The sequence below is a fragment of the Choloepus didactylus genome, chromosome 1, assembly GCF_015220235.1.
Source record: "Choloepus didactylus isolate mChoDid1 chromosome 1, mChoDid1.pri, whole genome shotgun sequence".
NCBI lineage: Eukaryota > Metazoa > Chordata > Mammalia > Pilosa > Megalonychidae > Choloepus > Choloepus didactylus.
Window position 1 is genome coordinate 202811662 of NC_051307.1, and position 286881 is coordinate 203098542.

General features: G+C 45.4%; 6 protein-coding genes across 10 annotated transcripts in view; 4 read left to right on the plus strand and 2 right to left on the minus strand.

Annotated features, from left to right (window-relative positions):
- Nucleotides 1-4859: 4859 nt before the first annotated feature.
- On the minus strand, nucleotides 4860-19818 carry MST1R (macrophage stimulating 1 receptor). The gene is made up of 20 exons (XM_037850951.1): nucleotides 16821-19818; nucleotides 13712-13900; nucleotides 13503-13631; nucleotides 13182-13352; nucleotides 12697-12857; nucleotides 12199-12364; nucleotides 11954-12090; nucleotides 11318-11479; nucleotides 11129-11222; nucleotides 10761-10970; nucleotides 10509-10655; nucleotides 10263-10428; nucleotides 9994-10095; nucleotides 9716-9919; nucleotides 8913-8993; nucleotides 8553-8734; nucleotides 8343-8452; nucleotides 7977-8142; nucleotides 7427-7563; nucleotides 4860-5618 (listed from the first exon to the last, which is right to left on the minus strand). Exons 1-20 carry the CDS (start codon nucleotides 18060-18062, stop codon nucleotides 5363-5365), a joined length of 4212 nt encoding a protein of 1403 aa, XP_037706879.1. The 5' UTR covers nucleotides 18063-19818; the 3' UTR covers nucleotides 4860-5362.
- A 2495-nt stretch (nucleotides 19819-22313) lies between these two features.
- On the minus strand, nucleotides 22314-34352 carry MON1A (MON1 homolog A, secretory trafficking associated). The gene is given in 7 exon segments (XM_037850966.1): nucleotides 22314-22454; nucleotides 22556-22703; nucleotides 23456-24221; nucleotides 24799-25281; nucleotides 26365-26504; nucleotides 34065-34319; nucleotides 34321-34352. Coding segments are annotated over 7 exon segments (1950 nt in total). The 5' UTR covers nucleotides 34338-34352.
- Nucleotides 34353-39337: 4985 nt separating this feature from the next.
- On the plus strand, nucleotides 39338-188938 carry RBM6 (RNA binding motif protein 6). The gene is given in 22 exon segments (XM_037850977.1): nucleotides 39338-39375; nucleotides 80487-80598; nucleotides 83958-85236; nucleotides 86453-86542; nucleotides 87788-87857; nucleotides 104895-104924; nucleotides 104927-104967; nucleotides 152458-152532; nucleotides 155721-155781; nucleotides 165787-166059; nucleotides 166473-166633; nucleotides 167394-167491; nucleotides 168144-168186; nucleotides 168320-168401; nucleotides 168695-168780; nucleotides 169315-169461; nucleotides 170382-170477; nucleotides 172391-172654; nucleotides 174224-174298; nucleotides 174954-175051; nucleotides 187806-187926; nucleotides 188693-188938. Coding segments are annotated over 21 exon segments (3360 nt in total). The 5' UTR covers nucleotides 39338-39375; nucleotides 80487-80554; the 3' UTR covers nucleotides 188819-188938.
- A 6616-nt stretch (nucleotides 188939-195554) lies between these two features.
- RBM5 (RNA binding motif protein 5) lies at nucleotides 195555-221947 on the plus strand. Of its 2 annotated transcripts, none has more exons than XM_037850997.1 (25): nucleotides 195555-195664; nucleotides 196794-196886; nucleotides 198915-199080; nucleotides 199889-200044; nucleotides 203040-203109; nucleotides 203600-203673; nucleotides 206215-206298; nucleotides 207083-207143; nucleotides 207994-208059; nucleotides 208318-208478; nucleotides 208935-209032; nucleotides 209655-209742; nucleotides 209919-209996; nucleotides 210080-210152; nucleotides 214268-214353; nucleotides 214765-214849; nucleotides 215058-215149; nucleotides 217008-217169; nucleotides 217619-217768; nucleotides 217848-217919; nucleotides 218539-218718; nucleotides 219016-219090; nucleotides 220132-220229; nucleotides 220308-220437; nucleotides 221298-221947. In XM_037850997.1, exons 2-25 carry the CDS (start codon nucleotides 196870-196872, stop codon nucleotides 221421-221423), a joined length of 2448 nt encoding a protein of 815 aa, XP_037706925.1. In that variant the 5' UTR covers nucleotides 195555-195664; nucleotides 196794-196869; the 3' UTR covers nucleotides 221424-221947. The 2 variants fall into 2 exon arrangements, with proteins under 2 accessions (XP_037706925.1, XP_037706919.1); XM_037850991.1 differs by lacking the exon at nucleotides 195555-195664 and adding an exon at nucleotides 195673-196199 and having other exon boundaries at nucleotides 221298-221435.
- A 30976-nt stretch (nucleotides 221948-252923) lies between these two features.
- SEMA3F (semaphorin 3F) lies at nucleotides 252924-280759 on the plus strand. Of its 4 annotated transcripts, none has more exons than XM_037851009.1 (19): nucleotides 252924-253060; nucleotides 257000-257159; nucleotides 270675-270835; nucleotides 270921-270983; nucleotides 271097-271216; nucleotides 271928-272020; nucleotides 273560-273653; nucleotides 274861-274980; nucleotides 275199-275338; nucleotides 275442-275556; nucleotides 275681-275750; nucleotides 275905-276049; nucleotides 277423-277645; nucleotides 278239-278327; nucleotides 278460-278501; nucleotides 278689-278846; nucleotides 279062-279129; nucleotides 279440-279573; nucleotides 280238-280759. In XM_037851009.1, exons 2-19 carry the CDS (start codon nucleotides 257048-257050, stop codon nucleotides 280646-280648), a joined length of 2358 nt encoding a protein of 785 aa, XP_037706937.1. In that variant the 5' UTR covers nucleotides 252924-253060; nucleotides 257000-257047; the 3' UTR covers nucleotides 280649-280759. The 4 variants fall into 4 exon arrangements, with proteins under 4 accessions (XP_037706937.1, XP_037706954.1, XP_037706946.1 ...); XM_037851018.1 differs by lacking the exon at nucleotides 252924-253060 and adding an exon at nucleotides 253435-253495; XM_037851026.1 differs by lacking the exon at nucleotides 271928-272020.
- Nucleotides 280760-284084: 3325 nt separating this feature from the next.
- The window catches only part of GNAT1 (G protein subunit alpha transducin 1), a 3282-nt gene continuing 485 nt past the window's right edge, over nucleotides 284085-286881 (plus strand). The window contains exons 1-7 of the mRNA XM_037851047.1: nucleotides 284085-284307; nucleotides 285412-285454; nucleotides 285550-285691; nucleotides 285789-285946; nucleotides 286034-286162; nucleotides 286400-286529; nucleotides 286840-286881. The exon at nucleotides 286840-286881 is cut by the window's right edge and continues 112 nt beyond it. Of these exons, the coding sequence (XP_037706975.1) occupies nucleotides 284202-284307; nucleotides 285412-285454; nucleotides 285550-285691; nucleotides 285789-285946; nucleotides 286034-286162; nucleotides 286400-286529; nucleotides 286840-286881 (750 nt within the window). The 5' untranslated portion in view covers nucleotides 284085-284201. The remainder of the gene's footprint in view (nucleotides 284308-285411; nucleotides 285455-285549; nucleotides 285692-285788; nucleotides 285947-286033; nucleotides 286163-286399; nucleotides 286530-286839) is intronic.

A 286881-nucleotide genomic window follows, 5' to 3' on the forward strand; every position in this document is an offset into this window, starting at 1 on the left:
ATTTAAATAACAGATGTTTAAAACAACCTTCCCTGCGAGCTAGCGGTGCAGTGACCCCTCTGCCGTGATGTGTTACAGCTTAAAAATAGCCCACAATGAACTGCTTTGAGCCCCAGTTGACTCAAGCTTACGTAACTCTGCGTGAAAGATGGCCAGCCACACCAGCCTGGAGGGGGGGTGCAGCCAGCAGCATAGCTCTGCTGACTTGAGGGTCTGGGGTGAAACCCTGACCCTCCCTGGGAGCAGGTCTCCCAACCAGGAGCCAACAGAGGTGGGGGCATAGGAAGGGCCACCAGAAGCACAGGTGGCCGCGTGACTGCCAAGAAGAGTTCGCCAACCACACCTACAGAGGGGATGTACGGATAGCTGCCCTCCCCTAGGGTTGCTCTGGAACCTAGACCCAGTGGAAGGGAAGGTGGACTTTCAGGACAGATGGGTGGGTCAGAGAAACCAGGGGAGGAAGCCATGTGGGCAGGATGACTGGGCTACCCAAAAGAATTCCTGTCTCCCTTTGAAGAGAGGGTTCTCAGGCTTGGAGGGACAGGTCAGCAAGACCGATGCCCAGCTGAAGTTGTCACTACCATGGTACACAGGGGTGGGGCTGGCTTCTTTGGGGCCTCCAAGTCCCCACCATCCAGGCTGCAACATCCAGGACAGGCATGAGAGAGGAAGCACTGACTTTGAAGCTGATTGAAGCCTGTGATCTTGGCCACCAGCTGCTTCCAGCTCCCCGCCTTCCTTGATGTTTCCCCCAGGTCCCAGGTGCCTTGTGTAAGGCTGGCTGCATTTGTGCAGGGGGCTGAGCCAACCTGAAAAGGAGCAGAGAGGAGAGGAGGCAAGGATGCCCCTGGCACTGGGGGCTTCTGGTGTGCCCTGGCCCTGTGCCTCTGCTCACACTGAGCTCTCCAGGGATTCAGCACCTTCTCTCGGCTCCCACCACCTGAGCTCGAAATAGGTGCTACCAAGGGCCTGGCTCCTACAGAGCAACAGCAGGACTGGTGAGGGCCAAATACAAGGGCCCTCCTGCCACCTGCCCAGCAAAGGACAGGCTGTCAGAGCCATCAGTGCCTCTGTTTCCCTTCCAGGGCCAGGGCTGCCAGATGGGTGAAGCAGTAGTCCTGGGGCACAGGTGACTAAGGAGGGGCAGAAGCCCAGTCCTGGGGTCCTAATCCTGCCAAGAGAGGGGAGAGCCAGGAGAGGAGCAGCATCCTCTCTGGCCAGTCCTACCCTCTCTCCCTCTGCCTGAGCTTCTCTAAATGCTCTCATTGCCTCTATTCCCAGGGCAGCTTGACAGTACCCGCTAGGCCTAGCATGAACATCCTAGGACCGGGGATAGAGGGTGCTCAGGACACTGAAGGAACAAAGGAAAGTTGCAAAGGCCTTGGGGTTGCTCAGGAGCAGAGTCACCACTCTAGAGAGAGGGGTGAGTTCCTATCTAGAGTGGACTGTTGGGAACAGTTTTTCCCCTGATGATGACCTGATGGTGTCCAAAGAGTAGCAGTATAAGGTGCCTGGAATTCAGGTGCCACATCTGTGGAGTGAGCTGGCTCAGGCAGGCTCTGCCACCCCCTAGGCAATTGCTGCCTAGCTTTGGGCCAGGGTTTTCCACCAGGAGAGGACCAAGTATGAGGGCCGGTCTCCTGGTCATCCTCCTTAGACAAGAACCCAGCCCACCCAGGGGACCACTGAAGACAGAGGTGAATATGGCAGCTGTCTGGCTCTCCTGGCATTAGTGCTTATTGGGTTAAAGATGCCGATGGCTGGAAACAAACCCCAAAAGAGAGTAGAGGGAGAGAGGAGGCTCAGCGGGCCCCAGTATGCCAAATGGGAAGTCCTGGGGGTGTTTCACCGAGTCGTCCTGACCTAACCATTGGAGCCACACCTCTGGGCTGGTGGGGCCCCTACAAGGGCAAAGCAGAGGCTCTTGGTAGACAGCCTTGGCTCCTGGGGGTCTAACGGAGGGGAGTTCTCTAGGTGTTTTTCATATACCAGGGCCTGGCGGTTGGAGGCTTAGTGCTCTGCTGCTGCCTCCCAGGACTGTTTTCCCCCAGCATCTCGGGGGCCTCCCTGAGCCTCAGCCACTCCCAGCAGCATCCCTTCCTGCTCTCTCCAGCAGGCATGGGGAGTCCCATTCTCTCCTAGAGGTGGAGGGAGTTAGGTCATGCAATAGCACCCAAGGAGGACCCAGCTATGCTGAGGAAGTGGCTGGTAAGGCTCCTGACCCGGGACCCAGGATCTGGAATGTGGCTATATCTGGAGCCCTCAGGTGTGACTCCCCTCTCTCCCCCCAACAAGAAAGCTTTTGGATCCCTGGGAAAATTTCCCAAAAGGCTGGAGCTGAGGTATAAGGGGAATCTCAGGCCAGACTCATGGTCCCCCAGCAAAGCAGGTCAGTCTGCCACAAGCCTGCCCTCCAGGTGCCAGAAGACAGTGACACCAATGAGCAGTCAGAAGGGTGAGAGTCATTTGCCGCTTCCTCGGCCCTGCTCTTTCCCTGACTTCCCCCTGGCCTATACCCCAGCCTTTATTGGTGGTCCCCACTTGCCTCCAGCTCCACTGGGCTTTGATGCAGGGAGACAAGGTGACATAGCTGGTACCTGCTTTCCACGGTTCATGGTGGGAAGACCAGACTCCCAAAGACTTGGGAAATACCTCTGTTCACCTCATCTCACCTTGCCAGCAGACCCAGGTCCACCATGACCACCAGCAACCTTTCCCTTGCACCAACTGTCTGCCATGCCTGAAGGACTGACTACCCAGGCCTCCCCCAGGGTCGGGGCAGCCCGGCCTTCACCAGCCCTGGAAGCCACCCAGGGACCTCCTGGTTCCCTCAGCCAATCCGAGACCTAGAACTAACCCTCCTTTCCTGTCCCCACAGGCAGCCAAGTCAGGAATTTGAAACCTGAAACAGTTCCAGCTCTTAACACTCCGGACAAGCTTGGGACCATTGGGTGGCTCTGAGAATGGAGCTCAGAGCTTGATAGCGACAGCAGTGGGGGGCAGCTGTGCCGCAACCCAGCAGCCCAGGCACCTGCGTAACTGGGGCCCCTCCCTGGAGAGTCCTGGCCCTAGAGGCCCTCAGCAAGGAAACAGGCCCAAAGCCCCACATTCTGTTTGCATAGAAAACCTGACATCCCACTGAGGTCTCTCACTCTGAGCCCCTCTCCCCAGTTTGGGACACCTCTTCTCTCTAAGCTCCCCTCCTGTCCAAAGACCCCCCCTCCTTTCTGGGCCACTTTCTTGCGATTAGATGAGCCAGTGGTGCATAAGCCACAGAGGCTCAGTGCAGAAGGAGCCTCAGTTCAGCTTCTCTCACCCCCCACCCAGTACTTGGAACTCTGGGTGACCCTTAACATCCCCAAGATGGGGTTGGAGGTGAGGACTGCAAGTTGGGATGGAGGCAGTCCTTTTCAACTGTCATGGGGACCATGGCTGTGGGTGGTACTTTAGGACACTCCACTCACTTCTCTTCCAGCCTCAGGGGTGACACAACTGTACCCCACACACAGAGAGACAAGGGACCAGTGGCCAAGCCTGCAGGGCTGCAACCTTCTCTGTGCCTGCACTGTGTGGGCATCGGGGGTGCAGTGGTGACCAGGTGGACAGTTCCATCTTGGCCTCCCTCTGGTTCATTGGCTTGTGATCTTCAGACTCTGGCCCTCAAACAGAAGAGTCCCCTCTTAAATCTCACCCACCTCAGGATCCTTAGGGTAACCAGGTGACAGAGTAGGCAGCCAGTGTGCATGGAGAACAACTGGGCAGTTCTGGTGCCAAGGAGGCCCTCCACTCAGCCAACCAGGTATTTTTTTGCCCCAATCCCAGGGGTCCCTGTATGACAGAGCACAGAGCTGGGGGCTCAGAGTGGAGGGATCCTCTCCTCCTTAGGGTAAGCTGGTATCTACCAGCTGGCAGAATGAGGGTCCACGGGGCTCCTGAGCAAGGGATCCACGTCCTGGGCCAAGCTCCACCCCTAGCAGCAAGAGGGGCATGGGAGAGAGAAGCTTCTCTCCTTCTCCAGTGGATTCCGTCCCCCATCCCCAGTGGCTATTGTGCAGTGGCCTTGGCGTGTATAAATAGCCCGGGCAGTTGGCACCTTGCAGAAGTGTGCAGCAGAAGCCTCACTGCTGGCTTGTCTCTCTCAAGGCTGCAAGAGCAATGCTGGCAGGGTTTGTGGGCGTGGGGGGCAAGTCTCCATGTCCTGACAGTGTGTGTGTAGGTGGAAGGAGGGGAACAGGGTTTGCAGGTAGAGCATGGATCCACGGAGAGCCCTAGGGGCTGGGGAAGGAAAGCAGATGAGTCAGGCAGGGGAAGAAGTTCTCATGGCTGTCGCATACTCAACTCACCCCACTTGGTCCTATCCAACAGCCCTGGGGCCCTGCAACCTAGATTCAGGGCCTTGCCTATCCTTCCTGTTCTCTGGAGCCTTCTTACTGACCCAACCCCTTTCCGGCCTCAGGGCCTTTGCATGTGCTGCTCACGCTGCCAGAAATTCTCTTCCCTCAACTCTGTGCCTGGTCATTCTTGTCCCACCCTTCAGACCTCAGCACAAATGTCACCTCCTGGAGAGGTGTCCCTTACCTCTCCATCTAAAAGCAGCCCTCCAAACCCATGAATCTTGAAGACGATTGTATAAAAATGTAGCTTATGAGGGGTGACAGTGTAATTGGGAAAGCCATAAGGACCACACTCCCTTTGTCTAGTTTATGGATGGATGAGTAGAAAAATGGGGGAAGGAAAAAAACAAACAAACAAAGGCACCCAGTGTTCTTTTTTACTTTAATTGCTCTTTTTCACTTTAATTATTATTCTTGTTCTTTTTGTGTGTGTGGTAATGAAGGTGTCAGGGATTGATTTTGGTGATGAATGCACAACTATGTAATGGTACTGTGAACAATCAAATGTACAATTTGTTTTGTATGACTGCATGGTATGTGAATATCTCTCAATAAAATGAATATAAAAAAATAAATAAATAAAAGCAGCCCTCCAATCCCTCAAAGCAGCATCCTATCCTTTTCTTTCAAAGCATTTACCACAACTTGAATATTAATGTGTTTGTTTATTGGTTTAAGGGCCAGTGTCTGTGTGGTCACCACTGAGTTCCCTGACACAGAAGTCTGGGCACACAGCAGACATTCCATAAATACCCACTGCAAGAAGGAATGACTGTCCTCATTCACTCCCTGTGCAAAGTGAGACACCAATGTGCCCTGCTCATCCCCCATCACCTCTGGAGGTGAAGTGGCAGGGACAGGACAGAGGCTGGCTCTAGCCTCCCTCCAGTCCAGCATGGCCCAGGGGCAGGTTGGGGTTAGCCTGCAGCCACTAAGCAGGTCCATCCTTTGCAGGCAGGGGGCTGAGGTCAGGTGGGCCGTGGGGGCTCCGAAAGGGGCCGGGGCCGTGCTGTTGTCCTGCACACCTGAGGGGATGGAGGCTGTTCCAGGGGCTCTTTGGCCCCATCCAGAGTGCCAGGGCCCAGGTTCATGTAGGCCACGGGCAGTTGTACATAGTGGTCCCCGTGCAGCGAGGCCACCACATGCTCCACTTCCTGGACCAGCACCCTGAAGGTAGGTCGCTCCACTGGCTCTGCAGCCCAGCAGTGCTGCATCACTGCAAACCTGCAGAGGGATGGGGGAGTCAGGGGATAGGGCACCCCCCGACCCAGGGCTTCTCACCCCCTTCAGGCTGCCCACTGATTGTTAAACCCCTGGCTGGCCTCACAGGGGTGAAGACAGATGACGGGGCCTGGTGTCCAGCATCACCCAGTCAAGAGCAGCTCTTCTTATCGCTGTGATGGCCATTCCAGGCCTGCCCTCCCACCCTGGTGGAGGTTGAATTGCCTGAGGATTAAGAGCTTGGACTCCTGCACCCTGTGGTCTGTACTGTGATCTTGGGCAAGTTTTCTTAACCTCTCTGTTGCCTCCAGATCTTCTTTGATCACAGAACTGTTGGGGCACAGGGTGGGAGGATGCCTGTAAAGTACTTAGCACAGAGCCCAGCTCACAAGCTATCATGGATATCATCTTCCAGGAAGGAAGCCTTGGTCCAGTGATTTAGGGTCCTGAGAAAGGACATGTGGGGCAGCACCAGTGGCACCATGGTTCCAAAGCAGAGGTTCTCCAGGTTTGCCCAGTGGGTCCTAATGCATGTCCTGCTATTCTGGACAGGCAGCCTGTTATCTTGGGGATGACATCCCTGCCTTAAATGAAATTCTAAGTATCCTACAAGTAGTATTGTATGTAATTCTCAGACTCTCTGAGGGTGATAGTTATTAAGCCCACTTCACAGATGAGGAAACTGAGGCCCAGAGAAGGGAAAGGACTTGCTTTGGTGCAGTGGACATTGTGGTATGCCACCCACATCCCCCTTCATTCTCTCAGTGGCTGGGAGTATTGCCTGCTGGAGCCTCTTGGCTGAGGCTGTCTCTGGGAACTGCTCTAGGCAGAAAGGAACAGTTTCCCCCAAGCTCACACCCCTTCTCTGTGGGCAGCCTATGGCTAGTGACTGGTTGATGTCTGGTACAAAGACACGGCCTCTGGCCTCAGAAAAAGCTGAAGGGTCATTCCAGCTCAAGAAATCCAAGTGGGATGGGCTGAGGCCTCTGTTGTGTTGGCACTGCAGCCCAGCTTCTCCCTCTGCCTCGTCCTGCTTTGCTCATCCCTAACCTACCTAGAAACTCCTGGCACACAAATTTCCATCTCAGAGTCTGTTTCAAGGAGCCCAACCTGAACACAAGTAGGCAGTGAAGTCAATTTCCCTTACTTCAAATCAGATGTATTAGTGAAACAAATAATAAAGATCAGAACCAAGGCAGGCACAGGGCTATGAGGAAGGGGTACTCATACCTGAGACAGGAGTCATCCACTACTGCTACCTCTGACCTGGTTCTCGTTCTAACTGCATAGACCTGGGCACAGCTTAGGCATGCGCAGTGCTTATCAAGCCAAACCTTGGCACCAAACCCACCCCATGAGCACCGATGACAACATAGCTGCTGCAATCGCTATGGAAATGAGGAATCTGAAACCACATCCGGTGGGAGAAAAAAACAAACATGCTGGAGCTGTGGACGGGGCTGGTATGGGAGCTGACGGAACCTTTCCTTGAGGTTAATGAGTGGGAAAGATGGGAAACAGCCCCCCTTGGCAGAAGTGGGGTGAGAGGAGGGCTAGGAAATAAAATCACTGGCCTCGACCCAGACTCTGAGTTGGGAATGTTGTTACCATGGCAACCACGATATCCTCCCAACACCATTCCCTGGATGGAGTCAGCACCAGCCCAGAGATGAGGAAACTGAGTCCCAGAGAGCATTCCTGACGTTGTCAACCAGAGGATCAGGCACAGAGCCAGAACAGGAACCTGTCTCTTGCCCCCTCCACATCCCTGGGGCCCAGCTCCCTCTCCACTACCCCCTTCGCATACTCACAGGGAGTCAGGGCAATATTCAGGCTGGGGCAGGCGCCGGCCCTGGGCCAGGAAGTGGGTGAGGTCAAAGGGGTCGATGTGGGGGTACGGTGGGGCACCCCGCGTTAGCAGCTCCCACAGCAGCACACCAAATGACCACTGTGGGGAAAGGGGAGAATTGACGGGACTCAGCTGCCACCCTAAAATTGGGGGGCATCTACCTCCCAAAGCCCTCTAGCTGGAAGTGGAGGGACACGCCCCACCTCAGAGTCCATCCCTCAATACCTCACAAGTGTCTTCCCTCTCTCTCCCCCACCACCTAAGCCTTGGCCTACTTTTCAGAAGAAAAAATTGAGAGTTGGGGCTAAGCAGGGGCTGGATTGTCCACGAGAAGCCAATGAGCTCACAGCCTCCTCTTGCCATATCCGATTCCATCTTATACTTGCCCAAAGGGTGGGCAAATGGGATGTGGGGGTCACCAGCCTGGGGATTCCCTGGGCTCTGATCATCATTTGGATCTGTGCTCCCAGGGCGCTGAGGCCATGTGGACTCTGGGGCAGACGGGGCCTCACCACGTCGGACTTGGTGGTGAACCTGTACGTCTGCAGGCTCTCCAGTGCCATCCACTTAACAGGGAGGCGAGGGTGGCGGTGATGTCGGATGCTGTAGTACTCCTTGTCCAGGATGTCGCGAGCTAGTCCAAAGTCAGCCACCTTGACCGTGAATGACTCATCCAGCCTGGGAGGGGGGGATCATATTTAAGACTGGCCCCCAGTAGGCCCCGAACCCACCTGTTCCAGGTCCTTACAGGATTTCAGAGCCAGACTCTCCAGTCCAAGCCTGTGCCCAGAGGGTTGGGGAGATATGTATAGGCCCTTCCCTGAGGCACCCTTGGGCAACTGCATACCCTGGTGCCCTGTCCCCTCTTGGCCCCTCACATGCAGTTCCGAGCAGCCAGGTCCCTGTGCACAAACTTCTGTTCTGCCAGGTATTCCATGCCACGGGCTACCTGCAAGCCGAAGCTGATGAGGTCCTTCACCGTGGGGTTCTGGGGACATAGGTGGGTTGGTGGGCAAGGGCAGAGCAGCTCCATCCCCAGCTGCTGCCCCAGCTCCCCCACCCCCACCCAAGACCAGCCGAGCACCGACCCGCTGGGGTGAGCGGATGAAGTGGAGCAGGTCTCCGTGGTGCATATAGGGCAGCAGCACAAGGGGCAGCCCCTCAGGGGGCAGTACGATACCAATGAGAGCCAGCACATTCGGGTGGTGCAGGCCACGCATAAGCAGCCCCTCGCGCAGGAAGGCTTCCACCTCCTGCACCTCTGTGATACCTGCAGGGCAGGGGAGTCAGACCCAGGGCAGGGTGGCCCCATCCCCAGGTCAGATGAGGAAATGGAGAAGAAAGCTCTCCAGCTCAGGGTCACTCACTGAGGTGGTGGCACAGCAGGAATGAGGACCCTCCCAGCCTGAGGCTCCATCTCCTGCCTTCCCAGCCCCTGCCCTACTTACGGCTCAGCGACTTGATGGCACAGTGGATTTGATTCTGGTCCTGGTCTGTGTATTCCCCATGATAGACAACTCCAAAGTGGCCTGGTGAGTGGGAGGTGGTGAGGGGGACCCCAGCCCACAGGACTTGCATCACACCCTCTCACTGACAACCAGTCCTCAGAGCACCAACTGGCCAAGCAGACATTAAAAATAAGCAATGGCACAAAAGAACAAATATTGTATGATATCACTTATATGAAATAAGTAGACTACGCAAATTCACAGAGACAGAAAGAAAGTGGCAGGGAATGGGGGTGGAAAGGGGGCTTTATTGCTTAATGTGTAGAGTTGCTGTTTGGGGTGATAGAAAAGTTTTGGGTAAGGGATGGTGGTGATGGTAACACAACATTGTGAATGTAGCTCACACCACTGAATTTTATGCTTTAAAGTGGTAAAAATGGGAAACATTATGCTGTATTTATGTTACCACAATAAAAATTTTAAAAAGAAATAAACACATGAAAAGTTAGATAATAAATGATATTTTAAATAACTTAATATAGCAGAAAAACAACAACAACCAAGCAGCAGCTGCATGAAGGCAGGACCTGAAGCCCTCCCATGCCCACTCCCACCCACATCAGAAACCACCAATGATAGAACTTTTCTAATCTCTAGTTCACAGATGAGCAAATGGAGGCTCAGAGAAGTTAAGTGGTGTCCAAGGTCACACAGCTCAGTGGGAGAGTCAGGAAAGAGCCTGGCCCAACTGTCCCTCAAGCCCATGTTGTCTTGGGACCCCATCTCTGCCCCTGCTCCCTCACCTTTGCCAATGATTTGGTCACTGTGAACGACCACCTGCTCATGGGGAAGCAGCACATCCTTGACCTCAGCCAGGAGCGTGGAGTCCAAGTCTCCCAACCGGATGGACTCGGTCTGGAGCAGTGGGACACAGGACTCATCCCCATTTTCTGAGGTCACTCTGTGGGCCTGAGTGGTAGAGCCCAGGCCCTCCATGGCAGGGGGTCCTGTGGGGAAGAGGGAGTGAAGGGCTTGGGGGACAGAGTGGGTGGCCCCAGCTTCCAGTGTCTCCACCACTCACCAAGACCATTTCTGTAGTCAGAGCCCGAGCGGAGCAGAGGCAGGGGGATGGTTCCAGTGGTCCGGTCCAGTGATGCCAGGTCATCCAGGTTGGGAGAAAGGACTATGGAAGGATGACCCTTGGTGACCAGCCTCTCAAAGTTCCTGGGGGCCAACTCCACCCAGGAGTGTGGGCAGACCCCCAAAGCCTGGGCAGAGTGGGGATATAGGGAATTGGAGTTGCCATTGCTTGGGGGTAAGGCTGAGTAACAGTAGGGGTTGGGGGCTTACCTAGCTGCTTCCTCCGCCGCCAGCAGTTGAAGAACAGAGCAGTGGCCAGTGCAGCCACAAGCAGGAGCAGGGCCAGCAGGATACCGACGCGCATGCCCTGTGGGAGCCCCTCTGGCCCCAGCCGCACCACTGTGCCCAAGTTGTGACACTCACCATCCACGCAGACCTGGGGGGAAGTGGCAGCTCAGGCCTGGCTGGCAGGCCTTTTACCTATGCCTCCTGTAGAGGGTCAGCTGGGCTGCCTACCTTTAGTGGGGCGCCATCCTTGCCAAGTTTCAGGGAGGGGGGCAGGGGGCAGACGACCACCTCCCCCCGGAGCTCATGCTGGCAGCTCTCACCGCCCACGGTCACGTTCACACTCACGCAGTCAGCCACGGCGCCCAGCCCGATATACTGCAGAGATGGTCATGAGAACCCGCCAGCGGCTCCCACATCCCTTGGGCAGGCTTCAGCCTTAACCCCCCCACTGCCCCTGCTCCCTGCCAACCCCACACCTACTTGGAACTTAATGGCATACTCCTCGGGCTTCAGCGGGGCCAGGTTGGCACTGGGCGGATGGGGTGGAGGCAGGAAGCAAAAGCCGGGCAGGGTGAAGCCAGCAGCTCCATCCCCCCGAGCACTCAGGTTTCCTGTCATCCACCCCTGGGAGCCTCGGACCACATATTCAGGCAGGCGGCACCTATACTCCTCCGGGAGCCTCCCCTCACACTGATGGGGCCCACACAAGGGTGGTTAGCCAGGTGCCTCACCTGTGGCCATCCCAGTCTCCTCAGCCCAGCCCAGGGTGTGGCTGGAGCTCAGGGGACTGGTCTAGCCTTCCTCCCTCCAGGCCAGCGCCCACTTTGCAGCTGCCAGCATCTGCTCACCCTGTTTTCAACTGCCCTTAGCCCATCATGGAATGATAGCACTAGGTGCCATGCTGAAGTCAGGTGCTGGCCACGGATGGTGACATGGGAGCCGCTGTGGGGGAGGACAGGGTGGTGGGCTTGGGGTGCTCTCTGAGGCTGGCTCCCCCACCCCTTGGAGGCCAGAGTAGGCATGGAGGTAGCACTCACCTGTAGCCGCAGTTGGGGCTGATGCCCAGCACAACGGGGTCTTCCCGGTAGTGGAAGGTCCAAGAGCCAGGCACCTCGGCACCCCCCACCTGCAGGCGAAGGGGAACGCTGGCCGTGGCAGCCCCGGGGGGTGTGGTACATAGAAGCTGCCCCTCGCTGACCCTGCAGAACAGGGTGATTAGACTCAGGAGCACCCCTGTGTGGTGGCCAGGCCCCACCTCCTCGAGAGGCCTGCCCATCCCTCCCAATTCTTCTGTTGGTCATTCCCCCCACCCACCCATAATCCATTGGTCTGATGATAGGGTGGGTGGCCCTGGTAAGACCCTAGGAAAGTGAGGCGGAAACAGGTTCCCCACAGCCTTGGTTGAAGCAGACGGACTTTGGGACGGGAAACAGGTTCCCCACAGCCTTGGTTGAAGCAGATGGACTTTGGGACGGGCTCTCTTGCCATTCCCATGTCAGCACCTGTGCTGAGAGCAAGCTGCCTCCGGGCTGAAGGGGGCAGCAGATCCTTCTTCCTGGTCCTGCTCCCCTCATCAAACGTGTGTCTGGGCCTCCTCTCTCTGCCCGGACTGGAATCCAGGTCCCCGAGGTGGGGCTTTGTGGCCTCCCATCCCCTTGCCTGCTGGCACTTACTTTTCCAGCAGGCACTCGGTTCCGTTGACAAGCACAGCCCGGCTAGTGCCTACAGATAGGCCTCGGCCTTCCAGGGTGAGGCAGGTGCCCCCTGCCTGCGGGCCAAACAGGGGCTGCACGGCTGTCAGCACTGGCTCCTACGAGAGCATGCAGGTGGCTTAGCTGCAATGGGCCTCCACTCCAAGCCCTTTCCTACCCATGCTGCCTGGCCAGCCAAGGGGACAGAAGGGGCAGGGTGGCCTCACCACGAAAGAGAAGCCTCGCAGCATGGAAGTGCCGTCTATCCGGAAGTGCTTGCCCAGAGGCATGCTGGTCACAGTGAGACTGACGTTGGCAGGCCCGGCTGCCTGAGTACCCAAGGGCTGCAGCGTACACTGAAGCTCCTCTATAAAGTCCTTCCGGGGCACTAGGCTGGGACACAGGGGTAAGCCCTGAGGTCAGCTGGGGGGCAGGTCACACAGGCCTGACTGCATGTCCCTCTGAGCCTGAAGATGACATTTCCCCACTCAGGCCCTTCTCCAGGGTACACAGGATTGGGGGTCGGGGTGGGGGGACAAGGCAGGGACCAACCTTACCCAGCACATGCCTTCCCAGACAGGTGAAGCATGTGCAGGCTCAGAAAGGAACAGAGATGTCCTCCCAGGCACACACCAGCCAGAGCCCCTACTGGCCAGTAGCTTGCTCCATACCCTCTAAGAGGGAAGGGGCTTCCTGGGTGTCCCCAGCAGGAGACCAGATCATACCTGAGGCTTGAGGTGTCCTTGGGCAGCAGCTGGCAGGGACTTTGGCCCACGGTGACCTGATGGGTGTCCTTAGGCACCATGCCAGCAGGTTGCAAGTAGAAGTTGGAACCACAAAGAATCAGCCTTGTGCTGCCCCTTAAGGGCCCGCTGTGGGGGTAGAACTGAGGGAGGGGGGGCAGATAGCTCAGTCCCTTTGTGGCTGGCAGTCCCTTTGTGGCAGATGAAGCATCATCTGTGACCCCAAAGTCTTCTGTCACACTCCTTGCCTGTTCCACACTCCAGACACTCTAGGTCATTTGCTAATCCTCAAATACTCAAGCACTTTCCTATCTCCGAGTCTTTGTATGTGTCATCCTCTGCCAAGAATGCCCTCCTTGTAGATATTGAGGGCACCCTAGACTGAAGATTGTGGTCAAGACCTGCTGATCCCCTCCACAGGCCTAGCTTGTCCCACCCTTACCTGTGCCCTGCTAGGGGAGCCGTACCTCAGTGAGCTCAGGTGGGCAGTGGTCTTGTTGCCAGGAGCCAGGGCACTCCTTCTGCCGGCCACACATGCCCCCACACCAGCCACAGCCCATGAAGTGCTGTGCACGTAGGCAACGCCCACAGGTGAGGAAATGGTGGCAGCCAGGGCCCCGGATGGGTACCTGAAAGACCTTGGGGTAGGAGACTGTGGTTTAGGGGTGGCTAGAGAGGGGACTGGGCCCCATAAACCCCTTGGTCCCATTCCAGGTCAGGATGATGGGACCTGGGTATGTTAATGCCTCCCTGGATTCAATGGGAACCCCAAACCTGGCCCACATTACCTGGTTCCCAGAAGCAAAGAGCAGGTGGTCCCCAAGGCGACTGACATCCCGCTGCACGGGCTGCCTGTTGCTGCCCAGTGAGAAGTTGGACACATACAGCAAGTAGCTGAAAGATCTGGCCAGCTCCACCTGGGACAGGTCAGCTGTCAATACAACAGGGATGGGGACAGGGATCTGGGGCTAGGGAGCTATGGGGATGAAAGACCAACCTGTAGGATGCGTCCATCAGCTGTTCCCATGTGGGCCACTGTGACATTGTCAAGGCGTGTCACGTGCAGCGCAGTGACCTGCACCAGCCCCAGTAGCCCGTTGAATAGGTCCACACGTGAGAGGCTGCTACTGACCAGCAGAGGGAAGTGATGGCAGCTGGTGTTGGGGCTGGGGGCTACCAGGCCAGGCTGGGGAGGGCCAAGGAGTAGGTCAGGGCTCAGCCCCACCCACTGACCCCTTGGTGCCTTCATCAGTGATCACTGCAGACCAAGACTCCCACCCCTCATGGGGCCTGGCTGGAGAAGGCTCCAGGCCTGCCAGCCACCCCTCCATGGGGCTCTCAGAGGTAGCAGGGCAGGGAAGGAGGCTGGGTTAGGCCAGCCCCACCCTACCCCCCACTTCCCGCCCTACCCTGCCACGTCCATTCTGATGATGAGTTTCTGATTCTTTCAGACTCTAGCCTATTCTGTCCTCACAACCACTCTGTAGAGTGGGTGCTCTTACCACCCCCCATTTTACAGATGAGGAAACGGGCTCAGAGAAGTATGGTCACCTGTCCAAGGCCTCATAGCCCCTTAAGAGAGGAGCCAGGTTTGAATTCTGAGCTCTTAACCAGAGTCCTCTCCCAACCTCTACTGGCTCTTCCCTGACTCTTCGTGTGCACTTCAGCAAACTGTCGCCTTGTCAGCCCTCCGTTTCCCCACCCGCACAAGGGGCTGGACTCTGTGGTTTAACTGGCCAGCACTAGACTGGTAACATGGTCCTTTTCCCTGAGACCCCAAAGGTTGTCCTGTGCTTCCAACTGTTCCCTGGATAAATTCAGGGTATAGAAGGATAAATTTAGGCTGAGGGCCTGGGTGTCAGGCTAGGCCTCAGGGGCTGAGAGACCCTAACTCCCCTATACTTTTAGCAGGGGGATGGTTTAGGGGCTCCACCCAGTGCCCTAGGGCAGGATTGTAGAAACTTCTGGAAAACCAGGAAGCCAGGATATGAGTAGGAGTTATTAGAGCTGGGTGTGAGGTGTAGGCATGGCTCAGTGCCACAGGTGCTCAGGACCCTCCTTCACCAGCCCCAAGGCTGGAGCCGCCAAGGTGCCCCCATCAAACCAAGCAGACCTAACCCAGTCCTGAGTCTTTTGTGCTGATCAGGATCCCAGGGAGCTGAGCCAAGAAACCCCATGCACCCTGGCTTGTCAACTAGGTGAGTAGGGACGAGGACTCTGTTCTCACCTGAGATAGGTGAGGGGCCTGGCCCTAGCAGGAAGCCAACCAGGTGTTTTTCAGCATGACTCAGGGACAGGTGGGGCTTTGAGGTGGAAACAGCGCCCTACTCCAGCCAGGGCCACACCCCTGCGTCTTGCCTCTAGGCCTCAGAGCCTTAGCTGGGGGTTCCCAGGCTTGTCTAAGGGCCCCTGCTCCTGAAAATACTTAAGTGCCCAATGTCCCATGGATGAGGGTGACCCCCCCCCCAGACAACTCATGGAGGGTAGGCACCAGCTCTGAGCCCTTGGGCTACCAGAGGCCAGCCATGAACACATGGTGAGTGCTGCCCTGGTGGCTGTTTGCCTAGAATCACTGGACAAACATTTCACGGGGCTGGTTCACACAACCCCTGGGGAGCTGGCCAGCCTGTTGGCAGGGCCTGAGATTAGTCCTCATGGAGCCTGGCACTGCCCGGTCCTGCTGGGTGTCTACCAACCCACTGACCACCAGCCAAGTTGGGGAGAGGTTCTTATTCCCTGGACAGAAGGAAAGGAGGGCAGGCAGGGATGCCCAATTCCAGACAAGGAGTCCTCGTCCTCAGGGCCTCCTTAACCCAGAGGGACTCAGTTGAAGGAGGGAGGTTGAACATCTCCCACCCTTCACTGGCTGGAAATTCCTGGCCCACTTCTAGGGTATCACTAAGAGCTGGAAAGAAATTAGTTGAGAATGCCACAGCAGGGCTGAGGCCACACAGTGACCAGAGACCCTGAGAGTTGTAGCTCTGGATTAACTCACTGAAAGGCAAAGGCCACTTGTCCAATGCTCCTCTCACCCCATTTTCTTGGTTTAATCTCTTATAATCTTGGGTAGGACTGTTTCAACGGCTCCAAGGGATCAGTTTTGGTTTCGTCCTCAGGGTAGCATTTTAAGGAATGTCCTGTTTGTCTCTGCTCCAGCTCCCTGATACCATGGCTGGAAAGAACCTGGGTAGAGTCTGCTGGAAGGAAGTCCCAATTCTGCCTTAGCTGTGAGGACTTCTGCCAGGGGCACTGAAGCAGGGTTCCAATTACGGTGAAAGAACATCTAAGCCGGTGGACCAAATCTGACCAGTCCCTGCCAGGCCTCCACTCATCCCCAGATGTTTATAGTTGCCTGCACAAGACTGCAGTGAGACTCCCTGAAACTTCTAGAGCCAACGTGATTTCCCATTGTGCCCCAATCACTTCAAGGAAAGCAATCAGTGTTGGGTGGTGGGTCAGTGAAGCCTAGGCCATCCAGGCTCCCCACCAAGAAGGAGCTCAGCAGGGTCCCTGAGACCTAGGTTGGGGGACATTCTCTGAGAACTCCTGCCCCACCCCCTTTGGAAAGAGGAACATAACAAGTGTTTCCACAGGGGAAGTGAAACTGTGTTGGCAAGCAGCTGCGTGAGTCTGTGTGAGTCTGCGAGCATTGCCTGCATGCATATTTATGTTAGTGTAGGGGGCTCTTTTTCTCTGTGTGTGTCCCTGAGGGTGTGTATGGTAGACAGGTGGGCAAGGGAATGGGAGGGGATTGCCCACCATTCTACCCAGAGTTTAGGGGCTATGTCTGGCAGGGAAAGTTACAATCGTTATGATGCAATCTAGTCCTCATATAAGAAGGGAAAAAATCAGAGGCCATGATGGCTGGGAGGGTGAAAGAGTAAGATGGGGTAGCCACAGGAGGCTGCTCTGCTGGGAGAGCTCACCGCCCCCATGTGGCCTTTGTTTGGCTGATCCCCCAAACCACAGTAAGGAATTGCACAGAAAAGAAGGCCTCTCCCCACCTGCCATCCCTGTCCCAGATCTTCTCATTGGTGGAAGGGAAGCAGCCTGGGTTCAGCCATGTGCATGCTTCTCACAGGTGAGGGCACATTCATTCTGCTCACCGGGTTGGGACAAAAGCTGGGCGGCTGGAAGAAGTCAAGGCCTCGCCGCAGCCCCGGGGGGACCGGGGGCTCGCAGCAGCGCTCCACACCTTGCTCGATGAGGCTGTCTAGCAGGGCGATGGGGAAGGCACAGACGATGGAGGTGGGACCCACACCCGGGCGGCCGTCCCTGTTTGTAGTGAAGACCCCAAATAGCACGTCCTGGCCCTCTGTGATGCTCAGCTCAGCGGCTAGTCGAGCTCCCACGGGAGCTGTGTGAGCTGCCTTCAGCACCGGGTAGGGCTGCCCGCCGTCGGGGGCCCCGCGGCGCCGGCGTTTAGGCGCAAAACGACAGTCAAGGATCAGCTCGCGGTAGTCGCCCAGCTCGGCCTCGGTGGCGCTGAGCCGTGCCAGGCGCGTGTGCAGGGTACCAGGCGCAGGCGCCACGCTGACCGGCTGCACTGTCAGGAAATAGACGAAGGATCCGGCGCGGAAGCTGTGCACGTATTCGATACGGTGGGAGGCGAGATGCGCGGGCAGCACTGACAGTGCCACAAAGTCTGATGCGAATCCCGACGCGTCGGCCTTGAGGCGCCGGATAGACACGGAACGTGGGCTGAAGCTGGCAGCCACGGCCTCGTCCAGGGAGGACGCCACGTAGAAGTAGGAAGCCTGGCCTTGTTCAACCACGGTCACGCGGGTGCCCAGCGGGCTGGCCACGCAGTCGGGGCAGTGCCCTGGACGGTTGTCCTGGGCAGAGAAGAGGCAGGCTGGCGGTGCCAGGTGCACAGTCGCCCCGCGGGGCTCCAGCTCATGTAGGAAGCAGCGGCCCTGCAGACTCGAGCCGCAGCTGACCAGAGCAGGCAGCGCTGGCTCCAGCACCAGCACTTGCGTGTCTGTGTCGACCGGGGGACCGTAGGGACCCGGACCACAGGCCGCACACGTCTGGCAATCCGGGTCCCCAGTAGGGCCCGTGGACAGGTTCTGGACGAGCTGCAGGCCGGGCCCCAGCACGTGCAGGCGGTTGCGTGTGGCCACGAATACAGCACTCCCCTCCTCGTCGCCCTCGTGGGTCGCTACGGCCTGTACCGTGCCGTCGGCTGAGAAGAAGGGCACCGTGTACTCCACGTCAAAGTCTCGGCTGGCGGCGTAAGGAATGCGTGCGCACTGCCAGGCCCGGTTCGCCGCAGGTACGGGCGGTGCCGGCAGCAGCAGTAGCAGCAGCAGCAGCAACGGGGAGGGCGGCGGCGGGAGAAGCGCCATCGAGGGCCCCCGGTGGGATTCTTGGAGGCCCAAATCTGGCCGGGAGCTGACTCGAGATTAGCATCCAGCGTCGGTCCTGCGAGCCCGCGGGCTGCAGTCCCCGATCAGGGCTCCCGTGTAACCCAATCCTCGCCCTTGCCGCCCGGCCTGAGCAGATGGCGCGGACGCACAGACCGACCGAGAGTGGAGAAGCAGTTTCACCTGCCGCCCCAACTGTGGCTCCAAGCCGGCGCGGAGCGAAAAGTCCGCGGAAGGGCAAGAGGCCCGGCGGGCGGGACCGAGCGTCGGGGCGGGGTTGTAGGCGGGCCCGCGTTGAAGGCCTGGTGTAGCTCAGCCTCTCCGCCCCCCGATTCTCCCCGCCCTCTGAAGCCTGGGTCCTTTTCTTTTCCTTTCTTTTTTTTTTTTAACATTTTTTATTGTTAAATATATCTGCATCTTTTCTTGTACGCCTGTTTCTCGGCGGCCTGTGGGTGGGTGGGTGTGCGTGGGGTGGCCTAGAGAGAGATGAGCCGGCTTGAGCCGTCCCTTCCCCACCTCCCCCGACCGAATGGGCCGGGGTGGGGCGGGGGCAGGGTTCACCCCGGCGCCAGTGCAGCTGCTGGGATAATTTGGCTCATTTCTTCCCTTGGCACCAGTTTGCAGCAACACCCTCAACTCCATATAGATGCAGGTGCCCAGGCGGGTCCTGGGGGGTCCATCCATATGGGTATGCAGACTAGTACGGGGACAAAGGGAGACGGGGAGACCCCAGCAGGAAGACAGATGGTGTGGGGAGCCACCCTCTGTGGGCAGGAGCCATCCTTCCATGGGCCTGTCCCAGGCTGTGGGTGACAGGATAGTGTCAGAGGGAAATGTGGTGCTGCCTGCCTGACCCAAGTAGCAGAGGGTTATAGGATGGAGCTGGACCCGCTGACTGGACTTCTGAGTTGTGGGAGAGGCAGCCTCTGCAGAGACTCAACCCTGCTCTGGTTCCTCCACCAGATCCTCAGTGTGTGGAAACTGTAAGACTGGTGATAAAACCCACAGTGCCAGTCTCTGGGAAGGTACCCTCCACTCCCCCCACCTCTGCTTTCCAGCCCTGTTCCAGTGCTTTCCTGATATGGGGGAAGAATGGGCATTGGCCCTCAGGATGCCTCAAAGCTGTTCTGCTCTGTTAAGTCTCCCTGGGTGGGCCTCCATCTCTGTGAAATGAAGATTTGGTTCTGGCTAGGTGGCTGTCCAGACGGCTCTCTCCAGTCTATGCATGGGTGGGGGTGGGGGTGGGGGTGAGAGGTCAGGGAGAGCTGGGATGGCCCCCTCAGCCAGGAAAGCAGGAACCTGAAGGGAGGGGAAGAACCTTTACAGAGTGGACTCGGCTGAGGTCCAAGGGATCAGTGGGGGTCTTAGAGCTGTGTGGAGTGGGGTGGTAGAGAGGAGACCTGACCGACAAGAAGCTGTATCTCCTCCTATCTACCACCCAGCCTGTACTCCAGGCACCTGTGTCTTCCAGGTAACGGTAATCTGACCTTTGTAAATGCTGCCCCTCTTTCCAGGAGCAACGGTTCTCCTTCCTCGTCTTGCAGCTTAGGTGGCTCTTCTGGGAAGTCTTCCTGACCCAGATGGCACCAGGCACCTCTCCTGGGTCCCACAGCCCCGGGGTGCTAAACCCACCCCAGCACAGTTCATTCTAGATACCTGATTCTGTTCCCCGTCCCTTCAGCTGCAGTGCCCAGTGCAAGCCTGGCCCCCATGTTGGAGCTTGGTGGGCACTGAGTGGAGAGAAGAAACAGAACACTGGGCAGCCACACCCAGTGGAGGGGGATATGTGCCCCAGGCAACGCAAAAGGCGCTCCCTTCCGGTGAATTGGCCCGGAAATGAATAAACAGGGCGTGGTTCCTGTGTTCCACAGTCAACATGTTTTAAGATAGTCAGCTAGTTATGCAAGGTAAAATTGAAGTGACATATTCTGACTGGTGCCGGGATCTGGGTTTTCCTGTGAACCCCATCCTGCCTCGGGACTTCCAGAGAGGATTCACTCACTAGTCCTCCTAGATTGTCCCACCCACCCCAGTTTATGAGTTGGGGGTGCAGGAGCCTTCAGTTGGTCCTCTGCTGCCCTCATGTGGCCATACTGATGATTGCCCAGGCCAGGGGCCCCCCTGGAAGCAGCCCTGGTCCTCAGTGGCAGGGGCCCACAGGAGCATCCCATTCCTCCTCCCCGCCTGCCAGTTCTGCAGGAGAAGGGCAGACAAGCCATGGTGGGGGAGCTAATGGGGCTCTGAAGAGTACAAGTATTCCCCCAAAGTGAACTCACCAGCTTACCCACAGCCTGCTTAGGACCTGCCCAACTTCCCTGGCATCTGCCACCTTGAAGGAGGGCTAGACCCAGCCTCTTTCTCCAACTCAAAGAGATCACCTTAGCGGCAGCCAGAAGGATCTCTCTACCTACAATATGACTACACTTCAAAGCTTTAAAATCTTCAGTGGCTCCCCACTGCCAGACTTTTACCTGGAATCCGAGAAGCCCAGGTCTGGCAGACTCCTCCGGCATCACTGTAGACAGGTCACTTACCAGGTACTTCCCTTTGCACATGCTGGTCCCTCCACCTTCCCTGTTTTCCTGTCATCCCTCCGCTGACCCCCAAACCCACAATCCTAGAAGCCCCACTGTCCTAGGTACACACACTCACCTAACTGAGACCCCTTCCTCCTGCCCATGCCCAGAGCAGATGCTGAATTACAAAGAAGCTGAGAGCCCTAAAGCCAGTAGGAGCACTTAGGGGCTGAACACAGACCAGAACACCGGTAGGAGTCAAGGACTGCTGGCCTAGCCAGGAGCAAGGGGAGGAAGAGTTGGCAGAAAATGGGCAGAAAAGAGACTTAGGGCATGTGTGCAGGGTGAGCAGCACCCACCAAGTCCATGCCTGTTCTCTAGGGACTTGGGAGCCTGGGCAGGTACTGAGGGCAGGAGCTATGTTGACACTTCCTGGGACTGTAAGTAGAACTGTTTGAGTGCACCCTTGACCCACACAAACATATTCTCCAACATGGGATGGTTTTAGTAACCAAACACATTGGCCCAACTCTCAGACACTGCATTAGAATGATTCCCTCTGATAATCTGAAGACCACATTCAGTGGACAGTTTTCTCCCATAAACATTTCCTAAGCCTTTCACTCTCCCTGGCCAATAAGATGGTTAAGTTGTGGCAGAGCTAGAAGAGGTTCCCAACAGCAAGGTGTAGGTTTTCTGCACTAGGCTCTGGGTTCTGCCCAAAGAAGGTCTCATGGTAGAGTGAGTGGAGCCAGGACTTCACTGCTGAGACCCTGGGGTGGCCATTGTGCCCCACACAGGCCTGGCTCTGCCAGGGAATAGGGTGACTGAGGAAGGCCCAGTATACCTAGCAACCTCAGTTCTTCTTAGGGTGGGGTTTGCTCAGCCCTAGAGGTCAGCTAGACCTTCTCAGGTCCTCCAGCTCACTCTTTGCCATTCCAAGAATGCTTTGGCTGGTTGGTAGGGGAGCTGAGGCAGACACCCCTTCATGGGTCTAAGCAGGGATGGTTTCCCCAGAAGCCTGCGAGAAGCCTGGACTCTGAAGTACTAGGCCAGCTCTCCAAGGGCTCCCACCCATGCTGGGGCTCAGACTTCTCTATCCTGACTGTCCCTATCTTACTTAGCTCAGCCCCTACTGAACTACAACAGCCCATTAAGCATCTGTGTGGCCAGAGCTCCCCAGGTGGATGGGTGGTCCTTTGGGGTACATAACCGGGGTCCCACCCAGGAATAAGAGAGGAGGCAACAGGGGCTCAGACCGAGTATGGTCGTGGGGCTGTGGGAGAAGATAAGGCCAGTGGGATGCTTGAGAACTTTTGCTGGGTTTGGGCAGTACCAGAACTGTGGTGATTGGCAAGACTTCAGCTGAACCAAAACAGTCCCAGCCCAGGACCCAATTCTGAGTGGGTGTAGCCTGATACTGGTACAACAGAGGGAGGAGTGGGGCCAAGTATGCATATGTCCCTGTACTTGGGGAAGCACATGCAGGGACTAGGGAGGAGGGTCTGGTGTCTGTGTGTATGAGCAAGAGTGACTGGGTGAAGGAGTCAGCCACAGGGCTTGAAAAGTATCTTCCCCAAAGCACTTTAATGCACATACCAACCCAAACACAGTCCCTGATTGCCGGCTGGGTAAGAAAGGCCAGCCCCACCTGGAGGCTCCCATGGCTTTCCATGCCCCAATAGGCCCGGGAGGGCTGAGTCCACACATATTCCCATCAGTAGGTGAGAGGTGTGAGGATGAAGAGGCGGTCTTCTTCTTTGCGGATCCAGCGCATCAGCTTATGGATGGCACTGACGGCTGATGCCTTGGTTCCCAGGGGGCTGTAGCACATGTAGAGCTCAAAGGCACCTGTCACCTGTGGGAGAAGGCACAGGGGTGATCATCTAAGCTGGAGGCCCCGTCATAGCCCTTGCCCAACCCAGTGATGAAGCCCAGCCCAACCCAAGGCTGCCTTACCCAGGCCAGGAGGTTCTCATTGGGTCCTGTGTAGTAGATGGTCTTAAGTGGGCGGGAGGCATTGTGGGCACGGCTGTGCAGGTACTGGTAGAGGCCCAGCAGCCGCTCCTGCTCCTCTTCACTGGTGTAGGGGGCCTCAATCTCCGGGCTGCAGATGGGGCAGGGTTTGCAAAGGGATAACTTTCATTGCCTTCTCTCAAGATCTAGAAATACATACTCCCCGCCAGGGAGACTGCACCATGTATCCTACCCTATCCTTTATTGCCCCCTGGGGACGGAGTCTTGTCACTCCACCACAGACAACTCCCTAGGACAGGGGTGGGTCCACTCAGATTAGAGCCCTTCTCTTCTCTATGCCCTCCCAGTTCATGTTGGTTTTGGTGACCCTCCCTTGGAGTGGACAATCTGAGTTTAGGTATCTAACTTTGAGAGTGACAGGTCTGGAGTGGAGGAAGGGTGAGCTGGGAATCCTCTGGACAAAAAAGGGGGTAAAAGGAAGACAGAGAAGCTGCCCCACCTGGCCCTAGCCCCTCTGTCTGGGAGGGAGTCAGGGAGAGGCTCTGCATCCTGGGCTGGACCAAAACGAGGCTTGGAGCAAAGTTGCTCCAGGTCATGGGACCCCAAAGACTTGTGCCCCAGTTTCCTTCCCTGAATATATTGGGCATTTCCAGGTCTCTGGGTAAAGAAGTAGAAAGGTATATGCCCATGGAAAAGGGGAAGATGGGGAGTCTGGGTCCCAGGGGCCAGAGAAAATCAGACCCAGAATGACAGACCATACCCAGGGTGACCCTCGCTTTTAGGGCTGCACCCCAAGGCTCTGGTCCCACCTGCCTTCCCACCAGCCTTTCCCCTTCCATGCTTCTACCTCCTTTAAGCAATGTCTCCATGGCCTTCCCTCACCTGGTGAAGAGTCCTGAGCTTTTTGACTTATAAAGGAAGTGGCGCAGGTCTGGGATGCCCACTTGGGCCACGCTGTAGTAAGGGGAGCGCAGTGCCTCCCGCAGTGCCAGGTGGGCTCCTCGCTTGCGAAGGCGCTCCTGGAAGCGGCGGCGGCAGTCGGAGACGGCAAAGAAGTCCTCCCGGTCCGTGGAAACAAGCAGCAGGCAGAGGTCGGTGTCAGGTTCCAGGTAAGAAATGTGTGCGTGGAAGAAGCCCGCCGCGTTGAATTTGGGCAGGCACACGGGCGTCCAGGCCTCGCCCTCGCGGAAGGACGAGGAGGAACTGATGAGGTTGAAGAGCAGATGCAGGTCAATGGGGTGTAGAAATTGGTCCTTGCGGCGCACGAGTGCTACGAGCTGGTTGCGCGCCAGCAGGATGGAGAAGACGAGGCTGCGCGCACGCGCCTGCTGCAGGCTGGAGCTCACCGCGTCACGCACAGTCGCGGCCAGGGGCAGGCAGCGGGCAGCCCCCATCAGGAAGCTGGGGTCGCGCGCCATAAGCTGCAGCAGGTTATCCGTGATGCGCTCAGAGCCCGAGAGCAGGCGCCGCAGGTCGTAGTTTTGCTTCTGCTGAAAGATGTGGCTCAGCTGCGCTCCGGTAAGAAGGCTCAGAATCTGGTAATAGATATAAAGCAGCTCCTGCGCCAGCTCCTGTGCCGACTGCCGCGTGCGTGCCACCGCCACCAGCACCAGTGGGCTCCGACGCACGAAGACCACCTTGTAGCCATCTGAGGAAGGGAGTAAGGGGTGTCAATCTCAGCCCCTCCAGGAGCTCCCTCCTGGTTTGGCCCTGCTGGACGCTCCCACTTCTCACATCTTCTCCATGCTCGCTCAGAACTCTGCACACAGTAGGGCTTGAGGATGGGGAGAAAAATAGCAGCCCACCACCCCATTTCCCTGACGGCCCAGGCCTGTCCCTCCACTAGCCTCACAGGCTTGCTCCTGCTGAAACACAGAGGCACTTAGGAAAAACACATTCTTGTTCCCCTTCCCTCCCAAAGGTGCTAAGTCAACCAGCGAGGGCTGGGTGAAGCTCAGGACCTGGGATTTTGGGGGTCATCTTCCCAGGTGATTCTCATCCTCTCCAAGGGCAAAGCCCAGAGCCACCTTTGGTTCTCACGACAGCCCCATGAGGCTGGCAATGTTGTTATCTCATGTTCAGATGAGGACCTGGAGGCTCAGAGAGGTGGAGGGACTTGCCTTCAGTCAGCACACCCCAGCTCTCTAGACTGTGGGGTTCTAAAGCCTGCTATGAGTTAACCCTGTCTGGGGGAGTCCTCCCTGCCCTGTCCCCAGGTGGCTCACCTGCGTGGATGGAGCGGATGGCATTCTTGTCTGCCTCCAGGAAGGACACCAGGGCCACCATGACACCCATGGTGCTGGAGAGTGCCTCCTCCGACCCATAGCGGGAATACACAGGCTTCCCCGCCTCACTCAGCACGAAGATGTGCTTCTGGTGCAGGCGCCATGCCTCGGCAGCATCCTCCTCATCCCCCTCAGCTACACCCTCCCTGGGGGGCTCTGTGGCTGGTCGGGCTGCCCCTGGGGGCTCTGACCAGTCCTCAGAGCTTCCTGGTAGCATCTCCTCCTGCAGGTCACGGGCTACACCTGTCAGTTGGGTGCTCAGCTCGCTGAAGTCCTGGCTGATTTGACGCATGTCTGCAGGCAGTGGTGGGGGACCCCCAGCACCCTCTGTGGGGCTCTCCCCGGATGCTGCCCCATCCTCAGACTCAGTCAGGTCCTCGTAGGAACGGGCATGGACGAACATGGCACCCTCCTGCCCAGCACCTGCAGGCCAAAAGCACTGGTACTTAGAGGGGTGGCTGATGGCAGACTTCCTGGCCAGCAAGGTACCTGCCGTGATCATTTTAGCTTGACTGCCTGTCCCTCTGGGGCCAAGCCTTTATTCCCTCCTGCCACTGTCTGCCATGGGCCATGTCTCTCTGCAACTTACAGCCTGCCAGTCTCTTTCCATCACACTGGAAACAAGACCCAAACCGCTCACAGCTATTGTAGTGGCTGGTATGGCTGCCTCTCTTCCTTCCATCTTGCAGCCCACCCCCTTACCCATCCCATTCATACTGGCCTTCATCCACTGCTCTTTGGCCATCCTCAACATGCCCCACCTCAGGGCCGTCACACCTGCTGTCCCCTCTGCCTTGGAGGGCACTCCCATCTTCTTGGATGGCGGCTCCTTTTTGCACTTCAGCTTTCTGCTCAGATATGACTTCCTCAGAGTTCCCTGACTGCTTCACCCTGGACGCTCTATGATATCTCACTCTTTGATATCTTGTCACTTATAGTCCTTCTCCTCAATTGTATTGTCCTTCCTCCCTGTGGTAAATTTAATTATGTACTCCAATTTAGAACCATTTTTAATCTTACTGGCATTACTGTGGGTGTGACCCATTATAAATAGGACCTCTTGAAGATGTTATTTTTAGTTAAGGTGTAGCCCAAGCGAATAAGGGTGAATCTCAGTAGGATTACTGAAGGCCTTATGAAGAGAAAGCCACAGGAAGGAGCTGGAAGCCAGAATTCAGTGGGAACCTGGAAGAGAAAGGAGAGGACATCTCCACGTGACAGGAAAGCCAGGGAATCTCATGGATTACCAGCCTGCCAGGACGCTATGAACTCCAGAAGAAGCAAACCTCCAGCCTTTGAGATTGTGAGACAAGCATGAGGTGGAGAGGAAAGCCAGATGCAGGCTGAGACCTGCTCCCTGCACTATCCCTAAGCACCTGGCAGATATCCAATGAGTGACTGATCAACTGCATGAAAGAGTGGGAGGGAAAGAGTGGCCAGGAATCCTGATTCCCCTGGAGGCTGCCCCGGTTGTCAGCAGGCCAGGGCTGCGTACCCTGCCCGTACCTGGCTCCGTTCCCTGGGTCAGTCCTGGTGTGGGGCTCTCAGCTCTCTCCACACTCTGCCCATCAGAAGGAGCCAATGCGCCGTTGGGACATTCGCTGCTTCTCTTCCTCTGCATGTCGGCAGCCATCCCCTGGGCTCTCCTGTGAGGCAAACAAAGGCATCATCGAGGGCAAGGGGCAGGTAAGCTGCTGTTGGCAGGGTCACTGGCATAGTTAATAGTAGTAAATGCAGGAGTGTTACTCATCGGGAACCAGCTAACACAAACCCCTGGGAAAGGGTTCTGAGTATTCCCCACTAAAAAAATTAAGTATGTTCTTTTTCTGATTATAAGAGGAAGACATATTCATTGTAGAAAACTTGGAAAATATAGGATAAAGAAAGCAAGAAATCACCGTATTCCCACAACTTAAGATCATCCACTGTTTACATATTAGTGTATTTCCTTCTAATCTTTAAAAAAAAGTATATAAAATGTATATATATTAAAAACTGATAACAGCAGCTTACACTTATTGAGAGCCAGGGCAGCAAGCTAAGAAGTTTATTTTCATGGATTAAGTTATTTAATCCTGTTCCCTCCTCTATAAGGCAAGTGCTCCTATCAGCCTCATGTTCTAGATGAAGGGAACTAAAGCTGAGAGAGTTTAAGTAACTTGCCCAGTGTCACTATAGAAAGGAGGCACTGGAGTTCAGAACCAAAACAATTCTATATCCTGATATCTTCCATTCCATATTCAAAACCAAGTTAACCAATAGTGCTTTTTGGATATTTAGATCTTTGCAGAGAAAGAAATGGGTCACAGCAAATAAGCATGTCTTTGGACTAGAGCCTTGCTTTTGTCTGAATACCCTTTTGAATTTGGCACCAGGGCTTGCCTTACCAATTAAAAACAATTACAAACACAACAGCTCTCAGCGCCCATTCCATGGTCTGTACAGACTCAGCTTGATCGTGGTCCTTCCACAGCCTCAGGGTGTGGCCACAAGTGGACGTTGGGGGTAACAAGGCTGGATGGCTCACTTGTGGTCAGCTTCTAGGGCTCCTGAATGGCAGGCTGAGGGTCTTCTCTGGGCAGGCAACAAACAGAACATGAGGGAGGAGTTCCATCTGAGGCACTCACCCATTAGGGAAGAGAGATCTGGTTGGATGGGCTAGGGTAACAAAGGCCATCAGAGACTCATGAGGAGGGATCTGCAGGCAATCGAGGAGCCTGGAAGGGATTGGTGTTAGTGGGAGCAAAACAGACCACACCCCTGCCCTCCTGAAGCCCCAGGTCAGGTGGGAATAACTGAGGACTTGTCCCTTACTAGCTCTGTGACCTTGGGCGAATGACTGCACCCTGAGCCTGTTACTAATTAGGTGCTCAAAAATGTTCATGAAAAGAGTAATCTCCAACAGAACTCCATTCTGATTGAAGCACAAAGCTGTCTGGCCCTTAGAGATCATCATTAGCCTTTGTGTGGCTCCAGCTTATCTGTGTCCAAAAATTCCTGCGGGGCAATTCCTGTGTATGTACCTAAAGGACTGATTTTCAAGCTCTTTTGTTTGGTCATCTTTGTTTTAAACCATGGAATCCTTTCTTCACGTGAATCTTCTGCAGAAGCTCAATGTGAATAACAGACAGATAAGGAGGCAGGGCTAGAGCCTGGCCTGGTAGCTACTCTGGCTCTGAACCTTGGGGCACCACAGAGCAAGTGGATGTGGGCACCACTGGCCAACAGCATCACCTCATGTAGAGCAGGACCAAAGGAAGAGTATTCAGGAGAACATCTGAATGGGATTTTCTAGCCACCAATTCCATCCATCAGGCAATCAAGTGTGATGACAATGGGCTAGAGGAGCTGAGAGGCTACATGCCCTCAAAAGGAATGTAGGGAGGTGCCCAGAGGGGTCCCCTTTGAGACTAGACCAAGAGGAGCAATCCAAAACAGGCCAAGGAAACCAGGGAACGTCTAGGTCTTGAGCAAGAATACCCAGGCCACATGAGAATCTCATAGACCAGTATTTCACAAAGCTAACTTAGAAGCCAGGGTGGGGGCCAACGCTGCTTTGTAAAGAGAGATAAGTCTGTCCGTGTCCAGCCAGAGGGCAAGCTGCTACCAACAGTTCCATGGTTGTGGCCAGAGCTCCTGGATCTGGCTCCCCAGATGCAGACCTGAACAGATATGTGCTTTTTTTCTGGGGAGATGGCACAGAACCAATGCTTTAAATGGGGATGTCCTACATTTCTTTGTCTACTCACTTTCCCACTCCCCTAGTCAACAACTTCATTCCTTCTCTCTCCTCAAAATTCCACCATCTCCTCCCCCATGTTCACTCTCTTTCTTTTCACTGAGAAAACAGAAGCCATCAGACAAGAACCCCCATAGACTCCCATCACCATTCCACTCCACCTGCCAGACTCTTGCCTTTCCTCTTCTTACTAAAGATGAGCTGTCCACGCTCCACTGAAGGCGAACTCCTCTGCATGAGCACCAGATCCCAGCCCTCTTGCCTACTCAAGCACATGGCTTCAGCTGCTGTCCCTCCCTCTCCTCAGTTTTCCCTTCTCCCCTATCCATCACCAATATGCTGACATTTTTCCATCTTCAAAACACCCTTCTTTGCATTTTGTCACTTTATGATAATTCATTGAGCTGTGCTTATGATTTGTGAACTTTTCTGTATGTAAAAAAGTTAAAACAAAACAAACCTCCCCTTAACTCTATATTCCCCTCCAGCTACCACCTATTTTTCTGCTGCTCTTTATTTAAAAAACAAAACAAAACAAAAACAAAAACACACAAACCTCAAAACAGTAAATGATACTTGGGAGTTTGTATTAATCAGGTTAGCCTAGGCTATGCCGTGTAACAAATGAATGCCAGAATGTCAGAGGCTTTATACATAAAGGTTTCTTTTTGCTCCCACGAAGTCTGCTGTAGGTCTTGCAGCAATCCACAGCAGAAGACTCAGGAATCCAGACTACTAGCATCTGACGGCTCTGCCATCTGGAACATGAGCCTCTGTGTCATGTGGCAGGGGAAGACAGAGCTGGAGGGTCATGTACCAGCTCTTAAATACATCAGCCCAGATTGGCCAGAACTAGTCATGTAGACCCACCTAATTACAGGGGGGCTGGGAAATGTGGAGTGCTTGTGGATATCTGGTAAGCCATATCTCTCCCACAGCCTCTCCACTTTTCCCTCTTTCCTGAAGCCATTCCAACCAGATTTTCACCTCCATCACTCTGCCAACACTGCTCCCATCAAGGTCACCAGTGACCCTCAGGATCATCTCACTTCGCCCATCAGCAGCAATGGATACACTTGATTATTTACTAGCTCAAAACTTTTTGTCTTCTGGTATACCACTCTCCTTTCTTGGTTCTTCTCCTACCTCATGGACCACTTTATCTGAGTCCCGTTTGCAGTTCCTTTTTCAGTAGAGGGACCTAGAATTCAGTTGTTGGACCTTTTCTCTGTCTTCACTCAATCCCTTAGTAATCCAATTATGTCTCATGGTTTTAAATTCCATCTACACTTTGGTGATTCCAATTTTTATTTCCAGACACAGTCTCTCCTCTGACTTCGAGGCCCACACATCCATCTGTCTCCTTGATATTTGCCTTTAGATGTCTTCCAGGCATTTCAAAGTTATGTGTCCAAAATGGAACTTCTTATCATCCCTTTAAAAAATTGCTCCTTCCACAGTTATTGCCATCTTAGTGAAAGACAATTTCATCCTTCCAGTAGTTCAGCAAAAAACTTTGGAGGCATCTCTGATGCCTCTTTTTCCCACATCTCATATGCGATAGCCTACCTTTCAAGAAGATCCCTGATGATCATTAACTCCTCATGTCATGCCTTTATATACTTCCCTCCCACTCTGAGCACAGCTGATCTATGTAACCAACAGAACATTGTGAAAATGATGATGTGTAACTTCTGGGGCTAGGTAATAAAAGAGACCTTGGCTTCCACCTTGCTCTTTTGGGTCAGTGTTTCTGGTGGAAGCCATCAACAATATTGTAAGGACACTTAAGTGGCCCTGTGGAGAGAACCACATGGCAAGGAATTGAGGCCTCCTGCCAAAAGCTAGCCAATTTCCCAGTCATGTGAGTGAGTTATCATGGAAGCAAAGAGTCTAGTGCCAGTCAAGCCTTTGAATGACTGCAACCTCATGAGAAACCCTGAGCCTGAACCATCCAGCTAAGCTGCCCCCAAATTCCTGACACACAGGAACTGTATGAGATAATGGTTATCGTTAGAAGCTGCTAAGTTTTGGAATAATTTGTTACACAGCAACAGATGACTAATACACCAAACTTGTATTGATTCAGCTTATGTTGATATAGAAAAAAAATAAGTTGATTTACATCATCAAAACTTGATCTACAATTTTAACAAAGTAATGTGCATTTAAGGCCTCAAATTACATTCCAGATACAATTGATAGAAGAGTTGAATGTCAACAAAGGGAGCTTACTTGCATTATGGCTGTTGCAGACACTAAAAGCCATGATGCTGCATCAGAGTAACTGTTTGATGATCAGGAAGGAATATTTTAAGTATTTTATATCCTAATTTATTAGGTATATATAGGCATTTTCCCTGTGTTTTAGTTTCATTTTAAGAAATTGGTTGAGGACTTGGAGTTGATGTTTAAAACATTTGAATTTTTCCCATTTAAAATAAGGGGAAATAGACTCCAATTTCATTGGCAGAATGTCCAACTTTCACGGAACAGATTCTAATGTTGAATGAGAAAGGCCTCTCTCCAAAAGCTGACCATTTCTCATCACCTCCAACTTCTACCACACTGGTCCATGCCACCTTTATCTTTCCCCAGATTGTTGCAACAGTCTCCTAGCCAGTCTCCCCTCTTCTGCCCTTGGCCCTGCACAGTATATCCTTCTTCTTACAGCACTCAAAGTGATCCTCATGAAACAGAAGTCAGGTCATGCAATTCATTTGCTCACAACTCTGACATGGGTCCCACCTCACTGAGAAAGCCAATTTCCTTACACTGGGGCACAAGGGCCCATTCAAAATGCCTCCACCCCCTACCCCATTACTTCTTTGACCTCAGCTCCTACCCACTTCCCCTACACATTCTGCTGTAGCCCAGCCACACTGGCCACATGGCTTCCCTTAAGCATCCTGAGTACTCCTTTGCTTCAGACCTTTGCTTTTGCTGACCTTTCTGCATGGACCACATCTCCCTGCCTTTCCCCTGCCCCCTTCCTCACCTATTCCACTGCCTGGCCTGGAACTGGATAGCTACAGGACTCATTCTCTCACTTCCTTCAGGTTGCTGCTCAAGTTGTCACATTATCAGAGAGGCCTTCGTGCAATACCTCTCTGTGCCCTGCTTTATTACTCTCCTTGCCCTGCTTTATTTTGCTCCATTGAAGGTCACTCTGTGACTTACCACAAATTTCATAGTGTCAGCTCCACAAGTAGGAGGAGATCAATCAATGTTTGTTAGATAAACATCTTTGGAAGGAAGAAGGTGAAAGATCTGTGGAGAATACCCAGCTCCTTCACCTATGATGTAGACTTTCGAAACCCTTGCCTGTGGGGAAGACTTGTCCTTGATAGTAGACAAATGTTCAGGAGCAATGGCTATGGAGTCAGAGGGAACTGGATTGACCCGGCCCAGTTTTATAGATCTCAGTTTTCTCATCTATAAAATGGGAATAATAATAGTATTGATTCATTGGGTTGTGTGAGGATTAAATGAGATAAGCCATGTAATTTGGTTACCCTGGCACAGTTGGCAGGTGTGGTTGCTCTTACACACTGATCCAGTGGTCTCTGCTGTGTAAATCAGTCCTTTAAAAGCCTGAACCAGGAACTGGCCTGGCAAATATCCTTCTGACTTCCTGAAGCCAGGTGGGCTCTGGCCTGAAGTCACCCACGTGTGATGTTGGGCTGAAGAGCTGTCTATGGACCCAAGGCTGGAGTTCCTCCAGGCTACCTGGCTGTTTACCTGCCCTGGAGTTGCAGGGACAGACTGTTGGCTGTCTGCTGCTCCTGGAAGTGTCTCCCAAGTTGACCTCCTTGGTCTGCCACATGCCCCTGCCCTGTAGCCTTGCAGCTCTGGCTCAAAGACCTAAGCAAGATATGAGGGGTGACAAGGTGATTGGGAAAGCCATATGGACCACACTCCCCTTTGTCCAGTGTATGGATAGATGAGTAGAAAAATGGGAGAAAAAAAAAAAAGGCACCCAGTGTTCTTTTTTACTTTAATTGTTCTTTTTCACTTTAATTTTTAATCTTATTATTTGTGTGTGTGTGGTAATAAAAATGTTCAAAAATTAATTTTGGTGATGAACGCACAACTATATAATAGTACTGTGAACAACTAAATGTATGTTTTGTATGACTGCATGTTATATTTAAAAAAAATTTTAAAAAAAATCGTCAAATGCCCCAAATAAAAAGGATCAGTTCAGGAAAAAAAAAAAAGAACTAAGCAAGAGTCTACTCAGCTTATACCTGTCCTGAGGGTCCACCTCCCATTGATTCCCTGTGGGTATCAGCTGAGTCCAGTGTGGCTGGGATACCCTAATCAAGTGTACAGGATCAGCTGGTTGAGGGCCAGTGGACGCTTCCTTTACTACAGTACCCTGCCACTTGAAATTATACAGCATCTCAGTTTCTCTAAGGCCAGTTTGGGGGTCTAGCCAGAACTCTAATGAAGCAAACAACTCTCTGAACATTTACCCTGGAAACTCAGGCAGGGAGGATGAGTGGCTAAACAGCAAAACCCATCCTCAGACCCCAATGGTGCCATAATCTGTGCAGCTACAGCTCCTGGGAGGCTGAGCCTGAAGCAGTCAGGCAAGGGAGGTCTCTTGGAACTAGCCCCAGATGCCCTTGTGGGTTCCTTTCTCAGGCAGCCTTTCCAGAAGCCCTCAGGGCTTGTTACTTTCTCTAGAAGTGCTCTGCTGTGCCTTCAATCAAACCAAACAGGCTGGCTCAATAGGCCTTCCCAGTATGCCTTCACCCTCAGGCCCTGGAGGAGGAAGAGCCTTGTAAGAGCCCCTCCCTACCGTTCCTGTGCCCTTTTCCTGTTTGATTTGTGTTCTATCCTGCTTTGATCCTTGGGGAGTGGTTTACCTGGGAGGGTGGTGCCAGGAGGCATGGCAGGCATGATAGACAGGGCCCAGGTAAGGCTGTGCTTTGACTGCTTCTGCAGGATGATTATATGGGTTGAGAGCATGGCCTGGTCCTTGTCACTGCTGCAGCCACTCCCCTCTCTGACAAAGGCTGCTCACCCTCCCTCAGCAAACTCAAGTCCAGAAAGAGTGGCCCACCCAGTACAAGGGGCAGCTCGGTTATCTGAGCCAGTTCACCCTTGAGAACAAAGTCCAAGCCCCAGGATCCTTACAGGAGCTGCCCAGCTCTTCCCACAGTCACCTCTGATGATCTTTGAGAGGACTCTGGTGAGGACTGTGTACGTTGGGAGTCAGGTCTTACCTAGCCCCTCCCACCTGCAGGACCTCATTCTCCCGGCCAAAGGATGGGTTCCTGTCCTCGCCTTTTGTATTCTGCAGCTGGGGGGCCAGCCGGCTTAGGGAACTCAGGGAGACCCGGTATTCCTACCGCATACAGCAGTGTAGACGGCAGGGGCCCCAGTCTTCAAGCCCAATGATGACAGCTCTCCTGTATGTCGGCACCCCCTGGCCACATGGGCTGGCAATCGGACTCACCTGTTTTTCCGGGAGGCCCAGGGAGCACAGAGGGTGCCGGTCACTGCCCTATGCACAACCCCCGGGGAAGCACGGGTGTCCGGTCGGGTCCAATCTGAGAACGGAGGTTCTTGGGGCGGCGGCTCTCCGTAGACGGAGACATGGCCACAGCGGGGCACCGCGGCCTCCCGCCGCCCTTCGCCCGGCCGCCTGCCCTGAAAGACGGCCCTCACCAGCCTCTCGCGGCCGAGGCCCGGCTCCAGCCGCTGGGTCCAGCCCGCCCCCAGGGTGCATTGTGGGATATGTAGTTGGCCGAGCACGGAGGTGCCGCCTGGGCAGGTAGGGCGCCGGGACCCTGCAGAGCCCTCGGCGGGCAGAGCCGGGGGCGGGAGTTGAGGCACCTGGCTCCGCCTTTTCTCGCTTCCCAGCCGGGCCCAGGCACTTCCCCAGAAATCAAAGATTGGTGCAGACCGCTGACCCCTTCTCCCAAGCCAACTCGAGTTTTTTTCCAAGGGAGAGAAAGGAACGTTGGTTCTGTTTCCTCTACTGATTGGGAAGACAGTGTAAGTTTTAGGAGCCTGAAACATGTAATATATTAGAGGGCCAGACCATACTGATGATACAGGATATGCGCATACGCAAAATCCTCAATAATCTTTGCTAAAAACGTCCGTTTAGCCACGCATTAATTTATCAGTATGAAGCTCTAGAATAGTAGTTCCCAACTCTGGCTGTGCATAGAATGACTTGGAGAGCCTTAAATAAAACATTAATGACTGAACACAACTCCTAGAGATTTTGATTTAATTGAACTGCTGTGGGACCTGGGCATCAGAATGTTTTTGAAAGCTCACCAGATGATTCTTAAGTGAAACCAGTGCAGAGAATCACTGCTACAGATGTTGGTAATTTCCTAGATGCGAAGCAATAAACATAAAGCTTTCCCAAACTGCCCTTATTTTTGGAGAACAGTTTAAAGAAGCAAAAATAGGGACTGACAGACAATACTGCACGTTTTCTCTGAAGCAACTAAATCACTTTACAGTCTTGTGGTTAATTCCCCTAACAGTTCTGGGATGAAGGAAAAAGTCTGAAATCACTTCTTTGGTTGTCCCTGCTGCTCCCACAAGCACTACAATGCAGTGTCCTGACCCCTTCTCAGCCCTACTCTGGAGTTGCGGGAGAGCCGGGCATTGGGGCGTTTCCACATGGTCTCAGAAGGCTGACACCTGCAGCCAACTCCACAACACCAACCCGTGACCAGTGATAACAAAGCTGCCAACTTCTACCGGAGATGGCTTTGCACATTAGGCCCTTGAATATAGTTAAGGGAAGCTCTCACCCTCCATTTTGGTGAGAACATGTGAGGAAATGTGCAATTCCTTAATTAGCCATTCCCCTGGAATGAAGAGAGGAGGGATGAGTTGTTTCTCCAGGTCCCCACAGGGCACTCAGTACTTTCTCTCTTCAAGAGCTCAGAAGCCCAGGCTCCTTTCCTTAGTGCAAATATCATTTAGACAGTTTTGTTCTCAATCCTGCCTAGTTAAACATTATAAGAGTCTAAGTCAAGAAGATCTCATATTCTCCGGTTGGTACAGAAATCTGGCTATATTTCATTAATCAGAAGTTGCACCCCATAGAAATGATCCCCATAGAAGACAAACATCTAACCAGTTTTCTTGACAGTCTCCACATTACCCTCTGGATTTCTTCCAGAATCTCACCCTTGTTTTTAAGTTCATCAGCTCCATCAGACAGCACCACTGTCATCTAGAAGTGTGGCATCTACTTAGCAAATGAGTGGCCAAATACCACATGTGCTTCTGGCTAAGACGTGGCTAGGAACTCACACAGAACAAACTACTGCAGTTACTTAGTAAACAGTTTAAGGCTGTTACATAAAACTCCATTTTGATCCACCTACTGACTCATATTTGAATATTGGGACAACTCTTTCCTATAGGCCACTTTTTACTAATGGAATTACCAAGAAATTAATTTTGGTCTTTTGGAATATTAATAAATGGAACCACAGTACTTGCTGTCAAAAGCAGCAGTCACAATCCCACGATGGCTGTACTGCCCTATACAATGCTGCTTAGAGCCAGGGGCTTTGCCACACACAACATGCTGCCCGGCACCTCCTGTCACCCTCCAGGTCCTGGACTCCTCAAAGCCTCGACTTTTTTGTTTTGTCTGGGCCCCTGCTTTCTATGGATCCAGCAAGTCATTTCCACAACAGCAGTAGTGGGGACTGGCTGAGCCTGGAGCAAATATAACAATAGGACCTATTCTTCCCCATTTCCCCATGTTTCTTTCCTTTCATAGCTTTAGCATAGATTTCAGAACCTGAGTCATTAGAAGGAGGTTGAAACTAAAATGAAAAAGCTCCAAATTGTATCCTGAGACAGGAATTTGTTCCCAGCCCTGTTGCTATCTTGTTTGTGTGATTCAGGGCAAATTCTTTAATAACTTAGTTTCAGTATCTCCAACAGTTTCCCCCTCATACAAATAATGTTCTAAAATTACATTATGGTGATGGTTGTACTACCTGTAAATACATTAACAATCAATGACTTCATACTTAAAATCGGTGAACTTTATGGTATGTAAATTATATTTCAATAAAACTAGCGTGAAATATTCTGAGCTAATGAGAACAGCCAGTCTTTCCCTGGAAATTTTGAAGAGGTTTTCCTTCTTGCCTTTATCACTTTGCAGCACCAGGTGATGCAGCTGGTTTTCCTGGAAAATTTCACGTGTGGTCTTATATAATATGAATCTCTCCTGGTCCTCCTCTTCAATTTTATATTTGATCAATTCTGCACCCCCATCCCCATTCCCACGCTTATGCTGTCATACCCATTGGAATGTGTTTGTCTCAAGCCCCTAAAATCGGCTTGATCAACCCCCCAGCCCCCAAAGTGCGGAGTAACCAGACAATGAGCTCTGAACTTCATTCAGAGCAGCTCCTGACTTCATTCAGAGCAGCATAACTGACTTCCATTTCCTTGTAAGTAAGTAAGCCCTGAATAAAAGCTCACATCTCAAACCTTGCCTGGTGCCTTCTTTAGTCCTTTGGCCACAAAAGCCCCCTTGGGCCATGACATATGGAATGATTTCTCTTATACAAAATACTTAGAATAAGCAGAATAGTGGTACCAGGGGCAGAGGGAGAAGGGAATGGGTATGAGTTTTGATTTGGGATGGTAAAAATAATCTGAAAATAGATAGTAGTGAAATAGTCTGGAAATAGTGGTGAAAGTTACACAATATTGTCAACGTACTTAATGTCACAGAATTGTCCACTTGAAATGGTTAAAATTATTTTTATGCTATGTACATTTTACCTTAATTAAAAATAAACAAAATTTAAAAAATAAAAACAAAAAACAAAATAAACAACAACAACATCTGCCCTTCCTGCATTCTTCCCTCATCCCAAACCAACTTGTTCCCTGTTTCCAGTAGGGCCATGCTGCTCCAAGTACCAAGTATCAACCCACTTTGGTTAGATTATTGCTACAGCCTCCTAATTGGATGTCCTGCTTCTGCGCTTCCTCACCTTCTTTTTTTTTTTTTTTAATCTGGATGGCTTCACCCGTTCCTCATCTTCTGTCTGTTCTCCACACAGCATCCAGAGGGATCCTGTTAACATGGAAGTCAGGTTATGACATTCCTCTGTTCAGAGCCCTCCAACAGCTTTCCACCTCCCTCCTTATAGAAACCAGTTTCATCTCAGCAGCCTACAAAACACTGCAAAAAAACTCAGCATTCCTTGAAAATTCTATTCCTATCCACAACTCAGGGCCTTTGCCCTTGCTGTTCTTTCTGCCCAGAACTCTTTTCCCAGATATCTCAACAGCGTGGTCCCTCAGGTCTTTACTTCAGTAGCTCCTTCTCAGTGAGGCCTTTCCTAATGGCTTTATTTAAAGTTAAAACTTCTTCCCAGAACTCCCCAATCCCCTTCTCTGCCTTATTTTTCTTCATAGCACTTACCACCACCAGACAGACTGTTTAGTGTACTGTCTGCCTCCAGTAAACCCCTCTCCCCCCACATCCACTAGGGCAGCAAAGTTTATCGGCTTTGTTCACTCCTGTATTCCCAGAACCTGAAACAGTGCACGGTGCACAAGAGATGCTTCATACACTTCTTGAATGAAGTAATGACTTCCCAACAAGATGCCTGGAAACTTGGAAGGTAACCTTAAAGACTACTCAACCTAACCACCTCCTTTCTTTACAGATAAAACCTGCTTTATTTTGGAATGCTTTATAGGCTTTCCTTGCAGCAGACTCTTTTGATCTCATGCCATTGAATTTAAGCTATAAAATCAGGTTACCTTTCCTAAGGGCCTATTGACAGGGACACTAGATGTCTGGGACCATCAAGCCTTTCCACAAGTGTAGAAAATCCATCTGGGAGTTTGGAAACGGTCTTTTGAGAAATGTTAGCTGGAAGATGTTGGGAGTGAGTCGCAAACGGAAAGCTGTGGCTGCCCGTTTTCTTCGAGACTGCCAATTGGCAGTCTCCTTTCTTCTCCTCCGTGACCCTGCACAAGTCATTCTTGTCCAGATTTCCTGCCCGATAACTAGCGAGGCCCTGTGAAGGCTGGGTGGATTTCCCGTCAGGGATCCGGCTACTGAACCTTTAACATAGACGTCTGCCTGCTGCTGTCAGAAGGAAAAGCGGAGGGCCTCCCTGATGAGCTGCTTCTATAATTCAATTCGTTCACAATTATCCTCGGTCTTGGGCCAGAGGGATCGGTTCCCCAGGCTGGTAAGACCGGGAGCCAGGCCCTTCTGTGGGAGCATGGCGGGCAACCTCATCTCCCGATGGCTTAAGCCCGAGGGTCCTTCCATTCCCCATTCACTATTGGACAACAAGGCAGGCTCAAGATAGGCAGACCAGAGCCGTACCCGCACACCTGGCGGGGAGTGAACCTCAGAACGGCCACCAACACACTGCTTGACTTTCTCAACCCTGGGCCGAGCTCGCGAGCAATAGCTGCGAAGAGCAGCAGCCAAACCACAATCCGCAGCAGACGCCACGGACCGGAGCGGGAGCAGCACGGCGCGCTCTCCCATTGGATGGCGGTGACCCTATAAGGCAAGACACACCCACCTCCACGCGCGGGGCACGGCGGGAGTGGAGGCTGCGGGATAGGCCGCTGGACTCCATCTCCCGGCGGGCCGAGCGCTGAAGGCGGCGGCGCGGCGCCTTTGTGGAGGTAGCGGCCCTGAGCGGAGGAAGTTCCGGTCTCCGTGACGCTGGGTCGGTGGCGGCGGCTGGGGAGAAGGAGGAGCGGGCCGCGGGAGGTACGCTTCCTCGGTAAGGGCCCGGGACAGGAGAGAAGGTGTGCCAGAGCCTGCGGGGGAAGAGCCAGTCGGCCCGGCCTCTCTGTACGTCGTGGGCCTGCGCGGTCTGGAAGCCGCGGCTTCGGCGTCGCGGGGCAGCCGCGGCCTCACCCGGGAAGAAGCGAGCCAAGCGGCTGTGTGATGAGGGAGGTGCCGCCGGCGGGAGGAACGCCCCAGAACGGTCACGGGCCCGGGGCGGGGCCTGGCGCGGCAGTAGAATTACTGGCCAGGCCGTGGGTGCCCGACTGCGGGGTCAGGGGGAGCGCGTCGTTGTTGCTTAGTGCTCTGGAGTCTGCAGACTCGCAGGCGGGCCCCTTCTTCCTCCTTTATTTTTATTTCTTTTTTTTAATTTTTTTTTACGGAGAGCGCTGGAGAAATGGCAGGCGTTGAATCCACTTGGTGCTTTTGCAGGAGTCTCCAGTTCTGAGGGCGTCGCTTGAGAGGGAGCCCTTTTTGTGCCTAGCGCAAGTCTCGCCCTCAGCCTCGGGACCGGAGGGCAGGAGAGCTCTGATCTCGGCCCGCGGAGAGGTAGAACCTGAAGGCGGGGGAGTGGCTTGGTGGGTTCTGCGCCCGTTGGGCGAATGTCGGAGGAGAGGGGTGTTTCTTATTCACGCTTTAGATTCCTTTTAACGTTGTAAATCTGGTTTCTTCTCTTAACTTCAGAATTGATGTTGTGCTCCTGGGTTCTTTCAATGAAAGGAAAGGGCCCTGTTTTGCAGAATATGTTTTAAGAGTAATTGTGTTTTTTGCGTATTCCAGGTGTGCTTGAGAAAGTCAGATTTACAGGATCTAAGTGAAGGAGTTCAGTGAACTCCGAGACACCTGGTCACTTAGTTCACTTTTCTAAACTCTGGATTGTACCCTCGGTTTGTTAGTTTCCAACTTCTTGTTGAGTAATGCCACCACTTGATTTAATTATGTCATTGTCAGCAAACTTGTGAGGACTGTAGGGAGAGGTATCAGGTATTGGTGAATGATGATAGAACTGACCAAGTGGAAAGTTAGTGATACATTACTATTTTGATGAAACAGAAGTTGGACATGAACCTTGTTTCTAAAACTAGCACCTAACTAGGTACCTAACCTAAAGGATAGGTACCAGGTTTCTTTCTTTACAGCTCTTTGTTGCCCTTTTCCTTACAGAATTCTGGAGCCAGCCTTTGGTTTATTTTTGTTCCCCTTAGGACCCTAGATTCTTAGTTTTTCAGAGAAAGGAGAATTGTCAAGGGGGGGGTGGTGTTATTAAACATTCTCCTGTTTTGTTGCAGAACCTTGTGCAAGTTATACTCTTCTGCCACCATGTTTAATTGTATAAATTAATGTTACTAAATTGATTCAAAGTTACATTAAGATTAAAACTATTCAAAACATGTAAAATGTTAAAGGCAGTAAGCCATTTTTTGATGTCATCTTCTAGCTATCTACCAAGTGCTTATAATTTTTTTTTTTTCTGTTGGGCTTCCACAACATACTGTTCATATAGTTCACTTAGTGAATGTCTGTTGAGTGCCTTTTATATCCGTTTTGTCACAGTGTAGCAGAGTGGGTAATTGTAGGGGCTGTGGAATCTGATAAGGTTTGAATCCCTCCCTCCTCCACTAACTCAGTGACATTGTGCAAATTTCCTAATCTCTCTGAGCCTCAGTTTTCTCATCTGTGGAATCTCTTAAATTGTTATGAAGTTTATGTCATATGTGTAGTACCCTTAGAACAGTGCCTGGTGTGTGGAAAGTATTCACTGTTAACGACTGCTGTTACTTTTATTGTCTTTGTGCTGATCATTAAACAAGGAACTCGTTGAGGTCAGGGACCATTTCTTAATCTTTGTTTTTCCAGCAATAAGCTCTACCTGGCATGTATGTATGTGTGTGTGTGTGTGTGTGTGTGTGTATACACACATATATACTGAATAAGTTTTTGAATTGAATTCAGTGCAGGATATTTTAGAAGTTTTTTTTTTCCCGTCATCAATACTGAATTGTAAAACAGTAAAGTTGAATTGTGGTTACATTTTATTCTTCAATTAATCTGTTTTCCTTCCTTGCTGTCCCTCTATTAGTGGGGCCAGTTACATTCCTTCTTATTCATTCAGGGCCTATCTTTCGAGCTCCACCCTCTAGCCTTTTCTGACTCCTGTCTCTGGTACTCCAAACTGGATTACTACCATCACCCCCCCTCCCCCCAATTTTCATTGTCCTTTTTGTTTTCCCTCTTGTGGGTACTTAATGTTCTGCCTCTTAATACTGTGAGTTGAGTTTAATACTTTTCTCTCTATTAGGTAATAAACCCCTCAAGGGCAGGGATCTAATGCTTTATTTTCTCTCAGTCTAGTGCCTTTCACATGAGATCTTCCATGAGATTTAAATTCATCACAACCTGGGGTTCTGTGCTTTTGGCATGAACCACTGCTGAAATCCTGGGTTCTGCAAGTAAGGTCAGTACTGCTGGCAGCATCTTCCAAGCAGTCTTTAACATGAACAAAAGATAATTCCTTTGCTATTGTCTATTCATTTTTGTAATTACTTCATTATGACTGTGCACAATATTGGACCTTTAGGGGTTTGGTGCTAAGGATAGAAAATGTATTTTCTTACTATAAACATGAAAAGTTTCTTAAGAGTAGATTGCTGTTTCTTTTAAAAGAATCAATTTCAAACATTGATTTTTTTCCCTAAGAATTTAAAGGTGAGTTATGAGATTACTATTTAAAAAGGCGAGGGTATTCAGCAGAGTAATTGGGGGCTCCTGCTCTTTAATAGTGTTAAAATTGAGGAAAGATGTAAGTCGTTTGATCAAATTGGGGCCCAATCAGAGCTATTTAAGCAAGAGACTTCATCTACTTATTTAAGAGTGTTGGCTTTTGAATCAGATGGTCTTGGGTTTGCATTATGGCTTTTCAAAATATTAGTTATGTTGCTTTGAGTCAAGTCTCTCAACATACCTGAGCTTCATTTTCAAAGAACTTACCCTGGAGTACTTGTGTTCTGGTTTGCTAATGCTTAAGCAAAATACCAGAAATGGATGGGCTTTTATAAAGAGGGTTTATTTGGTTACAAAGTTACAGATTTAAGGCCGTAAAGTATCCAAGCTAAGGCATCAACAACAGGTTACCTTCAACGAAGGATGGCCGATGGCATCTGAAAACCAGTTAGCTGGGAAGGCACGTGGCTGGTGTCTTCTTCCTTTGCTCCCAGGTTGCATTTCAAAATGGCATTCTCCAAAATGTCTCTTTTAGCTGCAGCTCCTCTCCAAAATGTCACGCTCAGTTGCTCTGTGGTCCCTCTGTGAGCTCTTTTTATAGGACTCAGGTGAACTAATCAAGACCCACCCTGAACGCGCGGGGCCACGTTTCTATGGAAACATTCAATCAAGAGGTCACACCCTAATCAAAGTTGTCACTCACAGTTGGGTGGGTCACATCTGCATGGAAACACTCAATCAGAAGGTTCCAACTTAACGCTAATATGTCTGCCCCCACAAGATTTCATCAAAGAACATGGCTTTTTCTGAGGGACATAATATATACAAACCAGTACATACTTGTGAGGATTAAATGAAAGAACCCTTGTGTTCCAGTTTGCCAGTGCTTCACTGAAGAAAGGCCATTGGCATCCAGAAAACCTCTGTTAGCTGAGAAGGCGTGTGTCTGGCATCTGCTTGCTCCCAGGTTGTGTTTCAAAATGGCGTTCTCCAAAATGTCAGCATCAGCTTTCAACGGCCATCTTCAGTATGTCTCTAAGTTGCAGCACCTCTGAGGTCCTTCTGTTTGTGAGCTTTTATAGGGGTCCAGTAAACTAATCAAGATCCAGGCTGAATGGGTGGGGCCATGCCTCCATGGAAATAATCTAATCAACGGTATTACCCACGGTTGGGTGGGTCACATCTCCATGGAAACAACCCCATCTAAAGATTCCAACCTAATCAGCACTAATAATTTGCCCCCACAAGATGGCATTAAAGAACATGGCATTTTGGGGGACATAATACATCTAAACTGGCACACCATGTAAACTACTTAACTGTAGTGTAGTGTTTGCCTTTATTACTGTTGTTTCAAAGAGAAGGAATAGGTATACCCAAGAAGGTCCTTTCCAGCTTAATGCCATGATTTTAAATACCTGGGCATACCAGTAGTAATAATAGTATTTAATGCATCAATGCTTTAAAACATTTTTTTTTTTTTAGGTTTTTTTGAAGCATAATTTACATTGCACAAAATTGATGCATTGTAAATGTACAGTTTCATGCAATCATCACCACTCCAGGATCAGAACATCACTAACACCTCAAAAAGTTCCCTGGTTATTGTTTGCATTTAATCCCCATTCCAGCTGCAAGGCCCAGCCCCACTGATCTGCTTTCTGTCTCTGTTGATTTTGTGTTTTCTAGAAATTTCGTATAAATGATAAAATTTGTCATTTTATTTGTGTTTGGCTTCTTTCACTTATGTTTTTGAAGTTCATCCATATTGTTGCATTTCTTTTTATTATGGATGTATCCATTTTGTTTATTCATTCACTTGATGGACATTTAGATTGTTTCCGTTTTGGGCTTTTATGAATAATGTTGCTATGAATATATTTGTTTCTTATACATGATCTCATTTAATCCTTATTTGTGAGATGGGTACAATTATTAGTCCATTTATAGGAGGAGAGCTTTGAGGCATATTGAAGTTAAATAACTTTCTCGGAGGTGCACAGATAGGAAACTGGAGTTTGAATTCAGACACAGCCAGTCTGATTAAAAAAAAATATACTCGGCAGGTGGTTTTTTTTAATTTTTATTTAAAAAAAATTTTTTTTGTGCACTTTAACATATATGCTTAACAGTGATAACTTTCAAAGTACGATTTCACAAGTAGTTAGAGAGCAAATTTCAGAGAATGTCATGGGTCACAGTTCCATAACTTAAGCCATTTCCATTATCGTAAAATATAACATACAGACAGAAAGGTGTCATCTCTCGATGTACAGCTCAACAAGCAGTCATATAGGTAAATTCAAAAATTGTTATGGATTACAGTTACGCAGTTTCATTTCTTTCATTATTATGCAATACAAGGTATATACAGAAAGGTGAAGACCTTCAAGGCACAATTCGACAAGCAGCTTTAGAGCAGATCCCAAAGGACACTATAGGGTATAGTTCCACTGTGTCGTTTACCTCCTTCCAGACATTCCAATACCCCAGTATCCAAAAATGTATGTCTATTTATATAAAGCTTCAGTATTCATAGACCTTTGTTAAATCTTATCTTGTTAGTTGCTACCCCTTCCTCTCACTTAATCTCTTTTTCTCCCTCTTCAGGGGTGTCTAGGCAGTGAGCACCCTAACTTGTTCATATTGAAAGGTGTCAACAGTATGGGAAAGGGGGCCGCATCTGATAGTTGATCTTAAAGAGGCTATTGCCTCTGGGTTTTAGTACTGTCTGGTATAGGAACACTGGTGGATTTAAGTTTCTGAAAGATAAAACTTAGTGAGTGCATCTTTTATAGAATCTCAGGTAGGGACCTAGGTATTTGGAGACTACTTTTGATAAGGGCATGGCATACCGTGGCCATTTGGGATGTCTAGCTGGAGCTTACATAAGAGAAACCTCCAGCCACTATTTGGGATCTCCCAGCCACTGTGACCTCAGCTTGTTACCTTTCTTTTTTCCCCCTTTTGGTCAAGTAGGCATTTTCAGTCCCTCGCTTAGGCCAGTGGTTTTGAAACTTTTACTCTTGGACCTCCTAAAAAAATTTAAAATAATTTTTTTCCCTAAAAGAATTTTGAAAAACTTGTTATTTATTTATAAACTTACTGTACATTTGTAAGTTGACATCTTAACATTTCTGTCATAAATGGTTTCAAAGGATATATTTTCTGGTATATTATATATGTGCTTTAAATATATTTTTGTCAAATTTTTGAGCTGCAGCTTTAACTTGATGAATTTGTGGAAAATTTCTTCCGTATGATCTAATTGGCAAATCAGTCTTTGTCAGCCAGTTAGCCACATTAGACTGCATCAATGGGAATGCATACCAAATCCAATGATTTTTGAAATAAACTCTTAACATTGTAATTTATTGAACATTTTATGTATCATTGTTCTAAACAATTTACCTTGTCATTTTATCCTGATAACTAGGAAGTAGACATTATCCTCATTCTGATTTTATAGACAAGTAAACTAAGACATAAAGTTAAATAACTTGCTTAAGGTCCTATGTCTTGTTAGTGGCAGAGTCAAGATTTGCCTCCTGGCTTTGAACACAAGCAGGGTATGTCCAGAGACTGCACCTTTACCCCTTTTCCATTGCGCTCTACTCTCCTACAAATCCCACTCCTGAACTGGGTACCCTCTTGGTTTAAAGGACCAGATATAAGAATATTAAAAGCTTGGGTAATTTTTATTAATTTTTATTAATGAGAAAAAGCAGCTTTAATAATGTGTATAAATGTCTCCCTGTAGTAATAAATTCTAATTGGTACATGAGTTTGAGATTCCTGTGACGTAGCCAGGTAGAAATTTCTGGCAGACTTTTTTTTTTTTAATTCACTTTTATTGAGATATGTTTACATTCCATACAGTCATCTGAGTGTACAGTTGTTCACTGTATCATCATATAGTTGTGCATTCATCACCACAATTTTTGAACATTTTTATTACTCCCCCCCAAAAAATAAACATAGGAATAAAAATAAAAGTAAATAAGAACACCCCAAACATCCCAACCCCCAATTATTCATTTAATTTTTGTCCCCATTTTTCTACTCATCTGTTCATACACTGGATAAAGGAAGTGTGAGCCACAAGGTTTTCTCAATCACATGGTCACACTGTGTAAGCTTTATAGTTATACAATTGTCTTCAAGAATCAAGGCCACTGGGTTGCAGTTCAACAGTGTCAGGTCGTTCCTACTAAGTATTCCAATACACTAAAAACTTAAAAGGAACATCTATATAATGCATAAGAATAACGTCCAGAGTGACTTCTCAACTCCATTTGAAATCTCTCAGCCTGTGAAACTTTATTTTGTTTCATTTCTCTTCCCCCTTTTGGTCAAGAAGGCTTTCTTAATCTCATGTTGCTGGGTCTAGGCTCATCCCAGGGAGTCATGTCCCATGTTGTCTGGCAGTCATTTGAACTTACAGGGACATCTAGAGAGGAGTCTAGGGAAACGTAACCAGGAGGTGGATGTGAAAGTCATCAGCATAAAGATGGTAGTTTTGGTGGTTAAATTCTGAATGAATCATATTACTCAGTGATGGCATGTGGATCAAGAATGGCACTGGGGACAGAAAAAAGCCCCAGAGAAGCTCAGAGAAGAAAGCCAGAGAAGCTGAGAGAGAATACACAGAAAACCTAGAGAAACCACAGAAAACTGAGAGGAAGCCACCTGAAGCTGGAAACAGTAAAACCAGGGAGAGAAGGGAGAGACCAGCAGACATCACCATGTGCCTGGCCATGTGACAGGAGCTAAGGATTGCTGGTAGCTCGCAGAAAGCATTGCCTGTTGATGTCTTGTTGTTTGGACATTTTCACAGCATCAGAACTGTATACTTGCAAGTTAATGAAGCCCCATTGTAAAAGCCAACAACAACAAAAAGAATGGTTCTGGGGAACAGTATAGAGCCCTAGGGTATTAGATTAGTGGACATTGATTTACTCACTGAACATCTATTTAAGGGTTTTGCTTGTGTTGTGTGTGTTTTGTTCTTGTTCTTGGGTAGGAGAAACTAGAGTATGTTTATAAACAGAAGGAAGCAGTCAACAGGTTTGGAAATACAGGCGAAAAAAAAAGACTTAAATAATAGAGCAAGGTGACGGGAGGATCTTCTAACTAGTCTTCAACATAGGAGCATACAAAACTTTCCAGGGAAAATGTGGACATGGATATTTTTAAAGGAATCAATATGTAAATCTTCAGCTTCCATAAATACTCTTCTTAAGAATGGGTCTTGTTGATTCTCTTGTTTCCACCACTGCTTTCCTATTCACCCTTCTCCCGTGTTAATCAAAGAAGGCAACTCTCCATTCAGAATCTGAGATATACTGCCTTCGGAGGAAGACCCTTTAGGGCCTCAGACATGTCATCTATTGAAGAATATTTGATTCATTTCTGTGTTTCTTTTAACTATTATGAATAAAGTTGTGAACATTTTTGTACAAGTCTTTTGTTTTCATTTTTCTTGGATAAATACCTAGAACTGGAATTGCTGGGTCATAGGGTAGTGTTTGTCAGCCCAGTTTTCAAAGTGGTTGTACCATTTTTGCATTCTTTCCAGCAATGTATAAGTGTTCTGATTGCTCAAAATCCTCATGCATTTGGTTAGTCTTTTTAATTTTAGCCATTCTAGTGGATGTGTACTGGTATTTCATTGTGGTTTTAATTTGTATTTTTCTTAAGACTTGTCATAGCATTTGTCAGTAGATATTTACTCTTAGCCTGTAGTTTACCTAGTCATTTTTTTTTTTATTGTGGTAAAATATATACATCATAAAATTTACATTTTTATCTTTTTTGTTTTTTTTTCATTTCATTATATATTTAGAAGTTTGAACTCTTGCACTAGGTTTTACAAGCTGGTGAACACTGACAAATTATTTCTCCCACAGAGCTATAACCACACATCCCAGACAGTATAATATGGTTGAACTAACATTAAAACACTTCACCATTTTATCAATTACATAATAAAACAAATTATCAGGTATCCACATATTAAGTTGTACAGTTCAAAAGGCATATAAAGTATGAGATGTCTGCTGAATCTTTAGCAGAAACCTACTTCTTTTTTTGTGAGAGAGGTTGGGAAGAGAAGGAAAAAAAAATCACACTTCAAACAAAAAAATGGTAGTTTGTAAACACCTTCCAGTAGATACGGAAAAAATTACAAGAATCTTAGAAATTTTATGATTAAGAATTATTGTAGCTACCATAACAAGCCATCTCTACCTTTAAAAAAATTTATTAAATTAAAGAGCATATTCCACATATTCTGCACAAGTGAAAAGCAACATTTTACTAAAAATATTTAATAGCCCCCTCCCATTCATTTTTCACACCCTCCTGGTTAAGTTGCACCCCAAAGTGCCAACATTAAATTAACTGTAAGACTTTTTGTCTGAAGACATTAAAGATGTGCTTCTGTACATTGTAGATTTCGCAATGGAGATTTTCTCTTTTGTCACAAAATGAGATTTATAGATAGACATTAAGTAAGTATGGTAAGACTCAGTAAAAACCCAGCAAACTTCAATGGTTAGGCAAACCTGATGTATACTGGTATGAATGTGGGAGATATAAACATGAAGTGAACAGGCAGATAATCATATGAGCCCTACTTTCAATGTTTGAAATGTTTTCAGTGTTTGAAGGAATAAACTGTATAAGGCCTAGACTCTTCATCATTCCTGGTAATTTAAGTTCTGTATGATACTAAAAATATTGCAAGCATTATCCTGGGTATTTTGGCAACTAATCTCTCTAAATTTCTTATACATTGATAAGATTCTGGCGTGGAAATAGATTTAAAGAAGATTTTTAACAATACTGAATGGTTTTAGGAAAGGTCAATTGTTGTAAATGATAAGCCCATTTTAAGTGCTGACCAGCATGAATCTTATGCTAAGTGTCCAGATAGGCTGCATATAACCCAAACATAGAGACTGCAATTCTGTCAGACTTGTAGCATGCTAAAAGTGCTTTTTAATACTCCTATGGAAGCTTCATTAGACTTATTCACCACATATTGACTAACATGTACCACAAATTAGGTCCTTCCTCTCTAAAGTTCACTTCCAAGGCAATAGCATCAAGCACCCCAGTTTTATTGAAAGCAATAGTTGTTTCTGTGACCATTGGCATCTTTAAAGCGCAGCTGCGTTTTAGGGCGATACTTCTACAAATACAAAAATAGCTTGCTCTTAAAAGCTCCATGCTGCTTTTGTCTTATGAACTGTACTACATCTTCATATTTCATTCCACTGTCAATCAGAGTCAGGGCAGCAAGCGTTGGAGCTCTCCCAAGACCTGTAACATAGTGAACAGCAATGCAGCAACCAGATTCTTCATGAATTGTCAACAATCTCGTTGGATGGTGGTGCACCATCATCAAAAGGCCAGTCAAGAACATGGATGCCTTCTTTCTCCAGAAAAGCAGTGTCCTGAGTTGCTTCACATACTCTTACTATTGTGGTAACTCCATACTTCTTAAGTTCCCCTATAAATTTGCTTAAGGTTGCATTGATTGGATTGTGTGTAATAAGAAATCTCAGGTTAATGTATGTGACTTCCAAGGAGCTGGGAGGTTCATTCGAGCCATGTTAATTTAAAGAACACTCAGTAGGGTTATGAAAGAAGTTTTAAAATTGAATACAGTAATGATGTAAAAAAACTGAAGTCTACTTCAGTATACTCCACTGGAAATTCTCATTGCTTTGAGTATGAGGTTGGGAGTGATGGGAAATGAAACAAACCGCTTAACAATAAGCAGTGATTCTTCAATTCAGTAATATGGAGGCAATGCAAAAAAAGTACAAGAGGTTTACCCCATCCAGGTCAGAACTCTTGTGAAATGCTCTGCAGATTTTAAATCAACACTTCTGTATCCAGGTTAACAATTCTTATGGGGGTTTCTTAGTGGAGTAGTAATTAGTTTCTACCGTTCACTTGTCTGCATGGAAGTCATGTTGTGCCTAGCAGTAATCTCCACTGCCCTTCAGAAATTCTATAAATGTGTGCCCAAGAACACCATGGAAAGGAATATATATATACTTGTTGAAGATTGTGGCCTAATCATATAGCTGGTCCTGAGGCTGTGACGAAACAGGCAGGAGCTATGGGGCAGGGGGCAATGGTGCAGGCAGCAGTGTGGCACCAGGCTCCAGCTAACCATTTTTAATTGTACAATTCAGTGGTTTTAATTATGTTCACAGTGTTATGCAGTCATCACCTATTTCCAAAACTTCTCATCATTCCAAACAGAAACACTCTACCATTTAAGTGTTAACCGTCTCCCCTTCCCCTAACTCCCAGCTCCTGGTAACCTCTAATCTACTATCTGACTCTAAAATATACCTATTCTAGATGCCTCATATAAGTGGTCTCATACAATATTTTGTCTTTTATGGTTTATTTCACTTGGCTTAATGTTTTCATGTTTCATCCATGTTGCAGCATGTATCAGAACCTATTCCTTTTTATGGTTGAATAATATTCCATTGTGTATACACACCCCACCCACACACACATTTTGTTCATTCATCTGTTGATGGACACTTGGGATTTTCCCACCTTTTGGCTGTTGTGAATAATGCCACTGTGAACATTGGCTTACAAGTGTCTGAGTCCCTGTTTTCAATTCTTTGGGGTATATGTCTAGGAGTAGAATTTCTGGGTCATGTGATAATTCTACATTTAACTTTTTGAGGAACTGCCAAACTGTTTTCCTTTCTATTCATTTTTTTTAATGAAACTTTATTGGATATAATCACATAACATGCAATCATTCAAAGTGTACAGTTCACGGTATCATCATATAGTTGTGCTTTCATCACCACAATCAAACTTTGAACATTTTCATTACTACAAAAAAAAAACAAAAATTAAAATAAAAAAGAACATCCAAAATATCCCATTCTCCTTCTCCCCCATTGTTAATTTTTTTAATACTAAACTGTATTAAAACATAGCCACACAGTCACCCACAGTGTACAATCAGTTATTCACAGCACCATCATACAGTTGTGCGTTCGTTACCAGAATCAATTTTTGAACCTTTTCCTTACTCCAAAATAAAAATAACAGCAAGAAAGAACACCTAAATCTTTCCATCCCCCCCATCCCACCCTATTTTTCATCTAATTTTTGTCCCCAATTTTCTACTCATCTGTCCGTACACTGGATAAAGGGAGTGCGAGCCACAAGGTTTTCACAGTCACAGTACGCAACCTGCAGTTATACAATAGTCTTCAAGAATCAAGGTCACTGGGTTGCAGTTTGACAGCTCCAGGTATTTCCCTCTAGTCATTCCAACACACTAAAGATATCTATTCTATTCATATCATTCTATTCATTTTTTAACCATTGTCTTTTAAAGAGCAGGAGGTTTTAATTTGGTTTTCTTTTATGGCTAATGCTTTCTCAGTCCTTTCTAAGAAATCTTTGCTTATACCAAACTCACAAAGACTCCCTTCTCTGTTTTGTTTTTTGTTTTTTTTTTATTGGGATTGTTCAGATACCATACAATTATCCAAAGATCCAAAGTGTACAATCAGTTGTCCTTGGTACTCTCATACAGCTGTGCATCCATCACCACATTTAATTTTTGTTCAATTTTTAGAGCTGTTTGATTACTCCAGACAAGAAATAAAGTGAAAGATGTAAAAAGAAAAAAAAAAAAAGAAAAGAAAAGGAAACTCGAATCCTCCTATATCCCTAACCAACCCCCCTCAATTGTTGCCTCATAGTGTTGGTATAGTACATTTGTTACTGTTTATGCAAGAATGTTGAAATACTACTAACTATAGTATGTAGTTTGCAATAGGTATATATTTCTTCCCTATATGCCCCTCTATTATTTACTTCTAGTTGTATTGTCATACATTTGTTCTGGTTCATGAAAGAGTTTTCTAATATTTGTACAGTTAATCATGGATATTGCCCACCATAGGATTCAGTTTTATACATTCCCATCTTTTGACCTCCAACTTTCCTTCTGGTGACATATATGACTCTGAGCTTCCCCTTTCCACCTCATTCATGTGCCATTCGGCACTGTTAGTTATTCTCACATCTTGCTACCGACACCTCTGTTCATTTCCAAACATTTAAGTTCATCCTAGTTGAACATTCTGCTCATACAAAGCAACCACTCCTCATTCTTAAGCCTCATATATCTTAGTACCTTGTATATCATGTCTATAAGTTTACATATTATAACTAGTTCTTATCAGTGAGACCCTGCAATGCCTGTCCTTAATGTGTCTGGCTTATTTCACTCAGTATACTGCCCTTGAGGTTTTGTCATCAACCCCCCCCCTTTTTTTTTAAGATGGTTTTGTTCACATGTCATACATTCCATCCTAAGTAAACAATTGATGGTTCTCTGTATGGTCACATATTTATGTGTTGACCACCTTCATCACTATCTATATAAGGGCATCTACATTTCTTCCACAAGGCAGAAGGGAGAGTCAAAGAAGGTAGAGAGGCAAAAGAAAGAGGAAAAAAAATGACAGCTAGGAAGTAGCAAAAGGAAAAGTAACCATAAATCAAAGTAAAGAGTCAGATACCACCACCAATGTCAAGTGTCTAACATGCCTTCCCTATCCCCCCCTCTTATCTGCATTTACCTTGGTATATCACCTTTGTTACATTAAAGGAAGGATAATACAATGATTCTGTTAGTTACAGTCTCTAGTTTACACTGATTGCATCCCTCCCCCAATGCCTCCCCATTTTTAACTCCTTGTAAGGTTGACATTTGCTTGTTCTCCCTCATAAAAGAACATATTTGTACATTTTATCACAGTTGTTGAACACTCTAAATTTCACCAAGTTACACAGTCCCATTCTTTATCTTTCCTCCTTTCTTCGGGTGTCTCACATGCTCCCAACCCTCCTCTCCCAACTGCACTCACAGTCATCTTTGTTCAGTGTACTTACATTGCTGTGCCACCATCTCCCAAAACTGTGTTCCAAACCACGCACTCCTGTCTTCTCCTATCACTCTGTAGTACTCCCTTTAGTATTTCCTGTAGGGCGGGTGTCTTGTTCACAAAGTCCCTCATTGTCTGTCTGTCAGAAAATATTTTGAGCTCTCCCTCATATTTGAAGGACAGCTTTGCTGGATATAGGATTCTTGGTTGGCGGTTTTTCTCTTTCAGTATCTTAAATATATCACACCACTTCCTTCTTGCCTCCATGGTTTCTGCTGAGAGATCTGCACATAGTCTTATTAAGCTTCCTTTGTATGTGATGGATCGCTTTTCTCTTGCTGCTTTCAGGATTCTCTCTTTGTCTTTGACATTTGATAATCTGATTATTAAGTGTCTTGGCATAGGCCTATTCATATCTCTTCTGTTTGGAGTACTCTGTGCTTCTTGGATCTGTAATTTTATGTCTTTCATAAGAGATGGGAAATTTTCATTAATTATTTCCTCTATTATTGCCTCTGCCCCTTTTCCCTTCTCTTCTCCTTCTGGGACACCAATGATATGTACATTCTTGTACTTTGTTTCATCTTTAAGTTCCCAGAGACGTTGCTCATATTTTTTCATTTTCTTCATCTGTTTCTTTGCGTGTAGGCTTTCAGGTGTTTTGTTCTCTAGTTCTTGAATGTTTTCTTCTGCCTCTTGACATGTGCTGTTGTATGTTTCCATTGTATCTTTCGTCTCTTGTATTGTGCTTTTCATTCCCATAGATTTTACTAGTTGTTTTTTTGAACTTTCGATTTCTGCCTTATGTATGCCCAGTGTTTTCTTTGCAGCCTCTGTCTCTTTTGCGAAATATTCTCTGAACTTTTTGAATTGATTTAGCATTAGTTCTTTAAATTCCTGTATCTCAGTTGAAGTGTATGTTTGTTCCTTTGACTGGGCCATAGCTTCGTTTTTCTTAGTGTAGGTTGTAGTATTCTGTTGTTTAGGCATCTGACCTCCTAGGCCACCCCAATCAGGTTTTCCCAGACGAGAACAGGCTCAGGTCACAGAAGGAGGTAATATTCAGTATCTGGTTTCCCTGATGGTTTTTCTTAGAGGATTGAGACACCTGTGCTTTTCTGCCTGGGAGATGTACCTGTCAGCCTGTCACCGCCTGTGTAAGAGGGTGTGGCCTGTGGCTCTCCTCCCCCAGGCTTTGGGGTCTGGTTCCAGAAAGGCAGGCAGTAGAGCTGGGCCCCTCCCTTTCCTCTTGGGAAGCTATGCCCCCTCCAGAGAGGTCACCTGCCTATCAATAAGTTCTTTGTTTCTCTGACTCTGCTGATCAAAGTGTTTTGATTTTAAAATGGCTGAGGCTGTCTTGACTGCAAAGTGCTGTGGGCTGAAAACGGTTGAGGTTTTCTCCAGAGAGAGAGAAAGGGACAAAAAAACTCCCAGGTTCACTCGTCAGCCAGAGATAGCACCTGATCCTCTGGGCCCCCCGTCCTGAGACAGATATGTCCCCCGACTCTCCCAAGGTCAGTTGTCACCAAAAGCCTCTGTCTGCTTGTTGAGGATTTGCAGTCTGTATTTAGCACTTAACATTAAAACCCCAGTTGGAGCTGGGCTGAGAGAGTGCTGTTCTCTAGCACCGCGAGGCTTCCGTGAGGGAGGGGCTCTCGGCTCTCAGCGCAGGTCCGCAGTTTTACTTACAGATTTTATGCTGCAATCTCGGGCATTCCTCCCAATTCAGGTTGGTGGATGATGAGTGGACGGTCACGTTTGTCTCCCTGCTGTTATTCCAGGTTATTTACTAGTTTTTTGGTCAGTTATGAATTGTTCCTGGAGGGGACTAACAGTCTTCCACTCCTCTCTATGCCGCCATCTTAGCTCTTTCCCCTTCTCTGTTTTTTGTAAGAAGCTTTATAATTTTAGCTTCTACATTTATGTTTGTAATCCATTTTTAATTAAATTTTGAGTCCGGTATGATGGTAAGCAAAGCAAATAACATCAGCGGGGAATCAGGATTCAATTCTGGAGGGAGATCCTGGGAAATCACTACCATGTTCAAAGAAGGCAACGGCATGCAAATTACCCACTGCAGATCCAGGAAGGACCCTTTTGAGGCCCTGTAATTGGAATAAATACACTTTAAATCCTTTAATGAGGATCTCTTGGAAGGCAAGAGTGCTGCCAGCCACTTATTCCAGCTCCAATAACAATATTAAAGTTGCTACAGTTAAAAAACTCATAATTGGATCTTGTGGAGTGAGTAGGCAGGATAGCGGGAACTGGCTACTTGATGGTTTGATACATCTTTTGCCATAATGTACAGGGTGGATGATGACAGATTTGCATGTGCTGCTGACCTCCAGCAGAATTTCCTCTTGCTTTGCTCTGAGCTGGCATAATTCACCATGTGTTGGGTCTTAATATGTGCGGAGGATATACCTGTCTTGCAGTGCAGGTGAGACAGGCTGGTAGCATACCCTTGGAGGACTGGAGAGGTCTTGGAATCCATTTGCTGGTCTTTACATCCATTGCACCATGGAGGTTTTTGTGTGAGTGCAGATTGTTAGATTGCTCACGTTCTTGTTTCAAGACAGGTATGATGGTTAGCTGACAGCACTCTTGAGTCTGCATTTGCTTTGCTTTGTGGAAATGCGGTAGTGTGACACTACTTGGGGCTCACTGAGGACAGTTTGAACCCACTTTGGGAGTTAAGCAGCTATGCAGTGGCAGTTATTTAGTCCGCCTGTGCACCCACAAGCCCCCTCATGGAAGGAGAGAATACTTTGACTGTTATCTCCTTCAGGCCCTGGATTCAGAGATTGTTGGTTTGGGGGTTGGAGGGACTAAAACACATGCTGTGCAACTGAGTTCTGGTAGGAATCTCAACAGTCAGACCTCAGTACATGCTCGATAGTCAGTGCTCTCTTCCCCACATGTCATCCCTGCCCTCCCTTTCATGTACTGTTCCTGGTGGATGGCAGGATTACTGAAGGTCAGATTCCAGGTGATGTGACAGAGATGCTGGGATCTCCACTTACAGGGACTACAGGGTGAGGGTGTGGTGGTGGTGTGGGTGGGTATAGGAAAGGTGGGGCAGGCCCCACTCAGGAACCTCCAGACACATGTTCTAGGAGATAGGCTGTACCCCTGGGGGGTATTATCTCTCAAGGGAGGATCAGATAGATGTGGACCCAGGAGGAACCTGGGACTGCAAGTGCCTTCAAAATGTTGCTGTTCAGTGTTTCTACAAATCAGTTTTGGGGAAATTGACATCTTAACAATACCTGAGTTTTAAAAATCTGTGAATATGGTATATCTCTATTTGGGTCGTTAATTTGCTCAACAATGTTTTGCATTTTTCAGTGACAAGGTTTTCCATGTGTTTTGTTTTTTGGTACTTTTATGAATTTAACTTTCTGGTTGTTTGCCTCTATTCTACAGGTAATTGATTTTTAATTTTAATTTTTTGAGATTATTAAACACTGTTAACAGGGTATCCTCTTACAAATCAAAACTCATTTTTGTGCATAGCACTTCTCTGCCTATTTTCCTGAAACCTAGCGACTCAGCTCCAACTCTTCCCCCATCCCAGCAGTGTTAAGGGTCTTTATGTGTAGGCCACACCTCCCTCTGTGCTTTCCTTTGTATGAACTGTATCAATCTTTATGTGTCTTACTCATTCTTTCACAATCAAAAGTTGTCAAAAATTTTGTCTACATTTGCTGTCTCCATTGCCTTACCTCCCACACTCAACTCACTTCAGTCAATTTCCTTAACTTTCTGTTAAGGTTGCCAAGGCCATTGATGTTATCAAATCTCATATTCATTTTTCTTCCTTGTTTTACTTGACCTTACAGTAGCATTAGAAAGCTTATACTTTCTTCTTGAAACCCTCTCTTGGCTTTCAGTGTATAGTACTCTCCTGTTTTTCCTTCTGTTCCAACTGCTCCTTCGTAGGCTTCTCTACTCAGTGTCTAAATAAGTTTTCCTCCAATTTCAGTCCTTGACTCTCTTCTTCTCATTCTATAATCTAAACTGTCTTAATCTCAGCCATCCCTATAGCTTCAGTTATCCCTCTACACAGGCAACTTCCAATTCAGTATCTCCATGTGGTTGATTTTTTTATGTTGTGTGTGTATTCTGAGATCTTGCTGTATTCTAGTAGACTTAATTCTGGTAGTCATTTTTGTAGAATCTTACATAAAAAAATCTTGTCTTCTGTGAATAAAGACAGTTTTATGTCTTCCTTTCCAGCCTTTATTACTTTTCTCTTTTCTTGCCCTGGCTAAGGCCTCCTGTGAAAGTTGACTAGAAGTGGTGAGGGTGAACATAATTTTTTTTTAAGCTTTATCAAAATGTAACTGGATTAGTTAGGGTTCTCTGGGGAAACAGAATCGAGAGATATCTATAAATATAAGATTTATAAAAGTGTCTCACACAACTGTGGGTATCCACGAGTCAAATTCTGTAGGGCAGGCAGCAGACTGGCAAGTCCAGTGAAGATGTTTGATGAACTCCTCAGGAAACGAACTGGCAACTTCGACGAACTCCTCAGAAAACGCTTCCCTGGTCACCTGAAGAAGTAATGAAGGTCCTATATCTGTCTCGTTTTAAAGTCTTCAACTGATTGGATTAAATCCAGCTAATTGCATTCTCTCATGTGGAAGACACGCCCTTCGTTGATGTAATCAGTCACAGCTGCAGCCAATTGTCTGATTTAATAAACCAGCTTTCTTGTTTAATAAACCAGATTTCTGGTTTATTGACCAGCCACAGATGTCCTTGTAGTAATGGTTAGGCCAATGCTTGCTTAACCAGACACCTGGGTACCATTACCTGGCCAAGGTGACACATGAGCCTAACCATCACAGTAACCATACAGTTTGCCCACTTAAAGTGTATGATTTAATTGTTTTTAGTATAGTCATGGAATTGTGCAACCATCACCACAGTCAATTTTAGAAAATTTTTGTCACCCCAAAAAGAAGCACTGTACCCACTGGTAGTTGTTCCCCTTTTCCCACAGCCTCCCCAGTCCTAGGCAATCACCAGTCTGCTTTCTTTCTCTGTGGATTTGCCTATTCTGGACATTTCATATAAATGGATCATATGTGGTCTTTTGAAGCTGCTTTTCAGTTTTATTGAAATACATTCACACACCATACAATCATCCATGGTATACAATCCACTGTCCACAGTATGATAACATAGTTATGCGTTCATCACCACAATCTATCTCTGAACATTTTCCTTACATCAGAAAGAACCAGAACAAGAATAAAAAATAAAAGTGAAAAAAAAAGAACACCCGAATCATCTCCCCACTTAGTATGTTTTTTAAGGTTCATTCATGCTGTAGTCAGAAAAAGTACTTTCCTGTTTATGTCATAATAATCTTCCATTGTATGGATATACTGTATTTTATTTATCCATCAGTTGATGGACATTTGGCTACTTTTGGCTATTAGGAATAATGCTACTATAAATATTTGTGTGGACATAGTTTTGTTTGCTTTTTGTTTTCTTAAACAACGAACATTTATTGTCTCACAGTTTTGAAGGCTGGAAGTCCAAAGGCATCAGAAAGACCATCCTTTCTCTCTGAAGTCTGCAGTGTTCTGGTGCTGGCTTGCCTCAGTTCGTGGAGTTTCTTGGCTTGCATCTGTGCCTACTATCACATGGTAATGTTCTTGATCTCCTGTATTTCTCTTCTGGTTTCTGCTGACTTCTGGCTTCTCTCTAAATTATGCTTTTATTTCTCTTGGATATATACCTAGTAGTGGAATTGCTGGATCATATGGTAACTATGTTTAACCTTTTGAGTTACTACCAGACTGTTTTCCTCAGCAGCTACACCATTTTACATTCTCACCAGCAATGTATGAGGGTTCCAGTTTCTCCACATCCTTACCAACACTTATCTCTCATTAATTTGTAGCAACCATAGTGGATATAAAGTGGGTACCTCATTGTGGGTTTTTATTTATTTAAATTTTTATTGTGATAACATAATTACAACATAAACTTTCTCATTTTAACCTCTTTGAAGTGTACAGTTCAGTGTCATTGTGGGTTTTTTTAAATGCAATTTTTTTTAAAAATTCAATTTTATTGAGATATATTCACATGCCATACAGTCATCCAAAATGTACACAGTTGTTCACAGTATCATCATATAGTTGTGCATTCATCACCACAATCAATTTTTTTATCTTCATTTTATTGTGATATCTTCACATACCACCACAATCAATTTTTAACATTTTCATTACTCCAAAAAATAAAAATAAAAGTAAAAAAGAACACCCAAAACATCCCATACCCCTCTTCCTCCCATTATTCATTTACTTTAAAAAAATTTTTTTTATGGTAAACTTTAACATGTATGCATAACAGTGATAACTTTCAAAGTACAATTTCACAAGTAGTTAGCAAATTTCAAAGAATGTCATGGGTCACAGTTCCACAACTTCAGCCATTTCCATTATCGTAAAATATAACATACATACAGAAAGGTGTCATCTCTCGATGTACAGCTCAACAAGCAGTCATATAGGTAAATTCAAAAATTGTTATGGATTACAGTTCCGCAGTTTCATTTCTTTCATTATTATGCAATACAAGGTATATACAGAAAGGTGAAGACCTTCAAGGCACAATTCGACAAGCAGCTTTAGAGCAGATCCCAAAGGACACTATAGGGTATAGTTCCACTGTGTTGTTTACCTCCTTCCAGCCATTCCAACACCCCAGTATCCAAAAATGTATGTCTATTTATATAAAGCTTCATTATTCATAGACCTTTGTTAAATCTTATCTTGTTAGTTGCTACCCCTTCCTCTCACTTAATCTCTTTTTCTCCCTCTTCAGGGGTGTCTAGGCAGTGAGCACCCTAACTCGTTCATACTGAAAGGAGGTGTTGACAGTATGGGGAAGGGGGCCGCATCTGATAGTTGATCTTAAAGAGGCTGTTGCCTCTGGGTTTTAGGACTTGTCTGGTATAGGAACACTCAGGTGGGTTTAAGTTTCTGAAAGATAAAACTTAGTGAGTGCATCTTTTATAGAATCTCAGGTAGGGACCTAGGTATTTGGAGACTACTTTTGATAAGGGCATGGCATACCGTGGCCATTTGGGATGTCTAGCTGGAGCTTGCATAAGAGAAACTTCCAGGATAGCCTCTCTACTCTATTTGGGATCTCCCAGCCACTGTGACCTCAGCTTGTTACCTTTCTTTTTTCCCCCTTTTGGTCTAGTAAGGCCAGGCTCATTCCTGGGAATCTTGTCCCACATCGCCAGGAAGATTCATTCCCCTGGGAGTCATGTCCCTTGTGAGAGTGGTGGTGGTGGTGGTGGTAATGAATTTATTTGCCAAGTTGGGCTTAGAGGGAGAAAGGCCACATCTGGGCAATGAAAGAGTTTCCCTGCAGGTGCCTCTTAGGCGTAATTATAGGAGGTCTCAGCTTCCTATTTACATCCCTAAATTTCACAAAAGCAAGCCTCAAGTCGACGGCTTGATTTATTAAGTAGTGGGTTGCTAACTTTGCTTAATCTATATTCTATCCCAAGATAAATGGTCAGTTTCTTACATTATCTTCACTTAGTTGTACAGTCGTCATCACTCTCAACTTTAAACGATTAACGTAATACCTCCTAGAGCGCTTATCAGCTGCTAATTATTCATCCCTAGTATTAATGTAGAGGTGGTAAGATATCCCCATTAAATACAGTCATTAATATATAATGGGTAGTTTTTCCATACCACTCTGTTGTTAACTCTCTGCACAGTGTAACACCTTATAAGTATATCATGCTAATGCTTATTTAGGTTTGTGGTACTACTCTGTGGGTAAGATGCCTTTAAACAATCATTTATAAACATGTTCCCCTTCCATGTGTCACTGATACTTATAACCCATTTTAACAAGCCATAGTCACTCCTAACTATTCTCATACTATTAAGATCACCCTCATTATCATATCTGTACATATTAGATTATGATTCCCCCTTCACTAGCTTCTGACTATCTCTAGGTCCTCTATATTCCCCTATCTTATAAGACTCTTATTTTACATTTTTCACAGAATTCACATTAGTGGTAACATACACTCTCTCTCCTTTTGTGTCTGGCTTATTTCATTCAGCATTGTGTCCCCGAGGCTCATCCATGTTGTCATATGTTTCACAACCTCATTCTTTCTTACTGCTGTGTAGTATTCCATCATGTGTATATACCACATTTTGTTTATCCACTCATCTGTTGAAGGACATTTGGATTGTTTCCATCTCTTGGCAATTGTGAACAGTGCTGCTATGAACATCGGTGTTCAAAGTTTGTGTCACTGCTTTCAGATCTTCTGGGTATATACTGAAAAGTGAAATTGCTGGATCGTAGGGTAACTTGATATCTAGTTTTCTGAGGAACCACCAAACTGTTTTCCAGAGTGGCTGTACCACTGTACAGTCCCACAAGCAATGAATAAGGGTTCCATTTTCTCTACATCCTTTCTAGCATTTGTAGTTTCCTGTTTGTTTAACGGAAGACATTCTTATTGTGTGAGATGATATCTCATTGTGGTCTTGATTTGCATCTCCCTAATAGCTAGTGAAGATGAACATTTTTTTCATGTATTTTTTTAGCCGTTTGTATTTCTTCTTCAGAGAAGTGTCTTTTCTTATCTTTTGCACATTTTATAATTGGGCTGTTTGTACTACTGTCGTTGACTTGCAGGATTTCTCTTATCAGATACATGGTTTCCAAATATTTTCTCCCATTGCATTGGCTGCCTCTTCACCTTTTTGACAAATTCCTTTGAGGTACAGAAGCTTTTGATTTTGAGGGATTCCCATTTATATATTTTTGTTTCGTTGCTTGTGTTTTGAGTGTAAGGTCTAAGAAGCCACCTCCTAATACTAGGTCTTGAAGATGTTTCCCTACATTATCTTCTAGGAGTTTTATGGTACCGTCTCTTATATTGAGGTCTTTGATCCACTTTGAGTTAATTTTTGTATAGGGTGTGAGGTAGGGAACCTCTTTCATTCTTTTGGACATGGATATCCAGTTTCTCCCAGCCCCATTTGTTGAAGAGACTATTCTGTCAGTTCAGTGGATTTGGGGGCCTTATCAAAAATCAGTCATCTGTAGATCTGGGGGTCTGTTTGAATTCTCAGTTCGATTCCATTGATCAATATGTCTATCTTTGTGCAAAAACCATGCTATTTTTTTAAAAATTCAATTTTATTGAGATTTTTCACATATCATATAATCATCCAAAGTGTACATTCATTTGTTCACAGTACCATTATATAATTGTGCATTCATCACCACAATTAATTTTTTTCAATTTTAGAACATTTTCATTACTGTAGAAAAAAAAATAAGAATTAAAAAAAAAACTCAAATACTTCCATACCCCTAACCCCCTCCTCCATTATTGACTCGTAGTATTGGTATAGTACATTTGTTACTGTTGATGAAAGAATATTAAAATATTACTAACTCTAGTACATAGTTTGCAATAGGTACATTCCCCCCCCTCCCCATATACCCCTCATAACTTCTAGTAATAGTGTCATACATTTGTTGTGGTTCATGAAGGAAATTTCTAGTATTTGTACAGTTGATCACAGACATTGTCCACCACAAGATTCACTGTGTTATACAGTCTCATAACTAACGGTTCTGAATGGTGTGTGAATGTGGTGGAAAGCTGAAGTTTAGAGTCATGTGTGTCACCAGAAGGAAAGTTGGAGATTACCATGCTGTTTTGACTACTGTGGCTTTATAGTAAGCTTCAAAGTCAGGAAGTTAAGTCCTCCCACTTCATTTTTTTCTTTCTAATTAGAGTGTTTTTAGCAATTGGAGACATCTTTCCCTTCCCAAATAAGTTTGATAACTAGTTTTTCCAAGTCTACAAGAAGGTTTTGGAGTTTTGATTGGAATTACATTGAATCTGTAGATCCGTTTGGGTAGAATTGGCATTTTAATAACGTTTAGCCTTCCTATAATGAACACAGAATATCTTTCCATCTCTTTAGGCCCCCTTTTATTTCTTTTAGTAAAGTTATGTAATTTTCTGCGTAGAGTTCTTTTACATCCTTGGTTAAGTTTATTGCTCAGTACTTGATATTTTTAGTTGCTACTGAGAATGAAATCTTTTTCTTCAGTTAGGTTATTTCTAGTGTATAGGAACATTACTGACTTATGTGCATTAATTTTGTATCCTGCCACTTTGCCAAATTTATTAGATCAAGTAGCTGTGTTGTCAATTTCTCAGGGTTTTCCAAATGTAAGATAGTATGATTTGCAAATAATGACAGTTTTACTTCTTCCTTTACAATTTGGATGGCTTTTATTTCTTTGTCTTCCTGGATAGCTCTGGCTAGAACTTCTATCTAGCACAATGTTGAATAATAGTGGTGACAGTGGGCATCCTTGTCTCATTTCTGATCTTAGAGGGAAGGCTTTCAGTTTCTGGCCATTGAGTACTATGCTGGCTGTGGGTTTTTCATATATGCCCTTTATTATATTGAGGAAGTTTCCTTCAAATCCTACCTTTTGACGTGCTTTTATCAAAAAAGGATGCTGAATTTTGTTGAATACTTTTTCATCCTCTGTTGAGATGATCATTTGATTTTTCCCTTTTGATTTGTTGATGTGTTGTTTTACATTGATTGATTTTCGTATGTTGAACCAGCCTTGCATACATGGAATGAATCACACTTGGTCATGGTGTATGATTTTTTTAATGTGTCTTTGGATTCGATGTGCAAGTATTTTGTTGAAAATGTTTGCATCTTTATTCATTGGGGATATAGTCTTGTAGTTTTCCTTTCTTTATCTGGTTTTGGTATTAAAGTCATGTTGGCTTCATAAAATGAGTTAGGTAGTATTCAGTTTTCTTCAGTTTTTTGAAAGAATTTAAGTAGGATTGGTATCACTTCTTTTTGGAAAGTTTGGTAGAATTCCCCTCTGAAGTCGTCTGGCCCTGGGCTTTTATTTGTAGGAGGCTTTTTGATGACTGATTGGATCTCTTTGCTTGTGATTGGTTTGTTGAGGTCTTCTGTTTCTTCCCTGGTTAGTCTAGGTTGTTCATGTGTTTCTAGGAAATTATCCATTTCCTCTGCATTGTCTAGTTTGTTGGTATACAGTTGTTCATAGTGTGCTCTTATAATTTTTTAAAATTTCTTCAGGATCTGCAGTAATGTTTCCCCTCTCATTTATTATTTTGTTTATTTGGGTCTTCTCTGTTTTTGACTTTGTCAGTCTAGCTAATGGTTTGTCAATGTTGTTGATCTTCTCAAAGAACCAACTTTTGGTTTTATTTATACTATTTTTTTTGTTGTTCTTCGTATCATTCATTTCTGCTTTAATCTTTGTTATTTCTTTTCTTCTACTTGCTTAGGATTAGTTTGCTGATCATTTTCTAGCTTCTTCAGTTGTCCCATTATTTCTTTGATTTTAACTCTTTCTTCCTTTTTAATGTATGCATTTAGAGCTATAAATTTTCCCCTTAGTACTGCCATTGCTGCATCCCGTAAGTTTTGATCTGTTGTGTTCTTGTTTCATTTGTCTCTAGATATTTAGCAATTTCTCTTGCAGTTTCTTCTTTGATCCACTGATAGTTCAGGAGTGTGTTATTTAACCTCCAGATATTTGTGAATGTTCTAGATCTTTGGTGATTATTGACTTCTAGTTGCATTCCGTTGTGGTCAGAGAATGTGCTTTGAATAATTTCAATCTTTTAGATTTTATTGAGGCCTGTTTTATGCACTAGCATATGATCTGTCCTGGAGAAAGTTCCATGAGCACTGGAGAAGAATGTATATCCTGGTAATTTGGGATGTATGTTCTCTATATATCTCTTAACTCTAATTTGTTTATCACATTGTTTAGGTCCTCAATTTCCTTATTGGTCCTCTGGTTGATCTATCTTTAGGAGAGAGTGATATATTGAAGTCTCCCACAATTGTTGTGGGAACATCTATTGCTTCCTTCAGTTTTGCCAGTGTTTCTCTCATATACTTAGGAGCACCTCGATTGGGTGCATAAACATTTACGATTTTTATTTCTTCTTGGTGAATTGTCCCTTTTGTTAGTATGTAGTGTCCTTCTTTATCTCTTACGACATCCTTACATTTAACGTCTATTTTATCTGAAATTAGTATTGCTACCCCTGCTTTCTTTTGGCTGTAGCTTGCATGGAATATTTTTTTCCATCGTTTCACTTTCAATTTCTTTGTGTCTCTGGGTCTAAGATGAGTCTCTTATAAACAACATATTGATGGTTCATATTTTTTAATCCATTCTGCTAGTCTGTATCTTTTAATTGGGGATTTTAATCCATTCACGTTCAAAGTAATTACTGCGAAGGCAGTTCTTGAATAAGGCATCTTATCCTTTGGTTTTTAATTGTCAGATGTATTTTCCCCCCTCTCTCTTTATTTTCTTTAATATACCCGTATTAAAACACTTTGTTTCTTTGCCCTTCTCCAGATCTCTCTCTCCTTTCTTTTTTTTCTCAGCCGTAAGGGCTCCCTTTAGTATTTCTTGTAGGGCAGGTCTCTTATTAGCATATTCTCTCAGCGTTTGTCTGTCTGTGAAAATTTTAAGCTCTCCTTCAATTTTGAAAGAAAGTTTTGCTGGATAAAGAATTCTTGGCTGGCAGTTTTTCTCTTTCAGAATTTTAAATATGTCATACCACTGCCTTATTGCCTCCATGGTGCCTGCTGAGTAGACAGTACTTAGTCTTATGTTGTTTCCCTTGTATGTGGTGAATTGCAGAAGCAATTGTGTGAATTGCTGCTTTCAGAACTTTCTCCCTCTCTTCAGCATTTGAAAATCTGATCAGAATGTCTTGGAGTGATTTATCTGGAATTATTCTGTTTGGGGTTTGTTGGTGGTATGTATCTCAAGAATCTTTTTAATTTGATCAATGGTATTTGATTCTGTAAGATCTGCTATTTTTTAATTTACTCTTGCAAATTTTTCTTTATGCTCTTCTAGGGTCTTCTTCATGTCCTTTATATCCTGAGCCATGATATTGATGTTTGTGAATACTTCTGTGATTAATTGCTCCAAGTTCTGTTTCTCCTCTGGCTTTTAAATTTGGGTGTTTGGGTTATCCATATCTTATGGTTTCTTCATATGCTTTATAATTTTCTGTTTTTGGCCTCTTGGCATTTGCTTATCTTGATAGGGTTCTTTTAGGATATACAGGCTTATTTAAACATTTATCTATAATTTGACAGAGCTACAGCTTGGTGGAGTGCACTTTCCCTGACCTACCAGCAGATGACGCTCCTGAGCCACCTCTTACCCATAAGCCAGTTCTCCCAACTTTGTCTTTGCACTGAGTGGGGGTCCATACCATGTGAAGGTCCTATCAGTGTACCAATTTTCCATGTGTACTGGGGACCACCAGCCCTGTGGATGAGGGGCGTGCCCTGTGCAGTTCGGCAGGGAGTCTGCTCTAGGACACAGTGGTCCTGGCCAATCCTGAGGCTACCGGTAGAGTACTCTGGGGCTGTAGCGCTGTGTGTCTCACCTTCCAGCTCAAATGCCTCACAGTCCTTCTCTGCCAGACACTGTGAGTCCCTGGGATTGGGGGAGGGCTCCTGGCACTCCCTCTGGGCGGTACCCACCGCAGTCTTCCATGGAAGAAGAGTGGACTCTGTCAGAAGCCCGCCGAATCGCGAATTCCCTCAGGGAAACTCTCAGCCGCAGGGTTGTGAAGGGTTGTCACCCAGCCAGCTGCAAAGATGGCTGCCCGGGGCCTGGAAAGCTACCCACTTCCGCTATCGTCTGCCTGCTCCAACGGCCAGTGCCTGGCACGGGGGCTCTGGGCCGCGGGTCTGTGAAAGATTATCACCCACACCAGGTACTGAGGAGGGTGCCCGGGGCGTGGAAGGCCCCTGGCTGTCAGGTGACTCCAGCCGCCTGTTGCCGGCGGCGTTCCGGGCTGAGCACTCACCTGTCCGTAAATGCAGTGTCTTGGCTTCTCCAGCCACACTCTCACTATGTGGTATAGAAGTCCCTGCCCAGCTGGTGGAACCCTGGAACTGCAGCTCTGGAGCACTTTCTATCCTTTATCTCGTGTTCTTCACAGAGGAGAATTTGCTCTGTCTCTCCTAAACTGCCATCTTGGATCATCCCTCATTTACTTTCTGTCCCCATTTTTCTACTCATTTGTCCATACACTGGGTGAAGAGAGTGTGAACCACAAGGTTTTCACAGTCACATGATCACACCATATAAGCTATATACTTACACAGTTGTCTTCAAGAATCAAGGATACTGGATTGCAGTTCAGCAGTTTCAGGTATTTCATTGTAGCTGTTCTAATAAACTAAAAACTAAATAGGGAAATTTGTATATAATGTATAAGAGTTACCTCCAGAATGACCTCATGACTCCATTTGAAATCTCTCAGCCACTGAAACTGTATTTTGTTTCATTTCTCTTCCCCTTTTTAGTCTAGAAGGCTTTCTCAATCCTATGAAGTCGGGGAAGGCTCATCCTCAGGAGTCACGTGCTACGTTGTCAGAGAGATTTACACGCCTGGGAGTCATGTCCCACTTAGGGGAGAAGGCAGTGAGTTTACCGCTTGCCAACTTGGCTTAAAGAGAGAGGCCACATCTGAGCAGCAACGAAAGAGGTTCTCTGGAGGTGACTCTCAGGCAGAGTTATAAGTAGGCTTTGCCTCTTTTACAGTAACAAGCTTCATAAGATCGAGGGTTCGGCCTACTAAACTGGTAGTCCCCAGTGCTTGCGACAATATCAGAAATTCCAGCTGGGAAGTCTGATGTTTCCACATTTTCCCCCAGTCCCTCAGGGGGCTTTGCAAATACTTTTTATTCTCTGCCCAAATTACTCTCGTATGTATTGGAGCTTCATGCTAACTTGTACAAACCAACCACATATCACTCTCTATTCAAGGTTCCATGTAATTATGGTGTTTGAATAAATTGACCATGGAAGTTAAATTATATAGTGTGCTACAGAAAACAAGCACCAAATAAACATCTCTTCCTTTTGGTCCCAAACAGAAGCTGAAGTTTTAAAACAGTTACTATCATCCTCTACCCTTTAGTTTGATCTACCCCAGTATCAGCCAAGTCCATGTTGTTCATATCTTCAGTCAAAGTCAGATCTCTTTTTCAGCCTCTTTAAAAGTTGCTGTATGGGGCAATGCCAACACTCAACAGCTGCTACTCTGGCTGAGTCCCAGGTGCCACACGGATACCTGAAGCTCGAGGGACGGACCAGGTCACATACCAACAGCTCAGCATCTCAGAATTGAGAAGTAACTGTTACAACTCTTGAATAGACATGGCTGCTGTTAGAGTATACAATCTAGGAACCTTGACATAAGCCTTACCCTGATAACCCATGCTCCCATATTCAGTTCTCAGTTTGCACATTATTTTTAGTCCGTATTAGTGAGGTGTTATAAGATTTGTCTTTTCATGTCTGACTTACTTCACTCGTCCTACTGTCCTCAAGGTCCATTCATCTGGTTGCATACCTCACAAGTTCATTCCTTCTTGCGGCTGCTCAATATTCCATTGTATGTATACACCACAGTTCACCATTTGGTTTATCAGTCAATGTACCCTTAGGTCACCTCCATCCATTGCCAACTATGAATACTGCCGCCACAAATACCAGTGTGCAAATGTCCACTCGAGTCCCGGCTCTCAATTGCCTGCAAGTATACAACCAGCCAATAGGGTTGCAGGACCATATGGCAACTTATGCTTCCTGTGGAACCACCACATTACCCTCCAGATCGGCTGCACCATTGTACTTCCCCACCAACAGTGAATAGGTACATCCCTCTCCACATCTTCTCCAGCACTTGTATCCTTCTGTTTATTTTTTAAACAATTTTATTCACATACCATATGATCCATCCTAAGTAACCAATCATTGATTTCTGTTATAATCACATAGTTATGCATTTACCACCAAAATCTATAAGAGGACATTTCCATTTCTTCTGCAATGAAAGAGGAAGAGGAGAAAGAAAAGTGAAGAATTAAAAAAGACAGAAGAAAAAAATACAATAAAATATAATAAAGAGGTCATACAACACCACCAGGAATCCCATACCACTCCCTTATATCTTCCTCTTATAGACATTTACCTTTGGTATATTGCCTTTGTTACAATTAATGGAAGCATATTACAATGTCACTGTTAACTGTAGACTTTAGTTTGCATTGATTGTATTTTTCCCCTGTACCATCCAGTTTTCAGCAGCTTGCTATGTTGACATTCATGTCCTCCCTCATGTAAAAACATTCTTATGTTAGTACACTTAATCATCATCATTGACCACTCTAGGCTTCACTAAGCTACACAGTCCCAGTCTTTATCCTCTATCTTTCTTTCTGGTATCATACACGCCCCTAACCTTCCTCTTTCAACCATACTCACACTCATCTTTGTTCCAAGTACTTACAATATTGTGCTACCATCACTCAGTATTGTGCTATCTATTTCTGGATCTATACAATCAATCCTGTTGAGCATTTTGTACTCCTTCAGCATCAGATGTCTGATCTCTACCCTCCTCCTATCTCCTGGTAAGCTGTGTCTCAACTTTAACTTTCAAGGTTCACTCATTAATGTTAGTTCATAATGTTAGTTCATATTAGTGAGACCTTTCAGTATTTGTCCTTATGTTTCTGGCTAATTTCACTCAGTGTCATGTCTACTGTCTACCATTTTGTCTTTTGAATTTTGTATGTGTTCTAGTTTGCTAATGGCTGCCGGAATGCAAAACACCAGAGATGGACTGACTTTTATAAAAGGGGGTTTATTTGGTTACACAGTTACAGTCTTAAGGCCATAAAGTGTCTAAGATAGCACATCAGCAATCGGGTACCTTTACTGGAGGATGGCCAATGGTGTCCAGAAAACCTCTTGTTAGGTGGGAAGGCACATAGCTGGCGTCTGCTCCAAAGTTCTGGTTTCAAAATGGCTTTCTCCCAGGATGTTCTTTAGGCTGCAGTTCCTCAAAAATGTCACTGTTAGTTTCTCTTTGGGTATTTGTCCTCTCTTAGCTTCTCTGGAGCAAGAGTCTGCTTTCAACGGCTGTCTTCAAACTCGCTCTCATCTGCAGCTCCTTTGCTTTCTTCCAAGTGTCCCTCTTGGCTGGAGCTCCTCTTCAAAAGTTCACTCTCAGCTGCACTGAGTTCCCCCTGTCCATCAGCTCATTTATATGGCTTCAGTGACTCAACTTAGACCCACCCCGAATGGGCGGAGCAACACCTCCATGGAAATTATCCAATCAGAGTCATCACCCACAGCTGGGTGGGGCACATCTCCACAGAAACACTCAAAGAATTACAATCTAATCAACACTGATAACATCTGCCCACACAAGATTACATCAAAGATAATGGCATTTGAGGGACACAATATATTCAAACTGGCAGAGTATGTCATATCTTATTTTATTTTTATTTTCTCTCTTGCTCTCTCTCTTTATCCTGACTGATAGTCTTCATTTCTGCACTCTTCTCCAAACCTCTCTCTCCTGTCTTTTCCTATTTGCCTATAGTGCTTCCTTTAGTATTTCTTGTAGAGTAGGTATCTTGTTCACAAACTCTGTCAGTGTCTGTTCGTCTGAAAATATTTTTAACTCTCCCTCATGTTTGAAGGACAGTTTTTGCCAGATATAGAATTCTTGGTTGGCAGTTTTTCTCTTTCAGTATCTTAAATATATCATACCTCTGCCTCCATGATTTCTACTGAGAAATCTGCACATAATCTTATCGAGGTTCCTTTGTATGTGATGGATTGCTTTTCTCTTGATGCTTTCAGAATTCTCTTTTTGTCTTTGATGTTTGATAATCTGATTATTGAGTGTCTTGAGTGAGTCTATTTGGATTTTTTCTGTTTGGGGTACTGTGCTGGTTTGAATGTATTATGTCCCCCAGAATGCCATTATCTTTGATGTAGTCCTGTGTGGGATGTTATCAGTGTTGATTAGATTGTAATTCTTTGAGTGTTTCTGTGGAGATGTGCCCCACCCAGCTGTGGGTGATGACTCTGATTGGATAATTTCACTGGAGGTGTTACAACCCCCATTCAGAGTGGGTCTAAGTTGAGTCACTGGAGCCATATAAATGAGCTGACAAACAGAAGGAACTCAGTGCAGCTGTGAGTGATGTTTTGAAGAGCAACTGAGAGTGACATTTTGAAGAGAGGCTGAAGCCTAGTGAGGAACGTCCTGGGAGAAAGCCATCTTGAAACCAGAACTTGGAGCAGACGCCAGTCATGTGCCTTCCCAGCTAACAGAGGGTTTTCGGATGCCATTGAACATTCTCCAGTGAAGGTACCCTTTGTTGATGGACACTTTATGGCCTTAAGACTGTAACTGTGTAACCAAATAAACACCCTTTTATAAAAGCCAATCCGTCTCTGGTCTTTGCATTCCAGTAGCATTAGCAAACTAGAACAGGTACGCTGCGCTTTTTGGATCTGTAATTTTATGTCTTTCATAAGGGATGGGAAATTTTCAATGATTATTACCTCCATTATTGTTTCTGCCCCTTTTCCCATCTCTTCTTCTGGGACACCTGTGACATGTATATTTGTGTGCTTCACATTGTCATTCCATTCTCTGAGATGCTGCTCATATTTTTCTATTTTCCCTATCTGTTTTTTTCTGGGTAGGATTTCAGATGTCCTGTCCTCCGGTTCATGAATCCTTTCTTCTGCCTCTTTAAATCTGCTGTTGTATGTCTCCATTGTGCTTTTCATCTCTTCTATTGTGCCTTTCATTCCCATAACTTCTCTTATTTGTTTTTTCAAGCTTATGAATTCTTCTTTATGGTCACCCAATACCTTCTTTATAACCTTCATCTCTTTTGCTACATTTTCCTTCAGCTCATTGATTTGATTTAGTAGATTTGTTTAAACATCTTTAGTTGTTTCAACCCCTGTATCTCATTTGAAGTTTAAATTTGTTCCTTTGGGCCATATCTTCGTTTTTCCTTGTGTGACTCGTAAATTTTTTTGTTGTCTAGGCATCTGGTTTCCTTGATTACCCCAGTCAGATTTTCTCAGACCAGATGGGCCCGGGTCTCAGGAGGAGGGTGTAATCAGTATCAGGTTTCCCTGAGGATGAGACCCAGTTGGGTCAGACTTTCCTGTGAGGCCTGTAGACTCGGTGCTTTTCCTATCCTGCCCAGTAAGTGGTGCTTGTCAGCCCGCAGCTCCCCACTTCTGTAAGAAGAGGTGCGGTGCCTTTAATTCTCAGTGGACCCTGTCCCAGCCAGTGGCCAAAGGTGTCAGAAGCCAAGTTTAAACTGTTTCTGTTTTCTTTTTTCCCCAAGGCCTTGAGATCTGAATTCTCTGAGGGAAGACAGCCACTTAAGCTGGGCCTCGCCCTCCTTTTCTTAGGGGAGATATGTCCTTTAGGGAATTATCTACTTAACTTGACCTCTTCATTTGTCTCTCTGACTCAAGATCTCAAGATCTTAACTCCACCTTGCCTGGGTCAGGGCTGGCAATTGAAAATGCCTGAGGCTTTCTCTAATGAGCTACTTAGAATGAGAGAACAAAAAAGAAAAGAAAAGAAATCCCTTTGTCACAGCTAGTCCATAGCCCCTCAGTTTTGCCGGTTGACCAGAGTTGGTACCCGGTTCTCTGTGCCCCTTTTCTTGGGACACAGAGATTTTCCAGTATTCTGAGCTCAACTGTCTCCAAAAGCCTCCATTTTTGTTTATTTATTTATTTTTTTTCCATCAGTCCTGCCTCGTCTCTGCTGGGAGAGACCTCAGGGTTCCTTTCCTGCTTGCTCTGGGTTTATCTGTGTTCATAGCTGGTATTCAGTAGTCCAGATTTGTTAATTAAAACCGCAGTTGGAGCTTGGTTGAGTTACCTTCCCTTGTACCTAGTAGATTGCTGCTTTTTTCCTACAGGGGAGTGTTCCAGCTCAGCCTGCTGTGCCAGTGGGAGGGGCTCCAGAACTTAAAGTTCTGTGCTGCGATCTCAGCTGTTCCACCCATTCCAAATTGGTGTACGATGTGTGTCTGGTCATAGATATCCCCCTACAGTTGTTCCACACTATTTACTAGTTGTTCCTGGCTATTTACTAGTTGCTCTAGAGTACTGACTAAATTCCACATCTCTCTGTTGCCATCTTGCCAGACGCTGTCATTGTGGTTTTGATTTTCAATTCTTTCATGGCTAATGAAGTTGAATATTTTTTCATGTGTGTATTGACCATTTGTATTTTTTTTTTTTTGGAGAAATGTATTTAAATCCTTTGCTCATTTTAAAAATTGAGTTGTATTTTTATTGAGTTGTGGTAATTCTTTATGTCTTCTAGATAACAAGTCTCTTATCAGATATATGATTTGCCACAAATTTCTCTCATTCTTTGGGTTGTCTTTTCACTTTCTTGATAGTGTCCTTTAAAGCACAAATGTTTTTAATTTTGATGAAGTTCAATTTATCTATTTTTTCTTTGCTTATTTTCTTGGTATCTTATCGAAGAAATCATTGCATAATATAAGACCATGAAGATTTACTCCTTTGTTTTGTTCTGAGAGTTTTACAGTTTAACTCGTACCTTTATTAGATCCTCGCTCCATTTTGAGTTAATTTTTGTGTATGGTGTAAGGTAGGGGTCCAGCTTCATTCTTCTGCATGCAGATATCCAGTTTTCTCAGTACCAAATATTGAAAACACTCTTTCCCAGTTGAATTTTCTTGACACCCTTGTCAAAAATCAGTTGACCCTAAATGTGATGGTTTCTTTCTGAACTCTCAGTTCTGTTCCACTGTTCTGTATGTCTATCCTTATTCCAGTACCACACTGTCTTGATTACCTTAGATATAGTTAGGTTTGAAATCATGAAGTGTGATACCTCCAGTTTTTTTTCTTTTTCATTTTCATTTTGCTTAGTTTTTTTTTTTTTTTAATTGAGATTGTTCACATACCATACAATTATCCAGAGATCCAAAGTGTACAATCATTTGCCCATGGTACCATTACACAGCTGTACTTCCATCACCATAATTTTTTTTTCAATTTTTAGAACATTTTTATTACTCCAGAAAAGAAAGAAAGACAAGAAAAGGAAACTCAAATCCTCCCATACCCCTAACCACCCCCCCTCTATTATCGATTCATAGTTTTGGTATAGTACATTTGTTGCTGTTGATGAAAGAATGTTAAAATACTACTAACTATAGTATATAGTTTGCAATAGGTATATATATATTTTTCCTATATGCCCCTCTATTATTAACTTCTAGTTATAGTGTCATACATTGTTCTAGTTCATGAGAGAGATTTCTAATATTTGTACAGTTAATCACGGACATTGTCCACCACAAGATTCACTGTTTTATACATTCCCATCTTTTAACATCCAGCTTTCCTTCTGGTGACATACGTGACTCTGAGCTTAACCTTTCCACCACCTTCACACACTGTTCAGCAGTGTTAATTATTCTCACAATGAGCTACCATCACCCCTGTCCATGAGCTCACCCTAGTTGAACATTCGGTTCATAAGAAGCAACCACTCCCCATTCTTTAGCCTTGTTCTTTATCCTGGTAACTTGTATTTCATGTCTATGAGTTTACATGTTATAATTAGTTCATATCAGTGAGACCCTGCAATATTTGTCTTTATGTGTCTGTCTTATTTCACTCAATATAGTGCCCTGAAGGTTTCTTCATCAACCCATTTTTTTTTAAAGATGGTTTTGTTCACACACCATACATTCCGTCCTAAGTAAACAATTGTTGGTTTCCTGTATAGTCACATATTTATGTATTGAGCACCATCACCACTATCTATAGAAGGACCTCTCCATTTCTTCCATAAAGAAAGAGGAAGAGTCAAAGAAGGTAGAGAGATGAAAGAAAAAGAAAAAAGAGAGAGAGAGAAAGAAAAAAAAAAACATGACAGCTAGAAAGCAACAAAAGGAAAGGTAGCATTAAACTAAAGTAGAATAAAGAGTCAGACAACTTCACCAATGCCAGGACTCTCATACTCTTCCCCTGTGTCCCCCCGCCCCATATGCATTTAGCTTTGGTATATTGCCTTTGTTATATTAAAGGAAGCATAATACAATGTTTCTGTTAATAGTAGTCTCTAGTTTGCATTGATTGTATTTCCCCCCAATCCCACCCTGTTTTTAATACCTTGTAGTGTTGACATTCATTTGTTCTACCTCTTGTACAAACATGTTTGTAACTTTTATTACAATCGTTGAGCACCCTAGGTGTCACTGAGTAATACAGTCCCAGTCTTTATCTTTCCTTCTGGTGTCCCACATGCTCCTAACCTTCCTCTTTCAACCATACTCACAGTCATCTTTGTTCACTGTACTTACATTGCTGTGCTACTGTCTCCCAAAATTGTTTTCTGCACCTCTCACTCCTGTCTTTTCCTTTCTGTCTGCAGTGCTTCCTTTAGTGTTTCCTGTAGAGCAGGTATCTTGTTCATAAACTGTCATTGTCTGTTTGTCAGAGAATATTTTAAGCTCTCCCTCATATTTGAAGGACAGGTTTGCTGGAAATCGGATTCTTGGTTGGTGTTTTTTCTCTTTCAGTATCTTAAATATGTCACCCCACTTCCTTCTTGCCTCCATGGTTTCTATTGAGAAATCTGCACATAGTCTTATCAAGCTTCCTTTGTATGTGATGGATCTTTTTCTCTTGCTGGTTTCAGGATTCTCTCTTTATCTTTGACATTTGATAATCTAATTATTAAGTGTCTTGGTGTAGGCCTATTCAGATCTATTCTGTTTAGGGTACACTGTGCTTCTTGGATCTGTAATTTTATATCTTTCATAAGAGATGGGAAATTTTCATTGATTATTTCCTCTTTTATTGCTTCTGCCCCTTTTCCCTTCTCTTCTCCTTCTGGGACAGCAGTGACACATACATTCCTGCATCTGTGTTGTCCTTCTATTCCCGAGACATTGCTCGTATTTTTCTATTCTTTTCTCTATCTGCTCTTTTGTGTGTAGGCTCTCAGGTGCCTTGTTCTCTGGTTCCTGAGTGTTTTCTTCTGCCTCTTGAGAGCTGATGTTTTATGTTTCCATTGTGTCTTTCATCTCTTGTGTTATGCCTTTCATTTCCATAGATTCTGCCAGTTGTTTTTTTGAACTTGCGATTTCTACCTTATGTACGCCCAGTGTTTTCATTATATGCTTCATCTCTTTTGCCGTATCTTCCCTAAGCTTTTTGAATTGATTTAGCATTAGTTGTTTAAATTCCTGTATCTCAGTTGAAGTGTAAGTTTGTTCCTTTGATTGGGCCATAACTTCGTTTTTCTTAGTGTAGATTTTAGTTTTTGGTTGTCTAGGCATCTGGTTTCCTTGGTTACCCCAATCATGTTTTCCCAGACCAGAACAGGCTCAGGTATTGGAAGGAGGCAATAGTACCCCGTTTCCCTGAGGGGTTGTCTTAGAAGATTGATACACCCTGTGAGGCCTCAAGTCACTGTGTTTTTCTGCCCAGCAGGTGGCGCCTGTCAGCCTGTAGCTCCCGACTGGTGTAGGGAGGTACGTCCTGTGGCTGTTTCCCCCAGGCTCTGGTGTCTGTTTCTGAATGGAAGGTGGGTAGTAGAACTTGGTACTGCCTTCTTCCTCTTAGGGAAGATACACCCGCTAGGGAGAGGTCATTTGCATTTGAATAGTCTCTGTGCCTGTGCTGTCTCCACCCTTGTCTGGGTCAGAGCGCTGGGAACTGAAAATGGCTGAGGCTTTCTCCACTGAGCTGAAAAAGGGACAGAAAGCCCCCTTCAGGGCCAGTCCCTGGTGACCCTCCAGCTCTCCAAGGTCAGTCATCACCAAAAGCCTCTATCTCCTTGTTGGGGATTTGTAGCTTGTATTGAGCAGTCCACGTTTGTTAATTAAACACCACTTGGAGCTCAGCTGAGTTATTTTCACTTGCTGGGAGAGTGCTGCTCTCTAGCACCACTAGACTTTGCAGTTTGGGCTGTGAGGGGAGGGGGCTCCCGGCTTGGATCCGCAATTTTTACTTACAGATTTTATGCTGCGATCTCGGGCATTCCTCCCAATGGTTGATGTATGATGAGTGGACAGTCGCATTTGTCCCCCCTAAGTTATTCCAGATTATTTACTAGTTGTTCCTGGTTGTTTATTAGTTGTTCCAGGGGACAAACTAGCTTCCACTCCTCTCTATGCTGCCATTGTCTTCCGTCCCTAATTTTGTTTTATATATCCTTTTCTGTTTTACACAAATGACACCATACTACATCTAGTATTCTGTACCTTCTTAAAATTTAATATGTTAGCTTAGTCTGTCTCAAATAACAAAGAACTGCCTCATTTTTTTGAGAGTCATGTAGCATTCCAGTAGTACAAATATATTTTATTGATGTTCTTTTAGGTTTTCTAATCTTTTGCTATTACAAAGAATACTGTGCTATATACTCTTGAAAACATATCTATTCATCCTATAAGTATCTAGAGAATGAATTTTGAAAAGTGAAACTGGGGAGTCAGAAGTTGTGTGCATTTAAAGTTTTGATAGATTTTGTTTAATTTCTTCCCTTGAAGATTAACTACATTTATCAGTAATTTATGAAAATGCCTATTTCCCCTCATCTAACTGATACTGTTTTATAAAAACTGTTGGGCCTTTGCCAGTCTTAATAGGTTAAAATGGAATCTCATTGCACAGTTTCAATTTTTATTTCTCATTTTGAATGAGGCAGGACATTGTTTTATATTTTAGGAGCTACCATTTGTATTTCTTTTCTTCCTGATTCCCCTTTTCTTTTGCTAATTGGTTGTCCATAGCTTTTGCTATTTTTCTTTTGGATTGTTTGTGTTTTTATTACTGATCTGTAGAAGCTCCATTATATATTGAGGAAATTGACGTTTTGTGAAATTCCTTGTCAATATTTTTTCCCAGATGATAATTTGTCTTTTTTGTTTATTGTGTGATGTTCTAGAAATAAATAGTCTGTTTTATGTTGGGAGACTTATGGTTCATTTTCAGTTTAAATCTTTGAACGTTCTGGAATTAATTTTTTTTTAAGTTATGAGGTCAGCTTTCAACTTTTTTTTCCCCCTGGATAGAGGAAATCATTGGCCTAAAATCACTTATTGAATAATCTTTTTTCCCACTGATTTGCAGCTTTCATGATATCCTGCTAATGAACTCTCCCAGTTAGTTTGTTTGTGGACTTTATATTTTATTCTATTGATGTGGCATATCCTATTGTTTTATTTAGGTAGAATTCAGTTTTTATAATGATGTCTTCTTATCTATGATTATGATGTATTTCTCCATTTGTTTATTCCCTCAGGAGCTTTTAAAATTTTTCTCATTTAGATTTAAGTTTATTCATTTTGTTGCTGCTTGGAATCAGATCTTTTCTTCCAGTAGGTTTATTTTGTTTTGTTTTATTTTGTTTTTACTGGCTATTGTTTGTATATTTGAAGGCCATTGATTACTGAATTTTCTTACTGTTTGTGGAAGTTTTAAATCAGTTTTCTTGGCCTTTCCAGGTAAATAATCATTATTTACAAACGATGATAGTCCTCTTTTTTTTTTTTTTTTTTTTTTTTTTTTTTTTTCAGTTTTTACGCTTACTTCTTTTGTCTCTTTTTGTTGGCTGGCATTATAGTGGTTTATTTTGTGTATATGTCCCTTCTTTGTACTTTATGATTTGTCAGCCTTCTGTTTATTTATGCCCAAATGGGGATTAGGTGCTTCTCCAGACCATTATGTTTTCATACGTAATAATGACCATCCCTCCTAATTCAAGTTTCCTAGTGCTTTTTACTCTCAACCTAACGTGTCTGCTTAATATCATTTGATTACAAATGTGATCACTTTAGAAGCCAGAATACTGGAAGTGTTATAAACAAAGTTCCAACTATCTCAGTAGGCATATTAATGGAAGAAATGGACTATTACTTTATTCTATGGATTTTTTCCTGGTTGAGCCTCAGGTCATTTGTAAAATAAAAATGATGTGTCTTCCCTTTTTGGAGATGTTATTTACAAAGTACTCAATAGCTAGGTAATTGTTGGCATGTGAATCTGAAAGTCCAAGTGGCTTCATATGCGACTGAATTCAAGGACACAAATGATGTTATTAGTTTCTTGGCTTCTTGTTTTTACAGCTGTTTTTCTTGTATGTATGCCGGCTTCTTTCTCAGTCAAGGCCTTTATTTAGGTGTGGACACAGGTACACCCTGGACAGCTCCAGATTTCCTGGGTCCCTAAGGTCTGTGCTCTCAGCAAGGATGTAGCCTCTTTTTCATTGGTTGCAGCAAAAGTCCTGGGGATAACTTCTCAGCTTGGCTTGGGTCATATACCCATCTTCAAAGCAGTCATGGTGGTGAGGGCAATAGACTATACTGTTGAATGGTGTAAGATCAGCCACATGGACTGAGATTAGGGTGAAGATGCTGTTTCCAAAAAGGAAGGGAGAGAATGCTTCTTTGTTGCTCAGATGTGGCCCTCTCTCTCTAGCTAAGCCAACTTGAAAGGTGAAATCACTGCCCTCCCCCCTACGTGGAATCAGACACCCAGGGGAGTGAATCTCCCTGGCAACGTGGAATATGACTCCCGGGGAGGAATGTAGACCCGGCATCGTGGGACGGAGAACATCTTCTTGACCAAAAGGGGGATGTGAAAGGAAATGAAATAAGCTTCAGTGGCAGAGAGATTCCAGAAGGAGCCGAGAGGTCACTCTGGTGGGCACTCTTACGCACACTTTAGACAACCCTTTTTAGGTTCTAAAGAATTGGGGTAGCTGGTGGTGGATACCTGAAACTATCAAACTACAACCCAGAACCCATGAATCTCGAAGACAGTTGTATAAAAATGTAGCTTATGAGGGGTGACAGTGGGATTGGGAAAGCCATAAGGACCACACTCCACTTTGTCTAGTTTATGGATGGATGAGTAGAAAAATAGGGGAAGGAAACAAACAGACAAAGGTACCCAGTGTTCTTTTTTACTTCAATTGCTCTTTTTCACTTTAATTATTCTTGTTATTTTTGTGTGTGTGCTAATGAAGGTGTCAGGGATTGATTTAGGTGATGAATGTACAACTATGTAATGGTACTGTGAACAATTGAATGTACGATTTGTTTTGTATGACTGCGTGGTATGTGAATATATCTCAATAAAATGAAGATAAAAGGAAGGGAGAATAGGTGCTGGAAAAATTAATAAATAATTATTTAGTAAATGTGAAGCTCTCATAGTGCATTTGAGAAGGTTCTGGTGCCCTGGGGTAATCATTTTTAATTTAAAATTTATTTTTTTTGCTATAAATTCATATGTATATGTTTAAAAGTGTCCTCCCCAAATACCCTTGCTGATGTGGTCATATCACATAAACCAAGCAGGGGTGACTAGTTTGGTTATTGCTTTCTGTTCTAATGCACCTACTTTCATGGTTTGTTTTGTGCAGATACTGCTATAACCAGAGTTTGGTAGGAAAAGGATCCACTCATTGGAGCCCTCTTGACATTGAAAGAGATGTGGGGGGATTCTCGATCTGCTAACAGAACGGGACCTTTTCGGTAAGTCCTAAAATTTGAATTTTTTAATTGTCAATATTTTAATGACAAAGATATAAAAATTTTTGGCCTGCCATAAGGGGAAATAATTACATTTTAAAGAAATAGCTCTAATCTTTCTTTTAATAGAAACTACAAAAAAAGTTTCTAGTCATTTCTAAAGTGATTATAAGGCTGAATACGCATCATGCCAAGAGCTTTGTTATAATGTCTTTTTAAACATTATTTTTAAAAAATCCCCGAAATTTTATTGCTTTTAACTCATTGGCAAGGTAGTGAAGAAAACCAGCAAAATGTACATACACATTTATAAAAGTTACATTAAGTTCACTAATTTACATCTTGAATCCAGAGCTTTGCCTTGCCCATGGCAGGTTGTTGAACCACAGCTGTCGCAAATAGTTCTGAGAAGGACAAATTATTTGATGCAGTTTTCTAAGCTACATTTCAATTTTTAGGTCACTGGGTACAAAGATGAGCGGAGAAGGTGGGTAGAATTCAGTTGTAAATGGATTGTTTTTTAGATTTGTAGGGAGTTAATTGTTTTTAGCCAATATAATGTATACCGATTATAGTATTTCTAAGCCTTTGTGTTTACAATTGATAAAATGCTGTCAGAATGTGATTTTTATGGTTTTACTTGGTTTATGGCAGAGAAATCTGACCTTTAAAGTTATGCATTCAAAAGTATTGATGCTGCAACAGAAACTTATATTATTAGTAAATTTTAATTTGGATTGATTTTATTGTGTAAATTCAAGAGCTTTTCTCTTTCATTATTCTGAAGCTTGGAGATCCAGTGAGAAATTTAGCTAGAGAATTGAGTTTAGAAAAGCCATATAATGTTTAGTAAAGCTAGTGTTTTATAAATGCTAAATGATAGAGATCTTTACTTTCTGCTCAGCAATCTTGAAATTAGTTATGGTGGTGATGCTGGATATATTTTTCCTTTCCAGATACTAAGGTTTAGATCAGTAGTCAGCACACTACAGCCCACAGCCTGTTTTTGTAAATAAGGCTTTATTGGAACACAGCTATACTCAATTGTTTATAAATTGTCTGTGGTTGCTTTCATACTGCAGTGACTGTGTTGAGTGGTCATGACAGAGACCATATAACCTGCAAAGCCTAATATTATTATGTAACTCACTAAAGAAGAAGTTTAAAAGCCTGGTCTAGATCAGTGGGCTTATACATTAAAATTTCAAAATATGATTGTTTTTCTTATATTTATGGATTATTATTTTGTAAGTAAGGCTCTTTCTCATTAGAGTTAAGATGGTTTAGGTCAGCATTCAAAAATGTTAGGTTAAATTTAGCTGCATTATATGACTTTCTATTTTCAGAATGTTTTTCTTTTACTACATTTTAATTATTTAAAATTATGTTTCTCCAACTTAATTTTAGCTTAAATATAAGTTATTGTATACTATTTTTTAAAGACCTTTAACCAGAAGGGAGACATAGTTTATATAGTATTTCTGTTTTTGGACTAATTAGGCCAAAAAAGCTATCTTACAGGAAATTGATTTTGTATTTTAAACAACTTTCCTTCTTAAATTTGTTTTTAATTTGGTTGAAAATGATTTTCATAGCTATTGCTATTTTATATTAATAGAACTGTGTTTTGAATAGTCTGTATAAAGCATAGTTCTAAGAACTCCATTACAATAGTTTACTCTAAATCTTTTTCATCATCTCAACGTGAGAAGGTAAGATAATCCTTAGGACAGTATTCAAAGGCAGTGTTTATGTTCTGTTCAGAAGGCATATAGATTTAGATATAGGTATGTCAGCACTCATCAGTAAGTGTCCACTGAGGCATAAGTCTTCCTTCAGGCTAACTATTAGGACTTGAATGATATACTCGAGTTAGTGGTAGCTTCTTAATTTTAGTGTTAAATGGTATTACTTGTGAAGAACATTTAAACTGGCTCTTCTTATGATGAACCACATAGACATAATTAGTGTTCATGGGAGCCAGTGGAAGTCATCATGTTCTGAAAATCCATTAAGTGTGCACCATTCTGTGTATAGGTTAATGTTAAAAACCCGTTACTTTAAGAAAGGGTTTGACATTGTAACTTGCTCTTGAACTAAGTGACCCAGAATCAATCATCTTTTAATTCCTCCAATTGCAGTATAGTCTGAGCTCAGGAGGGTCATATGATAGAATCTGTGGGTTCTGGAGAGATCTGATTTGGAAATCTTAATGCTTTTGTTTTACTGATGAGTAACAGAAACACTTCCGATTCCTTCCATGATTTCCTTTTTCACATGTTTTTTCACCCACCCCCTAACCAGCATCTCAGGTATGTAAAGGCATATTTAAATTCCCTAGTCTTTTAACAAAGCCAAAAACTGTAAAATGGTTTGGATATTAGGTAGAGGGAAGAAGTGGGGTAGTATGTAAGATTGTGCCAGCTCTTATTTATCTCTTGAGTTCCATAATCTGGGAATGTGAATTTAATACTGTGCTTATTGAAAAAAATTATTATCAAGAAGAATTGCATTCGGCATTGGAATCTGGAATATCAGCTACTTCGTTTGGGACATGGGAATAATGCTTGCAGGCCTACTGCTCTCTCTAGGTCCCTTCTAGCATTAAGCTCTTGGATGCCGTTGCTTGGCTTAGATGACTTACGCATGCTTTGTGGCATGATTCATGCTGCCTTTTGTGTCACTCTTGAGTAGTTATAATAATAGGACCCAGGTGAGAGTGGTTCTGGATGGAGCCACTGTAGAACTGGGATTTAGGTAACACTGATAGCTGGTGTGTACTAGTGTGCTTCTACTGGTTGTTTATAGCCAGTGTTTTCTTGTTTTGGGCCTGCATCACTTCTGATTGGGTGGTGTCTGTCCTGTAATTATAATGAAATGTTTCTGAATGTCACCCCTGGATGCAGCAGTGAGAAAGACACCTCCTGAAACTAACTGTAAGAAACTTATAGTGCATTGATCTTTCCAAAGTATAGGAATCATCATGTTGACCTTGGAATTCTAAATTCCCTGGCTGTAGGAAATGAAAATAATTTGTAGTGTGTCACCATTGCTAGCTTATCTGGTGTTGCGGATTTTCCCTGTTGCAGGACTGGGTGAAAGCTTTTTCTGCAGCAGTCATGTTGAAAACCTTGTGTTGACTTTCCTCGTGTTCTGAAATGGGAGCATAAAAGTTTACTCCGCCACTTCGTCTTAAAATAGCAAAACACTGCTGTTTTCTGCAGATCTAGGACCCTGTTACAGAACTCTGCCAAAAAAAAAAATGTTTACAGAAGAATGTGCTGTGATTAGAGAAGAATATGCTGGTGTATAGATTTCAGACTCTCTGGACAATATGAATAACACTGTCTTTGTTTCTACAGTGGGAGCCAAGAAGAAAGGTTTGCTCCCGGGTGGAACAGGGATTATCCTCCTCCTCCCCTTAAGAGTCATGCTCAAGAGAGACACTCTGGCAACTTTCCTGGCAGAGATTCACTTCCCTTTGATTTCCAGGGGCATTCGGGGCCTCCCTTTGCAAATGTGGAGGAGCATTCTTTCAGCTATGGAGCTAGAGACAGACCTCATGGTGACTATCGAGGAGGGGAGGGACCCGGACATGATTTCAGGGGAGGAGATTTTTCATCTTCTGAATTCCAGAGCAGAGATACATCACAGTTGGACTTCAGGGGTAGGGACATACATTCTGGGGATTTTCGGGATAGAGAAGGACCACCTATGGACTATAGGGGTGGGGATGGTACTACTATGGATTATAGAGGTAGGGAGACATCTCACATGAACTACAGAGACAGGGATGTTCACACTGTTGACTTTAGAGGTAGGGATGCTCCTCCATCTGACTTCAGAGGCCGGGGTACTTATGATTTAGATTTTAGAGGCCGGGATGGATCCCATGCAGATTTTAGGGGAAGGGATTTATCAGATTTGGATTTCAGGGCCAGAGATCAGACCCATTCGGATTTTAGGAATAGAGATGTATCTGATTTGGACTTCAGGGACAAAGACGGAACACAGGTGGACTTTAGAGGCCGAGGTTCAGGTACTGCTGATTTGGACTTTAGAGACAGGGACACACCACATTCAGATTTCAGAGGTAGACACCGGTCCAGGACTGATCAGGATTTTAGGGGTAGAGAGGTGGGACCTTGTGTGGAATTTAAAGATAGGGAGATGCCCCCTGCGGATCCAAATATTTTGGATTACATTCAGCCCTCTACACAAGAGAGAGAACTTTCTGGTGTGAAAGTGAACAAAAGAGAAGAATCCACACATGACCATACAACAGAAAGGCCTGCTTTTGGCATTCAGAAGGGAGAATTTGAACATTCAGAAACACAAGAAGGAGAAACACAAGGTACAGTTTTTGAGCATGAGTCTCCATCAGACTTTCAGAACAGCCAAAGTCCACTTCAAGATCAAGACAAGTCACAGCTCTTTGGAAGTGAGCAGCAGAGTTCAGATGCTGGTCTCTTTAAAGAAGAAAGTGGTCTGGACTTTCTTGGTCGGCAAGACACTGATTACAGAAGCATGGAATACCGTGATGTGGATCACAGGCTGCCAGGAAGCCAGATATTTGGCTATGGCCAGAGCAAGTCTTTTCCAGAAGGCAAAAATGCCCGAGATGCCCACCGTGATCTTCAGGTATGTTGATAGGATGGATTGCTTTTTCCTTTTTCACAAGGCTTTTCTGAATGATAAGGTGTAGAGTCCTGGACTGTTAGTACTATAGTCTCCCCTTGCACAAACATTAATTTGTATTCAGAAGTGGAATCTCTAGAGAAAGAGCCCTCAGCTCAGATCATATTTTAATTTGTGTTTCTTCATTGTTTTGCTCTATGGTGCTGATTTAAATACCCTGGGATAATATAGTTTGAAGTATCTGTCTTCGGAAATTGATTCTTGCAACTCTTGCATAGGCAGGTCTTGTGGCTACATATATTTCGTTTTCTCATTTAAACCATTCAGAGACTATCTAGAAGCCTTTCCCCAGACATACGGAGGTGATGTTAATGTTGCAAGTGTCCTCTTGCAGCTAATTTAATTAACTTAAATGTTAAATTTCTTGTTTATGTCATCCAAGCAAGAGGATTATGTTTGCAGATTGGATAGTGAAAATATATTCTAGTATTTAAGATAGATTTTACCCATCTCTACTCAGGTTTCTGTTATTTTGGACAGTGATCCTAAGACATACTAATGAGGAAATGATTGATAATTAGGCCAGGATAGTAGGCATAACTGGGAGGTATGGGTGCCCTATGAGTAGGTATTTGAAACTTTTTCTCAAAGGTTAAAGTCCTTTTTTATAACTTTTGAAATAGAAGGAAATCATTGGGAGCTGGCTTTTGTAAATATGGAAAATGCCAATTTTTCTGAATTATTAGGTTGTATGGTTTCTACTCAGGATACCTTTTGATTTTATTATGAAATTTGATTATAGATAACATCTTTGATATGTGTAATTTGTTTAAGTTTTTTTTTTTTTTCAATTTGCTCATTTAGAAAAAAATTGTAGTTTCATATAAATGTTTTACCTTTCATTTTAAGTATGACCTTGAGGATAAGTTAAGAGTTTTCCTCTGATTACAAAAGTTCTGTTCAATGTGATTTGTCTTTATGTTCTGCATTACTATTTCATGAGTTTTTCTTTGAGCCTTGGTTTTAGTATACTTGTATTCTAATGGTTTGAAATAAGAGTTTTTGGACTCAGAATTATAGGAAGGTTGTAATCTTTCATATTTTCACATGCTGCAAGTTATTTTTATTTTTGGTCCTTTGTACCCATATTTCATGTTCAGTTTCATTTTGCACACTAAAATGTATTTATTTGTGAAATAATTTTCATCCTGAATTCAAGGATCAAGATTACAGGACTGGCCCAAGTGAGAATAAACCAAGCAGGCATATTCGGTTAAGTGGGGTTCCTGAAAATGCCACAAAGGAAGAGGTGAGGCTTTTTTTTTCCAGTTAAATTTTTTTTTAAACTTTAAAAACTTTAAAACTTTAAAAATTATAGATTCACAGGAAGTTAAAAAGAGATGTGTAGGAAAGTCTTGTGTATCCTTCACTTAGCCTCCTCCAGTGTTAACATCTTTTCTAAACGTAGTACAATATCTAAACCGGGAAATTGATGTTGGTAAAATCTGTAGTGCTTATTCAGATTTCAGCAGTTATACATGAGGTTAGGTTTATAAAAAACTATGATGAATGATTCCTGTCCTTTGACATGGTGATCATCTTTTAGGGCATAATCCAAGAGGGATGGTTGGAATGTATATATGAAGCTGCAGTTTGTTTATAATAGTAAAAATGGGGAGCTGCTAACTTCCCAATTTTAAAGGAATGGCTAACTAAATTATGGGTATAATTTACAGAAGAATTGGTCAGAATTTTATGACAAGAGCTCACGGGTACTATACCAGGTATTGTGTGATGCTTATAAGCATTAGTTCATTTAATTATCACAATATACTGAGTAGGTATTCTTCATTCACTCACCGAAAATATTAGGCAGTACTCTGTGCCAGTCACTGATCTAGGCTCTGTGTAATACATCAGTATACATTATAAAGCTGTTGCTTCCGTACATAATAAACAAAGCATATAAGTAATACAATTTCAGGCAGTGATAAATGCTCTGAAGAAGATTAAAGGTTTAAAGCATTAGAAGAGACTGTTTAAAGTTGGATAATAAGGGAAGGCTTCACATAGGAAGTGACATTTGAACCAAAGCCTGAATGCAGTAAAAGAATAGTCCAATTGAAGATGGGGCAAAGTACTGACCAGGCTGGGGAGTTCAAGTGCCATGGCTCTGGACTGGAATGAGCTCAGTGCATCATCTTATATTTAACAGATGAGAAACAGTGCACTGAAAGCTTAAGTAACCTGCCTAAGGTTATACCGCAAGGGAGCAAGAGAGCTTGGACTTGGAGTACAGGCAATCTGAGTTCAGATCTGGAGCTCTTGAAGGTTATGCTATTTTGTCTTTCTTATATATTTGGGAATGTTTAATAATCATGTTCTATACATTCACCATTTTTTGAATACCTGTAATGTGCATGGCTTAATTTTGCCTTTTTATAAAGTAATCATAGTTTTAAATTTTGTAGAATAAAAACAAGTAGAGAGTTTATATTATATTCATTGTTTGACTGTGGTTTATATCACTAGTATAAACACCATATCCTTGCAGATTCTTAACGCCTTTTGGCCTCCTGATGGCGTGCCCGTGAAGGACTTGCAGTTGAAGGAGTATAACACAGGTGAGTTTCTCAACATGCATGTGGTCTTGGGTTTAGGAAAGGTGTTTGTCAGATCTCTGCATCGTGTGCTACTCGAAATTCTTAAGAAACCATAATGAAGATTTTCAGAAGTCTCCTGTAGGTGCCTTCAAATAATAGTCAGTTTTAAGCTTAGTGTGGTTCTTTGTGAATGGTTTTCCACGCATGGGTGATACTTGGTCCAGTTCTTCTGAGTGCCTTTGAGATATAAAGTGAGTGTTGAAGCATTTGTCCCTGAATATATTTTATATAATTAAATAATTACACTTGCTATTTGTATTCTTCATGGTGATGAAATGTTTAGGTCTGAGCCCAATAGGATTTAATCAGCTTACTATATGTAAAATTTTATGTTTCATTGCTTCAAGGTGAAATTTACAGCTTTTCAAGAAAAAATGTACATATTAGTGGTTTCTTGAATTTTCTTTCTCTGAGAATAGAGTCCTACAGTGGTTATTTTATTGAAATCCTTGAGTCGATTTAGAAGTGCTTTCTCCCTGTTTGTGGTGTAAACCACAGATGAAACTTTTCAGAGGTACTCCTAATATTTCAGATTACCAAGTTCAGGCAGCTTCTTCAAGTAATACTTTAGAAAAGGTCATCAAAAGTGAGATAACAAACTTGACCAGTATTTTTAGAACTCTCTAATATGAAATGGTTTAAAAATAAAGGTAATCTTTAATGATCTATTTTGAAGAATTTTAAACTGAAGAAAGTAGAACATTAACCTTTCATAGAACTTGGAATTGCAGTACCTTAGTTAAAGAAATCTTCAGTTAAGATAAGAGCATGTCATATTTTTGAAGATATATTTTATGTAAATTTTTTTTATTTGAGAAGTTATATGTTTACAGAAAAATCATACATAAAATACAGAGTTCCCATATACCACTCTATCATTAACACCTTGCATTGGTATGATACATTTGTTACAATTGATGAAAGAACATTTTTATAATTGTACTATTAACTGTAGTCTGTGGTTTATTTTAGGGTTCACTGTGTTGTATAGTCTTACAGATTTTTAAAAGAAATTTTATATAGTTGTAACATATAGACAACCTGAAATTTCCCCTTTTAACCAAATTCAAATATATATTTCCGTGTATGGTTTACTTTTAAATAGCTTACCATGGAGTAAAATTTTTGCTTTAACTAGATTGCTTCTCCTTCAAATTGGTTCTTCAGAAGAAAATTATGCACAAAGATAAGTTTTTGTGCTTGAAAGACTCTGGCATTTTGTTGGGCCCAGATGTATTTTTACTACATTTTCAGAAGAAACTCAGAAGCATTATTTTTCAGAAACTGATCATTTCTTTGTTTTAAAAGCATCAAATGAATTTGTGGAAACATGACCAAGAGTAGTTACATTGTTCTTCTTGCGTGCCTCACTTCTGTTGGTTACTTTCAAGTTAGTGTTGTCTGCCCGCCCCCCCCCAGAGGCTTGAAGTACAGTAATGATTCTTGAAGCCTTTTGCCTTTTGTATGTGTCTCATATGTGTTTCTTGATACACTATTATCTGTGGGAACTAAAAGTAGAATTTACAGACTGGATTTGCTTTTTAACTCATAGGGTAATAACCTTATCTTTCAACTTGTTTCATGGACTGTGCTTTTTTGAGTATTGGCATGTTTAGAAAAGAAGAGAGGTCTTGATGTTTAAATAACAGCAATTTAAACTCTTCAATGTCCTTTAAGTACTTACTGACTTTCAACTTACATTGTCAGATTTGTAGGAGAGTAAAAATTATATTAATTTATAGGGCTCAAAGAGGAAGTTCTTGCATTTGCTGGCTGTGGTAGCTATTTGAATCATAATTGGCAGACCACAGACATTGATACACGTGAGATCATTTAGGACAATGGTAAAAACACACACACACCTTTCAGGAAATGCGACCTTTTCTTGGCATTTTATTATGTGAAGTAAGTAGTATAAATATATATAGTTCTTTTCTTTTCTTCTTTTTTTTTTTTTTAATGAAAGGATTGAATTACCAGGCCCATGTTATCCATATTACATCTGTGTGGCAAGCAGAATGAACTTTTGAAAATATTGGTTAGATCACAGTAGATCCATGCCTAAAACCCTCTAATGGTCTTCCATTTCAGTTCAGAGAAATTCCAAACTCCTTGTTCTGACTTACAAAGCCTTGCATGAGCTGGCACTTGGCTGTTTGTGTGATTTCATCTTGTACTGCTCTCCACCTTACCTATTATGCTCTAGCCACATTGAGTCTTTCTCTAGTCCTTGATCAAACCAAACTTCTTTCTGTGTCAGGGCCTTTGCACTGGCTTTTATCTCTGAATTCATCTTCTGGGAGCTGGTTCTTGGCTTCAGTTTCACCTTTCTGAGGCCTTGCCTCACCATCCAATCTGAAATCACGCCTCAATCACTTTCCATAATATCCTATTTTAATTCTCATTGTAGGATCTATCACTCTGATATTTTTCTCAGAGGTTTTGTGTCTTACTCCTCCCACTACAGGTTTAGCTCCATGATAGATAGCAGGAGCTTTGTCAGTCCTGTTCCCTGCTGTTTTCCCATTGCTTGACACTGTCCAGCGCTTGGTAGGTGCCTAGTATGCGTGGACTTAATAGGTGAATATGTCTATGACATATGTAGAGAACAGCTGTGATCCCCTCTCAGGTAAGGGGCATTAATGGGTGGTTTAGATTTTACAGCGGCACAGCTTAGATCTTACATATCTGCTGAAGAAGGTGTCTTGGAACAATCGGATGTTATTAGAGCTTTAAATACTTGTTAAAAGATAATGTATTTTGTGATTGCAGAAGAAATTAGCAAATATACATTGTAATAGTGTAGAAATAATATACATTTCAAATATTGGGTTGTAGAGAGGAGAGAAGACTAAAGGGTTTATAAACAACCTGATTTCATAATCTCTAACAAACGGGGGGGGGGGGATCATGTGTGAATTTCAGTGTAAAAAGTGAAACTATTGTAAGCAGAAAGTGCAAGTTTTTTAGGTGAGTTATAACCTGCCGAGACCATACAGGGTGGACATTACACTTAATACAGGAGATTGTGGCGTAGAATTCATCCTTTTAGTTGATGTAAGGGAGAGCCGGTCTATAATAGAAAATATTAATGCCTGTTCACTGACTCTAGTAATGTATTAATTTGATTTCTGTCCCATTTTAGAGCTGTGTAAGTGGAGGGTCACAGCTTTTATCCAAAACCTGTGGTAGCAGATGAGTTTACGAATTTTTCTGATTTTAGAGAGGTAATATGGCACATACGTTTAATTCCCCCAGGGGATGCATATTCAGACATAATAATAGTTCTGTAGCAAAATGTGAATATTCTCACTAATAAAGACTATAGAGAGAGACTCTGTGTAGTGTAGGTCAGGATTAGCTTCCAAATGACTTAACTACAAATTTACCAAAAACCTTGAGATAGTTAAGGGCTTTTTGGATTTTTGAATTGCAGACAAGGGGATTGATTGTGAACGTACACGTGTTCTGTATATTTGAGTTTTTAACTTGCCATTTGCAAATATAGTATAACCCCGTTAGTTGTAAATTACCTTGAATTATATGATTATATTCCTGGAAAAAGTATTAGGAGTAAAGTCTTGGCAAATGGACAAATTCTGTTATATCCATGTAATGGAATGCTACTCAGCAATAAAAATGAAGAAACTACTTGTGCACACAACAACATGGATGAATCTCAAAGGCATTATACCGAGTAAAAGAAAGCAGACTCCAAAGGCTGCATACTGCCATAAAAAGGAATGGAGTACTGATACATGCTACAACATGGATGAATCTTGAAAACAATTATGCTAGGTGAAAGATACTAAAAGGCCACATATTGTATGATTCTGTTTATATAAAATATCCGTGGTAGGCATATCCATAGAGACAGAAAGCGAGTTGGTCGTTGCCAGGGGCTGGGGGAGGTTGAGGAATGGGAAGTGACTGCTTAATGAATATGGAATTTTCTTTTGGGATGAGGAAATGTTCTGGAACTAGTGGTGATGATGGTTACACAACATTGTGAATGTACTAGATGCCACTTAATTGTACACTTTAAAATGGTTAAGTGTTGAGTTTTATGTGTATTATTACAATTAAAAAAAAGTACATACTATATGATTCCATTTATATGACATTTTGGAAAAAACAAAATTATAGGGATAGAAAACTGGTTGCCAAGGGTGTTAGGGTAGGGGTTAACTGTAAAGTGACAGCATGGGGAACCTTTGGGAGGTAATAGGACTGTTCTGTATCTTGATTGTGGTGGTGGTATATCAATTTTAAATTCAGTAATATTGGTGACTACTGTGGTTATGTAAGAGAACATCCTTATTTTTAGGAAATACACACTGACGTTTTTAGTAAAGGACCAAGGTATATGCAGATGTCGCTCATGTGGCTTAGGAAAAATACTTGATATATATGGAGAGGAAATAAGAGGGTAATGATAAAGCAGATGGGGCAAAATTTTATCAGGAGGTGAATCTGGGTGATGGGTATATGAATGTGTTCCTTGTACTATTTTTTCTGTAACTTTTTTGTAACTTTGAAATTATTTCTAATAAAAAGTTGAAAACCTGACATAAAGCTGATGTGTTTTATTTTTAAACAATCAGCAGAAATCGGCAGGTTGAAGACTGCAATGAGCAACTTCTGTCTACAAGTACACTCTAGAGCAGTGGTTCTCAAAGTGGGTCCTGGACCAACAGCATCAGCACCACCTGGGAACTTGTTAAAGCCACAGATTTTGGGGTCCTACCCTAGACCTACTGAATCCAGTTCTGGGGACAGGCCAGCAGTCTGTGCTTTAACAAGTCTTCCAGGTGATTCTGATGTGCCCTGAAGTGTGAGAACCATTTCATTAGATTGACTATTGGTTCTGATTCTTTTTTATGAAACTTTTTTGCACATTTTGAAAGTCAATTAGTAAGAAAGTAGATCTTCCGTAAGTAGAAAAAGCTAATGCTTATGTGCTTTGGGAGAGCATGCCAAGCGTATTCCTTGCCTACCTGATACCTGAGTTCTGCTTTACAGAGCGGGGGCAGGAGATGGAGTGGTGTTGAAGTTATTTCATGCCCTTAGTGTTGTTCTTTTTGTTTATATACTATACTTCTTCCAGATATCTCAGAATGGCTCTAGATCTTCTCACTCTCACAGTGCTTCTGTGAGATATGAATGCAGACAGAATTGCTTGTGGTTTTTAGGTGGGCTTGGATAATATGTAAGAGAAATGGATTTTGTGTATAAGCATGCTGTGATGTTTTTTTCAAAAGGGATTTGTACCCATTTAAGTGATTTATGTGAAAATGATAATTATAGCTTCTGGATTATGTTTCCTCACAAGTCTCAAGCACAGAAAGTGACTCCCTATAGTAACTGAAGTGCTACATAATATTTCTGTTCTGTTTCACTAACTAACCTCAAAAAGCTAGAGGATTACTAAAATAGTACAAGTGGGAAGAAGCAATATCTTGCTTTGATTCTAGAAGTGTTCACGTGGTAAATGGAAATTGCAGTTTTTGTGGCCCTGGGAAGGAAATTTCTCCTTAGGAAGTGAGGATTTGCAGTGACCAGGTTACTTGGTCTCCTCTCCTAACATTTTGGGTATACTGAAAAGACATTGTTTCAGAGGCCCTGACCCTCTGCATTTCTTAATGATGATAGGCTCATATCTTTTCATTGTTCATAATTGAAATGGTTTGAGTTTTTTTTATCTCCATGTTGATAAAACAGAAGTGCCTTACTTAAAAAAGAACAAAAACCCAGAGAGGATCTCTTAGTGTAGGAGCAGAAATATATTGTGAAACTGGAGAATTGACACTGATGATACAGAACATGTATAGTCTATGGTATCCTAAATGGAGTAGCTAAAGATGTAATAGCCTAACACCTTTTGGAAAAAATAAATCATAACCGGAAAATGCAAAATACACATTTTTGCTGTGTTTTTGGCATTTACAGAACAGACAAGGAAACATTTTTAGTTTCTTAGGAAAAACTGGTTATAGGCTGATGGGAAAATATATTTACTTGTCCCATCTCTAAAGCTGCAGAAAGTGCTGTTCTCAACAGGAGTCTTATCAAGTTTGGTACCATATTTGGGGAAGATGAGTGTCAGGAAAGGTGGCTGAGCTTAATGTTTGGGAAGCCAAGAGGCATTTTTTAGGGCTGGGCGATTCTCATGGAGGCAGTGAATGGACCCCGTGACCAAGTGGAGAACAACACGCCTAGAGAAGAATCCCATGATGCGGTGCTGGAGGGATCAGGTGAGCCTGGGGAGACATGCTGGAATTAGGGATAATTTTGATCATCTTTGGAATTACCTGTGACTTGGCTTATTTATTTCCTTTTTGAAGTTTCGCACCCAAATACTTTAAGTGTTCTGTTAGAAAATACGGGTGTTCTGTGACCCTTATCCTCATTTTAAGGAATTACCTGTTGTGTTAGAAAATCACCTAGGTGTATATGCTGGCAGTAGAACCTTGGCTAAGCAGCTTGAGCAGAGACATGAACAAATTGTCTCTGGTCATGATATATTTTGAACCTTGTTGAGTGGTGTGATGCTTGCTGCAAAATAGCAGCTCACTGGACCGTTGAGGAAGTGACGGCTTGACTCCATGGGTATAGTGAGGCTCTAAGGGGAGTTAAAAGTTCAGTTCTGTCAGCTAGTGAGTGGAGCATGGCCTAAGAGAATACAAATATCATTTTGAGCTCCCTTTTTGAACCCCCTTAAGTCAGCAAGGATAGCTAGTAATAGTTTGCCACCCAGATAGGGAACTTTTAATATTATCATTGGCTTTTACTAGACTCCCTGCATGCTACTTTCCATGAGGCTTTTGGATATAGAGTCCCATTCTGGATCTGAGAATAGGACAACTTCACAGTCCAGGGCATCACTTTATTTAGAAACACGAACTACTGCCCGCTTGATGGGTGTTGATTTGTGAACTGTGAAGCTTGTACCTAAACTGCATATAAGATTTGGAGGTAGGACAGATAGATGTTTTGAGAATGTAGCATGACAATGATGAGCAGATGCCTTAATCTGTTTTTCTGCTGAGATTCTTAAATTGTGGTCTATTTTGGAGGGTGGGGTGTTTTTTTAGAGTAGGAGTTGAGATGTATCATGCATTGATTTTAGTGTGAGGTACAGGTTTTAGAAAACTGGCTGTCCTATACCTTGCTCCCCCCCCTTTTTTTTTCTTTTTTTTGTAGCACCAGGATATCCCAGAGTTGCAGGGAATAATTTGTTTTGTTATAGCAGCTCTGGATAGAGTATTTTAAGTATTTCCCTATTTCTAATTGTTTTGCTTGCCTTTTGGGGGAGCAGAGAGGAGATACTTAAATTCATAAAGTCTTTTCACTTTCCAATGGAAGACAATTTATTTTCTCCTAGGGGTCTGATGTTTTTTACTATATGAGAATAATCTGGGTTCTTAGAGTGGGTGGTGGGAGTTATTATAGGAAGCAGAAGCATACTGAATTTAGTGGTTTTATTTATTTATTTAATACCCAGATGAAATTCAATATCTGTGGGCTAACCTCCTTGAAGATTGGATTTGGGGCCACAACACAGTCTCACCTGAACAGAGAATGTGGTACCATCCCTGAAGAACACAGGGGCGGGCTCCAGCAGGGCTCAGGCTATGAGTTCTTGCCCTTCGTTCAGGCAGTGATGCAGCAGAGATCTCTTTAAATGTAATAGTGTTTCCTGGGAGAAAGTCTTCCAAAGGGCACATTGTCAGCTATGAAAGATGACCTCATGATCCAAGGCAAAAATCAGTGGCCCACCTCACAGTTGAGAAGCATATGGCCTAGGGCACAGAAACCTCAGCAGTTGGGAAAGCCAGGAAGGCACTCGTTAAAGAAATTTCCTGATTTTCTTCTCCCAAAATATAAATTTTGAGACACAAGCAGATTATTTCCTCTTCTCCACAACCAGTTGTCTGAGATGGGGTTTTCCTCTCTGAGTTTGGAGAAGTGTTTGAACTTTGTTTACAGCCCTATGTCAGTTCTGTTGCCTTTCTGAGTTCCTCTCCCTTTTCTAGGTAGAATTGCTCCTGCCTTCGGTAGTCCTTACTTGTTTCTTTTGCCAAATAATCAGGTGACTTTGACTGAGTCTTCCATGGGGCTTTCTTTTCATTCTGATGGTTAAAAGAGTTCATCAAAGAGTTTCCTCTGCTGAAGTAGCAGAAAACGGTCTTTAATCAGCCTGTATAGTGCAGGGGCCTGCTTGATTCCCAGCTTCAGTCCAGGGAGGGGAAACCATTTACACAATTACCTTAAATGAGTAATAGATAGAGGCCATCCATAAAAACTATTTACAGGATTTAAAAATACAGTGGCTTCTTTAACCTTCCTTTGCACCAAGACATCAAATCTGTGTCCTCTTTTTCTAGCTTACATTTCCTACCCTCAGAATGTAAATTAAAACAGTTATCTGCTTCTGTGTTTCTTGCTTAGGTTTTTCTACCTTATATAAGCCTTCTTGAAATTAGATAGTGGTGATGGTTGTACTATTTTGTGAATATTCTAGAAACCACTGACTTGCATACTTTAAAAGGGTTGATTTTATGGTATGTGAATTATAGCTCAGTAAAAAAATAAAAACCTTGAAAATTGGTTGACAAGTCATATAAAGATTGATTTATTTCTTAAAGGCCTTTCATGAGTTTAGAGACTTTTCGTAGAGTTTCAGCACAGATGTTAAAGACCTGTTGATCTATACTTATATTTCCTGGTAGAGTTCATAATTGATTGTCCCTAGTCTCTATTCAGTAAGCTATGCACAGGAATGTTGTTATATTTTTTATCTTTTTAAAGAAAACAGCAATCTGTAACCTTGAAAAACTTGTGATTCATTGTTTGATGAATGCAGTTCTGATTGGTATTTGTGGCTTCACCATTGAAACTACTGACCAGTGTATTATTTTTTTATTGATTCGTTCATCTAACCAACGTCTGTGGAGTGTTGAGGTGCTAGTGAACATATGTGATGTCATCTCTGACCTTAAGATTTTTCAGCTTTTGTGGAAAATGGGTCTCTAGGATGACTGTTCTGCATTCCTCTTCTGAAGAGGCCACGGTGTCTTATAATTTCATTTTTGTAAGTGAATCTGTGAGTTCTCATAAATGATGGGATTTTTTGGCTGAAAGTTTGAAGAATTTGACTACTCTGGATTACTGTTGATGAAAAGTGTTTAGTTGATTCTAATCCTAAATTTGCTAGAGGATACAAGAATGGGACTTTTAAAGGGAAAAGGATTAAAAGAAATAGTACAAAAACGAATGCTTAGAGGTAAACATTGGTTATAGAGATCAGCATGTAATTAATTATTTATGATGTTCCCTGAGTTTCAGAGAGGTAAAATTTTAATAATCAGTGATTTTTCAGGGGTGTCATTGGAATTGATCAGGAAAGAAATAAATAAAAATGCATACAGATAGTCCTAACTCCCAAAGAGGGGCTGTTTCATTCGATCTTGTCAGAGTATGAAGTAGGCCTTGGGAAACCTTGAAAGGTCTTGGTTATTTCAATCACAGTATTGGGGAAGTTTCCCTATCATCTTTTTTCTTTTTCAAAGAGAGTTACTTTGCCTTTAGAGGGATTTTTTAATGATTGTTGAAGGAAGATGACTGGATAATATCATTTTTCAAAATGATCCAGGTGTCTCTGAATGATGGTGAGGGGAGGAAAATCATTGCCTAGCGTAGGTTTGGTTAGGTGTTTCCTCATAATCCATTAACTTGATTTGTGCCACAAACTTGAAATGATTTCCAGTCTTTGATTGTCTCAAAACTAAAGAAGAGAATATTAGCCAAGTTGCCTTGTGTCGCCCTCCGTGCTATAGCATTTCTTGGCAGTGATGTAGGTAATGTGTGAATCTAGTTAAGTAATATTTGTGTAAGTATATGGGGTATGTTTCTTCAATCTCAAAGTATTAGATTGCATGTATATGCAAACTCTGGTGAAAAAAAAAAAAACAAAAAAAAACATTGGATGAGTAGAACTTCCAAGAAAGTTCCCCCAAAATGGTACCTGACAGACTTGATTTTAATTTTTAAAACCATGGTGTTATCTTGAGGGAGTAGAGTTTTCCATTAAGTAGTTTGTTTCATGGAAGTAATTTTAAATTCTATGCTTGTTAGAAAATTTAAAAATTTCTTCTTAGCTTTTGGCTTAATATGGAACCCTAGAAAATGCTCACCTTGTTTATCAGATAGTGAATGTGTTTGACATGTACAAGTATACCTGGTAAGATGGATCCTTTCTGGAGAAATCCTAACCAAGAATAGACCTATATTTTCAAATGGCTGCCTGGAGGACAAGTGCTTCCACAGTTAGCTAGTCGTAGTAGTGTTTGCAGTTAAGTTCAGCATAAAGTATATGTGGGTTTATAGGGAGAGACAAACCTCATGAATTGAGAGAGATGGGTATCAGAAATGACAGAGCAGAAAGCAGTGTTTGCCTTCTTTGTCAGACAGAGACATGGGGCTCAGAGCTGGGTACAGTACCTTCAGTTGGTCATTGGTTATCTGTAACAGTGCATAGTTGGCCAGGTGCAGTTGCTGTATTACTCACCTCTGTGATGTTAGCGTTGTATATCTAGGTCTGGTTGAAGTACAAAGCTCACAGAATGCCAGGTGTCCAACACTTCTCTGCTAGTTCACTTCTAGAATGGGCAATTAGCTGGCTGATATGATCTGCTTTTGTCCTGAGTAGTAGCCCAGAAGCCACTATCTTGTGGAACCTTCCCAGAAGAGTGGTGAGCAATGTCCTCCCCCTGCACCCCCCAACAAGGACTGAGGCAGGGCAGTGGGAAAAAATGTTTATGGGCAATATTTTTCTTCCCAGTCAAAATGAAAATAGCTCAGTGACTGTGACCTATGGAGGAAGTAGATAAATTCTTAGTATGCACTAAAAGACAATGAGGAAATTCATACTGCCTTTCAGCTGCTAAGATGTTACTATTGGGGCATATTTGAGAAGCAGCAACACAGGAAGCTATGTGGTCTTTGGTCCCTGACCTAATAGTACTTTATAATTTAAGCATAGAGATGCTGAAATGCGTTATCTTTTCCACTCCTGAAACCACCCTGTGAAGGAGTTACCATCATTGCCACTTTCCATGTGGGATAACCCAGGTCCAGAGAGAAGTGGCTTGCCTGAAATCTCTTGGTGAGTTAGCTGTAGCTTCTACAGAACCATAAAAGTTTCTTTCCAGTGTGCTGCTCCAGTGAAGATGCTCTTTTCAATTGAAAAGACATTAGTTGAGAGCCATCACATGCCAGATATTATGCTGGATTGGGGATGCAGAAATGAAAAAAAGCATCCCCATCCCTAATATGGGACTTCTGTTATTTTAGGATCACTCTCTGCATGGGCACCTTGCTCCCACTTCAATGCTGTTCCTCTCCTGGGCAATCCCTTCTGTTTTCTTGTACCTTCTTTCCTGCCAGACCAGAATGTTCTTGGCTGGGGAAAGCATATCTGCAAAGGCTCCTGTCCTATTCCTCATGTTTGCTCTGTAGGGTTATGTTTTTTATTCATTTGTTTTATTTTTACCTAATCTCTTTGCATTACATGGAAAATAATTGAATTATATCCATTGGCTCTGTAAGGAGTAATTGCTCCCTTTTTCAACTTATGTGGTCTATGCATATCTGTACTTGTTAGGACTCTTCCATTAGATTAAACTCCCTGAGGGCAAGGACAGTGCCTTCCACTTTGTTCACATAGCACTGCCAATACTGATGAAATTGAAAGAAAATAGAGTAAGGATGAAAGGATGAAAGTGTCCTAACAAATACTATCCTGGGTCCAGAGAAACATCATCAGGATGAAATGACCCTGGGATTGATTTTAGACTTTGAAAGCTACTTAAAAATACAACTGTCCACTTCTCAGCTTACCCCGCTCCCCCAAAAAATCCCCACAGACAGTTGGCACAGATGGATAATTAAGTAAAATAGAAACCCTGTGTATTTTTCAGAAATTTAGCAAGTAGTCGTTAGTGTGTATCTTCCTTGTGTTATCTGTTTTATTATAAACCAGCAACCCTATATGCATAGTTGAAAGGGAGAAAATTGAAAATGCTTATAAGATGTCAAAGTGGTAGATTTCATGTAGGTCAGTTTCATCCTTCCTATATGGTAGGTTGATGTATAAGTCAGATACGTTTCTAATTTTAATAATGAAAGCTGCAGATGTAAATTCAGTTGACGTTTTAACAGAGCAAAGTATCGGTTGGAAAACTTGCACACAGTCCTCTTTTGTTCTGTTATTCCCATTCCGATGCCTGGGTCAGTTCTGTTTGGGTTTTTGCTGAAATCTCTAACTTGATGGCAATAATAATTTTCTTCTAAAAATCTACATCCCCACTGAAATGGATTTAGGAAAACAAAACCTATAGAACCATATGCTCTCAAATCTTATTAAAGATATTTTTCATGGTGCTTTTTATATTCATGATGCCTTGTTCTTAAAGAAATAGTACTCATTGTTTAGAGAAAAAAAGCTGAGTTTTTCTTTCCTTCAAAGATACCCAATAAAATTAAGAAACCCCTTTGTTCCCTCTCTTCCTATGTCCTTCGAAATCCTGATCCCCTTTTTACATTTCATAGTTGGTGTGTATATTCTGGGCCCTTTTTGAAGTCAACTAATACTTGCCTAATAGGAATTTCAGCTGAACTTTTTAATGTTAGTTGGATTTTTCTAGATGTGTTTGAAGGAAATAATGCCCATCTCGTTTGCCTAAATAAATATTGCTATATAATTTTTATGAAAGCTGGGCCAGGTATGGAGTAACAGCTGACCTGAATGATCTGGAGCCACGTTTGCTGTCATCACTGTGTCAGCTTGTGTAGGGATAGAGGCTGAAGAGTTGGTCTGGGATTGAATATCATTCGTCAGGACTTTGTTTTCTGTACCTTGCTCCCTTTTATGCTACCTGGTTCCCTTTTGTAGGGAAAGGGCAACTACATGGTTAGTGAAGATAGAGATCTGACATTTTACTATTACCTTGATAGATTTTCTTTCCCTTGCCCTGTTCTCATCCTTCTCAGTAGCCTAAAAAACTATAAGGAGTCTTCACATTTCTATGAGAGATCTATCCATTTCCGATGGAATCAGGAATGCTTTTTAATAGTCCTATAAATAAGTACAAAGACCCATCAGCCCACCAGACTTCTTCCCAACAAATGTACAGTGGAAGAAAAGGTAATAAATATACTTTATTGTTACTCTCTTTAGGTGAGTATCTGTTTATGGGACTGTTAATACTGAGTTTACCATCTTGATGATTCCAAATGGTTCCTAGCAATTCTGAATTCAAGGTTAGTTATTCATTCTTAGATTGTTTAGGTTTCTGGGTGGAATATTTTCTGTGCTTAGAGAACTTTTTCTGTGAATTAGAGAATTACATCTGGGAAATAGAAATTCTCCAGTTATCTCATTGTAGTAATACAGCCACTGGAATCATTTTGTTAAATAGTTGTGTTGCATTACATGCATTTTCAGACTTCTGAATATTCCCTTGTGGCTACCTGATCCTTCTACCCCTATCCCGCATTCTGTCTTCCCTCTTATGGAGTAGAGTGAGCATGATAGACAGATATGTGACTCTGCTGTGGCTTCAGTTGATCTTCATTTCTTATCTTCTCTGAGTGTGGGCATTCACTGTGCTGGCTGTGGTTCTAGTATTTAGAGTGATGTATTTTTTATACATTGTGGCCCTTCAATGCAAGACAAGTTCTTCATCTGGTGTCACCTGAAGAAAAGGCTTATCTGTTGCAACACTGGAGGACAAACTGGCAGTGTTGGACTTAATATTTTGAGAGATGCTATGTTGTAGTCCACCTTGGGTTCTTTCAATTTGATTTTGACAATGTATAGTTTTCATCTCACATGCTGACTTTTGTCTCTAGCTCTGAGTTAGATGTGATTTCAGTGTATTTAATTCAAGTCCTTTTTACTATACACATTTTACATAATTGTCCTCATGAGTATGTCATTTTTAAAGCTTTTAAAATATACCCTATCAGTATCTTTCCTTATTGCTGCATAATTTTTATAACCGTCATTTACAATAAGACTTTTTAGTTTTGGGGGTGTCTTTGTTCTTATTTGTGTCCCCCCCCACCCCCGGAAGAATTTTGGTAACCAGTATAGCCAGTTCCTGAGAGTGAATGCTTTCTAATTTGCATATGGGGCCCACTCACAATGGTTTCTGCCATAGCTATTTTAGAATAGGAGCAACTGTAGGTCCATTAATTTCAGTATTGCTTAATTATAGGCATGTTCTTAGCTGTGCTCAAGCGTGTGTAGAATCTTATTAAAGGATGAGAGGCTGTACATGGTTTACAGCATCAATTTGGATCTGGACTACCTGGGTTTGAAGCCTGGTGTTGCTACTTTACCATTGAGATGACTAAGTAAATTAGTCTTTTTTTTTTTTTGGCCTTCTTCCCCATGGGTACAATTTGGTTAATGATATTTGCCTCATAAAGGGGTTGTAGGGATTAAATTATATTTAAAACTGTTTAAAATAGAGCCCTGAACCAGCAAGCACTATATGTAAGTGTTATGTCATCACCATTATTCATATTAAATTTTGGCAATTCCTGAAAATCCTTCTAGTACAACCATGAGTCTGGAACACACAAAATGCCTGGGATCAAGATTGGATTTTTTTTTGGCATTATAATTTAGCCTTAAATTTCTATTTTTGTTTGATAGCTAAATTTCTAGGTAGAAGAAATTGAGTGTTGGGCTTGTGAGTTTCATATTAAATCTCAAGTACATTGTGAAAATATAGTATTACAGGCTTATTGTATACAGTGTACAGAGATACTAATTAAGAGCACTTAATGTTTCCTACAGACTATATATCTCTTATTCCCATTAAACTTAGTTTCAAAGTCTCTTTGTCCTTTTGCAAAGTAATGAATGTTGTCTTGAATTTTCCCTCCCTCTGTCCATAGATTTCTGTGGGCTCCTCTGGGCCAGTATGGGTACTTGTAATAAGCATGTAAAGGAACCCAGGCTTTGCCATCTTGATGTTAATTCCCATATTTTTCACTTGTCAGCTATGGAAAGGGTTGCTTTCCATGCACCTGGACAGTTCCTTTAAGCTGTTCTGTAGAGGCAGTCAACACACTTGAGTATGTCTGCTTGTTCTTGTGGCTCGCCCTTTCTGATTGTGGCATGCATTTGAATGTTTGCAGTAGATGTTTGGTATAAAACACCTTCTTAGTTGTTTTCTTCTATTCTACAGTGTTTCCTAAGAACATTCAGACTCCTTTACAAAATGCAGAATGTTTTATGATAAGGTGTTCACTGGGTTTGATCAAGAAATTCCACTTGATAGGAATTAACAAAACAATATCCAATGTTAATAGGATATATACAAATATTTACACTCTCTTTCAAGTAGTTTTATTTCTTCAAAGAGTAGCTCTTCAGAGGAGAATGATTTTGGGGTAAATTTAAAAGAGGTTGGAGAACTTAGGTTTAATTCCTGTTAGTCAAAGCTATGAAACTAGTATAGAAAACCTCTCTCTCAGCTGAAGGTAGTGATGAGATTTTAATAGCTTTTGTTTCCTCTTCCTGTTTATTTCCTATAACTCAATGCAAGGATTAACTTATACCATTGTAACATTTCTTATTAAACCTATGTATTCAAGAAGTCAAAAATCTAGATATTATTATGATCATAATAAGGCATTTCAGGTCATTTATTCCATGTGACGCAGAATCCAACCCATTTCACCAAGTTTGGTTTTTTTTTTTAGGCCATACTTTCTATTACTCTAGTTCTTTGTATTTTGTTGTTATTGCTTTGGACTTTGATATCTTGATTCAGTGCTATCAGTTTTCTATTTTATTTACTTTGTGCTCAGAATTGTCAAAGGTTTTGTGTTTTTTCTCTTTCTCTGAGTTTTATTTCTCGTCTGAACAAATCCCGTCTTTTTTCTTGCTGTTCCTCTTCATAGTGTCACTTCTTGTGATGAGCTTGAGATGAGCTTCTTCATCTTTTGAGTTAGTGGAAGAAGCATGAAAGCCATTTGTGCAGCATTGCCGTGACCAGTGTATTTTTGTATTTGTATGGTGGTAGTATGATAGAAATTATAGGATGGGTTAGTATTAAGAGTTCAACAACCTGTAAATCCCATGACTTCCTATTCTGTGCTGTAAATGACACTTGCTCAGGAGAAAAGTGAAGGGTATTTTATAACTTGAAGGGTGCATACAGTTCTTGAACATGGATTGATTGCTAACAACTGCTGTCTCTCCCCCAGCCTACCCAACAGCCAGTCTTTGTACTTAAGCACTATTGTGGACCAGCTATTTGTACTTATTTATCCTTTACACCTTCTTCCTTTCATAAAGATTTTAGCTGGCTTATGACTTGAGTTGAAACGAGGAGAAAAAGAGGAGACCTGAAATGGTCTGTCCCCTGCCAACCAGAAGCCTCCCGTGGTATCCAAACAGAATAGTTGCCTCAGTCTGTCAGCACTTCTGTCTTTGAAGGTGGTTTTTTGCTTGAAAAGTGGTGACTCTATTAGCATAGCTTTGGGATAACTGCTTTTCCCTCTTCTTTTGGGATCCGTTTTTTTTTCCCCCAGATATTTTCCTGCTTTTGTTGACTTTGTTTTTCCAGAAGATTCAGCCTGTGGTTAAAAGTGTTTCAGGTCCCCAGCCAAACTTTTCTGTGGGATTACCGAATTCTGGGGCACCCTCACTGGATCATCAGTGCTAAAGAGTGCAGAAGATCTTCTTGGTTATTAGAAAAAGCCATTTGGAATGAATCTCAAAGTCCAGAACAGCTAGATTTTCTCTTCAGTGCTTTTTTTCTGTTTGGGGTAGCAACTGTTGCCTAGTGTAGGGGGAGGGATGGACTAGTTGGGAGGGGCTTATGTTTAAAGGGTTCAGAAAACGGGGTTTAAGTGGGTTTTTGTGTTTGCAAGGCACTAACACCACTCCCGTCTGTATTTAAATGCTGTCCCCAGGTTACGACTATGGCTATGTCTGCGTGGAATTTCACTCTTGGAAGATGCCATCGGATGCATGGAGTCCAACCAGGTTGCTTTAGAACTTCGGTCAAAAATGATGCTGGAAGGATATGTTTTTTAATTGTATGGGGAGGGGGTGGTTTCAAAATGATTCACTTTGGGAAAGGTTACGAGAAGATCTGTCTTTGAGAGCATTCCACATGCCATCCAAAAAGTGGTTGGTGAGGAATAAACGTGAAAGAGGTCTGGGAAGGTTTTTCTCTAGAAGTGTTAATGGGCACAGAGTCCTAAAAATTTAAAAAACCAGAGCCAGTTGTAATGGGGCTAGATTCCAAAGATAGTAGATGGGAAAAAAATGACAGGTCTGGAGTGGCTTACCTTTGGAGTGTGACTGAGAAAGGGGATCCTGATGAAGAATGATCCTTGACTGTCTGTGACACCCCAAGGATCTGCGGGGCACAGGGATTCTAGGTCAATAACTTATGCCCATACTAGGGTGAAGACCTTCTGATGGCCACTCCTGGTGGCAACTCGGTCCTGCCTGCATGGGCCTGCCGCTTTTGCAAGAGGGCCATCAGGGAGGAGAGAGGAGAGAATTTTTCGTGTTTATTGCATTCATTATTGATCTTTACCAATTGGAATTGTGTATGCATTCCTTGGCTGCATATAGTCAGAGCTGTTGAATCTAAATCTGTACTTACGTATATTTGAACCATGTAGTGGTATTCAGCTTGCCACCTAGGATTGTCATCTGGATCTTCAGTTGAACTCTTCTGATGGTTTTGTGAGAAATTACTAAATGGATAGAGTCCTTCTTGTCAGGATGCCCTTGGGAAAATTAGTTTTCTTTCTGGTGCTTCAGCTGCTCCATCTTTGAAGAGGAGAAAAAGCAGCTTAGTGATATAGTTAGATTTTTATACCCACTGTCTATACTTAACACCGTGAATGCATTGATCCCAGAATCTTAAAAGAAAGTTCTTCCAGAGAAGAGTAGTATTATATGAGAACTCTTCCTCTTCTGAAGCCTAATACTCTTTCATTGATTTTGTTCCACTCAGCATGGCTCATTAACTTTATTCTTTTCCCTTCTTTGGCAATGCTCTCCCCTTATGGGTCTGGAGATGATATGCTCTAAATGCTTTGGGAACAGACACTAATTAAAGGAAACTTTTGAAGTAATATTTTAAATGCAGTCAGGTCCTCAGGGAATGATTGGCCTAGGACCATATCCCCCTGTCTTGGCAGGTTTTTCATTGGCTGATTTGTTCAGTGTCCCGTTGTTGAGTCAGTTGTTTAACAAAAACTAATTATGTGCCAGAAATTGTGCTACCAGCCAACTTGGGGCACCCCCCTTCACCTTCCATTCTATAAACAATATTAGAGTTCCCAGATCCCTGATGAATGACCCTTGCCCAGGAATAGGATACCAGAAGAAAGCTGGAGCAGAGCCAGAATTCTTCCAGGTGTGAAGTAGAGTGTTTTGAGAAGTAGCAGTACTCGTTGTATAGGGGACACTCTGTGGCACTCTGTGCAAGAGTACAAGAAAGAGAGAGTCCTATGTTCTAGGACCTTATAATCTCAGACTAAAGAAAAGTGACAGATTAGTAAGTACTCATGGATTCTATAGGATGTTCTCTCAAACTTTAAGTTTTTGTCTGATTTCATTTTCAATGTCCATCGGAGTTATTCCTTAGTAAGGCATCTTACATATCATTATTCTTACTGAGTTAACCCCATTTCCCAGATTTTTATTCTCCCCCAGCCATGGGGCAGAGAACATACTGGCTCTGCCACACAACAGAAACCTCTTTTGCTGAACTGCATGGATTTTATGATCCGATTAGCATTTTTTAAATAACCTTTACCACAACTCAGGGCCTGTGCAAGTCATGTTGATGGAAAAAATTTTGAGAATGGGAAATTTTTGTGCTTAAGTGGTATAGTATAGAAGAGTGCAGATTCTGGAGTCAGATGTTACTTCTTAGTTTGGTTACCTCCAGCAAGTTTTTTTTTGTTTTTTGTTTTTTAATTTTTTTATTTATTGAGAATATTCACATACCATACAATTATCCAAAGTTCCAAAGTGTGCAATCAGTTGCCCCCAGTTCTATCATATAGCTGTGCATCCATCACAACAATTAATTTTTTTTTCCAGTTTTTAGAACAGTTTCATTACTCCAGAAAAGAAATGCAGACAAAAAAGAGGAAACTCAAATCCTCCCAGACCCCTGACTAACCCCCCTCCATTGTTGACTCATAGTATTGGTATAGTACATTTGTTACTGTTGATGAAAAAACATTAAAATACTACTAACAGTAGTTAGTTTGCAATAAGTATTTTTTTTCCCTATATGCCCATCTATTTTTTTTCAAGTTTCAGAATATTTGTAGTCATCTTATTTGATATCACAAAATAGTGGCCATGTTATAAATTTTACAGATTGATATTATTGCACTATTCTCACCATACATAGGTTGTAGAATAAATCTGAATACAGATCAATACTTCCCCTTCTTCCTCCTTTGTATGTTTACAAACATGCCTACATGTAACCCTTGCTATTCAAATTATTTTTATCTGAACCAAGGAACTAAATGCATTGAGATAATTTTGTTTATAGGAATTCTCATTGTAAACTATACAAGCTTAGGGATCAGAGAATAAATAGATTTTTTTCTGCTAAACCCTTTACCTGAACTCAAAAGCTAAAACGGTTCAGTATTTTCCATTAACTATGCAATAGATAGCAAATCTTGGGTCCACAATTAATGTTCCTTTGTTTCAGTGTATGAAATAGAAGTTAATAATTGCCACTTAAATTTAGTGGTTCAGTGACTACAATAACAAATGTCTCTCTATATTTAAGTAGACATTTTCACCAACACTGCTCCCTATATGCCTTTGCTCTGTATATCCCATGCCTATCTCCAGACAATGGCATCTAATCTACACCAACCAATAACACATAATTGAGAATACACATTTTTCAGTCCAGCAACTTTTTTAACCTCCCTCAGGCTCAATTCTCTTTCTGTAAGATGATACCAGTACCTACCTCATGTGGTTCTGGGACAGATTAAATAAGCTCATTGCCAGGCACCTTTCTGGGTGCTGGGGCTATAACAGTGAACAAATAGGACAGACTATATAACTTTTATTTTAGTGGGTGGAAACAGATCATAAGCAAGTAGACAAGTTAAAAATAATACGATATATGGTAGTGCTAAGGGCTACAAAGAAAGCAAGCAGGATATTGAGAGAATGCTTATTGGGGGCGATTTTAGATGGGGTGATCCAGGAAGCTTCTTCAAGAGTAACATTACGTTCAAGCAGTAACTCTTGGTAAAAAATATATGCAGAACACTTAACATAGCACCTAACACTTAGTAAGCACTTGAAATTAGGTGATCGTCCTTTCCTCTTCCTTTCCTCTTTTCCTTCCCCCTTCCTTTCTTGTCTAGTAATTTCTAGTCACAATTCGTTTTTTTGCCATGGTCACCCACCTAATTATTTCCATAGCCAGGAGTCATATCCAGCTGGGCAAAATCCCAAAGCCCACATTCTTAACCACTTTGCTCTCCCCTTAAGAAGCCACTTTTTGTCGTGAGAGCTCCCACTCCTGCCTGGAAAAAGCAGTCTGTTGTTTCCAGCCACATTCCTGTTAGTGCCACATGACTTCATCCATGACCTGTTTAAATATGTGTCACAATCTTTTCTGTGGCCAGAAATGAAAATCCATTTAAACATATAATTGAGAGCTTTCTTTTTGTTTTATTTGTACCAACCCCTTCCACCCCTCATTTTAAAAGCAAAAAAGGCGAACATCGTACTAGTAAGCTTCAGTGTATATGAAAATATCCATGCTGGCAGAATTTAACTATAGTGAGCAGGCATGAAAGCATTGTTTGTTATGGTACAGTCTCCCTTATTGGGCAGGTCTCTCCCTGGGATGGGTGGGAACATCTTGTTTGCTTTGGGCTCTTGGAACTGCTATGGACAAGTCCAAGGAAGGGCTGTTGGTTAAATATGTAGACATGATCACGAAATTTACTGTCCAAATGGGGATTCTTTTGGGAGAGAAAAGGGAGCTGCTAATTGGATGTGGATACCAACAACAGGGCATGTTTGGGTGAACTGGGACTTACTTTCCAGTCACAATTCTAGGAAAACACATTTATTTTTGTATCTGGAGTTTATTAAAACTGTTTCTTTAAGGAAATGGATGTGGATTAATCTCCCTGTGGTACACGAGTTCAGAATCTTATGAGAGATATGAGAATGTAAGGGAAAAAATTCTGACTCCACAGAATGAATAAAGCAAGAATTTATGGAAGATGAATGTCTTTGTCTATTCATCCATTCTCCTTCTCCTCCAAGTTTTCTTGTAGACCAAATTGGTACAGATTGCAAGGTACCAGGATCTGCTGAGCACTCTGAGTCTCTGTGTATAAATGCTTCTGAGGAGTTTTCTGTGGAATGCTTTGGATTGAATTTTTCTTAACTCTTTGCTGTCCTGACTCTTGATGTGAATATGTCTTTTGTGTATCATTAACTGATACTTGTATGTCTAGGAGAAGGGGATAAATTTGTATTCTGTCAGCTTGCTTTGTCAAATATTGTGGATTGTTTGTGCTTTATTGAGGTTGCTTGGGATAACCAAGGCCCCTCTATCCCTTTCCCAGCACCTACATGGAGGTATCAGACAGTAGAGCACTCTACAGCAGTACTGAGCATTGTGGCCAAGGGGCCTACCAGGGTATCACTTAGCCAGCAGCTGTCTCTCTGGGGAAGTGATTTCCAACCAGAGGTCTGTCAGGTTATATTTTCACCTTCTCTGTGTAGAGAAAGGGGGACAGCTAGCAAACACAGAGAGGCAGAGGCTTTCATTCCACCCCTACCAGAAAATTTATTTCTAGCAGCAAACACAGAGAGACAGAGCCTTTCATTCCACCCCTACCAGAAAATTTATTTCTAGCAGCATTATATGACCATAACTTTATTCTTTGTTTTCCAAGTCCTTTGAGGATGAATATCACCTCCTTTTCTCTGTGTGTACCATTGCACTGAGACTTAAGAATGGTAGAAGTAAGAAGCATTGTGTTAGAGTAATGATTGATCGCTTTGGTGGTTGTCTTGTTGTGAGTACTGTGCTAGCTCTCTCAAGCTATTCCCATTTGGTCTGCAGGAATTAGATATAGGACATTTTATTTTCTCCTACCATTCTTAAATGTGCAGGATTGATGATTGCTCTTACTTGGCCAAATACTCACTAAAATTCCTTTCTAAGAGATAGCTCTGGGAGAAGAAGTCTTTTCTCCATAATTTTTTACTCAGCTTTCTTGGCATCACTGGCTGACTTTATAAAGTCCAAAGAAGAGGATGCTTTTATCACCTAATATGAAAACTCCTTCAGATACTGGGTTTTTCTGGTGTGGAGGGATAAGGTGGTAGAATACATGAAGTTTTTTTTATAAATGGTGTTTTTTTGTGTTAAGAAGGTTAAGAAAATTTGGGTTATTGAAGATTCACAGCAAATTTGTGAAGATATGTGAAGGAAGCCAAATCCTAAATTTAATGTCTCTGTCCTTGTGATTAAAATTAGAGAATATGGGAAGCTTATGTTCTTGGGAATGGGAAGACTGTGAGGCAATGATGGAAAAAGAGGGTGAAGACCCATGTTTCTTGGAAACTTACTCAAGTTAGTAGCAATGACATAATACTGTATGCAACACTTGAGTGCTTAAATTGTGTGTATTCCAAATAACAAAAAACAATAATCTTTATAAATACCTGCAATGTTGTGGTGTTCCCTTACCAACCCTTACCTCAAAACTACCTCACTGAGGAGAATATAATGTCCTGGCTCACCTACATAACTTGTGGCTTGAGTCATGGTATCCTTCCTTGAAACTTTCATTTCAGTATCTCCTCTTGATTGCCATCAGTAGAGTCACTGATGGGAAACAGAAAGGAAAATGAATTCTAAAATGAGTGTAAACCAAAGGTTATTGAAGTTTCTCACTCGAAGGAGAGTTGGGGTATCCAGGAGAAGTAAAAATGATTTCAAGGATTGATAATTTGATTATGTAATTTAGTCACCCATCCAGCCACTGAGTCTTCACTGGGCCCTAGGCAGTATAACATAAGGTTAATAAGCACATGGGCTCCTGGAGGCAGAATGGAATTGGAATCACATCCCAGCTCTGTTACCTTTTGTGTAATCTGGGTAAGTAGTGTAACCTCTGTGTCCTCACATATCTCTAGGGATTGAACATGTTAATGCATGTAAAGTGACTAGAACCTGGCCTGGCACACAGTGCATGTTGAGTGTATGTTTGTTGTTATCACAACTTCTTGTCTGACTTTAACAAGAAAGTCTTTAAGTTATAGCAGTTCCACTCTTGGCTTTGTGAAGCATGTGGTTAAAAGAGGATGTGGTGACATTCCCCAGGAGGGTTTTTTTTTTCCAGCAATAAATACTTCTCCTTTAGCCTGCCGAGTTGGACTGCTTCTAGGCCTTTTTAGGATTTTCTGATGCCCTAGCTTTCAAATAGTAAGTTCTTTCAAGAGAGAGAGAACTTCTCAACAGAAAGAACAGGAAACAAATAGTACTATGTGGGGAGTGGAATGTGGTTAGACCACACTGGAAATCTAGCCTGTTGCTTTAAAACCCTAAACTCTGATAACTAGCCCCTGTCTTTGCTATATCTCAAGCTCTCTCCAGTAATTGTAAGAGGTGCTCTAAATTAGATTCAATTTAATTCTCCTCAATTTGAAAAATAAACATTTATCATTTGGTAGTTTTAAGAGTAACTTCTTATGTGTCTCCCACGATGAGGTTTAAAATTATCTTTATCATGCATAAACCATGTATTGAAGTAATCTAATTCTTAATTTGTGCTAAATTGGAAATGCTTATTTTAACTGTACTTTGATATTGTCACATCTCTCTTTCAGCTTGTATTTTTAATTAATGTTTGACTTTTTATAAAAATGGGATTGTGCAAAATGCTAATTTTCATGTCTTGTGGCCTTCTGGAATTTGATTATAGATGGTTATTGAAAAGTGAGCAGAATATCTTTAATTCTAATTAAATGGTTCAGGAGTTATGCAGAGACATAGTGCATTTTGGGATCTTGATTATGACTTTGATTTATGATGTTGTATACCACCTTCATCACTTCCTGCTTTTTTGTAATTTAGCAATCTCAGTTTCCTCATATGTAAAATGGGGATTATTATAGTATCTACCTCAGATCAGTTGTGAAGTTAGAGTATAGAATGTATTTAAATGCTTTGCACAGTAGATGGCACATATTAAGTATTTGTACCAGTTTGCTAATACTGCCGTTATGCAAAATACTGGAAGTGAATTGGCTTTTATAAAGGGGATTTATTAGGTTACAAAGTTACAGTTCTAAGGCCATATAAGTGTCCAGACTAAGACATCAACAAGAGGATACCTTCATTGAAGAATGGCCGATGGCGGCTGGAACACCTCTGTCATCTGGGAAGACATGTGGCTGGTGTCTGCTGGTCCTTTGCTCCTAGGTTGGGTTTCAAAATGGCTTTCTCCAAAATGTCTGTGGGCTCCTGTCTTCACTCCTTTCTCTCGGCTCCTGTGTGTCCTTGCTTCTTTCTCCCAGTGCGTTTGTCTCCAGGCATCTGGGGGTCCTCTCTTAGACTCTCCAGGGCAAACACTGGGCTTCATCTCTTAACTTAGCATCTCCATACGTTCTTCTGTCTGCATCTCCAAGTGTCTCCAAGCATCATTGTCTGTGTTGGCTCTTGCACTCTCTTAAGTACTCCAATGAACTAATCAAGACCCATCCTGAATGGCAGGGTCCACACCTCCATGCAAATAATTTAATCAAAGGTCTTGCCTACAGTTGGGTGGGTCGCATCTCTATGGAAACATTCAATCAAAAGGTTCCACAAGATCATGGCTCTTCTGGGGTCCATAACGGTTTCAAACCAGCACAGTGCTGCATAGTAAAGGTGATACTGTAATGCTGGACTCTGTTGGGTTGTTCCAACTCCTCCTTTTCCTTGGCTCCTTATCTGCCTCTTGGGATTCAGAGATACCTGAAAATGCACTACCTTGGGTGACAGCTGGATCTGTGGCAGCTAGTTCACATGGTGCTGTTGCCCAGTGCTTATCACATGAACTGGAATGTCTAGACTGAAAGAGGGAGAGTGGGTAGCACCTTTCCTGCAGCATCTGCGGGATGAGTGCACAGGCATCCAGATCCATGAAGGCAGAGACCATTGCCATCCTAACACTCCGATGGTGGAGAGCCTTGTTCTTTCTGAAGCTAGTGTTGCAGGTAGTTCTTTCATTAAGAAAATCTCTTTAGGTTGCAGTTGACATTGAAAGTTATTAGTTGCCTTCTTCCAAGTTGAACTTGGAGGTTCCAACTCATCGTTGTATCCTGTTCTCCACAGGGACACATGTTGCCCGTCTGCCCTGTAACTCAGTGGATTATATGTGCATATTTCTTGTTAAAGGTTTGGATGATGTGACTTAGATAATCTTGGATCATTATGTAGGCTTATCTAGTAATTATTTTTAATCTCACATAATGATGTTAGTAATGCTAATGATGTATACTAGTAATGTGTATGTTCCCAAAATCTGTGGCCAGGTGAATTTGTGTTTAATCTGTATAAATACTATTTCCAAAGAAAAATATATAGGAGAAAAAGAGGACTGTCACAGAAAATAAATTAGTGGTTACCAGGGACTAACGGGCATGGGGAATGACTGCTCATGGGTATGAGGTCTCTTTTTTGGGGTGATGAAAATATCTTGGAATTAGGTAGTGGTGATGGTTGACCAACCTTGTGAATATACTAAAAACCACTGAATTATACACTTTAAATGATATGTGAATTATATCTCAATTTTTTTAAATAAAGTATTTGAACCTGGTGTGGAAATTAGTTCAGGGTCCCAGCCCAGTGGAAATGAGTCCAGATCTAAAATAAGACACAGGTTCATTTACTAATATATATATGTTTTTTAAAGTGGGCTGTCTGTCTGAGGGCTAGCGACTTAAAACTTTGGGGTCTTAAAATGTATAAAGAATTTCTTTGCTAATGATGTCTGTCACAGAAGAATGTTTAAGCTAAAAATGAGAAAGATTATGGATGGAGTTGGTAATAAACTTCATTTGAACTCGTCATGTGGCTTGGGCATAGAAGTTATCACTCAGGGTTGAATGAACTTTCTGCTTTAAGCTATTCACAATTAGAAATAAAGAAAAGGACTGTTCTGAACTAGATTTAAAATGCAAATGCCATTAAGAAATCTTTGGGCTGTTTTTTAGCGGGAGACATTTAGGAGGTGGTTTGTAAGTGCCAATGTGTAGCTTTCCTGATTTCCTTGAATTGCTAAACAAAGCTCAAAGCTATTGCGGTGGGGGTGGGGCACAAAATCACTGCTAGGATGGGTTCTTTCCCCCCTGCATATCCTTTTTAAAGACTTCTTTCCAGCAGCACTGACATTGTTGCATCATTTGACTTGTCCTCCTACCATACCATAATCTTCCTTCAGGATTGGAGGTGGTCTTTGTTGGGGCAAGGTATATGAGTTTGCAGTTTGCAGTAGGTTGAGTGGAGATTGTAGAAGGTGTTTGGCACTTAAACCATCTTGTCAGTACCCCCAAGAGAGTCTCCTCTTTGGCAAGGTCTTTGGGGTAGGTTTCTTTTGGCAACGGCTGATGTTAGGGTTATAGAATAAGTAGAGCCAGATCCAGACCTCCCACTCATGGGTACTGTGAGGTGTTTATCTGGCCTTTCAAAAAACCAACAAATATATTCCTCCATGGAGAGGCTACATTTGGATGCTTCCTACACATGGAGAACTATGTGCTTAATTAGACCAGCAAACAATAGCAACCAGTGGGAAAAGGAAGCAAACCAAAGTAAAGCCATGGTTATTAAGGGGCAATTAAAAAAATTTTTTAAAAAAAATTATTAGAACAGTTACAGGTTTACAGAAACATCATGCAGGAAGTGCAAGGTTCCCATATACCCCCCAACCCTCACACACACAGTTTTCTCTATTATTAACATTTTGCATTAGTGTGGTAGCTTTCTTACAATTCGTGAAACAATATTATTATAATTATACTGTTAACTTTAGCTCACTGTTTACATTGTGTTGTACAATTCTGTGGGTTTTGTGTGTGTCGTAACTTTATATACAACCTTAAATTTCCCTTTCTTTCCCTTTTTGAATATACAGCTCAGTGATGTTAATTACATGTGCAAAGTTGTGCCTCCCATCCCCATGATCCATTGCCAAAACTTTTCCATCACCCCAAGCAGAAACTACGCACCAGTTCATCATTAACTGCCCATTCCTCTCTCCCTTTTGGTCCCTAATTAACTTGTATTCTAGTTTCTGATTTAATGAATATGCTTACTTTGCTGATTTCATATAAGTGAGATCATATCTTATTTGTCCCTTTATGTCTGGCTTATTTGATTCAACATGATGTGTTCAAGATTTATCCATGATAAAAGTGTGGGAGAAAACATGGAGAGAGGGATATACCTATTTACTGTTGATGAGAGAGCAGAATGGTGTAGCCTTTCTGTAGGTCAGTGTGGTAGCTCCACAAGAAGCTAAGTATGTGGGGGCCATAAGGTCCTGCAACCTCATTATGGAGTATGTACTTGGAAGATGTGAGAGCAGAGACATGAGTGGACATTTGCATACTGGAGTTTATGGAGGCAGTATTCATGATTTGCAATGGGTGGAGGTGACCAAAGGGTACATATACTGAGGAACAGAATGGTGAATTGTGGTGTATGGAATATTGAGCAACAAAGAGGAGTGAAGCTGTGAGACGCCCAACAAGGTGAATGGATTCTGTAGACAGCATTTTGAGTGAAGTACGCCAGAAACAAAGGCAAATGCTATAATGCCTCACCAATATGGACTAACTATGATGTGTGAACTCAGAATCGAATCTTAGAGCACAGCCTATCAGGGGAATGATTACTGTAATAGTCCCTAGATTGTAAGCTCTTACAGTAGTCAAATCTATTCCTGAATTGTAATGGCTGTCTCCAGACTCTAAGGTGCTGATCCCTTTGTGTATAACCTGATTGGCCTCTGAATCGTTGGGTATCTGTGTGACACATGAAACTCAGAGCTAGCACTTGCCAGGTATGAATGTCAGTATTATTGCATACAGCAACTGTCAAGGGGAAAAAAAAAAAAAAAAGCTGAAAAAGAGCCCAGACTTTAATTAGAGATATGAATGAAGCAGATCTTGTAAAGACTAGGGCAAATCAGGTCAAAGGGTAAAGGTTGAAACTGACTGTGTGTTAAAACTTCAACATCCATGTGAGATCAAGGGAAGAAATGTTTATTTGGTGTAGAATCTATATTTTCTAAACAATATAACTTCTACAGTCAGTTTGTTCAAACACCACAATTAAATGGAACTTTGAATAGGAAGTGAGATATGGCAGGTCTGTATAGGTTAGAGTGAAATAGCAACACATCCCAAAGTAATTTGGGCGGAGAGTAAAAATACATATTCAGGGCCCCCCTGTGGAGCTGGAGGAGGATGTGGAGGTGTTGGACTTCCTCACCTGGATTGTTGCTGATGTTTTCAGAAACACTGGGGACTGACGGCTTGACATGCTGAGCCCTCTGTCTTGGGGCTTGCCCCTGTGAAGCTTGTTACCGCAAAGGAGAGGCTAAACCTGCATATAATTGTGCCTAAGAGTCTCCCCCTAAGTACCTCTTTGTTGCTCAGACATGGTCCTCTCTCTCTAACTAAGCCACCTTGGCAGGTGATCTCACTGCCCTCCCCCCTATGTGGGACCTGACTCCCAGGGGTATAAATCTCCCTGGCAACGCAGGATATGACTCCTGGGGATGAATCTGGACCCAGCATTGTGGGATTGAGAACATCATCTTGACCAAAAGGAGGATGCAAAATGAAACGAAATAAAGCTTCAGTGGCTGAGAGATTTCAAATGGAGTTGAGCGGTCACTCTGGTGGATATTCTTTTACTCACTATATAGATAACCCTTTTTAGGTTTTAATGTATTGGACTAGCTAGAAGTAAATACCTGAAACTACCAAACTCCAAACCAGTAGCCTTGACTCTTGAAGACGACTGTATAACAATGTATATTACAAGGGGTGACAGTGTGATTGTGAAAACCTTGTGGATCACACTCCCTTTATCCAGTGTATGGATGGATGAGCAGAAAAATGGGGACAAAACCTAAATGAAAACTATGGTGGAATTGGGGGGATGATTTGAGTGTTCTTTTTTATTTTTATTTTTTTATTCTTATTCTGATTCTTTCAGGTATAAGGAAAATTTTTTAAAATAGTTTGGGATGATGAATGCACAATTGTATGATGGTGCTGTGAGCAGTTGATTGTACACCATGGCTGATTGTATGGTATGTGAATATATCTCAATAAAACTGAATTAAAAAAAGAACACCAAATCACCCCTCCCTCCCACCCTATTTTTCATTTAGTTTTTGTCCCCATTTTCCTACTCATCCATCCATACACTGGATAAAGGGAATGTGATCCACAAGGCTTTCACAATCACACTGTCACCCTTGTAAGCTACATTATTATGTAATTGTCTTTAAGAGTCAAGGCAGCTGGGTTACAGTTTGATAGTTCCAGGTATTTACTTCTAGCTATTCTAGTACATTAAAACCTAAAAAGGGTTATCTATATAGTGTGTAAGAGCGCTCACTCGAGTGACTTCCCGACTCCATTTGCAATCTCTCAGCTAGTGAAACTTTATTTTGTTTCATTTTGCATCCCCCTTTTGGTCAAGAAGATGTTCTCAATCCTACGATGTCAGGTCCAGTTTCATCCTCAGGAGTCATATCCTGCATTGCCAGGGAGATTTACTACACCCCTGGGAGTCAGGCCCCACATAGTGGGGAGGGCAGTGAGTTCACCTGCTGAGTTGGGTTAGCTGGAGAGAAAGGGCCACATCCAAACAACAAAGAGGTACTTAGGGGGAGACTCTTAGGCACAATTATAAGCAGGTTTAGCCTCTCCTTTTCAGTAACGAGCTCCATGAGGGCAAGTCCCAAGAAAGAGGGCTCGGTATACCAAACTGTTCGTCCTCAATGTTTGTGAGAACATCAGCAACAATCCAGATGAGGAAGTCAGCACTTCTGCATTTTCTCCCAGCTCCTCAGGGGGGCCCTGCATATATATTTTTATTCTTTGCCCAGATTACTTTGGGATGTGTCGCTATTTCACACTAACCTGTACAAACCTACCAGTTCTCACTTCCTATTCAAAGTTCCGTGTAATTGTCTACCATAACATCTTGAAGATGTTTCCCTCATTTTCTTCTTGGAGTTTTATAGTTCTGGCTCTTATATTTTGGTCTTTGATCCCATCTTCAGTCAGTTTTTGTATAAATGTGAAACAGGAATCCTCTTGCAGTCTTTTTGTTTCAGTTTGATAAAGCTGCCGAAATGCAATATACCAGAAATGGGTGGCTTTTAACAATGGGGATTTATTAAGTTACAAGTTGCATTTCAAAAGCCATAAAAATATCCAAATTAAGGCATCAAGAAAAGGATACCTTCTCTGAAAAAAGGCTGCTGGCATTAGGTGTTCCTCTGTCAGATAGCAAGGCACATGGCCAGTGTTTGCTGCTCCTTTACTCCCATGTTTCTCTGTCAAATAGCAAGGCACATAGATGGCGTTTCATTGCTTTCAGCTCCTGGGTTTCATTGCTTTCAGATTCTGATTCCAGTGGTTTTCTCTCTGTGTTTCTGTGGGTTCTCTTTTAGTATCTCTGGGGTGTTTCTCTCACAACTGTCTCTTGGTGTTTCTGCCTTTTATCCTCTCATAAAGGACTCCAGTAAAGAAATAAGACCCACCTTGAATTGGATGGGTCACATCTCAGTTGAAACAACCCCAGCAGAATGTCCCACCCACAACAGGTCTGCACCCACAAGAATGAATTAAAAGAACATGGCCTTTTCTATGGTACATAACAGTGCCAAACTACCACACTTTTGAATGTGGATATCCAGTTCTTCCAGCACCATTTGTTGAAAGAAACTATTCTGTCTCAGTTGAGTGAACTTGACAGCTTTGTCAAATATCAATTGGCCATAGATGTGAGGGTCTACTTCTGAACTCTCAGTTTAATTCTGATTGCCAGTATATCTATCTTTATGCTAGTACCATACTGTTTTGGCTACTGTAGCTTTGTAATATGCCTTAAAGTCAGGAAGTGTGAGTCCTCCAACTTTGTTCTGCTCTTTCAGGATGTTTTTTGGCTATTTGGGGCCCCTTACACTTCCAAATAAATTTGATAATTGGCTTTTCCATTTTTGCAAAGTAGGATGTTGGGATTTTGATTTGGATTGCATTGAATCTGTAAATCAATTTGGGTAGAATTGACATCTTAACAATATTTAGTCTTCCGATCCATGAATATTGCATATCCTTCCATTTATTTAGGTCTTTGGTTTCTTTTAGCAGTGTTTTGTAGTTTTCTACCTACAAGTCCTTTACGTCCTTGGTTAAATTTATTCCTAGTTATTTGATTCTTTAGTTGCTATTGTAGGTGGAATTTTTTTCTTAATCTCCTCTTCAGATTGCTCATTACTAGTGTATAGAAACATACTTATTTTTGTATGTTGATCTTGTGTCCTGCTACTTTGCTGAACTGGTTTATTAGCCCAGGTAGCTTTGTTGTAGATTTTTCAGGGTTTTCTGTATATAGGATTGTGTCATCTGCAAATAGTGAAAGTTTTACTTCCTTTCCAATTTGGATGCCTTTTATTTCTTTTTCTTGTCTAACTGCTCCAGTTAGAACTTCTACCACAATGTTGAACAACAGTGGGCATCCTTGTCTTGTTCCTGATCTTAGAGGGAAAGCTTTCAGTCTTTCACTGTTGAGTATGATGATACCTGTGGGTTTTTCATATATGCCCTTTATGATGTTGAGGAAGTTTCCTTCTTTTCCTATCTTTTGATGTGTTTTCATCAAGAAAGGATGCTGGATTTTGTCAAATGCCTCTTCTGCATCTACCATGATTTTCATGTGGTTTTCCCCCCTTCAATTTGTTCATGTGGTATATTACATTAATTGCCTACCTGGAATAAAACCCACTTGATCTTGGTGTATGATTATTTTCATGTGCTGTTGGATTCAATTTGCAAGTATTTTGTTGAGTAATTTTGTATCTATATTCATTAGAGAAATTGGTCTGTAACTTTCTTCTTGTAGTATCTTCATCTGACTTTGGTATTAGGGTGATTGATGTTTCTTCTTGGGAGTTAGGTAGTATTCTCTTCAGTTTTTTGGAAGACTGGTCTTAATGCTTCTGGGAATGATTGGTAGAATTCATCAGTGCCATCATCTGGTCCTGGGCTTTTCTTTGTTGGGAGGTTTTTGATGATTGATTCACTCTCTTTTACTTGTAATTGGTTTTTGAGGTCTACTTTTTCTAGAGTCTGTGTCAATTGTTTGTGTGTTTCTAGGAAATTATCCATTTCATCTAAGTTGTCTAATTTGTTGGCATACATTTGTTCATAGTATCCTCTTATGATCCTTCTTATTCCTGTGGGGTCAGTAGTCATGTCCCCCCTCTTGTTTCTAATTATGTATTTTTTGCATCTTCTCTCTTTGTTTCTTTGTCAGTAGAGCTAAGGGTTTGTCAGTTTTATTGCTCTTCTCAATGGAACAACTTTTGGCTTTGTTTAGTGTTGCTATTATTTTTATTCTCAATTTTATTTATTTCTACTCTAATCTTTGTTATTTCTTCTGCTTGCTTTGGGATTGGTTTGCTGTTCTTTTTCTAGTTCCTCCAATTATGCAGTTAGGAATTTGATTTTAGCTCTTTTCTTCTTTTTTAATGTAGGCATTTAGGGCTCTAAATTTCCCTGTCTGCACTGCCTTTGCTGCATCCCTTAAGTTTTGATATGTTGTTTTCTCTTTTTCATTTGTCTTGAGATATTTAGTGATTTCTTTTGCAGTTTTTTCTTTGACCCACCGATTGTTTAAGAGTGTGTTGTTTAATGTCCATAATTTGTGAATTTTCCAGTTCTTTGCCTGTTACTGATTTCCAGCTTCATTCCATTATGATCTGAGAAAGTATTTTGTATAATTTCCATTGTTTTAAATTTATTGAGACCTGTTCTGTGATGCAGCATGTGGTCTATCCTGGAGAATGATCCATGAGCACTTGAGAAGAATGTATATCCTGCTGTTTGGGGCTGTAATGTTCTGTATGTTTTTGTTAGGTCTACTTCATTTATCATGTTATTCATGTTCTCTGTTTCCTTATTGATCCTCTGTCAAGATGTTCTCTCTGTCAAAGAGAGTGATGTATTGAGATCTCTAGCTATTATTTTAGAGATGTCTATCACTCCCTGTTCTGGTTTGCTAAAGCTTCCAAAATGCAGTATACCAGAAATGGATTGGCTTTTACAATGGGGTTTATTAGTTCACAAATTTACAGTTCCAAGGTCATGAAAATGTCCCAGTTAAGGCATCAACAGAATGATACCTTCTCTGAAGAAAGACTGATGGCATCTGGGGTTCCTCTGTCACATGGAACACACGTGGCTGGCTCTGCTGAAACTTCTCTCTTGGATTTAGCTTCTCATTTCAGTGGCTTTCTCCAGAATGTCTCTGGGATTCTATCTCAGCTTCTGTGGGTCCTTGCTTGCTCCTCCCAGGTGCAAACTGTGGATTATATATCTTAGCTTCTCCTCAGATTGTGTCTCAGCTTCTCTTTAAGCATCTGTGTGTCTTTGTTGCCTCTGAGCTCTCTTGGGATGCCAGTAAACTAATTAAGACCCACTTTGAATGGGCAGGGTCACATATCCATGGAAATAATCTAATCAAGAGATCCCACCCACAATAGGTCTGCCCCTTCTAGAGTGAATTAAAAGAACATAGTGTTTTATGGGGTATATAACGTATTCAAACCAGCACATTCCTGTCAGTTTTGCCAGTGTTTACCGCCTGTATTTTTGGTCATCATGGTTAGGTGCTTAAATATTTCTGATTATTATTTCTTCTTGGTGAATTGCCTCTTTTATTACTATATAGTGTCCTTCTTTGTCTCATAGCATTTTTGCATAAAGTCTGTGTTGTCCAATATTAGTATAGATACCTCAGCTCTTTTTTTGGGTACCGTTTGTGTGGAATATCTTTTTCCAGCCTTTCACTTGCAACCTGTTTACAACCTTGGGTCTAAAGTGTGTCTCTTGTAGACAGCATATAGTTGGGACATACTTTCTTACCCATTTTGCCAGTCTGTGTCTTTTGATTAGGGAGTTTCATCCGTTAACATTCAATGTTATTAATGTAAAGGCAGTTCTTACTTCAACCATTTTATTCTTTTAAATGTCATATCATTTTTATCTCTCTTTTTACTCTTTTAGTTATTCTTATTGATAATCTTCATTTCTGCATTCTACTCTAAGCCCCTCTCTCCTGTCTTTTCCTTTCAGCCTACAGAGCTCCCTTTAGTATTTCTTGTAGGGTAGGTCTCTTGTTGACGAACTCTCTAAATTTCTGTTTGTCTGTGAATATTTTCAACTGTCTTATTTTTGAAGCATAGTTTTGCCAGATAATGAATTCTTGGTTAGCACTTTTTCTCTTTCAGTACCTTAAATATATCGTACTGTTACCTTCTCGCCTCCGTGGTTTCTGATGAGCAATCAGCACTTAGTCTTATTGTGGTTCCCTTGCATGTGATGAATTGTTTTTCTTTTGCTGCTTTCAGAATTCTCTATCTTTGGCATTTGACATTCTGTTTAATATGTGTCTTGGAGTAAATCTGTTAGACTTTATTCTGTTTGGAGTACATTGCACTTCTTGGACATGTATATTTATGTCTCCCATAAGAATTGGGAAATTTTTGGCCATTATTTCCTCACATAGTCTTTCTGCTTCTTTTCCCTTCGCCTCTCCTTCTAGGACCCATACCAATCTGTGAGACCCTGTAAGATTTCAATTGTCCTGTATTCTAGTTCACTGATTATTTCTTCTACCTGTTCAAATCTGCTGTTGTATGCCTCTAGTATATTTTTAATCTCTTCTATTGTCCCTTTCATTTCCATAATTTATGTTTCTTTTCATACTTTGAAAGTCTTTCTTATGCTCACCCAGTGTCTTCTTAATATCCTTATCTCTAGAGCCAATTTCCCTTCATTTCCTTGAATTGATTTAGGAGATTTGTTTGAACATCTTTGATTAGTTGTTCCAAATTCTGTTTCTCCTCCAGAGTTTTAATTTGTACCTTTGGCTGGGCCATATCTCACTATTTTGTAGTATGGATTGTAATTTTTTGCTGATGCTAGACATCTGATTATCTTGATGAGTTTACTCTTCAGATCAGTGTTTCGTTTGATAAAGCTGCAGGAATGCAGTATACCAGAAATGGACTGAGTTTTAATTATGGAGATTTATTAGTTTATGAATTTACAGTCCAAAGGTCATCAGAATGTCCCAGTTAAGGCATTAACCAGACAGTACCTTCTCTGAAGACTGGTTACCAGTGAGCTTGGGTTCCTCTGTCAGATAGCAAGGAATATGGTGACATTTGCTGGTACTTCCTCTCTCAGGTTTCGTTACTTCAGCTTCTGGCTACAGTGGCTTCCTCTCTCAGCTTCTGTGGATGTGTCCTTGTTTCTCAGCTTCTCTGGGGCTTTTTCTGTGAGCTTCTCAGTTTCATCTCTTAGCTTCTGTATGTGTTTTATCCTCTTAGAAAGGACTCCAGTAATAGGATTAAGACTCACCTTGAATGAGGTGGGTCACATCTCAGTTGAAATAACCTAATCAGAAGGTCTAAGCACAGGAATGGATTAAAATAACATGGCCTTTTCTGGGGTACAAAATAGCTTCAAACTGCCACTATCTGTTTCTCTCTCTTGCCTTTTATTGCAATTTTATTGAGATATATTCATACAGTCATCCAAAGTGTACAATCAGTTATTCACAGTATCATCATATAGTTATGCATTCATCACCACAGTCAATTTTTTTGAACATTTTCATTACTCCAAGAAATAAAGATGAAAATAAGAAAATAAAAATAAAAGTAAAAAAGAACACCCAAAACATCTCATGCTTCCCCCCTCCCACTATTCATTTACTTTCTGTCCCCATTTTCCTACTCATCTGTCCATACACTAGACAAAGGGAGAATGAGCCACAAGGTTTTCACAATCACACAGTCACACCATATAAGCTATATAGTTATACAGTCATCTTCAAGAACCAAGCATACTGAATTGCGGTTCAACAGCTTCAGGCATTTCCATCCAGCTACTCTAACCCACCAATAACTAAAAAGGGATATCTATATAATGCATAAGAATAACCTCCAGAATGACCTCTTGACTCTGAAATCTCTCAGCCCCTGAGGCTTTATTTTGTTTCATTTCTCTTCCCCCTTTTGGTCAAGAAGGCTTTCTCAATCCCACAATGCCAAGTCCAGGCTCATACCCAGAATCATGTCCCATGTTGCCAGGGAGATTTACACCCTTGGGGCTTATTTGCCTGTGGTTTCATTGTTGATTGGCTTTGTGTTAAAGCTCTTCAACTCTTATTCTAGACCTTTAGAATTGCCCACGTTTAACTGATAAGATTTTTTCAACTCTTCTTCATCTGATTCTTGCCCAAGATATGGGGTACAATTTTTAAGATTGCACTATTTGTGCAATTGTTTTACCTTTAGGAGAAAGCTTCCTTTCCTTTGTTCCTTCTCTGGGATTCCTGATCTGTTTGTTTTTGTTTGACCTCTCTAGTTTTTTTGTTTGTTTGTTTTGTGTTAATGCTCCTTTCCTTGCCTCTAGCACTTTATCTAGAAAGCAAATTCTGGGAGGATGGTCACAACAGAGAGGACTTGCCCAAGTCAGTATTTTCCAGGCAGAACAGACCAAGGACCTATGAAATGGGTACAGACCAATTCCAAAGAGCCCTGGGTTAGGAAAGATGCCACAAACCTTTTTGAGGACTCCCCAGAGCTACACTTTCCTGGCCTGTGCAGCACATGGAGTTCTTCAGCAAACCATTCCCCACAGCCCTAAGGTGGCACTGTGTTTTAAGACCTTACCACTTCCGCCCCTGTCGGGAATGGGGTTTAAACAATGACCACAGCCATCCTTGTCCAGGGTGGGCTGAAAAAACAGATCAGAGCCAGGACCCAGCGATCTGAATTTGCCGATCAAAAGCTGTCATCAGTACTTGGCCATGTTCCTCAATCCCTGTTCTTGGGGAAGATTTGTGTATCCTTCTCTGTCCATAGCAGCCAGCCAGGGACCAGACCCCAAGGCAGCCTTCCTTGAAAGTGGAGGATGGGTGCTGGCAGCCACTGTAGAATGAGCTACTCACAGTTCCTTACTGCTGTTTCTTACCCTCTTCTGCTCTTCCCTTGATGCTGTACAGTGTTCTCCTGGCCTCCAGAGCCCCAGAACAGTTGTTTCAGATAGTTCCTTACTGTCTTCTAGCTGTTTGTTGGAGGAGTGAGCCCTACTGCTCCCTACTCCACCAACTTCCTGGAAGCTCTTTGACTTCCGTAGTTTTGATTTGCAGTTCTCTGAGGGCTAATCACTTTGAGCATTTTTTCATGTGCTTATTGGCCATTTATGTATCTTCTTTGGAGAAATGTCTGTACAAGTCTTTTCCCCATTTTTTAAATTGGATCATGTGTCTTTTTGTTGTTGAATTGTAAAAGTTTTTATAAGTTCTGGATATTAGACCCTTATCAGGTATATGTTTTCCACATATTTTCTCCCATTGTGTATGTTGTTTTTTTATTTTCTTGGTAAGACCCTTTGATGCATAAAAGTTTTTAATTTTGAAGTCCCTTCTATCTACTTTTTTCTTTTGTTCGTGGCATTTTTGGTGTAAAGTCTAAGAAACCATTGCCAAACACAGGGTCCTGAAGATGCTTCCCTATCTTTTCCTTTAGGCATTTTTTAGTTGTATTTCTTGTATTTAGGTCTGTAATCCATTTTGAATGTTTTTTAAATACAGAATGAGGTAGGGATCTCCTTCAATCTTTTGATGTGACTGTCCAGTTCTCTCAGCACTGTTTGTTGAGGAGACTATTCTTTCCCCACTGAGTGGACTTGACACCTTTGTCAAAGATCAGTCAGCTAAAGTTGTGAGGATTTACTTCTGAACTTTCTATTCAATTCCAGTGGTCTCAATGTATGTCCTTGTGCTACTACCACACTGTTTTGATTACCATAGCTTTGTTAGAAGTTCTAAAAATCAGGACATGTGAGTCCTACAGCTTTGTTGTTCTTTTTCAAGATGGGTTTGGCAGTTTGAGTCTCCTTACCTTTCCATTTGAATTTGATGGTTTTTCCATTTCTGCAAAGAAGTCTGTTGGAATTTTGGTTGAAATTGCATTTAGTCTTTATTTCCTTTTGGCTAAAATTGACATCTTAACAATATTTAATCTTCTAATCCATGAACACAGAATGTCCTTCCGGTTATTTAATTGCTTTCAGCCATGTTTTGTAATTTTCTAGTATAAGTTCTTTACATCCTTGGTTACATTTATTCTTAGATGTTTGGTTGATTTAGTTTCTTTTGTAAATGTAATTTTTTTTTCTTGATTTCCTGTTTGGATTATTAAGAGGGTTATTTTAATACCTTCCTCACCCCTCCCCCACCATTGGATATTTGGCAATGTCTGGAGACATTTTTGATTGTTAAAACTGGGAGCGGTCGAGGATCTGGGGGAAGGTGTGGATGTGTTGGACATCCTCACCTGGAGTGGTGTTGATGTTGTCACAAACATTGGGACTGGCGGTTTGATGTGCTGAGCCCTTGATCATGGGACTTGCCCTTATGAAGCTCGTTGCCGCAAAGGAGAGTCTAAACTTGCATGTAGTTGTGCCTAAGAGTCTCCCCCTGAGTACCTCTTTGTTGCTCAGATGTGGCCCTCTAACTGAGCCATCTCGACAGGTGAACTCGCTGCCCTCACCCCTATGTGGGACCCGACTCCCAGGGTTGTAAATCTCCCTGGCAATGCAGAATATGACTCCCGGGGATGAATGTGGACCCGGCATCGTGGGACTGAGAACATCTTCTTGACCAAAAGGGGGATGCAAAATGAGACAAAATAGTTTCAGTGGCTGAGAGATTTCAAATGTAGTCGAGAGGTCACTCTGGTGGACATTCTTATGCACTATATAGATAACACCTCTTAGGTTTTAATGTATTGGAATAGCTAGAAGTAAATACCTGAAACTACCAAACTCCAACCCAGCAGTCTGGACTCCTGAAGACAATTATATAATAATGTAGATTACAAGGGGTGACAGTGTGATTGTGAAGACCTTGTGGATCACACCCTCTTTATCTACTGTATGGATGAGTAGAAAAATGGGGATAAAAACTAAAGGACAAATGGGGTGGGATGGGGGGATGGTTTGGGTGTTCTTTTTTCACTTTTATTTTTCATTCTTGTTCTGGTTCTTTCTGATGTAAGGAAAATGTTCAGAGATAGATTGTGGTGATGAACGCATAACTATGTTATCATACTGTGGACAGTGGATTGTATACCATGGATGATTGTATGGTGTGTGAATGTGTTTCAATAAAACTGAATTTAATAAAAAAAAAAAAAACAAAAAACTGGGAGCGGTGCTACTGGCATCTAGTACATAGAGGTCAGGGGTACTCTTAAACATCCTACAATGCACAGAATGGCCCCCAGAATAAAGAATTATCTGACCCAAAATGTTAAGCGTACTGAGGCTGAAAAACCCTGGCTTAAGGGGACAAGAGTTGTGGTTAGTCAAAATATGAGCAGGTTGCCATACATCATCTTTCTCCTTACCTTCCTCCTGGTCCCAGAAGAGTAGGGAGTGGTGTGTAGGGTTGGGAGTGCAGACACACAGCTCCTGCCTACCCTCTAGACTACCGATCACAAGCCTAGCCTGTTCCCTTGGGGTAGGAGCTTTAGAATGAGATTTATTGAATATCTGGACCAGAATAAGATTCTTTAATAATTAAAGGTGACAGAAAATTTCTAGAAGCAGCTTGAGATATCACAAAGGTAGTCTTGCTATCCCAGAGAAGAAGGTGGTGGGTGAGCAGATCACACACATTTGGTAGCAGTTACTGTAAAAACCACTCAAGTTGAGATTTCTTAAAACTGAGTGTACTTCACATATCAGATTAATTTTCCAGGGAGCATTTTAAATGTGGACGCTAGTTTTCACTGTCTCTGGTTACAGTGTGTTAAACATTTGAATTGTCTATTGTTGCATCTTTTCATTGGGTTTTATTTTGGAGGAAGGCTTCACAGAGCCATGTGACTAGGGCTAGCATGGACTAGTTATAGAGACTAAACTCAAAGTAAAAAAAAATGCATATATTATATCTAAATATAGTAACACTTGCTGTAAATGGGACCTGCTCTGACATAGAATGCTGTGTCTGTCTAGAACCACATTGGAACTATCAGAAGTAACTAACTATAACTTTTGTTAACACAGTGGTTGCTGAGTCCCTCCTATGTGCAAGGCTCTGAGCTAGATGGTATATTTTTTTTTAAGCAGTTTTACTGAGATACATTCGTGTATATACAGTCTGTCCAAAGTGTATTATCAGTGGTTCACAATATCTTCACATAGTTGTACCTTCATCACCCCAGTCAATTTTAGAATATTTTTATTACTCTTAAAGCAAAACAAAATAGAACATTCCATACTGCTATAACCCCACATATTATTGACCCTTAGCATTGGTGTGATATATTTGTTACTGTTGATGTATGACTATTAAAATATTACTGTTGGAGGCGGGGCAAGATGGCAGACTGGTGAGCTGTAAGTTTTAGTTACTCCTCCAGGAAAGTAGGTAAAAAGCCAGGAACTGCGTGGACTGGACACCACAGAGCAATCTGTCTTTGGGCATACTTCATACAACACTCATGAAAACGTGGAACTGCTGAGATCAGCGAAATCTGTAAGTTTTTGCGGCCAAGGGACCCGCGCCCCTCCCGGCCAGGCTCAGTCCCGGGGGAGGAGGGGCTGTCAGCTCCGGGAAGGAGAAGGGAGAACTGCAGTGGCTGCTCTTATCGGAAACTCATTCTACTGATTCAAACTCCAACCATAGATAGACTGAGACCAGACACCAGAGACTCTGAGAGCAGCCAGCCCAGCAGAGAGGAGACAGGCATAGAAAAAAAACAACACGAAAAACTCCAAAATAAAAGCAGAGGATTTTTGGAGTTCTGGTGAACACAGAAAGGGGAAGGGCGGAGCTCAGGCCTTGAGGCGCATATGCAAATCCCAAAGCAAAGCTGATCTCTCTGCCCTGTGGACCTTTCCTTAATGGCCCTGGTTGCTTTGTCTATTAGCATTTCAATAACCCATTAGATCTCTGAGGAGGGCCGTTTATTTTATTTATTTATTTTTTTTTTTAAATCCTTTGTGCTTTTTCTAAAACAATTACTCGAAGAAGCCCAATACAGAAAGCTTCAAAGAATTGCAATTTGGGCACATCAAGTCAAGAGCAGAACTAGGAGAGCTCTGAGACAAAAGGCAATAATCCAGTGGCTGAGAAAATTCACTAAACACCACAACTTCCCAAGAAAAGGGGGGTGTCCGCTCACAGCCACCATCCTAGTGGACAGGAAACACTCCTGCCCATCGCCAGCCCCATAGCCCAGAACTGCCCCAGACAACCCAGTGTGACGGAAGTGCTTCAAATAACAGGCACACACCACAAAACTGGGCGTGGACATTAGCCTTCTCTGCAACCTCAGCTGAATGTCCCAGAGCTGGGAAGGTGGAGCAGTGTGAATTAACAAAGCCCCATTCAGCCATCATTTGAGCAGACTGGGAGCCTCCCTACACAGCCCAGCAGCCCAGAACTGCCCTGGGGGGACGGCACTCACCTGTGACATAGCACAGTCATCCCTCAACAGAGGACCCGGGGTGCACAGCCTGGAAGAGGGGCCCACTTGCAAGTCTCAGGAGCCATACGCCAATACCAAAGACTTGTGGGTCAGTGGCAGAGACAAACTGTGGCAGGACTGAACTGAAGGATTAGACTATTGCAGCAGCTTTAAAACTCTAGGATCATCAGGGAGATTTGATTGTTAGGGCCACCCCCCCTCCCCGACTGCCCAGAAACACGCCCCACATACAGGGCAGGCAACACCAACTACACACGCAAGCTTGGTACACCTATTGGGCCCCACAAGACTCACTCCCCCAGTCACCAAAAAGGCTAAGCAGGGGAGAACTGGCTTGTGGAGAACAGGTGGCTCGTGGACGCCACCTGCTGGTTAGTTAGAGAAAGTGTACTCCACGAAGCTGTAAATCTGATAAATTAGAGATAAGGACTTCAATAGGTCTACAAACCCTAAAAGAACCCTATCAAGTTCAGCAAATGCCACGAGGCCAAAAACAACAGAAAATTATAAAGCATATGAAAAAACCAGACGATATGGATAACCCAAGCCCAAGCACCCAAATCAAAAGACCAGAAGAGACACAGCACCTAGAGCAGCTACTCAAAGAACTAAAGATGAACAATGAGACCATAGTACGGGATATGAAGGAAATCAAGAAGACCCTAGAAGAGCATAAAGAAGACATTGCAAGACTAAATAAAAAAAATGGATGATCTTATGGAAATTAAAGAAACTGTTGACCAAATTAAAAAGATTCTGGACACTCATAGTACAAGACTAGAGGAAGTTGAACAACGAATCAGTGACCTGGAAGATGACAGAATGGAAAATGAAAGCATAAAAGAAAGAATGGGGAAAAAAATTGAAAAACTCGAAATGGACCTCAGGGATACGATAGATAATATGAAACGTCCAAATATAAGACTCATTGGTGTCCCAGAAGGGGAAGAAAAGGGTAAAGGTCTAGGAAGAGTATTCAAAGAAATTGTTGGGGAAAACTTCCCAAATCTTCTAAACAACATAAATACACAAATCATAAATGCTCAGCGAACTCCAAATAGAATAAATCCAAAAAAACCCACTCCGAGACATATACTGATCACACTGTCAAACATAGAAGAGAAGGAGCAAGTTCTGAAAGCAGCAAGAGAAAAGCAATTCACCACATACAAAGGAAACAGCATAAGACTAAGTAGTGACTACTCAGCAGCCACCATGGAGGCAAGAAGGCAGTGGCACGATATATTTAAAATTCTGAGTGAGAGGAATTTCCAGCCAAGAATACTTTATCCAGCAAAGCTCTCCTTCAAATTTGAGGGAGAGCTTAAATTTTTCAGACAAAGAAATGCTGAGAGAATTTGCTAACAAGAGACCTGCCCTACTGGAGATACTAAAGGGAGCCCTACAGACAGAGAAACAAAGACAGGACAGAGAGACTTGGAGAAAGGTTCAGTACTAAAGAGATTCGGTATGGGTACAATAAAGGATATTAATAGAGAGAGGGAAAAATATGGCAAACATAAACCAAAGGATAAAATGGCCGATTCAAGAAATGCCTTCACGGTTTTAACGTTGAATGTAAATGGATTAAACTCCCCAATTAAAAGATATAGATTCGCAGAATGTATCAAAAAAAATGAACCATCAATATGTTGCATACAAGAGACTCATCTTAGACACAGGGACACAAAGAAACTGAAAGTGAAAGGATGGAAAAAAATATTTCATGCAAGCTACAGCCAAAAGAAAGCAGGTGTAGCAATATTAATCTCAGATAAAATAGACTTCAAATGCAGGGATGTTTTGAGAGACAAAGAAGGCCACTACATACTAATAAAAGGGGCAATTCAGCAAGAAGAAATAACAATCATAAAGGTCTATGCACCCAATCAAGGTGCCACAAAATACATGAGAGAAACACTGGCAAAACTAAAGGAAGCAATTGATGTTTCCACAATAATTGTGGGAGACTTCAACACAGCACTCTCTCCTATAGATAGATCAACCAGACAGAAGACCAATAAGGAAATTGAAAACCTAAACAATCTGATAAATGAATTAGATTTAACAGACATATACAGGACATTACATCCCAAATCACCAGGATACACATACTTTTCTGGTGCTCACGGAACTTTCTCCAGAATAGATCATATGCTGGGACATAAAACAAGCCTCAATAAATTTAAAAAGATTGAAATTATTCAAAGCACATTCTCTGACCACAATGGAATACAATTAGAAGTCAATAACCATCAGAGACTTAGAAAATTCACAAATACCTGGAGGTTAAACAACACACTCCTAAACAATCAGTGGGTTAAAGAAGAAATAGCAAGAGAAATTGCTAAATATATAGAGACGAATGAAAATGAGAACACAACATACCAAAACCTATGGGATGCAGCAAAAGCAGTGCTAAGGGGGAAATTTATAGCACTAAACGCATATATTAAAAGGAAGAAAGAGCCAAAATCAAAGAACTAATGGATCAACTGAAGAAGCTAGAAAATGAACAGCAAACCAATCCTAAACCAAGTACAAGAAAAGAAATAACAAGGATTAAAGCAGAAATAAATGACATAGAGAACAAAAAAACAATAGAGAGGATAAATATCACCAAAAGTTGGTTCTTTGAGAAGATCAACAAGATTGACAAGCCCCTAGCTAGACTGACAAAATCAAAAAGAGAGAAGACCCATATAAACAAAATAATGAATGAAAAAGGTGACATAACTGCAGATCCTGAAGAAATTAAAAAAATTATAAGAGGATATTATGAACAACTGTATGGCAACAAACTGGATAATGTAGAAGAAATGGACAATTTCCTGGAAACATATGAACAACCTAGACTGACCAGAGAAGAAATAGAAGACCTCAACCAACCCATCACAAGCAAAGAGATCCAATCAGTCATCAAAAATCTTCCCACAAATAAATGCCCAGGGCCAGATGGCTTCACAGGGGAATTCTACCAAACTTTCCAGAAAGAACTGACACCAATCTTACTCAAACTCTTTCAAAACATTGAAAAAAATGGAACACTACCTAACTCATTTTATGAAGCTAACATCAATCTAATACCAAAACCAGGCAAAGATGCTACAAAAAAGGAAAACTACCGGCCAATCTCCCTAATGAATATAGATGCAAAAATCCTCAAGAAAATACTTGCAAATCGAATCCAAAGACACATTAAAAAAATCATACACCATGACCAAGTGGGGTTCATTCCAGGCATGCAAGGATGGTTCAACATAAGAAAAACAATCAATGTATTACAACACATTAAAAACTCGAAATGGAAAAATCAATTGATCATCTCAATAGATGCTGAAAAAGCATTTGACAAAATCCAACATCCCTTTTTGATAAAAACACTTCAAAAGGTAGGAATTGAAGGAAACTTCCTCAACATGATAAAGAGCATATATGAAAAACCCACAGCCAGCATAGTACTCAATGGTGAGAGACTGAAAGCCTTCCCTCTAAGATCAGGAACAAGACAAAGATGCCCGCTGTCACCACTGTTATTCAACATTGTGCTGGAAGTGCTAGCCAGGGCAATCCGGCAAGACAAAGAAATAAAAGGCATCCAAATTGGAAAAGAAGAAGTAAAACTGTCATTGTTTGCAGATGATATGATCTTATATCTAGAAAACCCTGAGAAATCAACGATACACCTACTAGAGCTAATAAACAAATTTAGCAAAGTAGCGGGATACAAGATTAATGCAGATAAGTCAGTAATGTTTCTATATGCTAGAAATGAACAAACTGAAGAGACACTCAAGAAAAAGATACCATTTTCAATAGCAACTAAAAAAATCAAGTACCTAGGAATAAACTTAACCAAAGATGTAAAAGACCTATACAAAGAAAACTACATAACTCTACTAAAAGAAATAGAAGGGGACCTTAAAAGATGGAAAAATATTCCATGTTCATGGATAGGAAGGCTAAATGTCATTAAGATGTCAATTCTACCCAAACTCATCTACAGATTCAATGCAATCCCAATCAAAATTCCAACAACCTACTTTGCAGACTTGGAAAAGCTAGTTATCAAATTTATTTGGAAAGGGAAGATGCCTCGAATTGCTAAAGACGCTCTAAAAAAGAAAAACGAAGTGGGAGGACTTACACTCCCTGACTTTGAAGCTTATTATAAAGCCACAGTTGCCAAAACAGCATGGTACTGGCACAAAGATAGACATATAGATCAATGGAATCGAATTGAGAATTCAGAGATAGACCCTCAGATCTATGGCCGACTGATCTTTGATAAGGCCCCCAAAGTCACCAAACTGAGCCATAATGGTCTTTTCAACAAATGGGGCTGGGAGAGTTGGATATCCATATCCAAAAGAATGAAAGAGGACCCCTACCTCACCCCCTACACAAAAATTAACTCAAAATGGACCAAAGATCTCAATATAAAAGAAAGTACCATAAAAGTCCTAGAAGATAATGTAGGAAAACATCTTCAAGACCTTGTATTAGGAGGCCACTTCCTAGACTTTACACCCAAAGCACAAGCAACAAAAGAGAAAATAGATAAATGGGAACTCCTCAAGCTTAGAAGTTTCTGCACCTCAAAGGAATTTCTCAAAAAGGTAAAGAGGCAGCCAACTCAATGGGAAAAAATTTTTGGAAACCATGTATCTGACAAAAGACTGATATCTTGCATATACAAAGAAATCCTACAACTCAATGACAATAGTACAGACAGCCCAATTATAAAATGGGCAAAAGATATGAAAAGACAGTTCTCTGAAGAGGAAATACAAATGGCCAAGAAACACATGAAAAAATGTTCAGCTTCACTAGCTATTAGAGAGATGCAAATTAAGACCACAATGAGATACCATCTAACACCGGTTAGAATGGCTGCCATTAAACAAACAGGAAACTACAAATGCTGTAGGGGATGTGGAGAAATTGGAACTCTTATTCATTGTTGGTGGGACTGTATAATGGTTCAGCCACTCTGGAAGTCAGTCTGGCGGTTCCTTAGAAAACTAGATATAGAGCTACCATTCGATCCAGCGATTGCACTTCTCGGTATATACCCGGAAGATCGGAAAGCAGTGACACGAACAGATATCTGCACGCTAATGTTCATAGCAGCATTATTCACAATTGCCAAGAGATGGAAACAACCCAAATGGCCTTCAACAGATGAGTGGATAAATAAAATGTGGTATATACACACGAAGGAATACTACACGGCAGTAAGAAGGAACGATCTGGTGAAACATATGACAACATGGATGAACCTTGAAGACATAATGCTGAGCGAAATAAGCCAGGCACAAAAAGAGAAATATTATATGCTACCACTAATGTGAACTTTGAAAAATGTAAAACAAATGGTTTATAATGTAGAATGTAGGGGAACTAGCAGTAGAGAGCAATTAAGGAAGGGGGAACAATAATCCAAGAAGAACAGATAAGCTATTTAACGTTCTGGGGATGCCCAGAAATGACTATGGTCTGTTAATTTCTGATGGATGTAGTAGGAACAAGTTCACTGAAATGTTGCTATATTATGTAACTTTCTTGGGGTAAAGTAGGAACATGTTGGAAGTTAAGCAGTTATCTTAGGTTAGTTGTCTTTTTCTTACTCCCTTGTTATGGTCTCTTTGAAATGTTCTTTTATTGTATGTTTGTTTTCTTTTTAACTTTTTTTTTCATACAGTTGATTTAAAAAAGAAGGGAAAGTTAAAAAAAAAAAAAAAGAAAGAAAAAAGACAAACAAGGAAAAAAAAAAAGATGTAGTGCCGCCTTGAGGAGCCTGTGGAGAATGCAGGGGTACTCGCCTACCCCACCTCCATGGTTGCTAACATGACCACAGACATAGGGGACTGGTGGTTTGATGGGTCGAGCCCTCTACCATAAGTTTTACCCTTGGGAAGACGGTTGCTGCAAAGGAGAGGCTAGGCCTCCCTGTATTTGTGCCTGAGAGTCTCCTCCTGAATGCCTCTTTGTTGCTCAGATGTGGCCCTCTCTCTCTGGCTAAGCCAACTTGAAAGGTGAAATCACTGCCCTCCCCCCTACGTGGGATCAGACACCCAGGGAAGTGAATCTCCCTGGCAACGTGGAATATGACTCCCGGGGAGGAATGTAGACCCGGCATCGTGGGATGGAGAACATCTTCTTGACCAAAAGGGGGATGTGAAAGGAAATGAAATAAGCTTCAGTGGCAGAGAGATTCCAAAACGAGCCGAGAGATCACTCTGGTGGGCACTCTTACGCACACTTTAGACAACCTTTTTTAGGTTCTAAAGAATTGGGGTAGCTGGTGGTGGATACCTGAAACTATTAAACTACAACCCAGAACCCATGAATCTCGAAGACAGTTGTATAAAAATGTAGCTTATGAGGGGTGACAATGGGATTGGGAAAGCCATAAGGACCAAACTCCACTTTGTCTAGTTTATGGATGGATGTGTAGAAAAGTAGGGGAAGGAAACAAACAGACAAAGGTACCCAGTGTTCTTTTTTACTTCAATTGCTCTTTTTCACTCTAATTATTATTCTTGTTATTTTTGTGTGTGTGCTAATGAAGGTGTCAGGGATTGATTTAGGTGATGAATGTACAACTATGTAATGGTACTGTAAACAATCGAAAGTACAATTTGTTTTGTATGACTGCGTGGTATGTGAATATATCTCAATAAAATGATGATAAAAAAAAAAATATTACTGTTAACAATAGTCCATAGCTTGCAGTAGGTGTGTTTTTCCCCCATACCACTCTATTAGTAATTCTTTGTAATAGTGACATATATTTGTTCTAGTTCATGAAAGAACGTTTTTATATTTGTACTGTTAATCACAATCATCATCCACCACAGGATTCACTGTGTTATACAGTCCCGTTTTATCCTCTAGCTTTCCTCCGGTGACATACATGACTCTAAACCTCTCCTTTCAACCACAATCATATACACAATTGATTGCTGTTAATTACACTCACCATTTTATGCTACCGTCACCTCTATCCATTTCCAAACATTTAAATTCAACCTAGTTAAAAATACTACACACCTTAAGTATCATTCCCCAATCTCTACCCTTGTTCTATTTTCCTAGTAACCTATATTCTAAATTTTAACTCCAAAAGTTTACTTCTATCATTAGCTTGTACGAGTAAGATCATACAACATTTGTCCTTTTGCTTCTTATTTCATTCAGCATAATGTCCTCATGGTTCATCCATGTTGTCACATGCATCAGGACTTCATTCCTTTTACAGCTGAATAATATTCCATTGTATGTATATACCACATTTTGTTTATCTATTCATCAGTTGATGGACACTTGGGTTGTTTCTGTCTTTTGACAATTGTGAATAGTGCTGCTATGAACATTAGTGTGCAAATGTCTGTTTGCGTCCGTGCTTTCAATTCTTCTCAGTATATACCTAGTAACGGGATTGCTGGATCATATGGCAATTCTATACTTACCTTCCTGAGTAACTGCCAAACTGGCTTCCAAAGCAGCTGCACCACTCTACATTTCCCGTCAGCAGTGAATGAGTGTTCCTATTTCTCCACATCCTCTCCAACACTTGTAGTTTTCTGTTATTTTTTTTAATATATACTGTCCATTCTAGTAGGTGTGAAATGATATCTAATTGGTTTTGATTCGCATTTCCCTCATAGCAAGTGATGTGGACCATCTTTTCATGTGTTTTTTAGCCATTTGTATTTCCTCATTGGAAAAATGTCTGTTCAAGTCTTTTGCCCATTTTTAAATAGGGTTTTCTTTTTATTGTTGACTTGTAGGATAGATGGTATGTATTTATTATTGAATAAAATGGACCTAACTCTTGACACTATAGTGGGATTAAAGTGTTGAAAAATTTTTAACTTCTCATTTTGGAATAATTTCTGACTTTAAAAAAAGTATAGAAATAGTAGAAATAATCCATTGTATTCTTTGTTCCTATCCTTCATAGTACAGTGATCAAAATCAGGAAATTAACTAACGTTATTTAATGCACAGAACTTTTACAAAATTTGCCATTTGACCCATCAGTGTCTTTTTTCTGTTCTAAGATCCAGTCCAGAATTTCATGTTTCATTTAAATATGTCTCCTTTGTTCTTCTGTGACAGTTCTTCAGTCTTTCTTGGTCTTTCATGATCTTGACACTTCTCAACAGTAGTGGCCAGTTATTTTGAAGGATGTCTCTCAGTTCGGGCTTGATATTTCCTCATGATTAAATTCAAGTAATGCATTTTTGGCAAGAATACCACAGCAGTGATGTGTCTTTCCTGATAAATCATCATATAGGCATGTGGTTTTGTCCCATTACTAGTGATGTTAACTTGATTGTTGGTTAAGGTGGTACTTGCCAGATTTCTCCACTGTGAAGTTACAATTTTTGTCTTTTGTAATTAGTCAGTATCCTTTGGGGACATGCTTTGAGATTATGTAAATATCCTATTTCTTAGTATACCTTTTTCACTTACTAATTTTAACTTCCATCAATGATTATTGTTTGTAACAGTTATTACTGTGGGCTTGCCTAATGGCTATTCTGCTCCCCCCATCATTCTGTTTACATTTGTTGGAATTCTACTGTAAGAAAGAACTGTCTCTTTTCTCATACTTATTTATATAGTTATTTGTATTATATGGATTTAATGATTTTTTGTTCCATGGGTTATGTTCTAGTTTGCTAATGCTGCCAGAATGCAAAACACCAGAGATGGATTGGCTTTTATAAAAGGGGGTTTATTTGGTTACACAGTTACAGTCTTAAGGCCATAAAGTGTCCAAGGTAACACATCAGCAATTGGGTACCTTCACTGGAGGATGGCCAATGGTGTCTGGAAAACCTCTGTTAGCTGGGAAGGCACGTGGCTGGCGTCTGCTCCAAAGTTCTGGTTTCAAAATGGCTTTCTCCCAGGACGTTCCTCTCTAGGCTGCAGTTCCTCAAAAATGTTACTCTTAGTTGCACTTGGGGTATTTGTCCTCTCTTAACTTCTCCAGAGCAAGAGTCTGCTTTCAACGGCCGTCTTCAAAATGTCTCTGTAAGCTGAAGCTCCTCTCTTAGTTCCAGTGCATTCTTCAAAGTGTCCCTCTTGGCTGTAGCTCCTCTTCAAAATATCACTCACAGCTGCAGTGAGTTCCCTTTGTCCGTCAGCTCATTTATATGGCTCAAGTGACTCAACTTAGACCCACCCCAAATGGATGGAGCAACACCTCCATGGAAATTAGCCAATCAGAGTCATCACCCACAGCTGGTGCATTCCAGCTTTGGGTGCATTCCAAAGAAACACTCAAAGAATTACAGTCTAATCAACACTGATAACGTCTGCCCACACAAGATTACATCAAAGATAATGGCGTTTGGGGGATACAATATATTCATACTGTCACAGGTTATAATCTCCTTTCATTATTTTTTTGTTAAAATTGTCCTAGATCTGATGATCGTTGGAAGTCTTTAAATTAGATATCTCACGTCAACATGCCTACAACCTTTTTGTGTGTGTGTGTCCTACCCGTAGAATCAGCCATTTTTCCAAAAAGCCTAGGTTCCTTTTATTGGAGAATGACACTTAGAAGCCAAGATTTGGTGTACTAAGTGTACTCATTGTTATTGGGGTTTCATTGTTTATAGACCCTCTTGGAGGACAGAACTAAAAATATTTGGTCTGTACGCACATATGCATATCTATCTATATATTTAAAAATGTGATTTCTTGCTGATAAATCCAATTCCAATCCAGTACCACAGGGTTCATTCTAGCTTTCCTGCTGCTTTCCTTATTTGTAATTCCTTTCTCCAACAGTGAGAAACCTAGCTCTCATTATCTACAATATATTTACTTCTTTGCTCAATCCTAGGGTATACATGAATTAGTTTCGTAATTGTTAATTCATACTCCTGTGAAAAAGTAGAGTACAGTATTTACGTACATTCTTTTTGTCTTTAGCCTCAGAGTGTGTAAGGAAAATCCTCTTTTTCAAAATTACTTAGGTTAGTTCTTCACCATCACTCTTGTCAGTGTGGTTTATATTAAATCATTCCATTATAGAAAAAGTAGAAAATACAGCTTAAAAAAAAGAATTAAAATCTCCAATAATCTCTGTACTGCTATTATTATTTTGCTGTGTATCCTTCCAGATTTTTCTGTGTATATATCATCCATAATCTATATGTTTACAAAATGGGATAATCTTATACAAATTGTTTTATAAGCTTTTCCTTTCAGATGTTGTGGACTTCTTTCCTTGACATTAAATTTATTTTAATCACATCACTTTTACTGAGTCTAATGATCAATATTATAGATTACCATGACTAGTTCCTCATTTGACAATTTTGAGTTATGTATTATTTTTAAAAATTTCCCGAATGAATATCCTTGTAGCTAAATAGTGACAAATCCTTAATTAATTCTTTAGGATAAATTCCTCAAAGTAGACTTGCAAAGTTAAATGGTAAGTGTATTTTATATGACTTTATAAATATTGCCAAATTGACACCCAGAAGTTTCCCAATTTACTCTTTCACCAGTGGTGTTTGAGAGTATCTGTTTTCCCTACATCCCAACCAGTGCCAAGTACTTCTTAACAAAATACTTATACCGGATCGTGATGCGTAGGTGTTCATCGTATTCTCTCCTTTTCTATGTGTTGGAAATATTTCATAATGTTTTGTAAAAAGTTGCCAGTCTGGTGAAGAAGGAAATGTTTTGAAATGTTGAAAATACGTGTTACCTGAATATGAGATGGCTTTACCAAAAATTCATCCCGCAACAAAGAGAGAATCTTTTTTTTGAAGTTCTTAGAGAGTGTTTGCTATTATAGGGTGTTTTATCAACTATTTATTTGGAGCTGCAAAATATTATTTGAGGAAGATGCATTAGTCAGTGACCTCAGTCCATGCTAGTTTTGGTGGTTTATAGAGATCAACTGATAGAATCTACTTTTTTTTTTTTTTTAAGGAGGCAAAGAAAGTTAACATAATTTCAGTGATTATTCTGGGTTATAATCTCACAGATGCAATGTTAGATAATATTTTTAATAAAGCACGTATTCAAATTTACTTACAGGACCAGTAGAAGAGTTGACTGTCATAAGTTTATGTCAAAAAGTAAAGGTGCCTTGGCTTGGGATCTTCCCTATAATGGCATTATTCACAGATTCAAAATGTGTCAGATATTTAGCAACTTAGATGGCAGTTAATGTGCTCTAGGAAATTGTTAGATTACTGAAAATGGCTCTATCGATGATGGTCCTGGTGGTAAAGAAGCATGTGGAAAGCTTGAATAAAATAGACTCATGAAGTATACGAATGGAAAACACCAATATTTCTAAATAACTGCCCCCCCTTTTTGAAATATTACATAATATAGAAAAGAGCACAGATCATTAATGTACTACATAGTGAATTATCACAAAGTGTTTGAACACAGAAAAAGCGAACACACCTTGTAATCACCAGCCAGGTAAAGAAACAGAACATTCTCAGTATTCAAAAAACCTTTTCTTCTCCTGGTTATCTTTTCTACCCTGTTCCTGCCCTAAGTTCTAATACCATAGAGTCCTTTGACTTGTTTTGAGCCTTCTGTAAATGGAATCACACAGGATATATTCTTTTATCTGACTTTTATACTTAATATTAAGTATAAAAATAAGATTCTTATTGTGAGTAACTGCAGTATGTTTGTTTTCACTGCTTTATAGTTTTCTAGTGTAGAAATGTTCATTGGTTCCACTTTTTTCTTAATGAAAGTAGATTATAACCCATGGAATAAAAATTCATTAAATCCATATAATATAAATAAATAACTATATAAATAAGTATGAGAAAAGAGACAGTTCTTCCTTACAGTAGAATTCCAACAAATGTAGACAGAATGATGGGGGGGTGGGGTGCAGAATAGCCATTAGGCAACCCTACAGTAATAACTGTTACAAACAGTAATCATTGATGGATGTTAAAATTAGTTAAAAAATCATTAAAAGTGATGTGATTAAAATAAATTTGATGGACAGTGGGTTGTTTTCCATTTGGGGCTATTTCAAATGATGCTGTCAAAATTATTTCTCTTGTTGAATATGTCTACTCATTTCTGTTAATATATACCTATGAGCAGACTTGTTGGATTTTGTTTGTATTTTCAGCCTGTCACCTAGTATAAGCTTTCATTGAGTGCTGCCTAGATACAATAATTTAGTAGCTATTGATCTCCTACAATGTTTTTTTTTTTAATTCAGTTTTATTGAGATATATTCACATACCATGCAGTAATACAAAGCGTACATTCAGTTGTTCACAGTACCATTATATAGTTGTACATTCGTCACCAAAATTAATTTTTGAACATTTTCATTACCACACACACAAAAATAATAAAAATAAAATTTAAAGTGAAAAAACAATTAAAGTAAAAAACACTGGCTGCCCTTCCCCCCCCCCCCCCCCCCCATTTTTCTACTCATCCATCCATACACTGGACAAAGGGGAGTGTGGTCCATATGGCTTTCTCAATCACACCCTACAATATTTATATAAATATAAGTAGATATTTGACAATTTCACTCAAATTTCATTCAAATTGAATAATTATTCTAGGTGGTCAAATTGTTTTGTGGCCATCTTCTTGTTGGGAAAATGGGTGTTCCCTTCTATTTGGAATCCTTTTATTTTGGAATATATATGGTAATTGGAAACTAGAGCTTTGGCCTCCCCTCCCCTTCCCTCTCAACCTAAGCAACCTCCTATTAGGTCTGTAGTCTTTGATAGTAAATTGTTAATGCATTATTTCTGCTCTGACAGAGCTGGCTACATGTTCTTGTTTGTTAATTTTAGATTCCAAATTCATGTCTGATTCTTATCATCATACTCTGGGAAGTAGCAAATGAAATGACTTTGAAAGTCCAAAATAGGTCTGACAGGGTTATCAAGGGCCCTGCATTTTTTTAGTCTTTAATTTGGGGAGGGGAGCAGCACAAGAATATAACAAGGTCAAAATGTCACTAAAGTGAGACTTTTCTTGTGGTGATGTATACGTATGACTGGAGGGGAAAAACTCAAAAGGAAAAGGTCCCTTAGGATCTAGATTAGCAGTTGAGATGTGAAGAGATGATGGCTTGCACTAGGAAGTAAGAGTAGATAAGGAAGAAAAAGGTCAGGTTTGAAAGAGCATTTGAACAAGGAATCTTTAGGATTTGGTAACACTGGGTATTGGAAGGAGAAAGGGCAGAATCATAGGCCACCCAGAGATCTTGAGTTTGGGAAATGGAAGTACCTTGAAAAGAAGTAAAACATGTATAAAAGGAAGACATTTGGGAGGGAGGGCTGAAGATGATTGTTTTAGATATGTTGAACGTGAGGTGACAGCAGGGCCCCAGGGTAACTGTTAGAGATGAAGGTCTGGAACTTGGCAGAAAGAGCATGAGCTTTTTTTTTACTTTGTCATTTCTTACACCTTTTGCACCTTTTGTTCCACCACTTAAGTAGATTATTCTACTGCTTTCTCTTTATTTCATAGTCTTTGACTTTTGAACAAAATTATTTCTTACCTCTTCCTATCACCAGTAATTTCCAAGAGCATCTGTATCAGTTAGGATTAGATTTGCTGGGAGTGGCAGAAAACTAAGTATAGTACTGGCTTAAGCAAGTTTATTTTTATTTCTCTCATTTGAAAGAAGTCTGAACCATCAGGATTTCATATGGTGGTTCTGTGTTCGTTAGGGACCCAGGCTCCTTCATCCATGTAGCTTTTTCATCCTCAAACTGTGACTTCTGTCTTATGGTCCAAGATGACCATTTGTGTGTCAGCCATCTCTTTTATTTGCCAGACAATGAGAAGGAAGAAGTGATAAAATTGAGCATGGCCTTCCCTTTAAGGATACTTCCTGGACTTTGTAAGCACTGCTTAGACCAGTTCACCAGAATTTAGTTATGGCTATACTTGCTACAAGGAGGGCTGGGGAACTTCTTTATTCTAGGTAGCCATGTGCCCAGTTAAAAATGAGGGAATTATTTGCAAGAAAAAGGAGGCAAATAGGTAATGGGAGACTACTAGGTGGCTCTTAATTTTAAGGTTAAGAACAAGATTCCAGATTCTTTCAGATTACAGAACTTGTTTCTCCAAACCTTAGATATTCTTATAATAAAAAAATACTAATTATGCAAGTAAAATATATAAATAAAATACATTTGGAAATCTACATTTCTGTTCTTGTATCCTTTAAAACAATCCGTTATAGGAATAGACTGATGACTGGAGACTAAAGCATATACTATGTAACAGACCATCACTGGTACCAGTTTCTAAAGATTGGATATAAGGTATGTAGAAAGGTAAATGATTCGGAAGCTAGAGAAGTTACAGTAAAATAAAGACCATGTTTTTCCTAGGCAGCTTTGTATGTAGTTTTTCAATGTGAGTTCTAAATCTTACTATGTACTAACATACAAGATTTGTACAGGACAGAGGTAGAATACCTCCTGAAAACACCAGCAAATTTTTGCTTGACCTGTCTTAGCATGTGTAAGAGTATGTCTTGATCTTATGTTTTTCTAGGTTCTCTTGCTTTCTCAAGTGTGGTTTATCATTTTCCCTTCTCTTGGTGGCATCCAGTTATACCTATGGATGAGCCGAGAGTATTTATTATAGATTGAATTATGTCGTCGTCCCCCCCAAGACATGTTCAAGTCTAACCCCCAGTGTTGTGAATGTGCAGTTATTTGTAAATAGGATTTTTGAAGATGTATTAGTTAAGATAAGACCAGACTGTCTCAGGGTAGGCCCAAATATGACTAGAGTCCTTATAAACAGAAAATTTGGACCCATTAGTAGGAGACAGATGGCGAAAGAGATGGCCATGTGATGGAGGCAGAAACTGAGTTATGGGTTGTATATAAACCACCATCAGAATGCTACAGACTTCAGAGAAAGAATGGCTGTGCTGACACCTTGATATTGGATTTTTAGCCTCCAAAACTGAGACAATCAATTCCTGTTGTTTAAGCCAACTAGCTTGTGGTATTTTGTTACAGCAGCCCTGGCAAGCTAAGACAGTATTAGATTGCTGGGGACCTTCAAGTTCTTCTTGGAGAACTGCTGTCTGTAATGATTTATATAATCATTGTGTAATGATGTAATGTGTAATGCCAATATTTTGATTCTGCCTTTGTCCATTGTAAATACAGCTCACAGTGCTTTTTATATCTGGTCAACTGTCAACACAGTTTCCCTTTTGACGTAAAGTTTCTTACTCTCCTATAGTCTCTCTTCACTGCCAGCAGTGTTAAAGAACTCTTTCAGTTTGTACTTCTACTGATAAGAATTTCAGATAGTGATATTTGCTTCTTACTTGTTTATTTATATACTTTTTATTGTCCTCCTACTTTAAAATAAAATCTCCATGAGAACAGTACTGAGTTTTGTTCACTGCTGAAACCTCATGCCTAGTCAGCTGCTCAGAAAATATATATTTTTTAATTTATAAAACTTTAGAAGTCTTCTCATGAAAAGAAATAATCTCAGTATATTGAATTGAAATCTTTTGGAGGGGAGCCAGCTGTGTGTTGTAATGTAAATATGTGAGTTGACTATCTTCCAAAACCTCAAAGTGATTTACTACACTATCTAACATACAGCCTTTCAACAAGACTGAAAATGAAGTTGGAACTGTCCTGGAAAGTCCAGACATGCAGGCTCTCTGTATAATAGAAACCTCAAAATGTTTCCTAGTACTATGCAAGGCTCTCCTTTTTTTTTTTTTTTTCCTTCTCCCTAGCTTTTTCTATAAAGGGGAGACATTTTCAATTACGTATCACTTAACATCTCAGTAATTTTTGGTAGCCTTCACACTACCAATATTGGGATACCAATATTCCTTTTAATACACTGGGTGCTATGTTTTAGGTTTGAAGATGTTTAAAGGCATCCAAGGGTTAAGTCTGTACTAGATTGTGAAGTCATATAGCTAATGTGTGAAACCTCATGTGCCAGGTCTGATCAGGAGGATTTCTTGATGGATGTGGGCTATAACACTTGGCAGCATCTCCATCTGGAGCATTGTTAGAAACTTCTTTGCTCTGTCCTTCCAAACTCGTGGATTAGCACAGATTTCTGCCATGTGCAAGGATGATCTCTCACTCAGTACATCTTTGGCTATAATGGCAGCCATGATATTGTAGCTCAGCAAATGTTGCTTTCTAAATATGGACTAATTTAACTTGAGCATGTCTTAAATGTGAAAAACCTTCCCTTGTTTTGTTTTGTTTTTTTTTTAGGAGCTGAAGTTTGATCATTCTTTATGTTATTTGGATGTGAAAATGAGTAGACCTAAAAGGATTAGGAACCTAACCTCCTGTTCCCAATGAACCTTTTCTGACTCAAAGCCTCAATTCTCAATCTTGTAGTTTTTCTAAGAGTTGCAGTGAGTCTATAAATTTTTACCTTAGAAAAAAGAATGGTGGGTGGTTACCTCCCTAAAATGTTGGTTGAAACAGTAGGTATTCAGAAATCCAGTAGCTCTGTATTTTATTCATTTTTTCAGGGCGTTGTTTCTGCAGAAAGTAAGTCAACAGGGCTTTCTGAAATATCTGAGCAATCACGTTGAAGCCAAAGGGAATGACTAGAGACAGCCTTCAAAAGAGCTAAGGTTCATGGGTGGGAGGTAATAGATAAAGAGCCAGTAGAAATAATGTCTCTTCAGTAGTGAGGCCTGAAGAATGGCTGCTGGTCCTTTGGGATATGCCTCAGGAACACCATGCAGCCTTTTGTTGGGCCCAACAATGCAGCCTGTTCAGCATATTAGGACTCATGTTCTCTTGGTTGTTCTCCTCTACCTTGTTGGTTGAGCAGAGTTCAGCTTGAGAGGCAGTGCTGAACCTAGTGGTTGGGGCTCAGTGAAACACAGGCCAGCCATCTTGCTTCAAAGAGCAGGAACGGCATTTTGGCTAGGTACTGGCTGTAGCTGGTATCTTCTTAGGAAATACCAAATAGTCTGGCTAAGTAGTTATAAATGTTATTAAAGAGCACTTTAGAAAAAAGTTTTTGTTGTACTATAATCCAGACAAGAAAAATTTTCTCAAGAAATAATAGCTGAGAGGATGGTGTCTCCTTGTCCCTCGGCCGTCAGTTGGACCCTGAAACCGGTTTCTTTGTTCAGTGCTGATCCCACAGGAGCCTCAAGGTCTAGTTGGGTGAAAGGCCAATCTAAACAGAGGGCATGGAAAGTCAATGGGTAAAGCTACAGAACTTCTAGAGACTACAAGGACATACAGAGCTTCACAGTTTTTTGTCATTTTGTTGAGTGGTTGATATGGTTGATATGAGGAATTTGGTCTTGAGGTTAGGTTGCCTCAAGCTCAAAGTTAAAAAGAAATCATTGTATTAAATCTGGAGAGAGTATCTGATCTAGGCTGATTTCTTCCACATATAATTAAGAATTCTGTTATGGATTTCCATAGCAACCTGTACTTTCCCTTTTAGAATAATCATTTCCCTTGTAATTGTTCTTGACTTGTAATCTTGCTTGGCTACAAACTTACTGAAGATAGGAATAGTTTGCCTTGGGCTTTACTGCTAGCCCAGTGTCTGATACACAATATGTTCTCAAATATTTGTTGATCTAATAAACAAATGAACTAAAGGAAAAAAAAAAAATCCCACAGGATTTCTGGCCTTTGTTTCCCTCCTTCCTCCCTCTTCTCCTTTCCTCTTTCTGCCTCATTTTGATTTTGACCTTTGGGAATAGTGAGTTTTACAAGTATTTGAACTATACCATATCCTTGCACCATAGAATGGGCCTAACTGCTTTGCAAAAGACTTCTATAAAAATTATTTTGTACTAAGAGGAATAACTTCTGTTTTAAACCTGTTCTTTTTGTTCTTCTTGCTTCACTCTCTCTGCAGGTCCATTTGATTGTCATGGTTGTTGAAACTTCTAGTAGCAGCCATTTACTAGCTTCCCTGTTTGTCTTTGGCACAAAGCTTGGACTAATTGTAGCTACTTTAAGAACATAAAGACTACCTTGGGCTGGCCAGTTGGGGATACTGACAGTGCTATCAAGTGCTTGTAGTGCCTTAACGGCAGGCTTTCTAAAAACTTCCCATGGGTCTGTTGCCTGTGAATTTCTTTAGTCTTTGCCTTGTACAGCTTTTCATCAGAAGCCACCTCTTTGGCGTGGCAAGTGTTACAAGTTGACTGACTCCCTGGAAGTTTTAAAAAAAAAAAAAAAAAAAAAAAAGCAAACTTCAGTGGCAGAGAGATTCCAAAACGAGCCGAGAGATCACTCTGGTGGGCACTCTTACGCACACTTTAGACAACCTTTTTTAGGTTCTAAAGAATTGGGGTAGCTGGTGGTGGATACCTGAAACTATTAAACTACAACCCAGAACCCATGAATCTCGAAGACAGTTGTATAAAAATGTAGCTTATGAGGGGTGACAGTGGGATTGGGAATGCCATAAGGACCAAACTCCACTTTGTCTAGTTTATGGATGGATGTGTAGAAAAGTAGGGGAAGCAAACAAACAGACAAAGGTACCTAGTGTTCTTTTTTACTTCAATTGCTCTTTTTCACTCTAATTATTATTCTTGTTATTTTTGTGTGGGTGCTAATGAAGGTGTCAGGGATTGATTTAGGTGATGAATGTACAACTATGTAATGGTACTGTAAACAATCGAAAGTACAATTTGTTTTGTATGACTGCGTGGTATGTGAATATATCTCAATAAAATGATGATTTAAAAAAAAAAAAAAAAAAAAAAAGCAACCTGGTGAAAGAAAACCTTACTTTCAGTCCCATATATGTTGCTAACTCGCCCTGTAATCTTGGGTGGGCTATTCCATGTATCCCAGCCATGCTTTCTCATGTAAATTTAAGTTTTATATATGCCCTGCTTGTGAGGTGAGATGACGTTTGTGAAGAATGCCTTTGTAAACTGTAAGTTGCTTTGTGAATAAAGATTACTATCGCTAAGTAACAGTACCAGTTCCCAGCCACCAATGACCTGATTCTCCCATCCTGTGTTTAGAAGAAGCACAAATCTACAAAGAGGGATTGCTGATTTTTCAGTGTGAGTTGTATTCAGAAGACTCACATACTTTTCCTCTGTCTTTTGATCCTGTCCCTCCCTCCCCTCGCCTCCCTGCTTTAATGGGAAGATCTCTAATGTCACACAGCAATTGTATTCTCAGTAGAAAGTGTAACTGTGATTGTATTTGTGTTGGAAATCTTCAACAAATGTTGCATATCTGCTGGCCAGAAGTGTTCTTTCCTTTCCACTTTTTCCTGTACCTTAAAAACCCTTGAAGGTTGACTGTGAGTCAGTTGGAGCATATGGTAGATACTAATTTCTGTAACCCAAATCATTATCACAGGCTGGCAGTCACAAAATGGAATTGTGAATTCTCCCAGAGGAGTAGCTGAAAAGGGAAATGGAAATGTGGATGTTGAAAATTCAGCAGTCCACACAATCAGTTTGCTCCTCTGTAGTGTCCCTGAGGTGGGGAGTAATGGCTTGCTTTGCAGAGGGTGCAATTATCTCTAGGTAGCTTTTTGCAACTTAACATAAGTCCCCTTAATATGTACTTAGGAACAAATGTGTGTGACTTTGCAAGTGAGGGCTCTGGGAGGATTTTAGCAGGTTTCAATGTAATTTACGCCTAATCTAATGCTGCAGAGAAAGGAGAGATGTCTTTGGTTTTACTTTTAAATACATGATGCCTCTTTAGGACCCAGACCTGGTTAATCAGATTCTTGGCCCAACTCTCCACATAAATCCTATGTGCACCTAGGAGATGTTGGTGAACCTGGAGAAAGGGCCTGTAGGGAAGGGGCCAAGTGTATATCTCACCTGTTCTTGGTATTTCTGGGCTGCTTGTGTATGATAACAGCTGAGGAATCAAATTGTTGATAAACCTTATTGTTCTCACTCAGGTGTTTTCTCTGACTGTTTATTCTTATTAAAACAATTGGCTATTCTTCAGCAGTGATGCTAAAACCATTTTATATTCTTTAGCAGTGGTCACTGGCAGCCTTATGTCTAACCATGTGCGGGTTGAAAAGGAAGGGCCACCTGAGTTGTAGGGAACTCTGTGAGGAGCAAGAAATAATTGTCTCTGTAACATATGAGGTGAAGGTAATCATCTCAATGTTGATATGTTGATGGAGTCTCCGAGCAGGGAGAATTCCCTACTGTCAGTGTAAGGTCATGTGCAGCTCCTTGAAAAGCATATTTGTTGTCTGAGAAGTCTAAAGTGCTCCTTGCCTTAGAAATTCTTGAATCTACTGATGCTTCCAGATGGTGAAATCAAAATTTATAATTTACTGTGATTCACAATAGTGCCTATTCACTCTTCAAATGGTAGCCCGCATGTTTTATGGTTTGGATGTACATATGTGCACTATGTCAGCAATACCTCCCTCCAGGGCCACTGTGTGCTGAGCACTCCGGCAGGGGTAGTTGGAGCCTTCATTCTTGCATGCATTCAACAAGTGCTTATTCTCCTCTGTGCCAAGTACTTTGCTTGGCACTGATAATAAAAGGCCAGCAAAATTTAGCCTTGACTCCAAAATCTAATCCAGCACTTTGAACAACTGCATTAAGTGCTCCATAAGAATATCGGTTTTGACTGGCATTTCATTCCCAGTGAAAGCTTAGTCTTTCCATAGATTGAAATGGTTTGTGAAATACTACCTGGCACATAAGCAAGGCAGAGTAGGTAGGAATTTGACCTTGTCTAGTCTTAGCTGCTGATGGTAGTCCTTTTCTAGCACTTTGGGTTCAAAATCATAACTAGCATTTGTCAAGTCTTCATTACATTCCATGCTAAGCTCTTCATATATATTAATTTACTTGATTGTCACAACCACCTGTGAATTAGGTCCTGTTATCCATATTTCACAGTTGAGGAAGCTGAAGTACAGAGAAGTTAGGGCTTTGCTAAAGGCATGTAATAGAGGCAGCATTCAAATTTAGGGAATCTGGCCCAGAGTATGTGTTCTTTAATGATGTGATGTTTTGTCTCTGGGTGAAGGGGACCATCTTGACCAACTCGCCACATGGGTAGAGCTTGGCAAAGTGGCACTACTCTGACCCTCCCTTTTCTCTTTCCTGGATTTGCTCCTGAGGGCAGATTGCCTATCCCTAACACATAGCAGGAATTGTTAAAATGCAACCTGAGATCCTTTCTTTACAGCCCTGGGTGTGAATCCAGCTCTGCCATTCACCAGCTGGATGATCTTTCCTCTCTGAGCTCGTTTCCTCATATGTAAAATGGAGATCACTTAGGGGATTAACTAAGATAATGTACGCAGTGGTTTCTGGCTCTGAGTTAGCACTTAAGTGTTAGCATTTTTTAATTTTCATTGTCCTCTGGCCTTGAGAACAATCCAGGAAGCAGTTTCTCAGAGACCAGAGTCCAGGACCTAGGTAGTCAGGCAGTTTTCCTTTGGTTTTGATAAGACAGTAATTTTATTCTGTTTTTCTCTTGACTTTTTTGGTAAGAAAAGCAGAGAGGTAAAGCATTTTTTGACAGTTGTTTGGATTCAAACAAGAAACTGAGGTCCAAATGCAAAGAAATGCCCTATATGACTTAAGAGCCCTGTCCGAGGAGACACAGGACCCTAGAGGTGGAGAATGAACATAATTCAGGGGATAGTCGCAGAGTCACATCCTCAATTAGTTCTCTTACAGGTGTGGGTGAGGGTCCCTTGTCAACAGGCAGAAATTTTTCTCCTCTGCTCCAACAGTCATCTACTGGCTAGCTTTCATTAAACAAAACTTATTTTTTCTTAGTGTGAAATAGAATTCATGATTTGGAAAGGCAATGGAATTCTGTAAGTATAGGCTTGTTGAGCCTCTTCTTCCACCTGTTCCTGTGCTAGACCTTCCCACAGGGCTTATTTGCCAGTGTTTGCTCCTCAGGTCTCAGGGCCAGCTCACTCTGCAGGCTCCAAGCCAGAGTGATACTGCCACTACTGCCGCCACTACCACCACTCCTACCAGCCATTCACAGTTTGCTGCTATAAGGATGTGACCTGCTGTAAAGCTTCCACCTTCCTCCTCTCTTCTCGTCTTCAGTATTGTACCTCTTTCTCCTGGTGCTTTTGCCATGCAGCCATTATTACAAAGAAAATATTCAGACACCAAGGTTATAGCCCTTGCCACCTCTCCAAGAAGATGTGAGTTAGCCATGGAAAAGAAGATAATTGAGAGAGTTTTTGTACCTCTGTGCAGCTGAAGGAAGAGTTTGCTTCTTGATAGTATGCTAGTTTCCGAGCCAAGGGGGACTCTCTCTGAGACTCAAGAGTATACTACATGACCTCTGGAGGAGTAGACTGGGCCTGGCCTGCCCAAGGACAGCACCCTAACCTGCAGGAGCCAAGGCCGAAGACCACTCCTTTTCCCTAAGCTTATTAAGTTTGCCTTTCCATACTGCCCCAAGCCTCTTGAGGGCAGATTAAAACAATCATTTCCTTTTGTTGATGAATGAATAAGCTTCCCCTTACCTTTATAAAATATTTCAGGTTGGGGACTGGAAAAGCTCTCTGTGCCTTCTTGCCTCTCTCAATTTCCCTATGGTTGTTGATGGCTTTTGTCTTGTCTTTGTCTTCACAGGGGCATCTAATGATCCATAACAAAGAGGTTACACTCGAGTATGTACCAAACCCAGATTTTTGGTACTGCAAACGGGTAAGTGCCAAGAATTACTTTTCTTTGAAGTAAGAGGTGGATGGATCCAACATCACAGCCCTTCCATGTCTCCAAGAATGCTGCCTGTAGTGTGCATTGCCAAGGACAAAGCTCTTCTTCCTCCATTCTCTTCAGAGGAACTGGCTTTTAGGGCAAGATCATCCATAACTCCTCTTACCAGCTGCTTCTTGTGGTCATAGAAGATTCTAGGCCTGTGGTTGGAGGCTCTTTCCCACGGGCATGTGCTTTCTGCTGATTATGAACTGAAAGAATATCAATCCCTTGACTTAAAACCAACCTCTTCCTGGTTATTCTTCCTGGTGGTGGTCACAGGGGAATTGGTGTTTGGAAAGGTGGAAACTTGTGGTTTTGTGGACCCAAAGGGTGTACATTTTGGGGATATTTGATGGTTTCCAAGGGTATAGAACTTCAGGTGCCATGAGCATATTACCTCTGTTAAACTCCATATTCTTTTAGAATGGCAGATTTTAAGATTATTAGAGGTCTAATTATATTTCAGTGAGCATGAAAATATAATTTATGTTTTATTGCTGCAGTGTAGTTTCAAGAATAATTATGAAAAAATGTATAAAGTTTCTAAACCAGGATTCATTAGAAGTATTAGAGCTTGGCAAAATTCAATTAAAAAATTTTAGCCTGACATTTTTATTTGTCACAATGAAATACAACTTGCATACATGTGGTTGTCATTTAGCCAAAGCTCTTATGTTTCATAGGTTCTGACTTAAAGTGTTAATTTAGAAAAACATTTCACATTTTTGATCATTTTTTTTATTGTGGTAAAATACACATATCATAAAATTTACCATTTTAACCATTTTAAAGTGAACAATTCAGTGACATTAAGTACATTCACAATTTTGTGCAATTATCACTACTATCTGGTTCCAGAACTTTTCATGACCCCAAAAGGAAACTCCATACCCATTAAGCAGTTACTTCCACTCCTTCGTACTCCCAACCCCTGGCAACCACTAATCTGCTTTCTGTTTATGTGGATATGTGTATTCTTTATGCGGCGGCTCTTTTTGTCTGGCTTCTTTAACTTAGCACAACTGTGTCATGGTATATATCAGTACTTCATTCCTTTCTGTGGTTGAATAATATTTTGTATGGATATACTACATTTTGTTTATCCATTCATCTATTGATGAGCATTTGGCTATTGTGAATAATGCTGCTATGAACATTGGTGTACCAATATCTATTGGAGTCCCTGTTTTCAGTTCTGTTGGGTGCATACCAGGAGTGGAATTGCTCAGTCATAGCATAATTTTATGTTTAACTTTTTGAGGAACCACCAACAGTTTTCCACAGACAAGAGCTGAACCATTTTACTTTTCTACCAGCACTCAATAAGGGTTCCAGTTTCTTCATATCCTTGCCTTTTTTTCAGTTTTTATTATTATCACCATCATAGTGGTATCTTATTATGGTTTTGATTTGCATTACTCTAATGACTAATAATTGAGCATCTTTTCATATGCTTTTTTGGCCATTTGTATATATCTTCTTTGGAGAAATGTCTGTTCAAGTCCTTTCCCCATTTTAATTGGGTTGACTGCCCTTTCATTGTTGAGTTGTAAGAATTCTTTATGTATTCTGTATAGTAGACCCTTTTCAGATATGATTTGCAAAATTTTTTCCCATTCTGTGGATTGTCTTTTCACTTTCTTGATAGTGTCCTTTGATGCAGGAAAGTTTTCAATTTTCATGAAGTTCAATTTATTTTTTCTTTTGTTGCTTGTGCTTTTGGTGTCTTATCTAAAAACCATTACATAATCCAGGGTCATGAAGATTTACCCCTATGTTTTCATCTAAGAGTTTTATAGTTTTAGCTCTTACATTTAGGTCTTTGATCCATTTTGGGTTAATTTTTATATATAGTGTGAAGTCAGGTTTCAACTTCATTTTTAGGCATGTGGATATCCAATTGTTCCAGCACCATTTAAGAGAGTGAAGAGTCTGTTCTTTCTCCATTTAATGGTTTTGTCACTCTTTTCGATAATCAATTGACCATAAATGTATAGGTTTATTTCTTGGCTCTCAATTCTATTGCATTGATTCATAAGTCTATCCTTAAGCCACTGCCACACTATCTTGATTATTGTGGCTTTGTAGTAAGTTTTGAAATCAGGAAGTATGAATCCTCCCACTTTTCCTTGTTTTTCAAGATTGGCTATTCAGGATCCCTTGCAAATCCCTGTGGACTTTGGGATGAGCTTTTCCATTTCCGCAAAAAGTCCTTTGGGATTTTGATAACATTTAACATTTTAATTGTGACTGTCTCTACATCATGGGATTATGGGTTATTCACACACCCCCTTCTTATTTCTATATTAGCTATAATGCACATGTATTATTTATTTTATTATCAGAGGTGGAAGGAACAAACATTAAAGGGAAAATTTTTGAACTCTGTTTTGAATGGTTTGGTTATATTATCCTCTAAAAGAGATCACTTGCTCAGTGAGCTATCTAGGGAGTGCTTTGCACTTTGCTGAACTTCGTTGGAGGGTAGAGGGGCCATCACTGCGTATGTAGCCTCTGGTGATGTGCCATGTGCTTAACTTTTTGATCACAGGATCAGACAAAAGGAACTATGTTTACATTGCAAAAGTATCTCTCCCCTTTTTCTGAGTTAGTGAATGTTCCCTCTATAACATCCTTAAAATAAGTGCAAGAGGCTCTACCTATATATTTAATTCTCCTTCTTGCCCCTTGTTCTAAGCATTTGAGAAAAGGAGTTGAAAATTAGATTCTTCTTAGTTCCAGCCAAGCCTGAATGGGGCTCTGCTAACCTGTTCAGGACTGAGTTTGGGAGCAGACTGAATAGTAAAGGCTTTGGGGCAATAGTATCCTATAAACCATTTAATATCTGGTTTCTTTAAGTTTATTTACCATAGAAATTCTTATTCAGGGCAAAGGCAATTTTGGCTTTTCCAAAGTTTGGACATCCTGCTAGAAGATCACTCTCAAGCAGTAGCTCATTAGATCCTGTCTGCCAGCTCTGATGGGGGATAGGGGACAGAGGGCATCAGACCCTTTAGGCTTGTAGGTATATGGCTTGTTTCTTTCATTTTTTTGACAGACATTACTGTGTTGGATATACATACGGTTTTTAAAATGTTTTTGTTCAAATTGAAAATTTTTCCTTTCCTTTGCAGTGTAAGGCCAGCATTGGTGGACATCGATCTTCGTGTTCATTCTGCAAATGCCCAAGGGAAGGTGAGTAGTAGAGGTGGTGATGGTTTTTGTTTTCTGTGCTGGGCAAAACATCCTTGTCTTTAAAGGGTTGTCATCCCTAAATACCAGATTGATCTGAAACCTTTTAAAAATAAATTGTGATGCTCAGCTTCATAAGACCCGTCAATGAACGATTTCCTGCCAGGGGAGATGGGATTGCAGCCTCTTCAGGCTGGGGTGGCTTGACATCAATATTGTTTGCTCATTTGCACTCCATCTAAGCATTTCAGAAGGCTTCAACAGGAAAACACGTGTTAAAATAAAAGTAAAAATATAAACACAAGGAAATAATCAGGGTTGGGGAAATTTATTATTTTTACAAAGGACTAAACCAACCAATTTCTCAAGCATTTAATTTTAAAGTGACTTTTTCCAGAGCGCCTATGGGTGGACAACTTTGACGAGTCTATCAAAGGCATCCCTAACATCAGTCCTGTAACAGTGACTATTATATGCTTGTTTCTGATATTATCCTTTGAGGAAAGCCCAGGGCATGACTGTAAAATATAGCTCAATGTGGGATTCAGGTAGCCTTCTGAAGGACCTGTTTGATCCGAGGTTAGAACTTAGTGTGCCTACAGTTTTTTGTTTGTTTGTTTGTTTTAAATCTTCATTTTATTGAGATATATTCACATACCACGCAGTCATACAAAACAAATTGTACATTCAGTTGTTCACAGTACCATTACATAGTTGTACATTCATCACCTAAATCAATCCCTGACACCTTCATTAGCACAAAATATAACAAGAATAATAATTAAAGTGAAAAAGAGCAATTAAAGTAAAAAAGAACACTGGGTACCTTTGTCTGTTTGTTTGTTTGTTTCCTTCCCCTATTTTTCTACTCATCCATCCATAAACTAGACAAAGGGGAGTGTGGTCCTTATGGCTTTCCCAATCCCATTGTCACCCCTCATAAGCTACATTTTTATACAATTGTCTTCGAGATTTATGGTTTCTGGGTTGTAGTTTGATAGTTTCAGGTATCTACCACCAGCTACCCCAATTCTTTAGAACCTAAAAACGGTTGTCTAAATTGTGCATAAGAGTGCCCACCAGAGTGACCTCTCAGCTCGTTTTGGAATCTCTCTGCCACTGAAGCTTATTTCATTTCCTTTCACATCCCCCTTTTGGGCAAGAAGATGTTCTCCATCTCATGATGTCGGGTCTGTGTTCCTCCCCGGGAGTCATATTCCACGTTGCCAGGGAGATTCACTCCCTTGGGTGTCTGATCCCACGTAGGGGGGAGGGCAGTGATTTCACCTTTCAAGTTGGCTTAGGTAGAGAGAGAGGGCCACATCAGAGCAACAAAGAGGCATTTGGGAGGAGGCTCTTAGGCACAATTATAGGGAGGCCTAGCCTCTCCTTTGCAGCAACAGTCTTCCCAAGGGTAAATCCTGTGGTAGAGGGCTCAACCCATCAAACCACCAGGCCCCTATGTCTGTGGTCATGTTAGCAACCATCGAGGTGGGGTAGGCCAATACCCCTGCATTCTCCACAGGCTCCTCAAGGGGGCTCTACATATTTTTTTCCTTGTTCTTTTTTTAACTTTTTTTTTTTAAATCAACTGTATGAAAAATAAAAAAAAATTAAAAAAAATACAATAAAAGAACATTTCAAAGAGACCATAGCAAGGGAGTAAGAAAAAGACAACTAACCTAAGGTAACTACTTTACTTCCAACATGTTCCTACTCTACCCCAAGAAAGTTACCTAATATAGCAACATTTCTGTGAGCTTGTTCCTACTATACCCATCAGAAATTAACAGACCATAGTCATTCCTGGGCATTCCCAGAACATTTAATTTACCCATGATACCTTATCTGTTCTTGGATTATTGTTCCCCCTTCCTTAATTGCTCTCTATTGCTAGTTCCCCTACATTCTACATTATAAACCATTTGTTTTACATTTTTCAAAGTTCACATTAATGGTAGCATATAATATTTGTCTTTTTGTGCCTGGCTTATTTCGCTCAGCATTATGTCTTCAAGGTTCATCCATGTTGTCATATGTTTCACGAGATCGTTCCTTCTTACTGCTGTGTAGTATTCAATCGTGTGTATATACCACATTTTATTTATCCACTCATCTGTTGAAGGACATTTGGGTTGTTTCCATCTCTTGACAATTGTGAATAATGCTGCTATAAACATTGGCGTGCAGATATCTGTTCATGTCACTGCTTTCCGATCTTCCGGGTATATACCCAGAAGTGCCAATTGCTGGATCGAATGGTAACTCTATTTCTAGTTTTCTAAGGAACTGCCAGACTGACTTCCAGAGTGGCTGAACCATTATACAGTCCCACCAACAATGAATAAGAGTTCCAATTTCTCCACATCCTCCCCAGCATTTGTAGTTTCCTGTTTGTTTAATGGCAGCCATTCTAATCAGTGTGAGATGGTATCTGTTTTAGTTTGCTAATGCTGCAGAATGCAAAACACCAGAGATGGATTGGCTTTTATAAAAAGGGGGTTTATTTGGCTACACAGTTACAGTCTTAAGGCCATGAAGTGTCCAAGGTAACACATCAGTAATCGGGTACCTTCACTGGAGGATGGCCGATGGCGTCCGGAAAACCTCTTTTAGCTGGGAAGGCACGTGGCTGGCGTCTGCTCCAAAGTTCTGGTTTCAAAATGGCTTTCTCCCAGGACGCTCCTCTCTAGCAAGCTTGCTCCTCTTCAAAACGTCACTCACAGCTGCACTCTGTTCAGTCTCTTTGAGTCAGCATGTTTTATATGGCTCCACTGATCAAGGCCCACCCTGAATGGGTGGGGTCACACCTCCATGGGAGTATCCCACCAAAGTCACACCCACAGCTGGGTGGGGCACATTCCAAGCAAATCTAACCAGCATCAAAACGTCTGTCCCACAAGACCACAAAGATAATGGCATTTGGGGGACACAATACATTCAGACCGGCACAGTATCTCATTATGGTCTTAATTTGCATCTCTCTAATAGCTAGTGAAGCTGAACATTTTTTCATGTGTTTCTTGGCCATTTGTATTTCCTCTTCAGAAAGCTGTCTTTTCATATCTTTTGCCCATTTTATAATTGGGCTGTCTGTACTGTTGTCATTGAGTTGTAGGATTTCTTTATGTATGCAAGATATCAGTCTTTTGTCAGATACATGGTTTCCAAAAATTTTTTCCCATTGAGCTGGCTGCCTCTTTACCTTTTTAACAAATTCCTTTGAGGTACAGAAACTTCTAAGCTTGAGGAGTTTCCATTTATCTGTTTTTTCTTTTGTTGCTTGTGCTTTGGGTGTACAGTCTAGGAAGTGTCCACCTAATACAAGGTCTTGAAGATGTTTTCCTACATTATCTTCTAGGACTTTTATGGTACTTTCTTTTATATTGAGATCTTTGGTCCATTTTGAGTTAATTTTTGTGTAGGGGGTGAGGTAGGGGTCCTCTTTCATTCTTTTGGATATGGATATCCAACTCTCCCAGCCCCATTTGTTGAAAAGACCATTATGACTCAGTTCAGTGACTTTGGGAGCCTTATCAAAGATCAGTCAGCCATAGATCTGGGGGTCTATCTCCGAATTCTCAATTCGATTCCATTGATCTATATGTCTCTCTTTGTGCCAGTACCATGCTGTTTTGACAACTGTGGCTTTATAATAAGCTTCAAAGTCAGGGAGTGTAAGTCCTCCCAGTTCGTTTTTCTTTTTTAGAGTGTCTTTAGCAATTCGAGGCATCTTCCCTTTCCAAATAAATTTGATAACTAGATTTCCAAGTCTGCAAAGTAGGTTGTTGGAATTTTGATTGGGATTGCATTGAATCTGTAGATGAGTTTGGGTAGAATTGACATCTTAATGACATTTAGCCTTCCTATCCATGAACATGGAATGTTTTTCCATCTTTTAAGGTCCCCTTCTATTTCTTTTGGTAGAGTTATGTAGTTTTCTTTGTATAGGTCTTTTACATCTTTGGTTAAGTTTATTCCTAGGTACTTGATTTTTTTAGTTACTATTGAAAATGGTATCTTTTTCTTGAGTGTCTCTTCAGTTTGTTCATTTCTAGCATATAGAAACATTACTGACTTATGTGCATTAATCTTGTATCCCGCTACTTTGCTAAATTTGTTTATTAGCTCTAGTAGGTGTATCGTTGATTTCTCAGGGTTTTCCAGATATAAGATCGTGTCATCTGTAAACAATGACAGTTTTACTTCTTCTTTTCCAATTTGGATGCCTTTTATTTCTTTGTCTTGCCGGATTGCCCTGGCTAGCACTTCCAGCACAATGTTGAATAACAGTGGTGATAGCAGGCATCCTTGTCTTGTTCCTGATCTTAGAGGGAAGGCTTTCAGTCTCTCACCATTGAGTACTATGCTGGCTGTGGGTTTTTCATATATGCTCTTTATCATGTTGAGGAAGTTTCCTTCAATTCCTACCTTTTGAAGTGTTTTTATCAAAAACGGATGTTGGATTTTGTCAAATGCTTTTTCGGCATCTATTGAGATGATCATTTGATTTTTCCCTTTCGAATTGTTAATGTGTTGTAATACATTGATTGATTTTCTCATGTTGAACCATCCTTGCATGCCTGGAATGAACCCCACTTGGTCATGGTGTATGATTTTTTTAATGTGTCTTTGGATTCGATTTGCAAGTATTTTGTTGAGGATTTTTGCATCTATATTCATTAGGGAGATTGGCCGGTAGTTATCCTTTTTTGTAGCGTCTTTGCCTGGTTTTGATATTAGATTGATGTTAGCGTCATAAAATGAGTTAGAGAGTGTTCCATTTTCTTCAATGTTTTGAAAGAGTTTGAGTAAGATTGGTGTCAGTTCTTTCTGGAAAGTTTGGTAGAATTCCCCTGTGAAGCCATCTGGCCCTGGGCATTTATTTGTGGGAAGATTTTTGATGACTGATTGGATCTCTTTGCTTGTGATGGGTTGGTTGAGGTCTTCTGTTTCTTCTTTGGTCAGTCTAGGTTGTTCATATGTTTCCAGGAAATTGTCCATTTCCTCTACATTATCCAGTTTGTTGGCATACAATTGTTCATAGTATCCTCTTATAATTTTTTTAACTTCTTTGGGATCTGCAGTTATGTCACCTTTTTCATTCATTATTTTGTTTATATGGGTCTTCTCTCCTTTTGATTTTGTCAGTCTAGCTAGGGGCTTGTCAATATTGTTGATCTTCTCAAAGAACCAACTTTTGGTGATATTTATCCTCTCTATTGTTTTTTTGTTCTCTATGTCATTTATTTCTGCTTTAATCCTTGTTATTTCTTTTCTTCTACTTGGTTTATAATTGGTTTGCTGTTCATTTTCTAGCTTCTTCAGTTGATCCATTAGTTCTGTGATTTTGGCTGTTTCTTCCTTTTTAATATATGCGTTTAGTGCTATAAATTTCCCCCTTAGTACCGCTTTTGCTGCATCCATGGGTTTTGATACGTTGTGTTCTCATTTTCATTCGTCTCTATATATTTAGCAATTTCTCTTGCTATTTCTTCTTTAACCCACTGATTGTTTAGGAGTGTGTTGTTTAACCTCCAGGTATTTGTGAATCTTCTAAGTCTCTGATGGTTATTGACTTCTAATTGTATTCCATTGTGGTCAGAGAATGTGCTTTGAATAATTTCAATCTTTTTAAATTTACCGAGGCTTGTTTTATGTCCCAGCATATGATCTATTCTGGAGAAAGTTCCGTGAGCACTAGAGAAGTATGTGTATCCTGGTGATTTGGGATGTAATGTCCTGTATATGTCTGTTAAATCTAATTCATTTATCAGATTGTTTAGGTTTTCAGTTTCCTTATTGGTCTTCTGTCTGGTTGATCTATCTATAGGAGAGAGTGATGTGTTGAAGTCTCCCACAATTATTGTGGGAACATCAATTGCTTCCTTTAGTTTTGCCAGTGTTTCTCTCATGTATTTTGTGGCACCTTGATTGGGTGCATAAACATTTATGGTTGTTATTTCTTCTTGTTGAAATGCCCCTTTTATTAGTATGTAGTGGCCTTCTTTGTCTCTCAAAACATCCCTGCATTTAAAGTCTATTTTATCTGAGATTAATATTGCTACACTTGCTTTCTTTTGGCTGTAGCTTGCATGAAATATTTTTTTCCATCCTTTCACTTTCAATTTCTTTGTGTCCCTGTGTCTATGAGTCTCTTGTATGCAACATATTGATGGTTCATTTTTTTTTAATCCATTCTGCGAATCTATATCTTTTAATTGGGGAGTTTAATCCATTTACATTCAACGTTATACCCGTGAAGGCATTTCTTGAATCAGCCATCTTATCCTTTGGTTTATGTTTGTCATATATATTTTTCCCCTCTCTCTATTAATATCCTTTAATGTACCCATACCGAATCTCTTTAGTACTGAACCTTTCTCCAAGTCTCTCTCTCCTTTGTTTCTCTGTCTGTAGGGCTCCCTTTAGTATCTCCAGTAGGGCAGGTCTCTTGTTAGCAAATTCTCTCAGCATTTGTTTGTCTGTGAAAAATGTAAGCTCTCCCTCAAATTTGAAGGAGAGCTTTATGCTGGATAAAGTATTCTTGGTTAGAAATTTTTCTCACTCAGAATTTTAAATATATCGTGCCACTGCATTCTTGCCTCCATGGTGGCTGCTGAGTAGTCACTACTTAGTCTTATGCTGTTTCCTTTGTATGTGGTGAATTGCTTTTCTCTTGCTGCTTTCAGAGCTTGCTCCTTCTCTTCCATGTTTGACAGTGTGATCAGAATATGTCTCGGAGTGAGTTTATTTGGATTTATTATATTTGGAGTTCTCTGGGCAGTTATGATTTGTGTATTTATGGTGTTTAGAAGATTTGGGAAGTTTTCTCCAACAATTTCTTTGAATACTCTTCCTAGACCTTTACCCTTTTCTTCCCCTTCTGGAACACCAATGAGTCTTATATTCGAACGTTTTATATTATCTGTCATATTCCTGAGGTCCATTTCGGTTTTTTCAATTTTTTTCCCCATTCTTTCTTTTGTGCTTTCATTTTCCGTTCTGTCATCTTCCAGGTCACTGATTCGTTGTTCAACTTCCTCTAGTCTTGTACTATGAGTATCCAGAATCTTTTTAATTTGGTCAACAGTTTCTTTAATTTCCATAAGATCATCTATTTTTTACTTAGTCTTGCAATGTCTTCTTTATGCTCTTCTAGGGTCTTCTTGATATCCTTTGTATCCCGTACTATGGTCTCATTGTACATCTTTAGTTCTTTGATTAGTTGCTCTAGGGACTGTGTCTCTTCTGATCTTTTGATTTGGGTGCTTGGGCTTGGGTTATCCATATCGTCTGGTCTTTTCATATGCTTTATAATTTTCTGTTGTTTTTGGCCTGTTGGCATTTGCTGAACTTGATAGGGTTCTTTTAGGATGTGTAGACCAATTGAAGTCCTTATCTCTAATTTATCAGATCTACAGCTTCGTGGAGTACACTTTGACTAACCAGCAGGTGGCATCCATGAGCCACCTGTTCTCGACAAGCTAGTTCTCCCCTGCTTTACCTTTGTGGTGAGTGGGGGAGTGAGTCTTGTGGGGTCCAATTGGTGTACCAAGCTTGCGTGTGTAGTTGGTGTTGCCTGCCCTGTATATGGGGCGTGTGTCTGGGCGTTCAGGGAGGGGGGGTGGCTCTAACAATCAAGTCTCCCTGGTGTTCCTGGAGTTTTAAAGCTGCTGCAATAGTCTAATCCTTCAGTTCAGTCCTGCTACAGTTTGTCTCTACCATTGACCCACAAGTCCTTGGTATTGGCGTATGGCTCCTGAGACTTGCGAGTGGGTCCCTCTTCCAGGCCGTGCACCCCCTGGTCCTCTGTTGAGGGATGACTGTGCTATGTCACAGGTGAGTGCCGTCCCCCCAGGACGGTTCTGGGCTGCTGGGCTGTGTAGGGAGGCTCCCAGTCTGCTGAAATGATGGTTGAGTGGGTCTTTGTTAATTCCCACTGCTCCACCTTCCCAACTCTGGGACAACCAGCTGAGGGTGCAGGGAAGGCTAATGTCCACACCCAGTTTTGTGGTGTGTGCCTGTTATTTGAAGCACTTCCTTCACACTGGTTTGTTTGGGGCAGCTCTGGGCTATGGGGCTGGCGATGGGCAGGAGTGTTTCCTGTCCACCAGGATGATGGCTGTGAGTGGACACCCCCCTTTTCTTGGGAAGTTGCGGTGTTTAGTGAATTTTCTCAGCCACTGGATTATTGCCTTTTGTCTCAGAGCTCTCTTAGTTCTGTTCTTGTCTTGACCTGCCCAAATTGCAAGTCTTTGAGGCTTTCTGTATTGGGCTTCTTAGAGTAATTGTTTTAGAAACAGAAAAAAAAAGCCCTCCTCACTGATCTAATGGGTTATTGAAATGCCAAGAGACAAAGCAATTAGGGCCATTAAGGAAAGATCCAGGGGGCGGAGAGATCAGTTTTTCTTCGGGATTTGCATATGAGCCTCAGGGCCTGAGCTCTGCCCTTCCCCTTTCTATGTTCACCAGAATTCCAAAAATCCTCCGCTTTTATTTTGGAGTTTTTCTTGCTGTTTTTTTGCTATGCCTGTCTCCTCTCTGCTGGGCTGGCTGCTCTCAGATTCTCTGGTGTCTGGTCTCAGTCTATCTATGGTTGGAGTTTGGATCAGTAGAATGAGTTTCCAATAAGAGCTGCCACTGCAGTTCTCCCTTTTCCTTTCCAGCACTGACAGCCCCTCCTCCCACGGGACTGAGCCTGGCAGGGAGGGGCACGGGTCCCCTGGCCGCAAAAACTTACAGATTTCGCTGATCTCAGCAGTTCGACGTGTTCATGAGTGTTGTATGAAGTATGCCCAAAGTCAAATTGCTCTGCGGTGTCCAGTCCACACAGTTCCTGGCTTTCTACCTACTTTCCTGGAGGAGTAACTAAAACATACAGCTCACCAATCTGCCATCTTCCCAACTATCGTGCCTACAGTTTATTAGCTGGGCTTTTGGCCAGCAGTGGAGGCATACAGTTTATTAGCTGGGCTTTTGGCCAGCAGTGGAGATTCTGCTCTTTAGTGAGGGCTGAGGCAAGTGTTCTGAAAATCTTTGGGGAAAAGATCTGTATGCTACAGAGAATCGATCAATAGGTAGGAAGATAATTAATCAACTTAGATTGTTAGTTTGTTTTAGTTTTATTTCATATTAGGCAAAGTTGTGTTTTTTCCCCTCAAGAAAGACTTCTCAGTCTACTCTAAAAAATAAAGAGAGATGGTTTATGAGGACCCTTTTGAGCTCCGTAGCTCTGAGATGGCTGGAAGAGCTTTAAACTGGGAACATGTAAAGCAGGTGTTCTACTAGTTACTTGCCACTGCTATTGAGTAATCTCTACATTACTCTTATAGGTCCCATTTTGAGCCACATGGCTTCCAGTACACCCTCCAGAATGAATTAATTGCAAAAATATGTCCCTAATTAACTAGAGAAATTATTCTGCTGTAAAAGGTGATTTGATCACCTTGGATCATTTATGTTTTGAATGACGTTTGCTCATTATAGTAATCTGAGTATAAAAGAGTTGTATGGAGGTAGATCTATTTCCAACTTCTAGCCAGAGAAGAGGAGCCTGTTGTCTTAGATTTTAAGACAGCTGTCTTAGTACCATAACACTGGAAGAAGCATGGTTCCCAGAGATAGTTTTGAGATATATGTTTCTACCGAATCTTTAGCCAGGTCCATACCTTTTGTAATTTTGTCCCCAAATCTTTTCTTACCATTGCTTGTATTAGTCAGACCCAGCCTCTCATGAAGGATTTGCTATATTTAAATGCTTTGGAAATGATAGAAAGATCATAAGATTTAAGTTTTAAGTGCTTGGATATTTTACTCTGTGAACTAGTTCATTTGCTGCCTCATTAGTTTTCCTAAAGTCTCTTGTCCAGAACTGCAGCTCTTCCTGAGACAATATTATTAAAAGCATTCCAGTATGAGTATTTGGTGAGAGATAAGAAGGAGTCACAACAGTTGTGTTTTTGTGGTAAAGTCTGCTGGGGGGTTCTCTTTCTGTTTCTCTTCTAGTGACAGAGGCCAAGCAGGAATTAATAACCTACCCTCAGCTTCAGAAAACAACCATACCTGCACCATCAGAAAAACAGCCCAGCCAGCCCTCAAGGCCAGCTGATAAGGAACCTGAACCCAAGAAGCGGGAAGAAGGACAAGAATCACGCTTGGGGCATCAAAAGAAAGAAGCAGAAAGTTATCTGCCTCCTCGAAGGGAAGGGCTCACCTTTCGAAGAGACCGAGAGAAGGAGTCGTGGTCTGGAGAGACACGCCAGGATGGGGAGAGCAAAAGTAAGTGGTTTGTCAGTGTATGTACTGGTCTGTGCCCACACAGTTGGAGCACAGATGGCCCGTGTTGTGGCTAGGGGCCAGCATACCTCACACGCTAGTAGAACTGTGCTCATCCTGACTATGGAGACATGGCTTTCTGTGGGCCTTCCTGTACCAGTTGAAGGAATTTACATTCTCCACATAGCAAGTGGCTATACAAATGTAGCAAGGCATCATTTCAGATTTCTAAAGTATTGGTATAGAAAAGGAAAGTATGAAATATTTGACTAGCATTTCCTTATAGAACCAGCCTTTCTAGAACAGAGTATATCTGTACTTATCTGCACTGAAAAATGACCATCAGCATCTTGGGACTTCAGAAATTCACCTTTCTCTTTCCTTGCTCCTTTCCCATTTGTGCTTGGTTTATTCAGCAATCATGCTAAAACGCATCTATCGTTCCACTCCGCCTGAGGTGATAGTGGAAGTGCTGGAGCCCTATGTCCGCCTTACCACTGCCAACGTCCGTATCATCAAGAATAGAACTGGCCCCATGGGCCACACCTATGGCTTTATTGACCTTGACTCCCATGCGGTGAGTTTTCCCCACCTTGGAATGGTCTAGGGACTGTTGGCTACAGAACTCTAGAGAAGGTTTGAGGGGCTTCTTTTGTCATTTGAATTATCTTGTGCTTCTTGATGTTGTAACCCCTCTTGTTTTACCTAGTAAATTTAACGTTGATTCAGGTAAGGTAACGGCCCTATAAGTTAACTCTGAGTGCTTTTCCAGGTCCATTTTTGTCTTGAGTCATTTCACATTTCCAGTTAAAGTGAGAACTTAGTCATTTGTGAAGAATCCAGATTTTAGTGAATTTTCCATTTTTTCTTAGATGTGTTTTGCTCAGCCACTGTTAATTTTGAATTTGATGATAAAATGACATTTCTTCTTTCTCTGAAGTATTACTTTAGATTCTCATGGGTTGAATTTTTAGTTGCAGGGCCCTTTTCTGTGAAAATAGCATTAACGATAATAGTGAAAGTCATTGCTATTTCTTAGATTTCTTACTCAAAAATCCAAGAGACTTTGTAAACTGGATCTGATATGATGACAATTGCAACCTGAAAAAGAGGATTTGAACCTAGCAACTGAGCATCTACTTTGACTTGACTCCTGTTCTAATTAGTCCTTCATTAAGAGTTGCCTGTTTCTCCCAATGTGCCCTTATTATTAAAATTATGATCAGAACATAACACTTAGTAAATTTCTCTTCTCAGAAGGAAAACCTTGTTCAGTTCTCTTTCGAAGGACATGACCTTTTCTCTCTTTGGGTTCAAGCATATCTCTGGTTCCCTAGGAAGCCCTTCGCGTAGTGAAGATCTTGCAGAACCTTGATCCACCATTTAGTATTGATGGGAAGATGGTAGCTGTAAACCTGGCCACTGGAAAACGAAGGTAAGGTAGAGCAGTGAGGCTCGCTTGTGCTGCTCCCACTTTACTTTTTGGGAGGAAACTCCTATTCCTGGCTGCAGAGACAGTGTAAGTTTCTTCTCAAGTACAATTATACCTTTTCTTTGTCTGAAACCTGCCTTGCTCTGACAGGATTTTTTTTGTTTATTTCATAGTAGTAGTTACTTTAGTCCTTTCCCTCTTGGTTGCCTGGGGTCTTTTTTGGGCCCAAATGATGGTAAAGTCTTGGGTGTGTAGAAAAATCTCTATAAAATCCTTGCCCCTTGGGATCCTAAGGAAATGCTTTCCCGAGCTCTCATTCTCCTGCCCTTATGCATAACCCCATAACACTAGAAAATCTAATTCCTCTTCACTCATCTTCACCCAGGAGGGGTAACTAGAAAGCAGCTGCGTTAGAGAGACCAGCTTACAGGGATGGGGCACATCTTGCTTTAGCACCCTCCACTTGGTTGCTATTTGTCTCTGGCAAACAAACAGCCTTGTAGGAGTCCTGCTGCACCTCTCCTAAGGAGTCTCTGGGCCACCAGACCTACTTGATGTCTGGGTTGATTCTTTTCCCTGAAAAAATGGGGAAAAAGAGTTTCTTGGTGAATCTGTAGGGTTAGAGTAATTTTGTCTGTTATGTCATTTGTTGCAGAAATGATTCTGGGGACCATTCTGACCACATGCATTACTATCAGGTAGGCTTTAACAGTTTGGGGGTGCTCTGTTAAAAGGGTGATCTTGAATTCTCTCAAGCTAATTGTTAATGTTACTGGTTTTTTTTCAGTTGGGTTTTGAGTTCCATAATTTTAACTTGCCATTCTGTAATAGGGTAAAAAATATTTCCGAGATAGGAGGGGAGGTGGCAGAAATTCAGACTGGTCTTCAGATACAAATCGACAAAGCCAGCAGTGTAAGTGATCTTTGTTTTATTTCTATTGTTCTTTTTGGTTTAACTTGCTCCTTATTACTTAAAATCCCTATGATCACAAAGTTGACTTGAGAGATTTCCCCCCTCTTCTCCCCAAGCAAATAATAAACAAGAGACACTGTTGACTGGCAGTGCTCATCCAGAGAGAGCACCGTTTGCAGGTTTTGCAGCTGTTTGGGTTGGCCAGCCTTGTTCTTGGATTGTTCTTAATGAGCCCCCAGCAAAGACTGCATTTAGACAGAGACTAATTTTAGCTCTGGTTTCATTTCCTTTAGCATCATCTGACTGCTACATATATGATTCTGCTACTGGATATTATTATGACCCCTTGGCAGGAACTTACTATGACCCTAACACCCAGGTGAATTTTTGACTTTGTTTGCTTTGTTAATGATTCTTTTGAGAAAAGCACCTGTAATTTGTTATGTCAAGATTTTTTTTTGCTTGTTTCTCTGGATGCTAATTGCATGAAAAGTGGAAAAGTTTAAGTCTGTGGAAACAGCCTGTCTTTCCATTCTGGACAACTGCTCTGACTGTTGTACTCTCTGTACCTCATATCTAATCTGGTATTTTTAAAAGGCCAGATCTTGTATTGAGTTTTATTTATTCAGGTGGATTTTAAAGATATTGACAATACATCTTTATATATAGCCTATATGAAAAATCAATGCCTTGTGGCATTACAAGTAAGAACAGTGCTGCTCTTGAAAAAGTGGGCATTGTATAGTCTAGATGTGTCCTGGGTCCCTGGAATGGGTTTTGATTCTTTGACATAGACTCTTTTTAGGCTTGTGAGTCAAAGAGCTGTTCCCAAAGTGAACTGCGCTGCTTAAACCTAGAATTGCTGAGAAAGTGAAACATTCTATAGATTTACCTGTTTTCCCCTGTGTCACAGCAAGAAGTCTATGTGCCCCAGGACCCTGGATCACCTGAAGATGATGAGATCAAGGAAAAGAAACCCACAAGTCAAGGAAAGTCAAGTGCCAAGAAGGAAACATCCAAAAGAGAGAGCAAGGAGAAAAAAGACAGAGGCATGACAAGGGTAGGAGGACTTATAGGTCTGCTGTCCTTTAAAAAGTATGCTTAATTACTAGTACAGGCAATCTCCCTGCCCCTATGCCCCCGTGGTAACTCTCCGTTTTACAGATGTGAAATCTATGGATGGTAGAACTAAGTGACTCAGCTCTTTTTAATATCTCTATGGTAAAAATTCACAGTAAAACTCTGCCCTCGTTTTTTTTCATCATTCTCGCATTGCTTGTCTACTCTGTTTCTAATCCCATACTGTTACAATGCAGCATTTAACATTTTATTTGTGTTTCTCCTTCAGGATGTGTATTTTCAGAGTCAAATATGATAAACATTTTTACATATCATATAAAATATTTTCCAAAAGATTATATTGATTTACCCTGACACCAGTTTTGGATTAGTGAACATGGATGAATTTGCTGTGGATCAGTTCATAATTCACTTTTTTGTTCCTTCTAATACTTCTCGTTGTTTGTATATAGAGAGATACAGAGAGAGACTATGGGTATAAAAGCATAGAGAAAATATATATGACTAAGAACTTAGATTTTAATTTTTTTTATTAAAGCAGTTAAAGGTTTATTGAAACATTCCAAGCATACAAGAACTTAGACTTTAGAGTCATATGGGCTTAATATTTGGATTCTGCTTCTGCTACTAAATCTTTATAGCCCTATTCCTAATCATTTGTAAAATGAGATTATCAATGTCTCTGTGGGAGGATTGCAGTGAAGGCTGAAGGACATAATGTATACAAATGCCTCATCTTTTAAAAAACAAAAAAAGTTCTTTTTTAAAAAGCTCTTTATTTCATAATCACTATAGCAACAGTAAATTATGGGGTTTGGAAAATCAGCCTAATTTCAACAGGGTTAATTCTTAATCCAGTTTTTTGTGAGTATCATATGAGTTACTTCTGGATTTGTTCAGTTTCAGGAAAATGCCATTGAGGGGAAGCCTTCCCCAGAGGATGTCTTTAAGAAGCCCCTGCCTCCCATAGTGAAGAAAGAAGAGAGTCCCCCTCCAGTAAGGCTGGCACTGATGCCTGGGGCTAGGGCTGGGGCTGGTTTTGGTTCCAGGTGAGAAAAAAAGCTCTAAGGCTGATGTTTCACTCTGAATTTGGTCCTTCAGCTCTCTGTATCTTAGAAACAAGGGTTAAGTATAAGCATAGGGTAAATTTTTCTATCTGCTAATGGGGTATTAATAGAGAATCAGAGACAATTATTTGTCCTTTTTATCTCCACTCTGCACTATTCCCACCAGACAAGGGGTTGCCTGGCCCTTACTAAGCTATAGTCTTGGTCCTGCTAATTCTTCTCTAAATGACATGGGAAACCCATTTTCTTGACCCTAATGTTTCCTACCCTTTGGTGCTGTTTAAGAATCCTTAGATGTGAAATGCATGGTCATTATTATGGTTTGTCTGCCTGTACTCATTTTTAGGTTCCTTGAAGTAATCATCTCAATCTAATCATAGGTAATTCTGACTGAATACAAATGTATAACAGTAACGACCATGTGTTTTAGTTTGCTAAGCTGCTCAAAGCAGATACCATGAAATGTGTTGGTTTTAACTATGGAAATTTATTAGCTTACAAGCTTAGTTTTGATGCTATGAAAATGTCCAAATCTAGGCATCATAAAGAGGTTTTTCCCAGAGACTGACTGCCAGTGATCCTGGATTCCTCTGGTACCTGGTGGCATCTGCTGATCTCTCCCTTATCTTCCAGTTTATGTTGACTTTCAGCTTATGAACGACTCCACTAAGAAGACTAAGACCCACCCTGGGCCACACCTTAACTGAAGTAACCTAATCGAAAGGTCCTACTTAAAATAGGTTTACACCCATAGGAATGAGTTAGCTTTAAGAACCTGATTTTCTTGAGTACATACAGTTCCAAACCACCACACCATGCTTAATTTTTTCATTTTGATTGATCATAGACCAATAACCATGCATCATTATTTAACAGTTCCTATAAGCTCCTGATTAATACTCTGCATACACCACATCAAGTCAGTTCATCATAGCATCTATTCTAACCATTCCTTTTGCATTTACCTTTCTTAGCAGTTGGTTCTGTTAACCTGGATGCTTATCTTTTTTTTTTTTTTTAATCATCATTTTATTGAGATATATTCACATACCACGCAGTCATACAAAACAAATTGTACTTTCGATTGTTTACAGTACCATTACATAGATGTACATTCATCACCTAAATCAATCCCTGACACCTTCATTAGTACACATACAAAAATAACAAGAATAATAATTAGAGTGAAAAAGAGCAATTGAAGTAAAAAAGAACACTGGGTACCTTTGTCTGTTTGTTTCCTTCCCCTATTTTTCTACACATCCATCCATAAACTAGACAAAGTGGAGTGTGGTCCTTATGGCTTTCCCAATCCCATTGTCACCCCTCATATGGATGCTTATCTTTTAGTTGCTTTTAGTCCCCTTCCTAAATTTTTGTTACAAGGGTAAACAATGGACTTGAAATCCAGTATAATTTCAAATCATCAGTAGCAGTATCATAACAATAGCTATCTTTCCTTTCCTCCGTGGATTACAATGACTCGAAGGTGTTTCTTACCTCTTCCTCTTTATAACTTGTAACTTTTTAACTCTTTCCTTATTTTTTATGCCAACTTTCAACTGTTTTCTTCTTCTCCTCACTGTTCTGTGGCTAGAGTCACTTCTAAGGGAATCTCTCTGGCTTATCTCTGAGCAAGAAACAAGATCACACTCTGGAGCTATATTGCTTCCATCTGAGAAATGTGCTGTGTGGTCAGAGGGTGCATTTTGAACCTAGTTTTCATTATTCCAATGGAAAGAGAAGAAAGCAGGCAAACTATAATGATGACCAGGATATCCAGAAAACAGGCTCCAAAATATGGGTTGAGTTTGGTGATAATCCCTACCCTTCTCCTTCCAGCCTAAGGTGGTAAACCCACTGATTGGCCTCCTGGGTGAATATGGAGGAGACAGTGACTATGAGGAGGAAGAAGAGGAGGAGGAGCAGGCCCTTCCTCCGCAGCCTCGCACAGTGCAACCCCAGCAGCGGGAAGAACTGACCAAGAAGGAGAATGAAGAAGAAAAACTTACGGACTGGAATAAACTAGCTTGTCTGCTCTGCAGAAGGCAATTTCCCAATAAGGAAGTTCTGATCAAACACCAGCAGCTCTCAGACCTTCACAAGGTATTAAGGGAAGGGACCCTAACCTTCCAAACTTCTGACTCTTATCTTTTATGGACATTGCAGGGAATAAAGAAGCTTATGCTCTCCTTCCTCAGTCCACATCATCTATAGGTTCTCTAATTATTCCAGTTCTAGAATGAATTGTTACTTGACTTTTTGTTCATGGGTTACTTAGCATTAAGGGCTGTGCCCATCTTCAAAGAGCTTCAGTGTGTAGATAGAACCAAGGCATAGTTGTAGCTGGTGCAGCACAAATAGAGGATCTGCTGAAGATAGGAGGAGAAGGGGTAATGAAGTAGGAAGTCACTTGTTGGGTTTCTCATCTTACCTTTGCTATTAACCTAACAATTTGACTTCAGATAAGCCCATGCTCTTCGGTATTTGGTAGCTTCATCTGGTTCCCTCCAGCTCTGACAGTGTGCAGTTTTCCCCAAAGGTGAGTCAAATCTGCCATCTCTTCATGTAGCGAATTACTGGTATGTGTTAAACTGATACACATTGGTTCACTCCTGCAGTCCTTCCATTTATATATACTAACCAAGAAATCAAATTATAGACAAATAAGTGCCTAGTTGAACCCTTAGTCTTAATACAGAGGAATTCATTTCACATTCCTTGTTCAGCAGACATTGCAAGAGCAGGTGAGGAAGTTGGATTTAGACTGTCTCAGCATGCAACCCAGGCTTATGTAGCTGAAAGCCAAGAATGTCTGCCTTTAGTAACATGCAGACCTCTTCTCCCAGCTGCCTCTGAAGCTAGCTCTGCAAAGTTTCTAGGTCACCAAGAAGGTCCCCCTGACAATCCCTGAACAGACTACCTCCCAAGACCCTTTGACCTTCTGTGATTTTGAGTCATAAGACTGACAGACATATTTGGATTTGAGCTCCCTTGCAAAAATGCTAGTAAACGGTTAAAGAGATAAAAAAGTAGTTGTCAGGAAAGAGGAGCTTGTTGTCTGATAAATCCACCAACTGAACTGGCACTAGAACAGTGGAAAGTAGACTGTAACAGTTTTCCTTTCCTTAGGTTGATCCAATGCAAAGAATCACCTTTGCACACATTAGCTACTCTGGTCTCCTAACAATTCCCAAGGGCATTATGGGACTCTCAGAGCAGTCGGCTTTTTCCAGGGCTCCTTTTCATGGTTCTCTGGTGGCTTGAAAGAGTGAATAGCATCAGAGGATGGTGGATGGTAGATGGTGGTGGTGTAAGCAAGGAGAATAGAATGGGCATTTGGTTTTCTTCACTGGTGTGCTGAAATCCCCTCTTCGATGATTTTTACCTTAGATAAAGAGGTATACACCAGGTTTTTGTCTTCCACATTTTGGAGGAGAGGAGAATGAAGTTCCCTTTTGTGCCACATGCATAACTAATCTGTGAAGCCAGCATTAGATCCTGGGTTTTCACTGGCTAAAGCAAGGTACTTGCTTGCAGGGTCCAGGGATTATTTAAGAGGTTTGGTCAGTGGAAGGAGCTATGTTCCCAAAGCAGCCATCAGGAAAGGCCTAGAGGCATTTCTAGGACCCACTTTTTCTAGACCTGTACTCATGGAACTCCCTCTCTTCTCAGCAAAACCTGGAAATCCACCGGAAGATAAAACAGTCTGAGCAGGAGCTGGCCTATCTGGAGAGGAGAGAGCGGGAGGTAAACTTTGCTGACCTGTTACTGCTTTCTGGTGTAGACTTTGTGTAGGCTGTGATCTCCTTTTAGGATAGCAGAGAACAAAGAGGCTCTATAAGGTGGTATATACCCTTTGGTATATTTTTCTTAAAATTCAGCAAACCTTGCATTACAATGGTTGCATTTTATTGTTTATAAATTATACTTAAAGTTCTTATTGTTTTAAAAAGGTGACTTTGGGGTTCCCAGGTGAGCCCAATAAATAACACCCTTCTTTCCTGCCCAGGATTTGAATCATTTGAGAAAATTAAAGAGGTGAAGAGGTGTGTGGGTGAATAGGGCTGCTGAAATAACATCTGTTACTGTTAGAGACTAAGTTGCAGAGAGTAACTTCATGTGAGAGCCAGGTAGATGGGGACAGATCTTATGGGATAGTGAAAAATCCTCAGAGGAAGAAAAGACAGCTGAGCCAGACATTCCAGCTTATTTTTTCCCATATTTACCAGTCAGAGAAATCACTGCTTTGCTTTCTGAAGAAGACTACATGTTATAATCCTAGGGATTATAACAATTTGATTCCCTTGACATTAAAAGAAATATCAGAGTGGGGTAAAAAGCCTACTTAGCCTCTGCTCACCATGGATAGGAAGCTCAGATCTGCTCTTCTGCTTACCAACAGGGCAAGTTTAAAGAAAGAGGAAGTGATCACAGGGAAAAACTCCAATCTTTTGACCCTCCAGAAAGGAAACGGATTAAATACTCCAGGGAAACTGACAGGTAAGCCAGGAATTTTTTGCTTAGCCCAGGCCTGAAGGCCTAATGGTAAAACTCTCATTTTCCCATTCTGCTGCTGATTCTCCCTTGAGAGGTGAGGTTATCAGGAACAGGTTCTCTCTGAACTCCTTGAACTTGCAGGTTCAACCCGGCCTTTTGGCCACTTGTCCTTACACAGGGAATGTGTGTGTTTGCATGTAAAGGTGGCTGACTGGTTCAGCTATTCAAAGCCATGTCTGGAGTGTGTGGTCAGGAACCCTTTCTCTCCTTATTAGTAATGCTGCCACCCTACTTAAGGAGCTGATAAGAATGTAATACTCAGGATTTTCTCTAGGGAACCTCCATTCTCACACATGGGTGCTAAATAAGTGGTTGGATAGTGATACAGATGAATGATCTTTAGTCTCCTATACTTGTTTCCAGTCAGATAGTTCTCAACTGGCAAGCTCATAATTATACAAAATTCGATGATAACCCACTATGTACAGGCACTGCACTAAGTTTAGAGACTACTCAGGTGAACAAGACGGGACTGTATGAGCACAGAATAGGAAAGGCTTAACTGATGCTGTGTCTTTTAGCATGCACCCAGAAATCCAGTGGGGAAGGGAAAGGCATTTCAATTGAAGGGAACTGCATATACCGTAAATGAAAAAGGGAGAGCACATGATGCATTTGAATAGTTGGAAGTAGCTTGATGGGGCTGAAGGTTGGGGCTTTATTCTGTGACGGGATGAGGCTGACCAGTTTGTGAAGTTCATACACCTTGAATACCATGCCAAAGGCAGCAGGAGGTTGTGGAATGGTGTTTTATTGGTGGTGGCGGTTGGTTGGGTTTTTTTAGAGAAGTTGTAGGTTTATAGAAAAACATGCAGAAAATACAGAGCTCCCATATTACCCTACCCCACCCCCATTATTAACACTTTGCATTTTTAATTTTGATGAAGTCCAATTTATCTGCTTTTCTTTTGTTGCTTGTTGCTTTGGGTGTAGAGTCTTAAGAAATCATTGCCTAATACAAGGTCCTGAAGATGCTTCCCTGTGTTTTCTTCTAGGAGCTTGGTAGTTCTAGCTCTTGTATTTAGGTCTTTGATCCACTTTGAGTTGATTTTATTTGGTGTGAGGTAGGTAGCCTTCTTCATTCTGTCACAAATGGAGATACATTACTGGGGTATATTTGGTACAACTGATGAATGAATATTACCATAATTGTACTATTAACTATAGTCTGTGGGTTACATTAGGGTTCACTATTTGTGTTTACAGTGCTATGGTTAGTAAATAAAATTTTTCTAGTAAAATATATACAAACTAAAATTTCCCTTTTTAACCACATTCAAATATATAATTCAGTGTTATTAATTATGTTCACAATGTTGTGCTACCATCACCACCATCCATTACCAAAACTTTTCCAACATCCCAAACAGAAACTGTACAATTTCAGCATTAACTCCCCCTTCCCTACCCTTGCTCCTGTCCCTGGTAACCTGTATTCTAGTTTCTGGCTCTGAATTTATTTATTCTAATAATTTTATATCAGTGAGATTATACAATTTATTTGTCCCTTTGTATCTGGCTTATTTGACTCAACACGATGTCTTCAAAATGCATCCATGCAGTCCCATGTCTCAGAACTTAATTCCCCTTCTGTGGATGAATAATACTCCATTGTAGGTATACCCCATATTTTGTTTATCCATTCATCAGTTGATGGACACTTGAGTTGCGTCCCTCTTTTAGCAATTGTGAATAATGCTGCTATGAGCACCAGTGTGCAAGTATCTTTTTGGGTCCCTGCTTTCAGTTCTTTTGTGTATATACCTAGAAGTGGGATTGCCAGATCATGTGATCATTCTAAGTTTAACTTTATAAGGAACTGCCAAACTGTCTTCCACAGTAGCTGCACCAACAATGAATAAATGTTCCTATTTCTCCACATCCTCTGCAACACTTATTTTCCATTTTTTAAATAGTAGTTATTGTAGTGGAAGTGAAATGGTATCTCATTTTGATTTTGATTTGCATTTCCGTAATAGCGAATGATGTTAAGCACCTTTTCATGTACTTTTTGACCATTTGTTTATCTTTGTTGGAGAAATGTCTATTCAGATCCTTTGCCCTTTATTTAATTCGGTTGTTTGTCTTTTTGTTGTTGAGTTGTAAGAGTTTTTTTATATCTATTCTGGATATTAAACACTTATCAGATATGTAGTTTCCAAACATTTTCTCTCATTCTGTAGGTTGTCTTTTTACTTCAGTGATAAAGTCCTTCAAGGTAAAGTTTTTAATTTTGATGAAGTCCTATTTATCTGTTTTTCTTTTGTTGCTTGTTGCTTTGGGTGTAGAGTCTTAAGAAATCATTGCCTAATACAAGGTCCTGAAGATGCTTCCCTGTGTTTTCTTCTAGGAGCTTGGTAGTTCTAGCTCTTGTATTTAGGTCTTTGATCCACTTTGAGTTGATTTTATTTGGTGTGAGGTAGGTAGCCTTCTTCATTCTGTCACAAATGGAGATACAATTTTCCTGGCACCATTTGCTGAAGAGACTATCCTTTCTCAATTGAATGGTCTTTGCCCCCTTGTCAAAAATCAGTTGGCCATAGAAGTGAGGGTTGATTTCTGAACTCTCTTAGATTCCATTGGTATAAATGTCTATCCTTGTGCCAGTACCATGCTATTTTGATTACTGTGGCTTGGAATAAGTTTTAAAATCAGGAAATGTGAGTCCTCCAACTTTGTTCTTTTTCAAGATGGCTTGGGCTATTTGGTGTCCTTTACCCTTCCATATAAATATGATATTTGACTTTTCCATTTCTGCAAAGAAGATTGTTAGAATCTTTATTGGGATTGCGTTGAAGCTGTAAATTGCTTTGGGTAGAATTGACATCTTATCAGTAGTCTTCCAGTCCATGGAAAGGGAATGTGCCTCCATTTATTTGGGTCCTCTTTGATTTCTTTTCCATTTATTTACGTCCTCTTTGATTTCTTTTAGTAATGATTTGTAGTTTTCTGTGTATAAGTCCTTTATATCCTTGGTTTGATTTATTCCAAGATATTTGATTGTTTTAGTTGCTATTGGAAATGAAACTTTTTCCTTGATTTCGTTTTCACATCATTCATTACTAGTATATATAGAAACACTACTGATTTGGGGGTATTGATCTCATACCCTGCCCCTTTGCTGTATTTTTTTATTAGTGCTAGGAGCTTTTTTGTGGATTTTTCAGAATTTTCTATATATAGGATCCTTTCCAATTTAGTTTGCTAATGCTGCCCTTAAGCAAAGTACCAGAAATGGACTGGCTTTTATAAAGGGGGTTTATTTGGTTATAAAGTTACAGTCTTAAGGACATAAAGTGTTCAAGGTAAGGCATCAACAACAGGTACCTTCACTGGAGGAAGGCACGTGGCTGGTGTCTGCTTGCTCCCAGGTTGCGTTTCAAAACGGCATTCCCCAAAATGTTGCTCTTGGGGCGTTTTGTCCTCTCTTAGCTGCAGCTTCTCTCCAAAATGTCACTCTCAGTTGCTCTCCAAGATGTCACTCACAGCTGCTCTGAGGTCCTTGTCTGTGAACGCCTTTATACAACTCCAGTGATCCAGCTAACACCCACCCTGAATGGGCAGGGTGACATCTCCATGGAAATTATCCAATCAAACGTTTCACTCACAGTTGATTGAGTCACATCTCCATGGAAACATACAATCAAAGGATTCCAATCTAATCAACACTAATATGTCTACCCCCACAAGACTGCATCAAAGATAATGGTGTTTTGGGGGGCATAATACATCCAAACTGGCACAGATGCCTTATTTCTTCTTCTTGCCTAATTGCTCTGGCTAGAACTTCATTACAATGCTGAATAACCATGGTGTCAGTGGGCATCCTTGTCTTGTTCCTGATCTTAGAGGGAAAGCTTTCAGTCTTTCACCATTGAGTATGATGTTAACAGTGGGTTTCTCATATCGGCCCTTTATCATTTTGAGGAAGTTTCTTTCTTTTCCTAGTTTTCCAAGTGTTTTTGTCAAGAAGGGGTGCTAGCCCAAAGCACAAGCAACCAAAGAACAAATAGACAAATGGGATCTCCTCAAAATTAAACACATTTGTACATCAAAGGACTTTGTCAGAAAGTGGGAGATGATATTTGGAAACCACATATCAGATAAGGGTTTAATATCCCAAATATATAAAGGGATCCTACAACTCAACAACAGAAAGACAACCCAATTAAAAAATGGGCAAAGGACATGGACAGACACTTTTCTGAAGAGGAAATACAAATGGCTCAAAAGCATATGAAAAAAATGTTCAACTTCACTGGCTGTTAGGGAAATGCAAATCAAAACAGCAATGAGATATAATTTCATACCTACCAGAATGGCCGTTATCCAAAAAACAGAAAATTATAGGTGCTGGAGAAGATGTGGAGAAAGAGACAACTTATTCATTATTGGTGTGAATGTAGAATGGTGCAACCACTCTTGAAGAAGTGTGGAGGTTCCTCAGGGAGCTAAATATAGATCTGCCATATGACCCAGCTATTCCGTTGCTAGGTATATACTCAGAGGAACCAAAAGTTAAAACACAAACAGACATTTGTAAACCGATGTTTATTGGGCATTATTCACAATTGCCAAAAGATGGAAACACCCAAAGTCCATCAATGAACGAGTGGATAAACAAACTGTGGTGTATACACACAATGGAATATTATGCAGCTGTAAGACAGAACAAAGACATGGAACATCTAATAACATGGATGCATCTTGAGGACATTATGTTGAGTGAAGTTAGCCAGAAACAAAAGAACAAATGCTGTATGGTCTCACTAATATGAACTAACATTAATGAGCAAACTTTAAGAGTTAAAAGCTAATAACACAGGCTATCAGGAGACAGAAAGAGGGTAGGGATTGGGCATTTGATGCTGAAGGACTACAGAATGTTCAGTAGGATTGATTGTATAGATCCAGAAATAGATAGCATAATACTGTGTGATGGTAGCACAATATTATAAGTATATTGAACAAAGATGTCTGTGAGTAAAGCTGAAAGAGGTAGGATAGGGGAATGTATGACACCAGAGGTAAAGATAGATGATAAAGACTGGGACTGTATAACTTGGCAAAAACTGGAGTGGCCAATGACTGTTACTAAATGTACAAATATAAAAATGTTTTTACATGTGGCAGAACAAATGAATGTCAACCATGCAGAGTGTTGAAAAAGGGATGGCATTGGGGAAGAAACACAATCAAAGCAAACTGGAGACTATGGTCAACAGTAACAGTGTAATATGCTTCCATTAAATGTAACAAAGGCAATATACCAAAGCTAAATGTGTAAGAGAGGGGGATATAAGGGAGGGATATGGGATTCTTGGTAGTGGTGGTGTTGTCTATCCTTACTATTGTATTGTATGACATTTTATTTTTCTTTTTATTATCTTTTTTATTACTTGCTAAAAAAAAAAACACTTTTTTTCATAGTAATCAATATGTTCAAGTGCTGACTGTAGGGATAAATGTTCAGCTGTATGGTGATAACATGAACAACTGATTGTACACTGTGGATAATTGTATGGTATGTGAATATCTCTATAAAATTGTAGGAAAAATTATAAATAGGAATAAAAGTGCTGGAGAAAACATGGAGAGAGGGATGTGCCTATTTACTGTTGATGAGGCAGAATGGTGTAACCTTTCTGGAGGTCAGTGTGGTGGTTCCACAAGAAGCTAAATATGTGGGGGCCATAAGGTCCTGCAACCTCATTATGGGGTATGTTCTTGGAAGATCTGAGAGTAGAGACATGAATGGACATTTGCATACTGGTGTTTATGGAGGCAGTATTCATGATTTGCAACGGGTGGAGGTGGCCTAAGAGTACATGTACTGAGGAACAGAATGGTGAACTGTGGTGTACGCATACAATGGAATATTGAGCAACTATGAGAAGGAGTGAGGCTGTGAGACACCCAACGAGGTGAATGGATCCTGTAGACCACATTTTGAGTGAAGTACGCCAGAAACAAAGGCAAAAATTATAATGCCTCACCAATATTGACTAACTACAATGTGTAAACTCAGACTCGTATCTTAGAGCACAGCCTATCAGGGGAACGATTACTGTAATGGTCCCTAGACTGTAAGCTCTTACAGCAGTCAACTCTATTCCTGAATTGTAATGGCTGTCTCCAAACTCTGAGATGCTGATCCCTTTGTGTATAACCTGATCGGTCTCTGAAACGTTGGGTATCTGTGGGACACCTGAAACTCAGAGCTAGAGCTTGGCAGATATGAATGCCAGTATTAGCTTATATAGCAACTGTTAAAAAAAAAAAAACTGAAAAAGAGCCCAGACTTCAATTAGGGATATGAATGAAGGAGATCTGGTTAAGACGGGCAAATTGGGCCAAAGGGTAAAGGTCAAAACTGACTGTTTTAAAACTTCAGCTTCATGTGAGACCAAAAGAAGAGATGTTTATTTGGTGCAGGATCTATATTTTCTAAACAATGTAACTTCTACAGTCAGTTTGTTCAAACACCATAATTACATGGAACTTTGAATAGGAAGTGAGATATGGTAGGTTTTTATAGGTTAGAGTGAAATAGCAACACATCCCAAAGTAATTAGGGCAGAGAATAAAAATATATATGCAGGGCCGCCCCTGAGGAGCCAGGAATAATGGACTTCCTCACCTGGATTGTTGCTGATGTTCTCACAAACATTGAGGACTGACGGTTTGGTATGCGAGCCCTCTGTCTAGGGGCTTGCCCTTATGAAGCTCCTTACTGCAAAGGAGAGATTATACCTGCTTATAATTGTGCCTGAGAGTGTCCCCTTGAGTACCTCTTTGTTGCTCAGATGTGGCCCTCTCTCTCTAGCTAAGCCAACTTGGCAGGTGAACTCACTGTCCTCCCCACTATGTGGAACCCAACTCCCAGGGACATAAATCTCCCTGGCAACGCAGGATATGACTCCCGGGGATGAATCTGGACCCAGCATCGTGGGATTGAGAACATCTTCTTGACCAAAAGGAAGATGCGAAATGAAACTAAATCAAGTTTCACTGGCTGAGAGATTTCAGATGGAGTCGAGAGGTCACTCTGGTGGACATTCTTAAGTACTATATAGATAACCCTTTTTAGGTTTTAATGTATTGGAATAGTTAGAAGTAAATACCTGAAACTATCAAACTCCAACCCCATAGCCTTGAAGACGATTGTGTAACAAAGTAGCTTACAATGGGGGACAGTGTGTTTGTGACAACATTGTGGATCGCACTCCTTTTATCCAGTGTATGGATGGATGAGTAGAAAAATGGGGACAAAAACTAAATGAAAAATAGGGTGAGATGAGGGGGATGATTTGGGTGTTATTTTTTACTTTTATTTCTCATTCTTTCTCTTTCTGGTTGTAAGGAAAATGTTCAAAAATAGATGGGGGTGATGAATGCATAACTATATGGTGGTACTGTGAACAGTTGATTGTACACCATGGATGATTGTATGATATGTGAATATATCTCAATAAAACTGAATTTAATTTTTAAAAAATTAAAAATAAAAGAAAGGGTGCTGGATTTTGTCACTTGTCTTTTCTATATCCATTGAGAAGATCGTGTCTTTTTTTCCCTTGAATCTATTAATGGTGGCATATTACATTAATTGATTTGCTTATATTGAACTACCCTTGTATACCTGGGATAAATCCTACTTGATCATGATGTATGATTCTATTAATGCACTGTTGAATTCGGTTTGCTAGTACTTTGTTGAGGATTTCTGCGTTATATTGGTAAGGATATTGGTCTGTAACTTTTTATGCAGTTCTATTGAGATATATTCACAGACCAAACAAACTATCCATAGCATACATATATCACTGGCTCACAGTATCTTCACATAGTTGTGCATATATCCCCATGATCAATTTTAGAACATTTTCATTATTCCAGGAAAGAAATAAAAACAAAACGGAAATCCTCCCATACCCCTTAGCTCCCCCTGTTATTGACCCATAGTATGGTTACTGTTGATGAAAGAATATTAAAATATTACTGTTAACAACAGTCCATAGTTTGCAATAGGTACTACTTTTCCCATATATCCCTCTATTAATAACTCCATGTATTAGTGTCATACATTAGTTCTAGTTCATGAAAGAACTTTTTTATATTTGTACAATTAATCACGGACATTGTCTACCACATGATTCACTGTGTTATACATTCCCATGACTCTAAAACTTCCTCTTTCTACCACATTCATACACCATTCAGTACTGTTAATCATTGTTAAAATAACATGCTACCATCACCTCTATCCATTTCCAAACATTTAAGTTCAACCTAGTTACACATTGTGTACATATTAAGCAACCACTCTCCATTCTTTAGCCTCATTCTATATCCTGGTAACCTATATTCTACATTTTGTTTATGAGTTTAAATATTATAATTAGTTAATATCAGTGAGATTATACAGTATTTTTCCTTTTGTGTCTTACTTATTTCACTTAATATAATGTCCTCAGGTTTCATCCATGTTGCTGCATGCTTTGGGACTTCATTCCTTCTTACCGCTGGATAATATTCCATTGTATCTATATATCACATTTTGTTTATCCATTCATCTGTTGATGGACACTTGCCTCTTTTGGCAATTGTGAACAAAGCTACTATGAACGTCGGTGTGCAAATGTCTGTTCTTGTCCCTGCTTTCAGATCTTCTGGGTATATCCCAAGTAGCGGGATTGCTAGGTTGTAAGGAAAGTCTATATTTAGCTTCCTGAGAAACCACCAAACTGCCCTCCGCAGCAACTGTACCATTTTACAATCCCACCAGCAGTGGGTAAGTGTTCCAGTTTCTCCACATCTTCTCCAACACTTGTTTCCTGTTTGTCTGATAGCCTCTATTCTAGATGTGAGATGATATCTCATTGTGGTTTTGATTTTCATTTCCCTACTAGCTAGTGAAGCTGAGCATCTTTTCATGTGCTTTTTAGCCATCTGTATTTCCTCTCTGGAAAAATGTCTGTTCATGTCTTTGGCCCGTTTTTTAATTGGGTTGTTTAAGTTTTTTTTGTTGAGTTGTAGGATTTCTTTATATATTCTGGATATCAAACCCTTATCAGGTATGTGGTTTCCAAGCATTTTCTTTCTTTTCTTTTCTCCCATTGACAAAGTCCTCTAAAGCACTGAAGTATTCGGTTTTAAGGAGTTCCCATTTCTTTTTCTTTTGTTGCGTGTGCTTTGGGTGTAAAGTCTAAGAAACTACTTTGACCAGGCCATATCTTCCTATTTCCCAGCATGACTTGTAATTTCTTGTTGATATCTGGGCATCTGATTATCTTGATAAGAATATTCCAAATATCAGTTTCTCTCTCTTGTCTAGGATTTTGTTGTTGATTGGGTTTGTGTTAAGACATTTCTTTGACGCTTGCTTTGTAAGTATCTTCCAGCCAAAACAGGGGCCAGGGATTCACACAGCAGGCACAGACCAGTTCCAAATGGCCCTGGGGACAGGTTCAGGAAAGATACCAAGAAGCCTTTTTTTTTGTAGCTCCCCAAGGCTGCACTTTCCTGGCCTACCCAGCAGATGGCACTCTTTGGCAGCCTATTCCCCATAGCCCTAAGAAGACAGGTTCTCACATTATTTATTCATTTTTTTCCTAATATATTTTAGTTCTTGCTCTGTGATTTCCTTTATCACCCTAAGCATATTAACGATCACTTTTTAAAAGTCTTTGTCTGGAATATCCAGAGTCTGGTCCTTTTTACTGATGGTTTCTGGATTTTTATATTGTTCCCTTGGATGGGCCATCATTTCCTGTGTCTTTGTCTATCTTGTAATTTTTGGTTGCATACAGTACATTTTAAGTATTAATTCTGGAGTTTATCCCTCAGCTATCTGTTCCTTAAGTGTGTATTCAATTAGTGATATGACAGAGATTTCCTTGAGTGCCAGGAGCTAACAAAACCAAAAAAAAAACCAAAGCCAAAAAAGCACCTTTCAGTCTTTGCAAATTGACTCTGCTTTGGCTGGTGGTCTCCTTCAGAGCTTAGCCCTCCTATCAAGATCAGTTCAAGGTGAATGAGAAGTACAGAATCTTCTCTTGTGTTTTCACAGACTGTTTGAAGCTTGCTTCTTCTCCTGGGCTCCTCCTTCTTTGTGGCCTTAGGAATTCACAGTTTATAGGAATTCAAATGCCCCTTTCCCCCAATGCCCTTTGAAATAGACTTTGCCCAGGCTGCTTTGACCTAATTATTTCTCACACTGCTTTAGCTGTCTGCAAACTGCTTTTCTTACTTCCAGACAAATTCTGGGAGGGCAAACTTGAGTCAAGTTTCCTGGTTTGGTCTTTTAATCTTACGCCTGATAGATTGGCACTGACACACATGAACCATGGTATGTGCGTAAGGGTTACTCTTCTCCCTCTGGAACAAGGCCAGGGCCCCACAGTTGGAGCACAGGGTGACTTCACACCTCTCCAGGGAGAGGGTGAGAGGAGGGGCTATCAAGGGCACCATGAGCTTCACCTACTATTTTTCAAGCTGTTTTTTCTTCATTCAGCACTTGCCCAGTTACTATAACCTCTTTACTGTTTTCTAGAGTTTTGAGGACAATGGAGCCATTTTTTGCTGGTTGTTTTAAAATTCTGTGGGGAGATATTACCCTGAAGCATATTATGCCATCATCTCGGTTTACCGGAAATCTCTTAGTCGTGGTCATAGCTTTTGTGTTTTGGAGAGATTGGTAATGGTGCAGAAGACAAATTTGTAGAGAGACTATTGAGGCAACTTCTGTTGTGATTCAGGGTAGAGATAGTGATTGCCTGAGAGAATGCCTTGAGTATGGAAAGTGGAGTGGATTAGAGAGAGGTGTCAAATCCGCCAGTCTTGGGGATCAGTTGGTTGTCTGGAGAAAGAGGAAGTCACTGAAATGCCCAAGTTTCTACTGGTTGACTGGGAGGATGATAATGAGCAGTAAAGGCATTGGAAGGAAAGAGAGAAAAGAGAAGAGTGATAAGAGGTACATGAACAGGAAGAAGAGGGACTTGAACAAATCTCTATGTTGATGAGCAAAAGAACTAATAGCCTGGGAAGATTGTGCCTATGGGAAAGGGGAGGTGATAGATGGAACAAGGTCCCTGAGGAAACTGAATGAACACTGGAACTCTGGCATCCTAGCTTATTTGACCACAGTCCACAATAAGAGTTATATATTTACATTTTATCACATGTGTGAATACATGTATGTATGAATTAAAAAAGACGTGTTCCTGAAATAATATTTTTACTGTGTATATTGTACTCTGATTTTGTATTCTAGTCTAATTTATTTTCATTTTTAAGAAGAGCTTGTGTGGGACCACTGAATCGATGGGCTTCTTCTCTGTAATTTGAATATACTAAACCAGGACAAAGGTAGAGGAGTCAGCCCTAGGAGGAGGAGAAAGACCACTCAGTCAGTTGGGATGATGATTTTTCTGGGTGAAGAAAATGATCCTTCTCTGTTCTCAGCACCCTTCACACCACATTTTCCTGGCTCTCTTTTTTCTCAGACTTCTTTCCTGCTCCTCTTCCTTTTCTGCGTTAAGTCCAGGTGTTCTCCAGGACCATGTCTTAAGTGTTCCTTTATTCTTGCTGCTGCACCCTCTTGACCTGGGCTGTCTAAGGTACCCAGGCCTCAGCCACTACCAATAGGCTAACAAGACCCTTGAGTCCATCCCCTTCCCAATCCAGGTCTGTTTTCTAAACTCCAAATCTGTATTTCCATGTGCATCCTGGACATCTATTCTTGGACCCCTCTCATGCTCCTCACCCTAAGCATTTACTTAATATTATATTCCATATTATACTCCAGTGCACAGCTGCTAAACCTCAATGTTCCTGTTTCAATTTGTGGTATCATCACATCACCATATACCTGGTCTAACCCATTCATCCTCCTTTATATCCTTTATCAAGTTAGTGGTCACATCTCTAATCTCCTTGCCCACATTTCAGCTCAACTCCAAACTGGGCTCCTTACTTCCAATCTTTGCTCCCTCTATTCCTCATTCCATTCTCTACCCTATCACCAAAATGACCTTTATAAATAGAAATCTGCTCCTGTAACTTACCTTCCTGTGACTATATACCTTGCCTAAAAGGAGGCCTGGGCTCCAGGGTTTCTTTGTCTGGGATGAAGGATGAAGTCCAGAAGTGTGATTTGGCTTAATGTTCAAGGCTTTTCACAGTCTGGTCCTTAGCAGCCTTACCTTTGTCAATTCCTTCTCATGCTCTCCTGGACAAATTGTGTTCTTTGACTCTTCCTTGGCTGTGTCTTTTCCTACCACTATTTTTCTTGCTCAAAACTCATCATTGTAAAGACCTGATTCAGATGTACCGTCTTGTTGGAATTCCTATCATTTTCAGGAATGCCCATTCAGAGTTTATATTTTCTCTACCATGTTCCCTAGCAGATATCCACTGTTCCCCCATTCATGGCTGAGCCCTTTAATGTACTATAGGCATTTGTTAACATATTTACCCTTCTCACATCCTTCTCCACAAACAGAACCAAGTCTTGATCATCTCTCTATCCCCAGGCCAAAGCCTGGTGCATAGTTTCTAGGCACTCAGAAATATTGCTTAATATACTTTATAGGAGGCAAATCTGAATCAAGAGAATAGTATGTTATATTGGTTGGGCTCACAAGCAGGGCACTTTGAAAGTGATGGTATCTAAGTATGCCTGCTTCTTTTGCAGTGATTGTAAACCTGTGGGTATCGACAGTAGCAGCAAAGGAGGCTGTGTCCAGCAAGTCACTGGCTGGAGGAAGGGGACGGGCCTAGGATATGGCCAGCCTGGCTTGGCTTCAGCAGAGGAGGTAAAATGGTTCCCATCTTGTTTGGTATGGCATGAACTTGTAATATACTTTTAACTTCCTCTCACTCTGGCCTGGAATGGTATCCTAGCATTTTAGCTGGGGTTTCTCCACTGCTGATGAATGAGAGCTGAGAAGCCTGTCAGTCTTGATCACTGGATGATAGTGAGGCATGCTAGGCTCTGTGTGATTTGGTTCATGGTGGGGGGAAAGAGGGAGAAGTTGGAATAGAGCTCATTGTACTCTTAAACATAGTAAGCAATGGAGCAGGATGGGATTCAGGCAGTTTGAGATTAAAAAATCATTTAAGAAGGGACCAGGGAACCAGCAATAAAAGATACAAAGTCATCTCTGAGAGGAATTATCAGGAGAGGTCTTTGATGGCTAAAATTTGTGGAGCATAAAGTTAGTTCTGGTTCCAGTGAAGACAGCTCCGCCTCTTGGATCTCAAGAAGAGCCTTTAGAGATGATGATATGGGAGAGTGTTGCCCATTTTGTATTGGCCTGGTGCCCCTCTGAAAATGCCATCCATAGGAGATTGGCTCTTCTCTTTCCTACAGAGCCTCTCATATCTCTGGTATTAAAGCCTGTATCCTTTGGTCATAGTGTCACCATCCTCCTTATTCATCTTGGGTATTTAATAATTAAACTTTCCAAAATATTCTCCCATACTCTGTCCTTACTGGTCCACAAATGCTTGTGGCCAGAGACCAGTCCTGAGACTAATTAATTTATAGTGCCCATGTCACTGTTTGTCTTTGTTTTTCAGACTGAATGCCGGACGAGGGGGCCCAGTGGTGGGACTCCAGGAAGAACCAGCAAGAGACAGTCCAATGAGACTTACCGAGATGCTGTGCGGAGAGTCATGTTTGCTCGGTATAAGGAACTTGATTAAAAAATTGAGACAAGTTCCACAGACACAGCCTCCTTCTTGTTTTGTTTGTCTGTCTCTCCTTTTGTTTTGTTACTGTTCTTGCTGCTAGAACTTTTATAAATAAACTTTTTTTCAATGTGATTATATTTGTTAAATTTTTCTCCCAAAGATGAGTGGGGGATAGAACTGATGGGAGGAGATAGAGTGCCTTGGTATGGGCCCATTTGAGGTGATGCTGATATAGCACCAAGTGGTACAATGAGCCCAGGAATACTGCCTGCTGTTAGCAGTGTGAATGGGTGGGTTACAGTGACCTTTGAACCCTAGCTTGTATGAGTGCCCTCAGACCTCTAAAAATTATTTTCCTACTTTAATCAGTGAAAAATAGTTTCTTGTTATTGTTTGTTTTTACCTCTTTGGTAACTGCTGAGATTGAATATGCTTCCATATGTTGGTTTACTATTCATTAGACCTTTGAAATTCCTCTTTAAAAAAAAAATTCCTCTTTTGACTTAGCCATTATTATGTGGGGCAGTATCTTTTTCTGAGTGACTGTTAGGTGCTCAGGGCTTCACACATTATAATCACCACAATTTGGCATAGTAAGCATTACCCTTCCTCTCTAGCCATAGCCCTAGCTCTTCCTCCCCTCCGTAACTAAAACTGTCCAACCCCCAGATCTATGGTTGACTGATTTTTTTTTTATTTTGTTTGTTTTTGTTACGACTGATTTTTGATAAGGCCCCCAAACCCACTGAACTGGGACATAGTCTCTTCAACAAATGGGGCTGGGAGAACTGGATATCCAAATCCAAAAGAATGAAAGAGGACCCCTGCCTCACACCCTACACTAAAGTTAAAGTGGATCAAAGACCTCAATATAAGAGTACCATAAAACTTCTAGAAGATAATGTGGGGGAACATCTTCAAGACCTTGTATTAGGCAGTTGCTTCTTAAACCTTACAACCAAGCACAAGCAACGAAAGAAAAAATAGATAAATGGGAACTCCTCAAAATTAAAAGCTTCTGCACCTCAAAGGAATTTGTCAGAAAGGTGAAGAGGCAGCCAATGCAATGGGAAAAAATACTTGTAACCATGTATCTGATAAAACACTGATCTCTTGTATGTATAAAGAAATCCTACAACTCAATGACAATGGTATAAACAACCCAATTATAAAATGGGCAAAAGATATGAAAAGACATTTCTTCAAAGAGGAAATACAATGGCTAAAAAAACATGAAAAAATGTTCATTTTCACTAGCTATTAGGGAGATGCAAATTAAGACTACAATGAAATACCATCTCACACCAATTAGAATGGCTACCATTAAACAAATGGAACTACAAGTGCTGGAGAGGATGTGGAGAAACTGGAACTCTTTCGTTGCTGGTGGGACTATATAATGATATAGCCACTCTGGAGGACAGTCTGGCGGTTCCTTAGAAAACTAAATATTGAGTTATCTTACGATCCAGCAATTTCTCTTCTCAGTCTATACTCAGAAGATCTGAAAGTGGTGTCACGAACAGATATTTGCACGCTGATGTTCATAGTGGCATTATTCACAATTGCCAAGAGATGGAAACAATCCAAATGTCTTGCAACAGAGGAATGGATAAACAAAATGTGGTATATACACACAAGGGAATACTATGCTGCAGTAAGAAGGAGCAAGGTCGTGAAACATGACAACATGGATGCTCCTTGAAGACATAATGCTGAGTAAAATAAGCCAGACCCAAAAAGATAGATATTGTATGTTACCACTAATGTGAACTCTGAAAAATGTAAAGTAAATGTTTAATATTGTAGAATGTAGGGGACTTAAACATAGGCAGCAACTAGTAAAAAGGAAACGATAATCTAATAAGAACAGATAAGATATTGAGAGTAATCTTAATGCTAGGGGAATGCTCAGGAATGATTTTGGTTTAATTTTCTTGGGGTATGGTAGGAACATGTTGGAAGCAATGAAGTTATTTTAGGTTATTTGTTTTTCTTATTCCTTTGTTTTTCAATTGTTTTTGTTTTTTTTCTTAATTTTTTGATAAAGCATGAGAAAAATAAAAAAGCAAGCAAAAAAAAAAACAACTGTACAAAGAGGTCTCTGCCCTCTTTCAGCTATTTCTCAATTTGCATCATCACACATACCATTTCACAGGATTTGCTTCAAAAGTGAGGGTTTTTTTTCTTAATTCTTTGCAACTAAAAAGACTATATCCTATGAATCTATTATAGCTTCTTTTTTCTTTTTTTCTTTTTTTTTTGTAATTCCTAAAGGTAACATATTACGGTATTAAGAATTGTACTTTCCAGATATCTCTGGGGAAAATGTTTCTTAGGAAGAGAACTGAGTGTTTTGGAAGAGCATCTTGATGGTTTAAGGCAGGAGTCTGTAAACTTTTCTGTAAAGGAACAGACAGTCAATATTTTAGGCTTTATGGGCTAGGTGAACTCTATCACAACTATTCCTCTCTGCTTTAGTGCAAAAACAGCCATGTGCAATACATAAATAAGTGATTGTGCCTTCTGTCTCAGCGGAGCCAGATTTGGCTTTACCAGTCATTGGTCTAAGAGCATGTTCTGGTTGCATAAGGCAGGACCAAGAAGGGCCAAAATGTACTCTAACAAACAATGACACATACACATGTAAAGAAATTTGGCATTTTGTAGGGGGAATGGCAGTGAGGTGTGGGAGGTGTAAGAGTGTGGTGGGGATAAACCAAGGAGAAAATATGGCCAGTGAGATATTTCCGATGACAGGAACAACAAATGTGAATTTAAATTGTTTGTCATTGCTGTGTTCAGATGTAATCCCTTTCTCTTAACTTTTAATGTTTGTTCACACCTCCAAAAGGAAAACAAAACAAACCTTGGGAGCACATTGGCTTAGGAATTGGGAGCCTCAGTTTATGGCCCTGCATTATATGAGATGGTTGCTCTGAGCCTTTTAGCCCTAGACAGCTGTATTCCAAGAACTCTTCTGACTGATGGTCTGCAGGTCAGGTGACCAACCATCTGTGGTGGTCTTCTATCTTATTACTTTCTGTATTAGTTTCCTAGGGCCACCATAGCAAAGTACCACAAACTGTGTGGCATAAAACAATAGAAATTTATTCTCTCACAGTTCTGGAGGCTAGAAGTCTGAAATCAAGTTGTCTGCAGGGTCTAGGGGAGGAATCCCTTTCCCTTTCCTAGCTTCTGGTGGTGGCCATCAATCCTTGGTATTCCATGTTTTGTGGTTGCATTAACTCTTCTGCCTCCATCTTCACATGGCCTTCTCCCTCTATGTCTCTTACAGGGATACCACTCATTCAATCCTTTATTCAGTATAACCTCAACTTAATAGCAAAGACCCTATTTCCAAATAAGACCATAATCACAGATACTGAGGTTCTTTATCTCCAGATTTATGATCACTGCAAAAAAAAAGCAGGCATACTTAGACCCCATCACTTTCGGTATATCTTTTTGAGAGATACAAAGCACTTTCTGTCCGCTTTTCATTGAGTAGGTCAAAACCTTTTTGGGATCTGGTCCAGTTTTGCCCCAAATTGGTCAGAACCAGGTTTCCCTTCCTACCACCATAGTAGTTTGATATTGCTGTTTTAATGAAGACGTTACTGTTGGAAATGAGGTCTAAGTTTTTTATGTTTTAAAAGGAGTACCTTGGGTATTCATAAAAGTAAGAGGGTTGTGAAAAATGTATCACTTTATGATGTCCCTCCAAAGTTCCTTGAGGCCTTTGACCAGAAGGCTAGTTACATGAAGGCAGGGATCATGGGCTATTTTCTTTTCTACTATATCCCTAGCAACTGTTACAGGATCTAATACAGTAGGCACTCAATATATTAGTGAATAGTGCTGAGCTTATGAACCTCAGGGAAATACTTGTTGAATTAAATTTTGATAGTATGTTTGTCTTAGTTCATCAAAACCCATCTCTGAGAAAAGAAATTTTTAGCTTCTTGGTACAGGTAAGAGTTCTTGCATAATCTTTTTTTCTTTATCTTCTGGAATAGTAGTTGCTTTGGGACCATAACATATGAACCAGGTTTTTTATTTTGCCAAGTGCTGGGAAATTTTTTTAATGATCTCTAGTCATAGTTTCATTACAGAGAGGACATTTTTTTAACATCAAAAAAGAAAAGAACCTTAAAGGACTATCCTCCTTTATTCTATATTGAATATATCTGAATTATTTAAAAAGCAAATACAGAAAAAACTCCATTATCTTTGTTTTTCTTAGCTGGGATTTCTTAGAACTCCCGGAACTTCATCAGCTCTCAAACAGATCTTTGGTGGCTCAGCTGTACATAAGCTTTTTTGGTGGTACCTCAGCTTTTCCTCAGGGAGCTTGAGCACTAGAACAATGTCCACAAAGGATTGGCAACCAGAGACTGTTTGGAAGATGACACTTCCCACTGGGTAGACTCCATCTTATTTCCTGTGGGCTGCCCTCAAGTTTGTTTTAAGAATGATTTGTATCATTTATGAACATTCATACAGCTTTTATGGCTGGTGACAAGCCCAGCCCAGCAAGCACCTTGGAGATGCCCAGAAGTGTTTGTTGAACTGCTTTGGGGACAAGATAGTTGACTGCTGCTCTTGACCATTCAGTCTAGTAGGTTCTGGACTTTTGGCATCTGCATCACCCATTGCAGGGTTTGCATTGACCCCATCTGTGTTTAATTTTTTTTTCATTTCATTAAATATTTGAGTGCCTTCTGTTCCTCAAATGCATGTACTTTTTTCTGATTATAAAGGTTTTATATATATATGAAGTTGGTCACTATATAGATATATAGATGTAGATATAGATAGATGATAAGGTAGGAATATAGAGATACAGAGGAAAGAAATTACCCATTATTCCAAAATCCAGAGATTTCTACCTTTCCATCTATCTTAGTTTGCCAGGACTGCTATAACAAATACCACAGACTGATTGGCTTAAAAGAACAAAAATTTATTGTGTCACAAGTTTTGGAGGACAGATGTCCAAAGTCAAGGTGTTGACAGGCCAGGTTTTTTCTGAAGTTGGTAGTGTTCTGGTGTTGGCTTGCTGATAATCCATTTTTCAATCTCTGCCTCATTCACATGGCCATCTGTTTCCTCGCTCTTACTGCTCCTACTCCTGGTTGTTAAATTTCCTCTGCTTACGAAGACTCCAGTCATACTGGATTAAGGCCCACCCTGATTCAGTTTGGCTTCACCTTAACTAACATCTTCAGAGATCATGTTTTCAAATGGGTTCACATCCACAGGTTCGGGGATTAGGACTTGAACATATCTTTGGGGGACATGATTTAAGTCCATTACACTATTGTCATATTTTTAATTACCTCCCAAATTTTCAGTCAGTCATTTAACATCTGTGATATGGAAGTATAAGCTATTGTTAGGGACATGTTTAAAGATGCTTTTGCAAGGAAAAGATTTTCCAGAATATTTAAAGTTCCTAACTTGGAATCTCTCTTCACTAACATCCTTCCACTTATTCTTGCAAGATTTTTATCTTCTCTGGAAAGAGAAGAGAGCAGTGTAGGTCCAGTTTCCCATGACTGATAACGTCCTCTGCCTTGCCACAGTCTAAATTTTCAGTCTGTATGTGTAACCTGAAGAATCAATTCCATTGTAAATACATAAGTTATGCCAAGGGGCAAGTTATGCCAACTGGATGCATAAAAATACCACCATCTCATTGAGACAAATCAGTGTCCAAAATCTCTCTCTGAATGTCCAACAATCCCTGTTCCTTTCTGTCACAAATGTTACACTTCATTTGTTCATTCATCAAATGCAAATATTTGAGTGCTTACTATGTGCCAGGCACCAGTACAGACATTAGGTATATAATAGTGCTAACAAAAAAAAAAAAAAAATCCCTGCCATCCTAGTCGTTGAAGGCTTACTAGTTCATACCCCAGTTCACCACTGTCTCTGTAAAATCAATGACAGTCATAATGGCTTTGTCCAGAATGGTGAAAAACAGGGGCAGTTAGAAGTGGTTGGATTCTAAATGTATGTTGAAGATAAAGTCAACAGGATAGATATTAAATGGGGGAAAAGAGGAGACATGAATGACTCCAAGGTTTTTGAGAAATTGGAAGTAAGCAGTTGGCATTTACTGAGCTGGGGAAGGCTGTGGAGGAGACAATGTTGTGTTTTGGTTGTGTTAACTTTATGCCAGTTAGAAGTTCAAATAGTAATTTACTCCTGGAAAATGACTCAGACTGGAGAATAGCAATCAACGGGAAGGACCCCAGAAGCTCTAAAGACCTGTCTTCAAGAATTCCATTAACTTCTGCAAAATGTGTTTAATATTCATCTCATAGGGTATTAAGATAAAGACGGATGATGTTTGTAAAGCACAGTAACTTAATCCAGTGTAATGCAATAGATGCTCAACTAAAGTTCCTTCTCTTGAAGCCGGGTTAAACGTTATTTTACATTGCATCAGTGAGAACAAACTACTCTCTTAAGACCCTTGTAGCAATGGCAAATAATTATTATACCTAATATAAAGGATCTAAGAGCTCTAATCAGGGTATGCAAAGGGAAGATTCGCAACTCGGCGTTAGTTTAGAAGAAAGAGAAAAGAAACTAACACAGGGCGTAGTAAGTGACAGGCGGCCTTGACGACCACACTTCCCGTCTGTCCTCGCGCAGCCTGACACCTGAACTGATTGGACGCCTCTCGTAGGAGGTGGATGACGCGGGGGGAGGGGGGGGAGGCGCGAAGTACTGTGGGTAGGAGACGGGCTGTCGGCGGAGGCGCCATTTTGTGGAGCTGCCGAACCCTCTTGGAGGTTTTGGGTCGCAGAACCGCTACTGCTGCGGCTTCAGTCTCTCCTGGGGGTAAGTGCGGCGGCCGCCCGTAATGACCCGTGGTTCTTGCCGTTGTAGAAGTCCCTCGGGCTGTCCTGTCAGCTGTGGGTGGCGATCGACCAGCCCCAACCAGGTCTCCTGAAGGGGGTAAGCGGCTCGAGGCGTTGGAGAGCCGCGCCCCTCCTCACCGCCAGCGCTGTCAGCTTCCAGAGGGTGCCGCCTCGCCCAGCTCCAGGCCCTCTTCTTTCAGGCTGAATCTGCCCCTGGCGGGACACGTCCTGGGAGCGCCAGCCGAGCTGAGCGGCGGAGCCGTCTCTGCGGTCCCTTGGGTACGCCTCAGAGGCACCCCGGCAGCTCTGGCTGCTGTCGCTCCTCAGCGGCGGCTGAATCCGTCTTCTCCTGAAAGGCTGCTCGGTGAAACCGCATCTGCGGGCTGTGATCCTCTGTGTGTTGGCAGCCCTTGCGGGGAAGCGGGGTGTGTGTGCAGGGAGGGAGAGAAGGCCGGACGCCCGGATCGGGCGCGCAGGCTGTAGCTCCGCCATCTCTGCCGCGACGTCTCACGGAGGTGGGTCTGGGCCCCGGGTGCGGCGGGACTAGGCTGGACGCGATGGCCTGTGGTGGTCAAGACTGGGTCAAGACACGGTCAAGACACGGTGGTTATCGTCACCGAGCGATTAAGTTGTGTCGAGGTTTGCTTCGGGTCAGCAGTAGCGTTATAAATGTAGATTTCAGTCAGTTCAGCATCCCGGCTTCAAAGAGATCCTAAGTTTTTCATCACAATCTTTTGAATTTCACTTTGCGCTGTATTAATAAAGACACTTTGATTAATGTTGTAACGGTCAATTACCTCATCAGGGCTGCTTTGATTCAGAACGCAGAGTTGATTGCGTTCTGTCCCTTTTTGCTTTGTAATCCTAAAGTAGGAGCAGGGTTAGGGAGTATCCTATTATGGTTTTGTTATTGAATATGGAATCTGATATTAAAGTTTTTTCATTTTCTTGTTATGCTCATTGTTAAAATAATGTTGGAATGTCTAAAATGTTTACAGTTGGTCCCTACCTCCTCCCCCCTTAGACAGTCACTGTTAACTGTTTGATTAAATTCTGTCCTCACTGTCCCAGCTTATAGAACTGACTTAAGTGTTTTCTCAAATTTGCAGCAACCAGTCTCTCATCTCCTAGAAAAAAACAAAACTTGAACCTTTTGGAGCAGTGTGCTAGATCTTCAGTAGGAGAATGGGTTCAGACAAGCGGTAAGTAACTACAGTACATGGCTTTGATCTCCACATTTCAGTGGGGACTGAACTGTTTGTTAAAAATTGCTTATCAACACCTCTTAGGCTTTAATGTATTGGAATAGCTAGAAGTAAATACCTGAAACTACCAAACTCCAACCCAGCAGTCTGGACTCCTGAAGACAATTAGGGGTGACAGTGTGATTGTGAAGACCTTGTGGATCACACCCCCTTTATCTAGTGTATGGATGAGTGGAGGAATGGGGATAAAAACAGAAGGACAAATGGGGTGGGATGGGGGGATGATTTGGGTGTTCTTTTTTCACTTTTATTTTTTATTCTTGTTCTGGTTCTTTCTGATGTAAGGAAAATGTTCAGAGATAGATTGTGGTGATGAATGCATAACTATGTTATCATACTGTGGACAGTGGATTGTATATCATGGATGATTGTATGGTGTGTGAATGTATTTCAATAAAACTGAATTTAATAAAAAAAAAATTGCTTATCAGGTGAATATTTCAGTGTCTATTTTATGCCAGGTATTGGTAGGCACTTAATATAGGAGTGAGCACCTTCATGATCCCTGTTCTCACAAGCCCGCAGTCTGATGAAAGAAATTACTTTGTGAACTGTGCTACAATAAAGGAATTTAGGGTCCTGTTAGAATACATGGGAAGCATATGTTTCCCTGGCTACAGCAAGGAAAGCTTCCTAGATAAAGTATCCTTTGAGGTGGAGCCTTCCAGATAAGTAGGCAAAGGTAGACAGGATGGAGTGAGGGTGCTAGGAATGGACAACAGCCTATGCAGAACCAGGAAATCATGCAGTCTGGCACTTAGCACAGTGACTGGCTGTAGTAAGCACCCAATGAATGCCAGTTGTTATTGTCCCCTAAATAGCAAGACGATTCAGACTTATGGTGCTGAGAAACTTAGGACTTGGGTTTCATGGAAAAAAAAAAAAAAAATAGAGAAAGTACTAAAAATTAGTGGGAAATTAAGATGGGAGCATTTGGCTGTCATGTCACATATAGATACTCCCTCTTAGACCATTTGATTTAAACACACAACTTTTACTTATCCAGCCACCTGCCTCAATAGTGGATTAAAATTGATGACCCAGAAGGACTTGGGAAATGTTCATGTCCCATTGTGTAATTGTTTTAATGCTGTATCAGGAGTCTGGTTCTAAATAACTTACTAATTAGTATTTACAGAGTTAGAGCCTCTCAGCACCGTACTTAAGGTAGTCCTAGATTACTTGTTTCCTGGTTTCTTTTTATTAAATTTTTGCACTCTAAATGAGGCCCTAATAAATCTTTCCTTTGTTTTGTCCTTGCACAACAGTTTTATGAACCTGGTAAACAATTTATGAAGGAACTATTTGTCTATGGTTAAAATGGATTTAAGCCTCTCATTATTAGATTTTTCATGACGCCCAAAACCAAAAATAAACCAGATGCTATAGGAAATCATTTTCTTAGAAGGTGCTATTTTTTGGGTGACCATCTATTTGACTAATAAATGAACTACTCGGTTAATTGCCTGATAGGAAAAAAAGACAAATTTAGCATGTCCAGGGTGTTGGTTCATTTCTCAATAGGTATGGTACCTTGAGAGTGGATGAGCTAGGATGCTCTCTTCTTTGAAATTGGATGAAATGCAAATAATTTCTTTCTTCTAACTTTGGTCACTAAGATCTGAGTTGAGGATGAAAAAGGTGATATGTAGGATACAGGCTTGGGAAAATACAGGAATAAACTTGGACAACCTATCCCTTTCTCAAAAATATTTAACCTGAAAATGTATTTGATGGCTGTATTTTCAAGTTTGTCATAAATTCCTGAGAATTATCTTTGTATGTAGGGTATAAGTGTTTTACCACTGGTTGTCTTTGTAAACTGGAATTTGATAATAAGTTTTAACTTTGACTCTATCTTATAGACTGGGTTGTTGTGGGGAGGGGAGGTTTATTTTCAACATGTTTTCCAAAGGTACAACTATGATTTACTTTAGATGAAATGAAAATTATTTTCTCTGGCAGAGTGAGTAGAACAGAGCGTAGTGGAAGGTATGGTTCCATCATAGACAGGGATGACCGTGAAGAACGTGAATCCAGAAGCAGACGGCGGGACTCAGATTACAAGAGATCTAGTGATGATCGGAGGGGAGATAGATATGACGACTACCGAGACTATGACAGTCCAGAAGTGAGTGACAGCATCTGTTTATATGGAATTATTACAATTATGAATTGCATGCACGAAACCTGAAGAGATTTTGTCTCATTCCACTATTTGGATTTAGTCCACTTGACTTTAATAAGTGGCTCCTATTGAGTGTTATAGTAGTCAATCCTCTATTATTCTGAAATATATTTGAATTTATTATAACCCCCAAAGACAAACTGAGCCTTATAATAATAGAAATAACAGCCAAGCGTTCACATAGGGCTCACGTGTCATGCACTGTGCTGACACTTGATTTACGTGACCTTATTTAGGTCTGAGATAGGTATTATCCCTATGTTAAAGATGAGGCAATCGAGGCATAATATATAAACCCTATGCCTCAGTCATTGAATGTTGAGTTTACAGTCCAGTCATCTTAACATAGTTTTTTTCTCCCATATTCCTTTCCATATGAATACATTTCTTTCGAAGTAGTTGTGGCTGCCCATATAATTTTGCAGTTTTTTTTCCTTTTCCACTTAAGTAATAGATTTTTTTTCCATGCATTTAATCTTCATATTGTAATAGGTAATAGTATTTCATTGTGTGATTGTGTACTTTACAGTGAATTATTAAACCTTTCTTCCTGAACTAAATGTTGTCTTTTTTTTTTTTTTTTTTTTTTTTTTTTTTGCTATTTGGAAAAGCCACAGCAAACATCATCACAGAGTTCTCATCTTGTCTCTGTTGACTTTCTTCCTAAGGATAAATTCCTAGGAGTAAAGGGCCTTAATCAAAGGATATAAACTCAGTGGTTTTAATTGCAATTTTATTTATTGTAAATCAGAGAGAACGCGAAAGAAGAAACAGTGACCGATCCGAGGATGGCTACCATTCAGATGGCGACTATGGAGAGCATGACTACAGGCATGACATCAGTGATGAGAGGGAGAGCAAGACCATCATGCTGCGCGGCCTTCCCATCACCATCACAGAAAGCGATGTAAGGGGAAATGACCGTTCTAATGAGCAGTCCAGTAGGGACAATGAATATCAGATTTCTAAAGTAACTGTTTTACCTCAAGTTAATATCTCAACTAGTGAAATATATTTCTGTCTTTAGGATGAAATCCTCTCACTTATTTCAGAATTATCGTTTATATTTAGGCTTTGAAGCTCATGCAGAGTTTTCATGAGTTCCTTGACTGTAGGAAACAGATCTTTTTTTTTTTTCACTAGCCCTTAGAAGATAGTTGCTACATTTTTATCAAATGAGTTACTTAATAGGCAAAGATGTATCAATAATCATTTTCTCCATAACCCGGCCACCCTTTGATTTGATGAAAATGATACCATCCTTTTGAAATCTGTGAGAAACTGCTGAAAAATAAGGCTCATTCCCTGATTCCCCACTCCTCAGACTGTCCAGCAAGCTCCTTTGTGTGCTGGGCCCTGCCTGTTTTCCTGTGGCATCTCTGCCCCTCACCCTTTCATTCTAGCATTACCTGCTTCCCTGGTGGGTCAGTTTGGACATGTCCATCATTCTACCAGTATGCCTTTTTCTGCTTGGAGACTCGTTTATGTAAAGCCTTTCCTGATGTACCAGGCAGAATTCCTTCTTTCTTATTCTCTTCTCAAGGCACTGTATTCATGACTTTCACGTAGCACCTATACTAGGGCATCAGCACATGTCCCAGTTTCCCCACAGAACCATAGATCTCTGAAAACAATTCTCAGTGTGAATTGGTCATGCCTATGTCCCCAAGGCTTCAATGCATTAGGCTGCTCAGCCAGTGTTGTTGATGAAATAAATGTGAAAAGGTTTTGAAAAATGTTTTTAAAAGATATTAATCCACCATTACCCCAGTATCTATGGCCCTGGAGTATTCATAGTAATATTCTGACTAATGCTTAATTGAATTTTAGAAAAAGCTGAAGTATTGGATTCACACAGCTTTGGGCTTCTAAGTACTGGAAAAAACTATTGTGATCATGAATGAGACATGTTAGGAGGTAATAGTGGGTAATAATTCCATTATTTATAATCCACTGCACACCTACTACATTATAATGTACTGTGTTTGGTAATGCAGAGCTATAGATCCTGCTTTAAAAAGCTTATGATAAAAAAAAAAGCTTATGATGAATAACTAAGATTGGCAGATGATGACGATGCAGAATAGAATGGGGTCAGTATTGAAAGAGGTCCTTTTAGAAGTCCTGCTTAAGGGCTGTGGGAGTTTATTTAAGGGAGGTTGTTACTAGCTGGGAAATATAAGGAAAGTCTTCATGGAGATATTAGTTGAGCTGGGTTTTGGTGGATAGAAATGTTTTGGTCTGGTGGAGATTGGGGGAAGTGTATAATGAAAGGGTCTTCTAAGCAAGGGGGAATCATGTGAGCTGAAGACAAGAATTTTTTGGCAGGGAGAGGAAGATGGAAAGGTGGTGTTGGGACCAGGTGCCAGAGACTTTGAAAGCCCAGCTAAGTGTAAAAGAAAGTTACTGAAGATTTTGCCTGGTAGCAGGGTCTGTGCAGGTTAGAATTACGGAGGGAAAGAATGGGAGGCCAGAGCTAATAAGAGACAATAGGAGACAAAGTGTATGGGGAGGCAGAGAAGGGGGTGCAAGAAATTCTGCAGCATTCAACTCAGGAAGGCTTGCTGGTTGATTAGATTGTCCCCTTAAGGAAAAGTCTGTTAGGCATGTGAACCTGGGAGCCTGCAGAGGAAGTGGGTGGCATGGGGAGAGCAGTGCTCTAGATAACTTTTTAGGCCCCCTCAGCTGATAATGACACACAGATGTAATGCTTGTGCATCTCACGTTTCCTTCAGAGAAATAGAAGTGCCTATCATAAAAAGGCTCATATCCCACATAGAATTTCTGAGGTTCCCAAATATTGTGCAGTATTGTAAAATTCACTTGTTGGGTTCTTAATATTAGAACATTTAAAAATTATAGTATTTAATCTTCTCCTGAATTTGGCAGTAAATCACTTTTGTAATTCTGTTTCCCTTTTTAATTATCTCCCCCACTTAGGGGTAAATTCTTAAACTATCTTTAGTTACTATATTACTATATATGTTACTGTATCACTACACTCTTGTAGTAACCACCTTTAGTTTCTAGATGACCAGCTCTTTTTAGTTAGTAAGTTAGTTCTGTGTTACTAAACATGAACTAGAGTCTCAAAGTGGGGGTCTGGCTCAGTTGTAGCACTTCTGTGTGTGGAAATAGATCTATAATCCTGCAAACTTTGTACGTAACTATGGAAATCTGGGGTCACTAAGAATTGATTTCACAAATTTGATCCAATTTTTCTGAGGAGTATTGCTGCCTGGTATATTTTTGGTGAAGAGGCTAATGTATTTTTTACCATTGCCTTTTATAATATGGGGTTAATCTATCATCCACAACAAACCTATCAACCAGAGTACTCTTTTCTAGGCCTAGTCAATGTTTATTTTGTATGTTATTAGGAACTTAAGAATGTTATGAACTTTAATTTTCAACATTAAATGTAAGAAAATTATTTCTGTCTGAGAATGTACAGAAAATGCTAATCTTGAGAGGAATCCCCCCCTTTTTTTTGGGCTATTCTTCATCATATGTACTTCAGAGGACAGTAACAAATTCTCTGCCTCTTTTAAATTTCATTTCTGGACTGGGTCCTTTAGAAGACAAGAACAGCATGATTAAACTAAGGGAGGGAGGCTTGGGGATTTCATACCATAGGCAAAGCTGTGTATCATAACATTAAATATTTACACCTGAGGGAACTTCCCAGGTAGCATAAAATGAATGTCTTCAAGGCTGTTATAATACATTAATTTCTATGAGAAGTGTTCCCTCTTTTATTTTACTCCATTTTTAGGATAATTGTATTTTGGTGATAGAAGTTAAAAACTTGGTTAATTAAGCAGTTGATATAATCTCAGGTTTTTGAACTTTCTTTATACGTAGCTGAAGGTTTAACTATATATCTGTAAAACCCTGTGCAGATTCGAGAAATGATGGAGTCCTTTGAAGGTCCTCAGCCTGCAGACGTGAGGCTGATGAAGAGGAAAACAGGTGAGAGCTTGCTTAGTTCCTTCCATTCTGGTTCTCTTCCCCGTTCCCACGTCAGTCCCTAAAGAACATCCTGATCCCCCCAGTCTTCAAGCACATGAATTCAGAATGAAAGGTTTGCCATGGCTAAGGAATGTGATTCTTTGAAAACGATGTTAGAGAGCATCTGAGGAACTTTTTTAAAACTTTGTTTTTAGGGGCTTTTTTTTCCCTTCGGTAAGTAGCAGTGTTATAAACTCCTTGTTTGACTGTTTGTAATCGGTTGCATGGTTACTTTTTAAGTGTGGAATCAAATCGAGTGACACTTAGTTCAGGCGGCTTGGTTCCTTGCCATGGCAAAGTATCAAGAAGATCCCCAAGTCGAATCACATTTGTAAAGCTGCTTCCCAATTGGCTTTGTCACGCAGTGTTGAAGCAGTGGGAGAGAGATTCACCTGTTATAAAGGAACTGACTAACACGAGTATCCCGTCTATATCTGAATGCTGTCTCTAGGTGTAAGCCGTGGTTTCGCCTTCGTGGAGTTTTATCACTTGCAAGATGCTACCAGCTGGATGGAAGCCAATCAGGTTGCTTCACTCACCAAGTCTAGATATTCATGAAAATGGAACAAGTCTGTACAATTAAAAAAAAAAAAGGTTGAAGGAGTGGTTTGTTCCAAAGGAGTGACTTTAAAAAAAAAAGCTTTGTATATATTAAAATTGACATTACTAGAATAAATACAGTACCAAGGACAGCATTGCAGAATTTGCTCTGCCTTTAAATTAAACATGGCTACATGGCAGGGCTTTGTTAACCACTGAATACCTGTTTGGTAATTACCAAAACATCTTGATGTTGCCCTTTCCCCCACCTGATTATATTCCTATTCATTATGTCTATTGAGAGTAATTATCAAGCTCTCTATTTGACAATGAAGAGACAGAACATAATGGAAGTCTGCAGCAGGTATTTTTTAATATAAATAATTCTTTATTGCTGCCTGAAGACCATAGACTTTCTGGAGTCATAACTGCTCAAATGGGTCTTCAGAGACTATGTAAAGTCCAGGTGGAATTTATGAACAATAAACCTGAGTCTGATGAGATTAGCTTGGGAGCCTGCCCTGCTGCTATCTCTAATATAGTTACAGTGGTGTTAACATTATAAATTATAAAATATTTAATCTCCATGAGAATGCCATTTATAGTCTGTTAGAAGCAAAGCATTGATGGTTCTTTGATGTGCATTAACTTAAGTGTCCTTCAGTTTGTCGAGACAATGTTTAGTGCTTGGCACTTAAATAACATTTTTTGCAAGAACTCCAAAGCACAGTATTGAATTCCTCAACCAAGTGTATTCTGGGAAGTTTGCCTAACTCGTTATGTTGCTTTTCTGCAGCATTGTGTGATTTGAGTCACCCAGAAATGAGTTCTTTTTGCCATTTATAACAAGGCTCACTAATGAGGGTATCATTTATGGATTGATTTGTTGGATTTTTAAGCCTCTCATTTTCATAACCCAGAAGTCACAACCTGATTTTATAAAAGTAGAGTTTCTTTCATTTCATATCGTGGACACCATCCTGGTATATTCAGAACATACGCAAGCTTCATGTGTCTGCTCTCTTGACTTGACAGCATCTTTGGATGCAGTGGATGTGTCAGAATGGCTTGCTTGAGAGTTTAAAACTCCTAAGAAAATAAAACTTATCAAACATTTAAAAATCACCACAATTTTAATGTATACAAAGCTGTATTAGTGTGTAATACTTTATTACCGTTCAAATTCACTCCAGAAATAAAAGGCCACAATAGGATTAGGGACTCAGTGGTAGTTTGGAGTCTCCCCAGCACATGTCCCCCCTAGTGAGATGATCTATTGACTATCTCCCAGCTTCTTTTATTTTTGCTTCTACACCCCACAGTGAGTGGATGGCCCTTCAACTCTTTCCCTCTTGACCAGACATGCAGTCTGTCTTTAGATATTGCAGAGAGACAATTTATAGCATGTCTTAAATCTTCCAGGATTTGCAGGAACCAAATTGTTCAACAGTATGTATTTTTAGAGGGGTTAGGCTACTTTTAAAAACCTGTATATCTAACCTTCTACTTAAATCTGTTCTGATAGTGTCAGACCACCCCATCCCACCCCACCCCACCCCAGAAATAAAGGGTTCTTTTATTGGTAACATTGCCAAGGCTCACAACCCTACCCTACCCCCTGAAAAAGAAAAATAGAGATTCTTCTGTTAAATGAAGGCTCTTTGGGGGCAGGTGCTAGGTATACTTTTGGCTAGACTGATTTTAGCTCAGAGTTGACCTTTTAAAGTTGAGTACCTTTTAGTCACATGGTTGACTTGAAGGATGAGGTGTGGTGTATGCATTTATGAACTTTTCCTACCCCTCCCATCCCCCGAAGAAACTTCATTGGCCTCCTTGTTACTCATCTTGAAGAAGAGTACCATTCATTTCAGTGAAAAAGACATCTGTTATCTAGGACATTACACAATTGTAGTAGGCAGGAAGAAATCTCATGTAGCTGTGGTAGAGTTGGTGGCATTCAAAATAGTCCCTCCTGAAAGTTGTGACCAGATTCCCTTTATAAAGTGAGTTCCCCTCCTTGTCCCCCAAAGGACACATCCTGAAGGAAGAGTTTGGGGGAAGGGGAAATTATAAAGGTTTTTACTTTGCAAAAAGATGGGGAATGGGGGAAAAGTGAAGTGAAGCCCAAGGACACCATGCTAAAGGATAAAGTAGGAGACAATCTCAGAACTTGGGAGAGTTGTGTCTTCTGCTTTTTGAAATAGATTGTCACTCTCAGGCAGCCTGTCAATGCTGAATGTTAGGACTTCTGTCTCTGCTGGAGACAACGGCCTGGTGCATGTCAGCGTTTAGTGTTTGGCAGCTTTCTCAGCACTCCCTGACTCCGTTTACCTTTACTCCGCATCCCATTCTCTTACTGCCTATCTGAAGGATTGGATGGGCAGAGTATAGGTGGCGGTGGTTGGTCCTCCCCGTATGTTGTCCATTTAATTCCAGAGCACTGATTTTTCCGAAGTGTGCTCTGCCCTGGGAAAATGGACACACATTCCTCACAATGGGAATAACTAATTACTTCTTTTCTTACAGAAAAAGTTGGTGATTCAAGGAAAGCACATTGCAATGCATTATAGCAATCCCAGACCTAAGTTTGAAGATTGGCTTTGTAACAAGGTACGCATGTATTCTTTCCTAAAGAGGTAAATGTCTTTAGGGTTTTGTTTTTCTGTTTGTTTCACTATCCAAATAAAACGATTAAGTACACAATCACCAGCTTTTATCATAAGGTGATTTTCATCCTTTGTGACTGTTTGGTCCTCCTATGCTGGTATTGGAATCCCCAGAACACTGGAAATTTTGTTTTGTTATAATATAGGTTCTGAGCTCAGTGTTTCAATTAATATTTAAAGTTCATTTCATTTTGCTGTTTCTTGAATTCTAAGCTCTTAATTTTTGGCATGGTTTCTTAACTACATTTATAAAAATCCTTGTGATCCTGCTTATGTTATATAAGATCTATTATGGTCTTGTCACCAATGCATCATTTTGAACTTGGGTGTTGACACTGACATTTGAGAGTGCTGGCCCTCTTTGTTCTGCATGTACCCCGTAGGGCACTGGACAGTGTTTGGTTCTCAAAATGTGTATACGTAATGGTCTATGAAATGTTCTGATATAAGGAAGAACTTTGCCAGTGACTTGTAGGATTTTTGAATGCAATGAAACTTTTCCCCAACTTGAAAAAGTAGTGGAATTCTCTGATACCTCAAGATTTTTTTTTTCTTGGAAGAATTCACACTGTAACATTCTAAATTTTTTGTTAACGCCCCTTTGTCTTAGATACATGATGCCAGTTTCTGCTTTTTTGATGTTGGTTACTGGTATTTATCAGTGGCCCCATTGCTCTAACCCACATTGATACTAGAAAGCCTGCCTAATGTGAAATTTCTTTTTTCAGTGCTGCCTTAACAACTTCAGGAAAAGACTAAAATGCTTCCGATGTGGAGCCGACAAGTTTGGTAAGCCAGGATTCAGCTGTTTGGAATATGCATTAAAACCTAATTGGTGTTGGCAATGGATAATAGTGATGGAGGCACAACATTATGAATGTAGTCAACACCACTGAATTGTGTATTTGAAAGTGGATAAAATGGAAAATTTTAGATTGTATGTAAGTTTAGATTGTATATAAGTTACCAGAAAAAAGGGAAAAAAAAAACACTATAGAACAAAGATTGACAACACAAAGAGTGAACCCTAATGTAAACTATGGGCTGTAGTTAATAGTATGATTATAGTAATAATGTTTCATCAATTGTAACAAAGCTACTGCACTAATACAAAATGTTAATAATAGTAAAACTGTGTGTGTGAAAAGGGGTATATGGGAACTCAGACTTTCTGCATGACTTTTCTGTAAACCTACAACTGTTCTAATTTAAAAAAAGATTGAGAAAACTAATTGAGCTGTTTGTCCATGAGCTTAAGGAAAAGTATAGATTGTAGGGATTTAAATAAGAAGACTTCATAAGTAACTTGTATATTTTCCTTAAAGTCTTTACTTTTGATTAAGTGGATATTTATGATGACTGTGAGAGCACAGAGAAGTCTTGCCTCGTTTGCATTTTGCTTCTGTTTTTCTTCAGTGCAGGCATAATGTCCTGCCCAAGTTTTGCATTCCACTTGAATCATATCAAAATTAATGAGGTTTTACTATAGCCACAAATGCTAGAAACTGCTAAATGTGCTGAAAGTGAAAACTTAGGGGGTTTTAATGTATTTCTTAACTAGAAATACATTGATTTTGTATGGGGGGTTGGTGTGTGTGTGTCCCCTCAATTACTGAGTTTTCCCCTTTCCTTCTTACAGACTCTGAACAGGAAGTGCCCCCTGGAACCACAGAATCAGTTCAATCTGTGGATTACTACTGTGATAGTAAGTTCAAGTGTAATCTTACAGTCTTTGTGTTAGAAGTTGACTTCAGTTGGAAGTTTTTGTTTTCATTCTTTTTTAATGAGCAGCAGCAGCTTCAGGTTGTTCCATAAAAGATTGCTTTATAGAATCCTCTCTATGTCAGGGCAAAAGGTATGCTAAGAACTTCCCAGACTGGAATTTTTTGTTTGTGATTGAACCTGCCTTGAAAAGCATTGGTGGTAGGAACGTGTGTGTATCATTTGTCTCATTCACCCCCAGCAATCATTCTTCGGAACATAGCTCCACACACTGTGGTGGATTCCATCATGACAGCACTGTCTCCCTACGCGTCCTTAGCTGTCAATAACATTCGCCTCATAAAAGACAAACAGACCCAGCAGAACAGAGGCTTCGCATTTGTGCAGCTGTCTTCTGCAATGGTGAGGTGCTATTTGAATATTTTCTTTTAAAAGAAAGTGAGCATTAAAAGGCAAATATAGTTAATCTAATTGTGATACTATGTAGTGAGGTTCCTGGGGCCCAAGGTTGAAGACTACATAATGACAGTTACTATACTGCTAAACTACAGGACTTTTAAGCAGTTGAAATAGTGAGTATACCTATAGAAAACTGGCAGAACTAAAGTTTGAGCCACAGTTTAGACCTTCCTTCATACTTTGTTTTAAATTAATTTAGCATTTTTTCCTTTAATAATACTGGATAATATCTTCACATCTTAGAGAAGTATTTCTTTTCTCAAGGTTTCATATCTGCAAATATAATGATGAACCACTACTCTCTTTTTAGTAGTAAAAAGTTCTGTTTCTTTCAGTGGGGTAGGTGGTAGGGAGAGATTTTTCATTGCATGACTTGTTTTTCTTCATATTCTCCTTCAGGATGCTTCTCAGTTGCTTCAGATATTGCAGAGTCTTCATCCTCCTTTGAAAATTGACGGCAAAACTATTGGGGTTGATTTTGCAAAAAGTGCCAGAAAGTAAGTGGCTTTATTGTCTTTATTTCAACATGCTATATCTGCATACTTATCCAAGGAATCTTCGCTAACTGTATCGTGAGCCTGTGCTCTCTACACTGGGACACTGTCTTCCTTGGTTGCCGAGGCCAGGAGAGCAACATTTGTCTTCTCTAATTCCTGCTTGTCCTCTATAACTAGTTGATGGTTGCCAGAAAACTTCAGAGCAGGAAAAAGGCAAGTATGGCAGATGGATTGAGAATATGTGCTATGCAAGCTGCTGCAGTATAGTGCAGACCCATCCAGAAATAATCCTTTCCCTCCAGAACAGCGTGCCAATAGTTTCATGTATGTAATGCTTTAGTACAGCACTCTAAATTTGCCTTTTCTGGTATCACTGCTCATCCAATGGACAGACACCTTATTAAATGGCAGGGTATGAAGTAGGACAGGGATACTGCAGAGGCACTTGCCCAGTGAGGAATTTGCCCATGGAGAGACCCTCCCCACTCTGAAATGTGGCCTTGCTGGCATTTGAGACCTCCCAACAAAGGCTGGAGTGAATCACTGATTCCTTGGCAGTGTGGGGGCACTGAATGGAGGTGCTCTGAGATAGAATCATGTGATTGGGTCTTTGTGGTTTTAGAGACTTGGTCCTCCCAGATGGTAACCGGGTCAGCGCCTTCTCTGTGGCTAGTACAGCCATTGCTGCTGCTCAGTGGTCATCCACCCAGGTAAGATAGAGGATCTTTTGGCTCAAGGTAGTTGCGGTGGTGTTGCCCAAATTCACCTCTCCTGTGGTGCTTATGTCTTAGAAGCTCTCCAAAGACGTTTTTAGGGAATACTTCTAGCTTTCTCATTGATGTCCACTAAGTTTATCTGTGTTTCCTTTTCTGTTGACATTTTGTAGTCTCAGAGTGGTGAAGGAGGCAGTGTTGACTATAGTTACCTGCAGCCAGGCCAAGATGGCTATGTCCAGTATGCTCAGGTAAGTAGACTAAACCACCATCCAACTTCTAGTCTCCAGAGTATGTGTGAGAATAGCAGCTTTAATGGTGTACTTTTCTTCAGTACTCACAGGACTACCAGCAGTTTTATCAGCAACAAGCTGGAGGATTGGAATCTGATGCATCATCTGCATCAGGTAGTAAACTTCATCTCCCTTTTATATTTTGTGTAAGCAACAATTGAGATAGAACTAGATATTCTAACTAAACCCAAAACTGTAAGTCCATTTCTCTGCAGGGATGTGGGAGGCACATTCAGGGTTGTCACCATGTACCTTGAGGTTCTGGGGAAGATTAGGATTGTACATGTACACCAAGAGCTGATAACAGCCTCCTTGAGACCACGTTGCAATGTGTCTTCATTCTTGGAATTTAACCCTAGAATTGTGGATGCCCACATGGGTTCAGTAAGAAGGGTGGCTGTGAGAACTTTGCTTATTTTTTAACTTTTTTTTTTATATAATTTCATATTTACAGGAGAAAACAATATAATGTTATCTGTCTATTTTCTGAACATTAGAGAGTAAGTTGTACACAGCTTACTCCTTGAACATGTAATACTTCCAGGTACATTTCCCATGAACAAGGATATTCACTTAGATATCTAATCACCGTAAGTGCAGTTATCAAGTTCAAGAAATTTTACTTTGATACAAAGCTTACATTCTGTATTCCAGTTTTTTCTTTTGAGCCTTTTCTCCTCCATTCTTAGGTCCCATCCAGTATCATGTATTGCATTTAATTGTCATTGTCTCTTTAGTTGCTCTTTCTTTTTTTTAATTGTGGAAATACATATACAATATAAGTCTTCCCATCCCAATCCCTCCCAAACATGTCATTCAGTAGAATTAGTCACATTCACAGTGTGTTGCAGTATCCTCCCCACCATTCATTAGTAGACCTTTCCCTTCACCCCAAACAGAAGCCCTACACTTATTTTGCATTAATTCCTCTCTGCCCTGCCTCCCATCCCTGTTAAACTATACTCTGCTTTCTCTCTCCATTCTTTGCAGTTATGGGGCTTAAATTTAACATTGTAAATCCTTAACAATCTTGTTTGGTTTGATACCAACTTAACTTTAATAGTATACATAAACTATGTTCCTATACCCCTCTGTCTCCCCATCTTTGTGTAGTTCTTGTTCCACATCACATATTTATACATTATGAATCCAAAACTACTGATTTATCATTATATTTTATGCATTTGCCTTTTATACCCTATAAGAAGTGAAAAGTAGAGTTACAAATCAAAAATACAGTAGTACTGGTGTTTGTATTTACCCATGTCATTATCTTTATTGGAAATCTTTATTTCTTCATGTGGCTTTGGTCAATGTGTAATGTTCTTCCCTTTCAACCTGGAGAACTCTCTTTAGCATTTCTTGTAGGGTCAGTCTAGTGGTGATAAAGTCCCTCAGGTTTTGTTTAACTTGGAAAGTCCTGATCCTTCCATGATTTTTGAAAGACAGTTTTGCCAGATACGAAATTCTTGGTTGGCAATATTTTGCTTTCAGCACTTTAAATATGTCTTCCTGTTGCTTTCTTGCCTCCATGTGTTCTGATGAGAAATTGGCACTTAATCTCATTGAAGATCCCTTGTAGGTGACACATTTCCTCTCTCGAGGTTTTCAGAATTCTCTCTTTATCTTTGATATTTGGCAGTTTGATTATAACATGACAGTATGTTAGGTCTATTTGGGTTTATGCTGTTTTGGAGTTTGTTAAGCATCTTAGATGTGTATTTCATGTCTTTTGTTAAATTTGGGAAGTTTTCAGCCATTGTTTTATTTTAATATCCTCTCTACTTCTTAATCTCTTTCTTCTCCTTGGATTTGCACAATGCATATATTGATATGCTTGATGGCATCTCATAGGTTCCTACGGCTCTGTTCACTTTTCTTCATTCTTCTGTCTGCTCCTCACATGGATGAATTCAGTTTCTTCAAGTTCTATGATTCTTTCTTCTGCCAGCTTCAATCTGTTGTTAAAAAAGAAAAAAAAGAAAGAAAAGAAAACACCTTTTCTGTCTTCACAGATTGACCTGTGCAAGTGCTCTCTTTCAGAGCTTATACATACAATGAGTGTAGAGAACACCACCAGGCCAAAGCCTCCCTGATCCTTTCTGCACGTGCCTTTTTGTCTTGGGCAGGCAGTGTGGCCCCAGGATTTCCCCCATTTACATTTCCAAGGGAAGAGGGGACATTTGTTAGGAACCTGACAAATGTCCACTCTTCCCTTGGAAACAGTTTGCTCACGGTCCCAGGCACTGCTCTGTATGTCCTACAGCCAGCAGTCCATTACCCCAGGCAGCAAGTATGACTTTACTGCTTTCCCACAGCATTCTGTAGAATTGCTCTGTGAGTTACCTTCTGCATTCAGGGGAAGTTCTGTTACAGCAAGTTGTCACTCAGGCCAGCACCAGATTAATAGGCCAGACATGTATATTCCCAGTACAAAATGTGCACAAGGGTTGATCTGCTCCCTCTGGAACTAGGACTAGGCATCCCAACTGGAAGTGCAGCCTACTACACCCAGCCGATGAGGGGCTGAGGGAGAGGCCAGCCAGGGCCGAGGAGAACCTGCCAGTTTAAGTAGCCTATTTCTTGATTTGGTGTGCACCCTGTTCCTGCAGTCTTTTCTGGAGCTTTGAGAAAGATGTTTCTGCCGGTTCTTGCTAGTTGTTCAAAGCTTCTGTCAGGGTGGCTTTAAAGCCTCTCACTGTACCATCTTAGATCAGATGGGGCCCTTTTGCTTTAGTTTTTAGTCTAGAATTATAAAAGCCTTAATAGTTAAATCTTCCCTCAACCCCAAAGCAGTTATGAATTCTTTCTTCCTTTCCTTCTTCCTGTCATACAGAATTCTTAGCTTTGTTTAAAAAAAATTTTTTTTATAAAATACATGTAACATAAACTTTACCTTTTTAACCATTTTTGAGTTTACAGTTCAGTGGCATTAAATACATTCACAGTGTTGTGTAAATCATCACCATTTATATCCAGAATATTTTTATCATCCAAACAGAAACTCTACCACCTAAATAACTCCCATTCTCCGCTCCCCCATAGCCTCCGGTAACCACTATTCTACTTTCTGTCACAATGAATTTGCCTGTTCTAGACACTTCATATAAGCAGAATCATGCAGTCTTGGTCCATTTGTGTCTAGCTGATTTCACTCCACATAGTGTTTTCAACGTTCATGCTGTAGAATGTATCAGAACCTCATTTCTTTTTACAGCTGAATAATAATCTGTTGTATGGCTATACCATGTTTTTTTGTCCATTCGTCTGTTGATGGACACTGGGTTATTTTAATCTTCTGGCTATTGTGAATGATACTGCTAAGAACATTGGTGAACAAATCCCTGCTTTGATTTCTTTTGGGTGTATACCTAGATGTGGAGTTACTAGATGATATGGTAATTCTTTCCAAAATGCTTTGCATAGCAGCTGCACCATTTTGCATTTCCACCAGCAGTGCACGAGGGAGGATTTCCAGTTTCTCCACATCCTTGCCACCACTTGTTATTTTTTGGTTTTGTTTTTTATTTTTGCTTTTTTAATATAATAGTCATCCTGTTGGGTGTGAAGTGATATCTCACTGTGGTTTTGATTTTCATTTCTCTAATCACTGTCAGCATTTCTCTAGTGGCTAATGACTTATTGGCCAGTCATATATCTTCTTTGGAGAAATGTCTATTCAAGTCCTTTGATCACTTTTTTAATTGGGTGGATTGTCTTTTTCTTGTTGAGTTTGTGGGAGTTCTTTATATATTCTGGATATTAAGCCTTTATCAGATACATGATTTCAAAATATTTTCTCCCATTTTCTAGGTTGTCTTTTCACTTTCTTAATAGTATCCTTTGATGTATAAAAGTTTTAAATTTGGATGAGGTACAATATACCTACCTTTTCTTTTGTTGCTCATGCTTTTGGTTTTGTGTCTAAGAATCCATTGCTAAATACCAAGTCTTGAAGATTTACCCCTATGTTTTCTTCTAAGAGTTTTGTGGTTTTAGCTCTTTTATTTGGGACATTGATCCATATAATAATTAGCTTTGTGTGTCACATTCTAATAGGATTATGAAATAATGAAATAGGTTCAAGGGTACTCAGTGACAATTAGGGTATTAGGAACTGACATACCAGAAGGCTAGATTAGGCATTACAGATAGAGATGTTTGACTTCAAGTTTACTGCCCTGGCTCTCCCTAACCATAGTGTTTTGTTTTGTTTTGTTTTTTATCAGGCGCAGCAGTGACCACCACCTCAGCAGCTGTAGTGTCCCAGAGTCCCCAGCTGTATAATCAAACCTCCAATCCACCGGGCTCTCCGGTAATCCTGTCATCCTAAATACAGAGCTGATGACTATTGGGGAAACTTTGTTTTGTTTTGCTATATGAGTATTATCCTTCCCTGCTGTATAAGCCAGGATTGAATAGTACATATATTCCAACCTTATTTCTCTATGTGTCTTGTAGTATTAGATAGATAATAATTTTACCTATGTGTAGGGGCATAAATAAACAGAAGGTTCTAACCAGGATGTATTTATACTTTCTGCATGCTTTGACTTGATTATTAGGAAGAAAGTTGGTAGCATGTTTTTTTGCTCAAGGATTGCTTTAGGTCATTACTATAGTGTGTATGGTAGGGGAGTCCTTCCTCCTGGATAATTACAGTGATTTAGTTTTCTCTTAAGAGGCTTTACAGTTGAAATTATATTGAAGCTTCTGTTCTTTCCAGACTGAGGAAGCACAGCCTAGCACTAGCACAAGTACACAGGCCCCAGCTGCTTCTCCTACTGGTGTAGTTCCTGGTACCAAATATGGTAAGCCAAATCTCATAGGGCTGTTAATAGTTGGAAGGTCCTAGTTGTTGTCTCTGTTTAATTTAAGTTTTTTTTGGGTGCCAGAGGGATATTTGGGGATGTGAGAGAGAGAGGAACATTAAGGCCTGCAGCATCTCAGCGGCTTAGAATTTGAAGTAAAGTCAGTTTCTTACCTGTTATGACTGTGTACTAAATTTTGTTTTTACAGCAGTGCCTGATACATCCACCTACCAGTATGATGAATCTTCAGGATATTACTATGATCCAACAACAGGACTCTACTATGATCCCAACTCACAGGTAAATGCACTGTTTTCTGCCTCGATTTCACTAGTCCATTTATGCTCTACTTAGTCCATTTATGAGGCATGAAATTAAGTATCTCCTACAAAGGAGCAAGTGATGCTGAGCACTTTACATTTGGTTTCACTTTCTTATGTGACCCAGATTAGTTTTTAACTTTTTTAAAACCACCAAGATATAATTTTTGTTTTAAGATTTAAATTTTAATTTTAGAGTTAAAAAAAATTGTTTTTGAGGTATAACATATATACAGAAAATTGCATAAAACTCAAGTGTGCAGCTCTTTAAATGTTCATATGTATACACAGTCATGTAACCACCACTTAAATATGGAGAACATTCCCAACACATCCAAAAGTTCCTCCATGCTCCTTGACAGTCAGTACTCCCTATCCCCTTCAGTAACTAGTCTAACTTCAGTTACCATAGATTATTTTGTCAAGTTAAAATGTATATAGGTGGCTGTTAACCTGTATGTAAAGAAAGTTCTAAATTTGTAATTTTTTTCTCCCTATGTGGGTTTGTTTGTTTTTTGAGAGAGAGAGGGGGAGAGAGAATATTCACATAACAAAATTCACCATTTTAACCACTTGAAGTGTGAAAGTCAGTAGTTTTTCATATAGTCACAGTGTTGTGCAACCATCACCACTGTCTAATTCCAGAGCATTTCATTACCCCAAAAAGAAGCCCCATACCCATTAAACAATCACTCCCCATTCTCCCCTGTCCCCAGCCCTTGGCAACAACTGATCTACTTTCTGTCTCTGTGGATTTTCCTATTCTTGGCATGTCATATCGATGGAATCATACAATATGTGGCCTTTTGCGTCTAGCTTCTTCTACTTAACATCGCTATATATTCATGAGGGTAGAATTTAGCACATCTATGGAGTGATTTATTTTTGGTGGTGTATGTAACTTTTAAAGAGTAAAAGCAACTTTTTAACACTCCATAAATAAATATTTATGACCAGAAGCTGTATATATATAGAATAGTAAAACAAGCACTTTTAACAGGAACTTGGAATTTATAGCTACTAGGTCTTTGCTGACAGCTTGTGGTTTCTGAGAGAACGAAGCGTCGAGCTGTGTGTGACCTGCCTGAGCAGGGCAGGCTCAGCCTCTGCACAGTTCTTCCAGTTACCTTGCTTATAAAGTCTGGTCATTTTCCAGGCAGTTATACCTGGCTGCCGTAGAAGTCATGACTCCTGTGTCTGTTACCCATACCACTTTCTCCAGAAGGGAAGTAACAGATGGACCGTCTCTACTGGGTCACTGTTGAGCAGGTAGAATGAATGACTGGGGAATAAGGAAGAGTAGAGAATAGGTGCCACCTTTCCTCCGTTGATGTTTCTTCTACAAGCTTCAGATCAGGTTACTTCACCATCACCTCCTTTCTGTTTCTCAAGTTAGCATTTGTAACCCTGTACTTGAGTATCTCAATGTCCAAAGAGTTCCATATGGGTGAGCCTGATCTTGAGCCATTAACTGGTTGTCATGGAGGATGTGTGATTAAGGTCTGCCTCTGAACTGCCTTTCTGTCCACCTGCTTAGTGTAAATGATCTGTCTATGGAAAGGAGTGAGATATGTTGCTCTTTGGGTACTCTCTAGGCCCATGGGTTAAATTCATGAGAACTAGACTCTTGAGAAGAAACCATTCTCCTTGATCCTGGAAGTTTCATGCCCCTTGGCTGGCTGGTTCATTATCTCTACCAAGGCATTTGGGCAGGAAATACTACTGAACCACAACATTTGTGTGTATAACCATGTACTTTTTTAATAAAATATTTCTCTAAGTTAATGATTTGACATTGCAGAAGGTCTGCATTTTATTTTATTTTTTTTTTTCTCTAGTATTACTACAATTCCTTAACCCAACAGTACCTTTACTGGGATGGAGAGAAGGAGACTTACGTGCCTGCTGCAGAGTCAAGCTCTCACCAGCAGACAGGCCTACCTCCTGCAAAAGAGGGGAAGGAGAAGAAGGAGAAACCCAAGAGCAAAACAGCCCAGCAGGTAGAAGTATGACCTGAACAGGAGACTGATATTTCCTTCGTTGGGGTATTGGGCTTAAGTTCTAGTCTTTGGGTTGTGGCATTTATAATCAGCTCTATTTGAATTCTTAAAAACTGGACCACACATTTTATTTATATTAAATTCTTTGAGCATTTTGTAGTTTGTTAGTATTTCTTTACATTGCCTGCTAGTTTGTCTAAATACTTAGAAAAAAAGATACCCTGGAAATCCCAGAGGCTTTTGAGCCATACTCACTAATGACTGGTTGGGTGGGATAGCATCTCATGGAAATATTAATAGGTAGAAGTAAAAGCAAAAGAGACTTTGTTACAGGGCGTGTGGTTGAGATAAAATCCTTAATGGCTCGTTGTCATGCCACAGGGCAGTAACTGTTTTAAATTCCTCTACCTAAATATTTTTTGATGGTGTTGGTTGTTGTCTGACATTAGATTGCCAAAGACATGGAACGCTGGGCTAAGAGTTTAAACAAGCAGAAAGAAAATTTTAAAAATAGTTTTCAACCTGTCAATTCCTTGAGGGAAGAAGAAAGGAGAGAATCTGCCGCAGCAGATGCTGGCTTTGCTCTCTTTGAAAAGAAGGTAACAGTAGCAGGAATGGCCATATTTCAAAATGGGAGTGTAAGTAAAACTTGCTCATGGCTTGTTCTCTGTCTCCCAGGGAGCTTTAGCTGAAAGGCAGCAGCTCATCCCAGAATTGGTGCGAAATGGAGACGAGGAGAATCCCCTCAAAGTAAGGAAGTATCACCAATGTTTTAAAGACCATATCTGTAGCTTTTTTCTCACTTTGACTCTCAGTTGCTTGTTGGCTAATGTGATTCCTACTTAAAAGCGGATGAATTCACTGTCGGTGGGTATTTGGAACAGTCTGCACACAGGATGCGTGTTCAGGGCTTTGTTTTCTGTGCGTGAGATCAGGTGAGCTGGAACAATGATGGAGCGTGAATTCCTAAGTTCAGTTAATTGAGTTTCACTGCAACTGTAAATAGAGAGTTTTAATGGCCTGGAAAGAAAATTAAGACAAGAAAAGCTTATTTACTTGGTAGATGCTGGTCTGATTGGACAATTACTCTGATCTCTTGTATTTGGGGCTTTCACATGTGGTCAGTGGTTTGTAAACAGTTATCCAGGAACCCATTTGTTGGGCCCCAAGAAGGTTGGTACTAGAAGGCCGTCAGGCCCAGCACTGGGACCTGACTGCTCCATACAGTTAAGGTGAAATGTGATTTATTTCTAAAATTTGAGAGTAAAGGGGCTTCTCTCTGATCTTGGATAAGGTGTTACTTTATCCAGGTGCATAGTCATTGCTATCTCTCATACATTTCCAAACACCCAACCTCTTTTATCCCCAGAGGGGTCTGGTTGCTGCTTACAGTGGTGACAGTGACAATGAGGAGGAGCTGGTGGAGAGACTTGAGAGTGAGGAAGAGAAGCTGGCTGACTGGAAGAAGATGGCCTGCCTGCTCTGCCGGCGCCAGTTCCCAAACAGAGATGCCCTTGTCAGGCACCAGCAGCTCTCGGACCTGCACAAGGTTGCTCGGCTTCTCTAAGCTGATCTGAGGTGGGGAGGGTGAGCAGCAAGACAGATGTGAGTGCCCTGGTCTTGTTGAATGTTCAGTAAATACCTGCTGTTGAATGATTGCCTTTTAGTAGGCTGTTCCAGATTAGAGTGGAAAGGAGTATGGCAACTCTTCACATACCAGGCTCCAGTTTTCATGCCACACTATATTGAATTGGACCTTGGCCAGTACCTTAGATATTGATAATTTTATAACATTTCAAATTACGATGGTCTCAGTTATTACTGGCTATTAAAATCTCTTGCATAGCAAAACATGGACATATACCGACGATCCAGGCTGAGTGAGCAGGAGCTGGAAGCATTGGAGCTGAGAGAGAGAGAGGTGAGTATGGGACATTGCACCCCTACAAAGAATATCTTGGGATATCTGCCTTTGGTTGATTTGTAGCATTTGGTTCCAGGTCCCAGGGGTAGGGTGGAAGGATTTGTTACACACTTGTCACCCAGCCATTGTGGCTTATTGTAGACTGGACCACAGGCTATATGTGCTTTGTGAGCCCCACTTCATCCCTTCATGAGAACAGAAGCACACCCTCAAGACCGCTCATAGGTCCTGAATGCCAAATGCTCACTAGTGAAGTCCACTGGATTTTAGTAAAGAGAGTGCATTCTGGGCTGGCTTGGCCAGGGAAACCTTCATGGGTGATGAGGGAGGCTTCAGATTAAGCTCAGGGGACAACAGGGTATGAAATGATCTCAGGTGATTTGGAAGGAAAGGGTGGGCATGGGAAGCTGAGAATGATGGGGGTCTGGCAGAGAAAGCAGATGTCTATGAAGGCAGGCAGGCAGTGCTGGTGATTGATAAGGTAGGTTGAGGGCCAGGCAGGTAGGGTTTTAAATGAAATAGAGGCCTGTGGGTTAGAAATAAACTTGAGTTTCCCATCCTGAGATAATTCTGAGATGTCTGTAGTTAGAACTTTTGCCTTCTTGTTTTATTTCCACTGTTTATGGTGCCAGCTCCCTAGGGACTGCTGAACAGGTCTCTGGAAGCTTCCTTTATGCTATCTGTCCCTGGAGGTGGGGCTGTCCAAATGCTGAGAGGGGCGGGCAAGCCTGTCTTCTCTTTCCTTTAGGACTTTGGCAGGCTGTACACGCAGCCCAGTGAGCTGGGCAAAGAGCTTGACAAGTGGTGGCTCACTAAGTAAAATTGCTTGTTGGAGGAATAGTTCTGGTCCAGATTCAACTCTCTACAAATGTGAGATTTTATATATGACTAAGTACAGTGAGGAAAACAAAGGAGTTTGGTATTTCACACCAATCTAACAAGTCAAGCTCCAGATTTAAAAAATACTTGGCGATAGTCATAAAGTAAAAATGTATTCAACCATTAAAAATTTCTAGTAGTGTTTGTTCTCCCACATAGATGAAATATCGAGATCGAGCTGCGGAAAGACGGGAGAAGTATGGCATCCCAGAACCTCCAGAGCCCAAGCGCAAGAAGCAGTTTGATGCTGGCACTGTGTATGTGTTGTGTTCTTTTTCAAGTTTGTTAGCTGGTGTTCTGACTGTTTTAAGTAACTGTGTGTTTGCCACTGGCAGGAATTATGAGCAACCCACCAAAGATGGCATTGACCATAGTAACATTGGCAACAAAATGCTGCAGGCCATGGGCTGGCGAGAAGGCTCAGGTTTGGGAAGGAAATGTCAAGGTATCACAGCCCCCATTGAGGTAAGCAGTGGGTGCCGGATTTACAGGCCTGTTCAGGGATTAGATGAGATAAAAGTAACCCAGAGGGCCTAAAATCCAAAAAGCAGCTTTAACCTTATACAAAAGGGCAGTCAGAAAATCCTATCACCATTGCATGGGATTCTTTTTCCCTGCACCCCTAAGTTCTAGTCAGGTTCAGCCACTTTTTCCCAAAGACCGTGTATCTCTATTTACCTTGTTGTAAACTTTATCACTGAGAGTACTTAATTCCAACTCAAACTCAAGTAGCTTAAATTTAATTTAATTAAAGGTACTGTGGTTAAATAATTTTGGTTATATACAGAACCCATTAAAAATTGGTAAGATTTTCTTCCACAGTGAGAAATCCCATAGTTGGTCAGAACTCAGATCGAGACATAATTTTAGGATTAGAGTCCCCACGGACTGACCTTTTAGATGACAGCTCTACCAGTAATTGCTCCCATTCCAAGCCATCAACACAGCTTAGGTCACTCTTACCACATTTATCCTATGCAGGTAGGTTCTGCTGATATTACAATGTCCTGGCAAGTACTGTGATCTACCTAGGCTTCCATTGGGTGCTTTGGGTTCTTTCCATGCATGAATGCTTGCTGAGCTGGAATTTGGGGGTTGGTTGGGGATATAGCTTCATCTTCCTGTCTATCTTAGCCCATTTTATTCCCTCAGTCCTTAACCTTGCTTCAGTTCTCCATTTTAGAAATCCTTATCTTCTATAAAACTTCTTCTCTCCTGTCTCCTGGTGGGTTATACTGCTCATTACAGAGTGGGCTTGATGAAAGGGAGTGGGAGCAATCTGCGCCTTGCCTGTCAACTGCTGACTGCCTTTTTTGTCCCCCCAGGCTCAAGTCCGGCTAAAAGGAGCTGGCCTAGGAGCCAAAGGCAGTGCATATGGGTTGTCGGGTGCAGATTCCTACAAGGATGCTGTCCGGAAAGCCATGTTTGCCCGATTCACTGAGATGGAGTGAGACTGCATATGAGAGAGAGCTGACAAGAAGCTTTAAGAAATACAAGGAGTGGTCCACCACCTGAATTCACTCTACCGCCTGTTTTTTTAAGGGCATGCCTTGTGCAGTTAATAGTCGTTAGGGTGAACCACTTCATTCCACCAGGTTCTCCCACCCACCTTAAAGGGACTCCTTATGTGGGTCACCTGGTTGAATGGCATTCCTTCCTGTCAAAGGGCTTGTGAACAAGCCAGAGTGGACAGTGGGACTTTTATACTTTAGTGTATATAGTGTAGTGTAGTATGTTGAACATGTGCAGACTGTGTTGTGGTCCATCAGCCCCTCACATTTCTGGGGGGTATTGGGATGCCCTAGGTGGTATGTGACACCAAAGCCACCTCTTATCATTTGTTGTTGTGCTGTCTTTTCTTGGCAGAAGCCTTGTGTATATTTGTATATTACACATTTGTACAGGATTTTGGAAGATTTTTCAGTCTAGTTGCCAAATCTGGCTCCTTTACAAAAGAAATACCTTAAAAAATGAATGTACTGTGTGTGTCTTTATTCCTAGGTGAGTGGTGGGTAAAGCACATTAGAGCCAGTTATGCCTGGTGATACAATCAGTTTGTTAAAAGTTAATTTACAAGTAGTATCATATCCTATTTTCCTTGCCACCATCATTCATGTTCAGATTTTAAAGTTCAAGAATTTTTTAGAATCTTTTAAAGCCCTTCATGGAAACTCAAAACCATAACTGAGTTATGCACTTTCTTCCAATTTCTAAGGACCAAAGTGAGTTTTTGTGTACTATATTCCAGGCATGCAGGGAGCAGGGATGTTACAGCTGTGTGGGGCAGAACTTCCCTGCTTTGGGCCATGGTACAGAATGATAGCTGGTCTACCATCCACTGGGGTGAAGGAACTGAGGAGGCCATCTCTTTCCCCGAGCAGCACAGCACTTACCTTCTGTCTTCTCATCACAGCTACTGAGGACATGCTTGGGAACATTGCAGAGTTTTCCATTCAGAACGGGGTCCCCCCATCCTTTTCTCCAGCACCTGGGAGGAGAATGTTTTGACCAGCAAGACCATGCTTGACAAGAGCAGGAAGCTGGGCTCAAAAGCTGCTCTTGGAATCATGTGAGTTGGTGATGGTGTGCCACGGCTTGGCATACAATCAGGAAGGGTGGCGTTGTTCTCTAGAACTTGGTCTTACAGCTGGGACTTCATTGCTTTTGCAGATGTTCTCATTTCCTCATTTGCAGGCAGGCTTGGCCCTTACAAAATTGGAACGAAACATGCTCAGGACAGGTTTTCGAGCCAGTGCGTTAGAGAGGTTGAGGCTAATCTTAGAACATTGCTAGGGAGGGGTGGAGACAAATGGAGACACCCCAGGCCAGGATTTCTGCAGAGTAAGGTTTGGAAACCACAAATGAAGGCCCGAGTTCCCAAAGCTGGGGTGGGCATGGTCTTCAGGATCGGCAGCCCTGGGAGAAGAGACCAGCCGCACCTACAGAGCCCTGGCAGAATCAGAGATGCTAGTGCTTTTTGCACCTGAGCAGCAGTCACAAGTGGCCTAATAAGATCCATCTGACAGCTAGCCTGGAAGATGCTTCCAGGTGAGTACACACACAATGGGATCTGGGGAGCTCTTAATTACATGCACCCAGCTCATCAAAGGGAACCTCTTCCCTGGGGGAGCCACAGTTGAACACTGGCAGGAGAGCCAGCCCTGTGTCAGCCATCTTCAGTCTCAGATTGACCCTTCCCCACGCCAGGAAGGGCACTTCAATGGATCCAGTCCTGCTTGGCACCAACAGTGGACTTTCCCCTCAGATGCTCAGATCTCCCAGAAACATTGCTCTAGACCACAGGATCTGCAGTCATTTCTGACATGGGCCTTCCTGTGGTCATGGAGTTGGTGTGTCCTTAATGGTTTGAGCCAGCATCTCAGAGAAATTGGAGGCCCTTCTTCCAGCCTGCTGCTCCACAGTCACCTGTGTCACCATTATACATAACCAGACAACTAAAGCTCTGACCCCACATCTGGAAGCCCAACATAAACTTTCCCATCTCGGTCACTCCCGAGCATATTATTCAGTGGGATCAATCACATTCACATGGTGCTACCCCCACCACCATCCATTTCACCCCACATCTGAACTGACAGCCCCATTCCTGGAAGTTTGAGAGGCTATGCCTTGGACTCAGATCCCTTCTGGAAGACCATATTTAAAGGATCCTGAGGGTGCTGAGTTGCTCTCACCCTCTATGTACCTGAGGCTAAAGCCTCAAGGGCCCCGGCGCACACACACCCCTGCCCGAATCTCATCAGGGGCTGTTCCAGCCCTGAGCCTAAGGATGAGTGTGCTGTGTCCTACCCTTCCCTACTTATGGAGTCACCATTCCTTTTAGTCTTGTCTGATGTAGAGGTGCGTGCCTTGAGAGCAGTGCACGCCTCCCAATCAGGGAAGCCCAAATCCCCAGTTTGGAAGGAGCTCCTATTGAACTAGAGGGAGCCTCCAGGGATCCCACATCCAGCCCGCCCTTGGCCAGAACAGCTGCTGCAATCAGTGGACAGGACTTTGAGAGTCGTCCAAGAGCAGCTGTCATGGCCGTGCATCAAACAAGTTTCAAAGTCCAGATGAGTGGCCAGGCCTGAGCTAAGCTCCCCAGGCATGCACAGTTTGGCCGGGGGTCTCAAGGGCGCCCGGATCCCAACCACCCTGATTCCGGAGGGACAAACGCCCTCAGGAACAGGTGGGGTGTGGAGGGAGCTTGCCCTGGACACCCAAACCTGAAGGAGGATACTGTGCTGCTTGCTTGTGGCCACTAGGTGGCAGCACTCCATCATCTATCTGACCTCTCTGGCTTAGAAGTTTGTAGGGGTCCCACCAAGTCCTGGCACACTGGGGGTTTCCAGGGCCTCTTTCCAGGTTCCTATGGGATTCAGGAAGACCTGGCTGCAAATCAGGCCTCAAAGCCCTGTGAGTGGGGCCAGGCAAGCCAGAGCACTAAGTCTGTGGATGCTGCATTCTCTCAACCAGTCTCCTACCCTGGGGTACCCCCACCAGCTAGAAGGGGAAGTGACCCCATATCACCCAGCCTTGGGGCAAGGACCAGGTTGACTCTGTGCACAATAAATGCTTCAGTCTGTTAGCAATGCTTTCCAACCCAGGTAAACGGTTTCTGTGGTTGATAAAATGCATTTCTGTCTCTCACACATCCTTCACCCATTGGCGTGATTATTGACTCTCACAGAAATATTCTCTTGGCACAGCCCACATCAGACCTGCAGCTTGTCTTTCTGGCCCAGAGGGAATTGCCCCAGAGTTTGCCTTGGGCTTCCAGATGGAGGTAAGGGGTACCCAGTGGCCCTCATGGACTTGGGTAAAGGTCAGAACCCTCTTGGAGGATGGCCACACATGGCCAGAAGGAGCCTTCCACCACTGCAGAGGGGAGGGGGTTGGGGTTGGGCAGGGCCCTTCCATCCTGCTTAGTCCCAAGCACCACCTTCACCCCAGTTTAAAGAGGAATCTGAGCCTCAAAGCAGAGCAGTTGCTGGAGGTTACCCTGCTGGCACCTGGGCCCAGGGAACTCAGTATAGACCAGACCCTTGCTGCAGGCACAGGCTCAGTCTCCAGCACAGGCAGGATGTGCTTGGGACAATCTGACAGAGGGTGGGGGTGAGGTTTGCCATGGGATGCTGCAACACCCTTGGGAGAGAGAAGATAGGCAGGGAGAGTCAGAGGAAGAGACATGAGACAAAGAGTGAGGCTGAGAGGATACTGGGAAGAGGAGTGGGAGGAGGCTGCAGGGGCAAGATAACATGGGGTAGGGGCTGTAGGGTCTGGGGGAGTCAGCTCCTCTCCACCCCCAGTGGGCCACAGAGATAAGACAGCTGAGCAGCAAGTGAAGAGTAAATTTCGAGTGCTGAAGGGGGAGGCCACAGCAGGCAGGTGAGAGAGGGAGGACACAGAGGCCTGACCCCTCCTGACCCCTGCCTGCTTCCCTGCATCACAGAGGCCCCAGAGCTAGGCTCCCATCTCCCAAGGACACCACCACTACCACGATCCTGCCCCAACTTGCTGGACAGGAGCTACCTGAGAATGATTCATGGATGCCCAAGGGGGGCTGGGGGTGTGGGAGCTTGGCCTGAGAGATGAGAGGTGGGTTCAGTCCAGGGCCCCCAGGTCCACTGCAGCCCAGTGTCTAAGGATGCCCAGTCTGGATGGGCAACTCCAGCACAGGGCAGGGCTGGGCCCAAATCCTGGGGCCTCCAGATTTGGGGCTTCCTCTTCCTCTTCTGCTCGCTGTACTCAAAAGCATAAAACTCGTGCACCGCATGCACTGGCCCACAGTCATCCAGCCAAAGCAGGCAGCCTGCGTGTTTCTCCAGCACCTTTGACATGTGCGGGAGTAAAACACACAGTTGCCTGCAGACTACAACCCCCTGTATGCATGCATGCCACATGCATTCCTATCCCCAAGCCACCAACACAGGCAGGCACACTTGCAGGCCAACTGCAGGCAGGCAAGCTCACCCCTGCACACACGTGCAGCTTGGCTTGGTCCCCACCCACAGGGATGGAAATCAGATATTCTTGCTACCCCTGAAGGAAGGAAGCCAGGTCTGGCAGCCAACTAGGAGCCAGGAAGGGGTAGAGAGCCCCCAGGCCTGTAGGACACGCCACCACCCGACAGGCACACCCTTACATACTGTCAGGTAGATGGATCAGCTTGAATGTGGTCCAAAAGAGCCAGCCATTGCTTAGCTAGCTCAGGGATTGAGAGGCAGAGCTGGAATGGAGGAAGGGGGCACACTGGCCAGAAATGGATTGGTTTATGGCTCAACTCCTTCATTTCTAACATCTGCAGCCATTCCTGGTAGGGAGGGGAGGGAACTGCCTTCTCACAGACTGGCAAACTGAGGCTCAGAAATGGACAGCAGCATGCCTTGGCTGATAGAGCTCACCAAGAATAGGCCACCATCATTGAAGCCTGGAGTTCTCACCCCTGACCCTGGTCATTTCCATAGATTGGTATCCTATCCCACTCAAGACTGGGTACTGCCATCCCTTCAGACAGGGAGCCCCGAGGACCACCTAGTCTGCCATCCCCCTCTAGCTAGGAGTCCCTAGGGCCAGCTGAGCTCTGCCTCCTCCCTCAGACAGGGCTCTCCCAGGACTGGATGGACTCTACCTCCTCCCTCAGACTAGGAGCCACAGCACTATCTTGGCTGGGCCTCTCCTCTAAGAACAGGGGCCCAGCCCAAGTCCCTCAGTCTCCACCAGACTCAAATGCAAAATGTGAGCAGCAGCCACATACCTCCTCAACCCCAACCCTGCAGATTTTTCTGGTTCTTATTAATGTAAATGAAATCTGCTCTGAGCGTCCTTAATGGAAAGCGTTCCTGGAATTTGCCTGCACACACACGTTGGGATGGGGAGGGAGGACACCCTGAGATTAACCCTTGTGCAGCCAGATGGTGTCTTGCCAGGATCTAGTGACCCTTGGGACCCTTGGACTCGGGTGAGGCTTGGTGGGGACCAGGACAGTCACTCAGCCCCTCCCAGAACTGTATCCGGACAGCATCCAAGGCAGCAGGGCATTGTCCATATTCTTCCCCCTGCCTAGAATCAGCTGCACGGGTCTAGATGTTTCTAGAAAGGGACTGCTCTAATTCCAGGGCCTGAGTAGAGTGCTTTTGACATGAAATGGGGGAGCCCTAGAAGGTCTTTGGTCAGGAAGGGGCCCAACCAAAACCTGGAAGGGCAAGGGAGCAGGGGCAGCTGACAGGCTGCCCGTCCCATTCTCATCTACATCTGCCCCAAGCTGGGAGGAGACCCTGGCAGACCCTGTCTCCTCACAGACCTCCCTGCACTGCATGGGGAAGCCCCTGCCTCTGAGATGCCCCCCACCCCCACCCTATGCTCCTGAGAGATCTGCCAGTACAGGGATTATTGTATGACTGTGGGGGCAAAGTGGGGCCCTCGAGCCCTGTTAGAGACCCCAGCTTGTAACCAAGAGTGTGTGTCCAGGGTCAGTTGGCTGCAGGGGTTTGGGGGGCAGAAAAGCCCTGGCCTGGAACCTACCCTGCCCATCCCCCCACTCCAAATCTGGATGCTTGTTCTGGCACAGTCCTCGGCCGGGCCCCAGTGGAGCCTATTTTACTGCCTTTCGTGGCCAGGACAGGGATGTCTGCTTCTTTGGCGGGGGTGAGGAAGAGTCTAAGATTTCAGTTTCTCCCAGGTGTGGTTCAGTCTGGAGGATGCCTTGGGGAGGCTGGTGGAGGGGCCAGCACCTGGGGGTGGGGGGTGCTACTCAGAAAAGGGAAGGGGCTCAGAAGGAGGCACTGAGAAAGGGGAGGAGAGTGGTCTTAGAGAGGGAGAGGCAATGGAAGGGGGTAAGAGCTCTGGATGGGGAATGGGGCTCAGGCAGAGGTGTTAGAGGGAGAGGGGACCTGAGACAGGACAGGCTTCAATAGGGAACAACAGGCCAACAATCCTCCTTCCCACCCACACCTGTCAGGCAGGCAGTCTGGGAGAAGGTGACTGACCCACTTAGCTGTCTCCTCACCCCTGCCAGGCTGCCTCTAATGAGCCAGCGCTCTGGGCTTCCGGAAGCAGCCGCCTCCTGTCCCCCCCAGGCTGTGCCGAAGGCCGTCCCTTCCCCCACAGCCCTTCATTATCGACTAGGGGGTGTTCATTGGCTAAGGCTGCTCCCCTTTATCTGCAGCTGTGCCTGCCAGTGGCAGTGAAGAGGAGGCTTTGGGCCCCAAAATGTTCATTCTCTGCCCAAGCCCCCCTACTCCACCAGGGACCGGGAGACAAAGGCTCCCAGCTGCCTGCTGCTCTGCTTACTCTGGCTCTGCACAGAGGGTTGTGATTCCACCTGTGGGTCCCACCAGCATGTCAATGAGGGATGTGGGGGTGGGGGTGGAGGTGACATGGACAGAGAGCTGGAACTGAGGCACTGTTAGAACCCCCAGGACCTGTGGTCAGGAGCCCCAAGAGAGGGACTCATGTGGGTGAAGGAAGACTCCTGAATGTTCCTGTGGGGATTCAGTCCTGGAGGATGACAAGTGCACAATTCTGGGAAGAAGGGAGCAAGGTTCAAGGAGAATGGGGGTGCAGAGTGCAGTTCTAGGGGGAAGGTGTTGGGGCTAGGAGGGGTGGTGAGGTCTGTATGAGGCACAGCTCCTCATGGACAGTGTATGGAAAGCACAGTCTGCAGAGACAATGTACCTGGGAGGATGATGTAGGTGAAAGTCCAACTCTGGGTGATGTGGGGGTAACAGTTCTGGGAAGGTTGTGTGGGAGCACTAACAGAGGGAGAGCAGAATCTGGGGCACGACAAGGGTGTGGAGCCAGCTCTGAGCAAATGTGTGTGGGGAGGATAGTCCAAGGAGGAGGTCGTGGTAGCCTTGGCCTCTTCGGGCTCCCCCTCCCCCACATTCCTGGGGTGCATGGGGAGGTCAGGGGGCCAGATCTTGCCCAAGTCCCTCTAGGATCTTCCTGACTGTCCCGCTGTCCATCTGTCCTCCTCCTCCCCAAGGATTCCAAGGTCCAGGTGGCACTCTCCCCACACAGAGCCCTCATTAGGGAAGCGTTTTGAGATCCTTCTGCAGCATCTGCCTCCACTCCCCTACCCCCAGCCAGCTGCAGGCACCAGGCCCTCAAGCCTGATAAATATTTATGATGAGATAAGCGGGATCTGCCTTGTCCCAGCCCAAACCTTTGTCCTGGGAGTAGGAGAGAGAGGCAGCTTCAAAACCACAGGACTTGAGCTTCTGGAGGCAGAGTCAGGTCTTAGAGCTCTGGGTAGGGGTAGGCATGACTGAGTAGGCCTCCTGGGTCCCATGCCAGGGAGGCGGCTGGGCAGGAGTGAGGGAGGGAGCTGCCTCTGAGGTGCCACACTGCCCAGGGCCACTCTCGCCCTCATCTCTCAATGAGTAGTCATCCTGGCTGCTCCTACTACAGGGCTGGGACTTTGGGAATGAGGCCAGCCTCCTGTACTCGACTGCCCACACAACAGTGCCACTGCCCTGGCTTCTGACTTCCCCCATGTCCTGATGACTTTTGTTCCTCTCACCCCTGCCAAATTCTTCTGGCCCAGTGGGGCTGCAGGGTGGCTGGCAGGAACATCAGCAGATACCCCATCTGAGGGGTCAGCATCAAAGGAGGGACTCCCTGCCTCCTCATCGACACCAAGGTTCTCCTGCCCCAAAGCACAGAGCAGTCCTCCTCTGGGCTGGCCAGCCCTCTCTTCACGTCTCATCCCATCCCAAAAAATAGTCTTCAATCTGGGTGCCAGGACCAAGGACAGGAGAGTCTGAAAGTTCCATGTACAGGAGAACGAAACACAAAACACTGTTTCGTTGTACCTGAGTGTGAATAAACACTGAACCTGGGTGAGGGGTAAATTCTGTCCCCACAGTGTGGGCAAATGCTGTCCTCGGGATGGCTAAGAGGGTGAATACCATACCTAAGGTGTGAGGAAATACAGCAATTAGTGTGTGTGTGTGGTGGTGGGGGTGGTAGTGGGGGTGAGGTGGGGATGGGGGGTGGGGGGGTGGGGGGTGGTAAATACTGTCCTAAGTTCATGGGGAAAGTCTTCATCCAAGGGGAAGAGAAGCATACTTCTCCCAGGTTGTAGGTAAGTATAGCACCTGGGAAGTGGGTAAATACTGATGCTCTCAGGACAGAAATATTATCCTTAAGCCGTGAATATATATATATATATATGACACCTAGAATGTGATGAAATACCATACCCAAGATGTGAGTAAATATTGTATTGGACTGTATTAAATAAATCACCCAGGTTGTTCTAGGGGTACATTCTGTACTTGGGACACATTTGAGTCCTGCTTCAGTGGGGACAACGACTGTACCCAGGCTTGGGTTGAAGCCACATTTAGGGGCTTAGCTAGGATATTAAAAGCAGCCCTGGAATTGAAAGAGAAAAGGCAATAATAGTGAACCTAGTGAGACGGGGCTTTCCTGGCCCGGGGTGAGGGTTGGGGGAGAGGCTAAGAAGGCCTCAGGGAGGAGCCCTCATTCCCTCGCTCTGGCTCCCACACGGCCTCCCCTGGTTGGCCCCTGGGAGCCTGGGTACCGGTGCCGCCAGGCCCCTGTTGGTGCAGGGCGGAGGCCTGGGCGGAGCGGGTGCAGGCGGGGGTCGGCAGCGCATCTGCTCCGGCTCTGCCGCTGGCCTGCCGTCGCAGGTGCTCCGCAGCGTCAGACACGGGCCGGGGAGCGGCAGGGCGCGACTTGCCGACTCGGGCGGCGGCGGCTGCGCCCCACCTGGCGCGGCCTGGGGCGGGGGTGGGGATGGAGACTGACGCCGGCTCAGGGCTCGCCCCGCCTGGGAGCAGCTCTATTGCTCCAGTTCTGTAGTGGCCTCTCGACCACCGCGGGGCCAGGGCGCGTGGCCGGAGGGCTCGAGTCCCCCGGGGCGCGTTCCGCTGCGCCTGCGCTCCCCGGGGGTGCACACCCCGGGCCACGTAGCTCGGGCCGCAGCGGTTCTGAGCCGCTTTCCCGGGCCGGAGAGCCCCGCGGGCTGGGGCCGAGGTGACAAACGCTCCCTCAGACCCCAATAGGGCGCTTCCTCTCCGCCCCAGGGCGGATGTGGGCGGCGGGGGGCCGTGCGCGGGGCCGCGGCCGGATGGTTTTTGTGTTTGGCAGAGGAGCGTGACTGCAATCATCCTGGCTCCCCGCCACCGGGATTCGTTAACCTGGGACGACCCGGGCTAGTGAGGAGGCTGGATCCAGACCGGCAGCCCTGCCTGGACCGCGTCTCCCCCTCCCAGGGCCGGGCCGCGGAGCTTGGACACGCGTTGGCCCCATCAGGTCTCAATCTTCCCACTTGTGAGAGGGACATTTGGGCTAGGGAGCTTTAACTGAGGCACCTACTCGCCCTGGGGTTGGGGGAACGCAGGGAAGGACTGCCGCTGTCTCCCTTCCCTCCTCCGGGAAGAGAAGAGGCCAAGGCAGTGTCTTGAGGGAAGGCAGGAAGCCAGAGCACCTTGGATTCTTTCTTCTTACTTCTCCTGAGTCAGGAGGCACTTGCTATCTGTCTCAGGCTGCTTTTCCCCCGACTGTGACATGCTCCTTTTACACCCGGGTGTTACACAGCCTACCTGGACAGCCTGCCCAGTGCTCCGGTGTCTCCCCAAAATGCTGGTGTCCAGGCCATGCCTTCTTCCAAAGGGAACTCTCCAGGTAGGCCTGGGAATCTGTATTTTAGCAAGCTCCTTTGCTGACTGTCCTGCACTTATGTGCATGTATGTGCACACACACACACACAGACCTGCAAGGCCACAGACAGCCCATCTAATCTCCAAACCTCAGCTACACTAATGCATTAATGGAAAAGCCAGAGACTCCAGGAGCCATGATGTTCCCAGGTGTGTCTGACAAGCATCTTATGGATCACGGAGTGACCCAAGAGGCTGACTCTAATGGTAGAGTGTCAGGCCATGGGGCCAGTTAGCCCGAAAGTACAGCCCCCAGCACAGGGCCTGTGGGTGAGAGAGAGTTAGTTGGGACCCAATGGCCGCACAGGTCAGTCCTCAGCCTGCACCAGGACCTGTCAAATTTGCCTCCATATTTCTGGCTGACAGACTGTCTTGTCTTGGGCTTCCTGTAAGTATCCTCACCAAACCAGGGTCCTGGTGATATGTCTCTCCTCCAGCCCTGGAGGCCAAGCCCTTGGAAGAGATGACTGCTACCTTGAGGAGCCATCCTCCAGGAAGGTGTTGCTGAGCTCCAGGTGCTGCAAGCCCTCCTCCAGAGGTGGCGTAGCTTTCCTCAGGGTCTTATATCACTGTCCTTCGGGTATCAGGGATCTGTTTCCTGGGCATGTGCATCTTCTTTCTCGATACCAGTGATCAGCGGTGGTGACTCCTGGACTGTGGCTTCAAGAGTCTTTTCTTCAAGCACCAGACTCTATTGGGTCAGAATCTGAATTAAGAATGGAGTTAAGCAGGCTCAGGACCCTTCCCCAGGTTCCCAGGCTGGAGGCAGTATGAGAGAGGGGTGGGCAGTGGGGGCTTTGGCTTACCCCACCAATCCTTTCTCCTCTGACCCCGCTGCCAGTGGGGGGCCCCCACCCCCACTGCTCTAGTCCAGGCCCAACTCCTCCTTTTACCCCCTCCGGCCACGTCCCAAATCCCCAGTCTCAGCAGCAGACCTTGATGTTTGCCTGTTGCCATGGTGATGGGATGCACCTTTCTGTTGCCATGACAACCAGCCAGGGGTTTTTAAAATTCAGTTGAGGTAATTTCCACCCCTCAATCCTCATTCTCAAACACTTCTTTCTTCTCTTTTCTTTTCTGAATCTTAGAAGGCTGGGGGTATTGCTGGTAGTGAGCAAAGCCACTGGCCGGAGGTTGGAGGGTCAGAGGGGCTGGTGGGAAGACTTGGGCTTCTATTCTTGCCTGACTCCATTCAGACTAGACCCTGGAGAATAGGGCAACCTCCTCCCCATTCTCTCTCCAGCCTCAGGACCAGAGTGAGAAGATTAGGGCTTCACATGGCTGGGCAGGTAGAGGTCAGGACACCTGGGATGCCTGGTTGAGGATGCAGCCTGTGTAGCCATATGCCTATGCAGGTGCAGGGAGTTGACAGGGATCCTCCCACGTCTCCCCCACCCCCCATGTCCCCAGGACTCATCTGGGGATCTCGAGATACTGGGACCCAGGACAACAAGAAACAGATGTTGTTTGTGCTGTGTCCTGGTGCTAAGGAGCTTAGTGGAACCCCAAGCTGGCCAGATTTGGGTGGAGAGCATCTGAGAAGGATGGAGGGAAGGAGGAGGCAGACACCAGCCAGCTTTCGTCCCTCCCCCTCCCTGATAGCGTCCTCTCTCCCTAGGCACCTGCTTTATTAAGTCTGGTCATTATAAATTCATGAGGACCAGCATCCCCTCGCTGCTCCCCACCTGCCTCCTGGCTGGGAGAAGAGAAACTGAGAGCTAGGGACAGAAAGGTGGATGCCCTGTCCTCCTGCACAGAGCGGACAGGGTCTGGGGAATGATGGGGCCCCATCCCAGGAAACACCCTGGCCCCAAGCACTGTGCACTGCCCCGCCCTGCTTCATCTGCCTGTAACTCTTTTACACCTTAACTTGTCTCTGCAGCAGGCTGGTTCTCTTATAAACAGGACGTCCCCCAGAAGAGAGGTTTTGAGGAGGGAGAAATTGGGGAAGGTCCTTCAGCAGGGGCACCCTCCCCACCTCCCCCACCAGCTCAGATCTATTCCTGTTCTCCCATCCCATCAATCCTCCAGGTGGGGGGCCCTTCTACCCCAGGATGGATGTGGCGTTTCACTCTAGCTCCAGCAGCCCCAGGCCTGGTTCCCCAAAGCCTGGACTGAAGGGTCATCAGGTGGGTGCCAAGGCCAAAGGGAAGCTCCCTCCAGCTTCCCTGTCCCTTGGACCCAAGGGCCCTTCTAGGGGCACAGGTGGGCAGGCTGACTTTGGGGAGCTACAAAGAACACCCTGGTTGGGTCCCAGGCTGCCTAAGGCCCTGCTTACTCCTGTTCCTCCTTAATTCAAGACAGGAAAGTTCCAGAGACCAGTTTGTTCTTGATAAGCATGGCCCTACCCAATTGTCTATTAAAAAGCAGCCCCAGTAGGAAAGTAAAGAGGTGCAGTCACTGTAGAAAACAGTTTGGCGGTTCCTCCCTCAAAAAGTTAAACATAGAATTATAGTATGATCCAGCAATTCCACTCCTAGATATATACCCAAAAGAACTGGGGCTCAAAGAGATACTTATACACTGGTGTTCACAACAGACGTTATTCACAAGTGCCAGAAGGTGAACCGATAAAATGTGGGATATTCATACAATGGAATATTATTCGGTCATAAAAAGGAATAAAGTGCTAGTACATGCTACAACATAACGGACCTTGAAAACATGCTGAATGAAGTAAGCGAGACACAAAGGGACAAATATTGTATGGTTCCACTTGAAATAAATATCTAGAAAAAACAAATTCATAGAAAGTAGATTAGTGGCTGCCAGGTCCTGAGAAGAGGATGGAATGGGGAGTTACTGCTTAATAGGTACAGAGGTTTTGTCTGGGGCAATGAAAAAGTTTTGGGAATAGTGGTGATGGCTGCACAACATTGTGACTGTAGTAATTAAAGCTACTGAATTGTAAACTTAAAAATGGTTAAAATGTCAATTTTATGTCATATATATTTTATGACAATAAGACAGTGTTTGTTTATGTTTTTGTTTTTTAAAAAAGGCCACCCCAGTCCCAGAGCTCTCTTCACCCGGGAAGGACCTCTCTACCTTCCTGCCCACCGAGAGCCCAGGAGGCCCTTATAGGTCCATAAGTGCCTGAACATCTGGGTCTGCGGCCCCTCACATGCACGGTATTAAAGTCTGTGTTCGACACTGTTCATGAATTATTATTCCCGACAGCCCTGTGGGCTCCACTGGCCCAGACAAAGCCACAGGGTTCTGGATGGTGAGCATCCTTAACTCTTTCCTGTCCTCCTGCCAGCTGGTGGGAGGGGTGGGGGAAGGGGTTAAACCAGAGACCCCTGCTAAGGAGATGGTGGGGCTGAGGGTGGGACAGGGACGGGATGCAGGAGCGCCGTGGCCCACCCACCCATCCCTTGCCCACTTTTCTTTTGGCCCCTGTGCCTCCCAGACCAGAGAAGCCCCAGGCTAGGAGGAAGGAGCCCAAACCCAAGTTCTAGGTGAGAGTGGGGGTCTCCTAGGTGGGGAAACTGGTCCCTGAGCCTTTTGTTTTTCATGCTCAGCTACAAGGTAGCTGGGTGTCTCCAGCAGTTGGCAGAGGGGGAATGCTTCTCTCTCAGGTACCAACTCTCTGCAGGCTGCTGTCCCCACCCAGGATTAGTGAACCCAGGGAGGCCCAGACCCTCTCTTTCCCCCAGCACCCTATGGCTCCTAGACTCCCCAAAGACTCCCCTACCCATCCACGCAGACACAAGGGAACTGATTCTCAACCATCCTGCAGCTCCACCAGGTCCCCTGCACACTTGAGACCCTGTGGCTGGGGTCCTGGGGGAGCAGGTCTGTGGGAGGCTTCTCGTGCACACTGCTGGCATCTGGTGAGACCCATACAGTGTGACCTGCTTATGGGGGCTTGGCATCAGCTAGAGCAAGGCCAGCTGGACAGACCCTTCAAGATGGTCTCCTGGCCCTGGCAGGCTTCTGTAGCCCCAAAGCCCCCATCTGGAGCCAGCTGAAGGGCACAGGTGGAAAGGGAGAAGAGAGGGGCCACCAGGGCAAGGCACGGTTGGTCCAAGGCTCTTGAGTTTATCAGGTCTTCCCTTGGGGCAGGATGAGGGTCAGTGGGATGTGAATGGAAGTAGCTCCGTCCTGAGGCATCTGACGGCCTGGATTCCTAGCAACTTCCCTCCTCCAGGGTCCGAGCCAGCAACCCCCACCCCTGCACCTTATGCATCCACATCTCACACTGAGCAAGCCTCAAACTCCACTGGGGGTATCCCTGAATCAGCCTGACTCTTGAGTGTCGAGAAACCCCAAATTGCTCTGCCACAGTGGAGAGGGGTCCCTGGGACCCCAGGACCTGGAATCAGGGCTCTCAGAGGTCTGCCTCTCCAGGGGGCATTTAAAAGGGAAACTGAGGAAATGCCAGCAACGTTTATAGCCTGTGGGATGTGCCAGCCCAGACCCCTGACATGTGCCCTCGTTCTCCCAGAAGCCGCCTGCCCAACAAGGGGTGAGCATCCCTGGGGTAGAGCTGGGAATCCTTGAAGGTTCAGAGAGGGCAGAATATGTGTGCAAAATCCCACAGCTCATGAATGGGAGACCTAGGGAGCTTGGCAGTGGGGGCAGGGGGCAATGCCCACCCCAGGGCACAGTGTGGCAAGTAAGGGGCATTTACTCAGATTGCCAAGGCAAGGCTCTGACCCCAGGGCAGGATGAGAGGGCCTGGTCAACGGGAAATGACGGTTGGATGGTTGAATGGGCCCCCAGGTAGGGGATTGAAGGTCTCAGTTCCCCCCTGCTGAGAGCAGAGGCTGTGGGACTATCTGTGGGGGTGGAGGTGGTGGTTCTGGTCACTGCTCAGGCAACACAGCCACAGGGGCAGGGAGCAGATCAGACCTGGGGGGCAGCACACTTGGTGGTCATTGAAGCTGGTCCCTGCTGCTGGCTGACGAGGCCAGAGTTCAGAGGCTTAGGAAACCCTCTCAGCCTGCCTGATGATAGTGTTTTCTCGGGAGCCCCTACAGGAAGAACCCCTGGCTTCAACAGCCTGCCCTGGTGCCTGATGCTCTGACAGACCACCCAGCCCAGAGCTCTCTGGGGCCCAAGGGAATGGCACCCTGTTCCTCAGTTCCAGTTCTGTCCTCCAAGAAGATCCTGAGCTCCCTGCAGGCAGAAACCACATCCGGCTAACATCCATGACCTCCCCACCCACCGCCCACCCCAGGGCCTAGGAAAGAGGACACACAGGCTGTTCCATGTGCAAGGCAGTGAATGAATTTGCCTTAAAGCCTTGGAAATATACCTGTACCATTTGGTCTGTCACTTGTCAACAAATGTTGACTGAGCAATTACCTGGTGCTGCCAGGACCTGGAGGACCAGGTATGACCAAGGACGGTGTCCAATCTCCCAGAGCTCACAGTCCCATGCAAAAGGAGGACAAAGCAGATACAGAGAGATCTGACCTGTGATTGGGGCCTCACAGCAGACGAGGGACACTGAGGAGGCTCTTGCCCCAGCCTGGGAGCCAGGGAGGGCTTCCAGCAGGAGAGGTCTCTGAGCTTAGCTAGGCAGGTCAGGGGTCTCCAAGCTGCAACCCAGAGGGGCACGTTCTGTCAGGCCCTGTGGCTGGAACTGTCTGGACAGGCTTTTTCTGAGAGCAGTTCTCAGAGGAGGGCGGTATGAGGGGAGGTGCTGGGGGACATGAAGGCAGGACAGGGTGGTGGCAGGACCTTGGGTCACTGCCCATCAGTGACATGAAGGACAGGCCAGCTCAGATCTCACAGGTAGCTGGCTCCCTTGTTCTGATTGGAGGCTGAGAATCCAACCAGGAAGTGACCAGGGGACATTCAGGCTGTTGGGGGCAGGGGGTGGGGGGAGGCCTCGCACCACACCAGCCTTATTGTCTGAACTCAGCTGTGTCCCCTCCCAGCAGGTGCAGCACTGCAGCCAGCACCCTACTGCTAGGGACCGGTCTATCTTCCCCCCGGGCCTAACGGGGTGACCCCAAATCCCCTAACCAGGCGTGCACCTGCCCTACAGCTTGCCTGCCCCTCCCAGGGACCCAAGGGTCAGTTCTCCCACATCTGGACAGGTGAAACCCATTTCTCATCAGCCGCCAGAACGGAGCCAGTCTTCTTTCTGGAAAACTAGCTGCCCAGTTCAGGTTGCATGAGATGGGCACCAGCCTTTGAACAAACAGCCCAGGAGCTGGGTGGGGCTGGGGCCCCAAGTGGGGCAGGGCTGGGGGGAGGGGGAGAGGGAGCCCCAGCCTTTCAGATCACCAGCTCTGTTCTGGAGCTTACACAAATCCCCATGGCTATCCATTTTTTTTTAAATTTTTATTGTGGTAACATACAACATAAAATTTCCCATTTTAACCACTTTCAAGTATACAACTCAGTGGTATTAATTGCATTCACAGTGTTAATGCTTGCCTCACTGCCATCCATTATCAAGATTTTTCCATCACCCCAAACAGAAGCTCTGTCCCCCTTCTGTGGCTGTTTATTGCCCCCGTCATGCCAGATGACCACACATGGACCTCCAACCCCTCAGCACCATGGCTGACTGTGTTCAGTCAGCTGAAGTTCCCTCAGCACCCCCAGGGCCTATCTCCTCTCTCTCTGGCATACGAATGGCTTCTACTTCACTCCAGGAAGACTCCTCCATGGCCCTTCATTCCTTGCCACCCAGCGGATGGTGCTGGGCTGTCCTTCCCAGGGTCCCAGTGTCATCCACTGACCCAACGCCAAGGACAGGCTGGCACACAGTGGGCACCTAAGTGTTGGTGGCAGACTGAGGACCAGAGAAGTCACCCCTGCTCATAATTCTCCAGGTCCTTGTCTCCCCAGGGTCAAGGCCCAAGCTGCTCAGACCAGCTGTGCGCCTTCCTGCCCCTCCAGCCCTGGCTGCAGCCCACGTGGTTTTACCAGGTCCCGAAGGCCTGGCCTGGACTCAGAGTTGGGCTGGCCCCTGGATGGGAGCCCCCCAGCTGAGGCCCACACTCAGTCCAGCTGTCCCTGCCCTGCCCACCTGGGGAAGGAAGGGACTGGCATTATTCTCCCTCAAGCCTGGAATGGCTACCTGGTGGCAGAGGTGCTCAGCGCTGTCATCTGGGAAATGGGGACAATGGGGCTGCTGTGCAGGGAGGGGAGTGTGGGATCCTGGGTGCCTGTGAACTGCACAGATCTTCCCAAGGACACAAGGGCACACAGGGGTCCCCAGCCTCTGGACCGTGCCCTTGCTGTGAGACGCCGGGCCAGCGGGGCATGTGAGGTGTGCCAGCCCCTCCCTCTGGGTCTTCCAAAAGGGCAGTGAGTCACCCCCTCCCCACACCTAGCACACATCCCCAAGGTTCATTTCCCATTTCCGGTGGTTGGGTCTCAACCTGACAGGCATCCCCTCGCACCTCCCAATCACCGTTTCCTCCCCCCCTCCCCCCCCCATACCCCCTCCTCCACGCAGCCACGGAATCAGAAGCTCGCCCCCACCCCCACAGCAAGGCTTCCTCTCACGGCTTCGCATTCCCACAGCAAGAGGCCATCACCGCCAGCCCCCTGCCTCCCTGCAGGCCCTGTCCTCTCCCTTCTGCCCCTCAGGAAGCCCCCACCCCATCCTGTAATACCCTACTCTTCTGGGTCTCACCTCTCCCCAGTCTGAGGTTCAGCATCCCAGGCGCCCACCCCCAGCAACTTGGCTCCTTTCAGCTCCCCTCCCTCCCGGGCAGAGGCAGGGCGTTCAAGTCCATTTAATCTTGGCAGAATGCAATTTCCTGCTTCAGGGAGCTGGCGGGTTTAGGAGGCTTAATGAGGGGGGAGGGGGGAGGGGGAGGGGGAGGAGCGGCTGAGCCGGGCCTGAGAGTGGGAGGCAGGGTCTCCGAGAGGGGTGGCCACGGAAGCCTCAGAAGCCTTGGGGCGGGGGTGTGTTTGTCTAGGGGTTGCCTGGGGGGCTCTCTGGGATCAGCCAGGGGTCAGCTCCTAAGCTTGGGCTCCCACTGGTAGGTCAGGGGCCCCATCTGCAAACCTCCACACCCTCCATCTATGTGGGGTGGAAATGGGGAGAAAAGGAGGGGCCTCAAAGTAGCCCACTGTAAACAAAATGGGGGCGGGTCAGGGGGTAATGAGACCGTGTGTGTGTGTGTGTGTGTGTGTGTGTGTGTGTGTGTTCTTACAGGCAGGAGGGTGTGCGCATGTCCAAGGGTGCGGGTGGGGGATGGGGTCCAGGGGAAAACGTGCAGCAGAGGGAATCCTGGGTAGAGTGTATGCTCTGGGTAGGTCCCCAGGAGAATATGCAACTGGGGGAGGGGGTCCCTGGGAGAGTGTGCAGCTGACAGGTCCCAGACCCCTAGGTGGGGGAGTGGGCAGCTGGCTGGAATTTCAGCCCAGAATGGGATGCTTGTCTGGATGTTGCCACCAAGGAGGCTTGGAAGATAAGGGACAAGGGGGCCTCTGATCTGCAGGTAGCCCCACTCCTGCTGGGTGCTGGGCAGCTGGGAGCCCTGCCTGACACCCAGAGCCCCAGTAGCCCCTGAGGGAGACGTAGGTTGGGCCTCCTCTTTGGCAAACCCTGCTCTGAGATCCCACTTGGCCCCATCTCCCCACCCCTACCTGACTCTCCCCAGACCTGGCTCAGCAGGTCCACCTCCTGGAGGAGAGCTTGGAGGAGCCAAAGTCCATCAAGTCGGGAGACCCCAGGCAGGGCTGGCAGAGAAGAGTGGTCAGGGATTGCCCCCGGACTTCTCCCTAGCCCACAAGAAGCAGGCCCGGGGGCAAGGTGGAAGGTTCTTGGAGGAAAAAAAAGCAGACAGCCTGGAGTCTTCCAGAAGTATTGTCCTGGATAGGGGACTCTCTGGGGACCCTGGGGAGGGCCCAGAGCAAGGAGGTGAAATAGGGTTTGAGGCTCTGGAAGGGATGACCAAGGCTATCAGGGCCTCAAATCTACCTTGCAGCCTGAGCCTCCTTTTTTTGCTCAGAATGCTTATTTGTGGGGGCCTGGGAAAGGGGCTGACAGAGACCATGGGGGGCTGAAGCCCTCAGCCCCTTGGCACTCTGGGCAAGTGCCCTTCCTCTGGGCCTCAGTTTCACCTTTTGTGAACAAGGGTGCTGGGGCAGGACCTCTGAGGAGTAACCCATGCCCCCTTGTAAGCAGGTGGGCCCCACCCCAGCCAGGTGCATAGGGGAGGACAATAGGAAGCCCGGGAGGGTGGCAGTTGTGAGTGGGACACAGCCTATGGCCCTGAGCCCTCCCAGAACTCAAGGTCCCCTAGCCTCCCACCCCTCATGAAGGCATTATGTCCTCCAGTGGGGGGCCCTATACTCTGGGAAGATAGCCCTCAATCAACTAATAGACTGTACCCAGAGGCAGCAAAGTTCCCAGCGGCTGATGGTTCCAGAATCCCCCTGTCCCAGCCCTGTGTGCAGGGTTGACCTGGCTCCTTGCACCACTGCATCCCCTCTGACCAGTCCTGCCAGCTGTCCTGGTCCAGCTGCCACCTCCTCACCTGGCCTCACCTGGTGGGGCCTCCCCCAGAACCATTCCAGGGCCCACATCTGCCCTCACCCAGCCCCTTAGCGGAGCTCAGCCCTGGCCCCTCCTGCCCCTTCCAGCGTCAGTCAAAACGGAGCTCATGTGCCACTGCCCACCCCCCAAACCCAAGCCCTTCACTACTGAAGCTGGCACTGAGTTCTCTAGGCAGCACCCACCCCCTGGCCTCAGGACACACGGTGCCAGATCACACCTCCAGTCCCTTGCTCAGGCTGCTCCCACATCCATCAAGATGAGAGATCTCTGATGGTCCCCAGACACACCCGCCAGGTCACCTCTCTGCTGGTCTGGGAGCACTTCATAGCTGGGGCCTCATCAGCTTGCCAGATCCCACAGCCACAGGTTTGTGGCCAGGAATGGTGGGCCAGGGGTAGGGGCCAGAGTGGGGCTGACCTGTTCCAGAAGGGTGGCAGGTGTGCGGCCCAGGAGTCTCAGGTGACCTGCTTTGCCAACACCATGTTCCCATGGCAACCTGGAGAGGACATGAGGATTCCTTCATACCTGCAGAGGCACCAGTTCGTGTGAATGTGTGTGCTGCTGGGTGGGGCCCAGATGTGTGAAAAGAAGAGATGGCTGCAGGAGACGGGGTCAGGCTGTGCAGCTGTGGACTGGCCCAGCCTGAGTGAACCCTTCTGTTGGTGAGAAGAGAAACACCCACCTACTCATTCCTGGGGCCAGGAGCAAGTCCAGGCAGGCCCTTGTGCCCCCAGCGATGGCATCCGAGTCTCCTTGTCACCCACTGAGGAGGGACGATGAGTCATAACATGGGTAACAGAGGAAGAGTATGTCCTGCATGCAGGTGCCGACCCTCCCCTCCATCTGCTCTTGGAGACTTGTTTAATCCTCCCAGCACTCTGTGAGGGAGGAGCTTGATTCCTCATTTAATAGGTGAGAAACTGGGGCCCAGAGATTGGGCAAACAAATGTACATGAATGGGCAAGACCCTCACATAGCCAGGCTCGGAGTTCAGGAGTCCTTGGTGGGGTCCTGCTGACAGGCAGAAGAGCCGCCCACACACGTGTGTACCCACCTCCAAAGCCCAGCAATGTCAGCCCTGAGGTTTGGTGGGAAGAAGGAAGCACAGGGAGGTCAAGGAGCCCCGGAGCCACCCGGCTGTCTTGGTGGCCCCACCTGCAACCCCCTGTGTTCCCACTTCCATGGAAGCTCCACGACTCTGTGGACAGTGAGGCCAGAGCTGCAGGGCTCCTGCCACCGCCCAGGCCTCTCACTGGTCCCCACACTTCTCTGTGCCTCAGGCTTCTCTAGGTGCCAGGCCCTTCCTGCCTGGGGTTCTGCTCCCAGCCCTCACCCGGCCTCTCCAAGGTGCAGGGTGGGGCCTGGGCCCTGCACGGATCACATCCCCTCAACCCTGTGCCATCAAGGCCTCCCCTCCCAGCTTTAGGCCTGTGAGTCTGGTCCACCTCTCCACAGAGTCAACTTTGTTGAAATTGCAAGACAAACTCAGGTGGAGATTCAGCAGTGGTGAGGAGAGCAAGATGAGATGGAGGTGCCCACCCAGAACTGGGGTGGAGGATTGGGGGCTCCCTCTGATCATTATGCCCATCCTCTCAGAGCTGAACCTGCATCCCTAGTCTCAGGGAGACTCAACCAGGCTCTCTGGAGTCCATAGCTTAGAGCATGGGTGAGATGTGCTCTGTGGCCTAGCGCCTGTGCCGACACTGCGTCCACGTGATGCCTGCCAGATGAACGAGCGATGATGAATGACATTCGGCCAAAGCACAGGCAGAGTGAGAGCCCACCCCCCACCCCCAAGGACCCCAGAAGACAGAGACCTCTGTACCAGCTGAGCAATCAGGGGAAGCTTTCTGGGGGAGGTAGCACTTGGACCAGGCCTCCCTAGGGAGACAGGGAAAGGCACTGCTGCTGAGAGAGGAGCCAGCCAAGGCCAGGGAGCAGCAGGGAGCTCTGTGTGATAACCTGGGAGGGACCTAAGGAATTGCTGAGTCAGGCCTGGGGACCCGGCCCCCAGGTATGGAGGTTTTTCTGGGAGCCCTCCAGAGGCAGACTTGCCTGGGCCACACAGAAGGCAAATTGGGTTTCAGAATTTGACTCAGATTTTCCGTGGGACTTTTGAGACCCTAGTTTGCCCATTCATCAAGCAGCAGCTTTGTTGAGGTCTGGCCTGGAAGAGGCTGAGGGGAACCAGGTGCTGGCCAGATGAGACTCCACCAGTCCCTGGTATGAAGTTGCAGAGACTTTACCCTGGGCCCCTGTGAGGAGAGCAGAGGGGTAGGGATGGGTTCTCTAGAGCCTGGAGAAACAGGGCACGCAGAGCCCTTTGTCCTAGGGGTGGAGGGCTGCCCTTGATGAATGGGTGACAGAAGGGGGAGGAACTGGCACCTGCCTGGGCAGTTGGGAGTCCCAAGGTGCCCCCTCGCCCCCCACTCCCACCCCCACCAACAGCCAACTAGCCCCATTGAGAGCAAACACTGGGGCCAGGGGAGGAGCTGGAGTAGGGAGCTCACAGGAATTCAAACCCAGGCCCTGTGTCTCTCCCCCAGCCCCACCTCTCCCTCTTCCTCTAGGGCCCCTTCCCTGCCTGAAAGTCCCAGGATGATGGTCTCCCAGGCTGCAGGGCCTGAGACCTGGGGAAGCCGACGGACTGGGCCTGGCTCTCTGGGTGACTAAAATTCCAACAGGAAATGCCGTTGTTCAGAGAATGGCCCTGGCCCGCCCTGCCCAGTGTTTCCCCAAGGGCTTCCCGAGGCTCAGTGTCAACCCAGGGCCTTGGGTTGCTGCCTAAGATCCCACCTTTGGGTCACCTAAGACGCCCTCAGGCTGAGGTGCAGATGTCCCTGACTGGGCAGCACGGCCCGTTGGGGTACTCCGCCAGTGGAGCAGCCACAGCGGGGGCAGGGGATGCATCAGAGTCCACTTCGCAGGGAGGGAAGCTGAGGCTGAGAGCACGGTCTGTGGGACATGTCTTTTGAGTGAATCAGACTCAGATGAGGCCGGGGAGTCAAAAATCAGCACCCCCAGCATGGGTGCCCTGAGGTGGGGGCAGATAACAGAGAGGAGTTTCCTCCTAGTTCCAGCCACCTGGATCTCCATGTGACCCCCTCCTCCAGGCAGGAACTAGGAGACAGAGAGAACGGGGTAGGGGGGTGCTGGCGATGGTATGTGAGGATGGCAGTGAGGAGTGGGATCAAAAGAGGTTGGGGTACGCTCTCTCTAAGCCCACTCAGCAGGTGGACTCACTGCCCTCCCCGCTACGTGGGACATGACTCCCCAGGGTGTGAATCCTCCTGGCAATGCAGGATATGACTCCCTGGGATGAGCCTGAACCCAGCACTGTGGGATTGAGAGGATCTTCTTGACCAAAAGGGGGAAGAGAGATGAAACAAAGTAGGGTTCCAGTGACAGAGATTTCAAATGGAGTCGAGAGGTCACTCTGGAGGATATTCTTATGCACTATATAGATATCATTTTTAGATTTTAGTGTGTTGGAATGGCTAGAGGGAAAAACCTGAAGCTGTTGAACTGCAACCCAGTGACCTTGATTCTAAAAGACGACTGCATAACTATGTAGCTTGTACAGTGTGACTGTGTGATTGTGAAAACCTTGTGGCTTGCACTCCCTTTATCCAGTGTATGGATGGATGATTGGAAAAATGGGGACACAAATTAGATGAAGAATAGGGTGGAATGAAGGGGGTGGGAAGATTTAGGTGTTCTTTTTTGCTTTTATTTTTATTTTGTAGTAAGGAAAAGTTTCAAAAATTGATTCTGGTGATGAACGCACAACTGTATGTTGGTGCTGTGCTGTGAATAATTGATTGTACACTGTAGATGACTGTGTGAATATATCTCAATTAAACTGTATTAAAAAAAGTAAATGAACAATGGGGAAGGAGGGGAGTGGGATGTTTTGGATGTTCTTTTTAATTTTAATCTAATTTTATTTTTTGGAGTAATGAAAATGTTCTAAGTTTGATTGTGGTGATGAAAGCACAACTATATGATGATACTGTGAACAACTGATTGTACACTTTGAATGACTGTATCATATGTGAATATATCTCAATAAAATTGCATTTTTAAAAAAGAGGTTGGGGTAACTGGGCTAGGGAACAGGGACAGGGCATGGACAGAGGGCACGGAACATGGGCATGCTGCAGGCCTCAGTTTCCCCTACGGGATTGTGAGGAGCCTGACAATCAGCATGGGGGCGGCTGCTTCCTTTTCGGGAGTCAGGGCCAGTCTGGGCCCGGGAGGGTTGGGGTGCTACTTGACGCTCTTCCCTGTTGGCTGCATGACTGTGCCCGAGGCAGAGGTGGCACACAGTAAGTATTCAGGCAGGCTGTGGACACATGAACGGATTCCTCTGGGCGGCAGGAAAAGGCCTGGGGGGTGCTGTCGCTGAGCAGCACAGGGAGCGTCTGAGTTTCTGCTCTCACCCCATGCAGGCCCTGCCCCCTCCTGCCCACCACCCCCTCACCCCCCAACACTCACTTAGTCTCTTATCTCTCCATCTCAGCTGGGCCCTGCTCCTTCCGGCAGCGAACATGAGCTTTTCAGAGACTTGTCTTCAGATGAAAGTGTACACCACTGTCTCCGGAGAAGCGGGCAGGAAGGCTGGCCAGGAGGGCCAAGTGTGTCAGTGGGGGTGCATAGGGGCCGGGGAGGAGGCCTCTCTCCTCACCCCAAAGTTCCAGGTCAGGACCAGTGGATGGGCTCCTGGGGAAGCAGGGGGGAACCCTGGCCAGGTTCAAGGTACCCAGCGGCACCCCCAGTGACCAAGACAGGCCTTGGTCCCCTCTCTTGGATGACCACAGCCTCTTCTCTGGCTGTCCAACAGCCAGTGGGATCCTTTATAACAAGGCTCCCTCAGAGTCTGCACCCCAACATTCAAAGAGGGCCTAGTTCAGACCCCCAGAGGGAGGTGCCCAGACCCCTGCTCCTCAAGATCTCGGTATGCCCCTCTATTAAATGGGAACACAGTGACATTCTAGTCAAACTGAGCCAGAGGAGTCCTTCCTGGGATTCCACAGACAGTACAGGTGGAGCCCCAAATCCCTGGGGTACAGTCATGCAGCTGACAGGGAAGAGGGTCTCTGGGGCTCAAGCAGCCACTGCTCTGCCCAGTGATGTTTGGAAATCAAACCCTAACAGAAAAGGAAGTCCCCCGAATTGGGGTAGGAGCCCAGGCCCTGGCCTTGCTGCCCTGCCAGCTGCGGTGCAGGGAGCAGAAGGTGTCATCATTCTAGGGGGGAGGGCTCGGCAAGCACCAGGTTGGGAGGGCAGGCCCAGCTCCCCACCCTCCCAGCATCAGCTTTGCTATCCCAGCCTGCACTCCACCGCTCTGAGGCCACAAGTTTAAACAGGAGATTCTCTGCCAGAGGAAATCTCTCACTGACCAGTTCCAATGCTGCCATGCCACAGAGGCCCTGTAACCCAGGACAGGTGCCAGCACTGTCCCGAACCCTCAATTTCCTGGCTCAGCAGGGGCTAGAAACTGAGCTGGGGTGCTCTGTCCTCAGATCTACGGCCTGAAAGCAGGGACGGTGGTCTGTTAGTGCAGCCTGTCCTTGGGACTGACCGAGAGCCAGACTGGTAATGCACCCAGCTCTACCCACCAGTCCCTTTCCCCTTCTGAGGGGCTGCTTTCATCTGGGCCCCACTCCCCTGCTGGGAGTGGGGGGCCAGGGGAGGCTATGAGGCTGTCACGGAAGGGACATTCCCAAGTCATTTGAAACTAAGTAAGTCCAGATCCCAGCTTGCAGGCCTGGCTGCAGGACCCTCCTTGGCCCCCCTCCCCCAGGATCGTGGCGGCGCAGACACATGGAGGGGTGTGCACAGCAGATGCGGGACCTGGGAGGCAGCCAGAAACCCCACAGGATCAGAGCCTGCCGCAGTCAGCTTTGTCAGAGGCCTGCCTAGGCCTCCCCCAGTCATGAGGTATGCCTCTGCCCCTGGAGGGCTCACAGCTGGAGCCTGACTGCCTTCTGAGTTAGGACAAAGTCTACCTTGAGTCCCAGCTGCTGCAACTAGAGACGTTCTGTCTTAAGCCCAGCTCTAGATAGAGGGGGAAAGGGAACAAGCAGGCACCTGGCCCTGCCCATTGTCAGCCCAGGTGAGTGTGAACACAGGTGGTGCCAAAATGAGGGTGGAAAGTAGTTCATAGCCCCTGATCAGAGGACATGGGACTCTAGGATCAGGTTCCCATAGCAGCCCTTTCCAGTCATTCATTCATGTGCCACTCTCTGTTCTGGGCGCCGGGATGTCAGTGAGAAGGGCATCCAGGCCAAGGGAACAGTCAGTGCAGGAGCCCTGAGGCTTGTGGTTGCCTGGTGTGGGAGGAGTAATGAGGAGGCTGCAGCCAAGAGAAGGAGGAGATGAGTCCGAGTGATAATGGGGGAGGGGAGGAGGAGGATGGATAGGCCTTGATGGGCTCTGGGAAAGAGGCAGCTTTGACTTTCAGAAAGTAGGAGTCATGGAGGAACTTGGGCAGGAGAGGGGCATGACCTGATTCCCATTTTAACAGGGTCCCTCTGGATCCAGGTTGACCAGATTGTAGAAGGCAAGGTGAAAGCTGGGAGCCCAGTGAGGAGGCTCCTGTACTTGTCAGGTGAGACAAGAGTGGTCATGGAGGTGGTGGCCAAGGAGAAGGTGAAAAGTGATCATCTCATTTTGCATATTTTGAAGGTGAAGCTGAAAGTATTTGTTGATGGATTGGATGTGGATGTGAGAGAGAGTCCAGGCTGACTCCAAGGCTTTTCAGCCTCAGCAGCTAGAAGGAAGGAACTGCCCCAGCTGACTTGGGGATGGCCAAGGAGGAGCTGGTGAGGGGCTCCCAGGTTGGGCCCCAGGTCCTGGATCCAAGGTCTCTTCCACATAGGCCTGGTCCCCTCAGTCAGGCCCCCCCCCACCCCTACCGCAGGCTGGGGCTGCCCGACTATTACTGACCTAAGGCCCTAGGCACCCAGAGACCAGGCCTCTGTCATGGGGGACAGAGGAACCCCAGCGCTCCCACCCCACCAGTTCTTAGGGAGGCCTCTTCCAAGGCCAGATAAGGATTAAGCTCTGTATAGAGGACCCAGGCTCTCCAGCAGGGGCTGGCAGGCCTGAGGGGGTGAGGGATGGCTGTCTGGCTTCTGTCTAAACAGGATGTGCTTAGGCTGGCTGATGGTCAAGGGTCACTGCAAAGCCAGCAGAGCTTGGAACCACCCGTCCGCAACCTTCCTCACTGCCCACCACACACACACACACACACACACACACACACACACACACACACACACACACACGGGATGGGGGGGTGTGGGGTCACACATAAGGGTCTCAGAGCTCTTTATGTCCTCCTCTCTATTGTTCATTCTGAACCTCTGAACTCATATGAGAAGCAGTTGCTGCCAGGTCCAGGTGGGGGCTGGCAGGCCAGGAGGATGCATGGTCTCTTAGGGTCTGTAAAAGGGTGCAGGACCTTCAAAGGCCTGAGGAGGTACCTGAACCGGCCATTAGGACCGACTTCCTGGAAGGTGACGCCTGTGCAGAGACCTGAAGGATCTAAAGGGAAACGGGAAAGGAGTTCTGGGTACTAGGAGCAGCCTTTGCAAAGGCCCAGAGAGAGGGGATGAGGCGGCCTCAAGAAGAGAAGGAAGCCAGCCTCCTTGTGCAGAGAGTGGCAGCATTTGTGGGTGTAGGAGGTAGCCAAGGCCCCGAATCTAGAGGAAAAACAGAGTTTAGACGGGCGGTGAAGTCTGGGAAGAGCATTCCTGGTAGAGGGAACAACAGCAGAGAAGGCCTGGAGGCAGCTTGGGGAACAGCCAGGGAGGTGTGTCATTCTAGCTTTTGGTGGGCTCAGAGCCAGCCCCCGGGGCAGGCTGGGCAGGAGAAGGCTGAGCTGAACCCCATCCTGGGCCTGGGCCCCGGGTGACTCCTCACTGCCTGCCCCCTCCTGCTGCTGCCGAACCGGCTGCCCCACACCCCCTCCTGGGCCCCCTTCCCAGTTCCGGGCGGTGGTGGGGGCAGGGCCAGAGAGCCTGCGGCGCCCGGGGCCGGGCCGGGGAGATGAGAAAACCAGAAAGTGGGGAAACCTGAGCCAAAAACGCTGGGGCTGGGCGGGCCGGGGCCTGCTCAGCTTGCTAGGCCCGGGAAACAGGTTCCCTCGGGACCGGGCCAGGGGAGGCTGCCAGTGGGGGGTAGTCTCCGAGGCTGAGGCCTTCCAGGCCCAGCCTTCCACGTGCATCGTGTGCACAGGCCCAAGGGTAGGGTCTCCATCCAGGGCATCGAGTTCCCCCTTTCCAGCCAAAACAGGCCAGGGGTGGACAGATAGAGGATGGACAAGCAGTAGGAGGCCCAGAAACTGTGCTTCAGCCTCCACAGCATGGCAAGGAAGAAAGGCTGGGCCGGGATGAAGGGCTGGAGGCATCTGAGGGAAGGGATCTTTAAGGCTCTCTCACCTGCTGCCAACACCAGCACCAAGGGTGGGGTCTGGGCCAAAGGGGCCAATTCCTTCCCAGTTGCACCCCTCAGCGTTGGGCACAGTGGCACCTTGGAAGGCACCTTGGAAGCTCCAAGAGGCCGAGCTGTGAGCCCAAGGTCGTGCAGCCAGGATGCCACGGCAAGGGCCCAACTCACAGGCACTCAGAGTTCATGCAGGAAAAGGCAGGGCCAGAGGGGGTGCCAGACCTGGCCTAATTATCTCTTACCTGAACCCACACACACACACGTTCTGCATACGTTCGGGTACAAGGTGTGGGCCATGGGAGACCTGGAGAAGAGCATGCCAGGAAGATGCTGGGAGCTGAGTGTCCTACAGAGAAGGGGGAAAGTCTGACTGGTGGGAAGTCTGCCTGGCTGTCTCCCCTCAGATCACCCCTCAGGGCAGCCAGGGTGGTGCTAGGGAGGAGCTACAATAGCAGAGTGGCTTTGGGAGGTCTCTGAGTGGCAGAGGAAGCTAGGTGGTGGGATGGGGCATTGGCTCTCTGGCCCCTCAGCATCCTGACTCTTGCTCTCCCTCTGATCTAGCGCTATGGGGATTTGCTCGCTTATTCATTCGATAAAGATCTATTGAACTCCGGGGCCCCAGCACTGATGGCCAGCCTTTTGGAGGGCCTGTCTGGGTTGCAGGCCCTCAGCCCCAGGGGGGCCCTATGGCCTGCCTTTCCCACCTGGAACCTTCCCCCAGCTCTTGAATATGCCTCTTTCTCAGGGCACCACTAACTGGCGCTTACAGGACAGGCCTCACCCCATTTCTCCCGGTTTCTGGTTTCTGTCCAAGGTGGATGAAGCATCTGCTTCTCAGCATGACTCTGAAGTACCTGGGGAAGAATAACAATAAAGCAGGGTCTCCCAACCTGGTGTCCAGGGCTGGTTTCAAGGCAAACTGAAGGCAAAATCACAGGAAATTCTTACCAGTAATATGCATCATATATAAAATATCATATGTATAAAATAGATTATAATAATATACATAATATCAAATGTTTAGCCCAGCACTGACACAGAACAAGGGTGCAGTGAGGGTTTGCTGCTCCAGTAATACTTGCTTTTTTTTGTATTGATTATTCAGCCTTCTCTAATTGCTTAGGAGAGAATGGGCCTTCCACTGTGTGGAGCCCTGGCTTGGCTGAAGCTCTCTTCCCTCTCTGTAGCCTTCTGCCTGCAAAGCCTCTGTGTCCTGAGTCTACGCTGTGTGTCTCAGTGGAGCTCCATGGACAGGTCAATTATGTCTCTTTTGTTTCCAACTCAGCATCCTGGAGTCTTTGGTGAGTCCTGACAGTTCTGTCTTATTGACCGAGATGATGATGGTGCTGAATACGGTGGCAGAAGTGGCCGGGCTACGAGGAGCCCATGGAGTCTGTGGGGGGAAGGGATGGCCTTGGAAACCTGCACTGGTGAAGGGTGTGCCGTGGTAGTGACTTCAGGAGCGACCCTGGCGCAGGGGAATGAGGATGAGGAAGGATGACTGTCACAGCATTTTAAATGAGGCATGACAGAGGGGGGAGGCACAGATTCTGTCACTGCAGCCCCCATAACCCCAGGCTGGTGTTTCTTCACCTCAAATGCCCAGCCCCTGCTTGGAGCACTCAGGCAAGTGCTCCTATTTGGAGTGAGGAGACCCTCAGAAGGATTCCTAACTCCCCACCCCCACTCTACACTTGCAGTCATCTGGTCAATGGGTCAGGGGAGAGATGTCTCCTGGGAGTGTTGTTAGCCAGAAAGAGAAAGGGAGAGGAGGAAGAGGGAGAAGAGAGGAGGGAGAGGAGGAGATGAAGAAGAAAGGAGAAAGGAAAAAGAAGGAAGGAGGAAAAGGAGAGAGAGGGCAGGTGGAGGAGGGAGAAGAGGAGGAATGGGGGAGGAGTAAGAAAAAGGAGAGAAGGAGAAGGGGGAGGAGTCTTATTTCCCTTCTTCTTCTTTCTCTCCTTTTTCGCGCTACTTCCCCTTTCGCTTCTTTGTCTCACTCTCCTTACTATCCCTTCGCCTTCCACCGTTCACTTGCTTTCTCTTTTTCTTCCCTTACGGTATATGAGATACACACATGTGTCACAGCCCCTGTTGACACATCAGGAGCGTATGTGGGGCAGGGCTGAGACTGTGGTCATGGCTGGTGATGCCATGGCCTTTGGGTGAGGATGGGGGAAGACCGGGCAAAGGTAGGTCCATGCTCGGTCATGGGCCATGGGCCTATCACCAGGCCAATAGGAGAGGTGACCCCAGACCGTCTGGCTTCTCTGGGGTACGGAACTAAAGAGGTGGGGCCTGCTGGCTTCAAATAAGGCAGGAGTTGTTGGGCAACTGGACAGAGCAGTGTGGCTGGGCTGCCCCGGCCAGGCCTGGGCTAGAGTTGGCGGCCGCGGGCAGGTCCAGGGGTGCCTGCCGTCTCAGGGGCTGCACCGCCACCTGCTGAGCGGCCCGGGCAGTTCCCGGCCCCGCGCTGCCGGGGCTCACGCGCGGGGCCAGGGGCGCGGCCGGCCGTGAAGGGGAGGAGGGACGCAGCAGGGGGTGCGCAGGTGAGCGCAGCCTGGTTGCTTCCCGGCGCGCCCGCCCTTCCCGCCAGGGAGTTGAGTGCCCGGGTAAACACCAGGCGCGGTGTGCGCGGTGTATCCACGGAGAGACAAAGCCGGGGCGGGGCGGGGGCGCCGCCCGCGAGGTGGGGGCGGGGGCGGGGGCGCGGGGCGCGGACAAGCCTCCCCAGGCGCGGGCGGCCCCAGCGCGTGGGAGCCCTGAACCTGGCCCGCGGACAGGTGGAGCGGGGGCGGGGCGGCGGTCGGGCGGGTCCCGCCCCGGAGGTGGGGCTGGGCGGGTCAGGCGGGGCGGGGCCGCGCTATGCAAATGTAGCCCACGGGCGGCCAATTGCCGGAGCTCCCCGCGCGGCTCCGAGCGCCCTGTCCCGCTGGCCGCCGCGAGACGAGAGCGAGCGAAGGAGCGAGCGGCCGGGGTCCGGCGAGCCCCGAGCGCAGCGCAGGGCCACAGCGCGCCGAGAGGAGCCGCACAGCCCGGTGTGGCCGCCCGGCCCCGGTCCTGCCGCCAGACGAGCGCAACGCCACCGAGCCGAGTCGAGCCGAGTGCTGCTCCCCGAAGCCTAGCGCGCGCCGCCGCCCGCGCCCCGCGCCGGGGAATGCGCCCTCGGCGCGCCGGCCAGGGGGCGCCCGCAGCCCGCCCCGGGGGAGGCGGCCCCGAGCGCCCCTGAGCCTTCCCATGGCCCGGGCTGGGTCCCGGGGCCTCGGCTGCTGACGCGCCCGGAGCCCGTGGAGCCCGCCAAGACCGGCCGCCGCGCCGACCCCGGCTCAGGCGCAGCGGCGAGAGGGCACGGGGTAGGGCCATGGCCCCGGGGGGCCGCTAGCCCGGGCCGGCCCAACCCGGAGCCGCTCCGCCGCCGCTGCCGCCGGCGCCTCCCGGGTGCCGGGGCCCCGCCGCTGCGGGAGAGGTAAGTGCGGCGGGAACGGGGAAGGAGCGGGCAGGCGGCTGGACCACCCCACGACTCCTCTGAGACCCGCGGCGTTGCAACTCCGTGGGAGTGTCCCGAGCGCGGGACTCCGCGGGCATCGAGGGTTGCCGGCGAACGCAGGGGCAGCGAGGCTGGGGTGGACGCTGTCTGTCCCGGCGCCCCGAACCTCTTCGCTCCGGGGCGGCGTGGGGATATGTGGGTAATGTGGCCTGCGGGATCACCAGTGTGCAAAGCAACTTTTTTCCGCATGGTCCTGGGAGGTGGACGCTCCTACAGTTCCACCCCCAAGCTCCTGGAGAGGGAGTCCTGAACCCCCTTCTCTCCACTCAGCTCTCACTCCCTCTAGCAGCTCAGGTAGCCCTCCTCCCCCGAAGGCGCGTTTACTCTGCTTCAGTGTCTCCATCTGATAACCAGGTCAGTCCGAAGGGAAGCACTATACTGGCAGCCCCCACGTAGGGGGTTTCCTAAGTGGTGGGACAGGAGAAGGACCGCCAACCCCGAGGCTCTTCTTCCAGCACTGTTCCAGTCCCCGGGACCCCCAACTGCCAGCTTGGGTTTGCTTTTCCAGCAGGGAGTCCTGCTTGGATTTCTGTGAGGAGTAGGTGAGCTGAGAGAACCTACAGGTCTTCAAGCTCCCATCAGAGCAGGCTGGAACCCCTGTGATGAAGTGACTGGGGACCATCAAGGGTTTGGCAGGGTCTCCACAGTAGCTGAGACTGGGGTGTCGAGGTGGCCCAGGAATGAGGCAGGGCTCCCAGGAGGTGTTTGCTGGAGGCAGGGCAGGGAGCCTGGCTTGGTAAATAACTCTAATTCTTGAGATAGCTTTGTTGCGGCCACCAACCCATTAACCAATGTCCGGGGACCAAACCAGGGGGAGGAGAAGAACTGAATGCACTCATGTGTCCACCCTGGAACTTGGCCAGGTTGGGGGCTTCTGCCCTCCTGAATTCACACCCTGTCCTAGTTGCAGAGGCAAGGAAACTGCACCCAGGGGTTAGGTTCATCCCAGCTCAAACTGAATCTGGGGCCTTTTCCCAGGGTAGCCAGAAGGCGTGCCTGGGCCCCATGGGGGTATGGTATCTAGGGCAAGGCAGGAGGTGAGGACACAGGCATGCTTACCCCTGCTGCTACCCCTGGGCTCTGAAGGAGCCAGGCCCGGAAATGCGGGGGGCTGGGGGTGGTTGGTATTGGGGAGGAAGGCCAGCAGCCCAGTCTAAGGCCCCCCTCTCCTGCTGCTCAGCATACATGGGGGGGTGGGGGGTGGATGGAGTTAGGCCCAGGTGACCTTGACTGGAAAACCCTGTCCATTAAAGGGGGATTTTGGTCCCAGCCACACTGAGGGTGGCTCTGCTTCCTCATCCATGGAGTGTTGGGGGAGGTGGCGGCTTAGAAGCCAGGAAGGAGCTTTGGCCTGGGGAGGGAGTGGGGAGCTGTTAATAATTCCCTCCCCATGTCCCCCAGCAGCCCCTGCTCCTGCCTCCCCACTATCCAGGCAGTTCTCAGCTCATTGGAGCCAACCTCCCTTCCCTGAGGCAGACTGTTGCCCCCACCCCCCACCCCTTTCCAAGGCTGGGAGGTCTGGATCGGGCTGGACATTTTGACCACCTGGCCCTCTGTCCCGCCCCCAGGTGCCTCCGGAACCCTTCCTCTGACCGCCCCTTCCCTGCACCCCTCGCCAGCCCCAGCTCCTCGTTTCTTTGTTCGAGCAAGCGTCTATCCTCTGTCCCTCCCTCTCTCCTCCCTCTCTCCTCCTCCCTCCCTCCCGCCTGCCTCCCTCGCTCCCTCCCGCCAGCCTTCTTACCCTCCTTCTCTACTCTCCTCCTGGTGGGCTCCCAGGTGGCGGTGGCCGTCCCTCCTCTGTCCACCCACCTGGGCTTGGCCAGACTTGAAGTCTCCACTGGGGCTGAGTGGAAGGCATCTAGGGACTGGCAGTTCCAAAAGGACTGTCGACAATGCCCTCCCCTCCCCTTCTCTTTTCCTCTCTTACTTGTTCCCTTTCCTTCTCTCCACCACACCCCAGGCTGCCAAGGAGGGAGTTTGGACTTGGGGCCTGAGGACCTAGCAGACTTGAGTGCCCCCCATCAGCCCTTTAAAGGGTCAGAACATTGTGGGAGGCAAGGTCCCCACTTTTCTGGACACCTTGGGGAACTCCAGTCCTGTCCTTTGACCCTGACCCCATCACCGTGAAAATGGATGCAGGAGAAATGAGGTCATGGGGGTGGGGGAGAGGCGGCCCAAAAGCCCTTCAAGGGGCTCAGGCTGCTTCGTGCCCTCCCCTAGCCAGAACAGAACAGCCAGAACCCACCCCACTAGCAGGTCAAGTTCTTGAGCAAACGCTGGCTTATGAGGACATGTGTGGGCCTGCACGTGTGGACGTGTGTATATCCACATCTGTTAGTGGGGGCCTCCCAGGTGCACCCTGAGGGTGATGGAGGCTGTGCATCTCATTTTCCCACCTGCCCCCTTGTTTGTTAGAGCTTGCCATTCAGTCAGCACTAGTTCTGTGCCCCCACTGCTCTAGGGGAGGGGCTGGTTCTGATTCTCCCTTCCTTCAGCCAACCTCCTACACCTCCCAGAAGGGAGCAGTGGTGATGGGGGATCTTGAAGGAACACAAGAGGTGTGTCAGGCACTCGGGAGAGGGTGTTCCCAGCAGAGGGTATTACATGGAAAGTAGGCCAGGAGACCTGAAGCTGCAGTTCCTGTCTGAGGAACCACCAGTGGTTTGCCTTGGCAGGAGAGGTGAAAGCTCGGGAGAAGTGGGCCTGGGGAGGGCATCAGGGTCTGGAAAGTAGGACCTGAAACTCAGATGTGGAGTCTGAGCCTTGCCTCAGCATTGGGGCAGCCAAGACAGGGCTCTGAACAGGGGATTTACAGGCCACAATACCCCTCACCCCCACCCCAGGGGATGGGTCTGGGGTTCTGACTCCCATGGGAGAAGAGAACAGACAGGGCAAATCTGGGGAACGGGGCTCACGTTGTCATACTTGGTGCCCCTACCCCCAGCGTATCTGGTTTGGGGGTGGGGGGAGTTGGCGCTGATTTGTGCAGGGAGGGAGCAATATGTTCTGACAACTGGTGCTGGGCTACGTTTACCCAACAGCCAGCCTGCCTGGGGAGACAATATTTGAAAAACACAGAATCAAAACTTAGACCTGCTGAGGGGTGGGGGTTCTGCAGGGGTCTTTGAGGCTGGCTCAGATCCTACCCCAGGCCTGCTGGCCATCCTTCCTCTCCTTCTTCACCCGTCTAGAGGCAGGGCTGGAACTTTTCCCTGGCAGGAAGTCCTTCTGCCTGTCTAACCTGGATCCCTCCTGCTGTGATTTCAGTAGGAGTGAACCCTGCTACTCTCTGCCTCTCCTCTTCCATCTGGTGTGTCTCACTCATTGCCCCACTCTCCTCCATGCCTCCCCACCTAATAATTGGTCCAGATTTCCCTGCACTGGGAGGTGAGGTTTGGCTAGAATAGGCAGGGATGGACACCATTCCTTCAGGTGGGAGAGGAGCAGCCCCCTTTGTGAGGGTGGGTGCAGAGGAGAGAGCCTGTTGGGGATTTGGGGAGGGCTCCAAGACCACCTGCTGGAGCTGGGCCCTGTGAAGGGAATTCAGGATGCTGAGCTGGAGGTTGGCTCCCTTTGGCTCTCATCAGCTCTGGTAACCCTAGGCTGCCCACTAGTCTTCAAACCCATTGCTGACACCTCCCCAGACAAATGTAGGCCCGAGAACCTGTGTGAGATTTGCACACTTTGGACATTCATGGCCCCAGGCTGGGGATATGGGCAAGGAGGCACCCATCACCCTTTTTGTTCATGTGGGGATATCGAGGCACCATGGGCAGAAGTTGTACAAGGGAGTTGTTGGTAAGATGGGAACCCCCCCATCTGTCTCACAAATCCCACTGTTGGTCCCCCCACCCTCAGGTGTCTGGAGAGCCAAGCCTGCTTCCTGGGCCCCAGGCCCCTCTCACAATGCCTGTCGCTGGTCTCCTCTTCTGGGCTTCCCTTCTGACTGGGGCCTGGCCAGCTGCCCCCACCCAGGACCACTACCAGGCCATGCCCCGGATTCGGCTCTCATTCAAAGGTAAGAGGCGGCCTTGCTCACAGCACTTGGCCCCACTATACAGGAGAGAAGGGACAAACTGAGCAGCCACATGGATTGCTCTGGGCATGTGGAGGCCAGTGACTTGCTGGGAAAAGCTGGTGTCTGGATTGCTTAGACATTTTGGGGAAGGGTCCTGAGTCTGAGTGTGGGCACCTTCCAGGGTTGGACTGTGGGGTCCTGGACTGGGTGGACTAAGGTCTGCGGGTCGTCTTTCTCCGTTTGATGATTGAGGAGATGGGGATATCTCTGGCCCCTTTTTACTAAAACTGGGCACCTTGTCCCGCCCTGAGTAGCCCCTGGGATGGAGGGACAGACGGTCAGGCAGATCCTGGGGTGCTGTGGGTGCTTGAGGAACCTTCCTTATGGGTCTCCAGGTGGGAGGAGTTCCCAGGAATCGGGGAGGGTGCTGTTGACTGTGCACCTGGCGGGTGGACCACCTGATGGGCTCAGGGACAGTGTGAGCTGCTGAGACACACACACCCCACCCCATCCCAGCAGAGAGCACTTTGCCTGGGAAGTCACAAGAAGGTCTTAGTGATGGGTTGGAGTCTGCAGAGTGAGGGGCTGGTCCCCCGGCTCTGTCACCTTTGCACTTACCCCATTGGGCAGGTAAACACAGGTGGGGCACACGCCCAAGTGTTCTGGCTCCCTGGCCTCTTCCTCAAGAGTGTGGTCAGAAGAGTCTATGCTCAGCCTGGGGTTGGGGCAGAGGTCATGCTGGGGCCGGGGGTACCTAGAGTGACTGCTGAGTCCTCAGCCTTGGCCCTTCTCCGGCCCGAGGTCACTTTGTCCAGCCGTCTGCCCTGGGTGGGGCCGACTCAGCCCTGGCTGGCCAGGTTTCCGGGCCGCGGTATTGGGGTGAAAGGCTGGGCTGCACTTTCCTTCCTCAGGCTTGGCCAAGGCCCAGCCCCCACCCCACTGTGTTCCTCCGTAGGGCCCCTCCCCTGGCCTCATCCCACCCCTGCAGCTCAGCGGGAGGAGTCAGGAGTGAGTTGCCTATTATCCACTCTTCCCAGTCACCGACTTCTGGGAATTTCTGAGGATGTACCCGGAAGGATTCCTGTGTAGGGACTGAGAAACGGGCAGAGAAGAGTTAATCTGTAAAAGAACACCTCCCAAATCCCCCCCCCCCCCCACACACACACCTTCCCCAGGCCTGTGAAGGTAAGATATTTATTCTGGTGATCCCTCCACCCTCCCCTGGTGGAATTCCTCAGAGTAGATTAATAAATCTTGAAGCCCCTCCCTCCCCAAAGTGGGTCCCCTCCTGTCCCCTCCCCAGCCCGGGGAGGGGTGTAGGGTCCCCTGACCCCGCAGAGAAAGGGAGGGGTGGCTCGGTCTCCACATCCCAGGGATGCCTGGAGCCCAGGGATCCACGCTGGGTGTTATTTTTGTCATCACCCTGGAGACCCATGAGAGGAAGCAGGAGGGACGAGACATAGGAAAGCCTGTGTGCTCCTTTTAAACCTTCTCGGACCTCCAGAGGCAAAGGGACAAAGGCTTTTGTTCCTGTTTTCCAGAGAGAGAAACCGAGGCTCAGACAAGGACAGAGCCAAGGTCAGGCAAGAGGCAGAGGCAAGACCAGAAATAGAACCCCGGCGTCCTGGCCTTGCCGGCACCCACAGAGTGTCAGCTTGATTCCCTCTCAGTTAGCTCTGAAGCCAACACCCGCGGTGACTAAAAACCCCGTTTGCCTCTCAGGCTGGCAGCCAGCCTGCGGTGCTGACGCGGCCTGGGGTTGGGCTGCGGGGAGCCTCTGTGCCTTTACACACGCAGGTTCCTCTGCCTGGAGTAACCTTCCCCATTCCCACTGTGACCTTGTGTCCTAGTTTTATGCTGAGATGTCACTTCAGCTGAAGTAGGTACTTGGGTACCCCCCATATACCAGGCCCTGTGCTGGGGGCTCACAGTCCAACTGGCTGAAAAAACAACGGACACTTGGCTTGGCAGTGCCACCTGGGAGCCAAGCACCTACTAGGCACCAGGCCTTGTGCATCCTCCATACTAGATGGTCTCGGCTGGGTCATGTGCTCTCACTGAGTGTTTCTTCAAGTATGAATAAAGAGAATTTGGGACCCCACAGCCAGGCCAGGGACTGGGAAGTGGGGGACAAGTACGCTTCTCTTTCTGAGGTACACATGGGGGGCACAGAGAGGGCTGCTCTTGGAAGCACTGGTAGTCCTGCTGGCTCTGTGCCTCAGTTTCTCTGTCTGTGCCTTGGATGGATACAGCAGCTGGCACACCAGCCATCCCCTCCCCTGCCTTGGGTCCTGCTGCAGCTGAGAGGTACCAGTTCCGGCCCAGTTTGGGCCAGACCCTCCAAGCCGGAGGTGCTGGCATGAGGGACTGTGCTGCCCAGGGCAGATAAAGGAACAAAGGCAGGAACTGGGCCAGGCTTGAGCTCCTGCCCGCCCATCCGCCTGGGTGCCCTGGCCAGGTCTAGAGAGCTGGGAGGGCCTGAGGGAGGAAGGGCTCAGGGTTCAGCCAGGCTGGGGGGTGGCGGGAGTCGGGGGGGATACTCCTATGGGCCATCTCCTGAGCTTCCATCAGCAGCACAGCCAAGGGCAGGCAGAAGTGAGGGGTTAGGTGAGCAAGACTTCTGGGAGCCGGTGAGAGTCTCTGATTCCCAGTTCCTGAGCATTCCTGAGAGCTCCTGGCTGCTTGGGGCTGAGAACCTGGCCGACAGAACCTTCTTTCCTCTACCCACCCATGACTGGGCCAGGGATCCCCACCACCCCAGAGTCTCTGGAGAAGGTGTGGAGAAGGCTCCCCCTTTGCAAACACCAATTGGCCCCAAGCTGCCCTGACCTTGCCCTCAAGGTGCCCCAGGCTCGGGGCCCACAGTCTCTTGGCAGCAGCAGGGAGGTGTGAGGGCGCCACCAGACCCTTTGTTCCACTCAGGGAGTGTTTACTTTTTCCCAGGAAGCCCCCGCCCCCCAACCCTCGGCAGCCAGCTGTTTGGGCTCAATTTGGCCAAGACTTGAGGCCATGAGGTAGTTAGTGGAGGAAAGGGGTTTTGTGATGACATGAGGGGGGCGGACCCTGGGGAAACTGAGGCAGGAGTAGGGAGGGAGCAGAAGTTCTCTTTGCCACAGAAGGGCAGGAAAGAAATAATAATAATAGGAGACCCTGGTGAAAAACAAGCCGTGGTCCCCCAAAGCCTGAAGGGATCTCCAGCCTTTCCAAAGGAAAGGGCAGTGGTTGCACCAGGCATACTCCTTGTCCCCTCCAATCACTGAAGCAGCAGCACTTGAGTTTGTGTATTCTCAGGCTTTAAATCCAGCCTTGGCTCACCACAGCCCCTCCACTTGGCAGGGTCCTCTAGGAAACCCCTTTACTTCAGAGATGGGAACACCAGGGCCCCAAGAGAAGAAAGGTTTCCTATGTCCAAAGCAGTCCTAGGGTTCTTGCCCTCTTCAGCTCTGGGCATAGCTGGCTTGCTCAGTGAGGAAGGACGTTCTATAGGTAGACAGTGATTGGGTGGGCACCGATCACTGCTCCTACCCCCCCAACACACACACTCTGAGCCTCTGGGGCTCACACCATTAGCATGTGGCATCAGAGGACCGTGGTTGCCAGGCCTCCTTGCTTGGAAGTGATGAGGTTCACAGGGGTCACAGCTCATTTACTTCACCTGTGGGGGCTGGCGAATGTGGGTTGAGGCAGAAGCACCCTGAGCAAGTCTAGACAGACCAGCCCCCTTGCCCCCCAGGGGTTCTCTGGCCAACCAACCAAGACACAGATTGCAGAGCCTGGGGGGGTGGGGGATGGGGGGTGAGAGAGGGAGTAGGGAAGGGCTGGGGAGGAGACCTAGGAGCTTCGAGGCCAGGGCTGGCTCCAGGGAGCTGGGCAGGGGGGTCAAGTGGGGTTTGGAACTGGCAAGCCAGGGAGAGCGAGTGTTCCAGGATGAGCCAGGATGTGGGAGAAAGGAAGACTCAAAGCCTGAACTTGAGCCCAGATCCCTGCATCTGGGATTTCCGTTTTCCTGGAAATAGGAGCCTGGGAGCCACCTCTCTCCTGAGAAGGGACTTTGGAAACGGCTGCTTCAGCAGAGGGGCGATCCTGGGGGCTGCACCCCCACCAGCTGGCCAGGATTTGATCCTTGGAGAGAGTGGAGACAGGGTCCCTGTGCCTGCCCGATAACCTACCTGAGGCCCAGCCTAAGTCAGCCGGGGCAGGGGCTGGGGCCTTCAGTCGTGGCCTTTCCGGGTTCCACCGAGCTTTGGATGGGATCACCACTGGCTGGGCCTCAGCAGCACAGGCCTTGTCTCTGGTTCCCTGGCACAGAGCCCACCCCTCCTTCCCTGGCTCCAGCTTCCCTTGGCACTGAGCGAGGAGCTGGTGCATGCTCAAGGAGTAAATCATGTTCCTTGGCAGCCCCCACTGCTTCGTAATCGTAAAGAATTTAAAGAGAAACCGCTAAGATAAAAATCTCGCCCTGGCCTATAAAGCCATCTTTCACTCTGTGGTTGGGAGGCAGTGAGCCTCAGGGTGGGCTCTTGGCTGTCTGCACCTGTGTGTGTGTGCCTTCCAGTCCCTTGGCCCCTCCAGAGGTGGTAATGGCCCAGGGGTGGCCTCCGGGCCGTGGGTACCTGGCCCTTGACTCCTGGGCAGCCTCCAGCTCCTCACCCAGGGCAGGGAGTGGGGCAGTTAGATTTGGTATGATGCAGAGGTGGTGGTGGTGGTTGTTGAAAGTGCTGGCCTTAAAGGCAGACAAACCCTGTTTCTACCCTTGTCAGTGGTGTGACCTCGGGCAGGAGGGTGGCTTAGCCTCTCTGAGCCCTGGCGTCCTCCTGTGTACAGTAGGCCTGGCAGTGGCCCATGGAAGCAGCATCTCAACGTCTCGGGCCGCCTGGCTTGCATCCTGGCTCTGGCTAGACCTTGGGTAATTAACTTCTCTCTGTGTTCCTGCTGCCTCATCTGTAAAATGGGGATAAGAATGGTCACCGACCTCATTGGGTTGTCGGGAGGACTCACTGTGTGAATATGGTTACTGCCCGGGTGGAAGAAGTCGCAGTCCCCAGGAGCATGCTGACAGTGGCAGAGCTGATTTGGAAGGATGCCCCGAGGAGTCACGCACAGCCTCATCCCTCCAGAAGTCTCACCTCTGGTGAGGGAGACAGTGTTTGGAAAGGACAGCAGGGGGGACCCTGAGCCCTGGGGGATGGAGTGGGGCCAGGAACAGAGTTCCTACCAGAGGCATCCAGGCAGGCTTCCTGGAGGAGGAGGCTGCATCTCCAGGAGGGGAAGGGAGATCATGAGAGAAGGAAGAGCAAGAGCAGAGATGTGGGTGGCGCCGCGCTTACAAGAAAGGGCAAGATGCTGGATGAGGTCTTGTTTTTGGTACTAGGATATAGAGTTTGGATTTTCTCCTTACGGTTTTTAAGCTCTTTTTTTCTCATGGCAGAGGTGCTAAAAATGTATTGTGAAAAAATTCCGATGATAGCGATGCATCTGGTAGGGAGTGCAGCCTCTGAGGTGGCTCCCCCAAGATGAGCACTCCAGCCTGGTTGGTGGGGCACACGGCCTGCATGATGGCCCTCTCCACGAATAATTTTCTGGCTCCTGCAGTTTGCCATAGGGGGTGGCGAGACCTGGGGCACTCACTTGGGCATCTACATGACTAGGCTGAGAGCATGTTTTCCTGGCTGGGCCTGGTGCTGTCCTGGAGTCTTGGAGAAGCAGAGAGGATTCCTGCTGCATTTTTCTTAGAAATAGCAAGAGGGCCTGTGCCAGAGGCCTGGCCGCCAGCAGGCTGTGGTCCGAATCCAAAGCCTGGCTCACGTGGGTGCCTGAGCTTGGCAGGCCTGGCGCCCACCCCAAACCCCTCCACCCACCCCTGCTGAGCAGCCCCAGGGAGAGGGTGGAGGCTGCTGGGGTGACCAAAGGCCTCCTGGGCTCTAGACCCTGACCATGGGTCCCGCCACAGCAAGCAGTGGGGCCTGGACTGGGGTTGCCGGCCTAGGATCCAGGGGGCCGATCCTGGGGGAAGAGGGCCTCAGCTAGGCCGACTTGTGGCGTTCTCACTAGGGTCACAGGTAAAGCGCCGGTTCTCAGGTGTATCTCTGCAAGTGAGGGGCAGCTCAAGCTACTGGCTCCTCCAGGGACATGGGAAGCCTGTGGGGTTAGCCAGGTCTTCCTTCCCCCACTTTTCTTCCTTCCTCCTTCCCCCACCCCCCCATCACCACCCTGCCCCCTCCTTGCCTTCCTACCCGGACGTGCTCCTTCTTCTGAGTTCTCTGCTCCCCAGCCAAGGACCTTGGTCCTTCCCACTTGGCTCTCAGTGCTGATGCCCTCACTTCCCTCCGTGGGCAGAGTCCACTGAATTGCATATCTGCTGGTCATCCTGCGTGACTGGCTCCCGGTGGCTTCTGAGTCACACACTGCAATTGGCAGAGCAGGGGCTAGGACTTGGGGCCTTGTGGACTCCCTGCAGCACCCGAGGTTCAGTGGGGAGCATTCTGAGGGACCTCTGCCCAAGGAGGCCCAGCCTGCTGTTTTGATGAACACCTTCCTGTCCCAGCCCCAGAACTGTGTGGAGCACTCACTGCCCCTCTGGGCTCCTCACCTGCTCTCACTGTGTCCTTCTAGGCCGACCGAGGGCATCTACTGCTCTGTGCCTCAGCTTCCCCATCAGAATGTTAGGGAAGGGGCTGAGGCTGTCTGGGGCCTCCTGGGAATCTCTGGGTGGGGTGATGATCAGGGGCTGCATGGACCCCAGGAGTCTGAGGAGGGCAGCAGAGGTGGGGGTTGGGCCCTGGGTCAGGGGTTGGGTCCCAACACCCACCGCCCTGTCGGTCCCATCCTGGCCTGTCCATCTGGGTGATTTATCGGAGTAAATGAGCCATGGAGAGTTTGTTGTCCTTTGCTGTCATGGAGAGGAGGAGGTGGTAGAGGAAGGAGTGAGGGGTTTCCGGGCCAGGTCTGGAATGTGGGAGGAGGGGTGGGCCGGGGGCCTGGAGCTGGAGGCACAGAGCCGCCATTTCACCCACCCCACCTGCGAGAGTACAGCCCTCTCCCTCAGGACCAACCTCCTCTTCCCGCCCCCTCTGAGTCCCTTGGGAGCACATTCCTGTGTGAGTTGCTCTCCTGCCCCTCCAGATGGGGTCCCTTGACCATACCTCCAACCTCTGGAGCTCCGAACTCTGCTCAGCCAGTGACTGCCCAAAGGTGTTCTCCCAGGCAACCCACGTAGAACCTCCCAGAACCCCTGAGCCCCAGACTGACCAGGCGCTGCCGGGACGTGGGGGGTGGGCAGGGGTCAGTGCAGGCGCCAAGGAGGAGAGGCTCCACCTACTGGGGCAGAAAGACCAAAAGCCACCAGGCTTGCTGGAGTGGGGCCCCTGCTTCCAGGCTGCAGGTGTGCCAGGGACGACCCTGCTGTTTCCCTTCCGGCTTCTCCTGGTTTGAGGAGCCCCCAGCCTGTGCCCCCAGCCTGCCCCTCCTGGGCGGAGCAGGTGGGCACTGGGGCGGAACGGGCGTGGGAACAGCGTGCCTGGGCCTGCCTGCCCCAGACCCCAAGCCCCAGCCCCCAGAGCCGGAGGGGAGGGCCCAGTGGAGCTTCAGCCCAGCCAGGCGGCTCCAGCTCCGGCTTGGAGTTTACTGAACAGCTGGGATGTTTACAGTAGCCCTTATGACGACCCGTCGACCCGTCGTTCCAGAGGATTCCCTATCTTGAGGGTCCCGCTGGGGACTCTTCTGGCCTCATCACTTCCCCACACCCCTGGGAAAGGCAAGCACCCCCAGCTTTGCCAGCATTCGGGCCATCTAAGCCAGGGCTAGGCCAGTGTGTGTCGCCGGCCCCAGCACCCTGACGTCTTTCTGCTGCCCTCTGCCCACCCCCATCGCCGCCTCCTGACTCTGGCCTGGGCTCCTTCCCCTCTGGAGGAGCGGACGAGTCACAGGAAGTGGTAGCTCTAGGTGGTGAAATACGGTAACTAGGTCCCCAGTTCAGACATTTAAATTAAATTCAATCTGAGCGGTTATTGAATATAAACACGCTGAGTCATTTACATGTTAATTATGTTGAATGGGCTATGAGGCCATAATTAGTTGCTAATTGGGTGAGAGCGGCTGTAATTGGTTTTGTTGGCACCGACCTGGCTCACCTGCCTGGGGGGTAGGGGGCGCGGGTGGTGCTGCTGGCTCCTGGGGAGGCCTCTGGGTCTCCCACCTGGAGAGCCACGGCCCAGGGGTGGTGATGACTGGGGGGACACGTATTGAGGAACCTGGAGCCTACCCCCCAGGGAGGGGAACCTTATACCTGGGGATCCCATCCAGAACATCCAGTGGGGAAAAGGGAGTTGGGGAGCCAGCCTGGAGGTCAGCAGTGACAGGCCTCCCTGCACCAACCCCCTGTGGGATCTGGGCCTGAGCAAATGGTTAAAGCCAAAGAGAGGGTCTGTGGGAGCACAAGGCAGGTGTCACCCTGGTAGGACTTCTTGCTGGTGCCCCGGGCCCTGGTTGGCCTGGTCTGAGGTTGGGGTCTTGGGCGTTGGAGTATGAATGGGGCTGGTGAGCTGAAAAGGGGAAAGGTGCGAGTGAAGGCTTCTGGCTGCCCTGCCCCCCGGCCCAGCCTGGCTGGGGCTCCCAGGGTTGCTGGGCTATGGCCAGGGGCTGAGGCCTCCATGCTGGCCACTCATTAAAAGGGGATTAGGCCAGGAGCCAGGGGGCCAGCCCAGCCTTGGGGCCTTACTCTGGGGCCCTCCTCTAAGGCCCCTCACTGCTTCGGGGGAGTGATAAAGGGACTGGGGGAGCCACCCCTCCCCAGAACCCATGGGAATGTCTAGGAGGGACTGCGTGGGCCCTGCTACCACTGCTACCTCATCCTTATCCACTTCAGACTCCCTCCTTGGAAGGGCAGGAGGTCTGTCTTTCCAGTGATGAAGCACTGACAAAGAGCCTGGCCAGGCACCCTCCCAATTCCATTTCTCTTTGGCTCAGGAATTAGGACCGCACTGACCCACACAAGGCCAGAGGTCAGGGCTGGGCTGCAGGAGCCTGTCCATCACCCTCCCGGGACCCAGCAAGCAGAGGGGAGGTGCTGCTGTCAGTCAAAGCCTGATGCTTTGTGGGGCTGTAACCAAGGGGGTGTGGCACCCACCTCTGCTCCAGGACCCCCCTTTGTGCAGCAGCCCCTGTCGCACTGGTAGCTGACCTAGTGTCCTGGGGACGGGCAGCAGGGGGTGGGGGTCATCCACTCGGGGTCTGGGGGTGAGGGCTGTGGACCCTGCCTCCCACCTCCTTTAGAGTGAGGCATGTCAGCTGCTTCCCAGAGATGGGAAAACAGAGAACCCCACCCCTATCCTCCCCCAGGACCAAGCCTCTGTGCACTGAGAATGTTCCTGCCTCTGGACCTCTGCCAGGCCATTCTAGGCCAGGTCCCCGAGTGCCTTATGGCCATGGGGAAGTGCTACAGGCTGGAAATGACTGCGGAAATGAGTTGTCCGATGCCAGAAAAGGTTTTCCTTCCTAATGATGGGAAAAGCCATCCCGGATATGCCCAGGCTGGGTGAGGATATGGGGGCAGGGAGCCCTTCACAGGAGGCATCACCCGGGCCCACTGACCCGCACACCCGGGCCTGGAGGTCAGAGCCCTGGTACCCACAGAGCCCTCACTTGGGCTGCAGCCCCCTCCTCCCATATGGCCATGGAGATGGGGAATGGATTACACTCCTGCCACCAGATCCAGGCCTGGGACAACTGAGGCAGAGGTGAGAACAGTCCTGAGGACGTGCCTGAGGATAATACCCGGCCCCAACTGACCCGCCCTTGGGCCTCCACGTCTCCTTGGCCCAAGTCCCTGCCCCTTAGGGGACCCAGGGGCTGATAGGATAAGCTCCCCACTGACGCTACAGGTATCAGAGGAGGGTACCCAGGGCTAGCTGAGGCTCCAGCCCACTTGCCTAACCCTGCCCTGCTCCAGTTCCTGTGCCCTGGGGTGGGGGGAGGCCCTGGTCCCGCCTCAACCCCGTGACTTGGGGTGAGCTTCATTCTCACCTGGACCTCAGTCCTCCTTTCTGGAGCTGGGGGTGCACGGCTGTCAGGGGGCCCCTTGTTTTAATTCTTCCCTACGGTCTGGCATGAGTTGAGGTTAGCCCTCCAGCTGTGGGTTGGCAAGGCCAGAGCCATGCCCAGTTTACTCTGTGACCTGGGAAATCTCTCACCTTTCTCTTCCTTGGTTTTCCCTTCAGTAGGGTGGGTTTGCATGGGTGGTTCAGGAGTTAGTTCTGCTCCTGTGGGTTGGTGAGTGGTGCAGACAGGCTGATTGGAGTTGGGGGAGTAGGCATTGGACGGAGTCGACATGAAACCCCTTCCTGCCCCATTGCCCTCTCTGTTCCCCACCCCAGCCCTGGGAAATAGGGCAGCAGGGATGGGAATGGGGAGGGGGAATGCCTCCAAGAGGTGCTGACATCTGTGAGCTGGTCCCTCAGGGAGAGAACTTGGGACCCCATGCCATTCTCTTCCACCCACCAAGGCAGAGACCACCCATGATGGATGGGTGAGTGGGGTGGGGGTTGCTGAAGAACGCCCAGCTGTCGACATCTCCCTGAGATAAGAGCAGGACTCCCCCCACCCAGCATCACTTTGAATGTCAGTACTAGGAAGGCCCCTAAGAGACAGTCTCTAGACTGGAAAGTGATGCTTGGAGAGCCAGATTGTCCCACCTGGGGCCATGAATCCCAGGCCAGTAGCCCGAGCCATAGCCGAGGTCCTGACCCTCGGTCCCACTGTTCCCCACCCCGAACAGCCACGTGGGGGCTCCCCTCCCCACCACAATTTCCACAGTGATCAAAGCATCATGTCCTGTGACGACAGCCATTGACGCCACATCCATGGCCGCTGGGAGAGGTCCCCAGAGTCCTGAGTCATGCACCCTGTCGATGGAGCGTGAGCCACCTTCCAGCCTTTGCCCTGTCACGGACAGTCTCCAGCAGGACTGGCTTCTTCTGGGCCTCCTGCTCCCTTAGCCCCAAAGGCCACGGACCTGGGTGCAAACCCCACTCACAGCCACGCACACATCCCCTCCCCCGGCATGTCACTTCCTTCTTCTGTGCCTTTATGTCTGCATCTGCTAATCAGATGTCGTGAACACAGGGCTTTGCACGTAGTAGTAGATGCTTGATGACTCCCCCCACCCCCACCTCCGCCCCGGACAGACTTGCCCCTGGGTGAGGCAGAGGATTGAGAAGCAGGATGTCAGATCAAGCTAGTCTTCTGCTCTACGTTTCCTCATCTGTTGAATGATCCCTGCCCTGCCTTGCTTGCAGAAGGATCAGGAGCTGGGAGTGCTGGGGCTTTGGGCTCAGGTTGGGGGCTTGGATTTGGGGCTGAGGCCCTGGGAGTCATGGCATAGCCATGCAGGGGAGGGTCTGCATTATAGACTGGGCATGGGTGCAAGCAGGGATTAGGTGTCCCTGGAATGGGGCATGGTGGGGGGGAGGCATCTGGCACTTCTCCCACCCCCGAGGCCTTTGTCTGAAGGTGCCCACGAGTCTCCCCCCTCCCCTCCGTTGCCCCTAAAGTGCCCCCTAGCCTAGTGGGATGGGTAAGGGCATCACCAAGGCCATGCCCCCAGCCAGGGTATAAATAACCCCTGGCGGGCTGTCCCAGCCTGGGGGGGCTCCACTGGCAGCTCTACTTCCTCTCTGGCCACTTCCCAGCCTTAGGGATGGGGGAATATTTACTTTCCTGTTGTTACTGTGGCTGGGTGGCTGGGCGGGGACTCCGAGTGACCCAACAACAGGTGCAGGACAGGTGCCTGAGCTGCCCTGCCCAGGACTTCAGAGGCGCCGCCGGACAGGCTTATAAGGCTGTGGCCAGGCAGGGATCGGCCCTTTGATCCCTCAGTGTCCCTGCGTCCCAGCGGTTGGCCAAGGTCATCACCTGTGTTCCCCCGTGGCCGTATAGAGCTGGGCAGGGTGAGGCCTTTCCTTGCCCCCAGCCCCTCAGAGTGAGGTCCTGGTGTCAGACATGGCCTCTGGGTCTGCTCTGAGAGCCCCCTGGCCCCCAGCCCACCTCAGCTATCCCACATACTCATCTTGGCCCATCCTGGAGCTCCTGTCCAAAGCTGCCTTCAGGGAAAGTCCCTCTAGCCCTGCCCCGGGGTCCCCAGCACAAAGGGTCAGTCAGGCCACTCAGGGAGAGCTGCCCCAAAGGGAAGGCAACCTTACTGATGGAGCAGGGCAACCTGCTTTTCCCATCTTCAGGCTGAGCTGGGGGCTTTAGACCCCAGCTGCTCTCCACTGCAGGTGCCATGGCAGGCCCAGGCCTCCTCCTTGATGGACTCGTCTGTGAAATGGGTTGCAGGTGTGGGGAGGGGCGGTGGGCTGCGTGTGAGCCCCTTGGTGAGTGGGCCATGGTGTACATGCATGTGCTCTTCAGTGTGCTGCCATCTCAAGCCCCCTGTGCTTGTGAATATTCATCACCCTCATTACAATCCTCCCTCTCCTGCTGAACTAAAAATAGCTGGGGGTGGGGGGAGGCGTAGGAGGGGTTTGCCAAGGGAGCCCCTCAGCTCTCCCCTCCAGAGGCAGGTTCCCAAACTTCCTGGAGTCCCTTGTCTGCCACTGGCCAAGCTCCTGTCCTCCGTCCCAAGGAAGAGAGGCTTTTCTCCACCTCCCTGGACTTGAGCTCAGGAGGTACAGCCCACAAAAAAGAGAAAACTGAGGACCCAACTGGGCCCTGCCCCCAGCCCTTGGGACTCTGCGGCGCTAGGGGGAGGGCCTTCTCCCTGGGAATGATCGTTCCTGGTTGGTTCAAAGCAGCCTAGGAATTCCACCATTAGTGGCCCTGTGGGGTCAGCGTTGCCCTGCCAGGCTCTGGAGTCAGCCTGGGCCTTGTAGGTGGAGCTACTTTGTGCTTGAGTCCTGGACCCCTCCCCAGGAGAACCCCCAACCCCCAGCCATCCCTGAGTGTGGGTGAAGCGGAAGGTGTGTGGGGCAGCGTGGCTCCAGCAGGGTCTTCCAGTCCTGGCTAGCCTGCTTCAGACACCTTCAGGACCCTGCTGTGTGCCAGCTTTGCTCTCAGCCTGGTGCTCCATGGGGCGAGGGCAGGGCAGGAGGGCTCCATGCCAGTGTCTGGGCTCTCCTGGCTGCACCACCTGCCTCTCACCCCTACCTGCTCATTAACCCTTTAGGCCCCTGTGGGAAGCCAGCCCCACCCTGAGCAAAGAGTCTTTGATGCCATCATACACCCTGGCCCACACTCACTGCCCTTTCATTGGGACCCACAGACTGGCTGGGGCTGCCAATGAGTTGGGGGTTTAGCTTGGGGTGTGGCCCCTTCCCTGGCTTGCCCCACTTTCTCCTCCCCAGGCTGGGCAGGGACTGGAGAGGGAGCTCAGTGGGCCTGGGAGGGGAAGCTGGGGGTTAGGGGAAGGGTGGGGCGGGGGCCCTGAGGGAAACTGCAGGGTCCACATCTCTCCTCTGTCAAAGGGGGTGTGGCCAGATGGTCCCCGAGGGTCCTGACTACAGTCTTATCCTCCACCCACAGAGCTTAAGGCCACGGGCACTGCCCACTTCTTCAACTTCCTGCTCAACACCACTGACTACCGAATCCTGCTCAAGGACGAGGACCACGACCGCATGTACGTGGGCAGCAAGGACTACGTGCTGTCCCTGGACCTGCACGACATCAACCGCGAGCCCCTTATTGTAAGGGTGGGCCCAGAGGCGGGGTGTGAGGAGGGAAGGGGCCTGGGACCCCAGGACTGCACCCTCTGACCCCCGTCTCCGGCAGATCCACTGGGCAGCCTCCCCCCAGCGCATTGAGGAGTGTGTGCTCTCAGGCAAGGATGGCAACGTGAGTGCCCTGGGGTCCACAGGTGGGGTGGGTGGGGGGACCCAGGTGACCCCAGGGAGGGAACTGGCCGGCCAGGCATCTGGGCCCCACCGCAGCTCTCCCTCTGGCCCCAGGGCGAGTGCGGGAACTTCGTCAGGCTTATCCAGCCCTGGAACCGAACACACCTGTACGTGTGCGGAACAGGTGCCTACAACCCTGTGTGCACCTACGTGAACCGAGGCCGCCGTGCCCAGGTAAGCCACCACCAGCCCGGCCCTGTGCTGCCCCCACTGTGGCCGCTTTCCAGGGTCCTGATGGGATGATGGGCTGGAGCCCCAGACCTTCAGCTTCCCAGCCCTGTGACCTTGGGCAAGTGACTCCTCTCACCTGTTTCTGCCTCAGTTTTCTCACCTGAAATCAAGGCTGACAGCTCCCTTTCTCGACAGGTTGGTGCCAGGAGGAGGCAGTGAGCTAATGCTCCCAGAGCTCTTAGCACTGTGCCTGGCACATAGTAAGCGCTCGCTCCATACATGGCAACACTTTTCTTGGCCATGCATGGGGTCCCTGTCCCTGAGGCCAAGCCAGAGGGCCAGGCGGGGGCCTCAGCACCAAGAGGCTGGATGTCAGGGTCAGCTTCAGCCACGTGGCCTGGAGGAGCGCTGCCTTCCTCCCCCAGGTCCAGGGGGTTGGGGGAACTGCTTCCACCCCAGTTCTGCCCCATCCTACCTGCTTCTGCCCTTTTCCATTTCCATGTGGGCATGTGTGAACGTGATTGAACCTCAGAGGCACGTGTGTATGCAAGCGTGCTCCAAGCCGGTGTGTGTGTGCATGCACACATGTGTACTCTGGGGGCCCGTGTGCTTGTGTGTGTGTGTGGCTTGCGTGGTGTGAGAGGCTGGCAGCCCGAGCCCGCTCCCCCAGCCCCTGCCACCCCCAGCTCTAATCCCTGTTCCTCGTCTCCTCAGGCCACACCGTGGACCCAGATGCAGGTGGTCAGAGGCCGAGGCAGCAGAGCCACGGATGGTGCCCTCCGCCCGACACCCACGGCCCCACACCAGGTGGGCCTTATCCCCCAAGGCCCTCACCAGGCAGCACTCCCTGAGCTGGACTCACCCTGGGCCTGGCCTTCCGCCCAGGAACCTGCACCCCAGGCCAGTCTCCCCAGGGGCTTCCCTCTATCCCTCTGTCCCCTACTCCTGCCTCTGCTCCTGCAGTACCCTCAGGCTCTGAAGGCTTTCCCAGCCAGATCCGTGTCAGCCTCAGTGTGAACCCTGCAGACAAGAAGTCATGCAGCCACCAGGTGGGAAGGACAGGAACCCAGGGGGGAGCTGTGCCTCAGCCACTCAGAACATGTTTGCAGACATTGCTGAGCACACTCCAACACCCACTTGGGCACACATACATGCCCCCCCAAACCCACACCTCACTCAGCACCCAGAGCAGGACCGTGGCCCAGGCACGCAGCCTGGCATGTTGCCCCATGCTTCCCGTGGATCACCTGGTAGACGCTCGGGTGCTTGGGGCTGTCTTCCCCTGGGGTGGGAAGGGAAGAACAGTGTGTCCACTAGTCATAACCCAGAGCTGGGCTGGGGGAGCTGGGGCTGGGCAGGGGCGGGCATGGGGGGTAGGGGCTGCCGGTGAATGATATGCACGTGGTCACTTGAGCGTTTGTACATGGCGATGACTGCCACAAAGTGGGATGGGCTCAGACTCTGTGTGTGTGTGTCCAGGGTGTGAGCAGTGGGCTCCGTGTGCTGGCAGTGATGTGTGCCATTCTGTGCGTGCAGCCCCTATGTGTGCAGGAAGTCACGTGTACAGAGTGTGACCAGAAGTGGGCCTGTGTGCGCCTTCCCATCACCATCCTTGCCACCTGCTGCCACCTCCTTCCTGCCTTGTGCCTCTCTCCTTTCCTCTTTGCCTCCCTTCTCCCTGCCTTTCCCTCGTGGCCCCATGAGCTCATCATGGTCCCATTGCCTTCGGCAATCTCCCTTCTACATCTTAAGGGCTGGGCCAGGAGGCACGGGAGACTGGAGATTCTATGTGGTCCAGGCTGGGCCCTTCCACTCCTGGCTCTCTAGGGAGATGCCATCTGGGAGGGCCCTGCCTGAGGGCTGCACCATGGGGCAGGGAAAAAGGCCATGGCCTCTTGGTCTGTCCTGAGGACAACAGGTAGGACAGAAAGCATGGGGGACACAGTTACCTCAGAGTCCTCTGGCCTCGTGGCAAAGGACAAGACCCCAGTCCTTCAGCCAGCGTCCCCTGCCCTGGTCAGGTCTGCAGCCCCTCCTTGGCCCAGGGCAGGCAGCCACACCCTACAGAGTTGTCCCTCTGTGGCCTGAGGGGGCCCCAGAGGCTCAGCCCACCCCATGCCCCTCTCATGGCCCCAAAGGCAGGACCCTCCAAGACCCAATCCCCAGGTCTGCCCTGAGACCCGTGACCAGGAAGTACCTGCCTTGGAACCTGCAGCTCAGCCCTGCCCCAGGAGACCTGCTGGCTGGCGTTTAAGCAGGGGAGGAGGTGTCAGGGCGTCCCTGACCCTTGTCCTACCTGGCTGTGGGACGGGCTTGGACGGTGCTGAGCCCCACTCTGCCCTGCAGGATTACGTCTTCTACCTTGAGCCTGAGAGACTCGAGTCAGGGAAGGGCAAGTGTCCGTACGACCCCAAGCTGGAAACAGCCTCAGCCCTCATCAGTGAGTTCCCTGCGCCCCTCCCTGGTTCTACAGCACAGAATATGAGCGTGTTGTCCCGTGGGCCCTAGCTGGTATGGGGAGGGAGAGACCAGCCAGACCTGGGCGTTGAGCTCAGAGTCAGACCCCAGGGGTGTGACCTTCCATCTGGCTGGGGAGCCGAGGGGGGCCGGGTCCCATCCTGGCACACACAGTGTGGTCCCTGCAAAGCCCAGAACCCTCAGGCTACCTGGAGGAGAAGAAAAGCTGAGCCTGGATTAGGTGTGTGGAAGGGGGTGGCCCAGTAGCACATTCTCCGTGAGTCTGGGGGGCCAGGAGCAGCCACAAGGAAGCACCAGGGATGTCTGGCCCTCTGACCAGCTGGGAAGCGCGTGCTTCTGGTCTGGGCAGGTGGGAGAGGCTCTGCCTGGGACCTTGGAGCAGCTGCCGCCTCTCCACCCCCTACCCCTGACCCCGGCCTGTTTCCTGGCCACCCAGTTCAGTCCGCCTCTCGGGGCAGCTGCCAGGCACGGTGCCACCTCCAAGCCTGGGAAAGGCCCCCGGGGCAGGGGGGCAGGCCTTATCCTCCCCACTGTGGCCAGTGAGGCGGCCCTTGCCTGATGGCAGAACCCAGAACCAGGCCCTGTTCAGGGAATCCAGTCAAGGAGACGGCCTCTGGGGGAGCCTGAGACAGCCTGAGAGAGAAGTCACGTAGTAAGCGGTGTGCTGGAGCCAGCTCAATTGTCAAATTCTGGGAAATTTTGTGAGCTAATTGTTAAATGCAGCTATTATTAAAAACTAAATTATATAGAACTACAATTAGTTAAATCACATTTTTTAAAAAGGTAACAAATACTCAAAGCTCATTACTTCTAAAAAAATTCATTACTTCTGATGACCACACGTTACTGTTGTCTACACTCTTGAGGTTATTCACATCTATTGTATCTACAGGATGGAAACAGTATAGGATGGTGCTGGCAGATTTTGCCAACTCCATTTTCAGGGACCTCAATTTGGTAGCTTGAAATTGGCCATGGTGGAAGCATTTCCACCACGGAGACTGGCCATTGGCCTTAATCAGGGCTCCCTGCCCTCCACCCCCCAAAGCCCCCAGAGCCAGTCATTAAGCATTTAGCAGCCCACCACTGAGGTCCTGCCCTGGGGGCCTGAGGGAGGTGACAGCCCGGCCAGGCACAGGCAAACCCCCTGACTGGCCCGCACTCTGCAGACGAGGAGCTCTATGCTGGTGTGTACATTGACTTCATGGGCACCGACGCAGCCATCTTCCGCACGCTGGGAAAGCAGACGGCCATGCGCACGGACCAGTACAACTCCCGGTGGCTCAATGGTGAGCGCAGCCAGCGAGACCTTAGGTGGGCGGCTTACTGGGACGACGCCAGGAGCTCAGGAAGGGGGCCGTCTTCAGCTCTGTGAGCAGCTGGGGAGGGGGCGATTTCTGGTCTGGGGATGCCCTGGGGGTTTTCCCCTGCTTGGTGGGGTATTCTGGTGGGGAAAACGGCCCTATCAGAAGAGGGGCTCGCCTCACTGACCCCCGCCCGTCCTCAGACCCTTCATTCATCCACGCTGAGCTCATCCCTGACAGCGCGGAGCGCAACGACGACAAGCTCTACTTCTTCTTCCGTGAGCGGTCGGCAGAGACCCCGCAGAGCCCCGCCGTGTATGCCCGCATCGGGCGCATCTGCCTGGTAGGCACGGGCGGGGGCCCCTGGGCATCCCCTCACCAGGCCTGCTCCAGTGGGTGTCCGAGGTGAGTGAGCTGACCCTCCCTCGCCCCCTGCACCCCCGCAGAATGACGATGGTGGCCACTGTTGCCTGGTCAACAAGTGGAGCACATTCCTAAAGGCACGGCTGGTCTGCTCCGTGCCGGGCGACGATGGCATCGAGACCCACTTCGATGAGCTCCGTGAGTGCCCATCAGGCGGGAGGGGGCCTGTGGCTACCACCAGGGGGATGGAGGCCGCGTGGGTGGGCGGGGCCTGGGGCTCCTGGCTAAGATGCCCTCCCAGCGCCTTCTCCCTCTGCCCCAGAGGACGTGTTTGTCCAGCAGACCCAGGACGTGAGGAACCCGGTCATCTATGCTGTCTTTACCTCGTCGGGGTAAGGCTGGGGCCCGGGCCAGCAGGGGTGGGGTGTGGCTGGACCCAGGGGTGACTTGTTGAGGACCCCAGCCTGGTGGTGAGCCGTGGGGTAGGGGGAGGCTGGGGGGCCTCTGGTCTGCCCTGCCCACCGTAACCACTCGCCCTGCCTGCAGCTCTGTGTTCCGAGGCTCTGCTGTGTGCGTCTACTCCATGGCCGACATTCGCATGGTCTTCAATGGGCCCTTTGCCCACAAGGAGGGCCCCAACTACCAGTGGATGCCTTTCTCCGGGAAGATGCCCTACCCACGGCCTGGCACGGTGAGGAGCCCACAGCCCACCTTTTTTTTTTAATGGTCAAAAAACTTGTATTTAGAATTTGCCAGCTAGAATCAGTTCAGATGATCCGAATTCTTTTTGGCAATATCCAAAGCGTCATAATCAGGAGCCAGTTGAATATGTGCCTTCTCTCCATCAGGCCTGATCAGGGTGTTGACCTTTGCCACGTCAATGTCATAGAGCGTCTTCACAGTCTGTTTGATCTCGTGCTTATTGGCCTTGACGTCTACAATGAACACAAGGGTGGTGTTGTCTTCAGTCTTCATGGCTGACTCAGTGGTTGGGGGAACTTGATGATGGCATGGCGGGCAGTCAAGCTTGTTTCTCCTGGGGGCATTCTTCTGAGAAGCAGCGTTTTGGGCCACTGGAATGTGGATGAAGTACAGATCTTTTTTCAGTACTGCCTTCTTGGCTTTCAAAGCCTTTGCTTTGGCTTCGCTCTCTCTTCGTCTTCCTCTAAGACGCCTGACGTGGGTCAGCCGCCTGCAGACATGGCCCCACCATTAGGGAGCTTATAGCCACATGGGGAGGGGGGACTATAACACAGATAAACCCCCCTCTACACATCGCATCAGGTTGTGAAGGAAGCCAGGCAGGACCCAGGGCAAAGGTGGCAGCACCGTGTGGCAGGCTGCTCCGCGAGGGCCCTTGGAGGGGGTGTATTTGAGCCGAAGGTCAGAGGGAAGAGTCTTCAAGGCAAAAGCTGGGAGGCAGGCTGGAGCTCAGCGTAGCTGGCCACTGGTCGGCAAGGAGGCCAGGCCCCTGGGACCTCTGCTGTCGTGAGGAGTTTATCTTGGTGTGATCTGGGCTGCTGCAGGGGTTGAGTAGGAGAGCAGCCAGGCCTGATTGGATGCAGCGGGCAGTCACAATTCCATGGAGTCGGATCTGGGATCAGGGAGCTGGTCCCAGCAGGCTCCCCCAGAGGTGAACTCGGGAGGCTGGAAGCCTGGACTGGGGTTAGGCTGGCAGGGTAGGGAGCAGGCTGAGCCCCGGGCAGAGGGGACAGCATTATGGAAGAGAAAGAGGAGTCTCTGTTAAGAGAATCTCAGGGCCTGCATCCTCTGAACAAGGGGGAAGGGGAGGAGCAGCCAGAGACATTGGGGTGGGGCCCCAGGATGTGGAAAGGGTGTGTCAGTCCTGGCACACAAGGCTGTGAGATTTGACCACGTGGGACCTTGGCCAGGGTAAGACCTGCGGAGAGGTCAGAGTGTGGGGGTAGAAGCCTGGGTGGGGGTTTTGAGGAGAGGGGCAGGTGGAGGGGGTGGGGACAGACAACGTAGAGGCCTCTCCTGCAGCTGGGTCTAGCGTGCTCGCCCTGGGCAGCCGGTGACTGACGCCCAGCCCCCTGCCCACAGTGCCCTGGTGGGACCTTCACGCCATCCATGAAGTCCACCAAGGACTATCCCGATGAAGTGATCAACTTCATGCGCGGCCACCCGCTCATGTACCAGGCCGTGTACCCGCTGCAGCGGCGGCCCCTGGTAGTCCGCACCGGCGCTGCCTACCGCCTCACCACCGTTGCCGTGGACCAGGTGGATGCAGCGGACGGGCGCTATGAGGTGCTTTTCCTGGGCACAGGTACCCACTGCTGCTCCCAGCCCCTCCCATGCTGGGCCCACTGGGGGGGGGGAGTGCTGCTCCTCGGGGACTGGGACCTGCCCGGCTCAGGTGCTGCAGGCTCCTCAAGGTCAGCTCTGCCACCCTCATCCTTTAGAGCCTTCTCCTTGTGCCGGGATCATTGAGGCCAGGGGTGCGGAAACCCCATATTCGTCTTCCTCCCCATCCCCATCCCCGGGGGGACAAGGAGTGCAGGGGCACGTGTGGGTGCCTGGGACACACATGGACAGGAGTGGGGAGAGAGACAGAGATCAGGACCCCTGCAAGATACACAGGCCCAGATCTTGGGACTCAGCGTGCACCCACCCAGATCCAGCAGCCACCAGCCCACAGGGATACTGCCAGGGTCCTGTTCTCACCAGAGCCCGGGATGAGGGTCCAGGGTGGGGGACCCAATCCCCCTGACCTCCCCTGAGGAGACCTTCCAACCTTGGCACAGAGCCCCTACTCCACTGCCCTCGAGGGGTTTGGGCCCTGGTGGGGGAAGGGGCTGAGGCTGGTGCCCCTCTCCCAGCATCCCCAGCCCCACTGAGGCCCTGCCTGGCCCATTCCAGACCGCGGGACAGTACAGAAAGTCATCGTGCTGCCCAAGGACGACCAGGAGATGGAGGAGCTCATGCTGGAGGAGGTGGAGGTCTTCAAGGTGGGTGCGACACCACCCAGTCCTGCACTCCTCACCCAGACCCTCCCCAGTCCCAGCACCTGATGTTAGACCTCCAGGGCAGGGCAGGGAGGGTGTCCCCAGGGTTCCAAGCTCATCCTTCTCTTCTCCCAGGACCCGGCTCCCATTAAGACCATGACCATCTCTTCCAAGCGGGTGAGTCTTTGGCAAGGTTGGCTGAAGGTGGGAGTGGAGCCTGAAACCTTGGCCCAGAAGTGGGGAAACTGAGGCACAGCTCAGGGATGGGGCAACAGGCACAGAAGGGGAAAAGTCTGGGCCCACAGGCTGCTGATGGGGGCTGGCTGTGGGGAGGGAACTGATGCACGCCTGTCTGTGTGCCCAGCAACAACTGTACGTGGCCTCAGCCGTGGGTGTCACACACCTGAGCCTGCACCGCTGCCAGGCATACGGGGCCGCCTGCGCTGACTGCTGCCTCGCCCGGGACCCCTACTGTGCCTGGGATGGCCAGGCCTGCTCTCGCTACACAGCGTCCTCCAAGAGGTGTGGACCTTGAGGCCCCTGTGGTTTTGACCACCAGACCCCTTGTCTGGGGTGGGGGTCGGGTTGATGTGATAATACCCTGGGGGAATCTGTGGGCAAGGCATCAGTCTGCCCTGGGAGACAGGGCCTTGCCTGGACTGGAGACTGGGGGTTACCAGGACCTGGGAGGGGGCAGCTTCCACGGGAGCCTTCCCTCAGGAGCTCTCTTCATCCAGGAGGAGCCGCCGGCAGGATGTGCGGCACGGGAACCCCATCAGGCAGTGCCGCGGCTTCAACTCCAACGGTGAGTGGGCCGTGCCTCCCCACGGGGCACCCCTCAGACCACAGAGCCCTAGGCAGCCCACGTAGCTGCTCATAGGGCGCCACACACACACACACACACACACACACACACACACACACACACACACACACACACACACACAGAGGAAGGATTCTCAGGTGGTCGGTACAGGGTAGGAGGCTTGGGGTTTTGGAGATGGGAAATCTCTGGCCACTTCCTAAAGAGTGGGTCCCTGGTGGTACGGCCCTGCCTTTGTGGGTGGGAGCCCCTTGTGCCTGCTGCATTCATTCACCGCCTTCCTGATCTGCAGCCAACAGGAACACGGTGGAGTCAGTACAGTATGGTGTGGCGGGCAGCGCGGCCTTCCTCGAGTGCCAGCCCCGCTCGCCCCAGGCCACTGTTAAGTGGCTGTTCCAGCGAGACCCCAGTGACAGGCACCGAGAGGTGAGCTCCGCACCCCACAGCCTGATAACACGGAGGTGGGAGTCCCTGGGCAGTGGGAAGTCCACAGGGGTGGAATGTGGTACGAGAGGCAATCTGGGGCAGCCCTCACTCTGGGAAATCCCTTCCAAGACTCTTTCCCTTATGGAGGTCATTTGAGTATAGCTCCGTGGGGCGAGCCTCATGGAAACCATTTACAGGCATGCCTTTGTACATGAAAAGTCCCCATGTGTATGTACCCCATTGGGGTATACCTCATCATATGGAAACATCATGGGGGTGAACCCCAGCCTATGGACATTCTGTGGGGTAGCCCTCATTTTACAGGAATGCCTCACAGCCATCCTTACATGGAAGTTCTATGGGGTGCCCCATTTGGCTAGTCCTCATTAAGTAGAAATTCCATGTTTGTGTGCTCGTTATACGAAATTTCTCTTGTTGCATGGAACCCCCTCTTAACGATCATCTCTCCTGACATGGAAATGTGTACAGATGCCTCATTCACACATCTGTCCTTCTATGAAGACTTCATGTGGGTTTCTGTTGTTATATGGAAATTCCACGTGGTGCGCCTACGTGGAAGGGCCGCAGAGATGGTCTGATCTGGGAGCTGGCCAGCACAGTGGGGCGATCACTTCCCCCTGACCCCCACTCCCTGCCCCTGCAGATTCGCGCTGAGGACCGTTTCCTGTGCACAGAGCAGGGCTTGCTGCTTCGGGCCCTGCAGCTCAGCGATCGCGGCCTCTACTCCTGCACAGCCACCGAGAACAACTTCAAGCATGTCGTCACACGGGTGCAGCTGCACGTGCTGGGCCGGGATGCCGTCCATGCCGCCCTCTTCCCACCACTGGCTGCAAGCGCCCCAGCCCCTCTGGGCGCAGGCCCCCCGACACCTCCCTACCAGGAGCTGGCCCAGCTGCTGGCCCAGCCGGAAGTGGGTCTCATCCACCAGTACTGCCAGGGCTACTGGCGCCACATGCCCCCCAGCCCCAGGGAGGCCCCAGGGGCACTCAGGCCCCCCGAGCCCCAGGACCAGAAAAAGCCCCGGAACCGCCGTCACCACCCACCGGACACATGAGGCCAGCTGCCTAAGCCCTGCCATGGGCCAGCTTAGCCCTTGTCCCTTTTAATATAAAAGATATATATAAATATATAAATATATATATATAAAATATCTATATTCTATACACATTCTGCCCCTGCAAAGACAGTATTTATTGGTGGGTTGAACGTAACCTGCCTCAGTGGCAGCATCGTCTAACACCCACACCCACGTTGATCAAAGACAGTAGAGAACAGAGCCTGCCTAGCCAGTGGGCAGTGGGCAGGGCCGGGCCAGGACCACGCAGTCCCCAGACTCAGCTGGGAGTCCACCTGCACAACAGCCACCACCAGGATCTGCAGGACGCAGGAAGGGCACAGACTGCACACTCATCCCGGGCTGTGCACAGACATGGACGCAAGGACTGCTTTGGAAGTGGGGATTGGGGCTCAGCTGCACTCGGAGGAGGGGAGAAGGGGCCATCACAGGATGCTGGCCCCTGCCTGGGAGAGGGGTGTTCGGCCACGGGCAGCCCCTTCCTGGGTATTTAATCTCTATTTATTGGGGATAGAAGAGTAGATCTGGCCTAGGTGGGGCAGAATCTCCAGCCCCTCCTCCCCTTCCGGCCTGGCCAGGGCAGGTCTGCCCCCACTCCACCTCTTCTTAATTTTTCCTGTGCCCCTTGACTTGGAGGCTGGGAGAATAGCAGAGGGGCTGGGCAGGCAGGGCTGAGGGGAGAGGGTGCCATGGTGGAGGCCCAGGTCCTGTATGGGCCTCTCCAGGACACTCCCTTCTGCCCACAGCTCGAGGTGATGGGTGTAAATAGCTCTGGGGGGTGGTTGGGTAGGTGGGGTTGGGGGTGGGGGCCCCTGACGGCCCTCTGCTGCCCAGGTCACAGCCGCTCTTGGGTCCCATCTTGCTAATAAACCCTGGCTCTGGGACTGGACTCTGACTTCTCTCCTTGGTTGGGGGTAGAGGGATGGGGGTTTGGGGCTTGACTCAAGCCCCAGATTCTGCCCTTCATGTTCCTGCCCCCTGCCCTGCCATGGCCTGGCCACCAGTTCCTAGACCTCTTTTGCCCCAGTTGCCATTTATTCATTTCAGTCATTTGATCCTTTGCTCCAGTGCTGCTTTCTCACCAGCTTTGTGCTCAACCTTGTTCTAGGCACTAAGGACTCAGAATTGGCAAGACAATCGCTTAGCCCTCACCATCCAGCTGCCCCCCACCCTGATAATCTGACAAAAATCCCACTCCTTCCTGCCTTCTTCCAACCCATTCCCAGCAGAGCGCCCAGCATATACAAATGTTCAAGGGTGGAAAAGACTGGGGGCTAGGTGGGGAGCTGCTGGAGATGAGAGGTGGGGCTAGGGGTCCAGGGCCAAATTTAAAGAGTCAGGCTATGGCAGGGGAAGCTGAGAGCTGGGGAGGCCCGTGGATCTGGCAGGGTACAGGGCCACACCTGGGGGGTAAGGGGGGCCCAGTGGGGGCCCAGGAGGCAGTGGGTTGACCATCTTTTAAGCAAACCCAATACGCAGAAAACAGATTTTTGCTGGTTTAACAAACCTGGGCTTCTGCTCTACCCAGAATCTCTGAGCAATGTAAGGGGCTGCAGAGACCCCCAGGGCCAATTGTAATGCCTGGGTTTGGAGAGGATGGATGGAGACTGGAGGTTGAAAGTGGCACAAATGAATCAGTCATGCACCCAGACAGATGTCCCCTCACACCCAAATAAGGGTAAATGTCACAGTCGCTGGCCCTTGGTAGGAGCCAGTATCCACTTGATTTAGAGCCAGCCTTCACTGCTCCGTGTCTAAGGTCCTGGCACCCCCTGGTGGTGTCTGGGGTCTGTGGCAAAGTTGAGTGATAAGAGGCAGTCTGGTTGCAGGGAGTCAAGAGGCCTACAGGCCTTTGAATGGGTCTTGAGAGCCCAGCGCTTAGGTCTTCTGATAGGGGGTGGGATGGGATCCCCAGAGCCTAGGAGCTCAATACTGCTGACTCAACCGGAACTTCTGTGCAGCAGTGCACCCGGGTCCACCTGAACATGCAAACGGGCACCAGATATCTCAGCTGAGGAGCAGGCCCTGGAGGCAAGCCTCAGAGCACCCTACCCCTCCAGGCTCCTGGGAATGCCAGATGTACTTTGGGACTTAGTTTCCCCATCTGACAATAGCCCACAAAACATTCTCTGGAAGAGACTGACCATCTCTGCAAGTCAGACTTTTTACCCAAGTACATGTGAACTTATAGACACAGGCATATGCAAGCACACATGCCCACACACACAGGCACACACATGCACAAATGCACGTGCTTGTGTGGAAATACATGCACTGAGACATGCTCCCATGGATGCACATCCATGCATACATGCGTAAGCAGCCATCCATACAAACACACATGCACAAATATGCATAGGCATGCACATATACAAACATGCACACAGGCATACTCACATGCAAACGCAGGCAAATGTACATTCACATATATTGCACATGCATGCACATTTGCATACCCATGCACATACATATGTATGCACATGCACCCACACAAGCATGTGCAAACTACACATACAAGCACAAGCACATGAAGAGAAATGCATATGAGCACACCCATGCTTGTTTACATACAAGCATACACATAAACATGTCCACAGGGCACATACACACCCTTACATGTAAGAGCACGTATGTATGCACACAGACACAAATACACAGGCACATGTATACACACAGGCATACATGCACAAACACATGTCAAGTCATTGACTTCCTCGATGCAAGTGAAGGACAGACCCACACACTCAAGTGACATGCACTTCCACCCAAGTCCATCATCTTTCTTCTAGGAAGCATGTAGAGACCCTGCTTGGGTCAGATCCAGTGTCCTGCATGGAGCAAATGCAGTGCCCACCTTTTACTTTTTGAGCCCCTGCAGAGCATGGAACCCTGGTCCATAGTTACCCAGCCCTAATCAACCACCTCCTCCTTTTGTGTGACCCTCTGAGCCTCCACTTCCTCATCAGTGAAATGGGGCTGATAATGTGGGCACCCATCCCCCAGGGCCAGCGGAAGCGGACAGTGAGATGAGTGCTAAGCTTAGAGTGGGGCAAGCAGCAGGTGTTTCAGGCATGCTTCTCCCTCTACTCCTGCTGCCAGCCCCTACCCACTGGGCTCGAGGGCCTAGCCTCCCCTTTCTCACTGTGACCCTACTGCTCATGTCTCCCCACTCTGGGACTGGGGCAGGATGGTCTCTGGGGCCTCTTCTAGAGGGTTGAGGGGGTGGGGCAGAGGACGTGCAGAGTCAGCGGTGGAGGGATTGGGGCCATGTTAGCCTGATTAGAGGGTGGGGAGCTGAGCTGGATTCACCTGTCCTTGTCTCCAATTGGCTCTTGGGCACTCTTAACCCCCAAATCCCACCAAGCAGCCCCCACCAGGGCCTACACAGGTTCCTGGAGAGCCCGTTGGTTGCCAGTCCAGGGTCCAGAAGGGTATCTGGGGAGACCAGCAGCTGGCCCAAGCCTGGCTCTGGCGATTCCCTCCATCCAGAAGAGCCTCCTGCCAACCCTGTGCCTTCACCTGTTGCTGGGACATGGGGGCTGGGGCCAGCGCTGAGGAGAAGCACTCGAAGGAGCTGGAAAAGAAGCTGAAAGAAGATGCTGAGAAGGATGCCCGGACTGTGAAACTGCTGCTTCTGGGTAAGGGTGTGGGCCCTCCAGGTCGGCGGCCTGGAGGCAAGCAGGTGGCCCTTTTGTGAAGCAAGGGTGAGCCTGTGACGGGGCAGGGCACAGAGTGGGAGCCCTGCCCCATAGAGACCCTTTCTAGATGGCTGTGCATCAGGCAACCTCCCCTCCCCAGAAGTGTGAGCCCACTGCCCTTTTGGATGAGCCTTTTGCTTGAGGGTCTCAGAAACCAAGAGCCTCATCAGGAGCCGCACAATAGGGCTACTCTCTTAGGCATGAAAGGGTCACAGTCCTCCTGGGAGTGGGGGAGCCTTTAGGACCACCTAGACCCACAGACAATGGCCCTCAGAGTGTCAGAACTTGATCGTTGGCAGCCCTGCGAAGCAGCTAAGGGGAGGAGGGGTGCTGAGGAGGAGGGGTCCTTGAGGCTCAGTCGGGATTAGATAATTGGTGGGAAGAGGTGGGGCTTATGCAGACCTGCCTCGGGCCACTGGTCACCCACCCAAGAGGGCCCAGCAGTCTCCACCCAGGCTCTCCAGGATCCAGTCCACCAGCTTGAAGGGGGCCCAGAAACAAAGCCAGGGCACCCCAAGGAAGTCAGAGAGGCTAAGCCAGGAATCCCATTAACTGTGTCCGACGTCCTGTCCCTATCCCCTCACACCCCACCCCCATCCAAAGGCGCTAATTCCCTGTGAGCCTCTCTGAGATGCATCCTGGTCCCCACTCCCGTGAAGGAGTTGATCAGGCTCCAATAATCCCTGGCAGCAGTACCACATGGCTCCACAAGGTGGTGCTCCAGGTTTTCTTTAGTTCAGTCTCACAGGCTCATAAAGGTTGTATATGCCAACCAGGGTCATGGGAGCTCTGCAGCACAGTTGAGGTTGCTCCTTCCCTTCATTGAACCCTTCTGTCACTTTTCTGACATTAACAAATGTTTTTTCCGCCAGGGCATCAGGACCTTATTTTGAATGAGGGTGGAGCAGTTTTGGCTGGGGGTTGGGCTGGCTCCCTGGTGGCTGCCGCTGGGTGTCTACCCAGCAGGCCTGGGCAAGCCACTTCATCGCCGGGGTGGCTTGCAGGGACGATTGGTGCAGCTCCGAGGTGCGTCTTCTCTTCCAGGCGCTGGCGAGTCCGGGAAGAGCACCATCGTGAAGCAGATGAAGTGAGTACCCCTTCCCGTCCCGAGGCCTGTAGGGGTGGGCGTGCGCCCCTGCCCATTGGCCCACAAGGCATTGACCCAGCTCTCCCTGGCCGCAGGATCATCCACCAGGACGGGTACTCTCTAGAAGAGTGCCTCGAGTTCATTGCCATCATCTACGGCAACACGCTGCAGTCCATCCTGGCCATCGTGCGTGCCATGACCACGCTCAACATCCAGTATGGAGACTCTGCGCGCCAGGTGCGCCAGGAGGCGGGCTGGACGGGGCTTCTGGGGACCCGAGGCGCGGAGCCTGGCCTGAGTCCACGGTCACCACCAACCTTCTCCCTGCCCCCAGGATGACGCCCGGAAGCTAATGCACATGGCAGACACCATTGAGGAGGGCACGATGCCCAAAGAGATGTCCGACATCATCCAGCGGCTGTGGAAGGACTCGGGTATCCAGGCCTGCTTTGATCGCGCCTCGGAGTACCAGCTCAACGACTCAGCCGGCTAGTGAGCGCACTGGCGGGACGCAGGGGCGCGGGCCGGGCCCTGCCATACCCTCCCCACTCCCCATCCACACCCCGGGGTCTTCCGTAGCTATCTCTCCGACCTGGAGCGCTTGGTAACCCCAGGCTACGTGCCCACTGAGCAGGACGTCTTGCGCTCGCGCGTCAAGACTACAGGCATCATCGAGACGCAGTTCTCTTTCAAGGATCTCAACTTCCGGTATGACCAGGCGCCCTAGCTCCGGGGACCTGCCCGGGGGTCCACCACCCCAAGGTCCGGCCGGGTCCCAGAGGTCTCATCCCTAGGAGAGACCCTGCCCCTTCCCGAAAACCTCACCCACCCCTCCAGATTCTCGTCCCATCGAGAAGTTCCCAGCCAGCCTGGGGAGGCGAGGGGATGCCCGTGGGCGCGTCCAGGGTACTCGATCCGCGGGTTCAGGCCCCAACGGCCCCGCAGGATGTTCGATGTGGGCGGGCAGCGTTCGGAGCGCAAGAAGTGGATCCACTGCTTCGAGGGCGTGACCTGCATTATCTTCATCGCGGCGCTGAGCGCCTACGACATGGTGCTGGTGGAGGACGATGAAGTGGTGAGTGCCAAGCAGAACCTGAGTGTTTGAGCAGGGAGGCGGGGCCGCCTAAAGAGGCAGACAGTACCAGGGGAGTGTTTCAGAGGGAGGATTAATTTCAGAAAAGGAGAGGAGGCAGCCTGCAGACAGACCTGGGGGGATCAGACCCACTCGGGAACTGTCTGATGGAAGAGGATCTCTTGGAGCCGTCTGAGCCGGCAGGCCCCCGTGCCCGGGAGCTCAGGAAGGAGCGGGTTGGCTTGTCGGACCCGGCCCGCATGGGGGCGGCTGCTCGTGTCCCCCGGTGCCCGACAGCCGCTGCACTCCCCAGAACCGCATGCACGAAAGCCTGCACCTGTTCAACAGCATCTGT

Coding starts and splice junctions, on each gene's coding strand:
- MST1R (XM_037850951.1), bottom strand. CDS start 18,062: ATGGCGCTTCTCCCGCCGCCGCCCTCCCCGTTGCTGCTGCTGCTGCTA. Junction 10,429..10,508: donor AGGATGGCGCCCCACTAAAG/GTAGGCAGCCCA, acceptor ACTTCCCCCCAG/GTCTGCGTGGATGGTGAGTG. Junction 8,994..9,715: donor TGACCAAATCATTGGCAAAG/GTGAGGGAGCAG, acceptor CCCACTCACCAG/GCCACTTTGGAGTTGTCTAT.
- RBM5 (XM_037850997.1), top strand. Junction 203,110..203,599: donor GCTGATGAAGAGGAAAACAG/GTGAGAGCTTGC, acceptor TGCTGTCTCTAG/GTGTAAGCCGTGGTTTCGCC. Junction 217,769..217,847: donor TTGCTCTCTTTGAAAAGAAG/GTAACAGTAGCA, acceptor TCTGTCTCCCAG/GGAGCTTTAGCTGAAAGGCA.
- SEMA3F (XM_037851009.1), top strand. CDS start 257,048: ATGCCTGTCGCTGGTCTCCTCTTCTGGGCTTCCCTTCTGACTGGGGCC. Junction 270,836..270,920: donor TCAACCGCGAGCCCCTTATT/GTAAGGGTGGGC, acceptor CGTCTCCGGCAG/ATCCACTGGGCAGCCTCCCC. Junction 278,502..278,688: donor TGACCATCTCTTCCAAGCGG/GTGAGTCTTTGG, acceptor CTGTGTGCCCAG/CAACAACTGTACGTGGCCTC.